The 288,358-nt window shown below is 42.6% G+C and overlaps 5 protein-coding genes across 6 annotated transcripts in view; 3 read left to right on the top strand and 2 right to left on the bottom strand.

Moving 5' to 3' along the window:
• Nucleotides 1–4,432, top strand: part of LOC132896416 (uncharacterized) — a 6,975-nt gene extending 2,543 nt beyond the window's left edge. The window contains exons 2-3 of the mRNA XM_060937232.1: nt 1–4,147; nt 4,265–4,432. The exon at nt 1–4,147 is cut by the window's left edge and continues 2,224 nt beyond it. Of these exons, the coding sequence (XP_060793215.1) occupies nt 1–1,929 (1,929 nt within the window). The 3' untranslated portion in view covers nt 1,930–4,147; nt 4,265–4,432. The remainder of the gene's footprint in view (nt 4,148–4,264) is intronic.
• A 28,680-nt stretch (nt 4,433–33,112) lies between these two features.
• lcp1 (lymphocyte cytosolic protein 1 (L-plastin)) lies at nt 33,113–66,581 on the top strand. The gene is made up of 16 exons (XM_060937234.1): nt 33,113–33,246; nt 39,363–39,434; nt 43,656–43,819; nt 45,885–46,008; nt 46,339–46,471; nt 53,433–53,514; nt 57,375–57,540; nt 58,108–58,250; nt 58,406–58,501; nt 59,160–59,355; nt 59,623–59,701; nt 59,784–59,898; nt 63,020–63,153; nt 64,871–64,991; nt 65,344–65,468; nt 66,108–66,581. The coding sequence occupies exons 2-16, from the start codon at nt 39,368–39,370 to the stop codon at nt 66,238–66,240; spliced, it is 1,878 nt and encodes a 625-aa protein (XP_060793217.1). The 5' UTR covers nt 33,113–33,246; nt 39,363–39,367; the 3' UTR covers nt 66,241–66,581.
• Nucleotides 66,582–84,247: 17,666 nt separating this feature from the next.
• Nucleotides 84,248–148,908, bottom strand: cnot11 (CCR4-NOT transcription complex, subunit 11). Of its 2 annotated transcripts, none has more exons than XM_060937235.1 (7): nt 148,317–148,907; nt 127,789–127,953; nt 127,468–127,620; nt 111,292–111,497; nt 110,859–111,061; nt 108,937–109,033; nt 84,248–85,080 (listed from the first exon to the last, which is right to left on the bottom strand). In XM_060937235.1, exons 1-7 carry the CDS (start codon nt 148,630–148,632, stop codon nt 84,883–84,885), a joined length of 1,338 nt encoding a protein of 445 aa, XP_060793218.1. In that variant the 5' UTR covers nt 148,633–148,907; the 3' UTR covers nt 84,248–84,882. The 2 variants fall into 2 exon arrangements, with proteins under 2 accessions (XP_060793218.1, XP_060793219.1); XM_060937236.1 differs by lacking the exon at nt 84,248–85,080 and adding an exon at nt 107,188–107,332 and having other exon boundaries at nt 148,317–148,908.
• Nucleotides 148,909–149,082: 174 nt separating this feature from the next.
• On the top strand, nt 149,083–163,809 carry rpl31 (ribosomal protein L31). Its single transcript, XM_060937237.1, has 5 exons — nt 149,083–149,149; nt 149,413–149,519; nt 158,500–158,625; nt 158,750–158,862; nt 163,739–163,809. The coding sequence occupies exons 2-5, from the start codon at nt 149,413–149,415 to the stop codon at nt 163,768–163,770; spliced, it is 378 nt and encodes a 125-aa protein (XP_060793220.1). The 5' UTR covers nt 149,083–149,149; the 3' UTR covers nt 163,771–163,809.
• Nucleotides 163,810–175,374: 11,565 nt separating this feature from the next.
• On the bottom strand, nt 175,375–239,156 carry LOC132896417 (TBC1 domain family member 8). The gene is made up of 20 exons (XM_060937233.1): nt 239,020–239,156; nt 232,140–232,250; nt 231,906–232,024; nt 231,387–231,615; nt 223,580–223,802; nt 218,204–218,411; nt 214,716–214,892; nt 214,498–214,623; nt 214,068–214,194; nt 213,739–213,947; nt 210,179–210,296; nt 200,166–200,451; nt 199,189–199,294; nt 198,966–199,064; nt 191,473–191,541; nt 191,146–191,362; nt 189,314–189,379; nt 188,990–189,076; nt 187,455–187,555; nt 175,375–177,214 (listed from the first exon to the last, which is right to left on the bottom strand). Exons 1-20 carry the CDS (start codon nt 239,144–239,146, stop codon nt 176,825–176,827), a joined length of 3,195 nt encoding a protein of 1,064 aa, XP_060793216.1. The 5' UTR covers nt 239,147–239,156; the 3' UTR covers nt 175,375–176,824.
• Between the last annotated feature and the right edge of the window lie 49,202 nt (nt 239,157–288,358).

The following is a 288,358-nucleotide window of genomic DNA, read 5'->3' as shown; positions in this document are numbered from 1 at the left end:
AAATCCAGTCTAGCTCTGCCTACACTCATCGAGTGTGACCAACTTCCTGATCATCGGGCAGAGATTCCCACGCCAGCTGCTGTGAAGTACCATCCGCACCTGAAGTCACTTACCTCTAAGATACCTCCTCTTGACCCTAAGGCTGAGATCTTATTTCTTCTAGGAAGAGACATTATTCAGGCACACAAGGTCCTTGAACAGCGAAATGGCCCTCCGAACGCTCCCTTCACCCAACGGTTAGCCCTTGGTTGGGTGATCGTAGGGGATGTGTGCATGAACGGTGCACACGTGCCCTCTCCTGTCAATACCTACAGGACATACGTACTTGACAACGGTCGTCCAAGTTTTATGTGTCCCTGTCTCAATAAAATTGAAATCAAAGAGAAGCTCAACCACACTTGCCAGTCCCAGTATCCATCAATCTCAGAACAGCTGTCCTTGTCAAGTGACAAAATGCGACTCATGGGGGAGTCCATCTTCTGCCACACAAAGGACGATGAAAAGACAGCTCCATCCATGGAAGATCTTGCCTTCTTGAAGATTATGGAGAAGGAACTGATACAGGGTGATGACAATAGCTGGCAGGCTCCACTACCTTTCCGCAGTCCACGGCAGTGTCTCCCTAACAACCGTGAACAGGCGAGGACTCGTCTCGCCACAGTCACCAAGACGCTCAGGAAACACCCAGAGAGGAGAGAACATTTTACTGCGTTCATGAGCAAGCTCTTCGAGAATGGACATGCTGAAGTGGCACCACCTTTACCACCAGATCAGGAGTGTTGGTATCTACCTTTCTTTGGTGTATATCATCCTCAGAAGCCTGGACAGGTGAGGGTGGTATTTGACTCCAGCGCGCAACATCAAGGGGTGTCCCTTAATGATGTCCTCCTCACAGGCCCAAACATGAACAACAGTTTGCTCGGGGTACTGCTGCGGTTTAGGAGGGAGCCAGTGGCGGTGACAACTGACATTCAGCAGATGTTCCACTGCTTTGTCGTACGTGAGGACCATCGGAACTTTCTGCGCTTCCTTTGGCATCGCAATAACGACCTGGATGACGACGTCATTGAGTACAGGATGTGCGTGCACGTCTTTGGAAATAGCCCATCACCATCTGTGGCCACATACGGGCTCCGAAGAGCTGCTGCAGAGGGAGAGAAGGAGTACGGTATAGAGGCAAGGCTGTTCGTTGAAAGGAATTTTTATGTAGACGATGGCCTTTTGTCTGTTCCTTCGGAGGAGGAAGCCATTACTCTTCTTCATGACACTCAAGACATGTTGGCTCTCTCCAACCTCCGGCTTCACAAGATCTTGTCAAACAGGGTGGCTGTGATGAGAGCCTTCCCTCCTGACGATCTGGCTAAGGGGATGAAAGATCTGGATCTCAGCACAGATCCCCCTCCCATGCAAAGGAGTTTAGGAGTGAGTTGGGACATTTCAGAAGATGTATTTACATTCCAAGTTGCTGAGGCAGAGAAGCCTTACACAAGACGTGGGGTCCTGTCAACTGTAAACAGTTTGTTCGACCCATTTGGCTTCGCTGCCCCTGTAAGCATTCAAGGAAGGTCCATCCTGAGGGAGCGCACCACAGAGTCATGTGACTGGGATGACCCTCTCCCTGAGGAAAGGTACAGAGAATGGAAGCTGTGGAGGGATTCTCTGCAGGAGCTTCAACAGCTCAAGATCCCACGCCAATATACATCCATGTCTCTAAGTCAAGCAAGCAGTAAGGAGCTGTGTGTATTCTGTGATGCTTCCACAACGGCCATAGCTGCTGTTGCCTACGTGAGGACAATCGATGCAAGTGGCAGTGTGGAGGTTGGTTTCGTCTTAGGCAAGGCTTGCTCCACGTCCAGCAACGACGGTTCCAAGGCTCGAGCTGTGTGCTGCGGTCCTGGCTGTAGAGATAGCAGACATGATTGTGGATGAGATAGATGCCATCTTTGACACCATGACCTTCTACTCAGACAGTAAGGTTGTCTTAGGCTACATCCACAATGAGTCCAGACGATTTTACGTCTATGTGAGCAACAGGGTGCAGCGCATTAGGAGGTCAACAAGCCCTAAGCAATGGAAGTACGTGCCCTCCGGCCAGAACCTGGCTGACCATGGCTCACGATCAGTCTCAGCAGGCAGCCTGACAAAACACCACATGGCTGAGCGGACCACCCTTTCTGTTGATGTCAACTGACATGGAACCTGCGCCTAGTTTTTTCAACTTGGTGGATCCTGGCTCTGACTCCGACGTCCGCCCACATGTCACTTGTAATCTCAACATGGTTATCAGTGACAAGCTTGATCCTATGCATTTTGAGAGGTTTTCCAGCTGGCGGTCACTTAATCGGGCAGTAGCTAGGCTTGTACACATTGCCCACTCCTTCACGCAGGGGAACAGCTGCAAGGGTTGGCACATCCATGAACAGCCCTGTCCTACAGAAGATTTGGAGAGAGCAAGAAACGTCATAATACGGGCTGTCCAAGAAGATGCCTTCGTGGAGACATTAGAATGCATCCGGGGAGGGATTCTTAAACAAAGTCCACTCTTCAGCCTATGTCCTTACCTGGATAGTGCTGGAATTCTCAGGATTGGTGGATGCCTGTCCAAGGCAAAACTGGATGGAGAAGAGATTAGCCCTGTGATCCTGCCTGGACAGGGTCATGTCACAACGTTGCTCATCTGGCACTATCACGAGCTAGTCCAGCACCAAGGGCGTCACCTCACTGAGGGCGCTTTGAGAGCAGCAGGCCTGTGGATTATTGGGGGGAAACGGCGCATCAGCAGTGTCCTTCATCACTGCGTCACATGCAGAAAACTACGAGGAAAACTGGAGGTCCAGAAGATGGCTGACTTGCCTGTGGACCGCCTCAGCGCAGATCCTCCTTTCTCATTCGTGGGGGTGGATGTCTTTGGACCATGGATGGTCGTAGCACGACGGACTAGAGGAGGACTGGCCAGCAGCAAACGATGGGCAGTGCTTTTTACGTGTATGACCACCAGAGCCATACACACAGAAGTACTAGAGTCGATGGACTCCTCGAGTTTCGTCAACACCTTACGACGGTTTTTCTCAGTCAGGGGACCAGCCAAACAGATCAGGAGTGATTGCGGCACCAACTTTGTCGGGGCTTGTAAGGAGTTGCAAATGGAGTCTGTAAGCAGTGACAAGAAGGTGCAAGGATTTCTCAGTGACAGTGGGTGTAAGTGGGTCTTTAACCCTCCACACTCGTCACATATGGGGGGCAGTTGGGAGCGGCTAATTGGACTGATAAGGCGAATTCTGGACGCGATGTTGTTGAAAGTTGGTCCAGCAAAGCTCACACATGAAGTCCTGATAACATTTATGGCTGAGGTCTCAGCTATCTTGAACGCCCGTCCGCTTGTACCTGTGTCCACAGACCCCGACTCCCCATTCATCCTGACACCAGCAACACTTCTTACACAGAAGGTCAGTGCCCTTCCTCCTCCTACGGGTGAATTTGATGAGAAGGACCTCTACGGCAAGCAGTGGAGGCAGGTCCAAAGCCTCGCCAACACTTTTTGGCATCGGTGGAGGACTGAATACCTCCCCACCCTACAGAGGCGGAGGAAATGGGTAAGAGAAAAACGAAATCTGAAGGAAGGGGATATCGTCCTACTGAAAAACGACCAGGTGCAGAGAAACGACTGGCCAGTGGGCCTCATCGCCAAGATCTTCCCAAGTGCAGACGGGAGGGTGAGGAAGGTGGAGGTCAAGACTACCAAGGATGGTTCGAGCAAGACCTTTCTGCGGCCTGTCTCAGAGGTCATCCTACTCCTCTCCCCAGAGACTGATTAGACTTGATAGTTTGTAATTTCCCATGTTAAAGGTGGCATCTTTTTAGATACCAGGCGGGGAGTGTTCTGGACTGGGTTCATTTTATAAGTAATTAGTGTTTATTTTGTCCTCCAGCCACTAGGTGGTGTCATTTCTGGACTGGGTTCATTTTATAAGTAATTAGTGTTTATTTCGTCCTCCAGCCACTAGGTGGTGTTATTTCTTTTGAGCATTGGTGGTTATGTGACCCTTTTTAGGAAGTCTTTTGCTGAGTCAGACCAGTATTGGCATGGCATTGTGAGCAGCAGCATGTTAATTTGTCTCCTCTTGAAATCACTTTAGAAGCATCGTTTGTAAGTATTTTTGGAGTGTATAATGTGTATATTTCTGTATGTTTGTAGCATTATCTAAGTATTTACATATATACACTAATAATATGCTAATTGTGTATTTTATTTTCTTTATTGTAGTTTTACACCTTATTACATGCAGTCAGTTGAATAAATTGGATAAATTTGAACAGCGTGTGATGGGAGTCATCTGTCTGTCTAAATGAAGAAGGGGAACTCTTTATTGAGGGCAGAACAAAGAGCATCACATGAAAAAGTCAAGGGTCCAATAAACAGAGATTTGAAGAAGTGCCTGTGTTCTACCTGTGTTGGGTATTTCTCGATTGTTCTCAATTTTTCCTTTTAAACAGTGTAAAGGAGATTTAAAGTTGTTTTTTTTTAATAAAATTGTCTTTGTAGATTTTTTAAAAAGGGGCTCTCGAGTGGGGCAACAGAAAAGCATTCCTCCCATCATCCCAGGTCGTTAGTTTGAAACTTCATGATGCCACAGCTTTCCATGGTCTGGAGCCCAAGAGACCAACATTATCCTATGCTCTCAGGGAGGAAGGGGTGACATTCTTTCACTCCCCTGTCAATTACAGTGACACTAGCCAATCAGGGGTGTCTGTGAGCTCGTGCATACAGAAGTGGGTGGATAGTGATTTCCTCTGAGTGCGTTACACCACCCATTAATGCTGCATAAAGATTAGGTGCCTTGGAGGAAGCCTTCACCCTCCCTGGATAGTAGCTGTCAAGTGATGGGGAGACCTGTCTGCTGGGTGGGAATTGGCCACATCTAAATTTATTAGAGGTGTAAGCAATTAGGAATACATTAGACTGAACTGATAAAGCATCCTAAAAGAATACAGGGAGTGCAGAATTATTAGGCAAGTTGTATTTTTGAGGATTAGTTTTATTATTGAAAAACAACTATGTTCTTGATGAACCCAAAAGACTCATAAATATCAAAGCTGAGTATTTTTGGAAGTTGGAGTAGGGCTTTCTTAGTTTTAGCTATCTTAGGAGGATATCTGTGTGTGCAGGTGACTATAACTGTGCATAATTATTAGGCAACTTAACAAAAAACAAACATGTACCCATTTCACTCATTTATTTTCACCAGGGAAACCAATATAACAACTCAACATTCACTAATATACATTGCTGGCATTCAAAAACAAAAAAAAAAAAAACAAATCAGTGACTAATATAGCCGCCTTTCTTTACAAGGACACTCAAAAGCCTGCCATCCATGGATTCGGTCAGTGTTTTGATCTGTTTGCGATCAACATTGCGTGCAGCAGCAACCACAGCCTCCCAGACACTGTTCAGAGATGTGTACTGTTTCCCCTCCTTGTAGATCTCACATTTGATGAGGGACCACAGGTTTTCTATGGGGTTCAGATCAGGTGAACAAGGAGGCCACGTCATTAATCTTTCTTCCTTTAGACCCTTTCTGGCCAGCCATGCTGTGGAGTACTTGGATGCGTGTGATGGAGCATTGTCCTGCATGAAAATCATGTTTTTCTTGAAGGATGCTGACTTCTTCCTGTACCACTGCTTGAAGAAGGTGTCTTCCAAAAACTGACAATAGGACTGGGAGTTGAGCTTGACGCCATCCTCAACCCGAAAAGGTCCCACAAGCTCATCTTTGATGATACCAGCCCATACCAGTACCCCACCTCCACCTTGCTGGCGTCTGAGTCGGACTGGAGCTCTCTGCCCTTTGCTGATCCAGCCACGAGCCCATCCATCTGGCCCATCAAGACTCACTCTCATTTCATCTGTCCATAAGACCTTAGAAAAATCAGTCTTGTGATACTTCTTGGCCCAGTCTTGACGTTTCATCTTGTGTGTCTTGTTCAGTGGTGGTCGTTTTTCAGCCTTTGTTACCTTGGCCGTGTCCCTGAGTATTGCACACCTTGTGCTTTTTGACACTCCAGTGATGTTGCAGCTCTGAAATATGGCAAAACTGGTGGCGAGTGGCATCTTGGCAGCTTCACGCTTGACTTTCCTCAGTTCACGGGCAGTTAGTTTGCGCCTTTTTTTTTCAACGCGCTTCTTGCGACCCTGTTGACTATTTTGAATGAAGCGCTTGATTGTTCGATGGTCACGCTTCAAAAGCTGGGCAATTTTAAGAGTGCTCCATCCCTTTGCAATATATGTCACTATTTTTGACTTTTCTGAGTCCATCAAATCCCTCTTCTGACCCATTTTGCCAAAGGAAAGGAAGTTGCCTAATAATTTTGCACACCTGATATAGGGTGTTGATGTCATTAGACCACACCCCTTTTCATTACAGAGATGCACATCACCTGGTATGCTTAATTGGTAGGAGGCTTTCAAGCCTATGCAGCTTGGAGTAGGCCAACATGCATAGAGAGGGTAATGTGGTCAACATACTCATTTGCCTAATAATTCTGCACTCCCTGTACACATACAGTGGTGCTTGAAAGTTTGTGAACCCTTTAGAATTTTCTATATTTCTGCATAAATATGACCTAAAACATCATCAGATTTTCACACAAGTCCGAAAAGTAGATAAAGAGAACCCAGTTAAACAAATGAGACAAAAGTATTATACTTGGTCATTTATTTATTTAGGAAAAGGATCCAATATTACATATCTGTGAGTGGCAAAAGTATGTGAACCTTTGCTTTCAGTATCTGGTGTGACCCCCTTTTGCAGCAATAACGGCAACTAAACACTTCTGGTAACTGTTGATCAGTCCTGCACACCGGCTTGGAGGAATTTTAGCCCATTCCTCTATACAGAACAGCTTCAACTCTGGGATGTTGGTGGGTTTCCTCACATGAACTGCTCACTTCAGGTCCTTCCACAACATTTCAACTGGATCAAGGTCAGGACTTTGACTTGGCCATTCCAAAACATGAACTTATTCTTCTTTAACCATTCTTTGGTAGAACAACTTGTGTGCTTAGGGTCATTATCTTGCTGCATGACCCACCTTCTCTTGAGACTCAGTTCATGGACAGATGTCCTGACATTTTCCTTTAGAATTTGCTGGTATAATTCAGAATTCATTGTTCCATCAGTGATGGCAAGCCGTCCTGGCCCAGATGCAGCAAAACAGGCCCAAACCATGACACTACCACCACCATGTTTCACAGATAGGATAAGGTTCATATGCTGGAATGGAGTGTTTTCCTTTCTCCAAACATAATGCTTCTCATTTCAACCAAAAAGTTCTATTTTGGTCTCATCCATCCACAAAACATTTTTCCAATAGCCTTCTGGCTTGTCCGCATGATCTTTAGCAAACTGCAGACAAGCAGCAATGTTCTTTTTGGAGAGCAGTGGCTTTCTCCTTGCAACCCTGCCAGGCACACCATTGTTGTTCAGTGTTCTCCTGATGGTGGACTCATGAACATTAACATTAGCCAATGTGAGAGAGGCCTTCAGTTGCTTAGAAGTTACCCTGGGGTCCTTTGTGACCTCGCTGACTATTACATGCCTTGCTCTTGGAGTGATCTTTGTTGGTCGACCACTCCTAGGGAGGGTAACAATGGTCTTGAATTTTCTCCATTTGTACACAATCTGTCTGACTGTGGATTGGTGGAGTCCACACTCTTTAGAGATGGTTTTGTAACCTTTTCCAGCCTGATGAGCATCAACAACGCTTTTTCTGAGGTCCTCAGAAATCTCCTTTGTTTGTGCCATGATACACTTCCACAAACATGTGTTGTGAAGATCAGACTTTGATATATCATTGTTCTTTAAATAAAACAGGGTGCACACTCACATCTGATTTGTCATCCCATTGATTGAAAAAACCTGACTCTAATTTCACCTTCAAATGAACTGCTAATCCTAGAGGTTCACATACTTTTGCCACTCACAGATATGTAATATTGGATCATTTTCCTCAATAAATAAATGACCAAGTATAATATTTTTGTCTCATTTGTTTAACTTGGTTCTCTTTGTCTACTTTTAGGACTTGTGTGAAAATCTGATGATGTTTTAGGTCATATTTATGCAGAAATATAGAAAATTCTAAAGGGTTCACAAACTTTCAAGCACCACTGTACACAGTGTTTAACATGCTGTTTTAAAGTTGTGAACAAGGTTGTCAGGTTAAAGCAAAATTCCTATCAAAATAAAACCCCACACAAAGAGACTTGAGATGAGGCCAAAATGTTCAGACTAAGGAAAAGCAAGACCCATTTTTCTTCTTTTTTGTCAAAGTTAAAAGCGGTGCACATTTCTGACTTGCAGAATCGATCTGCAGTACAGACATTATACATAGAACCTGGCAACCCTGGTCAAGGAATAAATACCAAGTTTGTTAACATTATATGAGTCCAAGATGTGCTATTTGTTTTTCATCCATTTTTTGTTCCAGTAGTCCAACTTAAATTCTGCCTTACTGAGCTCCAAAATAAACCACCTTTCTACCATATTTGTATAAAAATACTCAAAATGCTCCATAAACACCATGAAGACTGTATGCTGTGCACAGGACCGCACAGATCTCCAAAAATAATTATTTCTTCGTTTTTAAAAATATTAACTTCTACATTCATTGTGTATGTTTGCCACATTATTAATTAACCATTATTAAAAGAAAATCTTCCTGGAAATCATACGCCATTATAATGAAATAATGCTTAAAGAACCCCAGAAGGACCCTGAGTGTGTACAGCATTACAGATGATGTGTCTAAAGAATTTTTCTAAGTTTTTGAGAATGGAACAAACCCAAACATGAAAATAAATTAGATAATACAACTCTGACTCCAAGAAAGTTGGGACACTGTGTGATGGGCGCCACCAGGGGGGAAAGGTTAGAACAATTCTAGGGGCCCAGCACTGCCATGGGGCCCTTTAAGGGGCTGATAATATGCTTTTAATGATTTTAATAAGACTTTTGAAATAACAACAATGCAATATTCCATCTGGTAAAATGAGCTAATTGAACAAGGTTGTCTATTTCTTGAGTTCTTCAACATATTGTCATTTAACCCTCCCCCTTTTGCAAAATGGTACGGTCCAGTTCTGGTAGAAGCGCGATGCGTTAAGTCTGTGTGCTGATCAGTGCAATGCTACTTGCTGCTGTGTCGCAGTGCAGCAGCCAGCCAGCCAGCCAGCAGAGGAGTGCGTACAGTCTCATCTCATCTCATTATCTCTAGCCGCTTTATCCTGTTCTACAGGGTCGCAGGCAAGCTGGAGCCTATCCCAGCTGACTACGGGCGAAAGGCAGGGTACACCCTGGACAAGTCGCCAGGTCATCACAGGGCTGACACATAGACACAGACAACCATTCACACTCACATTCACACCTACGGTCAATTTAGAGTCACCAGTTAACCTAACCTGCATGTCTTTGGACTGTGGGAGAAACCGGAGCACCTGGAGGAAACCCACGCGGACACGGGGAGAACATGCAAACTCCGCACAGAAAGGCCCTCGCCAGCCACGGGGCTCGAACCCGGACCTTCTTGCTGTGAGGCGACAGTGCTAACCACTACACCACCGTGCCGCCTGCGTACAGTCTATGATCGCTAAATATGAAGAGTGGCTGTCAAAAACGTAAAGAAAGGCAGCTGAAAGCTGAGAGGGACCGGAGAGGCAGGCAACTGGTCACTCAGTTTTCCCCAAAGAAAGGTAGCTATCGCTCACATGTGTGTTCAAAATATTAGCGAATGGTAAATGAACAGTATGAATGTGGTTGGATTAGCCTATCAAGAGAACACTTTTACAGTTTGTACAGTGACATTTTTTCCATTTTAATAACTGAACTGACTTGTGTGATAAACAAGATGAAATATTACGTTATGCTGGTGCTAATAACTAGTGCTAATAACCAGTTTCATAACTAATGGGGTGCCCTAAATATGCACAGATTCAGCCTCAGGGGGACCTCCGCCCTACCAAACCACTGAACCCCCCTTTGGAGAAGGAGGTAAGCAGCAATACAACCCATAAATGCTTTAGGATTGAAGTTTTTAATGAGCGAGCGCCATATACAGTTTGCTAGATTAAAGTGTTGCTAATAATGGACACCAGTCAAGTGTTTGACATGGTTACGTGTGTGGAATGTTCACACGTTCTAAACCATTGGTTTCAAATTGAGGAGCTGGAGAAAGCGCAGCACACATAAAAGAGGGATAGAGGTTACAACATATGAAGAAATACGTACATAATTGATCAAATTGAAATGTCACTCCGAGTCACTTTGAAATAAATTTATAATAAGATGTAATACGCTCAAATTTCTGTCTAGACACACTTTGCTTTGAACATATTCCCTTTTTGCAGAACAGTACACACAGCTTTCTACCTAACACATAACAATCCATGGGATTTCCATAGGTATTTTGATGCTGGGTAGAAAACTTTTTCTATGATTTATTAGCAGTCACATCACACATTTCACTACCAATTGTCCTAGCACAAGAAGGCATGTGGCAAAATCTTGAATTTTCATTTGTGATTGTAAATGCATCAGAATTAGTCACTGACCAGTTTGCATCTCGTCCCTGGTAGGTTAATACATAAAATGTAATAACAAAGTCACAAACTCAAGGTCCATGGGCTATCAAAAGTCAAATAATGACAATAGTACAATTGTGACGAGGGTGGGCAAAGTTGAGGGGCCCAAAATTCTAATCTTTCATGGGGCCCAAAATTTCTGGCGGTGCCCCTGCACTGTGTAAAACGTAAATAAAAACATAATCCAATGATTAGCAAATCTTTTTCGACCCATATTCAGTTTTATACACTACAAAGACAAGATATTTAATGTGATAAAACTGATAAACTTTATTGTTTTTGTAAATATACTTTCATTCTGAATTTCAGTCGGGGTTGTATGATTAGGTGGCTGTTGTCAACTGAAAATAACAAAAACAAGTTTCTTGAACTATTTTTTAGGCTGTGACACTTGAGGCTGTGGTGGGGAGGAGGACTCTGAACAAACTGTTATCCATCATGGATAATCCTGACCACCTTCTCCACCACACATTGGTTAGACAGCAGAGCATCTTCTCCAACAGACCATTACAGCTTTGCTGTCATAGGGACCAATACAGGAAATCGTTCCTGCCCCAAGCTATCATACGGTACAATAACTCACCTCTGTCTGACAGACAGAACTCTGGTCCTCCTGTAGCTTTGCACTGTCAGAGCTTATTTTGTTTACTGCCATATTTTTCCCAATTTTAGATCAATTCATTGTAATTTTTTATTATTATTATTATTGCATATTATCAACAGAGAGAATGCTGAACATTCTACTGTATAGTTCTGTTTATAACCCTGGTCCTGGTCCTCCTGTCACTTTGCACCTTTAGAGTTTACTTGTTTTTATCTATCTATCTATCTATCTATCTATCTATCTATCTATCTATCTATCTATCTATCTATCTATCTATCTATCTATCTATGCTGCCACTTTTGTACAGTTTTTATATTCATTCAGCTCAGTTCTTGTTTTTAGCACTATTAATAAACAACCGCATTTTTTTATCATTACATTTTTATCTTTATATTGTATCGTCAGCTTGTTCTGGGATATATTTTCATTCTACTTTATGTTGTACAGTGTTTTTTCCCCCCGCATGTCTGATAACTTGTTGCTGTAACATAATTTCCCAGCTTAGAATCAATAAAGTAAATCTATCTATCTATCTAGATATCCATCCTGCATGACATCTGACCCCTCTCCCCCAATTTCATTAACAGCACTGTGTTACATATGCGGCCAAAGTAGAATTCATATAGACGTGAATTAGAATTTATGTTAAAAGGTATAAATAATTTCATTTGAGTGTGTAATTTCATATAAGTAATTTATTTCATGATTAAAATGATGAATAACATGTGGCAAGGTTAGAAGAATTAGAATTAGAATTAGAATTCATATGTGAAGAATTAGAACTAGAACGGTCTCAGCTATTATAAGAATGATCTTGAGCTTTCTCAGGGCAGATCTTGAGGAGCCATGGAAGCGAACAGTTTTAACTGACTCTCTGCATCTTAGAACCTTTGTAATTGTTAAACCGAGGATTAAAGTTCAACTTTCAAGACGTTTCAAGTGGATTTATTGCCAGGCACATGGACATTGAGAGTGGAAACAGTTACTTTGGGTCAGAGACTTCGTCAGTGTAAGCTATAGCACTTTTCTCAAGGTCTCACTTACACAAGCCTATTTATTTAATAATGTGTGTACATGTGTTTTGTCGGTAAAACCAGCTGCCCTATCTGCAGAACCTGGACGTGTCACCAGGGGCGCAGATAGGATTTTTGAACTGGGGGGGACTGAGCTGTCAGCAAATGATTCCATTTTGTGTGTGTATATTATATTATATATATACACACACACACACACACACACACACATATATATATATATATATATATATATATATATATATATATATATATATATATATATGTGTGTGTGTGTGTGTGTGTGTGTGTGTGTATATTATATATATGTATGTATGTGTGTGTATATTTTATATATGTGTGTGTGTGTGTGTGTGTGTGTATATATATATATATATATATATATATATATATATATATACACACACACTACCGTTCAAAAGTTTGGGGTCACTTTGAAATGTCCTTATTTTTGAAAGAAAAGCACTGTTCTTTTCAATGAAGATCACTTTAAACTAATCAGAAATCCACTCTATACATTGCTAATGTGGTAAATGACTATTCTAGCTAAATTCTACTAAATGTCTGGTTTTTGGTGCAATATCTCCATAGGTGTATAGAGGCCCATTTCCAGCAACTCTCACTCCAGTGTTCTAATGGTACAATGTGTTTGCTCATTGCCTCAGAAGGCTAATGGATGATTAGAAAACCCTTGTACAATCATGTTAGCACAGCTGAAAACAGTTTAGCTCTTTAGAGAAGCTATAAAACTGACCTTCCTTTGAGCAGATTGAGTTTCTGGAGCATCACATTTGTGGGGTCGATTAAATGCTCAAAATGGCCAGAAAAATGTCTTGACTATATTTTCTATTCATTTTACAACTTATGGTGGTAAATAAAAGTGTGACTTTTCATGGAAAACACAAAATTGTCTGGGTGACCCCAAACTTTTGAACGGTAGTGTGTATACATGTTATTTCACCTCCCTCACTGCCATCACCAGGAACTACCTGCAGGCCAGGACAATGATAACATTTTAACATAGCCTATGGAAATCCAAAGTTTACACATTATCATCACGCACAGAAATTGCAAAATTGCAAAACTAGTTTTAAAACCGCTAAGTTCCAACTGTTAAACATAGCGAGAGGCTGGGCTACGTGTGTGTGTGTGTGTGTGTGTGTGTGTGTAAAGTGTAAACCAGTGCATCCTGACTTTCTAACTATGCCTGTGTGTTGCGTGAGCGGCAGTCAGTCAACAACTCTTCGCAAAGTTTCCTTATGAAACAATATGCTCGCTGAAATTATGGCAGGGAACGCCAGATTAAACATTAAAACTGCCTTCTGAGCACTGTATCTACAGGCTACCACTGAAAGAAGGAGGCTACCAGAAAGGCTTCTCTACTCCGTACGATTTTACTTTCACTACGACATTACTTTGAACAGACTATCAAAAAATTGCAAGGTGATATGATAAAGTAAGGCACAGTTTACTTACAGTCGTTTTTTTTTTTTTTTTTTTAAACGATGCAATCGTTTTCTGCCTTTTGGCACCCTTCATCATGCCGTGTTGGGGTCCTGAACTAGGAGGCGCTGTCCCCGATATGCCTGTCAAACTTGTGGGTAACCATAGCAACCAAGCTCGAGCTCGCAACCTGTGCAGTCTGCGCAGTTGCAACTATGTATGTACTGCTGTGCACCTCAATAAACCGAATGGTAATTAGTCTTTTGATTTTTCCGTGAGGTTTGCCTTATGCAAAGAAAGACAGCATAGACGTTTTTTCCTCCCTATAAGTGGGGGGGACCGAACGAGGTGAATTTAAATCTGGGTGGGACGAATCCCCCCCGTCCCCCCCTCTATCTGCGCCCGTGCGTGTCACCCAAATTCACTGGTCACTTGAGCAACAAGATCAGGAACCTCAGGTTAAAAAATGGATTAAAATAAAGCTCTCCATCTCCCATTGGTCACTTTATTACACTCCTATCTTTTTTGATGTACTTTTGCTGGTGTACAGTTAGAACCTAAAGCTTATCTATTTCACTGCACACTTTCTTCCTTCAGCCTACATCAGTGTCAGTAACTAGAACACAGGAGTCAGATGGAGATTTTTGGTTGTGAGAGTGAGCTCTTTATTCATACTGTACCTTACTACTGCACCTGGTTTATTCACAGCAACACATACACACACTATTTTTAGACTGATGACTCAGCATTTGTGGCTACATGAACTCAGAACCTCTAAGACAGACCACATGTTATTTTCCCACCACTGGTGCCTGGAAGACAAAGAAACATCTGTCTGTCTTTCTGCTCACCATTTAACACATACAATTCTTCAAGTAAACAAAATGAATAAAGAAAGATACTTGTTCATTGTGTGAGAGTGAAGTGAAAGAAGAGCATGCAGAAGTGCTGTAAGTTCCTTTATTTCTCTTCATTTCCCAAAACAATGCTGGTGTAGTGGTTAGCGCTGTTGCCTCACAGCAAGAAGGTCTGGGTTTGAGCCCCGTGGCTGGCGAGGGCCTTTCTGTGTGGAGTTTGCATGTTCTCCCCGTGTCCGCATGGGTTTCCTCCAGGTGCTCCAGTTTCCCCCACAGTCCAAAGACATGCAGGTTAGGTTAACTGGTGACTCTAAATTGACCGTAGGTGTGAATGGTTGTCTGTGTCTATGTGTCAGCCCTGTGATGACCTAGCAACTTGTCCAGGGTGTACCCCACCTTTTGCCCGTAGTCAGCTGGGATAGGCTCCAGCTTGCCTGCGACCCTGTAGAACAGGATAAAGCGGCTAGAGATAATGAGATGAGATGAGATGCCTCTGTGCAGAGGCAGAGCTCCTTGTTGAAAAATAAAGTACAATGAACAACAGTAAAGCAGACCTGATCACTGATCTGCCCAGGAACGCGCTCTCTCTCTCTCTCTCTCTCTCACACACACACACCTTGAGGTTGAGGGTGGAGCCGCTCCGACGGGCTGAGTGCAGTGAGGGAAGGGGAATGTGATGGGCAGGAACCCTGGAATCATAGAACAACTGAGGAAACAAAAGCAAGAGATTATAATTAATTAATCAATCAATCAATCAATCAATCAATCATGTTTTCAGGCTGTTAACTGACACAACACAGATCTTACACATGAACACAAGACAAATGCTGGTCTTTAAGGACTCAGTCCTATTTTGCATTACTTTGCGACTTTAACTGTTAGTTAATTGTGTAATGAAAAGGATGCTGGACACAGTGCAGGCTGACAGTATTTGCTGTGTGTGTGTGTGTGTGTGTGTGTCCATCTGTCTTGCCTGGGTCCATGTCATACTGTGTGTGTGTGTGCATACAGCTTGCATCTTGTCTGCTGTCCACAACAGTTTGTCATCTTCCTGATGCCTCACACATTCCGTCCACAGTCGCACCTGAGCCACTGTGGCCATCTCTGGCCACACATTCTGACCCATTCTTTCCTGAGCTCCCAAGCTCTGTATCTTCCCGGCTCATTTTCCTATTTTAGCTCTGTTAAGTTTTTCTTTGCTTTACTGGATTTGTGGATATGGATTTATTTGTGATAACCTTGTCTGCATTTGAAGAAATGTGGAAAACAAACCATTAACTCACCGGCCACTTTAATAGGAACTTGTTGATTCTAAGATTCCTGTTCTTGGCTGCAGGAGTGGAATTTTGTTTGAGGAAAAGGAAATCAGATTAAATTCATTTAGAAAAGGGAGGAATCTGTAAAAGGTTGCATAAAGTTATGTGAAGCATGCTTTCCACAGGTGTTTTACTAACAGGAGGCTGTTCAGTGCTGGGCAAGTCACTTCAGACTGAACAAACACATTAACATGATTCATAATTTTGCTAAACTCCATATTTAACTAGCTCGCTAAGCTACTGTCAAGCTGAGTTAGATTCATCAGTGTGGTTTATCATGAATAATTTTGGCTGTTGTGTCACATACTCTGACTTCCTGTTTAAAAAGAAACACATCAGCATACGCAGTCAAATCACAGTGTGAAGTTATCCCACATTTGTTTAATTTCATAGCGACGTCTTGTGGTAGCGATCCCCCCTGTAGGTTATTTGGGGCGGATGTAGTAACCTGCCGGATCTTCTTTTGAAAGTATGCCATTGTTTTGACTGGTGAAGCTGAGCTGTTGATTACCTGGCGAAAGGTACGGTTACTGTTCAGGTGTATGCTTATGGAAAAATAAACACGTAGAAGACAGTAATCGGATGTCCGAGCTTGAGTGTGACACTGTTTCATCAGTCAAGAACACCCTTTACGGTGGGAGTTATTAAATTAATGTAGTTAGTTTCATAAAACCGTACAGTAATTAACACTAAGCCAGCCTCGTGACAGAGAAGCGGAGGTTGGACAGTGTCAACAACAACAACAAACGACAGGAGGCTAGCGTGTGGACGAGACCCGGTGGAGCATCCCGGCCGATCAACAATGCCTCGGATTCAAGTCAAGCCTCAGCAAAGGGTTTCGCTTGGTCTGTGACGGTGCTTGAGTGGTTTTTATTGTGGCTGCTTAGCGCGATGGCATAGGATAAGCCGATCGCCGCAAATTCGCTGTTAGCACGGTAGCTAGCCGCTAAGCTACCGGAAGTGGGTCGCTGCCATCTTGGTAGAGGTACGGGGACCGGAAGTGCGTCATCAAAACAAAGAGTAAAAAGAGAGGATAATAAAAGCATGGCGGACTGTGGAGAATTAAAGAAAAAGCGTTCTTATGCACAAGGGGCTTTTAACAGGAGGGCAAATGCCATTAATTTTAACATGGACCTTTTAAATGAACATGACCTCAAACTTGAACTGAGGGCACTCAAGGGCAGTTATGAAGAGATCTGTAATAGCAGTTTTGATTACATTGCTGTTATGGAAGAGGGAGATGCAAGTGGATACAAAATGGATGTAGCTGATGTGAGGAGAAGGCTACATGATTGCCACACAAAGTATCAAGACACAGAGAGGAAGGTAAAAAGGGCATTGTGGTCCCGCTGTGCCTCCGGTCAATTTGGCAGTCTGAGGGCGGACCTCAAAGAAGCGTTCAGTCAAACTGAAGTGCTCATGTCGGGCCACATGACCCATGAGCAGTATGATATGGTGCACACAGCATTAAAGAGCAGAGTCGAAGCACTGGAGGAGTTTGTGCAAGGCTGGGACCGCTACATCCCGGACAAGGAGGTAGATGACATGCAGGTTTGCCTCAAGGACTACAAGGAGAAGAGAAGAATGACTATAGTTGCACTGACTAACTACATGCGCCGAAGCAACAGGTCAGCGCATGGCGACCTTGGTGTCCTGGCAAGCGGTGAAGAGGACGAGGGGGCATTGACGTCGAAGACGATGGTCAAGGCAGTGGAGGGACGACCTCCGCTGATAAAACAAGTGGGCCTTCGGCCGGTGGTGGAGACAGTGGCACGGCACAGGATGATGGGGTGCAAGGGGCAGGTGCAGGCCCAACCACCAACCCAACCGCTGCTATGATTGGCAGTGCACTGGATGGTAATGTGGACTGTCTTGATGGGGCACAAGGCACGGGCCCCCCGTCAGGGTCTCCCCAAGCGCCGCCACAGAGACATCCACCACAGTGGTCCATGAACCCAACATTTGACCCCGGCTTCTCGAGCACACCGCGGCAGCAGCGAGGAGCAAACACTGTGCTACCGGATAGTGTTGGGCCAGGACAGAGCATGTCTGCCACCTCTCAGGGGTTAATCGGGCCCAGGATTGAGCTCGCACCCCTAAGCCTACCAAAGTTCTCTGGGGACAGGAGAAGCTATTGGCGATGGAAGAGTAATTGGGGGACCCTTCAGGTGTTAGCTGAACCCACGGGCTCCCCAGAGTGTAGGCTCTTCCACCTGCTGGACAGTATCGCTGATGCAGTAAAACGCGAACTCAGGCTGTCTCATTGCCGTACTGCGGAGGAGGTCTTCTGGGTTTTGGAGGACTGTTATGGGGACATGTCGCAAATAGCAGACGACATTGTACTGGAGCTACAGGATTTACCTGCGGTCTGCAACAACCAACCAAGGGAGGCTTTGCAGTTGATCCAAGCAGTGGAAAGGGCGCTGTTGGACCTTATAGACTTGGGTTGTGAGGACGCAATAAAAAACCAGTTGGTGATCTGGTCACTTGAAAGTAAGCTGCCGGACAGCATGAAGGAAAGGTGGCTTTTGTACCGGTGTGACGTAGCCAGCAACGTAAACCCACATAGCCGGTTTGACAAACTATGGCAGTTCCTGAGAGATCAGAAGACGGTTCTGGTGTAACTGGAGCAGTTACAGATCACCAGACATCCAAACTCTGCCAGAGCAGGTGAACCGAGTCCTCGTGAAAAGCCGAAGGAAAGACCGGGGTACCGAAGACCGGAGAGGCATTCATTTACCAAGGCCACGGCAAGCGAGGCGAGAGGAGAATCATTGCGAGATCTCTGCAGTATGTGTGGCGAAGAGGGGCATACTGGACATTTATACCACTGTAAGGTATTTAAGAAGGCTAACCCGGCAGAGCGGAGGGCTCAAGTGAAAAAGACCAAAGCCTGCCCCAAATGCCTGGATCTACATGGGAGGGACAGTCTGTGCAATAAAAACTTTGTGTGTCACAATGATGAATGTAAAAGAGGTGATGCCCCTCCAGATCATCACTTTTTCCTGTGCCTCAAATCTCCTGCCAAAAGGGTCACTGCTAGGGGGAGACCAAGGGGGGAAAGAGGAGAGAACCCCGTAGTCCGACCGAAGAACAAGAGGCTGTGTTTGCAAGTTTAGGCCTAACCCTGGAGCAGCTGGAGGCTGTTTGTAAGGCCTGCACAAATAAGGCATCTTCAACGGTATGTGCTGGCAAAGAGTTGGTAGACGAGAGTGGACCGAAAGAGCACCCGGTCCTCATGATGTTGGTGGAGGTAATGACCAAGAGAGGAGACTGGGTCGGAGCCCTAATCGATCTAGCCTCTGATACTAACTATATCACTCACCAAGCAGCAGAGAGGCTTGGATTGGCAGGTGAGACAATCACACTGGTTGTATATGGTGTAGGTGGTATGGAGGCGAGGGTTGAGACAAAGAGGTACCATGTGAGCATAAAGGCAGCCACGAAAAAGGGGACATGGCGGCTCCATGAGATGCTCTGCTATGGACTCAAGGAGATCGCCAGAGTGGACCATGCAGTGGACTCAGAGCGGCTGGAGAAATTCTTCCCAGGTGTTGTCAAACCGGGGGAGCTGACCTGCCCGGAGAAAGTTGAGTTACTTATCAGTACCCGAGAAGGTCGTCTTGCCCCCCAGCGGATGATGAGGTGCGGCGATCTGGTGTTGTGGGATGGTCCACTCAGAAAGACCGTCAGTGGCGTGCACCCGGATCTTTTTGAGGACATTGAGGTGACTGCACGCCACTCATCGACCCACTTTGCATGCTCCATGAGGGCGGAGTCCAGGAGAGTCGAGGTTCTCCATAACTACTGCCCCGAGCTAAAGAGCAACGTTGAAGTCGGAACCGCAGCTGCGTGCAATGCTGAGATCGTCAAGTGGTTGCAGTGGGACAGCATTGGGGCTGCCTGTGACCCTAAGTGTGGTGGGTGTTGTTGCGGAAAGTGCGCCCCTGGGGGGAAGGAGATGTCACTCGCTGACGAGCGAGAAGTTAGAGATCATCAGGGGAGGTTTGACCTTCAAGTTAAGCGACAACCACAGTGACAAACCCCACTGGGATGCCTGGTACCCCTGGAAAGAGAACCCTGCTACCCTGCCAAACAACCGCGAAGCTGTCAAGGTGGCGTTTCTGAAATCGGAGAAGCACCTTGAGAGGGATCCGAGGTGGAAGGAGGCTTATGTGAGGCAGGTGCATGACATGGTAGCCAGGGGGGCTGCGATCAAACTTTCCAGGGCTGCGATGGACCGTTGGAACGGAGCTGTGTGGTGGGTGAATCACCTAACAGCACCCAACTCGCACTCTGTCTCCACTCCAGTAAGACTAGTTTGGGACAGCAGTCGGGAATTCAGGGGTGTTAGCCTGAATGGCATCCTTCTGAAGGGCCCAGACGTCTTGAACCCCATCCGGGCGGTCCTGCTCCATTTCCAGGAGGGGGAGCACGCGGCGGTTGGAGATGTGTCCAAGATGTACAACTCGGTGTGGTTAGAGGATGAGGAGGTGCATGTCCATTGCTTCCTGTGGAGACACTCTCCGGCGGGTGGCATTGAGGACTACGCCATGGTATGGGTGAACATGGGCGATAAGCTGGCTGGTTGTATCGCCCAGGTGGCCATGAGGGAGACCGCCCATCTGCCACAGTTCGCCGACAAAGTGGAAGAAAGACGTGTCATTGTAGACAACGCCTATGTGGACGACATTCTGGTGTCCCACAATGACCCCCAGAGACTGAGTGAGATCCTTCAGGGGGTTGAGACCATTCTTGAAACTGGGGGGGGGGGGTTACCTTAAGCCGTGGGTGCGGTCTGGCCAAAGTGGGAGGCAAGGTGGTGTTCCCACCAAAACTGAGACTATCGTGTTGCCCAACCAGTTATGCGATGAGGACAATAAGGCCCTGGGAGTGGGTTACCACGTGGGGGAGGACAAACTTTTCCTCATGGTGGCCGTTAATTTCTCTGCAAGGAAGAAAAAGATGCGCACCAAGCTTGACCTCACCATAGAGGACATAGAGGAGAAGACACCAGATCCCCTTACCCGTCATATGTTGCTGAGTCAGGTGGCCGGGCTTTATGACCCCCTTGGTCTGGCGACGCCCCTGAAGCAGAAGGGCATCATTCTTGTCAGGAGAGCCTTTCAAGAGGCCGGGTCTTTGACTAAGGATACGTGGGACAAGCCACTGTCTGGTGAGCTGCGTGGGAGGGCAATCGAGTTCTTCAAAGAGTATGCCCAGCTAAGCACCATCAATTTCCCCAGGAGTATTACACCTTCCGGCTGGCTGGGTAAACCCTGGGGGATCACATTTTCCGATGGGAGCTGTGACTCTTATGGGGTGGTTCTCTACCTGCGCTGGGAGACTTCAGGGGGTGCTGTGTCCCGGCTTGTGGAGTCAAAAGCTAAATTGACCCCCCTTGACCAAAAGGGCGACGCTGTTAAAGTGGAGATCTGCAGAGCCGTCTTTGCCGCCCGGCTGAAGGGCTACATACTGAAGCATGGACGTTTGGAAGTGGGTAGGTGGTACCACTTCGTCGACAGCCAGACTGTGTTGGGGGCCATCCAGCGGGAAAGTTATGGGTTCCAAACTTTCTTTGCTAACCGTGTTGGTGAGATCCAGAAGCCCGGACCTGTGACAGATTGGTGGTGGGTCCCTGGTCAGTACAACGTGGCCGATCTTGTCACAAGAGGGTGTTCCCCTGAGCAGCTTGATGGTGACTCCTTGTGGCAGAGAGGTCCCGAGTTCCTGACCAGAGCAGTGGAGGAGTGGCCCATGAAGTCCACTGCAGAGGTGGCCTCTGGTACCAGGGAAGCAGTGAGTAAGCTCCAAAGGAAAGCTTTCTCTGCCATCATTACAAGGGCACAGGCAAAGAAGTTGTTTGCTTCAGGCAGTCCTACTGGTGTGGATGCCATGGTCGAGGACGGGGCGATCACGTGGTCTCCTACAGTCAATAAGAGGGAATCCTTGCCAGATACTGCCATGGGGTCTTCATCAACAGCATCTAGCGCCTGCAGTATGAAGAGATTTTGGGGTTCGGTTCTTGTAGGACAGGTGAATCTTTCGAGGTTTGCTACACTAACCAAGCTATGTGGGGCTGTGGGATACATCCGCAGAGCGGTGTACTCCTGGTTACTCGGCAGAAATCGAACTGGTGAGCGAGAACAGTGGGAGGCAGTACTCACAGTCCAGGAGTGAGAGGAGGCGTTCAAGGACTTATGTCTCGCTGCCCAGACAGGTGTGACCTTCCCCACGATGACACTCAACCATCTGGTTGTGAACAAGGACAGGGCAACAGGTCTCTTGTTGTGCCACGGCCGGATCCAGTCCATTGATAAGGGAGGACCTGGGGTTCTGCTGATCCCCTACAAGGAGCGGATCAGCACCCTCCTTGCCAAAGAAGCCCACTGTGTCAACCATGAAGGCGTCGCTGGCACCCTCCTTTGAATGAGGAAAAGAGCCTGGGTGATGCAAGGCCCTAGAGTCACTCGCAAAGTTGTGGACTCGTGTATGCATTGTCAGAAGCACAGAGCCAAGTTATGCTCTCAAGTAATGGGCGATCTCCCTTCTGTTCGCACCAGGCCAGCGGCTCCTTTAGAGTACACAACGCTGGACCTGTTCGGTCCATACACAGTCAGGGACGTTGTGAGGCGGTGCACGAAGAAGAAGGTCTGGGGCATGGTCTTTAGTTGTATGACCTCAAGAGCGATCCATGCAGATTTGGTCGAGGACCTGTCGACTGAAGGCTTTCTCAAGACTTACCAGCGATTTACTGCCCTCAGGGGTCATCCCAAAAAGCTCTAGTCCGACCAGAGCACCAACTTCGTGGGGGCCAGACCTGCACTGGAGGATCTCTACAGCTTCCTGGCGGATATCGACAAAAGGGAAGTCCAGAGGAGAGCGGTTGTGGCTGGGACTGACTGGGTGTGGGAGTTTTGTCCAGCGGACTCGCTGCATCGGAATGAAGCAGCGAAGGCAGCTGTACGTGTGTTGAAGAGGTTGTTGAGCAGTGTTGGTGAGGAGGGTGACTTGACCATCCTGGAGTTCCAAACCCTCCTCTACCTGGCTGCCAACCTTTCCAATGAGAGACTGATCGGGGCCAGAGCTCAGGTCCGGGAGGAGACTGTGGACATTGTGACACCGAACTCGTTGCTGTTGGGTCAAGCGGGGCCCAGAGGTGACACCCAGGGTTTTGAATTCCCTACCTACCCATTCAGTCAGCTGCGAGCAGTCCAGGTGGAGGTGGATAAGTTTTGGAGACGTTGGAGCCAGTTGGCTGGACCTCACCTGTTCGTTCGGCAGAAGTGGCATGCCCCTGCCAGGAATGTCACCGTTGGAGACCTGGTATGGGTTGCGGACCAAAATGCCTTCCGGGGTCAATTCAGGCTGGGTCGTGTTGAGGAGTCATGTCCAGATGATAAGGGTGTTGTCTGAGACATCAAAGTGAGGATTTGTCATAGCCGCCCCATTGGCCTGTCCCAAGCAAGGAAGGACAAGGAGCCGTGTCCTTCCATGATCCTATGCAGGGACATCAGGAGGCTGGTGGTGTTACTGCCAGTAGAGGAGCAGGAGGGGGTTTCGCTTGTTCCCCTGGCTACCTAAGAGGTGCTAGAACTGTGGACACTTGAATGTGGGACTTACACTGAATCTGTTTTACTGAACAGTTATATGCTGTTTCTTTATTTTGTCACCTGAGAGGTTTTGCATATTCTGTGTATTACCATATTGGCCCGAATATAAGACGACCCTGAATGTAAGACGACCCCCCCTTTTCCAAGTTCATCTTTGGGGAAAAAGTTTTTTGAAGACCAAATGTTCATTCATATAAAGCGTATTTACTTCAAAATTCTGTTTAAAATTAGAGGCTTTTGTTTTTCACATTTAAATAGAAGTCATTTCAGTCTCATTTCCGTGAACACTTTTCACAGAAGTAAAAAAAGAGGCTAAACTGCAGGCTACTAGACAAGCCAAATTAAAACATTTAAATTGCATTAATTCAACAAATTTGTCAGGTTTAGATTGAAAGTTCATAAACTTCAGAATGTCAATGCATAATTTCCCATAGCCTACGGGTATATGGAATAAATTTGCAGAACAGTGCAAATGCTTTAAACAATGCATTAAACAATACATTAAGGTTTACAATAAACAACAACTGAAACAATGGAAAGGGTAGTTTGCTAAATTACAGCTACTCAGCACAGAGATCCTCAGTCTCACTTTGCTCACTCTCACTGTCCTCACTTTCATGTTCCACTAGTCCCTCCCACACAATGTCATCCTCACTTCCATCCAGTGCATTTGATATACAGCATTTTTTAAACCCATGACTGATGCTCTCTGGTGAAATTGAATCCCATGCTTGGAGGATCCATTCACATAGCAGACGCACCGCAGGCTTTTGAATTTTCCCAGTCGGTGTTAGTGCGTGGTTACCTGACAGGAGCCACTCTGTGTACCTCTTGCGAAGATTGTCCTTGAATGGCTTGTTGATGACAACATCCAAAACCTGCAGCTGGCTTGTCATCCCCCCCAGAATGGTCACGAGATCGCCATTCATTTTGCCCACTTCAGTTTTTACTGGCTCCGTCAGATGGCCACGGAAGGCATCCAGAACGAGCATGTTCCTCTTTTTCAAAAGCGCACCAGGTCGCCTGCCCTGTGAGGGACGGTGGCCGATTCAGTAATTTAAGTGTAAACACTCGTTGTAAAATAGGGCCTATCGTTTTTGGCGGCATTTTGTCTAGTCCGCAAATTTAAGACGACCCCCTTTTTAAGAGCTATTTTTTACAACAAAAACACCGTCTTATATTCGAGCCAATGCGGTACATTGTTGTATTAATAATAGTTATTATGGCCTACTTGGTAAAGGACAAGTAGCCCAAGTGGGAGGTGTGAAGTTATCCCACATTTGTTTAATTTCATAGCAACCTCTTGTGGTAGCGATCCCCCCTGTAGGTTATTTGGGGCGGATGTAGTAACCTGCCAGATCTTCTTTTGAAAGTATGCCATTGTTTTGACTGGTGAAGCTGAGCTGTTGATTACCTGGCGAAAGGCACGGTTACTGTTCAGGTGTATGCTTATGGAAAAATAAACACATAGAAGACAGTAATCAGATGTCCGAGCTTGAGTGTGACACTCTTTCATCAGTCAAGAACACCCTTTACGGTGGGAGTTATTAAATTAATGTAGTTAGTTTAATAAAACTGTATACACAGGTAATAAGTGATTTCATGGGGACTTTAGTGAGTTGGGACAGGTGTGTTGAGGGTAGAGAGAACTGTTCAGAACATGGAGTCCCTGGGACTGGAGTGATGAACTGCTGCTTTAAGGGCAACTTAAGAAACTTTGCTCAAACTGTGAAAGAACCTGAAAAACCCTTAACACTGGAAATTTAGCCAAAGGGGAATTTGAGGGGGAAATGAAAGAAGGTGCATTAAAATTCAGACTGAGATGTGACCAGCTTCGACATGTGTCTAATAAGCATAAAGACAGATGTGAACTCACAGTGGGATGAGGTGTGTTGAGGGGGGAGTGGTCTCCTCAGGAGCTGGAGGTCTGCAGGTGACTTTACTTGGACAGTGTCCATGGGCTCATCTGTAGAGGAATGCACTAAATAAAGTATGTTAATGAATAAACTATCAATAACATCATTATTAGTAGTATAAATACTATAGTGTGGCAGTGGGGGCGTGGTCAAGCGTCGGTCTGTGACCAGAGGGCGGAGTCAGGGAAGGTAAGTGGCAGAATCACTGCACCTGATGTTAATTAATGTGTTTGTGTGTCTTCCCCAGTGACCGCGCCCTATTTAAAGAGAGAGGGAGAGCAGAGGGAGCTCTCTCCCCAACCAGACGACTGATGTGTGTGCGTGTGTCTGAGTGTCTGGAGGAGTGTAATGCTGAAAAGTGTAACAATAAAAAGAGTTTTGCGAACTCAGTGCTGGCCTGCCATCCTTCTGTGCTTCACCCACCTATACGAACTGTCACAGTGGTGCCGAAACCCAGGATGAGCACAGAAGAGAACAGCCCCATGGAGTCCTCCCCCTTCGCAGACCTGATCCACGCCCTCACCACGGCCCAACAGAGCCAGCACCAGGAGCTGCTCGCCCTCTGAAAGAAGCAAGAACAACGGTTCGAGGCCCTGGTGCTGGCGCAACAGGAAGATTGTCGGGCGTTCCGGCACCTCCTCACATCGGCGGGGTCCACCAACTCCACCGCCGCGGGCCCTTCCCCCCTCACCCTAACGAAGGTGGGCCCGCAGGACGACCCCGCCGATGCGAGGAGGTGCCGGAACGCCCAAAGATCTTCCTGTTGCGCCAGCACCAGGGCCTCGAACCGTTGTTCTTGCTCCTTTCGGAGGGCGAGCAGCGCCTGGTGCTGGCTCTGTTGGGCCGTGGTGAGGGCGTGGATCAGGTCTGCGAAGGGGGAGGACTCCATGGGGCTGTTCTCTTCTGTGCTCATCCCGGGTTTCGGCACCACTGTGACAGTTCGTATGGGTGGGTGGAGCACAGAAGGACGGCAGGCCAGCACTGAGTTCACAAAACTCTTTTTATTGTTACACTTTTCAGCGTTACACTCCCCCAGACACTCAGACACACGCACACACATCAGTCATCTGGTTGGGGAGAGAGCTCCCTCTGCTCTCGCTCTCTCTCCTTAAATAGGGCGCGGTCACTGGGGAAGACACACAAACACATTAATTAACATCAGGTGCAGTGATTCTGCCACTTACCTTCCCTGACTCCGCCCTCCAGTCACAGACCGCCGCTTGACCACGCCCCCACTGCCACATATAGATATAATTGTTATTATATATTACTGTATCTTGTCCAAAGTATTATCATGGAAAACCTTCTTTATAAACTATAGACCGTTTGCATTTACGTCACGAATCTTCCATGATGCTGTCCGATTCTGTTGTGTCCACCATCTTTGTGGGATAGCATCCATGGTATCCGAGGAGAGTACTGTAATTTTTCGCAAATATATCATGAATTGAGTAATAGTGACAAGGTCAGATACAGGGAAAGGATAAAAGAATGTCCGGGGTGGATCCGTACAGCAATGTTGTAGAGCATGAGGACGACGTAAGAATGTGGCTGAGTGTGAATTACACAGGCATTGTGAATGACCTGCTAGTAGTTAACTACTAGCTTCGTCACTGGGAAGCAGATGAAAGCATACAAAAGTTTAGTGCAAGTTTACTGTAAGTATCTAGTAGGTTCCTGATGTGGGCAAATGTTACACAAAACACAAACCAAAAAAAACCCCAACCTAATTATTTACGTCTTCTAAGGTAACATTTTACGGAGCTCAACTATCTGCATTTTACTGGGGCTTTGTGCTATGCATTTGTAACTGCAATATAAATTGGAGTAGCGCTTACATGTATATCACTTACAGTAGCGATATTGCATCTTTATATATATTTTGTCTATGGTTCACATAAACAGTAGAAATATAAACTTAACCTTTACGAAATGACCTGCACATACACGTACATATTTATAACTGGTCTCTTTTATGTCCGATCTGTTCAGATTTGCAAGCCACTGTCTCTGTCATCTTTGGGTTAGAGCTTCCATTTGGGGTCCTTCTCTCATTTTAACAGTGGGTAAACTAAACAATCTGACTCCAGCCTTAGTAGAATTGTTTGAGCAGCCGATAACTGTGCAAATTTGTGGCATTTCATATTAAGGTACTTGTTGCTACGCATGTGTTATTCCACAAAGATGGTGGACACAGCTAAATCAGAAAGGGTCATAGGACATGTGACATCATGTGCAAATGGTCTATAGTTATGGCTTGAATCCCTCCTCTAGTCAGAAAAGTTGTTTTCTATTTAGCTACCTAGCTGTTTGTTAGTTAGTTAGTTAGTTTGTTTGTTTGTTTGTTTAAAAATAACTTACTTTGTAGCGATATTTTCCAATGGGGCATTTCCGGATTTGTTTCCAGAACCTTAAGACCTGTTTGCAGGAAGAATGGGATAAAATAACACCTGAAATGCTTCACCACTTGGTGTCTTCAGTCCCTAAACATCTTAAGTGTTGTGAGAAGGAATGGAAACATTATAAAGTGATAAATGCCTTACTGTCCCAACTTTTTTTGAAATGTGTTGCAAGAATCAAAATTGAAACAAGTGTTTATTTTGAAAAAAAAAATTAATAAAATTAATGAGTCGCCTCACAGCAAGAAGGTCCGGGTTCGAGCCCCGTGGCCGGCGAGGGCCTTTCTGTGTGGAGTTTGCATGTTCTCCCCGTGTCCACGTGGGTTTCCTCCGGGTGCTCCGGTTTCCCCCACAGTCCAAAGACATGCAGGTTAGGTTAACTGGTGACTCTAAATTGACCGTAGGTGTGAATGTGAGTGTGAATGGTTGTCTGTGTCTATGTGTCAGCCCTGTGATGACCTGGCGACTTGTCCAGGGTGTACCCCGCCTTTCGCCCGTAGTCAGCTGGGATAGGCTCCAGCTTGCCTGCGACCCTGTAGAACAGGATAAAGCGGCTAGAGATAATGAGATGAGAATGAGAAAATTAATGAGATAAAACATCAAATAATGTGTTCCTGTATTGTTTTGAGTTTTACTTTCAATTTCCACATACTATCCCAACTTTTTCTGATTTGGGACTGTAATAATGAATGACATGGCATGGTGGTTAGCACTGTCACCTCACACCAAGAAGATTCTGGGTTCAAGCCCAGTGGCTGATGGGAGTCTTTCTGTGTAGGGTTTGCATGTTCTACCCGTGTCTGCATGGGTTTCCTCCGGGTGCTCTGGTTTCCCCCACAGTCCAAAGACATGCAGGTTAGGTTAATTGGTGGCCAAGGGCAGCTGGTGCATAAGGGTGATTGGGTGACGCACTGCCAAAACGAAAAAAAAAAGTTTTTTTTCTTTTTTTAAAACAAACTTAATCAGGGTGGTCTTGCTTCTAGAGTACTGCCCCTTTTGGGGCGATTTCAGTCATGCTGAAAATCGCCCAAGAGTTCACTGATAGAGTCCCATGTTAATATTTTTTTTTTCTCCTGACTGACACTTCAATGCAATCTCTATGGGTTCCGGGAGGGCTTGCCCTAACGTGCTTATGTCACTGCGAAGCGCGGCAAAGTTGCGTTCGATCCGCTCAGTTTCTGAGGTGAGATGGATGCGGACATAGACATATAAACATAGACGCCGGATTCTGCGTAGAATCATACGTCATCCTCGCCGCCGTATTGGATGTGGCAAAGTGGAGATTCTTCAACTGTCTCTGGTATAGCGTCTAGACAGTAGCCGAGAATAAAGATGTCTCATTCATGTGCTGCGTTTAACTGTACCAACAGGTTTACCGTCCAAACGAGATCACATGGGATTACCTTTCACAGGTGAGACTGGAAAAATACTTTTCATTGTATTTGGTCATTATAACGTAATTTTACGAACAGATTTTTCTGACTTTGTGGCTAATATGAAGGACAGAACAGGTCAGACAGTCAGGATCAGAGAGGGAGCTGTTCCTTCAGTCTTCAGTCAGTGCGTTTACATGCACATCCAAATCGAGCTGCTGTCGGTAATCGAGCTAAGGGTCCCAGCAGGGGTGCCAAAGAAATCCAATCCTACATGCACACAAGGAAATCGAGCTATTGTGTGAGGTACATTGTGCACCCGAGCCACAGGTGGCGCTACACGCCCCATCGTGTTGGTACACTTCCGGTTGTCATCATGAAGAAGAGCTATTCAAGAGTATAAACAAAGTTATCAGCAGTGTTGCCAGATACTGCTGACGTTTTCCAGCCCAAAACATGTTCAAATCCGCCAAAATGCACTTAAAACCGCCCAATCTGGCAACACTGGCAGTTCCATGTTCACAAGTTCCGTGCTCAAGCTGTTAGGCTTGCTCTAACAGACTGTATGGCTACAAACTGTCCTGCGCAGACCACTGTTTTGTAAGACAACTTATTTTGCACTATTGTATATTTTTCTAAAGTCCATTTTTTGCTTACAAAAAAATATTTTTTTTGCTTACAATTTAACTTATGTATAAACACAAAAAGTTCAATTGTTTTGTTTTTATTGACATTCTTCAGATGTTGGACATATACACAAATACAATGACTTGTTTATGTACACAATTCACAGCTATGCAACAGCTGTACAGATGTATTTGGTGATACAGTAAGTGAGCTAAATTTTAACAGTGCAAACAATGCCACAAAAAGAAAAGATTCATGCCGTTGTCATGATTCGTTGTCATGCCGACCGAGGCTGTTGTGTTTCCCGCTTGTGGTCTCGTCACTTACGGAAGGGGCAGGTCGTGTAGCTCGATTATGAGAAATCAAGTTCGGTTCGATTTCAGCCGAGCTAAGGTGTTTCCATGGCATTTAGAACTTCGATTTCAGTTGAGCAACGGCAGAAATTCGATTTTCTCTATGTGCATGTAAACGCACTGAGTCTCCCAGCTCATCTCCACTGGGTAGGTGTATAGTTATAAGCAGTGAGAATTAGATAATACAGTGGCACACTATGATGAACATTTTTGAACGTATGATGAATGTTTTTAACCAAATATATACGTGTGTGTCTTAATGGGTGAATAAAAGGCATCGAGTTAAATATTATTGTAGAAAGGGGCTTTATGAAGTTCAGTCCATTTACTTGCATTGGTTTACGGGGAAGATTTGCCACATCCAATATGGTGGACACTGACATATCCCAGCAACAGGGCCACCAGCTCAATGCGGCGTCTATGTTTATATGTCTATGGATGCGGAAAGCAATTCAGTGCGGTCCTTAAAAGAAGTTCCATTTAGTCAGCGATCAAATCAAGCTAAATTGGCAACAAAACAAGCTGGACCCCCTCGACCAAATCTAAACATAAAACAAATTTCGACAAGGGGGGGAATCATATACTCGAGGTTTTACTTCAACATGGTGCCAGCGCAAATCCTGGTGAGCTGGCTGCAAGGACGCCTCAGCGGTTTCCTGCTCCCCCTGTTTACTTTTCCACCCTGGAGGTGGCTCCATGGACAATACTGCTTGGACGGTCACTGGAGTTTCGGACATGCATCATTTGTCGGAGAAAATAAAAAAACATGAGTCATCAAAGATTCACATGGGCAGCTGCCTACATCTAGCCTACATCCAGCTGCCTACACAACTGGATGAGGGCTACAGGCTAGCAGTTCACCGCCACAACGATGAGGTGAGCAAGAACAGGCACATATTAAACCGGCTCACCCAATGCGTGAAATTTTCTGGAGTGTTCGAGTTAGCTCTACGAGGCAAAGACGAAACTGAGGGCTCCAGTCACCGTGGTGTTTTTCTGGGCTTGGTTGACTATTGACTTGCTACCTAGGTCAATTTACTTCAGTCCTGTGGACATTTATGGTCCGTGTAGACATAACGGGGGAAAATTGCCCCCCCTGAAAAAAAATTCAGGAGCCGCCACTGTTGGTAGGCAAGGCAAGGCAAGTTTATTTATATAGCACATTTCATACACAATGGCAGTTCAATGTGCTTTACAGAAGTAAAAACAAAAACAGTATACAATGGAGAAATAAAATTACATAAAATAATTTTATTTTTATTCTAAAACAATTAATTAAAAGAATTAAAAGAATTAAAAGAAAATAATAAGAATTAAACAATAGTAGAAATAAAATAATAAAATAAAGTAGAAATAGGAGGGGAAAAAAAGGAAACCAGCAGAATAGAATAAAGAATAAAATAGAATAAAGTTAAAATTAAAGTAAATTTGAAACATGCAGAGAAAGTAAAAATTATTTAAAAAAAAAGACAATATTAATTATTTAACAGAAAGCATCTGAAAACAGCTTGGTCTTTAACCTAGATTTAAAACTGCCAACAGCAGGAGCATTTTTAATGTCCTCTGGCAGTTGGTTCCATAGCTGTACTGCATAGTAGCTAAAAGCTGCTTCACCATACTTTGTTTTAACAACTGGTTTTAATAGTAAATTTTTCTGTTTTGATCTGGTAGATCTGATTGGGTTAGGCCGCTGCAACATATCAGAGAGGTAATTGGGCCCTGTACCATTTAGAGATTTGTACACCAGCAGCAATGCTTTAAAGTCAATTCTGTAGCTTACTGGAAGCCAGTGAGCTCTAACTTGACCATGAGTGTGAATGGTTGTTTGTCTCTATGTATCAGCCCTGCTGATACATATCTGGTGACTTGTCCAGGGTGTGCTCTGCCTCTCGCTCATAGTCAGTTGGGATAGGCTCCAGCTTGCCTGTGACTCTGCACAGGATAAGCAGTTACAGATAATGGATGGATGGATAATGAATGACTATAATTCATATCTTCATTTAAAATTGTGGATGATCTACAAACAAGTTAATTCCTGTCATCACTTATGTATCTATAAAGTTGAAAATGCAAATTCTTCTCTCCTAAAGACTTCTCATCTCATCTCATTATCTCTAGCCGCTTTATCCTTCTACAGGGTCGCAGGCAAGCTGGAGCCTATCCCAGCTGACTACGGGCAAAAGGCGGGGTACACCCTGGACAAGTCGCCAGGTCATCACAGGGCTCTTTGTTAAATAACAACATATTTTTAATTGGTTTATAATTAACCTTAGATTGTGTGAATCCCTGTGGGTGAGTTGTTAATATGCAGTTGATCATGTATTAGAAGGAGCACATTAGTATAAACCTAGTTATATTAATCAACACCTTCTGGCCAATAAGATGCAAGAATTCAACAGCACAATGGAATATCTGTAACTCAATTTGTTCTCCTGTCAGGTTTATAATGAATTCAGTGCACATTTTCGTTAACCCTGATAATTTATCAGTTCAACTTTGGTTATCCGTTACATCTTGAACTGTGAATTTGTTAGTTTTTACTTGTTTTTTTTTACTTCCTGTTTCAAAGAGAGTCACATGGCAAGTAGTTTTGAGCACTCATAAATGTGTATGAACACTTGTTTAAAAAAGAAATAAAGAGAAAAGTGAAAAATAAATGAAAAAAATAATTTTACACCCAGAGTTTTTTGTTTGTTTGTTTTATGAAGCTTTTGTTGTACAAAAATAAACTGTCGATTCTTGAGTAAGGTCCTATGAAACATTAATGCCTCTCATCAGGGGTCTCAGATCGACCTGAGACCCAGACGAAATGTCTTCAAGCAGTGACATTTTGTGAAAGTGTACCTTTGCCTTGCAGATTGCCTTATAAAGCCATCATGAGCAACGTTCCTGTTTTCGCTTGATTGTCACTTCCTTCCTCTCTCATTTGAATAGATTTGTCGTTCCTCGCTGTTCTGCACACTGCTTGTGTAAAGCAGAGTAAGAGCAAGCAAGAGAGAGAGAGAGAGAGAGAGACAGACAGACAGACAGACAGAGAGAGAGAGAGACAGACCTCACACTTACCTTTCTCAGGTAAGAAATCAGCTACATCTGTCCAGAGATTAATGTATGTGTGTGTGTGTGTGTGTGGCAGATCTTGAAACATCATGCATAGCTCAGTAATGGTGCATGGATTATCAATCATTCTGTGTGTTTTATACATGTACAGTTAACTTTCTCGGCCGGTACACTTGTATCATCACTGTCATCATATTTTACAGCTGCTTTTATTTCTTCTTTTTTTTCAGTGCACCATTCTGTTACTCTGACTTAATTCAAAGGTCGTAAAGGCCTTGGCCTCATCAAACATGTGTACTATCATGTGCACTCATGATCACATCTAACAAGTGGCACACACACACACACACACACACACACACACACAGAGAGAGTTAGTGTGCAATATAGCTTGATGAACTTCAAATGTCAGAGTTTTAACATTGTGTGTGTGTGCGCGCGCGCGCGCCACTGAAGTGTATAAAGTAGAAGTTAAAGCTTTGCTGTGCAGTCAGAATACAGCAGGAAGTTGTGGTTAAACTCTGCTCTCTCGACATGCATCTCCTCTCTGCTGTTCTTTAGAGTGATTGCCACGGAGTCAGTGTTCACAATAAACGTTATTAACGGACAGAAGATATTAAACAGGACCAATTTGAGCTGTAAATTCTCTTAGGGGTGGAATGGTACGACAATGTGTGATAACCATTCACTCCAATATAAACTCTGGCTCTTAGTGCATAACAACTTCACATAAAAATTTATTTAATTTGAAATAAGCCTGACACTGCAAAATTAAGCTTCAAAAATCTGATTGTGAGATGATTGTTGAAGGCAGACTTGCTAAGGGGATTTCTATAGTGCTTAGCGGTGTAGCAAAGCATCAAATCCTCTAAAAATAAAAATCTTGCAGGAGGTTTTGGAGGAGATAGCACACCTGATGACAGTTTTTACTATCAGTAATGTAGTGGATATTCTCAGCTGAATTATTTCAGATCAGAGTCTGAGGGTCATCCTACAGTGCCTTTGTAAAGGCCTCATGGCCATGTCGCTTTAGTGCCATCATCAACAGCGCCAGCAGGTAACGCAATGGGAATGTGAACTGATTGTAGGAGAAGGATATTTTGTGTGTGAATGAATTAATAGATAGATAGATGAGCATGTGTAAAAGTCTTTTTTTAATTATCTGACTATTTATGAATGAATTGTGGCAGTGACTCGCGATAAATAACTTACTAACTAAAATAACTTTATTAACATTATAAAAATATTTGGATATAAAATTAAGTAACGTTTGTATTTTTAAATGTAATATGATATTGCAGCACTTCTAGTCACACTTGGAAACGCCAATGACCATTCACACGGTTGCTATGGATTCTGGAAACAAACCCGGAAGTCGCTGGGAAGTTCTCAGAGCCATACCGGACATTGGTCATGAATTGAAAATAATAATAATAAAGTTACAGAAATTATAAAAGTAGCACATTATAACCAGTAAGCTCTTGGTCAGAGGCCTTTCAAAGTTTTTTTTTTTCCTATAAACCCGAGAAACAGAACCCCAAGTTTCACTTCTGCTTTGACTGTGTTCAAAATATGTTGCCACCTTCCTTAAAAGGTGATGAGGCGTGCTTGAAGGAATTAATCCCAGACAGATAACATTTTATCACTATTCTATGATCACTGGGCATATGTTCGCATGCTGTGTAAGGAACAAAGTGAATGATGTCATATTTTAAAAAATCCATTTATAATCCATGCTATAGTCAGGATAATAACAAGAAATGCCCAGATATGACCACTGCATTCTCCATTTGGAGAAATAATATGTCAGGGTCACAGTTGAAATCGAACCTGGGACTCATCCTGAAGAAGCCACAAGAGCAGCTGGCCTCCTTTACACAGAATCCCTGAGAAGGAGAAATAAACACAAGAGCCCAGTCTCGTCTGTCAGCTATCAAACGGCACGTTTGGTGTTCAGTTGGAAAATATCTGTGTGTATTTCTCTGTAATGCAAAGTAATAGAATTCACCCTTTATACTTGTTAGCATTTGTTGGAAAGCTCTGTTTCCATATGGTTCCCTCACAGCAGCGCTTAAATTAGAACCCAATCAAATGATTCATCCTAATCTTGTTCAAGGCTTTGTCAGTGGCTTGCTTGGGATTTGAACTGACAACCTTCTGCTCACTACAAGGATTTCTGAAAAGCTGAGAGGAACCTTTTAGGTGCAGACTGCACAGTGGAAAAACACACATTACTCATCACCCCATGGCCAAACACTAAAATAAACTTGCATTACATCACTGAGTTACAACCTCAGTTGTTGATTTGCCATTTGGTCGGAATACGAACAGTCCCCTTCATTAATTGACATTTTATACAGGGTTTTTGTGTGTGTGTGATAGAAGTTACCAGCTGGCTGACAGAATATTACAGCAATATATTTTCTGCTTCAGCAAACCAACTATTAACTAGTGCCACATGTGGAACGTGTATATCTCCTGCTAAAAACACTAACATTTATGCTTTATTGTGTAGTTTAGTCTTTAAATCAATTAAAACAGAATATAAACACTTCAGTACTTTGTTTCCAAAACACAGTTACCAAATTCTCACACTGTCTTTCTGTGAGAGGAATTGAACGCTCCAGCTATTGGATTTTTCATTAACACTAAGATCATCATTTGAGGAAGAATCTATATAAATGTCAAAAGTAAATCATTTTTACAAAGAAAGTGAATGTGCTGCGGGGGGAGGGGGTGCGCAGGCCAAGGAGGGGGTTAGGAGGGTCACAAAGATGGCGTACAAATTTTTAAAAATGGCTTGCATCCAACAATATAGCAATATGCTGGCATGAAAATAGTGCCCTGAATTTTACTTTAGAACTTTAACCATTAACTTTGAGGTGTTTTGTTAGGACAACACTAGGGTTGCTGTAAAACAAATATAAGATTATAAAATCTATTTCTAGACATTTTTATTAAGTCCATGCTTTAATTTTCTTATTTTATTGTCAGACAATTTGCTTCTTTGTAAAAATAAATCCTTAAAATAAAACATATTATTTGCCAGTAGAATAAGATTTCAAGCATGAAATTAGTATGTATAAATAAATAAATGTGGGTTTTTAATCTTATACTAGGAAGTATTACATAAATTGCACTACATTCAATACATTTTCAATGAATTTGTCTTTTTTTTTTGCAATGAAACACTCATAAAGCAGAATAATGCATAGTAGTAATGATATGCCAAAGATGAATAATAGACTATGTTACTTTAAGACATTAAAGCTGAGACTAATCCGAAAAACTAAAATCAAATTCATGCTTGAAGCCAATAAATCAGACTTGAATTCAGTGATAATGCTGCACAGTTCAAAGCTCAATGCTCTCAGCCGCGTGTCTCTTTCAATCCTGAGATTTTAAATGAACAATAGTGTGGTCACTTGTACGGTACACAGCTCTAACTGCTAAGATGCAACTTCCTTAAACTGCTGAACGGTTGTGAATTGCTTGGTAATTTAAAAAAAAAAATCCCCTGTGTGAAAATAAATGCTTCTGTATGCCTTGTGAAACTTGTTTGCTGCAAGAACAGCGGAAACACACACACATTACTCATAATCCCATGACTAACTACAAAACTTCAGTATTGATTGATGTAATTACATACGCGCTTTGAGTTTTCTTCTACTTTTCTTCTTGTTTCATATTTAATCTTTCAGATAAGAATATGCACTATATAGCCAAAAATATGTGCACCCCTGACCATCAATCCCATATGTCCTTCTTGAACGCTTCAGTCCGGATTTACTCCCCTTTTCCTGTTATAACGAGCTCCACACTTCTGAAAGGTTTTCCACTAGATTTTGGGGCGTTTGTGTTAATTCAGTTCAGCTACAAGAGCATTATTGAGATCAGACACTGATGTTGGGATGTTGAGGCTCCAGTTCCAGTTCATCCCAAAAGTGTTCAGTGGGGTTGAGTTCAGTCAGGGCTCTGTGCAGGACATTCCGGTTCTTCACTCCAACCTTCACACACCATGTCTTCATGGAGCTCACTTTGTGCACAGGAGCATTGTCATCATCCTGCTGGAACAGGGTTGGACCTGTTAGTTTCAGTCAGTGAAGGAAAAACGTAAAGCTACAGCATACAAATACATATACAACAGTGGCGGCTGGTAGTCTTTCAAACAGGGGAGGCTGGTCGGTTACGATATTTCCAGATTTTAAAAGAAAAAACATCAATTTTGCCCATACTCTTGCCTCTGATCTGGCTGATTGTTGGCAGGGTCACAAACTGTGAAATAACAGGTTCTTTTGGCCCATTAGCCTACTGTCCAATATACATGATGGTGGTGTTTGGGGGGGGGGTATATTTACATTTTATATTTTAAAATTGTCGCATGTTGTTTAAAAATTGACCTCGGCTGTGTTTTTGTTTAAAAATGTTTTCCAAATTGTAGTTGTGTTTAATTCATATCCAGAAAAAACATATATTCCAATATAATATACTCAGCATAAACATTTTAAATAGATTCTATATTTTTGGTCCATCCATGACATATTACTAAAGTAGCCTATTTACTGTTGTTGATGTGGGTCACTTGCTGTTAGCCAATTCACTTTCTCGTACCAGGAGAGCTGAAAGGAACGAGTATTATTCCCTACCTTTTTCACCAAGTCAATTTGAGGCGTTGGTCTACCCTGCTCTTTAATTTTAATTTTTTCCTCGAAAGGAAGACTGGCAAATGGCTTCGCCAAAATTAAATCAGCAATGCTTGGCATCCGTGCGCAGCTTTCTTGCTAGCTGACTAGCCCCCTCAAGTTCAAGTTCAGTCACTCAAATAAACGAAATTTCTGGAACTAAGATAGCAAACTTGACAACACTATATTTACACTTTATTTACAATGAAAATATATACAAACTAAAAAAGCTGGTAGAAACCGTATGTAATGAATGAAATCGAAATGTAAGCTGATCTCTTACAATACACCATGTAAGCTGATCTCTTACAATACACCACAGCACTTGCGAATCCGCATGGGACTGAACTGATGTTGCCAGATACTGCTGACGTTATCCAGCCCAAAATATGTTCAAAACCCGCCAAAATGCACTTAAAACCGCCCAAATGGGCAGGAAACCGCCCAATCTGGCAACACTGTACTGGCAACCTGTCTATAGTTGAAACAAGCTGTCAATCAAAGAAAATATCCGGCCGCTTTCACCAATCACCAGTCTCCTCGCGGAAACTGCCATGTCCCTCCCATGTGAGGCTTGGAGTCCGTGGGTGGGCGTTTTCGCAGTATTTGTCCAATAACCGTCTTGCATTTTGAGATTGAAAAGCACATAGCTCCCAAATACCGTTGAAGTCCATTGAGGCTGGGAGTCCGTGAGACTCCGTGGGCGGGCGTTTTCGCAGTATTTGTCCAATAATCGTCTTGCATTTTGAGATTGACAAGCACATAGCTCCCAATCCACTGAGGCTGGGCTGCATCGCGCTGTGACGAGGGGGAAAAACTCACGCGCACATTAGGCGAACTGGGGAAAGTTATAACGGAATGATTTCGCACTGTAGTGGGTTGAGCACATATATTTCTATGATTCTGGATCTGAAATAGCAATGTTATAAGGTCGGCTATAACATAAGCCTAGTGCAATTCATCCTACACGATGTTCATCATTTTTAGAGGAGGCTGAGCCTCCCTCGTTGTCTTAGAGCAATCGCCCGTGATATACAAGTGTGTGCTTCCCAGTTTTTAGCAACAGTGTGGGAAAGAAACATGTATGGGTTTGATGAACGGGTGTCCACATACTTTTGGTCATATAGTGTATTTGGAGTCCTAGGATGACATTACGTATAGCATAGATTCATAAAATCCTCATGGAACACCAGTGTCAGATGAACGGTTTATGTACAGTATGTATCTCTAATTTATTAAATGTTAAAAATAGGACAAACTATTAATTGGTGGTCAGTATAACCTTATCTTTTTTCTTAAAAATACCATTTACAAATTACATAAAAGACTTTAGATACTCCTAATTTATAACTAAACTGCCAAACACTGCCAGACATCTCATTAATTTTTTTCCTCCAGTATGTTACCATTAAAGGACACATTTTAATATTAACAATTGTTTCTTAACAGAAAAGATGGCCAGTACAGGATCTATTTCAGCTGAAGAGATGGAGGAGCTGCAGGAGGCCTTCAACAAAGTTGGTAAGTGAGGAGACCAACATACAGCAGATGACTACAGCTCAAACCGTAAGCAAAGAGTAAAGTTTTGAGAGTATTTGCAGTTTGTTTATCCCTCCATGGCAGAATGCAAGCCAGCAGAATGTGAATGTGATGTCTGAGTCATTACAAACTAGACATTTTCCTTTTTGAAAGAAAAAGAAATGCTCAAGTATTTAAACTGGCAGCTTTTTTTTCCTTTTGAGTCCCTTTCAATTCTGAAAATAGGATGATTGTCAGTATATCACAGTATCAGCTTAAAACATTTCAAAGAAGACAACATTTAGTTCCATACGATGGCAGCAGTGACATGATGGTTCCATCACATTTAACCTTCAGTAGAAACCATGCTTTCTCTCATCTTCACTTTGAATCCTGTAGTATAATTTACCTGGAAATACGCATAACTACTTCAGATTTCTAAACCACAAAAGAGTATCGTATTGAATGCTACAAACTACAGTATATAAATACAAAAGTGTCTTTCCCCTGATTTTCTAGTTAACTTTAAAGTGTCTTTCCCCCAGCCAGCTCTCCCCATCAGACAACAGCTACCAACCGGGGAGGGTGAAGGCTAACACGTGCTTCCTCTGAGACATGTGAAGCTATCCAACTGCATCTTTTTGAACTGCTTGTCATGCTGTGTCACACTGCACTGTAACACACTCAGAGGAAAGCACTATCTTCCCTCTTCTGCATAAATGAGCTCACAGACATTTATTGAGAGGAGAGAGAGTGTATGCCCCTCCCACCCAGATAGCATGGACAGTATTAACACACACATACAGTTCTATATAGATAAAGTTGAATTAATTAATTTTGCTCTCTTAGACTCCCGATGCAATGATGCTTTGAAATTTGTCCAAAATTAACAACAAAAAAATACCTTAAAAGACAGCTGTCTGTCAAGGTGCAGGCACTTACAGATGCAAACACAGGGGAGAACAGGTGCATCGTAAACTGGTAACCAAATCCAGAACAGCAAACAGAAGACATAGTCAGGATCGGGCTAGAGTCGGTAGGTGTGCAAATGGCGTATCAGAGATTAGGCGAGAAAACAGAATCAAAAAAGTAATCATGGAAAAGGGGGTCAAAGTCACAGGAGCTCAGTACTGGAAAATCACGCTTGGTATGATCAGGTATGAGCAGGCCCGCCGACAGGGGGGGACAAACGGGTATGTTGTCCCGGGCCCAGGAATGGGGAGGGCCCAGAACTGGGCTCTCATGAATTTGCGATTAAATTATTTTATTTCATTTCAAAATGTGTTGATTTGGGGGAGAAATGTGCTATATTTGCATTCAATAAATGATTTCTAGATCTTTTGCCTTTATTTTCTTTGAAAAAGGCGTCAAGAACCCCCTACCACCCCTAATGCAAAAATGGTTTGGTCTGACTCTTTGATTAAGGGGAAAAAAACGACATTGTTCGATCATAGCGCTTCGACAATCAGCGTGTGTGCCATTTGCCAACATGCACAAGTCAGGAGCACAGAAAAGAAAAGAGAAAAAGAGAGGAAGAAACCAAGAGACTCAGGGGCTCACTGCATAAATATTTTAAAAAATATTCGGATGATGCAGCAGGTACTAGCAAAGGCAGTGGGGCAGCTGAGCCAGGTAAGACACAGCCAACTTTTTCCAGCCCCGTAAAGTAACCCCAACCAAGGCATGCGCGGCACGCAATTCATGTTACAAACGAGGGGAGAGCAAGTCACACTGAACACCATATCAAACGCACAGGGCATTGAATCATTTCATAACCACAACGGCTTAATAACATTGTGTTTCATATATCTGATTGAAGCTAAGAATATTCACATTAGCCCGCAATCATATCCCGCCGTTTCTCGAGCGGTGTGTTCTTCTCTGCTTTTCACACTGGACAGTACACACGCACAGTATATTATGTTTGCCCCCAGCCCTGCCCGAAATCCCCCGTCCATCGCTGCTCCTTCAAGAGCACCCCAATCGCGTGATTATAGTAGACTATCCACGAGTTTAGGAAGGCATTGCGGGGGCTGTCGCATGCAGGCTTGGGGCGTAATGGAATACATTTAATGGCGTTCGGTTAAAGGATACAAAATAACAGTAACCGCTTATTCCGTTACAGTACAGGGGGGAAAGATTCAGTGAAATTGGGGATTACTTCACAGGATCACAATGTGTGTGAGGTTGCTGGTTTTGGGCTTTTTTTTCAAGCCTGCATTTTACATTGGCTTTTCGTTTGCTTCTGCTCTGCTAAACCCACACATGCACAAACCCAATAGCAGCTGACAGCGGCTCCGACTTTGCAAAGCAGCACACTGCGCAGCCGACTTTGCACAGCTTATAAAAAACTAGCTGTGCTCAAACATGTCACAGGAGAGGCTCAATGGGCTGGCAATGCTCTCTATAGAGCACGAACTTGCGAAAAAGCTGGACATCAATGACCTTATTGACGACTTTACCACAACAAAAGTCCGGCGCATTGCATTTCGCACCTGAATAGTTGCAGACTAAGGAAATGTTAAAATGTTAAAACTGTAAAAATGTTGAAATGCTAAAATGAAATGGTTGTTGACCGGTTGAATGGTTTTTGAATACCTGTCATTTAAGGGTTGGAGTGAGTAGAGACTGGGATAAGAGAGGTGGGTGTGTGTGTGGGTTGGCCCGGGGGGGGGGGGGCTTATGTGGAGAGGTGATTGCTGAGAAAATGGGAAACAGGTGCACTTTCTAGTATTTGGGAGATGAGGGACGCTGTGGCACCTGGGAAGTGTAGTCTGGAGTGGCCAAGTTTGGAGGCTGCTCCGAACTCAGGTTTTTGGTGCTATTACTGACACTGTCCAGAGTTTATATATCAGGAGTAAATACGCGGGACAAAAATGCTGCCTATTGAAGCTGCCTTTTTCTGAACAGAATGCAGAGTTTGAGAGTATACTGATATAATAAGTTTTTGCAGTATGTCATATGTAAGGAAACATTTGGAGGTGTGCTGTTATAAGAAATTAATCCATGACAATGTGGTGTCATCACTTTTTCCAAAAGAAAGTGGAATATTTTCCAATAACAGTGCACTCTGAACTGCTTTATAGAGTGGCAATTTGCCAATAATTATCCATCCATCCATTATCTGTAGCCACTTATCCTGTTGAGGGTCGCAGGCAAGCTGGAGCCTATGCCAGCTGACTGCGGGCGAGAGGCAGGGTACACCCTGGACAAGTCACCAGGTCATCACAGGGCTAACACATAGAGACAAACAACCATTCACACCTACGGTCAATTTAGAGCCACCAATTAGCCTAAACTGCATGTCTTTGGACTGTGGGAGAAACCAGAGCAAGCCCGCACAGAGAGCACATGCAAACTCCACACAGAAAGGCCCTTGTCGGCTGTTGGGCTCAAACCCAAGACCTTCTTGCTATGAGGCGACAGTGTTAACCACTACACCACTGTGCCGCCCTGCCAATAATTATTATTTTTTATTTATTAAAGAACAACACATTGTGTATTTTATCCAATTGTACAATAGCTACATGGTTAGCGCTGTCGCCTCACAGCAAGAAGGTCCTGGGTTCGAGCCCCGGGGCCGGCGAGGGCCTTTCTGTGTGGAGTTTGCATGTTCTCCCCGTGTCCGCGTGGGTTTCCTCCGGGTGCTCCGGTTTCCCCCACAGTCCAAAGACATGCAGGTTAGGTTAACTGGTGACTCTAAATTGACCGTAGGTGTGAGTGTGAATGGTTGTCTGTGTCTATGTGTCAGCCCTGTGATGACCTGGCGACTTGTCCAGGGTGTACCCCGCCTTTCGCCCGTAGTCAGCTGGGATAGGCTCCAGCTTGCCTGCGACCCTGTAGAAGGATAAAGCGGCTAGAGATAATGAGATGAGATGAGACAATAGCTACATTTAATGTTGTGGATTGTCTGTGAAGCAAGTTAGTTCCTGTCAGCACTTATGTTATAGTCGCTATAAACAGTCATTCCCTCACTTGATACCAGGAAACATTTGGAAGACTTTCCCATTGTAGAAAGTTTACAGTTAGTTTTACCTCTGACTCTTACAAAGTGCTGACACTGGAGACTCCTTCCATAAATGTTTCAAAATTCACTGTATCAAAGATTGTGGTGTGTGTGTGTGTGTGTGTGTGTAAAATAAAAACTACTTTTTAACCTGTGCTATAAAACTAATTATTGTCACCTGGCTAGTATTGGGTGTGACCTTTTAACCTTTCCTGCAGATCTGGACTCTAATGGCTACATCAGCACAGATGAGCTGAACGAGCTGTTTAAAGTGGCTAATCTTCCTCTGCCGGGATATAGAGTTCGCGAAATCATCCAAGAGCTCAGACAAACCATGGACAAAAACAATGATGGCAAGATCACGTTCGACGAGTTTGTAAAGGTAAATAAGTACGAGTTTAAGCAATTCCTTTCGTACAAGAAAAAAGTCAGTCTTCTTTGGTGTTAAGTCTTATTTCATTAGGGTCAACATCTAAAGTGCTTATTACAAGTCATAGGCAAAGAGAGAAAAAAGTGCTTTTCACTGCTAACATTTGAACTTTTTTCCAACCAGTCATGTGTAGTAGTATTACTTCTCTGATTAGAATATGCTCACATGACAATAATTTACAGTAAGATTGTCGAGGAAGTGAGGCTATGACCACATGTTGACCATTAGCTCTTGAGAGAAAGGTCGAGTCAGTCGAGTGAAGCACAGCAGCAGGACATAAAGTCTGCTGAACATCAATACCCCATCCATCCATCCATCCATCCATTATCTGTAGCTGCTTATCCTGTTCTACAGGGTTGCAGGCAAGCTGGAGACTATCTCAGCTGACTGTGGGCGAGAGGTGGGGTACACCCTGGACAAGTCACCAGGTTATTGCAGGGCTGACACAGAGACAAACAACATTTAACACCTACGGTCAATTTAGAGCCACCAGTTAACCTAACCTGCATGTCTTTGGACTGTGGGGGAAACCGGCGCACCCAGAGGAAACTCACACAGACACGGGGAGAACTTGCAAACTCCACACAGAAAGGCCCTCACCAGCCGCTGGGCTCAAACCTAGGACCTTTCTGGTGTGAGGCGACAGTGCTAACCACTACACCACCATGCCACCCTAGTATTGATCAAGTCAAGCACAAACTTGACTTAATAAAGGGGATTAAGTCAAGCACAACATCTGATCTGGAACACAGCAGGAAGCAACCTGTTACAGAGAAGAAGATTCAAGGCCACAGACCACAAGCAAAGTGTCAGAGGTCCAGCAGCAAAGGTGAGTGGACAACACCTGAGTAAGCTTCTGGATGGGCTTCAAGGATCAGCAGAGAAAAAGCTGGAAAGATTGTGTGATCTGATTTACAGCTACAGGGTAGAAAGGTGTGCTACAAAAGAAACAAGGAAGAAAACAACAACGCCCCCTCTAAAATTGAGAAGACAACATTAAATTGAACCCTGTGTTACAGAGAGAAAGGACTCAAAGGAAGGTATCACTGGAGCAAAGAGTGGGTATCAACCTCCTAAACAAGACATAAACGATTACCTGGCAACACTAGGGAGGGCAAAAAAACTCAGAAATCGATGCAAGAAGAAGGAGAGAGCACAATCATCTTTCTAACATGATCCCTTTAGACTTGTGAAAGGACTGCTTGCAAGAGAAAAATCCGGGTCACTCAAGATGTTGAAGAGGATCTTGAAGATCAACTGAAAACCACAAACACTGATGAGCACAGAAACAGAGAGTCATACCTCCAGACATGCCACCCATCAAGCAAAATGTCAACAAAGTGTCAGCCTTCCAAGATGGAGCAAGGTTGAGAAAGCTGTGAGGAAGGTAAGGGCAGGTTCAGCTTCAGGACTAAATGGGGTTCCAAAAAGGCTATATAAAAACACTCCAGATTCCTCTGGATATAAAAGAAAATCATATGGAAGAAACAAATTATCCCAAAAGTATGGTGATGGGGTGGGGATGGGGTATTAATCCCTAAAGAAGAGGATACCTCAAACATTGACCAATTCCACAAATCAATCTCTTGAGTGTTGAACATAATATACAACTACAAGGAGGAAATCAAGACTGCTGGACACATGAGTTATTCAGTTTTAAAAAAGCATGGTTTATGATGTTGTATATAAAGATGTTGAGAAGCATTATAAACTTTGTAATTCACACTGTCATAGCCTATTTAGTATATTTCTAATAACCTATGATACAACAGTAACACCAACGAGCAGCACGTTTAAGAATATAACTGGAGATTGCAAAAGATCTTTTAACTGACACTATGTTCTCAATGAAGTATGGCAAATAATCTCCTCCTGTTATGAACATGTGAGAGAAATCTATTAAAAAGTAAAATATAGCATACATATCTTTGTAGATTTAGAGAGAAGTAAAAGGGTCTTTTGATTTAAAAAGGTCATGAAGTTATCATATGTTTGTTTGTGCTTTTCTTCATTCCAGGTCTTTCATGGGCTGAAGAGCTCAGAGGTGGCCAAAACTTTCCGCAAGGCCATCAACAAGAAGGAGGGGATCTGTGCAGTAGCAGGAACTTCAGAGCAATCGGGCACACAGCACTCATACTCAGGTTTCACACACACACACACACACACAGACTCTGACCAAACAATAAATAAATAATAAATTGCTTTAAAAAAAGGAATAATCCAGTTAATGGAAAAGAAAACCGTGTGGTTTTTTTTATCATGCTGTGATGTTGGTGAGGTCTGAGATGTTGAGATGTGGGACAACTTTAACACACATTTACAAATTGTGCATGAGTGAACCTGAAGAAGACAAGTGAGCAGGCTGTGAGCTGTAATTTCTGTGGAAATATGAACACTAATTTTATGTATATTTAAAAATATTTCTCTTTCTGTGTGTGTGTGTGTGTGTGTGTGTGTGTGTGTGTGAGCAGAGGAGGAGAAGGTGGCGTTTGTAAACTGGATCAACAAGGCCTTGGAGAAAGACGAAGACTGCAAACATGCCCTCCCCATGGACCCAAGCTCAAATGACCTGTTCACAGCTGTAGGAGATGGCATTGTACTCTGGTACACACACACACACACACACACACACACACACACGCACACACAATGAAGCAAGTTCACATCCATGCAGACCTCAGGAGTTTTATTTACCCAGAAGGCGCTGCAAACTTATGCCTTTTTAAAAACAGCAATAAAAGGTGGACCTTTTTACATGTTACCAAGAACAATAACATAACAGGGTTTAATGTATTGTTCTGGTAAATCAGCAAAATAGTATTTTAGCTATTTAGAAAACTGGCTAGTTATAAGATGATGTGATTCCGTCCATCCATTATCTGTAGCCGCTTCTCCTGCTCTACAGGGTCGCAGGCAAGCTGGAACCTGATGTGATTCACATATTGTAAAAAAAAAATAAAAATGCAGTGTGTTTCTTCCAGGCAACTGCTTTATTATTATTATTATTATTATTATTATTAGCTTATCCGGCCAACAGGCAATGAGCTTATGCTATCATGTGTTGTCCATCATCCATCCGTCATCTGTCATCCGGCGTCGTCCGCATTTCACAAAAATCGTTTCTTTTCTCTCAATTCTTCACTGATTTTTATTCTTTTCAGCGAGAAGGTAGGTCTGCCTGGGGTGCATATAGCTTCTACCCAAATTTACATAATTGCAATTAATAATGAAAATATGGAGTATTTAAGCCCTAATGAGCAGTTTCCACACAAATCACTTCTTCTCCCTCAAGTCTTCACCAACTTTGATTCTTTCTGGTATAAAGGTAGGGGTTATCATCATATCTTATCAGGCCACCACTGTATCCACACTAGGGCAGTTTTGTTAGCTAGGTCTTGGTTGGAGCAGCTTGGGCCCAATGGGCATCCTCGGAGTAGGTGATCCATGGTTTGGACAGGTTCACCACAGGGGCATGCAGCACTTGCGGTGAGTCCCCACTTCAGAAGGTTGTCTCCTGTTTTGCCAGTCTTGGCTCTCGCATGATTTAATGTGACCCAGTCTTTCCTGCAGAGGGAAGTTCCATTGGGAAGATCCTCACTTGGTTTGGGCACAGCCTCATTACGGTGGGATTGATCATTTGCCATCCATTCCCTGAATCTGTACGCTGATGACCTCATGTTCTCTAACCCAGTTACTGTTGAAAAGCTCTTCCACGATTGGAGTCTTCTTATTACTCCGTGATAATTATAAAGTGGGTGTCTATTGTTAGTCATTTGCTTGTCTCTTTCGGTCTTGCTGATAGTGTCATGCCTGACTGAAGGTGGTGAGATGCTTGCTAGCTTGTAGAGAACTGTCAAGGGTGTTGGTGTAAGGTTGCCAGTGGTAGTGCAACATGCTTTGTGTAGTTCTGAGTCAGTCTTCTTTGTGTGTCATGACCTAACCCACACAGGTGCACAGTATTTGGCTGTTGAGTAACACAGTGCTAAAGCAACCTGCTTAAGTGTGGTTGGGTCCGCTCCCCAGCTAGTGTTGGCAAGCTTGCTAAGTAGGTTGTTGCAACTTGACAGCTTGTTCTTCAGCTGGTCTACATGCTTTTTGAATGTCCAGGGTTCCTCCCAGGTACACTGGGAACTTACTTGTTTCCAGCACTTTGTTTCCCCATTTGATTTTTAGTGTCCTATTTGCTAGATGGATGTTAAGGTGGAAAGAGCACATCTGTGTCTTTCCAGGGTTAGCATTAAGGAACCACTCTTCGTAATATGCTGAAAGATCTTTAAGTGCACTGGTCAGTCTCTTTTCTATGGTGGAGAAAGTCTTTGCTTGAATAACGATATATAGGTCATCAGTGCAGATGACTCTCCGGATGTTTTAGAAGCAAAGTTGGTCATTTGTGTATATGTTAAACAACATAAGTGCAAGAACAGATCCCTGGGGAAATCCATTCTTTTGGAGTCTCCATCAGCTACACTTGCCCTCCATCTCCACAAAGAATCACCTGTTTGTAAGTAGTGATTCAATTATCTTAACAAAAGTGGTGTTCTTCACTGTTTTGACTACTTTGAGGAGTAGCGCTCGGTGGTTCACAGTATCATAGGCGGCAGTTAGATCAACGAACACTGCACCTGTTATTAGCTTACTTTTGAATCCATCTTCTTTGAACTGTGTGAGGTTCAGAACCTTTCTGCAGCAAGATCGCCCTGGTCTGAAACCTACCTGATCTGGCAATAGTTGTTCAGAAGAAAGAAGAAGAAACCTTTATTTGTCACATGCACACTTCAAGCACAGTGAAATTCATTCATCCTCTGCATTTAACCCATCTGAAGCAGTGAACACACACACTCAGAGCAGTGGGCAGCCACACCAGAGCACCCAGGGAGCAGTCAGGGACCTTGCTCAAGGGCACCTCAGCCCAAGGCCACCCCACATTAACCTAACTGCATGTCTTTAGATTGTGGAGGAAACCCATGCAGACACAGGGAGAACATGCAAACTCCACACAGAAAGGCCCTCGCCAACCGCTGGGTTCGAACCCGGAACCTTCTTGCTGTGAGGCGACGGTGCTAATCACTACACCACCGTGCCATCCACAGTTGCTTGAATATGGGTCATTATTAATCATTCGTACAGTTTATACAGGCTACAAAGCAAGGATATTGGCTTGTAGCACTTTGCCAACTTTGGATCTTTCCCTGGCTTCAGTAGGGCTACTACTTTAGCTTCTATTTTTCCATATTTTTGGGATCCTGAATGTTGTTGCACAGCTGTTAAATAATGCAAGCAGCCACTCTCAGGTTTTTATGCCAAAATGTTTTATTTCGGGTGTTATTCCATCATGGCCTGCAGCTTTGCCAGGTTTGATGGTCTTGATGACCTCATCTAGTTCCTCCATGGTGAAAGAAAAGAACATCTCATCACTGCTCTGCATAACTTGATCCGTTGCATTCTTCATCTTCTTTAGGCACCCCCATATTTTGTTATTCGGTTTCTCGTTTAGTAGCAATTGGTTAGCTACCTTGTTTGGGGTAACTGCTGCTATTCTTGAGCTACTTTCTTGTTCAGAGTTTAATTTCTTTATTATTTTCCATGCCTTTTTGCTATTATGGGTCATGTCTATGTTAGTTACCATTTCTTTTGAACGTTCCTTTCTCCTATGGTGGACCGAGGCAAGTAGGACTTCGCCAAGTTCTAAGGTGCTGTTGGCAAAAGGATCATCATTGTATAATCGCGTATACTCAGAATCAGAAACACTTTTATTGCCAGGTATGTGAATACACGAGGAATTTGACTCCGGTACCATTTAGCTTTCATAGTACAACACAGATAAAAGCATATACACAAAACAAACAAACAAACAAAACAAAGGAATGGTGCAATAGTCGGGAATAATAGGGAGTGCGAGAGTGTCTCCCAGCAGTGACCTTCTGGGGGAAATGTTGCCCCAGCAATGGCTTTGATCGAGGCTGGTGCTGTTCAGGGAGCCTAATGTCGATAAGATAGAGATTGCTTGGTCTTTCGAACAGACGCAGTCTTTACACGTCCACACCACTCTTGGTTATACTCTTGGTATAGTTCCTTACTCTTGTCAGTAAGAGAAGGGATGTATGCTTTTGGGCAGCCTCAGGGGATGTTTTGTTTTGCTACCTTCCATACTAGATCTTGAAAGTTATTGTAGTTATTTGGGTGTGTGTTAATGTGGCCAATTTCAGCATCCAGTTTGGTTGCAAACTTTTCCCATTTGGCCTTCCAGAAGTTAAATCTGAGGATAGGCTTGGTGTTTATCGGACTTATGACAGGTTTGGCTTGGACGACAATTGGTCGATGTTGTGACCTTGGGATAGGTTCTGCAACAAGTTTTACAAAGTTACTGAGGTGTCTGGATAACACAAAGACAAGGTCAGGATTATAGCCCCTTCACCATCGTGCACTCTGCAGTGATGGTTTATCTTTTGCATTGTGGAAGAGGGTCAGGTTTTGGGCCAGAGCCCATGTCTCTACTGCATCGCGATTGCTGTTGGTTTCGCTATATCCCCAAGAGGTGTTATGGCTATTGAAATCGCCCACAATGAGCCATGTTTTATTGTCAAATTTGTGGTTAAGAGGCTATCTGAATGGAACAGATGGAGGTTTATACACAGATATGCTGGAGATCAGTGTGTTTTTCCTTGGAGGATCTCAATTCCATTCTCTGATAAATCATCACTTTGGAGAATGGTTGATTTATTTCGTGCATATATTGCACTTCCATGAACAGGGTTTGGGTGATGGATAATGAGGTGCATTCCAGGTATATCAGGTGGCACTGAGTCCTTATGGGTCTCCTGTAGAAAGATTACGTCAGCATTTAGGGTAGCACATAATTCTGCTTTGGTAGTCGAGAGTCCTTCAGCGTTGAAGCTGATTATCTTTAGTGGGGACATCTCTGAGGGCCGAGGGTCTATCCTTTTACCACCCTAGAGAGAGATCATGGCTTTGTGTGTTGCAGCAGTTGGTCTCCATGAAGGATTAACAGGGGCACCACTGGAAGGTCTGCTACTTGCCCCCAAGATAGGGGTACCTAGGATGCATATAACTTCTACCCAGATTTGATTTCTCATGGGGCCAGAGTGAGCTACACTGCCATTGACGGTCATTAATTAATTAATTAATTAATTAATTAATTAATTAATTAAACAAACCAGCCCCCAGGTCAGAAAATGTCAGGATGGTATGCTGAAATTGAAATTAAAACAGGAAACAATGATTTGTAAATAAGCTTTGACCTGTATTGTACTCAAAACAATAGAACAGCACATTATTTGATGTTTTACCTCATGGATATTTTTGTTTTTCAAAATAAACACTTATTTCAATTTTGATTCTTGCAACACATTTCAAAAAAAGTTGGGACAGTGAAGCATTTCCCACTTTATAATGTTTCCATTCCTTCTCACAACACTTAAAAGATGTTTAGGGACTGAAGACACCAAGTGATGAAGTGTTTCAGGTGTTATTTTGCCCCATTCTTCCTGCAAACAGGTCTTAAGATATGCAACAGTACGGGGTCGTCACTGTCATATTTTCATTTTTAAATTCTCTTGCACATTCTCTATTCAGGACAGAGGGGACAGGCACCCTGTTCTTCCACAGCCACGCCTTTGTAATGTATGCAGAATGTGGTTTTGCATTGTCTTGAAATCTCCCTGGAAGATATGTCATCTTGAAGGCAGCATATGTTACTCCAAAATCTCAGTGTACTTTTCTGCATTAATGCTACATCACAGAAGTGTAAGTTACCCTTGCCAAGGGTACTGACACAATCCCATACCATAACACACTCTGGCTTTTGGACTTGTTGCTGGTAACAGTCTGGATGGTCCTTTTCCTCTTTGGTCCAGAGCACACAGTGTCCATTTCTTCCAAAAAAGTCCTGGAATACTGATTTCTCTGACCACAATACACATTTCCACTGTGTGATGGTCCATCCCAGATGCCTCCAAGCCCAGAGAAGTTGACAGCATTTCTGGACACAGTTAACATAAGGCTTCCTTTTTGCACAGTAAAGTTTTAACTGCCATTTTTGGATGTAACTCTGTATTGTGGCGCTTGACAAAGGTTTGCCAAAGTAGTCCCGAGCCCATGTGGTTCTATCAGCTATAGATGAATGACTGTTCTTGATGCAGTGCCGTCTGAGGGATCAGAGAGCACGGGTGTTCAGCTTAGGCTTGTGCCCTTGCCCTTTACACACTGAAATTCCTGCAGATTCCTTGAAACATTTAATGATATGATGCATTGTGGAGAGTGACATATCCAAATCCCTTCATATCCTTCTTTGAGGAACACTATTTTTAAATATTTCAATAATTTTCTCATGCATTTGTTGACAAACTGGAGATCCTTGTCCCATTTCTGCTCCTCAAAGATTAGGCCTTTCCTGGATATTGATTTTGTACCAAATCATGTTTACAATTTTAATTTTTTTTAGCTTTTCCATAGTGATATATATATATATATATATATACACTTAATGGCTGGGAAACCACTACAACTTGCACCAATTACAGTGGCTCCATTGTACCTAATCTGCATATCTTTGAACTGTGGAGGAAACCAGGGCACCCAGAGGAAACCCACACAGACACGGGGAGAACATGCAAACTCGACACAGAAAAGCCCCTGTCAACTGTGAGATTCAAACCCAGAACCTTCTTGCTGTGAAGTGACACTGAAAACCACTGTACCACCCATTGCTGTCACCTGTTTCAAATCACATCATTATTTAATTGTTTTACCTCATTACTAGCCCTAAATCGCCCCTTCCCAACTTTTTTGGAATGTGTTACAGGCCTGAAACTCAGGAATGGATGTATATTAACAAATGAAATGAAGTGGACCAACAAAACATGAAATATCTTGGGTTCATTCTGTCTGCAATGAAGTACAAGGCAAAGTACATTTAGAAATCACTGCTTTCTTTTTTTTATTTGCACTTTCCACACCATCCCAACTTTTTTCTGATTTGGGGTTGTATAATTATTAATATTCATAGCAGCAGCATAGTATTACTGTTATAATCCTCATTATTAATAGTCATTAATAATAACTACGCCAGTGCCAGGACCTGGTCTCCCCTCCCAGTACTAACCAGGCCCTTAAGGCACATCGGGCGGCACCGATCTCTGTTTCAGTAGCCCTCAGCCTCTCGCCTATAACATTCTAGAGTTACAGTGGGGGGTTGAGTCCTCTGGTACCTGTGAGAGTTTAACTCCCTAATTACATCTGTATTGTGGCGTGCCTCATCAAATGGCAGTAGGTACCATTTTTATGATGGTCTTTGGTATGACCGACCACAAGTAGAACTTCATGGTCTCCCAGTCAAGAGGCGGACACGCTAACCACTAGGCCAGCTCGCAGTTAATAGTAGTGCCAGTAGTAGCATTATAGTTGTTGTTAGTAGTGATGGAGGTGACGGTATTAATAAAATATTAGTAGTAATAGAATTAGTCATATTAACAGTAGCAATAGTAATAGTAGTAGTAAAAGTCAAGGTTTGTTGATTATTATATTAATATATTGGTTCTTTTTACAGTAAAATGATCAATTTGTCTGTCCCTGACACCATTGATGAGAGAACCATCAATAAGAAGAAGCTCACACCTTTCACCATCCAGGTAATAAAATCCTGACACAAATTTTCTTTGGCCTTTAAGAAATTTTCACACCAAACATGGGCTTTCTTTATTTTTTCCTTAATTGTTGTGATATGTCCATCCTTCACATCACTTACTTTATTACTAGGAGCACAAGTCAAAAGCTACTGATATAGCATTCTCAGCCCTGAGTTTATTTTAGTAGTTACTGTAAAATATGTTCGACTTTCTTGCTGAAATTCTGTCTGTAACACTCACTAGTGACATGTCACCCCTTGTAAAAAACAGTGCAGTTTTTTTCCACACTTAATTGAAGGGGGGGGTCAGTTGTTTTGGGGGGTTTTGAGTGCAGGGTAGTTAATTTAAGAAACACACCTCTGAGTAGTGCACTTCTATTCATTTTACCTGCAGGATGACTGCTTGTGTCACTACACCATGGTGTGTTTGTGTTAAAATTGTTTGTTGTGTCTTAACCACTAAACCCCAATATCTGATTAGTCAGTGCATTCCCTCATCCCAGCTTTGTTCATTTAATTCATCTCATCTCATCTCATCTCATTTTCTTCTGCTTATCCGGGGCCGGGTCGCGGAGGCAGCAGTCTGAGCATGGAATCCCAAACTTCCCTCTCCCCAGACACCTCAGCCAGCTCCTCGGGAAGAACACCAAGGCGTTCCCAGGCCAGCCGAGAGACATAGTCCCTCCAGCGTGTCCTGGGTCTTCCCCGGGGCCTCCTCCCGGGGGGACATGCCTGGAACACCTCCCCAAGGAGACATCCAGGAGGCATCCGAAAGAGATGCCCGAGCCACCTCAGCTGATTCCTCTCGATGTGGAGGAGCAGCGGCTCTACTCCAAGCTCCTCCCAAGTGACTGTGCTTCTCACCCTATCTCTAAGGGAGTGTCCAGCCACCCTGCGAAGGAAACTCATTTTGGCCGCTTGTATCCGCGATCTTGTTCTTTCAGTCATTACCCAAAGTTCATGACCATAGGTGAGAGTCGGAACGTAGCTTGACTGGTAAATCGAGAGCTTCGCCTTTTGGCTCAGCTCCTTCACCACAACAGACCAGTAAAGCGAACGCATCACTGCAGAGGCTGCACTGATCCACCTGTTGATCTCACACTCCATCCTTCGCTCACTCATGAACAAGATCCCGAGATACTTAAACTCCTCCACTTGAGGCAGGACTTCTCCACCAACCTGAAGAGGGCAAGCCACCCTTTTCTGGTCGAGAACCATGGCCTCAGACTTGGAGGTGCTGATTCTCATCCCAGCCACTTCACACTAGACTGCAAACCGCCCCAGTGCATGCTGAAGGTCCTGGTTTGAAGAAGCCAACAGGACAACATCATCCGCAAAAAGCAGAGATGAAATCCTGTGGTTCCCAAACAGGCCCCTGGCTGCACCTAGAAATTCTGTCCATAAAAATTATGAATAGAACCGGTGACAAAGGGCAGCCCTGCCGGAGTCCAACATGCACTGGGAACAGGTCTGACTTACTGCCGGCAATGCGAACCAGACTCCTGCTCTGTTCATACAGGGACCGGACAGCCCTTAGCAAAGAGCCCCGAACCCCATACTCCCAAAGCACCCCCCACAGGATACCACGAAGGACACGGTCGAATGCCTTCTCCAGATCCACAAAGCACATGTGGACTGGTTGGACAAACTCCCATGAACCCTTGAGCACCCTATGAAGGGTATAGAGCTGGTCCAGTGTTCCATGACCAGGACGAAAACCACATTGTTCCTCCTGGATCCAAGGTTCGACTATTGGCCGAATTCTCCTCTCCAGTACCCTGGAGTAAACCTTCCTGGGGAGGCTGAGAAGTGTGATTCCCCTATAATTGGAGCACACTCTCCGGTCCCCTTCCTTAAAAAGAGGGACCACCACCCTGGTCTGCCACTCCAGAGGCACTGTCCCTGACCGCCATGCGATGTTACAGAGGCGTGTCAGCCAAGACAGCCCCACAACATCCAGAGACTTGAGATACTCAGGGCGGATCTCATCCACCCCCGGTGCCTTGCCACCGAGGAGCTTGCAAACCACCTCAGTGACTTCGGCTTGTGTAATGGACGAGTCCACCTCTGAGTCATCAGCCTCTGCTTCCTCAATGGTAGATGTGACAGTGGGATTGAGGAGATCCTTGAAGTATTCCTTCCACCATCCGACAATATCCCCAGTCGAGGTCAACAGCTCCCCACCCACACTGTAAACAGTGTTGGCAGAGTACTGCTTCCCCCTCCTGAGGCGCCGGACGGTTTGCCAGAATTTCCTCGAGGCCGACCGATAGTCCTCCTCCATGGCCTCACCGAACTCCTCCCAGTTCTGAGTTTTTGCCTCCGCAACTGCTCGAGCTGCAGCATGCCTGGCCTGCCGATACCTGTCAGCGGCCTCAGGAGTCCCGGAGGCCAACATGGCCCGATAGGACTCCTTCTTCAGCTTGACGGCATCACTTACTTCTGGTGTCTACCACCGGGTTCGGGGATTGCCGCTACGACAGGCACCGGAGACCTTGCGGCCACAGCTCCAAACAGCCGCATCGACAATGGAGGCAGAGAACATGGTCCACTCAGACTCAATGTCCCCTGCCTCCCTTGTAAGCTGGGAGAAGCTCTCCCGAAGGTGGGAGTTAAAGACCTCCCCAACAGAGTGCTCGGCCAGATGTTCCCAGCAGACCCTCACCATACGTTTGGGCCTGCCAGGTCTGTCTGGCTTCCTCCTCCGCCAGCGGATCCAACACACCACCAGGTGGTGATCAGTTGACAGCTCAGCCCCTCTCTTCACCCGAGTGTCCAAGACATAGGGCTGGAGATCAGATGAAACGACAACAAAGTTGATCATCGACCTCCAACCTAAGGTGTCCTGGTGCCATGTGCACTTATGGACACCCCTATGCTCGAACATGGTGTTTGTTATGGACAAACCGTGACTAGCACAGAAGTCCAATAACAAAGCACCACTCGGGTTCAGATTGGGGAGACCGTTCCTCCCAATCATGCCCCTCCAGGTGTCACTGTCGTCGCCCACATGAGCGTTGAAGTCCCCCAGTAGAACAATGGAGTCCGCAGTCTGAGCACCTCTCAGTACCTCACCCAGGGACTCCAAGACCCTCTTGTTCACTGGGGTAAACTCCAACACATGGCAACTGAGCTGGGGAGCTATATGCAAGCCCACACCAGCCCGCCGCCGCTCACCGTGGACGACTCCAGATAAGTGGAGAGTCCAGCCCCTCTCGAGGAGCTGGGTTCCCAAGCCCAAGCTGTGCGTTGCTCATTTAATTAAAAAAACAAACAAACAAAAACCCAGAGATAAATGAAAGCAGTTCTTGCTATTGAGCTCAGAGCTCTGGTGGAATGAATAATGAGCACTTTCACTAATTACGTCTTAGCAAGTGGAAAAAAAAAAACATTACAGTGAACCAAATTAAGTAAAGAAAGTCTAAAAATATGTTTAATAATCCTATATTTGGTTTATCATCATCTTGTAATAGGAAATACAGATACATTTGACTATATTCAGGATTGTTTTACTTGCTGGGAAGTCATGCTTTGAATGAGCTGCTGCTGTAATCATAAAGACTATCTTGTGCTCATCTTAGAACTCTTATTCACAATCATTATCATACTGAACATACAATCTTCTACAGCTGTATACTGTAACAATTTATAATCCCTCTCTCTGTGTCACCCAGAAGAAGTCAGGTTCCTTCTCAGAGAGATTTTCTTCTCACTGTTGCCTCTGGCTTGCTCATTACGGATCTAAATCTATATCCAGATTTTTGTAAAGCTGTCATTGTGACAATTGTTAACACTTTACTGCATGTCTATGAGTTAAAGTCCATAGACTCTCTGCTCACAGTGTGTGTGCATGTGTGTGTGTAGGAAAATCTAAACCTGGCTTTGAACTCATCCTCGGCTATTGGCTGCCATGTTGTGAATATCGGAGCAGAGGACCTGAAGGAAGGCAGGCAACATTTGGTTCTCGGTCTTCTGTGGCAGATCATCAAAATTGGCCTGTTAGCTGATATCGAGATCAGCAGGAACGAAGGTATACTAGTATACTAATCATGTGCTGATACATGTGCATACAGTCTGTAACTATATTCAACAGGAATAATATTATCTGATATTATCTCTCTAACCAGCTAGTGTTAGATAGTTAGATAGCTAGTTAGCGCCACTTAACACATGGCTAACAAAACTAACTCTGTAAAACGGTTAGGCAATTATTGTGATAATCAATTTAAACAATTTATAATGTAATAATCAATCAATAATAACAATCAAATGTTTTCAAACAATGTTTTGTTGGTTTTGGAGTGTGTGTGTGTGTACTTGTTTTTACAAACCGAGTTAGGACTCTTTTGAGAAGTGAGGACATTTTGGCTGGTCCTCACTTTTTCAAGGGGCTGTTTGAGGGTTAAGACTTAATTTTAGGATTCTGGTTAGAATGAGGTTTAGGTTAGGGTTTGGGTTAGGGTGGAGCTAGGGTAAGAGATGGGGTTAGGCATTTAGTTGTGATGGTTAAGGTTAGGGTAAGGGGCTATGGAATGGATTATATTAGTCCTCACAAAGGTGTGTGTGTGTGTGTGTGTGTGTGTGTGTGTGTGTATAGCCTTGATTGGTTTGCTGAGGGATGGTGAGGATCTAGAGGATCTGATGAAGCTTTCCCCTGAAGAACTGCTCCTGCGATGGGCCAACTTCCATCTGGAGCAGGCCGGCTGCCCAAAAATTAACAATTTCAGCTCTGATATTAAGGTAAACACACACACACACATACAGACACAGAAAGAGAGAGTGTGTGTGTGTGTGTGTGTGTGTGTGTGTGTGTGTGTGTGTGTGTGTGAAGAAAGGGACATTGTTTTTGTTTTGTTTTTTTAATAGCTGAAAGTGTGTGTTACTCTTGTTTCCAGGATTCCAAGGCTTACTACAACATCCTGAACCAGGTGGCTCCAAAAGGAGATGAAGAAGGCATCCCTCCCATCCCTATCGACATGTCTGGATTGAGGGTAACATAATATGAGTTAAACAGCCGCAAAACCGGATCACAATTATATATAAACACGGTGAAGCTAAATTTATCCAAACTGAGAATGTAAAAAATAAAACAAACACAAAGAACATGAAACAAATGAAAAACATTAGACAACTTTTATACAGTCTCTGTGTCTGTTCCCTGTTTATTACACTGAGGTATCATGGAGCATTAGGTAGAGCAATAAAGCACTGAATTCACACTCCTGCATAAAACCGATGATGATTCTGGGACTATTACTGATTGATAACATGCTTGCTAGCTAATTAATTAATTAATGGCACAGAGTTAACTGAAAAACTTTACATATCTAAAGCTGTGATGATGTATGAGTATTATGGTATAGCTATATAATCTCAAAGAAATCTGAAGTAGATATCCCATTAATATCATCACCATCATGCCATATCACAATAGACATAAAAAGAAATAATGATTTCAAGATGATGCATTGCATATTTGATTATAATGACGCACAAAGCCATGTTGTGTTCCCAAGTCAGCTTTAAACCGTATCAGTTTCCTGAACCAAATAATCAAACTCTTGCACTGCTGCTGCAGTTTTCTGACATCATGTAAGCAGGTCCTGTGACCTAGTTTAGCTATCTCATGACACTTGTGTTTCTCTCTAGGAAAAGGATGATCTGAAAAGGGCAGAGCTCATGCTGGAGCAGGCCGATCGCCTCGGCTGTCGTCAGTTTGTCACAGCGACTGATGTTGTGCGAGGAAATCCTAAGCTTAATCTGGCCTACGTGGCCAACCTTTTTAACAAATACCCTGCTCTGAAGAAGCCTGAGAACCAGGACATTGACTGGAGCTCCATTGAGGGTAAGTTCCTGTCAGTGATGTGAACGTGTTGGACCACTAAAAGACCATCAAAAATATGACCCTTTTGTAGCAGGTAGTGTTGCTCCAAGGTCTCCTGAGCTCAAGTTACTTCCTGTGTGGATTTTCACTTGTTCTCACTGCGTCTTTGTGGGTTTCCTTCCACCTCCCATGGTAGTACATGGAGTAGTGACTCCAAACTGCCCTCAAATGTGTGTGTGAAGTGTCCCATCCTGCCTTTACCCAGAGGTTTTCCTTTTTCTTCATTAGGTGAGACCAGGGAGGAACGCACTTTCCGCAACTGGATGAACTCCCTTGGAGTTAATCCTCGTGTCAACCATCTCTATGTGTAAGAAAACTCAATTTTCCCTCCACCATATCAGCTAAATGATAGAAGGATGAAAGATGAACAGAGTGTATGTGTGTTGCAGGGACCTGGCTGATGCTCTGGTCATCTTCCAGCTCTATGAGAAGATCAAAGTACCTGTAGATTGGGACAGAGTGAACAAGCCTCCATATCCCAAACTTGGCAGCAACATGAAGAAGGTGAGCTCAGAGTCATCTATAACAAACTGAATTTATAGCCAAGTTAAGGTTGTATCACCCAGAAGAGGATGTGCTTATACTTGTTTCAGTAGAATGTTGCTCAAATACTTTATTCAACCAGTTTCTAAATGGTAAAAGAAAACCATTTTGATGTAAAGGTGGTAGCAGGTCCACTGTGGCAATACAACTGATTACCAACTCTTTAACTTTGTCTCCTTAAGGCCTCTGCATGCTCTTGCGACAAGGCTTTCGCAGACAGCTTTTCGCAGACAGTTGTAATTTATCGTTGAGCGGGGAGTAATAGGCGTGCGCGATGTTATTCACCGCTACAACGCAAGGGGGCGCGAAGTCGCGAAATCGCTAGGAGTAGTTGGTGGGTGTGGTTAGTGGAGTGTTTATCCTCCGGTTACTTATGCCGCTTTGCCACTACAAACGCGGCTGAGCCGTGCCGTGCTGAGCGGGGCTGTTGGAGTTGCATTTCGACTACAACCGCGCTGAACCGTGCTGGCTGGAAGTGGGTGGACACATTGGGTGGAGTTAGCGAAAGTGGGTGGACGTCAGGTGATGTCGTTAAGCAGCGCAAACAGTGACATCAGTGAGCTTTTAAGCGGTAGTCTCACAACCCGGATAGTAAACAATAAACATGGAGGACATGGAGTCCTTAGTGTTGCTGGTCTTGGTGCTGTGGCTTGTTGTCACCGACAACGCGGACAGATACTGGCAAGAGCGTATAGATGAGGCGAGGCGCATAAGGCTTCAGAAATTCTCGTAATTCGTAATTCTTCTTCCGGGTTTGCGGTGTTTACAGATCCCAGCGTGCTCGCGGGGCGTGTGTGGGCATGTGAGGACACTCCTCCTCACCAATCAGTGCACAGGGGAGTGTCTGCTCACGCCCCCAGCCTCACTCGGCACGGCTTGGCTCGCTTCAGCCCCACTCCAAAACGGTGCGAGTTTTAGGGGCTAAGCAGGGCTGAAGCGAGCTGAGTCGTGCTGGTTTTTGGTAGTCGAAACACGAGCCGTGTCGGGCTGAAGTGAGCTGAAGCGAGCTGAAAAAGGGTAGTGGAAAAGGGCCTTTATAATGACTAGAACTGGAGTCGTATAGATGTACGTACTTCCTCACTTCCTCGATCAACCGCTCTTCGTGCTGCTCCATCTTCGCTCGTGTTTTTAAAAATGGCGTTCGTGAAAACAAACCAAACCGGGAAAGTAGGGAAGCGGAAGTGCGTGTACAGCGGATGTAGAGTGGACCAATCGGAGCCCTCTTGTCTGCGACGCTGTCTGCGAGGCTTCTGCGGTGGTCACAATTTTTGGGAGGTGCGCGCAGAGCGTCTGCGAAGGGGGGGGCTACGCAGACGCTATCTGCGACACCGTCTGCGAGGACTGCGTTGTCAGCATAAATTGGCCTTTACAGGGAAAGTCATTAGATCATCAATTTAACATTTCTTATTTTAATTTGTGTAATATTAGCCAAAGATGATATAGATCTCATACTATACAAGTCCCTGTGAATGAGCCTACTATCAGGGCTTCTAACCAATCACAACCATCAATATAAAGGCCCTGTGGTATAATTAATAGTTATTCCACGAAATCGAGTCATACATGAGCTGACAGCCGAGGAGGCGCATAGCACCGAGTTGGCTATAAGCCATGTATGAGGAGATTGTGTGGAATAACTGTCTTATTATATCCACATTTACTAGATTTTGAGAAACAGAGCATTTTTATTTTTTGCAAATTTGATAAATAAAAGCTTTCTACAAAACATCTGACAAAATCATTTCAGCTTAGGTGGACTTCTTAAAAACCTATCGATGGCTGCATGAATTGACTTTAGTGTTGGTTTTTTTGTAGAAAGTGCTGTCTTGCTGCCGTGCAGAGGTATAGAATAGCTTTAGACATTTATTTAATTCTTCCTTGGACATTTCAAACTTCGAGAGTTTGTACCAGTGTAAAAAAATTCAACAAATTTTAATGCTTAAAGATGAAGAATGTAAACAAACCAGCAAAATGACAGTAGCAGTTTGTGAAAAATGCTATAATAATAATTTTTGAAAAATAAAAAAAGATACATTCTTACAATCAAATACTTTCATTCCATATTTTGTTGCTTTTTTTGTATTTTTGGTGGTTTTGTTTTTGAGTAGCGGTTTTATTTCATCCTCGGTTGGTTCAGCAACTCTCTCCGCCATTTTGTTTTTCCCTACTCATGGTATATGAGCTGATAGCCTAGTAGTAGAGTAGCCAATCAGAATGCACAATTGCTCATATCCGGTGAATGTGGATATAATAATTAAGTAATATCACATAAGACGGAGTGCCTGTGGACTCGTACCTCTGACCAAATTACAGCCATGCTGATTTTCAGTACAGCAGCACAACCTCAAGTGTGATATTGCAAGATAATATGGAGATGTGATATTTCTGACACAATATGGTGGAACATTCTGTTGATTTTTGCTCCACTAGCAGAAATAGAGCCTGAAGAAGCTGCACTCACTTTATAGCACGTCAGCTAGCTGGCTAGCTCACTCATATTGATTTGGACATTTCCGATAAAGGTGCATCTGATAAAATTGGTGTCCATTTTTCTCTTTCTTCTTCATCTGACGAGATGAAAATCATTTTCATGGTTGATAATGATGGTAAAACTACTGTAGTGTCCGTTTCAAACTAGGAAGCAGAATTTTGTGTGGCAAACACAGACAAGTCGAGTGATGCATACAGTGAAACGTCCCTGTGCAGTTATACCAAATATCAGCACTCTTAGAATGCTGATCAAACAAATTAGCAGACTGTGACTGTTGCATAATGAGACATCACATGTAGTGGAGTGCACTAACTGAATACACACTACATTTTAGATGTTAAGACATGACAGCAGTGAACACAGTTTCTAAACAGTGTTCAAGTTATTTTAGTTTTCAAACAGGTAAAGAATAGTATATCTTGGTTTTAAACCATACATTCTTGACTAATAAAGATACACTTAATAAACTGGGGTATTTGATAACTGATGAGCTCAGGAACAAAAAAAATTGTCTTAATTGATTTGAATATGTGATGTTTATTACAATTGTTGCTCACACACATCATTTGTTGCTATGGTGTTGATTGGCAGCTGGAGAACTGTAACTACGCAGTGGAACTGGGGAAGAAAGAGGCAAAGTTTTCTCTGGTGGGCATCGCTGGGCAGGACCTGAATGAGGGCAACCGCACACTCACTCTCGCTCTGCTCTGGCAACTCATGAGGAGGTGAGCTGTTTCATTATCAATCATCATCATCATCATCAGAAAAATATTTATGTGGAGAGTTGATCATCAGGTCGTATTTTTTTTACTCTTGATTTTTGTGTAAGAAAATAAGAAACTATTATACATGACTAAACTAAATATCTGATATGCAAGGCTATCACAACACATTCACTTCAATTCAGTTTTATTTCAGTTTTCAATTCATTATCCATCTCCTGTGTCTATTTGCATCCCTTGCATCAGGAGCATCCCTGAACATTTTTGTGGGCAGTTTAAAATGTAATTTATAATAGAAGTGTTCATACCTGCAAACTCGTCAGAGAAAAAAAGGTGACAGTGTCCGGGGGGGGGGGTTGCGGATAATGGTGACGCCGACACTGAACTCAAGTAAGTGTTAAGAAATAAGAAAACAATAAAAGAACCAAAACACAAATTATATTATACTGAAAAACATTTATTTTTTCCTTCTCTAGCCTGGACAAGGGCTTCACAAACACTCTTACGCACGCAAACACCATGGAGGGAAACTGAAAAACACTATTTTTCAGTATGTTTTGCATGAATAATGAAAATGAATGAATACTGATGCACGAGTTTTAAAGATCATAGGATGAATCGCAGCTCCCTGTGCGTCTGTTTTGCAACAATGAGACTGTTGCGCAACATTTTATGTAATCTTGCAATGTTTTACTATCAGTGCGCGATTTATCAGCTTCAATTTGCCACGCTTTGTCACTAGTATATAAACTCTGTATAGTCAGCTGCTTCAGACCACCACTGACCATGGATGCTGCTGCACCAATACCTCCTCGCCGTCTATTGGGATTGCTGAATGTCCGAGTACAACTCCAAGAACTCCAGCGAAGACGTTTGGGCGTGCTGGCATTACTTATCCGTCGTCGACTCTAACCTGACTCGTACGTGCACTCGTACCATGGATTCGTTAACTGCACGAGCGCCGCGCGTTCAATCGTCCAATTACCAGATGATTCGCGCCACCCTATCGCACTATCTTACAACACCTGCTTTCATTGTACAACAGTCGCAAGATATATCGCAAGATTTCATGCTTTTGCATTGCACAACGGTCGCTTTAGACGTGCAGGTTTTGCACGACTACTTTTTCATATGCGATTATTTCGGCAACAGTTAACGATCAATATGAAAATGTATCGGTCGCACGAATGTTTGGTCGCTTCTGATCGTGATCCAATTGTGAAACATGCTTTAGCAAACAAATATCTGTTGTTTTAGCTCCAAAAAGGCTGACTTGCCTTCAATTACCATCAGAGTTTCCACATTAGGTTCAGGGGTCTCTTAACAAGCGCGAACATAGATGGCAGTGTGTTTCAAGATCCTGAGGCAAAGGCTGAGATTCCGATTGGTCCAGAAAAATGTCAATTATAAGAATTGTCCAATAATGGCCTATAACATGGCAGCAAGCCCACCCCCCCTCTCTTGACAGGCGCGAGCTCAGTTGAGATTACGATCGGCCCAGATGCCCCGCCCCCCCCCCAAAAAAAAAAAAACTCTCCGGTTCTACACGATTCACGTGAATGACCCAATTGACAATGAAAAAGGTGACTGTCACCAAAAAGCGACAAGTTTGCAGGTATGAGTGTTATAAAAAAAAAAAAGTGGGTTGACAGAGTGACCCACTGAAATCTTCAGCTTAGTTCATGGCTCCTATGGTTGTTAAAAATGTTTGGTTCCTCAGATACACTCTGAACATCCTGGAAGAGCTTGGAGACGGGCAGAAGGTCACCGATGACACAATCGTCCAGTGGGTGAACGACATGCTCACACAAGCTGGAAAGAACACCATCTCAGGTTTCAAGGTAGCAAATCCAACCTGCTTTGTTATTACAAGCATTGAGGAAAGATGAGTCACTGTGAGGTTTTGTTGGTTTCAGTGAAAAATGAGGTTGTGGTTCTTTGAAGCAAAGTTTTGCTTATAAACTAATCAACTTTATGTAGACTTTTATTGGTTAAAAGTAGGTGATTTTAACCTTTACATGCAAACAGGAATAGATTAACTGCTTGTTAAATAAAGATTTGTTTGTTAATTCAAACTGACATGAGTTGCACCTTTGAAATCATCCTATCGGCTAACGCTTATTGACAAACATCCCAAGGTTTAGCAAAAGTTTGTTCAAAATTGTGATGGTTCCTGATCTGTGATTCCTGCAGGATGGATCCATAAGCAGTAGTTTGCCAGTGCTGGACCTCATTGACGCCATCCAGCCAGGCTCAATTCGCTATGATTTGCTCAAGACTGAAGATCTTACAGATGAAGAGAAGCTCAACAATGCTAAGTATGTTCTTTTGACCAGTTTTATCAGCCACTGTTTTGATGCAAAACATTTTATATGATGGGGGCAGTGTGATCAGAGCTGATGTGTTAAACATCACGAGAATGGGATCTGTTCAGCGAGTCAGATTATTTGATGCAACTCATGAGCCAGCGCCAACTCTTTCACCTCTAAAATGGCACACTGCAATTTATTTTTCTAAACTGGACAAAAGTTTACAATAATTTGACCTGTAGTTGCTCCTCTTTGCATATCTATTTAAATAATCGTAAAATCAGCAGGATACTACAAATCTGCATTGCAAAACCGTGAATTAATAGTATTGTGCTTGCTTTGTCTATACTTCATTAAGAACATTAAATTCCACTTCTCTTAACTGATTGATGATCCAAAGACAGTGTCTTCAGACCATTATAATATACCAAATACCATAGCACATGATGACTGTTTATAAGTTTAAAAGTCTGAAGTAGATTAAACAATTTAAAAGACCTTGCCTATCAATTCTCAAGCCCAGCAATTTTAACTTTATTTTTTAAGTGTTTCATTTGTCTCCCCAAAGCTTGTGTTATAAAGTAGGTTAATATAGTAGTATAATCAAATAAAAGCATTTATGGTATTTGACATGTATCTGGTTTTTAGGTATGCCATCTCCATGGCCAGGAAGATCGGAGCTCGAGTTTACGCACTTCCTGAAGATTTAGTGGAAGTCAAGCCCAAAATGGTGATGACCGTTTTCGCCTGCCTCATGGCCCGAGGAATGAAGAGAGTTTAGCATGAGGAGCAAACTGAGGGAAATAAATGTTTCATCTCTGATTACTATATTACCAAACTTTTGTTTCCATTTCCTCATTATATACAATTTGTCAGAGGAAAAAAAAAAAGTGTGGAGATCGCAGAGCTGACTGGACCAACCAGTGTTCTTTTTCTCGCTAATATTACCTTTGTCCAATGCTAACATTCTTACCTAGTGTCACAGAGATGTATTAGTGATGTGGAGAAGCATAAAAACATTTCATGCACTCCCTATACCAATTACGTACAGCTGATGTGTTTAATGCAGAGGCTGATGTTTTGAAATCAAGAATAAATGAAACTGATAGTTTTCTATTAAAATGTGTGTGACTCTTAATGCTGCATCCTGTGTGTACTGACACTCATCCTATAGCTCATCTCATTCTCATCTCATTATCTCTAGCCGCTTTATCCTTCTACAGGGTCGCAGGCAAGCTGGAGCTTAACCCAGCTGACTACGGGCGAAAGGCGGGGTACACCCTGGACAAGTCGCCAGGTCATCACAGGGCTGACACATAGACACAGACAACCATTCACACTCACATTCACACCTACGGTCAATTTAGAATCACCAGTTAACCTAACCTGCATGTCTTTGGACTGTGGGGGAAACCGGAGCACCCGGAGGAAACCCACGCGGACACGGGGAGAACATGCAAACTCCGCACAGAAAGGCCCTCGCCGGTCACGGGGCTCGAACCCGGACCTTCTTGCTGTGAGGCGACAGCGCTAACCACTACACCACCGTGCCGCCCCATCCTATAGCTACTGAGCAAAAATTAACACAAAGATTAAACAGAGGTTTATGCACACTTTTTTTTTCCAGCAGCTGGTACCCAGGACTATCCATCCATTACTGCTTATCCTTTGCAGGGTCACAGGCAACTTGGAGCCTATCCCAGCTGACTGTGGGCGAGAGGCAGGGTACACCCTGGACAAGTTGCCAGGTCATCGCAGGGCTGACAAATAGAAACAACCATTCACACTCACACCTACGGTCAATTTAGAGCTACCAATTAACCTAACCTACATGTCTTTGGACTGTGGGGGAAACCGGAGCACCCAGAGGAAACCCATGAAGACCATGCAAACTCTGCACAGAAAGGCCGCCGTCGGCCGCTGGGCTCAAACCCAGGACCTTCTTGCTGTGAGGTGACAGTGCTAACCACTATACCACCATGCCACCCCTACCCAGGACTAGTGATGCACTATTTATTTAAGATAATTCTGTAAGGCTGGAGTTGTCATAGACTAACTAAACTTGGAGGTAGCATAGTTAGCATTGGAGTAAGCTAGTTTAATTTTTCAGCTCATTTTTACAGACTACTACAGCGAACCTCTAGGTCACCAACAATAATCCTAGTGGGGCTGCTCTTCATAAACAGGGGAGCAGGCAAACAAAGATTCCTAACAACCCCCCACAGATTAAGTGTACCCTGCGAGACTAGGGTTAAGTAGTGGGCATTGACATGTGCCTTACATCCTCACACAGTAATGGCTCCATTACCAGACTTCTTGATCAGGGGTGGTCTCTTTCCTACTCCAGAGGCCCAACAGGAGACAAGCCTCAGATGGGTGTGGGTAGACTCACTAGTCCCAGGCTGAAGGTCTTAGTTTTGAGAGGACTGTTTCCCCAGGGACAAGAGAGTTGCCTGCAAGACATTCAGAGTCTCCAAAAGTAAAACTTGTGCATATGCAGTAAATAGCAGTTTGGAGTATTCAGCCTTTTTGTAAAAAATTGGAGCGAGTGCCTGAGACGGTACCTCCGACCGACTCCATAATAGTCCTTATCAGTGCTCAAGCTGAGAACTATCACAATGCTTGGAGGAGCATGATTAGGAGGAATGGGCTCCTGGCTGTGAACTGTATTGGTGAAATGTACAAAACCCATTTCCAGAAAAGTTGGGATATTTCCCCAAAATGGAATATAAACAAAACTCTGATGTTAATTCATGTGAACCTTTATTTAACTGACAAAAGTACAAAATGAAAAGATTTTTAATAGTTTTACTGATCAACTTAATTGTATTTTGCATCAGTGCATCTCAAATAATTAGAATATCATGAAAAGGTTCATTTTTTTATAATTTAATTCAAAAGGTAAAACTTTCATATATTCTATAGTCGTTACACATAAAATGAAATATTTCAAACCTTTTTTGTTTTAATTTATGATCATAGCTTATAGCCTATGAAAATCAGAAATCCAGTATCTCAAATTAGGAGTATTTCCTAAAATCAATTAAAAAAAAAAAGATTTACAGTACATAAATGTCCAACTTCTGAAAAGTATGTTCATTTATACACTTGATACTTTGTTGGGACTCCATTAGCATGAATTACTGCATCAGTGCAGTGTGGCAATGGATGCGATCAGCCTGTGGCACTGCAGAGGTGTTGCTGAAGCCCAGGTTGCTTTGATGACGGCCTTCAGCTCGTCTTTATTTTTGGGTCAGGTGTTTCTCATCTTCCTCTTGACAATAGCCCATATACAGTTAGGTCCATAAATATTTGGACAGAGGCAACATTTTTCTAATTTTGGTTCTGTACATTACCACAATGAATTGTGAACAAAATTCAGATGCAGTTGAAGTTCAGACTTTCAGCTTTAATTCAGTGGGTTGAACAAAATGATTGCATAAAAATATGAGGAACTAAAGTATTTTTTTTAAACACAATCCCTTCATTTCAGGGGCTCAAAAGTAATTGGACAAATTAAATAATTGCAAATAAAAATGTTCATTTCTAATACTTGGTTGAAAACCCTTTGTTGGCAATGACTGCCTGAAGTCTTGAACTCATGGACATCACCAGACACTGTGTTTCCTCCTTTTTAATGCTCTGCCAGGCCTTTACTGCAGCGGTTTTCAGTTGCTGTTTGTTTGTGGGCCTTTCTGTCTGAAGTTTAGTCTTTAACAAGTGAAATGCATGCTCAATTGGGTTGAGATCAGGTGACTGACTTGGCCATTCAAGAATATTCCACTTCTTTGCTTTAATAAACTCCTGGGTTGCTTTGGCTTTATGCTTTGGGTCATTGTCCATCTGTATTATGAAACGCCGACCAATCAGTTTGGCTGGATTTGAGCACACAGTACGTCTCTGAATACCTCAGAATTCATCCGGCTGCTTCTGTCCTGTGTCACATCATCAATAAACACTAGTGACCCAGTGCCACTGGCAGCCATGCATGCCCAAGCCATCACACTGCCTCTGCCGTGTTTTACAGATGATGTGGTATGCTTTGGATCATGAGCTGTACCACGCCTTCGCCATACTTTTTTTTCTTTCCATCATTCTGGTAAAGGTTGATCTTGGTTTCATGTGTCCAAAGAATGTTCTTCCAGAACTGTGCTGGCTTTTTTAGATGTTTTTTTTAGTAAAGTCCAATCTACCCTTTTTATTCTTGAGGCTTATGAGTGGCTTGCACCGTGCAGTGAACCCTCTGTATTTACTTTCATGCAGCCTTCTCTTTATGGTAGATTTGGATATTGATACGCCTACCTCCTGGAGAGTGTTGTTCACTTGGTTGGCTGTTGTGAAGGGGTTTTTCTCTTCACCATGGAAATTATTCTGCGATCATCCCCTACTGTTGTCTTCTGTGAGTGTCCAGGTCTTTTTGTATTGATGAGTTCACCAATGCTTTCTTTCTTTCTTTCTCAGGATGTACCAAACTGTAGATTTTGCCACTCCTAATATTGTAGCAATTTCTCGGATGGTTTTTTTTCTGTTTTCTATAATGACAGGCATACTAACACCTTCTGCGTGCTTCGGCAGCGCATTGATATCTGAGCTCCGTATCAATGCGCTGCCGAAGCGTGCAGAAGGTGTTAGTACACCTGTCATTATAGTGCGGACTTTCCATAGCATAGAAAATCGCTACGTTTCAATTTTTTTTAACTGAACTTGTTTCATGTCACTGGTCATATAAACCTATGTAAACAGGAAAAACGCGGAAGAGTTTGGTCGCATCTAACTACAGCCCCAAAAAATACCATTGGCCATGCTGAGCCTAGCTACATTGCTAACAGGAGTGACAGCGCGTCTGACTGCATCTGACTGACTGGGAGGTCGCGCAAAGCTTGGAGAGGTACGGAGCAGCTCGTCTCAATTCAGATAAGAGCATATTTCATTATGGAAGTACGGTGGACTGTTCCTTTAATGGCATTTTCAATTTGTGACATCATATGTCCATTGTGGTTTCCACAGTCTTGTTGTTGAACATGAAAAAGTTTCAATTCCACCTTTGTCTAACATCAAGAATCATGTCTGAAAAAAAGTCTCTTTTCAGTGGGACAGCCATTTTTGCTCATTTTCGACCCTAAAATTTGCTACAAAATACACATTTATGAACCAAAGTAGTCAAATTTTGAAATGCAAGGTAGAACTGATAATGTTTTATCATATGAGACCATAAAAAGGTTTTAGAAATCTCAAAATGTAAACAAAACACGTCCGGACAAAAAAAAATACGTTTTCTGTGAAATTGACTCATATACAGAACTGTACAGTGTTCACTCACTTGAGGATTTTCATATGCAAGAATAAAAATCACTTTTTCACTAAACAACATTCACAAAAAATGTGTTTGCAATTAATTGGGATCCACTGTTTTTATCATTTCAACCGCGCATCAGACCCTCGGCCAATTGAAAATGTCTTTCATGCACTTTTCTCCCTCATGAGAATTTTGAAAAGTTGGCAAGTATGTATTATTTGCACTAACATTTTAATATTGAATAAACAAATCAAAATTGTGTATAATTACCTTACATCCAAGCTGTGGGAAAAGTTTTGAGCGAAAATTAAAACTAACTTGGAGTGAAAAAGGTGAAATCTGTGATGAAGTTGGCAGAGACTCTGAGGTAAAGTGAGAGGAGGCGGGAGGGGGGAGGGGTCAAGCATCACTGCCGCCTCACAGACTCACTTTCCCGGGTTAAACTCCCACCACTCCCCCTCTCTCTAGCTTTTGTTTTGTTTTCACGGAGTAACCATTTTGATTTGTAAACTAGAGCTGTGATTTAAACTGCTGTTTCTTCGGACGCAACTAAAACAAACTGAAATAAAAACCGCCCCTTCTTTTCTCCTCAGAAGGTTTAGCCTCCGATGCTAACCTTTTCACCACAGCTTTCATAGCGTGCGCATGCGCATCCAGGAAGCAACAGATGGCGCTAGGCCCCGTTACCACGGCAACCTTCGTCACCCCGCGAAAACATACCCAACTGTCGCACGTGCAGTGACACCATCACCACTCACAGGTTTATTATGGGGAAAGAAATGAGCTGGGTTGTTTTTTTTCTTCTTCCCCATGTTTATTTACTTTAAAACACACACACACACACCAAACTGATGATCAGGTGCATCTTTACGCTCGATCACAGAGGCTGCCATCTTTCAACTCTTTGTTTGAAGCGAGCTTAGGTACAGCTATCTAACAAGTGCGTTCATTGGTTGTTACAGAGCGATGGGCCAATCACGTACCTCGTTTCATCTCAATGACGGAATTACTGAAAGTCGGAACAAATAGAATATGAATGCAGATTTTTGAGCGAAAAATCGAAAAAATTTTTTCAAATTTTGAGGTGAAAAAAGCGGAATTCCGCGAATTCGCGGAAAAATCACATCCCTGAATACTAACATTCAGGTTAAACTTAGAAAATATAGTCACACTTCCACAGTCTGAAGTTACCTCAGATCATTATCTCATCTCATTCAATATATGTCTGAGTAATTTTTTTATATAAAATATATAATATACATTGATACGGAGCTCAGATATCAATGCGCTGCCGAAGCGCGCAGAAGGTGTTAGTACGCCTGCCATTATAGTGCGGACTTTCCATAGCATAGAAAATCGCTACGTTTCAATTTGTGTAACTGAACTTGTTTCATATCACTGGTCATATAAACCTATGTAAACAGGAAAAACGCAGAAGAGTTTGGTCGCATCTAACTACAGTCCCAAAAAAAATACCATTGGCCATGCTGAGCCTAGCTACATTGCTAACAGGAGTGACAGCGCGTCTGACTGACTGGGAGGTCACGCAAAGCTCGCAGAGGTACGGAGCAGCTCATCTCAATTCAGATAAGAGCATATTTCATTATGGAAGTACGGTGGACTGTTCCTTTAAGGTTAGACAAATGTAAGTGACCCTGTAGTTAACAATATAACTATCAGATCAGCAATTAGAATGTTTTACTCCCCTTAGAGAAACTGAATTACTTTCATTAATCTCCGCATCAAAAGCTTCAACTTGTGTACTACATCCCTTACCTACACGTCTATTCAAACAGATAATACCTGAAGTAATTGAACCACTTCTAAAAATAATAAATTCTTCTCTTAGGATTGGCCATGTACCCAAATCCTTTAAACTAGCAGTTATCAAACCCCTGATTAAAAAATCTGACCTTGATCCCTGTCAGCTGTCCAATTATCGGCCAATATCAAACCTCCCCTTTATCTCCAAGATCCTTGAAAAAGCTGTGGCACAGCAGTTATGCTCATATTTACATAGGAATAACATCCATGAAATGTATCAGTCAGGATTTAGACCTCATCATAGCTCAGAGACAGCACTGGTTAAAGTAGTAAATGACCTACTGTTGGCATCTGATCAGGGCTGTGTCTCACTGCTTGTGTTGCTTGACCTTAGTGCAGCATTTGATACCATTGATCATTCCATTCTTCTGGATAGACTAGAAAATGTTGTGGGAGTTAAGGGAACGGCCCTCTCCTGGTTCAGCTCTTATTTAACAGATCGCTATAAGCATGTTGATGTAAATGGTGATTTTTCTAGACATACTGAGGCAAAGTTTGGTGTTCTACAAGGTTCTGTCTTGGGTCCACTGCTTTTTCTTTATATATGTTACCTCTGGGTAATATTATTCGTAAACATTGTATTAGTTTCCACTGTTATGCTGATGACACAGTTGTATGTTTCTGCAAAACCTGATGAGAGACACCAACTTAATAGAATTGAGGAATGTGTAAAGGACATTAGACACTGGATGCTTATTAACTTCCTTCTGCTTAACTCTGACAAGACTGAAGTACTTGTACTAGGACCACATGCAGCTAGAAGTAAGTTTTCTGATTACACAGTAACTCTGGATGGCCTTTCCGTTTCTTCACATGCAGCAGTAAAAGACCTCGGCGTGATTATTGACCCCAGTCTTTCATTTGAAACTCACATTGATAACATTACCCAGATAGCTTTCTTTCATCTCAGAAATATTGCTAAGATAAGAAATTTAATGTCACTACATGACGCGGAAAAACTAGTTCATGCTTTTGTTACCTCCAGGTTGGATTATTGTAATGCCTTACTGTCTGGATGTTCCAGTAAGTGCATAAACAAGCTCCAGTTAGTTCAAAATGCAGCAGCAAGAGTCCTTACTAGAATTAGAAAATATGACCACATCACCCCTGCCTTATCCACACTGCATTGGCTCCCAATCAAATTTTGTATTGATTATAAAATACTACTATTGACCTTTAAAGCACTGAATGGTCTCACTCCACATTACCTGAGTGAACTTCTGGTCCTCTATGACCGCCACGCCTACTTAGATCAAAAGGTGCAGGCTATCTGCTGGTACCTCGTATAGTGAAGGCTACATCGGGGGCAGAGCCTTTTCTTACAAAGCCCCACAGTTATGGAACAGCCTTTCAAGTAATGTTCAGGAATCAGACACAGCCTCAGCGTTTAAGTCTAGGCTGAAAACATATCTGTTTAGTCAAGCCTTTTGTTAATGGTGTTTATGAGGTAAAGGTGTAGATCTGGAGGGTCCTCAGACAGAGTGTTTTGGTAAACTGGGATGTATGGATGCTGTCAGTCCCCCACTCGCTTGCTCACTCAAGTTTGTTGACGGTGTAGTGGCTGGCTGCTTTATGTCCTGGGGCTCCCTCATGCCTGTGTTACCTTCTGGCTCTCCCGTTTTAGTTATGCAGTCATAGTTAGTTTTGCTGGAGTCCCCACTTGTACTCAGTGCAATATGTATACTGTTCCTACTTATTCAGGTGACATTGGGCATACCTAACAACCTGTGTTTTCTCCCCCCCCCCCATCTGTCCCTCTGAATTACATCTCGGTCCTAGGATCGAGATGCTGACCTCTTCTGCTCCTCAGACTTGCCTGATCCATCTTGGTGCCCTGCGTCTGGTTGGAGTCTCATCGCATCATTCCTGTGGAGGACAGCCCCATGTGGACAGTTGAAAGTCACACTTGGAGGACGCTCTGGACACTTACAGTAATGCTTTTATGGCTGAGGACTACAGTTGACTTGCTAACTTTAGGACTGCAGTTGTCATGAGCAGTTTTGCACTTCAACTATTCATTGATGGAAACTTAACTTCAACAAAAGAGACTTCACGTTAAAACTATAATGATTTCCCTGTTTTCACAGTTATATGTTGTGACTCTGTAGGGCACAGTTATAGAAGTGAGTTATTTGTAATCACGCTGTTATCACCCAAATGAGGATGGGTTCCCTTCTGAGTCTGGTTCCTCCCAAGGTTTTTTCCCTCATATTGAATGAGGGAATTTTTCCTTGCCACTGTCGCCACAGGCTTGCTCATTGAGGATAGATTAGGGATAAAACTAGCTCATGTTTTAAGTCGTTCAAATTCTGTAAAGCTGCTTTGCGACAATGTTTATTGTTAAAAGCGCTATACAAATAAACTTGACTTGACAAAGGCTCCGTCTTTGCAAGCAAGGATGGGTCATGACTCACCCCTTTGTGCCAAAATTCATGAGAAAATTGTTCAATACAAAAAAAGAACATTTATCAATGCAAGATTTTAGGTCTTTCAAAATCTACAGTACATAAATACTGTGAAACGATTTCAGAGAATTGGAAGACATCTCAGTGGTAAAGGGAAAGGTTGGATACCACTGTTGAATGTGCATGACCTTTGAGCCCTCAGGTGGCACTGCCTGAGAAACTGTCATGCTCATGTGACAAATATAGCCACATGGGCTTGGGAGTACTTTGGAAAACTATCGTCACTTAACACAGTCCACTGTTGCATCCAGAAATGCAATCCGAAACTGTATTATGCAAGGAGGAAGCCATTCATCAATTCTATGCAGAAATGCTGCCAATTTCTCTGGCCCCGAACTCATCTTAGATGGACCGAAAGACAGTGGAAATGTGTGCTGTGGGCAGAGGAATCCACATTTCACCTTGTTTTCGGGAGTGCGTGCACTTAATTGACCTGCTGCCAATCCAGATCTGTCTCCTATTGAGAATGTATGTGACCTCATGAAGAGGCGAATCAGTCAACAGCAACCACAGACTGTTGAGCAGCTGAAGTCTTGTATCAAGCAAGAATGGACAAAAATTCCAATTGCAAAACTGCAACAATTAGAATCCTCAGATCAAATAGGATTAAAAACTTTGAATGTGTTGCAGACATCAAATTTTAAGTTTGTTTATATTTACAATATACAATTAAGTTGGTCAGTAAAACTATTGAAAATTTCTTTTGTACAAAAGATTTTTGTTTTTATTGCATTTTGGAAAATATCCCAACTTTTCTGGAAATGGGGTTAGTAATTAAACTTTGATGCAAGCCACAGATTGTCAATAAAAGACACTTTGTTCGAACATCAGGGTTCTCATAAGTGTACTTGGTACCAGACCACCTCAGGCCAAAAGGCAATGATTTTTTTTTTTTTGACTGCATCATCAGACTCGGCCATACACTATTTGGCCAAAGGTTTGTGGACCCTTGCCTATCATCCCCATATGTACTTGTAAATCCCATTACAGATTTAATTCCTTTTGCTTTTATAATAAAGCACTACTCTTCTGAAAGGCTTTCCACTAGAGTTTGGGGCATGGCTGTAGAAATGTGTGTTCATTCATTTACAAGTAGGCATAGAGATCTTGCATGTGACGTCACAGCCGATCCAGATTGTAAGAGATGCCATCTTGTCGGTCAAACGCCATATTTCCCCCTTCTACTTCTACCTTTTCTTCTGGAAAACCCTACTATATACAATTCTACTACAACGGCTGTGGCTACAAGCTCTCCCTACCTGTGCACGTTTATGTTTTTTGTGTGTATTTTTGCGTGTTGTTCGTCTGTACCGGACATCAATATCCACTACAACCGTATGGACTTACTGGACATTGGTTTCCAGCAGAAAATGACGGTTTGTAGCGATTTCCATCGCATGCACAACATTCTGGACGAGATAGCGAGACCAGCGGGGTCTCCGTGGATTGTTATCGGGTCTGGCAGGCGAAGGAGGCGACGTCGGGAGCGGAAGCAAAAGCGAGGCTGCAGGCAGAGCCAGCCTGTTGACTAAGCTCAGAAAACAGCCACTCAAATCTCCACTGCCAAGCCTCTACCTCTCCAATGCCAGATCCATGGTAAACAAGACGGACGATTTGGAATTACAGCTGGAATTACCTTATTCTATAATCGGCTGGTCAGTGCTATACTAGATACTACTGATATATCTAGTATCAGTACTAGTAATACTTAAGTGACTTACCCGTCCAATGAGGATTGTTATTTTCTTGTTTACAAGATGCCACATCTGAGGGCGGCTGACAAATCCTGAATTTCTGTAAAGATAACTGTCCAGAGATTTATAAGCACACAGTGCTTCATCACTGAACAGCGAGAGAAAGTTAATGAGGTAATTATACATGTCTGGGTATTCCACCTCTGGCAGCTCAATATCCACTGATACGGTCGTGAAAACTACGTCCGGTAAGCGATAAGGGTCACTAATCTGTAGGTCGTTTATTTTAGACATATATCTAATTATCTGTTCATTAGAAAAATGAGCCGTGTAGTCCGTCGGTTGAAATTGATCCATTTTGTATACGAGTGCAGCAGTATTCAGCTGTGTTTTTTACCGACAAGATGGCGGCTGTTTACATTCCGGTCACGCGACTGCAAGATCTCTATATCAGGTGAAAATTCAATCCAAATTGCTTGAAACTGCCCTCATTCAATTCTGAATTGAATGCTAAACATACTTTTTACAGAATTAAAATGTTTATCCATTCTTGAGATATTACAAATCAAAGCTTGAAAAAAATGGCTCAAGTTTTAGGCCCACTTTACACGGGGACGGTCTGAAACAAAAACGCAAAAGTCCGTTTTCATTCTCACTTTTTTCCGCGTCTACACGATCGTTTTCAAGGAGGAAATCTGCGTCTATACGGTGACGCATAAATGTGTGGAATTCAATTGGATGTGCATGCCAGGCGGCTTAGTGGTGCTGTGAAAGACCTCCGCTATGTCTGCACGCATGCGCAACGTCTTCCGTCTTGTCTGATCTGCACATCTGCGCCGCGAAAACTTTGACTACTCTGCCTATGGCTACTCGTGAGGTTGCCAGAGCAGCTTGAAGGTCCGTTGGATCGATGTAATCAGACATGCTGTAGCCGTTCTATATGAGTGGGTGGAGCACAGAGGACGGCAGGACAGAGATCAGGTTTACAAATAGGCTTTATTGCCACACTTTTCAGTCTAACAATATTTTTAAACCAACAGAGACACACACGCAACCGGCGTCTAGCTTGGGGATGAGCTTCTCTGCTCTCCCTCTTTAAATAGGGCGCGGTCACTGGGAAGACACACAAACACAGGTTAATTGACATCAGGTGTAGTGATTCTGCCACTTACCTTCCCTGACTCCATCCTCCTGTCACAGACCGGCGCTTGACCACGCCCCCGCTGCCACACATGCTCTTACTTTTTTACTTTCTTACTTCCTGGGCTGGCATGTACAGTATATGACATATGTATGACGTAAACGCGTACCCGACGTGAGCAGATCCGAGCAGAGTTTCGCGTATTGGGTAGTTTAGACGGATATGCAACGGGGGCTGTTTTTAACTTATCCACTCTGGAAGGCGTTTTCAATTTTTTCCGTTTTTCAGCCTCGAAAACGCCGTCCCTGTGTAGACGAAAGGCACTTCCGATAAAATATTTAGTCGTTTTTACCCGACAGCGTCCGTGTGTAAACGGGCCCTTAGAAAGCTGACGTAATATGCATTAGGATAACATGGTCTAAAATGGGCCTAATTAACAAATGAGATCAAATGTTTTTTCTTAACTTTTTCAAGGTATTTACATGGAAAGTGGCAGGCACATACTGTAGATGGTCGTATAGTGAATACAAAGTTTGAAAAATTAGTAAAAACCAATTGCGCAAATTCATAGTTAATTAGCATTAATTATGCTAATAGGTAACATGTTAAATTGGTACACACTCTTCTTCAAAGTTTCACCAAATGGCTTTATTTGTGCAATATAAAGCTGATCTTAACTCATTTATACATGACAAAGAAACAAAAAAGTATAAAATATGCATAAACAAGCATTGGATGTCATTCATTTCTACCATTCTTGATCAAAATAAAATAAAAATAGCAATAAAAGAATATTTCTAATACCCTCTTTGTGCTCTGTAGAGCTTTGTATGTTTAAGTAGGGCCTAGCAGTGTTTATATGAAGGAATATAAATTATTTCAATTAATATTCAGTTTTCAAGGCTAACCTAAAAAAAAAAAAAAAGCCACATCCAATAAACAATTCCAATTAACTGAATCGAAATTGACACTCGCATTTCTGACGACTTTTTTTTTTATATCATTCCGACCACTAAGATCTCAATATTTTTCATCAAAACAACCAGTTATAATTCCAAAATATTTACATGAAATCAGTTTGATTTGAAAAAATAAGTCAATAAAGCTATGAAAACTCACTTCCAAATCTCCTCTGAAGCATATCAAAACTAACAGATGGAAAATTTTGCTGAAAACTTCATCAGAAACAGTGAGAGCTAAAGAACATCCCTATAAAAGTTCTCTGAATGACGTCTATGAGTAATCCAGTAGGAAAACCATCAGAAGAGCCTGAACACTTTACTGTGACTCAAAAAGCACCAGCAGTTTTCCGACGTCACACGAGCAGAGAGCGTGTTGTACCAACTTCAACCTGTCATTACTCCCAAAGTACTGAACAGATCTTAATGAGACAAATTTCTTTAAAAAGCTTATTTCTGCTTTCCAATAACTGTATTCACAATAGAAAACATTCAAGAGTTGGGGGCGTCGTGGCTCAGGTGGTTAAGGCGCCATACCATGAACGCGGGCGACCCGGGTTCAATTCCGGCCCGAGGTCATTTCCCGATCCCTTCCCGTTTCTCTCTCCCGCTCATTTCCTGTCTCTACACTGTCCTATCCAATAAAGGTGCAAAAAGCCCAAAAAAATAAAAAAAAATAGAAAACATTCAAGAGTTAAGCAACAGCAGATTTGGAAACTTAGGCTACATCCACATGACAACGGCAACGAGATTTTTTTTTTTTAGCGGGTAAAAAATCTCTCATCTCATCTCATTATCTCTAGCCGCTTTATCCTTCTACAGGGTCGCAGGCAAGCTGGAGCCTATCCCAGCTGACTACAGGCGAAAGGCGGGGTACACCCTGGACAAGTCGCCAGGTCATCACAGGGCTGACACATAGACACAGACAACCATTCACACTCACATTCACACCTACGGTCAATTTAGAGTCACCAGTTAACCTAACCTGCATGTCTTTGGACTGTGGGGGAAACCGGAGCACCCAGAGGAAACCCACGCGGACACGGGGAGAACATGCAAACTCCACACAGAAAGGTCCTCGCCGGCCCTGGGGCTCGAACCCAGGACCTTCTTGCTGTGAGGCCGGGTAAAAAAAAAAATTATATATATATATATATATATATATATATATATATCGCGTCCACATGGGCAACGGATCAGTAAAATATCAGGTCCATATGGCAACGCAACGCTTGCTGAAAACGATGCAATACACATGCCACACCTCTACGTGTGCTGTAAGACGGTCCCATCGGAGACACCAGAACAGTAGAAGTAGGACGCATGTGCATGTAACGGGTTTATTTTTTTCCACTTGCTATTGTGTGCATAGATTTACATAGAAGACTAGATTCCTCACCGCGTACTCCAGAATGTCCGCACAGGGCGGCCATCTTACCACAGACAAGGGGTATGAAGACTTACGCAAGCACAGCCCAGCACTCACATTATGATTTACAGGAAATCAAAGTACTGACTTTGATGACAAGATGATGTGTGTGCCTGTGTGTGTTTTAATTGTAGATGTTTATATCAGTATGTTTAGTTTTATTTTAACTGCACATTGGAGCCTAGTCAAATGAAATTTCAATCTTCTGTGCTAACATATATTGACTTTGACATGATAATCAGCTTTGAAATGTTCTTTGTAAATGTAAAGATATCTTTTTATCCTTGGAAGTATAACCACATGTGATTGATTAAATGCTTTTTTTGTCACAAACTACCGTGAGTCGCTGTCACTGTTTTATACTATTACTTACTCGGGCAGTGCATTTGTTATTATGCTATGATGTGAGTGCATTCGGTTTTTGAGGTGGATGAAGTATTTCTGAAGTTTCAGAAGTGAGTAAGCTGTTTATTTAACTTTAGCTTCCCCTATGGCCCTATCACATGTAAAAATATTTTCACTAAAAATTGGAAATAAATTGTATGGTTATTTGTCCTAAGGCCGCAGTTATCCATAAGTATGCAGTGTTGGGCTTCTCACAGCATAGGAATTTCAGCATGCATCCTGTCTTACAGTCTGTAGTAGACTGAAATATTTTCGCCAAGCTATGCGTATTTTTTTAAAACATAAAATGATTATTCATCATTAATATCATAAATACATACTTCTGTTTGGTTTTTTTATATAACAAACCAAACCGTTTGAATATCGATTGAAATTTGAGGAAGTTACGGTCATTTGAAAAGTACATATCGCTACCAACACAATGTAATGGGTAAGCCAGCTGTCTGAGGTAAGATGGCCGCCATGTGCGGACGTTCGACTTCGTTGACGGGCAACGGGGACGAGGCATCTAGTCTTCTATGTAAATCTATGATTGTGTGTAGTGGTGGGGAAATTCTGCGCTGGCCCTTTAAGAGCGCAGGTAGTTATGGGAACAAGGCGCTGGCCTCTCAGTTCGTTTTGGAAATGTAAGCGCCAATGCCACTGGACGTTTGCAGCCCGTCCTCAGCAGTGTATTTGTGTCTCATTTCTTCAGAATAAAAAGACTGGTGAACAACACAACGCAACGTCTGTTACACGCATAAACCCCTTCTTCTACCCGGCGTGAAGCACTCACAGGAACAAACACACAACAAGAAGAAGATGGCTGTGACTACGCGAGGAAATCGTGCCTTCTGTGTGTACAAATTAGTTTTATCAGTGTGCATAGTTTTATATAACTTAATTTTCTTGTGTGAACATTTTGAAAAGCAGTCTTATCCAATAAAAAAAAAAAAGAAATTCAAGAAATGGTTCAGTTACTTGTTTATTTAAAAGAAAAGCTGTATACAAAAGTGAATGCAATGCAGTGGTTCATACAAAACAGTCTGTTGAAGGGTCTTCTGACCCTTTTCCCCTCTGCCTCCATTATAGTCAGGTAACTGTTGCTTTGTGTGGAAGGCTGTACTTTCTGTTCATCAAAGCAGGTGTAAATTGTCTGTCTGGCAGGTCAGTCAGGTTAATGTGGAAACAATTTCAATTCCTGTTATGAATGATGTGCGCGAGAGTGCTGCTTGTTCTAGTCATGTGGTTGTGACGTCATCGTAAACAAATCCGTTCTACTCATCCAGACGACTTCGCAACGGCGCCGTTGCCAGATTTTTCCGCTCTGGAACCCGTTCTCAAAAGATTTCATTTTGGGGCACCCAAAACGCCGGTGCCGTGTGGACGCCAGGCCGAAACGATAAACAATTTTATCAGATTCACCTGAATCCGTTGCCGTGTGGACAGGGCCTTAGATGAGCATCTACATGCACAATTTCCACAGCACGGCCAGTGAGCATCTGATATGCCCATTGCAAGAGCATTAGTGAGATCACACGCTGAAGTTGAAGCTCCAGTTCACCCCAAACTTGTTCAGTGGTGTTGAGTTCAGTCAGGGTTCTGTGCAGGACACTTGAGTTCTTCACTCCAACCTTCACACATTCTCTTCCTAGAGCTTGCTTTATGCACAGGAGCATTGTCATGCTGGAACAGGTTTGTATGCTTCCACCTTTGTGGCAACAGTTTGAGGAAGAACCACACATGGGTGTAAGAGTCAGGGGTGCAAATATTTTTGGCAACATAGCATACGTTTTGAACACTTGGGGTAAAAATAGAGACCAAGCTGTCAACTGGTCACTGCTTCATGAGTTGGATTCACTGTACAGGAGAATTTTAGAAAGGCCAAGGAAGTCTTTTGGGTGACAAAGATGTTCTAGTAAACTACCTATTCCTTCAGGAGGGGAAGGCAAGACCATGCACAAGCTCTGCTAAAAGAAGTATGGAGTAGTGTTCACCTCTACTGGGAATACTGTTCAGCACTCTGAGGAACTCCTCCACCCAGCAGCAGAGGCATCTTCCATTTGGGGATGCAGTGGCAGAATACTCTTCCGTTTGAATCCATCAATGGTGCTAAGGTTTCTATGGCAATAGAGGCTTTGCACCATCACATTACTCCAGAGCAATGGTAACTACGCTGCTGTGACAAGGGGCACGCTTGTAGTGCTTCATTCAGATAAGTTAGTTATTGATCAGGGGTGGGTTTCCTGAAAGCCTCTTAAGGCAAAGACAGTCTTAAATTACCTCAAGATCCATCGTCAAGCCAATGTGGTTTTCCCGAACAACATCGTAGTTGTAGTAGTCCTTTGGTTTGCTCTGAATTTAAGAGAGACCCAGACCACTGATTCAAAACAAAAGAGCGACTCGCTCACAGCCCAATACACAGTATGCGCATGCACCCCCAAGGGACTTTCACAGTCAACGGGGGAAACTGGTGTTGAATCTGCTGCCCATGTTCAATTATTTTTCTTGGACATTTCAAAAGACACAGAGTTAATGATTAAATAAATATACGCAAAACCTTATGAATATTTTTCAATATGTTATGGAATTACATATGGATATCATAATGTCACATTGATATCGCCACATTTTAATCAAATTTAACTCCATTAGGCAAGTGATTGATTAATTTAGTGTCATAAATGAGACATTTCTGCACCTCTAACTGCAAGAGGTTTTGAGGAGATTGAATTAACACACACAATATGTAAATTTTATATGCAGAACTCTGTGTCAAAAAGAAAGGTCCAAAACCCTATGGTATGCTCACTTCATTTACACAAAGGTAAAAATAATAATTTACATTCGGGGCTCCTTTGGAGCGTGTTGTGCATGCACTTGTGAGCTTGTTATTATTGGAAACACCTGATGCTGATTTGAGCACAATCAGCACGTGCATGTAAGGACACTGTTTTCACAGAGACTTCGTCAAGTATTCTGTCAGATGTGCGATGATGGATGGGTATAAGTGCAGGAAAAGTGTTTAGCAGGCATGATATTTACAAAAAGGAAACCGAAAGCAGAGTCCTAAGCATGGCTAGAACCTTCTTGCTGTGAGGTGACCGTGTTAACACTACACCACCATGCCGCCTCACGTGACTGTGCAAAGCCTCCATTAGAAACCATAATAGCAAGTTGAATGGAGAGGATGAGAGGCAATACAAATGCTGCCCATAAAACTACTCCGTAATTCTGTTTAAATTGCACCTTGTAGAGAGGACTGTGCACATATTTACTATCTGAAGTGTTATAATTTTATAAAGGAGTATAATTTCTTATTGTCTGAAGGATTTTATGGTTTATGATCCATGGTCTATGGTGTGGTCCAATTTACATGTACTGTAAATGTAACCGTTGTGAATATTCACAACATTGAAATGTTGTGAATGCAGTCTATTGACAGCAAGAGTGAGGTCATCAATTACAAAAAGGTACATGATAGAGTTTTCATTTCAACACTATTTTGCATACAATATACGACATTAAAATGTACACAGCAAGAAAACAGCCTAAATAATGCGTCTCATTCACTAAATCAGCCTCCAGAGTCCCTATTCAGCATTTTTACAAATTTATTTTCTCCTTTTTACATTAGCGGTAAAAACATGGTATCTCATTGCTGGAGCAGTTTGTACAAGGGCCATGAATTCTATATCAAAGAAAGTCCTATCAACTTCCTTCTGATTACGTAGAGGGTCTAAAGACAATGGTTTTGGGGGGGGAGCTTGTAGAGAACAAGAAAAACTGAGTGTTTGGTTAGTTTGTTCCCATTCCAGCTTTCCAGAACAAAAATGCATGAGAACAAAAGGCTGGATGAGCTTTTTAATGAGGGACCAAGATCAGTGGTAAGTTAACACAAAAGTCAATACGAATTTCAAATCAAGGTCCAGGTTTAGCTGAGAGCAAGTTCTTGGTTGCTTTTAAATGGATTTGTAGGGAGCTAAGCTATGTAGTTGACAAACAGCACAAAGGCCATTTAGCGCCTTTGTCAGAAGCTTTAGTTCATGTTTTCTCAGATCTTACTTTCTGGAAATGACTGAGCTTAGGGCTTTTGGGGGGGGGGGGGGGGGGGGATTCTGCCTTATCAGGCCTCAATAATGAAGGTCCAGGATTAGGTAAGACAAACATTAGTGCCAGTTTGCCTGCAACAAGAGCTATTTCAGTCCAAAATCAGCATTTTCAGAAAGGACTATTTGGCTGCTTTACCCTCCGCCGGCGTCTCTCCGTTATCCAGCGTCTTGAGGAGGCGAAAGAGACCGGCAGCCTCACGGATTCGGCTGAACTCGATGCAGAATGCCTGCACTTCGATGAACAGGTCCTGCACATTGATGATCTTGTTGCGGATCAGCGACTGAAGAAAAACACACACCAGACGCACTAACCGATTCTGCAGCAGAGAGAGGGTGGGGAGGGGGGTGTTATTCTGTGCCAGATTATACATGTTTCTATCACAGTGTAAATAAAGAAGCAAATGTATAAAGGCAAGTGATAAAAGCTGAACATTAGACAAGACAATGTGTAAATGTAGGATGGTTGTTAAAACAATGGTTACATATGTAACCGCAATTCTATGAATTTTGGATAACTGCCAGAGACGGTGCTTTAAAGCACCTAGATGTCTATCACGTGTACATGCAGGTCAAGCGTTTGTATCAAAAGGTCACCTGTGACCTGGGTAACATATGCCCCTTTCCCCAGCACAAAAGGCCTGTTCACCCAGGAAGTGACTTCTTGGCAATCTTCTCACAAGTATTCCAAGTGACTGCCAAGCTCTGGCGGCCATCCGAAATTCATAGAACCGCAGTTGCACACGTAACCATCGTTCTATTTCATTTCTACTGACCACCAGAAACAGTGCTTTAAGCACCTGGATAACTAATACAAACAAGGTCATGAGGAAGACCTACTTGCCCCTTTAAGAGAGCTTTGAAAAAGTAGGAAGAATAGCTGTTGCCACTGGGTTGTGAGAGACCACATTAACCCTATACAATCTTGCAAATATACATGGTTGATGTCCATGATGCAGCTGCACAGAGATCTCAAAGAGGAACCCCTCATAGGGCCACCCATGACAGACACTCATCATTGGAGTAACCCCTCACATGAGGGATTGGGAGACCACTGCCCCTGTAGGCATAGACAATAGTATCTACAATCCATTTTGACAGCCACTGTTTGGATAAGGCATGACCTCCCCTATGCCCTGTATGAGAGAGAGAAAACAGTGAATCAGACTGCCAGAAGTCAGCAGTGGTTTGAATACAAGTCTTTACTGCTCACACTGGGCACACCAAGTATGCACTCTGCCTCTGCTCATCCTCTTGAGGTGGGGGCTCAAAATCTGCCAGACTGAGGGGCTGGTTTGTATATGATGATGAAAAGGTCTTTGGGAGAAAGGAAGCGTTAGGCTATAAGGTTACCCCGTGTCACCAGGATTCCAATGTAGGCACTCTTGGATCACTGATTAGGCATGCAACTCACCTACTCATCTTGCTGAAGCCTTGGCAAGAGAAAGGCTGTCTTTGTAGACAAATACTTCAATTCAAACCTCACTAGAGGTTCAAATGGGGGTTGGGACAGTGCCTTGAATACAAAGGGCAAGTCCCAAGAGTGTACTGGGTTTCTCTGAGGTGGTCTTAGCCTTTGTGCACCCTTAAGAAAGCATGTCAAGAGTATGGGACCCAACAGTCATTCCATCTACCCTGTTTATGCATGGCTGAGATGGCAGCTATGTAAACCTTGATGATGGGGGCAGCAAGGCCTACATCAAGGCAGGACTGAAGAAAACTGAGAATTACTGGTATAGAACAGCATGTCAATTCCTGATCTTGTGCCTGGCAGCATTGGGGGGAGGAGCTTCCATCCGTTAGTGTACAGTGCATTGGTGGAAGGTGCTCAGGAGCTGTTGATGGTCTGCACAATTGCTGGATTACAGAATCCTAACAATGGCTCTGGCCCTTCAAAGGCCATGACCCAGAGTTGCAGCTGAGCTGGATTCGGATGCCAGATTTGACCCTCCAGCTGTGAGAGAAGGTCCCATCATACAGGGAGTCACCAGGGCTCCCTGTCCAGTAACCTGTGTAATATTGGGAGCCAGGAGTGCAGAGGAGACACAGAGCTGTTCCTCTGTACAGGGGGCAATTGAGAGCTTATTTTGCTCTCTAGTTGGGCTAGCCTGGCTGACTGTGTTGCTAGACTCATGCCATTGCAATTCATACAGCCAGCTGTCAGTCCCTGCCTTAAGTGTTCAATCCCAAGGCAAGAGGGACATTGCTCATGGCTCAAGAAGGGCTTGGCAATCAAGGCACATCATAAACATCAAATCACTAATTTCACTAGACCTAGGTTGACGCAGTAGCCTAATTACTAGCCTATTCGGAGGGTTTCTCCTCGGTAGCTATGCAAGTGAAATACTGTGCAGCAAGTGTATTTGGTGCAGTTAGGAGCAAACAACTGCCCTGCACTTAGTTAATAATAAACAAACACAGACTAATTATGTAATTAGACTTCCCTGCATGTCAATTCTATAATATAAACGAAAATCGCAGAAAATAACCCTTAACGTAAATGTAGTTTCTTCATTAATCCAGGTGAACAGCCAATCTTTGATGATAATTTAACATAAAAGTGGATAGTTACCATCCAACTCCCAAGCAAAGGCCTGTTATGCTAACACAGTTTGCATTTTGAGCTACAAGGGAAGATCCCAGCCCAATACTCAAATTAATTGCATTCAAGATCAGCATTAAGGCAAGAAACACCACCTGATCACAAACTTATTCCTCTTAGACTGCCAAAACAGCGAGTCCACTCATATATGGCTTAAATTTAAAGATTTACTTCCCTGCTGTCATACAATACCATCCGTGGCTTGCTTGGAAGCCTACGGAACACACTTAACTGTAAATAAAACACTAATTGCAGTCTTTGGAGGGTGAAAAGTTCGCAGCTCCAACTCGTCTCAAGTTATAAGACTACCAGCGATGCCTGTAAAGTTAAAGTCCTTCCCACGCCTTACAGTACCTGGTATTCCTAGGCAGTCTCCCACTCAAGTACTAACCAGGCCCAACTCTGTATGTGGCGCATCGGGCGGCGTCGATCTCCGTTTCCATAGCCCTCGGCCTCGGCAGTGGGGGGCTAGTCCTGTGGTAACCACGAGAGTTTAACTCCCCATGCACATCTGTATTGCAGCGTGCCTTGCCAGATGGCAGTAGGTACCATTTTTTGATGGTCTTTGGTATGACCCGACCGTGAATAGATCTCCCGATCGAGAGGCGGACACGCTACCACTAGGCCACTAGTCGGTCAGTGATGCCTGTACATGCCTGAAAAAAAAATTGCTTACCAACATGAGAAGATAGCAAGAGGTCACTTCCTGGGTGAAGGGGCCTTTAGTGCTGGGGCAAACATCACCCAGGTCACTTTGCTGATACAAAACACTCGACTTGCAAGTACACGTGATGGACATCCAGGTACTTAAAAGCACCACCTCTGGCATCAGTAGAAATGAAATAGAACTAGCCCAGATCAGGTTCGACTTCTAACTGATTTGTAACAATTACGTTAGATGCTTATTCAGTCACCTATTTAAACAAGAGCTTTGCCAGTCATCAAATCTCTTAAATGACCGGTCTGGGTCAGTTAGAAGACATAATACATATCCACAAGACATGAAAGGGTTTTTCAGGAATGCAGGGAGTTATCCAACTTCCTGTGATACCGTATTACATGTCTCAAATGTCAAACTCTAGGAGCCAGGCTGCCACATTTATCAACATCCGATTGTTATGCTGTAATTGGAGAGATACGAATGGTTCATGAATCACAAGCAGGCATGTCATGATACATCATGCAACAATAAACTGCAATACAATTATGATGATTTGAATCGATAAATGAATCGTAATTATCAGGCTGCGTAATTTCAGTTTTTTCCAGCTGAAATTGCCCTGTTCATAAAACTATGCAAAATAGCAAGAATACACGTGACTGTACACATGTCATGAAGAAAAGAAAGTACACCCACCTTCAATTCTATGTTTTTATTTATTAGGGCCTAAATAACACTTGTGTGGTCCTCACCAGCTATACATAAATAATCCCAGAACAACAATATGCAGTGATTTTTTCCCAAAATTTAAACCAACACTATTCAGAAACCAGGTGATCTGTGCCTCAGATGATTCAGGAGAGCGATTAAGTTCAATCTTGAGAACTGCGACACCGATGATGAATAAATAAATAGACACCATTTATTTTGACTCGATCCAGCCAAAGCTCAGCTCAAGTGTAAATATTTCTTCCATTTCTTATGAGCAGATCGGTTGATAATGTGTTATCTTACACTGGTGTATGCAACACAGGGTCAGTGACCAGTCCACTGCAGCCCAGCCAAATCGGACAAACCAACGACTTTGCATCACTACCAGTGCTGGAACAGCCCATGAAGGAGGCAACATGTCGCTGACCATGCCTGACTGGTGGAGCAATGACTTAAAACTTGTGCATACTTAACAAGAGCTTATGACAAACATTACATGACGGAAACACTGGTATCAATATCTGATCTTTTGAAATAGCTAGTAATTAAAATTCACTACAAGTACACTTTAAATCAACCCCAGATCATAACGCTGCCTTCAAAGGCTTGTACAGTGGACACTATGAATAGTGGGTCCATTGTTTTATAAGCTTCCCTTCTTACCCTGACATGCCAGTCAGTCAGGAAGTGTGTCAATCTGGACTCGGACCACATGACCTTTTTCTATTGCTCCAGAGTCCAATCTTTATGCTCTTTAACAAACTGAAGCCTTTTCTCTTGATTATCTTCACCAACAAGTAGTTTTCTTAAGGACACACAGCTGTTTAGTACCAATCCTGCGAGTTCTCATCACACTGTGTACAACCCCGATTCCAAAAAAAGTTGGGACAAAGTACAAATTGTAAATAAAAATGGAATGCAATGATGTGGAAGTTTCAAAATTCCATATTTTATTCAGAAAAGAACATAGATGACCTATCAAATGTTTAAACTGAGAAAATGTATCATTTAAAGAGAAAAATTAGGTCATTTTAAATTTCATGATACCATATCTCAAAAAAGTTGGGACAAGGCCATGTTTACCACTGTGAGACATCCCCTTTTCTCTTTACAACAGTCTGTAAACGTCTGGGGAGACAAGTTGCTCAAGTTTAGGGATAGGAATGTTAACCCATTCTTGTCTAATGTAGGATTCTAGTTGCTCAACTGTCTTGGGTCTTTTTTGTCGTATCTTCCGTTTTATGATGCGCCAAATGTTTTCTATGGGTGAAAGATCTGGACTGCAGGCTGGCCAGTTCAGTACCCAGACCCTTCTTCTACGCAGCCATGATACTGTAAATTGATGCAGTATGTGGTTTGGCATTGTCATGTTGGAAAATGCAAGGTCTTCCCTGAAAGAGACGTCGTCTGGATGGGAGCATATGTTGCTCTAGAACCTGGATATACCTTTCAGCATTGATGGTGTCTTTTCAGATGTGTAAGCTGCCCATGCCCCCCACACACACACACACACTAATGCAACCCCATACCATCAGAGATACAGGCTTCTGAACTGAACGCTAACAACAACTTGGGTCGTCCTTCTCCTCTTTAGTCCGAATGACACGGCGTCCCTGATTTCCATAAAGAACTTCAAATTTTGATTTGTCTGACCACAGAACAGTTTTCCACTTTGCCACAGTCCATTTTAAATGAGCCTTGGCCCAAAGAAGACGTCTGCACTTCTGGATCATGTTTAGACACGGCTTCTTTGAACTATAGAGTTTTAGCTGGCAACGGCGGATGGCACGGTGAATTGTGTTCACAGATAATGTTCTCTGGAAATATTCCTGAGCCCATTTTGTGATTTCCAATACAGAAGCATGCCTGTATGTGATGCAGTGCCGTCTAAGGGCCCAAAGATCACGGGCACCCAGTATAGTTTTCCGGCCTTGACCCTTACGCACAGAGATTCTTCCAGATTCTCTGAATCTTTTGATGATATTATGCACTGTAGATGACGATGATGATGATATGTTCAAACTCTTTGCAATTTTACACTGTCGAACTCCTTTCTGATATTGCTCCACTATTTGTCGGCGCAGAATTAGGGGGATTGGTGATCCTCTTCCCATCTTTACTTCTGAGAGCCGCTGCCACTCCAAGATAGGGATCAACCGATATGTTTTTTTCAGGGCCGATACCGATAATTATGGAATTGGGATGCCAATAACCGATATGTGCAACCGATAAATGTAAACATTATAATTCACATGAAATTAAACATAGCACACACTGACACAGACCTTCATATCCATGAAATGCATGTTTAATTGTAAAATTGAACATGAAATTTTGTGCAGGGAGATGCCAGCAGCATTTGTACAATAAAGTCAAACATTAGTTAGAATAAAATGAGAAATAAAATAATAATAAAATATTCACCAATAAAAAAATAAGATCACTCCCTACTATATTACAGCTCACCATTTTCAGTGGAAAATAAATGAAAATACACTCTGGATTCTTTTACACTAAGAATTAAGTAAGACTTACCAACTTCAAGTAGTTTTTAAATAACAAATCAAGTGTAGAGAGCTGCCTGCAGCATTTTTTAAAAAGTAAAATCAAACAAAGTAGGCTATCACTCCCTATTATGTAACAACTTAACAAGTAACCATCTACATTCTAATGCTTTTAATGCCCAAGCCTAATATTCTCAATTTAGGAGGATTATATTGTAGTGAAGGAAACACAGTTGCTCTGCATGTTGTCCACTGAGGCGGTTTCTGTTTTTTGTATAAATTGCAACGTTTCCACACGGGGATTTAAAAATGACTGCAGCCTACGTTATGCTGGGGACTGCTTACTATGGACAACATTACATGTAGTTTCAGCGAGACTAGTTGGTTGTAGGCTAATTCAAGTGCTTCCTTCCGTAAGCTAAGTTTGCCTGGCTACACAGATGCAAATGGACAATTTTAACGAGTAGTAGATGAAGAACGTAAACATATAATGATGTTGTGCTTTTGCAACTTGTGTGTTTGTGACTTATTGCGGCAAAAGCAGCGTGTCCTTACCTTGAAATGGGATCTGCTTCTGCCCGAGTGCCCGTACGGCCGCCTTGAAACAGTTCACAGCGTTTAGCTACACGTGTCGATTGGCTATATCTCTTGTGCCAAACAAATCAGATGTTGTGGTGGGCGGGACCGTGTTCTTGAACTCAGAGAGGCGAGTGCAGGAAAGGACTGCAGTGACAGTCGCGTTAGGAACGAAATGGCTGCAAAAAGGCATGTTATCGGCATATTGGTGGAAATTATGGCTGATACCGATAACCCTAAAAATGCAGAATATTGGCCCGATATATCGGCCAGGCCGATTATCGGTCGACCCCTACTCCAAGATGCTCTTTTTATACCCAGTCATGTTAATGACCTATTGCCAATTGACTTAAGGAGTTGCAATTTGGTCCTCCAGCTTTTCCTTTTTTGTACCTTTAACTTTTCCAGCCTCTTAATGCCCCTGTCCCAACTTTTTTTTTGAGATGTGTTGCTGTCATGAAACTTCAAAATGTCTCACTTTCGACATTTGATATGTTGTCTATGTTCTATTGTGAATACAATATCAGTTTTTGAGATTTGTAAATTATTGCATTCCGTTTTTATTTACAATTTGTACTTTGTCCCAACTTCTTTGGAATCGGGGTTGTATATGGAAATGCAATACAGTAATTAGTTCTACTATAATTTTTTTTTACAATTTGACTTCAAGTGTTTAAGTGATCTCCAATCAAGTTCAAGTTCAATAATACACCAGAAGCTGGCCTGAACCGTTTTTGGAAGAAGGAGGAAGAATCACCACATGCCACAGTCCCCCCCAACCAGGTTTCTTTCATGAAGTTGACAATTCATCACCATCCTTCCAGGTTTTAATAATGTGTTGGACAGTTTTTAACCCAATTCTACTCATTTCAGTAATCTGCCTAGTTGTTTTCTTTGCTTGATCTGTCGGCTGCTCCCGTTAGGAGTCGCCACAGCGAGCCACATTTGGTACAAGTTTTGACATCAAATGCCCTTCCTGATGCAAACCTCTCCAATCTATCCAGGCTTGGGACCAGCACCAAGTATACACTGGTTTGTGCAACCCAAGTGGCTGGGTATTGCTACCTAACCTGCATGTCTTTAGACTGTCGGGGAAATCAGAGCAGGCAGAGGAAATCCACACAGACACAGGAAGAACATGCAAACCCCACACAGAAAAGCCCCTGTTGGACCTGGAACCTTCATGCTGTAATGCGACAGTGCTAACCACTGCACCACCATGCTGCCCTCTGCTTTCTTTGCTTGATGCAGGTCAATAATTTGACCTTCTGGAGTACAGCAACATTTCAACAACTGCAGGATGCATCTCCTGACATGCCCTGTGTCTCAAATCACTCACTATATAGTGGACTACATAGTGAGCTTGCCATTTTGTAGTGCTGTCTGAATGTATAGTGAGAATTATTACACCCTATATAGTGGACTTGTAGTATCCCACAATGCATCGTGAACAGTAGTGTACAACTGATGGTCACTAACCAAGCAATATGCCATCATGCACTGCAGTCGCGTTGGGGGGAGGGGGTTAGTAGTGTCTTGGGGGTGATTGGACGGAGGAAGAAGCACATTCTACCTGGACTTTCAAGTACAATTAAAAATAATAAGAGAATAGAGGGGAAAAATACTTAAAATAAAACAAAATCCAAGAATAAAAGTTACAGTGCAGAGTGGGGAATTAATCAAAAGCTTCAAATTTAATTTAATAAAAAGCAGCGGCAAAGAAGAAAGTATTCAGCCTTGATTTAAAAGAACTTACACATGCAGCAGACACAAAGTACTTTGTATTTATTAATGTGAGAAACACAATCGGTATAATATTTATCACAAAAATACATGCACGTATTTATTATTTTGAAAACCCACCAGCCAACTGATGTGGCACATTTTAATTGTGCAACAGTAATGACGTAAATAACGGCACGGCAAAGTAGTGTCCGAAAATGTTTTGTCAATTTTACCAATGAGCTCACTATATAGTCCTCTATATATAATTCCCTGTATAGACCCTTTGCACGTGACGTCACGACAAACGCGGCCGCCATTTTGGACATGTACTACCAGTAGTTTACCACAGCCAACATTGAGGAACGGCAGCAAAGAAAGTTTTTACTTTCAGCAAGACTTCCATCATGCCACTATATTGTTGTGCACCTGGATGTAGTAACCATCAACAAACAAGGCAAGGTTTATCATTTTATCGGATCCCGACAGAGAAGATGGATAGCGGCCATTAACAGGAAAGATTGGCAGCCCTCGGCATACCAACGCTTGTGTAGTGACCACTTTGTTGGAGGTAAGACGAATAAAATTAGCCAGAAAAGGCATTACATTGCTGTTAACATTCTGTGGCGGCGAGTGTGTAACCAAATAGGTTAAAATAACCCATTGTAACCTCTTTGTTCTTCTGTAGTAGCTATTGTTGACTAGCTAATGTCAACAACATAGTAGCTAGTATGTTACTGTAGCAATGTTTACGTTCAGTCATTTGGATGACTGTTAAAACCTTTCAGTCTCAAATTTTTCCTTTACTGTATTTACTAGTTTACTGTAATTATGATCCGGCAGCTATTTACACCGGATCCAGTGTAAATAGCTGCCGGAGCCAACGTCCGAGGTTCCGGAGCGCGCTCCGGCTTGCTCCCCCTCAAATTAAGCCCTGAGGGCTTAAGCTGAGGGGGAGCAAGCCGGAGCGCGCTCCGGAACCTCGGACGTTGGCTCCGGCAGCTATTTACCTGTACAGGGCTTAATTTGAGGGGGAGCAAGCCGGAGCGCGCTCTGGAACCTCAGACGTTGGCTCCGGCAGCTATTTACCTGTACAGGGCTTAATTTGAGGGGGAGCAAGCCGGAGCGCGCTCCGGAACCTCGGATGTTGGCTCCGGCAGCTATTTACACTGGATCCGGTGTAAATAGCTGCCGGATCATAATTACAGTAAACTAGTAAATACAGTAAAGGAAAAACTTGAGACTGAAAGGTTTTAACAGTCATCCAAATGACAATGTAAAACATTGCTACAGTAACATACTAGCTACTATGTTGTTGACATTAGCTAGTGCTAACAGCTAGCTGCTAGTACACTGCTATAACACAGACACCGACCCTAATAATACAGTTCTTGGTCATTGCCTGGTAACAGCAAATTTATAATGGGCCATGTCTCAACAGACTAAGAAGTTATTTCAATGACATTTAATAACATTTTGTTTATCCTGAGGACCAAAAGTAAATGAAAATGTGAACAAACAGCTGTAATAAGATGGCGACCACCGGCTCCAGGGACGACCTACTGATGTAGGCATGTTACCCAACCTGACACAAAATATTTGTAGGCATCCAAACTCATACACTTTCAGATCAATACCTGTGTATGGCGATGGGTTTTTAATGACATAGGTATACAGATCATGTGGGCCGAAGTCAGGTAAAGACGAGGGCTTCGTGTACTTCCGTACGTCAGTGAACAATCCTGGTGGAAGCAGGTAAACGTCATTCTCCAAGCCTGCTAACCTCAATTTTTGCAAATACCTCTCCCTCTGCTCGCCCTGTAAATGCCCTACGTCGCTGGATAGTGAAGGTGTTTTCTGCATCTCGCTCCTTTTTCTTTTATGTTTTTCGTTTGTCGCCTTCCTCGCATTCAAACCGATTCAAGCCAAAGTCCACTACATGTCCAAAATGGCAGTCGCGTTTACGAAGGTCACGTGACTGAAAAGGGTCTATAGTGAGTAGGGAGTCATGAATGAGAGTGATTTCAGACACAGCCATGGTTGGTTAAGAAATGAGAAGCTACTCACTGCATCAGTTAGGATTAAATAGAATTGTTGCCAGCTGAACTGCAGTAATTTGTACAATAAGAGGGTCTTAAGGTGTTTGCTTATTTAAATCCAAATGGAGACTTTTTTTTTTGGGGGGGCAGTGCATTTTCCCCATTCTTTCTTGCAAAAACAAATATTCTACCACCATGAAATTGAGGGCATGTCCTACGGAAAGCTCTCTTCAGGTCACCCCATGGACTTTTAGTTGGATTCGGGTCTGGGCTCTCACTCACTCACTATCCGTTTTAAATGTCTTCTTACACCACAGATCTGTAAGATGATGCACAGATTGTCTGTAGCATCTTTCTCCAATAATTTCGATCCAGGGCATCCTCAGCAGTGAGACCACACTCCTTTAAGTCCTGTGCCACTACCTCTTTCCAGGTCTTGTGGGGCCTGCCCCTCTTTATCACACCTTACACTTGGTGGGCCAGGTTAAAGTCATGGTGGAACTGCGCTGCATGTAGCCAAACCACCACAAACGCCTATACCAGAGGTCAGCATCCAGATCCAGGAGACCAAGCCTCAAACAAAGACTGCTGGAGCTGACCCCATCCTTGGGCTTTACACGACACATCCACCGCAACATAGCGCTTTCAGTCCTCTTTAGAGGACTGGTGAGGCCATTCAAAAACATTGATCTTTTAGTCAAGCCATTCCCTTTGTTTATTTGGATGTACGCTTGTGCCATTGCAGCATTGGAAGGTGAAATTCCTTTTCATTTTTCAGCTTACTAGCAGACATCTGAATGTTTTGTACTAAAATCAACTGGTATTTGAAGCTTTTCATGATTCCCTCCACCTTGATAAAAGCCACAGTCTGGGCTGAGGAAAGCCCTAAAAGCATGATGCTGCCACCACCATGCTTCAATTTGGGTATGGTTCCATTGGTACTGTGCTTTTTTGCATCAAACATACAACCCCGATTCCAAAAAAGTTGGGATAAAGTACAAATTGTAAATAAAAACGGAATACAATAATTTATAAAATCTCAAAAACTGATATTATATTCACAACAGAACATAGACAACATATCAAATGTCGAAAGTGAGACATTTTGAAATTTCATGCCAAATGTCTCATTCGAAATTTCATGACAGCAACACATCTCAAAAAAGTTGGGACAGGGGCAATAAGAGGCTGGAAAGGTTAAAGGTACAAAAAAGGAACAGCTGGAGGACCAAATTGCAACTCATTAGGTCAATTGGCAATAGGTCATTAACATGACTGGGTATAAAAAGAGCATCTTGGAGTGGCAGCGGCTCTCAGAAGTAAAGATGGGAAGAGGATCACCAATCCCCCTAATTCTGCGCCGACAAATAGTGGAGCAATATCAGAAAGGAGTTCGACAGTGTAAAATTGCAAAGAGCTTGAACATATCATCATCTACAGTGCATATTATTATCAAAAGATTCAGAGAATCTGGAAGAATCTCTGTGCGTAAGGGTCAAGGCCAGAAAACCATACTGGGTGCCCGTGATCTTCGGGCCCTTAGACGGCACTGCATCACATACAGGCATGCTTCTGTATTGGAAATCACAAAATGGGCTCAGGAATATTTCCAGAGAACATTATCTGTGAACACAATTCACCGTGCCATCCGCCGTTGCCAGCTAAAACTCTATAGTTCAAAGAAGAAGCCATATCTAAACATGATCCAGAAGCACAGACGTCTTCTCTGGGCCAAGGCTCATTTAAAATGGACTGTGGCAAAGTAGAAAACTGTCCTGTGGTCAGACGAATCAAAATTTGAAGTTCTTTATGGAAATCAGGGACGCCATGTCATTCAGACTAAAGAGGAGAAGGACGACCCAAGTTGTTATCAGCGCTCAGTTCAGAAGCCTGCATCTCTGATGGTATGGGGTTGCATTAGTGTGTGTGGCATGGGCAGCTTACACATCTGGAAAGACACCATCAATGCTGAAAGGTATATCCAGGTTCTAGAGCAACATATGCTCCCATCCAGACGACGTCTCTTTCAGGGAAGACCTTGCATTTTCCAACATGACAATGCTAAACCACATACTGCATCAATTACAGCATCATGGCTGCGTAGAAGAAGGGTCCGGGTACTGAACTGGCCAGCCTGCAGTCCAGATCTTTCACCCATAGAAAACATTTGGCGCATCATAAAGCGGAAGATATAACAAAAAAGACCTAAGACAGTTGAGCAACTAGAATCCTACATTAGACAAGAATGGGTTAACATTCCTATCCCTAAACTTGAGCAACTTGTCTCCTCAGTCCCCAGACGTTTACAGACTGTTGTAAAGAGAAAAGGGGATGTCTCACAGTGGTAAACATGGCCTTGTCCCAACTTTTTTGAGATGTGGTGTTGTCATGAAATTTAAAATCACCTAATTTTTCTCTTTAAATGATATATTTTCTCAGTTTAAACATTTGATGTGTCATCTATGTTCTATTCTGAATAAAATATGGAATTTTGAAACTTCCACATCATTACATTCCGTTTTTATTTACAATTTGTACTTTGTCCCAACTTTTTTGGAATCAGGGTTGTATTTTGGAATTATTATATCTTTTGGAATGGTTATCAGAATATAAAATTTTGCCACAAGGAATGGGGGTGATTTTTTTGGGGGGCTTGGATGGTTTTTGTGAGAAAGGGCTTCCATCTAGCCACCATACTCCATATTCCAGACATGTGGAAAAATACATAAGACTGTGGACTATGCAGAGAATAAGTCAGTCAGATGTCACATGTTCCCGCAGTTCCTTTAAATGTTGCTGTAGGTCCCTCAGCAGGCTCCCTGGTATGTTTTGTCTGGTCATTTTGTAAATTTTGAAGGAACGTGCTGTTCTTGGTGAAGTCACTGTGGTGCCCCATTTTTTCCAAATTGATGATGGTCTTCACAGTATTCCATAATACATCTAATGTTTTGGAAATTCTTTTGTAACTTTCTCCTGACTGACATCTTTCAGTAAGTGAGATACCATACATACTTTGGATAGTCGTCAGATGGAACCAAGATGTCATGAAAATCTGACAGAAACAGCTGGTCCTGACTTGCGGCTAATCAGTATAATTTCATTGATGACCGCTGTATGATGATTACTTTAGAACGATTGGTTCATTTTAAACAGAGCCACCTCCCAAATTGTAAAAGGGTGGATGCACTTATGCAATCAGCTTATTGTAACTTTTTATACTTTCCCTAAAATGTTTTTCACTTAAATTTTTATTAATTTACTTTTTTACTTCACAAAACCTGCCATTTTAACATGGGTTTGTAGACTTTTTACATCCACTGTTAAGTCATAGTGATGTATTCTTTTTAATAGGAGGGCTATTTCCTAGTCACCAGTCCATGAAAGCCATATTTTTGTTCCATCCTTTTTCTATCATAATAACATGAACTTAAACATTTAATGTGCTTACAGAGGCCTGTAGGTCACATGATGTAGGTCTTGGGTTTTTCTTCACATGTCCGAGCATTAAATGGTCTGACCTTGGGCTGAATTTGCTGGGACACCCCTCCTGGGAAGATTGGCAACTGTCTTGAAAGCATTTGTAAACAATCCTTCACACTGTAGAATGGTGAATTTCAAATTGTTGAGATGGCCTTATAAACCTTCCCAGATTGAGGAGTTGCAACAACTGTTTCTCTGGGGTTGCGGTTGGTGTCCCTTCTTCTTGGCATGATATATAGTGCCTTGCAAAAGTATTCATACCCCTTGAACTTTTTCACATTTTTCCACCTTACAACCACGAAGTTAAAAGCTTTTTATTGAGATTTTATGTGATAGACCAACACAGAGTAGCACATAATTGTGAAGTGAAACAAATGATAAAATGGTCTTCAAAATTTTAAACAAATAAAAATCTGAAAAATGTGGCGTGCATTAGTATTCAGGCCCCTGTACTCTGATACCTCTAAATACAATCCAGTGCAATCAATTGCCTTCAAAAGTCATCTAATTAGTTAATAGAGTCCTACTGTGTGTAATTTACTCTCAGCATAAATACACTTCTTCTGTGAAGGCCTCAGTGGTTTGTTAGAGAACACCGAAGAACAAACAGCATCATGAAGACCAAAGAACTCACCAGACAGGTCAGGGATAAAGTTCTGGAGAAGTTTAAAGCAGGGTTAGGTTATAAAAATATCCCAAGCTCTGAACATCTCAAGAAGCACTGTTCAAGCCATCATTCAAAAATGGAAAAAAAAGTGTGGCACAACTGCAAACCTACCAAGACATGGCCGTCCACCGAAACTGACAGAGCGAGCAAGGAGAGCACTGGTCAGAGAAGCAGCCGAGAGACCCATGATCACTCTGGAGGAGCTGCAGAAATCCACAGCTCAGGTGGGAGAATCTGTGCACAGGACAACTATAGGTCGTACACTCCACAAATCTGGCCTTTTTGGAAGAGTGGCAAGAAGAAAGCCATTGTTGAAAGACAGGCATAAGAAGCCATGTAGGGGACACAGCAAACATGTGGAAGAAGGTGCTTTGGTCAGATGAGACCAAAGTTGAACTTTTGGGCCTAAATGCAAAGCGCTATGTGTGGCGGAAAACTAAACACTGCTCATCACCCTGCACACACCATCCCCACTGTGAAACATGGTGGTGGCAGCATCATGCTATGGGGATGCTTTTCTTCAGCAGGGACAGGGAAGCTGGTCAGAGTTGATGGGAAGATGGATGGAGCTAAATACATTGCAATCCTGGAAGAAAACCTGCTGGAGGCTGCAAAAGACTTGAGACTGGGAAGGAGATTCACCTTCCAGCAAGACAATGACCCTAAACATACAGCCAGAGCTACAATGGAATGGTTCAGATCAAAGAATATTCATGTGTTAGAATGGCCCAGTCAAAGTCCAGACCTAAATCCCATTGAGCATCTGTGGCAAGACTTGAAAACTGCTGTTCACAGACGCTCTCCATCCAATCTGGCTGAGCTTGAGCTATTTTGCAAAGAAGAATGGGCAAAAATGTCAGTGTCTAGATGTGCAAAGCTGGTAGAGACATACCACAAAAGACCTGCAGCTGTAATTGCAGCAAAAAGTGGCTCTACAAAGTATTGATGCAGGGGGGCTGAATACTAATGCACATCACATTTTTCAGATTTTCATTTGTTTAAAATTTCGAAGACCATTTATCATTTTCGTTTCACTTCACAATTATGTGCTACTCTATCACAAAATCTCAATAAAAAACTTTTAACTTTGTGGTTGTAAGGTGGAAAAACGCGAAAAAGTTCAAGGGGTATGAATACTTTTGCATGGCACTGTACATCTGAGTGCTCCAGAACACCAAACTGCCAAAAAAGTTCTGCTTTTACAGAGGAAGTCACAATTCTTAATGATTAATCTTGTGGGCAATTCCATGTAAATGTCAACCTCACCATGCAAAAATAAAGCAACATGTAAAACATCAAAACCACTCCCAGAGATATCACCTAGGCCTGTATTTTACAGATGTGAATAAATTGATCCAATTTGTAACCAACCTAATGTCACTGTCAGTCTGTCTTTCTTATAATGTAAAACCCAAGCTAAAACCCACTTCGATCATGTACAATTCTATATTATTGCCACAAGCCACAGAAATGTATGCTAAAATCCACAAAACAGCAAAACAATAGCCATCCTAAATATTATTTAAGAACTTTGATAGTTTTAGCTGATATTTAGAGAGTTTTTCAAAGGGTTATGGTGGTTAAATTGCTGATTTTCTAAACATACTGTATGCCATGTCTATTTCAGACGCGTCACATCCATAACGGAATTTCGTCACATCCATAACGCTGACTTTTCCTTCCGAAACTCTGCATGAAATACAAAATATTTTAAACAAAGATTTTTTTAATATTCACCTTGGACCCCTCTATCAAATGGATATCTCCATTTCGACATTAGGTTTACAATTTCACAGAGTTTGATAAAAATGTACAGTCACCCAAGAAAAGTGATACTTTTTCTGTCACATCCATAACGCATCTTTTATTGGCATTTTCTGGCATGCCCTAGATGTACTATGGGAATTGTTCTTGTTCTATCACTTCTCCAGTATGGTACAGCCTTAAAATATGCAACACCTGTTTAAATACTGGGAGACAATAAAACATGCACTGGGTCATTTGTTGCCATTTTGAGTTCAAGTGTCACGTCCATAACGCTGGAATTGCTCTTGTGCATTTCATTAACAACACCCTGCTGCTAATTACTCTGGGAACTACTGACTCTCTACACCCCCACTTGCTCACTTCAGTTTTTTTTTTAGTAACAATTTACTTGCTGTCCCATGCACCAGACTTTCCACCATCGGGGGTCCGGTCCTTCCAAACTCTGGAATTCTCTTCTTCAATCTCTCTATGACTGCTCCACTTTCTCTACTTCCAAATCTCAGTTGAAGACTTCTTTTCCATGGTCATTTCTCTTACTGCTTAGCCCCACTCCCCCATCCCCTTCTGTAAAACGACCTTGGGATTGTGAAAGGCGCGAGAGAAAATAATAACTAGATTGCATTTCCTCTGCAGAAACTGCTGGTGTGCGCTTGCTCAAATGAAGCCACATTCTCTGCTTCTCTCTCTCTCTCTCTCTCTCTCTCTCTCCCCCTCTGTGTCTCTCTCTCTCTCTCTCACCCAATCACTATCCCCACCAATACACATTGTCTCACAGTGTCCTATTTTAAAAGAAGGATTTCAGAGCACTTCGCGCTCTGAAATCCTTGTTTTAAATGGCTTTGGTCAACAGCTCTCACTCCTTCTCTGGCTCAAAGTCTCTTTCACATCATTTTAAAGGGAGATTTCACTGCGCTTCGCTCCTCTCCACCCTTTTATATGTTTTTCAAATTTAATTCAGAGGTTTTACAGGGTTTAAAACATGGATTTTGGCTGTAAAATCGCAGTTTTAATTTTTTTTCTGCTGCTCCCACTCTAACGTCTAGAGTGGAGGAGCTCCTTATGACATCACTCCAAAGTTCTACCCAATCATTTCAATGGCACGGAATTTTGCCAAAAAACAGGAATACCGAACGAACGACAAGGGATAGTGCAACCATTTTAACAAGCACGCCATTCCTGGATCGGGCCCTACGTTTCAGTGTTGGAACGGTGTCTCTATCTCGAAACCCCTAGGAGCAGTAGTGGATCCAAAAAAACGGGTGAAACAGAATAATAACAACAACAACAACAACAACTAGATTGCGTTTCCTCTGCAGAAACTGCTGGAGTGTGCTTGCTCAAATGTTGCCAGCAACAGTAAAGGGTTAAGATACGAGAATGTGTTTTCGCGCGCTGAAATCCTTGTTTTAAATGGCTTTGGGCAACAGCTCTCACTCCTTCTCTGGCTCAAAGTCTCTTTTACCCCTTTTCCACCAAATCAGTTCCAGGGCTGGTTCGGGGCCAGTGCTGGTTCACAACTTGTTCAACTCGCGAGCCAGCTGAGAACCAGTTTGCTTTTCCATAGCTTGCGGTGCTAAGAGAAGCCACGTCATTACGTCGCTGTATACGTCAGTTACGTCGCTACATTTGCATAAACCTTGGCGCAAATATCGAAGCAAAAACAACACAGAAGAAGCAGCAGCAGCAACAACAACAACAATAATAATGGATGACTTCGCGTTTGTACAGCTGCTGCTTCTCGTCGCTTAAAAATGGCGATCTTCTGCGGTCTTATTGTTGTTGGTCTTAACAACTCCGCCCCCCCCGCTGACGTACGCGGTTCTTTCCTCTGGCCCAGCAGAGAGTTGGTGCTAGCCTGGAACCGGTTTTTCCGGCCCCAGAGCCAGTTCTTTGTCAGTGGAAACAGAAAACCCGGTTCCAAACTAAGCACTGGCCCCGAACCAGCCCTGGAACTGCTTTGGTGGAAAAGGGGCATCTGTGGCAGGATAGCCCCAGCAGCGGAGAAGATGGAGGAGATCAAATAGTTTTCAACGAAAAGGCTTCGTTTATTTTTTTCTTTTTCTCTTTTTTTACCAATGTGCAAATATTTACAGTGACAAGCATGCATGAAAAAATATACAAAAACTGTACAAACTGAAAATAAACAAGCATAAATAGCCAGGCTAAAGGCCAATTTATGCTGACAACCCAGTCCTCGCAGATAGCGTCGCAGACAGTGTCTGTGTAGCCCCCCCACCTTCGCAGACGCTCTGCGCGCACCTCCCAAAAATTGTGACCACCGCAGAAGCCTCGCAGACAGCGTCGCAGACAAGAGGGCTCTGATTGGTCCACTCTACATCCGCTGTACACGCACTTCCGCTTCCCTACTTTCCCGGTTTGTTTTGTTTTCACGACCACCATTTTTAAAAACACGAGCGAAGTTGGAGCAGCACGAAGAGCGGTTGATTGAGGAAGTACGTACATCTATACGACTCCAGTTCTAGTCATTATAAGTAACCGGAGGATAAACACTCCACTAACCACACCCACCAACTACTCCTAGCGATTTCGTGACTTCGTGCCCCCTTGCGATGTGGCAATGAATAACATCGCGCACGCCTATTGCTCCCCGCTCAACGATAAATTACAACTGTCTGCGATAAGCTATCTGCGAAAGCCTTGTCGCAAGAGCATGCAGAGGCCTTAAGTCCTCAGACCCTGACCTACTATCAAGAGCAACTTCAATTAACAAGACACGTTCACTTCACCGCCAGCCCTCACCTACTGAGGCTCTTGGGCCTAATACAGAGCATTGCTAACTATAGCCCCACCCACTGGATAGCCCCACTGTCAAAAATAATCAATTAACTAAACAACATAATTATTACCAAATAATAAATCAAATAAGAAAAAACATAACACAAAAATACATACAATAACTGACATGCATAAAAATACCTTATTGAACCCTCCAAATAGCTTTTAAGTCATTACCCCTAAAACACCCCCATCACAATGGGCTGCCCCACAAAGAACCCGGGAAACCCCTCCATTTCCCCCCCAGTGGAACAGTCCATCTGTTTCCCCAAACAAGACACGGAAGAACGTTTTGAATGCCTGGTGAGTGAATTGCTACCGGAGTTGTAATAACAAAAGTTGTAACCAATAAATGAAGTTTTTAAACAGCCAGTGTGAATTATTTTACTTTTTGAGACTAGACAAAGATTTACAGGACAGGACAGCAGTGATTTAAAAATGCCGGCAAATGGCTGCCTGCGCGCTATGTCCGCATCACGGCTCAGCCCGTCACACTCCTTCTAGGGTTGGGCGGTATTACGGTAAGAAGGTATCCCGAGGTATCCAAAAGTACCAACGGTATTGGTCTCATTACCGTCATTTTAAAAATATATATATAATATCTAAATAAATATGGAGTACATGAGGTCATAATATAAAATAATAAATTGAAGATCATCCCGAATAACTGTGTGATCGTATTTTCACTAATTCTATCAATTTCCTAAAGAAGTTCTCATCGCGTGCAGGGTTGTTTATATCGTTACCATGGCAACCCTGCGTGACATTTGGAGTCTGACAGAAAGCTTCGCAAGAGACTGAGACCGCGGTTGAAAGATGGCAAGTCAAGATAACGAGTTAGTGGCAAAAAAAAATACAACATCGGCAGTGTGGCAGTATTTTGGTTTCAAACCAAACGAAAAGGGAGAGCCAGCAAACACAGATGAAGCTGTGTGTAAAGTATGTAAGAAGACGGTCATGGCGCGAGAGGGGAACAAGTTATGTTAGATCAAGACAACGTTTTAAGCAAGGTAAGGCCATTTGATTATTAATTTCCCCGCCATGGCATGACGTGGGCCCATATGATTTTGCCTTGTGCAGCTATCACGCATTTGAATTAGGTTCGCCTCATTTGCGCTGAAGAATATGGTTTATCGCGCAGTCTAAACGGACTTGGGTGTTGCTTGATTCTTTTTCTTTTCTTTTATTTCCCATGCTTGAAAGGGTATGATCCTGCTCATCGTGTACTTTTTTTTGATGGAGTAGGTGAAATAGTGCTGCAAATGGCGTTTCAACGCAGACATGTGTAAACGACAGTTGAATGCTATTTTCAAGATGAAGGAAGAGTTGCGTGATGCTTTGAAATATCTCTTAATCCATTCACCAATGCACAAAATTCGCTTTGCTGCTTAATCCATACCACAATGCACACATTTCGCTATGCTGCTTTTAAATAGTACATTTTGCCGAAACAAAATATTTTTTTTCTCGGTAATACCGTATACCCCGGGAAAACACAGAGACAGTTTAAAGGTATCAAAATTTGGATACCGCCCAACCCTAACTCCTTCACATCATTTTGAAGAGAGATTTCACTGTGCTCTCCTCTCCACCCTTTTATATGTTTTTCAATTTAATTCAGAGGTTTTACAGGGTTTAAAACATGGATTTTGGCTGTAAAATCGCAGTTTGAATTTTTTTTTCTGCTGCTCCCGCTCTAACGTCTAGAGTGGAGGAGCTCCTTATGATGTCATCACTCCAAAGTTCTACCCATTCATTTCAACGGCATGGAATTTTGCCGAAAAACAGGAATACCGAATGAACAAGGGGTAGTGCAACCATTTTAACAAGCACACCCAGGGATGTGATTTGGGGCTGGTGAAATTATCTGAAAATTTTAGCCGGGGGGCTGGGGGCCACAGGCCCCCAGCTGGTCCAGGGCAGCGGCCTGGTGGGGGGACAAGGGGGGGGAAGCCCCCCGAAGCTCCTGGGTTCTGGGGTTTTCTGACTTAAAAATTGTACTAAAATGGCAAGCAAACACACAAGAAAAAACTTGTCATGATTAACAAATTCAAGCCAATTTAATGGTCAACATGCAACTCTGACACACACTCTCTCGCTCACTCTCACACACACACTCTCACTCACACACACTCACACACCCCCCCCCCCCCCAAAGAACCAGCGCGAGCAGGGCCCGCTAGCCCCGCGCCTTGTGACGTAATTCGCCCCGAGGCGAGCCGCGGTTTTTCTCCAACCATTCCCAGCGGAACTTTTTTTTCACTATTCTGTCGATTTCTTTAACTCGATTTGCATTTTTACGCTCGATCACGGAGGCTGCCATCTTTCAACTCTTTGTTTGAAGCAAGCTTACGTACAGCTATCTAACAAGCGTGTTCATTGGTTGTTACAGAGCGATGAGCCAATCACGTACCTCGTTTCATCTCATTTATCACGTCACGCAATTATGTCATTGAGATGAAACGAGGTACGTGATTGGCTCATCGCTCTAACAACCAATGAACGCGCTTGTTAGATAGCTGTACGTAAGCTCGCTTCAAACAAAGAGTTGAAAGATGGCAGCCTCCGTGACTGAGGCGTAAAGATGCAAATCCGAGACTGCCATCTTTCAAACAAAGTCGGAACAAATAGGATACGAATGTGGATGAGGGAAAAATCAGAAAAAAATTTTTCTTCAAGTTTTGAGGTGAAAAAAGCGGAATTCCGCGAATTCGCGGAAAAATCACATCCCTGCACACCATTCTAGATTGGGCCCTACATTTCAGCGTTGGAACGGTGTCTCTATCTCGAAAGCCCTAGGAGGAGTAGTGGATCCAAAAAACGGGTGAAAACGAATAATAATAATAAATAATGATGCTTATTATTATTAATTAAAACTGTTGAAGTTGGAAGGGTAAACTTATTTCTTTCCCACCTGGTTTCTGAATGTCGGGTTACTTTTCCAGTAAAATGACTACGTATTGAAATCTGTTGTGGTTCTGTTGTCACCTGAAGTGATGTGTTTGTTTATAGAAGTTGGTGAGGACCACAGAATTGTTATTTTGGCCCTAAAAAACCCAAAACATAAATAAAATAAAAACATAAAATTAAAGGAGAGTGTACTTTCTTATAGGAACAATCAATAAAAACCTCGACACTTGAGACAACTTAAATAAATATCTCCTGACAGAAAACTTCATCACATCAGCTGTCACACATTTTCCTTGTTAAATAACAGCATACTTAGATTATGTGGTGCATCTGCCATACAAGGCCCTGTACAAGAGCTGCTGTTACTATAGATCCCTTCGCAGTAAACGTCATTCATACGTAAGAGGAAATTGCGCGCGCAGCCTGGACCCAAAAAAGACTCAGAAATGCCTAGCTGTGTTGTCGGGTGTCAGAATCGTAGCAGTGATGGGGTTAAAATGTACAGAATTCCAGTAGGATCTCACCCATTCCAAAAAAAAAAAAAAAATCGCCGACGTCTATGGCTACAAGCCATCAAACGTGTAGACTGGGATGAAAGCACTATCAAAAATGTGCGGGTTTGCAGCACCCACTTCATCACAGGTAAGATCAGGCTATTTATTAAATCTTTCTTTTTTATTCTTTCTAGTCTTCGTTTATTGATGTAGCAAAAAACTTTGGTAACGTTTGTCTGATTAGCTGGGTCATAGTTACACAATGTAATGAATATTGTTAGCATGTTAACTTAGCTTTGCATGCAATTTTGTTTGTAGGAGAGCTCTCGCTTGACTCAAGCAGTCCAGATTTTGTGCCATCATTATTTGTGTATGCCGAAAATCACAATTTTAAAGCAAGGATGGAAAGGTAAAATTGTGTGCCCTCACTCTAAATGCCAACTTACGTTGACTGCTCTAACCTAGCTCCCGCCCCGTTCAGTTTCATTTCTGGTCTCTGCCTCTCGCTTTTTACGCAGCTCTGATTTCTCTTAGCTGCACTCTTTACACTATCATTCCTTTCATGCCATCACCTCCTGCAAATTGCTGTTCAGTGTTGGTATTTGCTGTTGTAGCTAAAGCCACATTGCCATCACATCACTGGCATAATTTGATTAAAACAAAATGAATATGAATGCCCCATTGTTAATCAAGTTGTACATGCCCGCACATAATCATATGCATCTAAAGACTTGTAGGCACGAAGTTTTTCGTGGGTGTACACTGAAGTCTTGTCAATAAGGTACGAGTATATATCTGGCCATTGTATACCAGGGAACTTACTAACATCGTCCGTCCACTCTTTAGTTAAATGCGGATCCGGTAGGCGATGTCCACTTGTTAGAGTTAACTTATTTATGTAGCATTCTCGATCTTGTAACGACAATTGTTTGGCATAATCTGACAGCTCATAATGCCGGTCTATGGGCAGCGCCATTGTTTCTGGGTCCAGGCTGCGCGCGCATCCTGGCAATGGTCGGTTTGTTTACAAACATGCGAAGGGGTCTATAAACAAAACATTTCAGAATATATGTGCTTTGATAAAAACCTGTGATTTGCCATACAGCCAGAATTGCTTTTATAGAAAATTAAAATCAACACCACCTGATCAATCTGTGTCTTTGCTTGGTATTCAGTGATGGGGAGTCGGTCAAGGGTAAGAGGTGAAGTGTGCACTAGAAATAGTCACCGAACCAAGTGAAACTGACCTGCATGTACTTGTCCTTGATTTGCTCACAGGTTGAGATGCAATTAGAGATGTACAGGTGGATGAACTCAGGAGGAAGATCTACTGCGGTCGTCAACCTGAAACGCAGACGCCACATGACATACCCATGAGATTCAAACTACACAAACATACTAATGAGTAACAACATAGCAGTACACAAAATATGCAAAAAATAATCTACAATAAAAGTATTATTGATCACACACCTAGCCCTAATATTACAACCCCGATTCCAAAAAAGTTGGGACAAAGTACAAATTGTAAATAAAAACGGAATGCAATGATGTGGAAGTTTCAAAATTCCATATTTTATTCAGAATAGAACATAGATGACATATCAAATGTTTAAACTGAGAAAATGTATCATTTAAAGAGAAAAATTAGGTGATTTTAAATTTCATGACAACAACACATCTCAAAAAAGTTGGGACAAGGCCATGTTTACCACTGTGAGACATCCCCTTTCCTCTTTACAACAGTCTGTAAACGTCTGGGGACTGAGGAGACAAGTGGCTCAAGTTTACGGACAGGAATGTTAACCCATTCTTGTCTAATGTAGGACTCTAGCTGCTCAACTGTCTTAGGTCTTTTTTGTCGTATCTTCCGTTTTATGATGCGCCAAATGTTTTCTATGGGTGAAAGATCTGGACTGCAGGCTGGCCAGTTCAGTACCCGGACCCTTCTTCTATGCAGCCATGATGCTGTAATTGATGCAGTATGTGGTTTGGCATTGTCATGTTGGAAAATGCAAGGTCTTCCCTGAAAGAGACGTCGTCTGGATGGGAGCATATGTTGCTCTAGAACCTGAATATACCTTTCAGCACTGATGGTGTCTTTCCAGATGTGTAAGCTGCCCATGCCACACGCACTAATGCAACCCCATACCATTAGAGATGCAGGCTTCTGAACTGAGCGCTGATAACTCGGGTCGTCCTCCTCCTCTTTAGTCCGAATGACACGGCATCCCTGATTTCCATAAAGAACTTCAAATTTTGATTCGTCTGACCACAGAACAGTTTTCCACTTTGCCACAGTCCATTTTAAATGAGCCTTGGCCCAGAGAAGACGTCTGCGCTTCTGGATCATGTTTAGATACGGCTTCTTCTTTGAACTATAGAGTTTTAGCTGGCAACGGCGGATGGCACGGTGAATTGTGTTCACAGATAATGTTCTCTGGAAATATTCCTGAGCCCATTTTGTGATTTCCAATACAGAAGCATGCCTGTATGTGATGCAGTGCCGTCTAAGGGCCCGAAGATCACAGGCACCCAGTATGGTTTTCCGGCCTTGACCCTTACGCACAGAGATTCTTCCAGATTCTCTGAATCTTTTGATGATATTATGCACTGTAGATGATGATATGTTCAAACTCTTTGCAATTTTACACTGTCGAACTCCTTTCTGATATTGCTCCACTATTTGTCGGCACAGAATTAGGGGGATTGGTGATCCTCTTCCCATCTTTACTTCTGAGAGCCGCTGCCACTCCAAGATACTCTTTTTATACCCAGTCATGTTAATGACCTATTGCCAATTGACCTAATGAGTTGCAATTTGGTCCTCCAGCTGTTCCTTTTTTGTACCTTTTAACTTTTCCAGCCTCTTATTGCCCCTGTCCCAACTTTTTTGAGATGTTTTGCTGTCATGAAATTTCAAATGAGCCAATATTTGGCATGAAATTTCAAAATGTCTCACTTTCGACATTTGATATGTTGTCTATGTTCTATTGTGAATACAATATCAGTTTTTGAGATTTGTAAATTATTGCATTTCATTTTTATTTACAATTTGTACTTTGACCCAACTTTTTTGGAATCGGGGTTGTAAAACACAGTCTTTGAAGATACATTTTCTAATTAAATATCAGCACATGCCTCCGAAAACCGTTAGGAAGTCGTGTACCTGTTGACCACCTCCATAGAGTGTAAGGACATGTCCATGTTGACTAGGACAGAGAAATATTCTGTAATCTGGCTGGAGGACATGAGCTTCAGCAGCATCTCGATGGCCACCAGTGGGTTGTTTTCCACCAGATCAGGCAGTTTAGCGGGAGTGAGGCCGATGTGGTACACCAGCTTTGGGTCTTTATCCAATTCAGCTACCAGCTAAGAAAAGGACAATGACACAATGAATCTAATCAGCAAAAAGACACTCTAAAATGTATCAGAATGCTTTTGGTCCAATAGTGGTCTTGACATAGTAGTAGAAAAAGTAGCATTAGTTTTTGATTAATACAAAAAAAAAAAAAAAAAGTGTCAGGTTCTTAACAGTCTCTGTTTAATTTTTTATCCAGTAATACTGATTTTCCATCTCAGAGGCTAGATAAGTGCGGTACCTGGTTTTGTTGAGGTGCTGAGAGTGGGCTCTTGAAGGCTTTAGCCATGATGCGTTTGGTCTCGAGGCCGGTGGCGGCGCGAACACACATGGATCGATCCCACTGCACACGGTGTTCTGGCTCAGCAGGACTCAGCCACGCCAGCTCTGCCTCACTCGCTTGGAATAATGGTGGAGCCGGCCGTATCAGCTCAGGACGGAAATGACCTGGACATGGAAGAAATAAACAAGTGGTCACTTGAGTCAAATGCCGCTTTTCCACTACAAACGCGGCTGAGTCAGGCTGAGCCGTGCCGTGCTGAGTTGGGCTGAGTGGGGCTGTTGGAGTTGCATTTCGACTACAACCGCGCTGAACCGTGCTGGCTGGAAGTGGGTGGACACATTGGGTGGAGTTAGCGAAAGTGGGTGGACGTCACGTGATGTCGTTAAGCAGCGCAAACAGTGACATCAGTGATCTTTTAAGCGGTAGTCTCACGACCCGAATAGTAAACAATAAACATGGAGTCGTTAGTGTTGCTGGTCTTGGTGCTGTGGCTTGTTGTCACCGACAACGCCAACAGATACTGGCAAGAGCGTATAGATGAGGCGAGGCGCATAAGGCTTCAGAAATTCTTGTAATTCGTAATTATTCTTCTTCCGGGTTTACGGTGTTTACAGATCCCAGCGCGCTCGCGGGGCGTGTGGGGGCATGTGAGGACACTCCTCCTCACCAATCAGTGCACAGGGGAGTGTCTGCTCACGCCCCCAGCCTCACTCGGCTCGCTTTGGCTCGCTTCAGCCCCACTCCAAAACAGTGCGAGTTTTAGGGGCTAAGCAGGGCTGAAGCGAGCCGAGTCGTGCTGTTCTTTGGTAGTCGAAACGCGAGCCGTGTCGGGCTGAAGTGAGCTGAAGCGAGCTGAAAAAGGGTAGTGGAAAAGGGCCAAAAGACCTATTGACAAATGGATGTCAGTTTGCGATTAGTGCGAAGCTTGATCAATCGTCACTCATTGCTAGTGACGAATGCACGACGTACAGGTGTTTCATTTAACTGTAGCAACCGCAAAACGGAGGAGAGAAAATCCTCTACCAATTTATTTTTGCTGATTGAGGAATACGTCTGGTAAGCATGATTTACGTTAATTCATTTAAACTACAGACTTCCAGTTGCAAGCTAAGAATTGAATCATTAAGCTTCACTAAATATTTAACCAAACCAAATATTTCTCGATCGACTGACACTTTCACCCTAGCAACTCGCATTTGCAACAGTCTGTAAGTACAGTACCAGTCAAAAGTTTGGAAACGCCTTCCAATTCGATGTTTTTTCTTTATTTTAATTAACTAAAAGACACTTTGTGTCTTAAACTAATGACTGTTATTTCTCTTTACTTAGTCGAGTGGTTCTTGACACAATATGGATTACTACAGTTGAACAGGGCTATTTACTGTATTTTTATTATTTACTCTTTACTGGTTGATGGTGTCAAATGCATTAAGAAGGCAAGAAATTCCATTTTTGACAAGACACACCTGTTAATTGAGAAGCATTCCAGGTGACGACCTCACGAAGCTGATTCAGATAATGCCAATAGTGTGCAAAGCTGTTATCAAGGTAAATAGTGACGACTTTGAAGAATCTAAAAGATGAAACATGTTTCAACACCTTTTTTGTTTACCATATAATTCCATATGTTATTTCACCGTTTTGATGAGTTCAGTATTGTTCTACAATGTAGGAAAAAAAATAAAAACATGGAATTTGAAGGCGTTTCCAAACTTTTGACTGGTACTGTATACCATCAGAGCCTAATCTAGGAATTTGAAAATAGGGGACAGATCCCTCACTAGTTGTAGAAACAGGGGACAGAAAATATTAACACGGGTAAAAATATCCCTCATTTGTTCCAGTTAGTGGGGACAGAGAAATGAGTAATACATTGGTAGATATTTTCAAGAGTACGTCTATAAACAGAACAGTTTTATTAATCAAACTAAATACATGTAACAAACATTCATATCAGATGTTAATCTATATATCATAATTATGGTACTATACATATCCTTTAATACAGTGATATGAAAACCATATCAGCAAACACTTATCCACAGTTTATAGTATTGCACAAACATTATGATCAGATTTGAACTTTAAAAATGTAAAAAGATTTTAGATCAAAAACTATATGAAGAATTACTGCAAAACCTTACAAATATGACTAGTTTTCTGTTATACAACCCCGATTCCAAAAAAGTTGGGACAAAGTACAAATTGTAAATAAAAACGGAATGCAATGATGTGGAAGTTTCAAAATTCCATATTTTATTCAGAATAGAACATAGATGACATATCAAATGTTTAAACTGAGAAAATGTATCATTTAAAGAGAAAAATTAGGTGATTTTAAATTTCATGACAACAACACATCTCAAAAAAGTTGGGACAAGGCCATGTTTCCCACTGTGAGACATCCCCTTTTCTCTTTACAACAGTCTGTAAACGTCTGGGGACTGAGGAGACAAGTTGCTCAAGTTTAGGGATAGGAATGTTAACCCATTCTTGTCTAATGTAGGATTCTAGTTGCTCAACTGTCTTAGGTCTTTTTTATCGTATCTTCCGTTTTATGATGCGCCAAATGTTTTCTATGGGTGAAAGATCTGGACTGCAGGCTGGCCAGTTCAGTACCCGGACCCTTCTTCTATGCAGCCATGATGCTGTAATTGATGCAGTATGTGGTTTGGCATTGTCATGTTGGAAAATGCAAAGTCTTCCCTGAAAGAGACGTCGTCTGGATGGGAGCATATGTTGCTCTAGAACCTGGATATACCTTTCAGCATTGATGGTGTCTTTCCAGATGTGTAAGCTGCCCATGCCACACGCACTAATGCAACCCCATACCATCAGAGATGCAGGCTTCTGAACTGAGCGCCGATAACAACTTGGGTCGTCCTTCTCCTCTTTAGTCTGAATGACACGGCGTCCCTGATTTCCATAAAGAACTTCAAATTTTGATTCGTCTGACCACAGAACAGTTTTCCACTTTGCCACAGTCCATTTTAAATGAGCCTTGGCCCAGAGAAGACGTCTGCGCTTCTGGATCGTGTTTAGATACGGCTTCTTCTTTGAACTATAGAGTTTTAGCTGGCAACGGCGGATGGTACAGTGAATTGTGTTCACAGATAATGTTCTCTGGAAATATTCCTGAGCCCATTTTGTGATTTCCAATACAGAAGCATGCCTGTATGTGATGCAGTGCCGTCTAAGGGCCCGAAGATCACGGGCACCCAGTATGGTTTTCCGGCCTTGGCCCTTACGCACAGAGATTCTTCCAGATTCTCTGAATCTTTTGATGATATTATGCACTGCAGATGATGATATGTTCAAACTCTTTGCAATTTTACACTGTCAAACTCTTTTCTGATATTGCTCCACTATTTGTCAGTGCAGAATTAGGGGGATTGGTGATCCTCTTCCCATCTTTACTTCTGAGAGCCGCTGCCACTCCAAGATGCTCTTTTTATACCCAGTCATGTTAATGACCTATTGCCAATTGACCTAATGAGTTGCAATTTGGTCCTCCAGCTGTTCCTTTTTTGTACCTTTAACTTTTCCAGCCTCTTATTGCCCCTGTCCCAACTTTTTTGAGATGTGTTGCTGTCATGAAATTTCAAATGAGCCAATATTTGGCATGAAATTTCAAAATGTCTCACTTTCGACATTTGATATGTTGTCTATGTTCTATTGTGAATACAATATCAGTTTTTGAGATTTGTAAATTATTGCATTCCGTTTTTATTTACAATTTGTACTTTGTCCCAACTTTTTTGGAATGGGGGTTGTATGACTAGATTACTGTTTTACTATAAACATATCTATGAAGAAACTCAGTCGTCCAGGTACATAGTAATCTGTGGTTGGTTGAAGAGAGCAACTGGACTTGCTTGACGATTCTTGAAAACGTTTCACCTCTCCTCCAAAAGGCATCCTCAGTTCTGACTACTAGGGAGTATCCAGCATTTATCCTCTCATGGATCATCATAGAATCCGAATCAGAATGCTGATGGCTGCATTGTGGGCGGCTGATAAGATGTCAAAGACACCCACCTCTGTTCAATGATGGTTGTTCCAGGTTGACAAAAATGAACGATCCACTCTGGCTAAGATGTCTGCCAGTTTTCTGGAAGTCCTCTCATACTCCCGCACCAGTCGAAGGGATCTGAGGATGCCTTTCGGATGAGAGGCGAAACGTTTTCAAGAATCGTCAAGCAAGTCCTGTTGCTCTCTTCAACCAACCACAGATTACTATGTACCTGGACGACTGAGTTTCTTCATAGATATGTTTCTACGCACTTTGGGATGAGATCCCTTCGACTGGTGCGGGAGTATGAGAGGACTTCCAGAAAACTGGCAGACATCTTAGCCAGAGTGGATCGTTCATTTTTGTCAACCTGGAACGACCATCATTGAACAGAGGTGGGTGTCTTTGACATCTTATCAGCCACCTACAATGCAGCCATCAGCATTCTGATTCTGATTCTATGATGATCCATGAGAGGATAAATACTGGATACTCCCTAGTAGTCAGACAGAACTGAGGAAGCCTTTCGGAGGAGAGGTGAAACGTTTTCAAGAATCGTCAAGCAAGTCCAGTTGCTCTCTTCAACCAACCACAGATTGTTTTACTATAAATCACGTGACTCGCCTATTTTTACCAATTTGACCACCAGTAGTATAATGTTGCATTTCAAATATGACTAGGTTAATATTACATCATTTGATATAGTTAAGTCTAAAATCCATGTAGTCTTGCCACTATTAATTAATAATAAGATGAAAAATCTGACTTTCTGAATAAAATAAAATCACCATCAAATATTTAAAAATGCTATCATATTTGTTTTGTTCAGACCACCTTTCATGAAAGTGAAAAACATGAAACAATCTACCTACGTTTAAACTAGATTTTGACATAAATGACTGGAGATAATCTCAAAATTCAGACTTCCTAAAAAGTATATAATCTCTATCATTTACAATCTTACAGTACCTACAATTACACAAGAACAGATTAAATACATTTCATAATATTTTCAAATAAAACTTACATAATACCAAACATTATCAAACTAATTGTATATTGGCATTAGGAAAATATCAAATTCAAACTTCAAAAACCATTCTCAATCAGAATCAAATGACTTAGTATGTCTTCACACTGTCATATAATTACTCTAAGATCATATTTGTACACAAACTTGTATATCAACTAAGCACCTTTACTATTTCAATATGATTAATAACATAATACTCACTTCTGTGTCTTCGTTTTGTTTCCTTTTTTCTTTTTTCGTCCAAAGGTCTTTCAACGTGACCACGCGTTTTGACGTTATGTTTGGATGAGACAGAACGATATGCCGTGTGCTTTTGGGTATTTTTAAAACACTTCACACGATTGGTTGAGATACACCGTCTTCCGGTTCAGCGACCAATGATATAATAGTTCACAAAACTGATTTACCTGCTAAATAAACCCATACATGTCAACCTATACGGAATGTCCGTATTTTACACGGATTTGATTCAATAAACGTAGTATACGGGCGTATAAATAAAGTTATACGGATTCTTTAAAAAACTTCAATATTTATGTAGAGCTATAATCAATTCCCACGATGATAAAAGAGCGCATAACATCTACAAACGTACTGTACGCCACAGACAGCCAGTAGAGTCTTATGAAATCGCGCGTGATCTTGTGGTAGCGAGACTTCGTTCCACTTTTGATCATGCACACACCGCATTGCGAGAATCCCGCCAACCGGGAAGTCATAGACAAACATAGACGCTGCCTTCTGCGTAGAATCATACGTCATCCTCGCCGCCATATTGGATGTGGCAAAGATGCCTCATTCATGTGCTGCGTTTAACTGTACCAACAGGTTTACTGTCCAAACGAGAATCACATGGGATTACCTTTCACAGGTGAGACTGGAAAAATACTTTTCATTGTATTTGGTCATTATAACGTAATTTTACGAACAGATTTTCCTGACTTTGTGGCTAATATGAAGTCTCGTGCATAATAGCCGCTCGGTGAAACCTGTCTCCAAACAACGAAGTATTTCCTTCGTAACTACGCTGATAACACTGTGTGTTTTTGTCAAACATTGGAGCTTTGTATTCATTCAGAAGGTTTATTGTTATTAATATTGAATAAAAAGTAACTGGAATATATCAGTTAATTATCGTTCAAATTTTAGGTAAATTATTTTAATTTGCATCTTATACGGATTTTATAAGGGAAATACGGATTTTGGAGGTTGGTTATACAGGTTTGATTGACCAAAGGTTGACATGTATGTAAACCATTCGGAATACTTCGGTCCTTTCCGATATTTTCCGATTGGTGTGTAAACACTATATTTACCGCAGTGCTTGCTAGCTGGTGCTGACAAATTGATACGCACAAGATTCAGTAAGACGCGACTACACGCTCTCTACTTATAAATGCGCGACAAAATGAATAGATACGCGATACCACTCTCGTGCCCAAAAAGTGGATGTGCGACAGACAGATAAAAAACCCGTATTACACGCCCTAGATTCGGCTCTGTACCATCCTCTTATTAAACTGAGACAATGACCATGTCAGGGCTCCAGATGAAATGTTTACATTGGTTGCACTAGTGCACCGAACTTTCCATTTTAGGTGCACCCAAAATCTTCGCTGTGCCTTCTGACACCACAACAATACATTTCACGCATTACCTTTTCAGCCAGTTCTGTTTAAACTACAGCTACTGGGGTTACTACGTATAGCGATGTTGTACACACACCTTATGCAGAGGCATGCTTCACCTTGATGTAGCCCAGTACTATTTTGGCCGGTCTCTCCTTCTACCTGTATCCCAATCAATCATGAATGAAATGTACATTGAATCTGTGATCTGAACAGACTCCCTCCCCTCAAAATGTGTCTGCAGTCACCCCAATGACCTGAGCACAGGCAGTGTGTTTATAGCTGTAGATCAGATTTACATTTAAACACCCACACTGCAGTAAACACAACGCACAACTTTGGTTGTTTTGTCATATATGAGCCACGGAAACCGGATAAGCCATTCTTTGTGAAAGGCATATATTTTGGCCTTTTTGTAGGCTTGCATTTCGACCAAAATACACTCTGAAGCCAAGTTTAAGAAAAGAGGTTCCAAAGGAAAAACACGCATTCTTAAAGAGAATCAGAAATCTTACACTGCATTAAGAAGAAACGTTTGTCACATGCACACTTCAAGCACAGTGAAATTCATCCTCTGCATTTAACCCATCTGAAGCAGTGAACACACGTGCGCACACACCCAGAGCAGTGGGCAGCCACACTAGAGCGCCCGGGGGGCAGTCAGGGGTTCGGTACCTTGCTCAAGGCCGCCCCACATTAACCTAACACAGTCTTTGGACTGTGGGGGAAATCTGAGCACCCGGAGGAAACCCACGCAGACACGGGGAGAACATGCAAACTCCATACAGAAAGGCCCTCGCCAGCTGCTGGGTTCGAACCCGGAACTTTCTTGCTGTGAGGCAACCATGCTAACCACTTCAGGGCTCGAAATTTGCGGTGGTCTGGTCGCCCGAGGCGACTTAATTTGTCGAGTAATAAAAAATGTATATGAAGCGAAGATTCAGACACACCGTCAACTAAAGCCGCTACATATCAAGTGCGTGCCGTGTCTGTGTTAATCGATGTGTTTATCGGCAGGACAGTCAGGCTGTCGTTTTTTTCACTACTGCGCATGCATATAACAAACATCCCAAGTCTCCCGGAAGTTCCGGGAGTGGGTGGTTCTCCACTATAGTTGCAAATTGGGATATGGACCTTGAGCAAACTGATAAGTTCATAAGGCAGAATTCTGGTAGCCAATTTTGGAGTTTTATCAAAGTATCTTATTGCTCGATATGGCAAAGGTCAAAGTCATTTCAAGGTCAAGGTTGCCCTTGTCTCTGTCAGTACACAAACAGGTCTCTGAAATGCCTAATAAATCCATAATCTCTGACCAAAATCAAAATGTAATTGACCCCAATTACAAATCTGCGCCTTATTATAAATAATTCTATTTGAAAATGTATATTTATCACAATAGAACAATAAATATATGTATTAAAAGGGTGCAGCGTTTGTGTCCTGACAGCATGTTTGTGTACTGACGTTCAAAAATAAGACAACGAAGTTGATTATTTGAGCAGAACAGTAATAGATTTAATTTTTGAACCTCAAAAATGGCAACAACATTAACCATGTGTTAACAAAATTAGGAACAAAACATATAAGAACCTAAGGCAACATTTCATGACACCAATTATAAAGTAGCCTAATTAACATTTCCTCACAATAGTCAGTACACAAACAGACCCCGGTGTTAGTGTATGGACTGTTATGGCCCTTTTCCACTACCTTTTTTCAGCTCACTTCAGCCCGACACGGCTCGCATTTCGACTACCAAAAAACAGCACGACTCGGCTCGCTTCAGCCCTGCTTAGCCCCTAAAACTCGCACCGTTTTGGAGTAGGGCTGAAGCGAGCCAAACCGAGCCGAGTGAGGCTGGGGGCGTGAGCAGACACTCCCCTGTGCAGTGACTGGTGAGGAGGAGTGTCCTCACATGCCCACACACGCCCCGCGAGCATGCTGGGATCTGTAAACACCGCAAACCCGGAAGAAGAAGAATTACGAGAATTTCTGAAGCCTTATGCGCCTCGCCTCATCTATACGCTCTTGCCAGTATCTGTTGGCGTTGTCGGTGACAACAAGCCACAGCACCAAGACCAGCAACACTAACGACTCCATGTCCTCCATGTTTATTGTTTACTATTCGGGTCGTGAGACTACTGCTTAAAAGGTCACTGATGTCACTGTTTGCGCTGCTTAACGACATCACATGACGTCCACCCACTTTCGCTAACTCCACCCAATGTGTCCACCCACTTCCAGCCAGCACGGTTCAGCGCGGTTGTAGTCGAAATGCAACTCCAATAGCCTCACTCAGCTCGACTCAGCACGGCACGGCTCAGCCCGACTCAGCCGCGTTTGTAGTGGAAAAGTGGCAATAGTGTATGGACAAATAGTTCATCATCTGGTCGCCAGGGTGCAGATGTGTATATGATGCCTGTGCATTGTAGTCGAGTTGAAAGGTCTTCTAACTCACATTCATGGCACAAACATGTTTTCATGACAAAGCTGGGCCTACATCATTCTAGAAGTGTTAGTGTATTGACTGCTATTATAAATTCTGTTAAAAATTGCCATACAAACCTGAACAATGCTGGAAAACTACCACAATATGAAATTCAATGTTTCCCTCCCTTGAACTTGTGGGATTCCCACAATCCACTGCAGTCATCTCATTAGAATAGTTCTGTCCATTTTCCCCAGGTGTCTCTAGTTAGTACTGTTAGTGTACTGACTTAATTACTTGGGACACCAAAAATCAATTTCTTGGCGGGAAAATTTCTGACTAGTATTGGAAATATTTTCAAAATGTGCTTTTCTTCATGCTGCATGGACAATATTGATCATATTTAAATGGGTGACACAAAATAATAACACCAATAAATATTTTTCAGCAAGGGTTTATTTTCCTTCTGGGATGTATGAGACATGCATTTTGGACCCCCTTGGGTACTTCCAATGAAAAATTCCACCAACACTATTATATTTGAGTGGATAAAATTTAATATCAATTAATTTTTATAATCAATAGGAAGGCATATGAACACAGACACCCTGATTTTATTTAAAGGCCTGGTCTCAGAATACTTGTTAAGTGAGGTGAAACCAATTTGCAACTATAGTGGAGAACCACCAGAGTCTCTCGCATATTGATAGTGGCTCCCTGATGCCCGCAAATTGGATAATATCTCCCGGAATCTAGAGCATGCGAGCAAGAGTGTGCACGCGAAACATTAATGTCTGCATCACGCATATGACGGAATGCGCGAGAGAGACTGCGCGTGTGCCAGTTCATGAAGCGCATGCTAGACAAAGAGCATCCTGATTGGTTTACAGACATCCCAAACTGCAGACCCCCCCTGCTGATAGGGAAAAAAGGTCAATATATTATTTGTTGATATTATATTATGGTGCTCTGTGTTGGTCTCATTTATGTATTTAACAACAGTATCAAAATACTCCGGTTCTTGAAATAAATGCACATTAGTCATGAACAATGGTAGGGTGATTCTCATGAAGACCTTCACATTAACAAAGTTTTTCACCTCATTTCAGTATTTTTTCAAGTTGAGAGCCTAAAATAGAGTGTGAACTTTACTATGTTGATCTTTTTTTAATGGAAAAATATTTTAATGGAATTTTATTCTTATTTGAGGCTTACATGATCCAGAATAATTCATCACCGTTACAGTAAATGATGAAGCTAGATCATGAGTTAAAAACATTTTTTGACAATTTATTCCATATTTCCACAAAATATCCCATTAAATGAACAGCACAGTCCATGACAATTACTTTATATTTTTTTTGACATTTATTTATTGCCCTCACAGTGCATGGTAATGAGAATATTGAGTAACGGTAATGAGATACTCTTGGCTAATTTCACAAATAAACCTGAAATGCTAGCATGCTAGCAACCTATAACTTTGCCACATGTTAAAGCCTTATATTGTGATAATCATAAAATAATATATTTTTTTATTTTTAAAAGTAATGAGTATTAAACCATAACGGTAATGATAATAGACAGTGTAACTGAGGACAGATTTAGCAACATTAACATAAATATCACAAAGTAAGAGAAGAGTGAGCAACTGACCTTGTCTCCATTTTGAATCTTGTATCTGAAGGGATGCATCATGGGATAGCTGATCAATTTAAAGGCACGGTGTACTTTTTATAGGGGGGTGAAATCATGAAACGGTAATGAGAAACATTTGGTGCGGACACAGTTATTTTGTTTAAAATCAAGTACCTTTTTTTGTTCAACACAAAAAATATTAATATTATGCATAAATATAGATGTTTTAAAATAACTTTACACTTTTTTTATATAATTAGGAATTTTTATATGATTTAAAGTAAACATTAAAAAAAGGGATGCGGACACAACGGTAATGAGAATTTCCAGAGATTTTTTGTTTAACTGATATAAAAATTAGTTTATATGATGAAAACCATTTGTCCATACAGTGCTCCCTATTTTCTTTACACAAAATATCAGATTTTATGTGAATTAAGTATTGATTTTGGAAAATGCGTCCTGGACATGTTCACTGCAGCTTCATGAGAATCACCCGGTAACTACTCTCTTTTGTGTTATTTTTGACAGAAGTAAAATCAGGGGTGAAAGCAAGCCGGTCCTGGCCGGTCCGGCGTACCACTAAAAGATTTGGCCGTACCGAAAAGAAAAAATATACTGTCTCTGGGGGAAAAAAAAAAATTGCACTTTCAGCATCACACCTGCTAATGTTAATTTACCAAAAGCAACACGTTTTCCTCAATATACATTGCATATAACTCGTTCTGACCTGTCTCTGAATTATGTCTGAAGTAAATTCCTTCCATGTTTCACTTGACAGACAACGTGCGAGATAGTGCGCGGAGCCCACTGCTTAACCATCTTGCGCCAACGTGCGCAGCTGGTATCCAAAGTGTTTTAGTAGACAGAATGTCCAAAATGAAAAGTTAGTTTTCAACTGTTTAGCGAAAAAAATTTTATTAAAATGAGTGTTGTTGAAATGATGTTTGCAATTTATTTATAATCAAAAACTGATACAGGTGGATGAAAGAGTGATAGTGTGATAAAAAAAAGTACTATACTAGTATCTCTGAATGATAAGAAGTCCTAATGAATGCTTGATAAGTAGACAATAAATAATTAGGGGTCATTCCACGTCAATTCAACCGGGGAATGGAAAAAAAAAAATCACCAGATGTACCCATGCTACCTAGGAGAAACACTAAATTTATTTGAATGTAAGATGTATACTTTCCATGTTACAGCCAGTTTTACTGTGCGAGGGGGGTGTCAATTTTGGTCAGACTTTTTTTTTTTTTTGGTCCAAGTTCACAAGCCCGTAGCTCAAGAACTAAACCATGTAGGAGGCTCAAATTTTGCATGCTGGCACATAAATAAGAATAGTATGTAGCAAAACTGTCATTTTGGGTCTGGCTGATCCTGCATGGTCATAGCACTCCCTCAAAGATGATCAAAATTTTATTGGAGTTTTTGGCTGTGCTGTCAGAAAACATATTTTTACCCAACATAGGCTCTTGATTTTTTTTTCCCTTATTGAGATAAGTAGAAACACACTCAAAAAAAAAAAAGCAATAAAAACAGAAAGGAAACTCTATCAGTGTTTGAACAGAAGACCTCACAAGTCTGACAAATCATTTTGGATGTCATTTTCAGAGCACCGTAACACCTTGTGGGAATGTGCGCAGATTTTTTTAAATATTTTTTTCTTTATTCTCCATGATCCCTTCTTTTTAAAAACACCAAATTGACTTGTCTTACTCAAATCTTTATTTTCCACCCTGAACATGGGCAAAAGGCACCATTGAGAGCAATATGTTTTCGATAGAGGTTTTCAACCCACGTGACCGTTGCCATGTCAACAAGTAGCCGGCGCCATTTTGACGGTCACAAATATGGCGACTACCGGTAGCGATACACTGTTGATCATGACGAAGTCTCATTGTCGAGTATTTTATCCGGCCTAGATGACGCGAGTAAGAAGCGATATCACCAGAAAATCAATGATGCTGGTGGACGTGATCCGTACACGTTACCAGGCTATCTTTTTCTGGCTTTGCAGCGCTGCAGATCTTCCTGACCTGCAGTCAGGCGTGTGGGAAATACCAGGGAAAAAACATAAAAGAAAAAGGAGCGAGATGCAGAAAACACCTTCACTATCCAGCGACGTAGGGCAGGGCGAGCAGAGGGAGAGGTATTTGCAAAAATTGAGGTTAGCAGGCTTAGAGAACGACGTTTACCTGCTTCCACCAGGATTGTTCACTGACAGCTAAGGTTTGTTCACATTTTCATTTACTTTCGGTCCTCAGGATAAACAAAATGTTATTAAATGTCATTGAAATAACTTCTTAATCTGTTAACTTGGTTAAGTTTTTCCTTTACTGTATTTACTAGTTTACTGAGCTCGCGCGCTCGGGCAGGCTGGGAACGAGCGCGCTAGCTCCCAGCCTGCCCGAGCTAGCGCGCTCGCTCCCAGCCTGCCCGAGCGCGCGAGCTCAGTAAACTAGTAAATACAGTAAAGGAAAAACTTGAGACTGAAAGGTTTTAACAGTCATCCAAATGACTGAACGTAAACATTGCTACAGTAACATACTAGCTACTGTTGTTGACATTAGCTAGCTTGACCTTCAAAATGGCGGACACCGGGGCGTCACGTCACCTGTGACGTCACGTCGAAATCCTCTATAACATTAATGTAAAGAGTAAATAACCAAAGGCTAATTTTGCCCTGACATGATCACCTGAGAGTGCCTGTGCAGGGTATCCTTTTCAGTTTCAATGATTCAGTCAGTGCGTTTACATGCACATAGAGAAAATCGAATTTCTGCCGTTGCTCGACTGAAATCGAAGTTCTAAATGCCATGGAAACACCTTAGCTAGGCTGAAATTGAACTGAACTTGATTTCTCGTAAACGAGCTACGCGACCTAGATTATGCGATTTTTGCCGAGCTACTTAGTGCATGTATACCCTATCGAGCTACGTAGTCGAGCTACTTACTTCAGCACTGCCCCTTCCGGAAGTGACGAGTGACGAGACCACAAGCGGGAAACACAACAGCCTCGGTCGGGGGGGAAAAAAAAACAAACAAAAAAAAAAACAGCCTCGGTCGGCATGACACTTCACCTTAGCCGCCCACTTTATTAGGAACACTTCTGTTCGTGGCGGCACGGTGGTGTAGTGGTTAGCGCTGTCGCCTCACAGCAAGAAGGTCCTGGGTTCGAGCCCCGGGGCCGGCGAGGGGCTTTCTGTGCAGAGTTTGCATGTTCTCCCCGTGTCCGCGTGGGTTTCCTCCGGGTGCTCCGGTTTCCCCCACAGGCCAAAGACATGCAGGTTAGGTTAACTGGTGGCTCTAAATTGACCGTAGGTGTGAATGTGAGTGTGAATGGTTGTCTGTGTCTATGTGCCAGCCCTGTGGTGACCTGGCGACTTGTCCAGGGTGTACCCCGCCTTTCGCCCGTAGTCAGCTGGGATAGGCTCCAGCTTGCCTGCGACCCTGTAGAAGGATAAAGCGGCTACAGATAATGAGATGAGATGAGACTTCTGTTCGTACATACAAACTACAAACACTCTTCTTAGAGTTTAGAGTTTATTTTATTTTTAAAAGGGACAGTGTACAAATTAAACATTATCCTTGTGGTAAGGACAGATGTCTGTACCAGGTTATAGACCCCTTTCACTGACGTCACCCGAAACCGGAAGTAAACAGACCCTGCGCCATTTTGGAAGACCAACAAACTCGTGATAAGGGGATAATAACGGCAGCGGTATGTGAACCCACGAGAATAAAGTGGAGTGGCAAACGACTTAAACAAACAAATCTGAGCTGTTTTATTTATGATTTATTGGCCCAACAGTAGACTTGAAAGAAACCTGTGTGAGACTTGGCAAAAAACTGTGGATATAATGGATAAGTCTGTGCATGATCTGCGGACACTTTGAGGTAAGCAAACGCAGGAAATTCAGATTTAAAACATGCTAAAGTGGCCCCAAGTTGATAACTGTATGAGGAGCAAGCCTCCCAGACTTCTACAATTTAATAATAATAATAATTTAGGATGGTTTGGGGCTTGCTCGCTGCTGCCAGGTTGGCTGTTGAGTAGCCTGACTTTTTTTTTTTTCTTGCGTGTGGCATCATTGTTGACGCGAGGTTGTTTTTTGAACATGCCAATGCGGACACGATTTCCCCTGACGAGTTATGACTTCAGACGCGATGCGTGTGTGGAGGTGTGGAGTCCGCGTGATATGAGCGTAAGATAGGCTTCTCATGTGTTTGGAGATCCGCACTCCGAGACAAGCGCAAGGCTTCTCATGGTGTTTGGAGATCCGCGCTCCGAGACAAGCGCAAGCGCGCCCCCCCCCCCCCAGGAAAAAAAGGGACCCCCCGAAAATATCGGCATAGTTCGAACACTGAGTGTAGGCACTGGGTGTAAACAACAAATAGTTTACAATGTCTGGGTAGCAAACAGATGGCAGAATTGGTGTCCGGTCCTCCTTATGTTTCCATTCTCCCTTGCCCCAAGTCTTATCATATGGGTCAAACCCATCAATCACAGCCAGTTTCTCCACATACCGTGCCCTTTCTGCAGCTGGTAATGTACTCACATAACCAGAATTATCATCCATCGTGTCACTTTACTCTCGCTCCTACTTTGTTTTATATTGTGAGTGCATGTACTTGGTCTTCCAATATGGCGCCTAACAAAATCTCGCGGCGCGGTGACGTCATGTGAAAGGGGTCTATAGCAGTACATGCTAATTTCCGCCTGTAGTCCCTTGGCAGGTGGATGTAATAAAAAGATAAATAAACTGTACAGGAAATGTCATCAAATCTGTCATTAGAGCAATTTGTAGTGATTTAGACCAGTAAAATTTCTTGTGAACACGGAACTGATAACTTTGTTTATATTCTTGAATAGCTCTTCTTCATGACGACAACCGGAAGTGTACCAACACGATGGGGCGTGTAGCGCCACCTGTGGCTCGGGTGCACAATGTACCTCACACAATAGCTCGATTCCCTTGTGTGCATGTAGGATTGGATTTCTCTGGCACCCCTGCTGGGACCCTTAGCTCGATTACCGACAGCAGCTCCATTTGGATGTGCATGTAAACGTACTGAGTGATTTTAGGGGCACCTGTGGTTACTCTCACACAGTAACCACAGGTGCCCCTAAATCACTGAATCATTGAAACTGAAAAGGATACCCTGCACAGGCAGGGTAAAATTCATACATGAACAAATTTTGGCGAGTTGATTTTCTGTTTAGCTAGTTACTTTGGAAGGTAAATAGTCTGGCTGGCTGGTGAAAAAATATACGAATTTCGAGCCCTGCACTTACACCACCGTGCCGCCCTTAGAAGTAACTAGTGCCTTTCTGAACTGGACCTTTTAGGTGACTATGATACAGAGCTACAGTAAATGGAATTGCACTTACTTTCCAGAGGTGGGCGTGGCCCTGTGACCAGTGATTCTGTGATCTGATTGGCTAAGGAGCTGTCAAAGCCTGAGTGCGAGGAGTCAGGGTCAGGGTCACTAAGGAGGCTGGGAAAACTGGCTTTGCTCTGGGTGGGAAGCTCCGACTGACGCTCTGGATTGATCAAATACACAAACAGATTCAGTACGAAGGTGAAAATTCTTTTTAATTTTGTTTAAAAAGAAAAACACTTTAGGTATTTAATCAGGTCACAACTAAACCCATCCATCCTTCACATCGCTGTCAGTTCAGACATTCAGCTCACAGAAAAGTGCTGATTACCAGCGAGAGCAAGCTGTAGTCCGCTGATGTCGACAGTCTGTGGGGCCGAGCTTACATCCATGCAGGAGATCTGCCGTGGCGTTTTCTTAAAGAGCTCCCGAGGAGGAGCGAGCATCAGCTGGGAGAGGAAAAATTTCTCAGGCAGAGTGACTGGGGGAAGGAAACCTGAAAGGGGGGGGAGAAAGAAAGAAAATGAATGAATGAATGAAGGAATGAAATAACCCCACACAAACCTGTGACTTTTTGATGGGATTGAAAAAATTAATAATCCAGCTACATCAGCCATGTGATGTGATTCAGGACAAAATCAACACAAATGTCAACCCTACCATGGAAAAATTAGGTTACCATCTCTCATTTAGGTCTCTGTTGAATTGATCTGAAGTTTTAAAGCAGGGGGAACTGGTATTTTTTTTTTTTATTGTGTCCCCCCAAACCAGGTCAAGTCCACAACCCTGACAAACTATCAAATATGAACATGCACTCAGAAGCCTAATATACTGTTGGTCCTGTGCTGCCGAGGCCTGGACTCCACAAGACCTCTGAAGGTGTGCTGTGGCATCTGGTATCAAGATACTAGCAGCTGATAAGGGCCTGACCCAGAAGTCACTTCTGGTACCCATAAAAGCAATTCTGTGTTCCAATTTCTAATAGCCGATATTATCAGCTGATCCACACCCCTTGGGGGAAAAAAAAAAAACTTAAAATGTTAACAGAAATGCATTAAAAATGTTGTGAATAGTACAAAAATAGTCAAGCCTGTCTATTGTACAACCCCGATTCCAAAAAAGTTGGGACAAAGTACAAATTGTAAATAAAAACAGAATGCAATGATGTGGAAGTTTCAAAATTCCATATTTTATTCAGAATAGAACATAGATGACATATCAAATGTTTAAACTGAGAAAATGTATCATTTAAAGAGAAAAATTACGTCATTTTAAATTTCATGACAACAACACATCTCAAAAAAGTTAGGACAAGGCCATGTTTACCACTGTGAGACATCCCCTTTTCTCTTTACAACAGTCTGTAAACGTCTGGGGACTGAGGAGACAAGTTGCTCAAGTTTAGGGATAGGAATGTTAACCCATTCTTGTCTAATGTAGGATTCTAGTTGCTCAACTGTCTTAGGTCTTTTTTGTCGTATCTTCCGTTTTATGATGCGCCAAAAGTTTTCTATGGGTGAAAGATCTGGACTGCAGGCTGGCCAGTTCAGTACCCGGACCCTTCTTCTACGCAGCCATGATGCTGTAATTGATGCAGTATGTGGTTTGGCATTGTCATGTTGGAAAATGCAAGGTCTTCCCTGAAAGAGACGTCGTCTGGATGGGAGCATATGTTGCTCTAGAACCTGGATATACCTTTCAGCATTAATGGTTTATTTCCAGATGTGTAAGCTGCCCATGCCACACGCACTAATGCAACCCCATACCATCAGAGATGCAGGCTTCTGAACTGAGCGCTGATAACAACTTGGGTCATCCTTCTCCTCTTTAGTCCGAATGACATGGCATCCCTGATTTCCATAAAGAACTTCAAATTTTGATTCGTCTGACCACAGAACAGTTTTCCACTTTGCCACAGTCCATTTTAAATGAGCCTTGGCCCAGAGAAGACGTCTGCGCTTCTGGATCGTGTTTAGATACGGCTTCTTCTTTGAACTATAGTTTTTTAGCTGGCAACAGTGGATGGCACGGTGAATTGTGTTCACAGATAATGTTCTCTGGAAATATTCCTGAGCCCATTTTGTGATTTCCAATACAGAAGCATGCCTGTATGTGATGCAGTGCCGTCTAAGGGCCCGAAGATCACGGGCACCCAGTATGGTTTTCCGGCCTTGACCCTTACGCACAGAGATGCTTCCAGATTCTCTGAATCTTTTGATGATATTATGCACTGTAGATGATGATATGTTCAAACTCTTTGCAATTTTACACTGTCGAACTCCTTTCTGATATTGCGCCACTATTTGTCGGCGCAGAATTAGGGGGATTGGTGATCCTCTTCCCATCTTTACTTCTGAGAGCCGCTGCCACTCCAAGATGCTCTTTTTATACCCAGTCATGTTAATGACCTATTGCCAATTGACCTAATGAGTTGCAATTTGGTCCTCCAGCTGTTCCTTTTTTGTACCTTTAACTTTTCCAGCCTCTTATTGCCCCTGTCCCAACTTTTTTGAGATGTGTTGCTGTCATGAAATTTCAAATGAGCCAATATTTGGCATGAAATTTCAAAATGTCTCACTTTCGACATTTGATATGTTGTCTATGTTCTATTGTGAATACATTAACAGTTTTTGAGATTTGTAAATTATTGCATTCCATTTTTATTTATAATTTGTACTCTGTCCCAATTTTTTTGGAATTGGGGTTGTACATGGGGGGGGGGGGGGGATGTGCTGAACTAATGTACATAATTATTAGGAAAAAGTTGAATCCATCAACAATTAATATGGTATACATGTAATATTAATATAACTATGAAATAAAAGTACTGTACTTTTATATAGGAACTGTACAAATGTTAAAAAAAACAAACCAAAAAAAACCACCCCACCCGATTTGTACATGTATGCCATTATGTGTAGAACTGAAACTGACATTTTTTAAAAAGCAGAACACCTTTATCTGTTTAAAACAGGGCTTTGAACCGGTTCAAGGAACGAAAACGAAAACCGGGAACTTTTTCTATTTCACATGGAACAGAAACGAAACCAGAAACTTTATTTTTTATGTTCCGGAACAGAAACGCTTATTAAAAATAATGGTAACCGGTTAATACCGGTTTTTATTTCGTTCCTCAAAGTTTCCGTAGCCTACAAATAAAAAAAAAAAAAAGTCATTCTTCTCCTGCGCAAGTTTCTATGACCCGCTGGGGTTCACTTCCTGTGTGACGTTCGCTGACTGAATGGAGAGAGCGGGAGGGTGGACTACTATCACGTCTCCACATCTTAAATAAGAGGTAAATATTGCAGTCTATCGTTATTCAAAAACGTCAATTTCAAACACGATATCAATATATTTGTCCACGTTAATGAGAGGCTCGCGAACATTAAATGACGTTAACCTCTGTTAGCCTATCAATGCATAGGGCCTGACTAGCCTTTGGTAACACACTAAATGAATTATCTTTCATTTTTGGCACTTTTTCTGTTTGTGTAGATGGGAAGACATACTGAGAATCCAAATCGCCAACATTTGAAATAATAATTGTTTTGAATTATTTCTTGTCTTATTTAATGAAGGTTGTAATAGAATTAGCCTACATTTAGCTTAAGCTGGATGAGACAGAGACATAATTTTATAGCCATTTGTTAAACAGCTGACAGGGAACGTAATTAACGAAATTTTTTTGTTCTAACCGGTTCGGGAACGTCTATTTAATGGTGGAACCCAAAACCGGAAACGTTAAAATTCCGTTTCTGTTCGGAACGAACCAATAGGAAAAAAATTCTGGTTCAAAGCCCTGGTTTAAAATGCCTCTGCCTGGGTCAGCTGATTGTTGTGATTTGTGACCTTCCAAGCATGCATGTCGCCAACCGTGGCGTTGCAGTACGCCTTCTGGTGGACAAATGACACAACACTAAGATAATGAGAATCAATCTTTCACCTCTCAGTTTCTTTTTTTAAATCTTCATTCATCAACTGTTAAACGCTGACAAATTTATCAGCAAAGCTCATGTTGGGTAATAATAATAATAAAAAAAACCCACGACTATATACACCATACTAAACACACACGGATATACTGTATATCCTTCTGTGTTTTTAGTATGGTATAGTCTGTTTTTAGTATGGTATAGTCTTTTGTGCAAGATTAATTTTGGTCTTTCACATCCGTGATTGAGACAAAGACCATGGTATATTACTTATGTACCTGGATCTTTGTTGAACCAGTGATAAATCACTATTACTTTGTATTTTGTCCACAGAAACAAAAAAAAAACAAACAAACAAACAAAAAAAAAACCACACACACGAGTGGTTAAATGTGGCATGTAATTAGGTCTATCAAGTTTGTGACTGAGGCAAGGACCATGGTATACATACATCTTAATTATGGACCTGGATCCTTGTTAAGCCAATGACCGACGTTAAATGTTGCTTTGTGTTCTGTCCACAGCAACATGAAAATAGTCTCGCTGAACCTTGACATAATACATAAACGGTGCCTCTTGTAGCAGGGACATGTAACAAATTATTAGGTACTTCCCACTTTAGAGTGCCTGATTTACACTTATTTTCAAATTCTTTAAAAAAAAAAAAAAGGACTAAACACACATTAGCTTCTAAATTTTGTCCCAGACACTCAGTGCGTTTACATGCACATCCAAATCGAGCTGCTGTCGGGAATCGAGCTAAGGGTCCCAGAGAAATCCAATCCTACATGCACACAAGTTAATCGAGCTATTGTGTGAGGTACATTGTGCACCCGAGCCACAGGTGGCGCTACACGCCCCATCGTGTTGGTACACTTCCGGTTGTCGTCATGAAGAAGAGCTATTCAAGAGTATAAACAAAGTTATCAGCAGTGTTGCCAGACACTGCTGACATTTTCCAGCCCAAAACATGTTCAAATCTGCCAAAATGCACTTAAAACCGCCCAATATGGCAACACTGGCAGTTCCATGTTCACAAGTTCCATGCTCAAGCTGTTAGGCTTGCTCTAACAGACTGTATGGCTACAAACTGTCCTGCGCAGACCACTGTTTTGTAAGACAACTTATTTTGCACAATCGTATATTTTTCTAAAGTCCATTTTTTGCTTACAAAAAAATATTTTTTTTTGCTTACAATTTAACTTATGTCTTAATAAACACAAAAAGTTCAATTGTTTTGTTTTTATTGACATTCTTCAGATGTTGGACATATATATACACACACACACACACACACACACACACACAAATACAATGACTTACGTACACAATTCACAGCTATGCAACAGCTGTATTTGGTGATACAGTAAGTGAGCTAAATTTTAACAGTGCAAACAATGCCACAAAAAGAAAAGATTCATGCCGTTGTCATGCCGACCGAGGCTGTTGTGTTTCCCGCTTGTGGTCTCGTCACTCGTCACTTCCGGAAGGGGCAGTGCTGAAGTAAGTAGCTCAATAGGGTATACATGCACTAAGTAGCTCGGCAGAAATCGCATAATCTAGGTCGTGTAGCTCGATTACGAGAAATCAAGTTCGGTTCAATTTCAGCCGAATTAAGGTGTATACATGGCATTTTGAACTTCGATTTCAGTCGAGCAACGGCAGAAATTCGATTCTCTCTATGTGCATGTAAACGCACTGACTGCAGTGTGTGGTCTTAACAAAACTAACAACTTGCTTATACACACTTAACTATCAGTTACTTACACAGTGTTGTAGTCGAGTCACTAAACCTCGAGTCCGAGTCAATTCCAAGTCATTTATTTAAAAAAGGGGGTAGAGTCCACAATTGATCCGACTCAAGCCCAACACTCCAGCCACACCATTTGACGGTGGCTGTCTTAGCCCCATTAACATTAATTTGTTCTTGAACATGACGTATGAACAGGTGGATGTGAATTCTCTTTGTCAGGGAGGGCAAAGTATCCTGTCAGAGATGGTTGGAAGTGCAGAAGGTGTGTTTATTAATACAAGTGAAGAAAACAATCCAGAACAGCAGGCAAAAGGTCGAGCGAGACACAAACAGACTATCGTAGACTCGGCAGGATCAAAGACGAGAAAAAAAGAAATCAGGGATCAGGAAACCAAACAAGGAAATAAGGCTATGTAATGTGTCAGCAGCACAACTCAATACTTCGCAAAGTAAGTGTTTTCTCACAGTTTATACACTATGTTCAGACTGCAACCTGAAACGACCCATATCCGATTTGTTGTGAAATCCGATTTTTTTGTTAGGCCGTTCACATTACCAATTATATGAGACTTGTATGCGATCTCCAATATGAACGGAAAACGACCCAAAAAAGTGTCCCGCATGCGCAAATTGACACGTAATAAGCACATCTACGTAATACGTAAACAAAAAAAAAAAAAAGCGCACTCTTCAAGTTTGCAAGTAAAGCATGGAGATGAGGCGAGACCTGGCGATGTGGTTTTTGTGGCGGCGGCGGAACTCGCATAATAATCTGATTAATGTGAGCAGCAGACTAATGAGACCGAAGATGTCAAATTACTGGAAATTTCCAGAACAATCTTATAATCTTGTAATACAGGATGGTTTAAGTTATAAATCAGTTATAGAAACTGTTTTATTTAATCAGGCCAACAGATCAACATCCAGGTCCCTACCAAATCCACCATTAGCTTGATCAATTCTATAAAAGTCTATTTAAATTCTGAAAACTGTACAAATGTTGTTGTTTTCCACCAAAGAGGCGGGATTAGCCAACGCAGAATAGTGACGTTTGTCTCTTGTTGATGACGTGTAGGTTGCATGAATGCGACCTGTCCGGTCAGACTGCAGTCGCATGTGAAAATAACGGATATGCATCAGAATTAGGACCACATATCCAAGCGGCCTGGGTCGCATGTGAAAAAAAAAAAACGGATCTGTGTCGTTCAGATTGTCAATAACAAATCGGATACAGGTCGCATATGGGCAAAAAAAATCTCGGATATGGGTCGTTTCAGGGTGCAGTCTGAATGTAGTCTTATATCAGCGCGCTGATTGCGCCTTAATCCTGTGTAGGTGCGAGTCGTTTCCGGCACACGCGCACAAAAGTCTACTTGGCGCGTGCGCGCTGTCCAGAGTGCAGCCAAGGAGTTTATTTGATGCATGCTCCAAGGTGCGCAGGTGTGACACTCTTACACAAAATTACTCCAAAATTAATGTAATGTAGATATAAATCTCTTATACCAAATTATTATAGCATGCTACCGGGCAATTCCATGCAAATGTCAACCTCACCATGCAAAAATAAAGCAACATGTAATACATCAAAACCACTCCCAGAGATCTCACCTAGGCCTGTATTTTACAGATGTGAATAAGTTGAACCAGTTTGTAACCAACCTAATATGTCACTGTCAGTCTTTCTTTCTTATAATGTAAAACCCAAGCTAAAACCAACTTTGATCATGTACAATTCTATATTATTGCCACAAGCCACAGAAATGTATGCTAAAATCCACAAAACAGCAAAACAATAGCCATCCTAAATATTATTTAAGAACTTTGATAGTTTTAGCTGATATTTAGAGTTTTTCCAAAGGGTTATGGTGGTTAAATTGCTGATTTTCTAAACATATGCCATGTCTATTTCAGACGCGTCACATCCATAACGGAATTTCGTCACATCCATAACGCTGACTTTTCCTTCCGAAACTCTGCATGAAGTACAAAATATTTTAAACAAAGATTTTTTAATATTCACCTTGGACCCCTCTATCAAATGGATATCTCCATTTCGACATTAGGTTTACAATTTCACAGTTTGATAAAAATGTACAGTCACCCAAGAAAAGTGATACTTTTTCTGTCACGTCCATAACGCATCTTTTATTGGCATTTTCTGGCATGCCCTAGATGTACTATGGGAATTGTTCTTGTTCTATCACTTCTCCAGTATGGTACAGCCTTAAAATATGCAACACCTGTTTAAATACTGGGAGACAATAAAACATGCACTGGGTCATTTGTTGCCATTTTGAGTTCAAGTGTCACGTCCATAACGCTGGAATTGCTCTACCCCCCCCAAAAAAAGAAAAAATCCGAGTCCTTGTCTCCATTTTCCGAGTCCTAATGCAGTTAACACACGAGTCCGAGTCGAGTCACAAGTCCTTAAAATTAGGGCATGAGTCGGACTCGAGTACAAGCCTGCTTGTATATAATGTATATACCTTGCCAGCCCCTGTTAACTTATATAGGCCACACAACAAACTACTTACACCACTGAAAAGGTATACATCAGAGAAAATATAAAATTCCCACACTTTGCATCTACTTTATATGCGTGGGCTAAAAGCTATAGTTTCAAATATTGGACGTACTGGGGTTTTTTTGTGTACAAAGTTCATTAAACAAGGCAGTGTTTTTGTATGCAAGTTATACTCAATTTGTAAATATTTTATGCAATTCAAAAGTTAAGGACATTGATGATTCTACAGATAAAACTACATCAAAAAGGAGCACTTCGGTATATAATAGGGTGAAACGTCGGAATTAGAGACCGACATATTGCCACAGTGACCCCTTTGGATCACTTGATGTAAAACCATTGAAGCTGCCATGTCTGAGGGATGTATTCAACGGTGTTGTCACGCTGAATTGAATTAAACACAAAAAGGTGTTTGTTATTTACCCTAGCCTCAGTGATTGAACTTGGGGGCTCTAAATAATATAAACACGCGTCAGTACAACACAACAGACTTTAAGAACACCAGAAACTACGGTCTCCAAAATAACAGTTGTATCATTAGGCCATTATTTAAAAATGTTCTGTTTCCGGTCCACCAGCCGGGTGAGTGCTGTTTGTGCGGTTGAAATTTTTTTTTTTTTTTAACGCCGGTTTTTCGGGTTCGTAAATCTAAAATCGAACTTGACATTTACGCATTCCCAGGGCTTTCCACTAAAGGCCAATTTATGCTGACAACCCAGTCCTCGCAGACGGCATCGCAGATGGCGTCTGCGTAGCCCCCCCGCTTCGCAGACGATCTGCGCGAACCTCCCAAAATTTGTGACCACCGCAGAAGCCTCGCAGACAGCGTCACAGACAAGAGGGCTCTGATTGGTCCACTCTACATCCGCTGTACACGCACTTCCGCTTCCCTACTTCCCCGGTTTGGTTTGTTTTCACTACCGCCATTTTTAAAAACACGAGCGAAGATGGAACAGCACGAAGAGCGGTTGATCGAGGAAGTACGTACATCTATACGACTCCATTTCAAGTCATTATAAGGACAGCGCATTATAAGGACATCGGTGTTGAATGACCTGTTGCTCAGTAACTGGAAGATAAACACTCCACTAACCACACCCACCAACTACTCCTAGCGATTTCACGCCCCCTTGCGTTGTGGCGGTGAATAACATCGCGCACGCCTATACTCCCCGCTCAACGATAAATTACAACTGTCTGTGAAAGCCTTGTCGCAAGAGCATGCAGAGGCCTTAAGGCTCATACTAGCCAGCCATGACAAATAAGTAGCCAGCCGGGGGGAGTAAACACAAAATAAACTCCTGTGCACGCAGTTCCCAGGATTAAATGTATTTTCCACAGACCATTTATTTATTCACTTTACTCAAATACAAAGTAAAATGGCAGTAAATCATCTTTCTTTTCTTACGTATTGCATCATGAGGCGTTCCTGGCTTGTCAATCTCTTATTTTCGGTGCATGACACATTCACGCAACTGAGCATGCTATGAATTAACAACGGTCTGCAGTGGTGGCTACACAAACAGCGAACATTTCTCCATTTGTGTATGAAAAGACACTCCAACCACTCAGTTTGGTTTCGTTTACAACCAACAGTGTCTTTTGATGCCAGCACGCAATTGAACGAGAGAAGACTGGTTTACCGGAGACAAAAGCGTTATCTCTGCTTCTGTTCCCTCCGACGGCCCTGACACACTACTGCCTCCGCCGAGTGCGCGCGCACACACCGCATGTCGGGGCCACGGATGAGTTCCTCTCCCTTGATCAACGAAGTCTGCGGGGAATTTGTGGTTATTATCGGTACAAACAGCGCGAATCACAACTTAAATGAGTGCGGTTCAGTTTGACATTGTCAGTCCGTTAGATAAACATTTAATTTTTTTAAAATCGAAAATTAATATTTAGAGCCTGTGGGCTACAAAAATAATAGTCATTAAAGTAGCCGGCTGGACTTAATTGTGTAGTTGGCTGTATGGCCGGCAGCCGGCGCTTGTGGAAAGCCCTGCATTCCGCGCAGAATACAGAATTGAATCAGCTCAGCACATGCGCCGTGCGGCACAAAAAAATGGCAGCCACCATGAAGGAAGGAGATCCGGAGTTTTCAAACATTTGCTTAAGTGTGAAATCGCAAAATGGTATTCTAGCGAACAACAAAATAGTAAAGATTCAGAAAAACAAATCATTCAGTGATCATCTTAATAGTGTAATTTCATCCGAACTAGGCCTAACGGTCGATTTAGTCCATGTGTCGGACATTTATGTAAGTTTTTGTACAAGTTTCAGTTGATTAAACTGTCATATTTTATTAAATGTGTCTGCTTTTGTAATAAAAAAGTACTGAAAGAAAAAGCAAACAGCATTGCGATTTCTTGTCCATAAAAAAAAAAATCCCTCCCTCCCTACTGAAAATTTTTTTGCTCATCCGGTGGACAGAAAACGGATTTTTTTTTTTTTTTTTTTAAGGATGGCCTTAGCTCTCTAAATTTGTTCAAACAAATACATTACTCTAACCTTCATGACGCTTACATTTACTGCAGGACCGGTGCATTAGCTCAGTTCCGAATCAATACGTAACTATGGATGATAATATTTCAAGTGGAAGGGACACCTGTGATTTTTTTTTTTGCCTAGAAGGACATTCTGGGATACCCGATAAACACCTAAATGTAGGTTATGTTTTTAATTATTATTAGGCCGCCACACGATTAAAGAAATTAGCCAATTATGCTCACAATTTTGCCGTGCTTACTTGCGATTAATTTAAAACTTCTAATGACAATAATGGATATGGAAATAAATCAATCTTAAGAACAATAACTAATAACTCTCCTTACTGTTGTCCCTAAGAAGCCATGAGTCTACCAAGTGAATTGTCTAAGCTGCATAGTGCAGAGACCTGTACAAAGAAAGTCTTTTTTTTTTTTTAATAAATAAATAAAAAACTTTGGCCCGAACCAGTGTAGTGCGCTTGTATACAGCTTTTAAATAGATGCACCCATTCTCTCGTTCTTATTTTACTGTCGTTTTTCCCCCATAGAGAATGAATGGGGCTCTTGAATCGAAGTGTCCTGCTCGGACATGTGACGCTCTAAAACCTTTGCTTTAAAATCATGCCACGCCTTGTTAATTTACCCACAACCAGCTGTAGTTCATTTAAAAAAAAAAAAAAAAAAACCACACACACACACACCAGCACGCGACATGTCACATTGCGAGGTGAGACATTTTAAACATATCAGAGCACGCAGCCCCCACACACGATGATGTGGGGAGAAAAAAAAAAAAAAAGATTTTGCAGTGCAAGGTCTCATGTGATCCAGTTTCTGTCGGTGAACATCTGCTACAACTGAACAAGCACACTGCATTTTCTCTGCAGAAATGCAGTCTAGTACTGATAAAAGAACAAAATGATTCGAAGCAGAGTTTTATTAACTTGACCCCTCGTCCACTATTTTCATATTGGGACAGCATGTCAACCATTATCCCTGACTTAAAACACCAAATTAACACACCACCGCAATTAAATGAGATTTTTTTTTTTATTAAGCATGTGAAATATCAGTGCATTACCAACACTGCTGATCAAAACCTAACATGGCCACCACTAGACCAGAATTGTCTACAGTTTGCCATGACACATGCCGCTTTTCCACTACCAACACGGCTGAGTCGGGCTGAGCCGTGCTGTGCCGAGTTGGGCTGAGCGGGGCTGTGCCAAGTTGGGCTGAGCGGGGCTGTGCCGAGTTGGGCTGAGCGGGGCTGTTGGAGTTGCATTTCGACTACAACCGCGCTGAACTGTGCTGGCTGGAAGTGGGTGGACACATTGGGTGGAGTTAGCGAAAGTGGGTGGACGTCACGTGATGTCGTTAGGCGGCGCAAACAGTGACATCAGTGATCTTTTAAGCGGTAGTCTCACGACCCAGATAGTAAACAATAAACATGGAGTCGTTAGTGTTGCTGGTCTTGGTGCTGTGGCTTGTTGTCACCGACAACGCCAACAGATACTGGCAAGAGCGTATAGATGAGGCGAGGCGCATAAGGCTTCAGAAATTCTCGTAATTTGTAATTATTCTTCTTCCGGGTTTACGGTGTTTACAGATCCCAGCGTGCTCGCGGGGCGTGTGAGGACACTCCTCCTCACCAATCAGTGCGCAGGGGAGTGTCTCCTCACGCCCCTAGCCCCACTCGGCTTGGTTTGGCTCGCTTCAGCCCTACTCCAAAAAACCGTGCGAGTTTTGGGTGCTAAGCAGGGCTGAAGCGAGCTGAGTCGTGCTGCTCTAAGGTAGTCGAAACGCGAGCCATGTCGGGCTGAAGTGAGCTGAAAAAGGGTAGTGGAAAAGGGCCAATAGGCACCTCTAGACCAACCCCATGCTAGAAGTAACTCATTTTGAAGGGTTACACATACCCTGCGCAAGAAGTCATTCCTTTGACTGGTTTACACATGCCGTCATTCACTAGACTAGTCAAGGAGCTCAAAAAAAAAAAAAAAAAAAAACCCACCCCACAACCATAAATCCCCAAATACAGCCTGTAAATTTTATACCAACCCGTGTTAACCCAAATTTTGTGAAATTGTCATTGTGTGAAGTAGCTTTGTGCATTTCTGTGGACATTTTTATCAGAGGTTTCCCAGGGCATGTCCAGCACGCATGCTTTCCATATATGGAAATTACATTGAGAAAATTAAATTTAGGTTTCGTACCGGTACAGTAGCGCTTCGCTGTAGTGTGGACAGATGAAGCGGCTCTGTATCGATACAAATATAATGCGCATGTGCAAAGTCACACACCTCAATCGATGTCTTCGCTGAATAAAATAGTGAAGAACGGAGATTCGTTTGTTTCTTTCTCAGCTGCCTCGCACGTTTTATCCGATTCGACTGAATAAATGACCACCAGAAATACAGACTGTACATTAACAACAAAAAGCACACACGTGTTGTTTCATCCGTACGGAAGCCGCGAGAGGCCCTTCATATCATCCTTTTTTTTTTATTCACCTTGTTATCCCGAGATAATGACATAATTAATTCAGGATCTCGAGAAAACACCACAACTAATTTGAGATCTCGAGAAAACAAAACCGTTATTTCGAGATCTCGAGAAAAAATTATTTCATGATCTCGAGAAAACAGCTGAGAAATGGTTCATTCAGGAACGCCAAGAGACTTGTGATATGCTGACTTTGGGGCTATTTCTCATTCTGTATAGACGCAACTTTGGTCATTAGAATGTCTGGAATAATCGATCACCTAATAAGGCAATATTTTGATCAGGGGTTGACACAGGGAGAGATTGCATTAAGTCTTTTAATAAGGGATAATTTCAAAATTAGTCCGCGGCACCTCCGCAGAAGACTGGCCCGGCTTCGTCTCTACTGACGGAGATACAGTGATCCAGCTGAGATCATGAAATAATTGTTTTGTTTTCTCGAGATGACGGAATAATTTTGTTTTCTCGAGATCTCGAAATAATGGATGCCATATATTCTCGGAAGGAAGTTACTCGGTAACCACGGAAACATTTCGCGCACACGCATTTCAACTACCGTGAAAGAAAACCGCAAACATTTCTCGCTAGTGTGGACAGATGCACTAAACTGTACCGGTATACTTTGTATCGATACAGTTATACCGGTACGAAAGTGGTACAAGTGTGAACACAGCATAAGACTTTCAAATTTGAGTCCCTAGACTCCGTGGTCTTTCAAAAATGGAGTCCTTTATGATTTTGTATTTTCCCAATGGGGACTGCTTTAAGTCCAACCATGCATTACTAATAAATAATATAATTTTATATTATAATAAGAAACCATTGGGAAAGCAAAGTTCTGCCAAGAGACCAAGGCAGACTGATGAAGACCCTCAGACTCCTGCAAAGAAAAAAGTGTGTTAAATGCCTAATAAAATATAATTCACACTTAAAATTAAGGCACGGCTCGAAATTCGCGGTGGTCTGGTCGCCTGAGACGACTTAATTTGTCATTTGGCAGGTAATCCCTGTCACTAGCCAGCCCGGCTGGCTAGTTGAAAATAAATAAATAATATATATGAAGCGAAGATTCAGACACACCGGCAACTAAAGCCGCCACATATTAAGCATGTGCCGTGTCTGTGTTAATCGATGTGTTTATCGGCAGGACGGAAACTACCGAAGAATTCCGAATCATATCGTGTACGAGTCAGGCTGTCGGTTTTTTCACTACTGCGAATGCATATAACGCATCTCGTTGAATATCGCGGTAATCACGTTATTAAATTCAATAGATGTGGCCACGTTATCGCCCATTTAAACACGTGTTTTTGTTGTTGTTTACATCTACCAAAGCTACGTTGCGATGTGGAATTTTCTGAAAGGTGGACAGAAACCGCCAGAGACGGGGACAAAGCGACCTCGGTCTGAAGAGGAGAAAAAGGCTGCCGATAAAGCGTACGAGAAGGAGAAACGACAAAGGATTTATAAGCAAACGTGGGAGCAGGGTAGGCCTTGGCTGCGATATGATTTTTATGGAATAATTAATTTTTTTCAACTTGATTCCTAGTCAATATGAAGCTCCTAATGCTTTCCCTCTCAAATGGTTAAATACAGAAAGCATGTTGGACATATTTTGGGTGCTATAGTCATGATAGTAAGTATATTTGTTTTCAATACTCGCACACCAAGTTGCCAAGTTTTCCAATATATCATTTGTTGATATTATATTATGGTGCTTTGTGCTGTTCTCATTTATGTATTTAACAACAGTATCAAAATACTCGGGTCTTGAAATAAATGCACATTAGTGTTATTCTTGACGGAAGTAAAATTCACACATGAACAAATTTTGGCTAGTTGATTTTCTGTTTGGCTTGTTACTCTGGAAGGTAACTAGTCCGGCTGGCTGGTGGAAAAAAAAAAAAAAAAAGAATTTCTAGGCCTGTAATGCTTTCTTTCATTTCTTTTTAAGGCTCAACTGCAGCTCCAGAAGTCACCAGATTGTACCAAAAAAGATGAAGTTTCCTAAATTTTCCTGGGGGAGACCCAGGAATCAAATCCACATACTATCCTTTCGCAGATACCACCTAATAGCACTCATTTTTCAGTTGTGGACTTGGCCAAAGCCTTCTTCAGCGTCCCAGCGGACCCAGACAGCCAATACTGGTTTGCTTTTCAGTTTGGGGGCACCCCTACATTTTTAACAAGCCCGTTACGAAGAAGCCAATGTCTTTTCTAGGGATTTGCTCCTATTGTCATACTTCCATACCTAATTATGCTGTTCTTGAGTCTCCTCTTAGCTCTTTGATCCACAGAAAGGGACTCCAGGCACACGACACTGTTACCTGGACCCCTGGGTGGGGGAGGCATTCATTCAACTAAAAACAGCTCTTCGAAGTACACCCACACTGGGTATTCCAGATTCAACATGTCCCTTTACTCAGACAGCAGACAAGAGATGGAGGTGTATGACCTCAGTACTCCTGCAAGAGCATGGAGGCAAGTTATGACCGGTCGCTTATTATTCAGCCAAGCTGGATCCTGTGGCTGCAGGGCTTACACTCTGCCTTAGAGCAATCGCTGCAGCTGAAAAGGCAGTGGTCGCATCCAGGGATACTGTGAGATATGCGGACCCAACACTTAGTCCCGCATGCAGTTTCAATGCTCTTACTTGAACAAAAGACAGTCACATTTGTCAGCAGTGCGCTGGCTCAGGTACAACGCAGTTCTCTTGGAAATGCCTCAGATCGCAGTGAAACACTGCACAGTCTTGAATCCTGCGACTCTCCTTCCAACAGAAGAGAACGGAGAGCTCCATCGCTGCGTCACAGAACTTTCTTTGGTCTATAGTCCACGTCTGGATCTCTCTGAGGTCCCAATACATAATCCGGACCTGATCTTTTTTGTGGATGGGTCTGCCTCACACAACCCTCAGACAGGCACAAGTCAGCTCAGTTCTGCAATTGTTTCAGGACACACTGTTCTCATCACAGGGTCACTCCCTGAGCATTATTCCGGGCAGGTGGCGGAGCTTGTGGTCCTCACAGAAGCATGCAGATTAGCTGAAGGTTAAGGCCTCTGCATGCTCTTGCAACAAGGCTTTCGCAGATAGCTTTTCGCAGACAGTTGTAATTTATCGTTGAGCGGGGAGTAATAGGCGTGCGCGATGTTATTCACCGCCACAACGCAAGGGGGTGCGAAGTCGCTAGGAGTAGTTGGTGGGTGTGGTTAGTGGAGTGTTTATCCTCCGGTTACTTATAATGACTAGAACTGGAGTCGTATAGATGTACATACTTACTCACTTCCTCGATCAACCACTCTTCGTGCTGCTCCATCTTCGCTCGTGTTTTTAAAAATGGCGGTCGTGAAAACAAACCAAACCGGGAAAGTAGGGAAGCGGAAGTGCGTGTACAGCGGATGTAGAGTGGACCAATCAGAGCCCACTTGTCTGCGACGCTTCTGCGGTGGTCACAATTTTTGGGAGGTGCGCGCAGAGCGTCTGCGAAGGTGGGGGAGCTATGCAGACGCTATCTGCAAGGACTGGGTTGTCAGCATAAATTGGCCTTAAGTCAGCAACCGTCTATACAGACAGTAGGTATGCTTTTGGTGTTGTCCACGACTTTGGCACCCTGTGGAAGCATAGAGGCTTCCTTACCTCCACAGGGAAGCCCATTACACATCACTTGCTTATTCAACAGCTTCTTGATGCTGTTTTGTTTCCTAAACAAGTAGCAATTTGTAAATGTGATGCACGTATTTCTTCGGAAATACTCCGAATTACTCCGGAAGAATTCGCCTCAAATGGCTTGATTTCAACTGAATCTTTCTGGTATTGTGCAAGGTAAAAAAAATTGCACAAAATGCAAAAATGTGACAGATATTTGACCAAAATTTAATATAAAATAGGAGAATTACATTGATCTTGCTCCTGAATTTACCCGTGATATGCACTTTAATGTTCTGGCTCATGTTTAGTTTGAATATCCCCCCACACACACACAATACTGAGGGCAATAATAAAACATGCCTGTGATGATAATGACCGTGAGACCTGAGAGGTGCCCATCATGATTTCAAATATTACAATCACAATAATAGAGCAGCAGCTACAATTATCAACAGTCCATAATTATTGACACCTTTTCAAATTTACCAATAATCATCAATTTTACAAGGTGAGTTTCAGTTACAACAGTTATTACTGGTTAGTCAATCAACTGGAAGACCCCCCCCCCCTTGATCTTGTTGTCTGATGGCACAGCTCGTTACCTGAGATGGAATTTTTTTTTTTTTAAACCATGATCAGCAATTTGAGGAAAACCCAGATGTCATCATCGCAAGTAAGCATGGTGGAAAGATCATGGACATGTTTTTAAATTCACCCATATTTCATGATATCCTTGTCGAAACCTACTTTGTTTCTTACTCTTTCGTTTGACAGTCGCCATTTTGTATCTAAACGCGCGATTGAGAAGTCGCATGATGTTTTGATAATTGTAATCACTTTCACCGGTGTCCACCATTATCGACACCTTGTGGAATTCAGTAACATTTACAACTGTTATGTATCGATCTTTGTGTAACATTGTTGAAGTCGATGAAGTACTTAAAAAAAAAAAGCAAAGCTGATTTAAATATTTTTTTCTGATTCATAACAGAATCTAATATGTTTATAGAGTATTTGGAATTCGATTGCAATAAATAGAATTAGACCAGAATTATATTCCTAGCATATTAAAAAAAATGACATGCTTGAAATATTTTTTTTTTTTTGCGGTTTGTTGTAAACATCTACCACATATTACAAGATCAGTAGACATTTTATATTTTGGTTCAAGGAATGACATGCGACCTTTGACCTGGATTTCCATGGTAAACTACAAAACTAGAAATTAATACAAAACAACAATAAATGATCCACAAAACGTGATCCACGAAAATACTTAGAAAGTGGAACAAAAAGATTTTCGGACACAGGTTAAACATTATCAGTTCATTTGTTTACAAATATTTGAATTACTTCCTCATTTACGTCAACACCGACATCGATATATTTATATAAAAGATATTTTGTCTCGTCTCATCTCATTATCTCTAGCCGCTTTATCCTGTTCTACAGGGTCGCAGGCAAGCTGGAGCCTATCCCAGCTGACCACGGGTGAAAGGCGGGGTACACCCTGGACAAGTCGCCAGGTCATCACAGGGCTGACACATAGACACAGACAACCATTCACACTCACATTCACACCTACGCTCAATTTAGGCCAAGTTTACATTAGACCGTATCTGTCTCGTTTTCTTCGCGGATGCACTGTCCGTTTACATTAAACCGCCTGGAAACGCCGGGAAACGGGAATCCGCCAGGGTCCACGTATTCAATCCAGATCGCGTCTGGTCCGGTGCTGTGTAAACATTGAGAATACGCGGATACGCTGTGCTGAGCTCTAGCTGGCGTCGTCATTGGACAACGTCACTGTGACATCCACCTTCCTGATTCGCTGGCGTTGGTCATGTGACGCGACTGCTGAAAAATGGCGCGGACTTCCGCCTTGTATCACCTTTCATTAAAGAGTATAAAAGTATGAAAATACTGCAAATACTGATGCAAATACTGCCCATTGTGTAGTTATGATCGTCTTTAGGCTTGCCATCCTTCCACTTGCAAGTGGTAAGTGATATGCACTGGGATCACACACACAGCGGCTCAGTCCCGAATCACAGCTTGTGCACTACACTCACGCGCTCTGTGAGCTGCGCAAGGCCGGAGTGCGCACCCTCCAGAGGGCACTCGCTGTTCAGGGCGGAGTGATTTGGAGCGCAGGATGCCTGCGGAGCCGAGCGTATCCGTGTATTGGTGTTGCTGCTGTGTGCACACTAATCGTTTTAAAAACGTTAATCTGATGATCCGCTGATATGGTCTAATGTAAACATGGGCTTAGAGTCACCAGTTAACCTAACCCGCATGTCTTTGGACCGTGGGGGAAACCGGAGCACCCGGAGGAAACCCACGCGAACATGCAAACTCCGCACAGAAAGGCCCTCGCCAGCCACGGGGCTTGAACCCAGGACCTTCTTGCTGTGAGGCGACAGCGCTAACCACTACACCACCGTGCCGCCCAAGATATTTTGTACTAAATATAAAAGTCTAGGCGGGCGGCACGGTGGTGTAGTGGTTAGCGCTGTCGCCTCACAGCAAGAAGGTCCTGGGTTCAAGCCCCGTGGCTGGCGACGGCCTTTCTGTGCGGAGTTTGCATGTTCTCCCCGTGTCCACGTGGGTTTCCTCCGGGTGCTCCGGTTTCCCCCACAGTCCAAAGACATGCAGGTTAGGTTAACTGGTGACTCTAACGCTACGTTCACACTGCAAGGCTTAATGCTCAATTCCGATTTTTTTGTGAAATCCGATTTTTTTGTGAGGTCGTTCACATTAACAAATATATGCGACTTGTATGTGATCCTCAGTATGAACGAAAAGCGACCTAAAAGTGTTCCGCATGCGCACTGCAGGATACGACGACGTCACACGCAGTGAGCATGGCCAGTGTTTACGGAAGTAAAACCGCCCGGTTGCGGTATGACCCATCCAATCTAGCTTGAATAGCTGCATCCCCCCAAATGGAAATCAGCTCCCTAACCTCTGCGTCCTTCCATTGAGAAGATTCAGAACCTTCACAGCCCGAAGCGTCCCTCGCATTGATGTCATGCGCAGGGGCGCAGATACGTTTTTTGAACGGGGGGGGGGGGGGGGGGGACAAAGCTGCCAGCAAACCAACCCCAACCCCGATATGCCTGTCAAACTTGTTAGTAACCATAGCAACCAAGCTCGAGCTCGCAACCTGTGCAGTCTACGCAGCTCAACCAACCGAATATGTCTTTGTTGTTTTATGTGAGTTGTTGCAACTATGTATACACTGCTGTGCACCTCAATAAACCGAATGGTAATTAGTCTTTTGATTTTTCCGTGAGGTTTGCCTTATGCAAAGAAAGACAGCATAGACGTTTTTTCCTCCCTATAAGTAGGGGGGACCGAACGAGGTGAATTTAAATATGACTCGTCCCACCCTCTATCTGCGCCCGTGATTATGCACCATGTTGTTGTAACTTTGAGAGACCCGCCGCCTACTTCAGCGCAGAATAGTGACGTTTGTGGCTTGTTGATGACGTGCAAGTCGGATGAATGCGACCTGGCGGTTCAGACTGAAGTCGCATATGAAAAGATCGGATAGGAATCGGAATTAGGACCACATATCCAAACGGCCTGGGTCGGATTTGAAAAAATCGGATCTGTGTCGTTCATATTGTCAATAAAAGATCGGATACAGGTCACATATGGGCGAAAAGATCGGATTTGAGTCACTTCAGCCTGCAGTGTGAACGTAGCCTAAATTGAGCGTAGGTGTGAATGTGAGTGTGAATGGTTGTCTGTGTCTATGTGTCAGCCCTGTGATGACCTGGCGACTTGTCCAGGGTGTACCCCGCCTTTCGACCGTAGTCAGCTGGGATAGGCTCCAGCTTGCCTGCGACCCTGTAGAACAGGATAAAGCGGCTAGAGATAATGAGATGAGATGAATTTATGTATTGAAAAAAAGAAGTCTTTTCTACTTTTGCAATGGCCAAAAGATCATTAAGGTGTCGATAATTGTAGCCGCAGCTCTAACAACAACAACAATAATCCTGAACCTGAGAGGTGCCTCTCGTGCTCGTCTTTGCCGGGGTTGAGTAGGTGGGCGAACACGGCGCAGAACGGGTTGGAAGCGAGCGGCTCGGTTCGGTACATCTCCCACAGCAAGTAGAGCGCGGCGAGACGCTGAGCGGAACCCGGAAGCAGGTCGGCGTGCTGCAAGAGCAACACGAGCACGGAACCCACCCGGAAGTGCTCGGCTTTCCCGAAGCAGTGGTGGAAAGCGCTCGCGAGGTTTTCGAATGAGCTGCCGGCGCACGCCTCCTCCGACAGCAGGCCCAGCAGGGTGGTGAGCTCCTTCGGTGCCAGGGTCATCCCGCTCTCCCGCTCCTCAGTCAGCCGGACAGATTACGGGAGGTGGGTTTTAAATCAATTAACCAACCAATTAATAAATAAATTACAGATTCAAGTTTACGAGCTCACGCGAAATCAAGCTAACACTAGACTTCTATTTAAATTAGCGACAGTTCAGCAAACTTCGTTATCACTAAACACTTCACCGCGATCTTCATAACAAAGCGTTCAGTTCCACCGGAGCTCAAAGCAAACAAACCGTCCACTGTGAACCACACTGACTTCCGGCGGCGGGCCGAACTGCACCATGGGAACTGCTGCTCGAGCAAATTAAAAAGTTTTTTCGCATTCAAATTAAAATATTTAAATAAATATACACATATATTTACATTATTCGATTTATAATTATGTATTTTATTTGTTACAACGTTATTCATTAGTAAAAAAAAAACAACAACCCGGAAGTAAACTGCTCTTAACCCGTTTTTGTATTACCCACAATCCTTTTCTTCTTCCTTTTCGAAGTTCTTCGGACAGAGTAAGTGTTCTGTATCTGAGGCGGGTTGATAAATCCACATTCATCTGTTGCGTTTTAATCAATAAAATCACACATCCTTGTTGTAGTCGTGTTTATAAGATGTTGAAATTGTTGCAGCTTTAGAAATTGCTAGGTTTTTTGTGTTAAATCAGGACATATTGGATGCTAATCAGGTTGCTAGCAGAGTACCGGAATTGGCTGTAGCGTCTCGGCACTATTAAGTTAAGTAATACTTTTTTTTTTTTAACTTGTGATTAAATCAGATGGCGCCACTGAAGAAAGGAGGTGAAAAGAAGAAGGGGCGCTCCGCCATTAACGAGGTGGTGACCCGGGAGTACACCATCAACATCCACAAGCGCATCCACGGCATGTGAGTGCAGACTGTACACCTCCACAGTGGAGGGGGCACTAATTTTCGTTCACCGTGTTCCCGTAGGGGTCGAGGATGCCTTTATAGTGTACTGAAGCCCTCCATGAAGCTTGTGTGATTACACTGAGATGATCGTGATACTGATTTATAGCTTGGAGCTCTATATATATATATATATTTCTCCTGTTGTGTTTCGCTGTGACTAGAATGACCGTTTCACCAGTGGCGGCTGGTGAAAAAAATTCTTGGTGGGGCTGGTGTGTGCCAGTAGAGTTCCCTGCCTAGTCCAGTACAAGCGTTCAAATGACCAGTCAGAAAATGACAACAATTCCACAATAATTAATTTCATTCTCAAAATCAGCAGTTTCACAGATAAAGTAAATTAACAATTTACAGCTATATTAGGCTCCATTTATGCTTTGGAAAGGAACGGTATCAAATACAATACTCAAGTTCTTGAGAGAAGTTTACAGCAAGGGTATGATTTCAGCTGAATCTATATATCAACAGTGTGAACTGTGTGTGTGTGTGTGTGTGAGAGAGGGAGGAAGGTTGCTAAGGTGAGTGTGGGACTGAGTGAGTGAGTGAGTGAGAGAGGTGGTGTGTGTCTGATTCTAAAGGTGATGATACACGGGGCAACTTTTTGGGCAATGTTGCCGAGCAATGTTGCTGGCAACGGGCAACTAGGTGAGACACAGGGCAACTTTTCAGGGCAACTAACAATGGGCAACAACAGTTAGCAACGGCAGTTTACAGTTAGCTAAAAGAAAATTGATGTCTTAATTTTTGCTGTGACCATTTAATCAAGCTGTCTGTTGTTTTTTAGAGCTTTGGTGAGGTAAATTCCTCCATATAGAATATTAAAATAACAACTTACCGGCGTAAAAACAGATGAGGAGTCTCTCCATCTCTTCACTCCACTGACACTGAGCGGCCGCCATATTTGTTTGAAATTTCTGATCCGAACCTCACCGGAGGTCACATGACTTGATACTCGCGTTCTGATTGGCTTATCTCAAAAAGTTGCCAGAGATTATCAAAACCATTCAGAAAGAAACAATGTTGCCCAATCTCAATAGAAAAGAGTCAAAACGCAATTGCCCAGCAACATTGCTCGGCAACATTGCCCAAAAAAGTTGCCCCGTGTATCATCACCATAAGGCGAGTGTAAGATTTCTGTGTGAGAGAGTGACTATGAAATGAGGTGTGTGTGTGTGTGTGTTCTGAGCTAGGTGTATTTCTGTGAAACGAGAGAGAGAGGGGGAGTGAAACACAGTGTTGACACTCTTGTTGTGAATACAAACTATGACAAGAAAGATGTGTGATTATTGTCCAATATGAACCAAAAGTCTAGTTTTGAACATCAGAGAGAGAGATGCATTTTCTGTAGCGGGGCGAAATTTCCAGCGCCCCAAAACCATTAAATTCGGCGATGCTGATTGGCCAAATATTTATGATTTTTCCCGAGCAACCGTACACGATTGGCTATTTCGCTGCACTTCTGGGGCACTTTGCCGAGCGCCCAAGAAGAGAAATGATACGAGTCTATCGGTGGAAATTCACCGCTGAATGAGAGTCAGTTGGTGGAAATGTTGTTTAAATAATTCAGATCGCATGTAGGCACACACACTATTAAGTAAAACTGACATTGATAATAAAATTTGTAAAAATATATATCGATATATTTTATATCTTTTTCCCCTCCACATCTGGGAGGGCGGCGCCCGAGCGCCCCCTATGGGCCAGCCGCTACTGCGTTTCACGCATAGACATATAGGCGCCGTTTACACATACCCGGGTATTTTTAAAAACGCAGACCTTTGCCTTCGTTTGTGCCTTTCGTTTATACACAAATGGAGTTTTTTTCTTCTGAAAACGAGTCTTTCTAAAACCCGGCAAAAGTGGAGATTTTTTGAAAACTCCGTTTTGCATTTGTGTGTAAAGAGACCAAAACGGTGTTTTAGGCAATCTTCGCGCCACAAAAGAGCGACCATTGTACATATGACAAGCATGGAAACACTCAGAGTAGCAGCATTTCTGTTATTAAGAGCTATATTCGCCTGTTTGCTTTTGAGAATAAAGCTCATTGACCAGCAGAGACGCATTAGGGCTCGGAGGGCAGCAATTGCGGAGCTTCTGGTGACCAAAAGAGCCGACCGTACCACCGCCAGCGTCGGCGATTTTGGGTTCGACCTGGACGGACTGCTATCTGGTGGGAGAATTTCGAGAATCGCGTTGTCATCCTGGAGGAATGGCAGGAAAACTTCAGAATGTTGCGATCCTCACTCCTGTCACTCGCAGAGTTGGTACGTCCGTACATACAGGGTGAGTGTACTCACATGCGCGCTTCTGTCGATGTCGTCAAAAAAGTTGCCTGCGCACACTATTACCTGGCTGACGAGGGTAGACTGCGCAAGACAGCTAATGCGTTCGGCCTTGCTCGCTCAACAGTGTCCATCATAAGCCAAGTTTACATTAGACCGTATCTGTCTCGTTTTCTTCGCGGATGCACTGTCCGTTCACATTAAAACGCCGGGAAACGGGAATCCGCCAGAGCCCACGTATTCCATCCAGTTCGTGTCTGGTCCGGTGCTGTGTAAACATTGCGGATACGCTGATACGCTGTGCTGCGCTCTAGCTGACGTCGTCATTGGACAACGTCACTGTGACATCCACCTTCCTGATTCGCTGGCGTTGGGATCACACACACAGCGGCTCAGTCCCGAATCACTGCTCGTGTGCTTCACTCGCGCGCTCTGTGAGCTATGCAGGGCCGGAGTGCGCACCCTCCAGAGGGCACTCGCTGTTCAGGGCGGAGTGATTTGGAGCGCAGGAGGAAGCGCTGAGCCGCACTGAGGTTTATTTACACATTTCAACTTATTTACCTCCTTCAGGCACTTAAACTCAGTGAGAACATGAACATCACAGCCAGGTGTGTTTATCTGCTGGAGAAGGTGTTCGCTTGCCATCCTTCCACTTGCAAGTGGTGAGTGACTTGCGCATGCCCGATATGCACTGGGATCATGTGACGTGCCGTCTAATTAGTCATGTGATTAGCGTATCCGTGTATTGGCGTTGCTGTGTGTATGCGAATCGTTTTAAAAACGTTAATCTGATGATCCGCTGATTCGAAATAATATAAACAGGGCCATAGTGAGAGAAGTATGTCGAACAATTACCATCCACATTGGCCCCATGTACATAAAGTTGCCCACATCGGAGGAATCTGTACAGCACCACAGTCTTGGCGTAGTTTAACAGCTCTTGACAGCGTATTTATGTGGATCAATATAAACGTAATTTAAAAAAAAATGCAGCTGTGTGCACGAAATTATTTTGGAAAACGGAGTTTAGAAAATATGCGTTTTTAAAAATACCCGGGTATGTGTAAACGGTGCAATAAACATAGACGCCGCATTGAGCTGGTGGCCCCATTGCTGGGATACGTCAGAGTGTCCGCCGTATTGGATGTGGCAAATCTTTCCGGTAAACCAGTGCAAGTAAATGGACTGAACTTCATAAAGCCCCTTTCTACAATAATATTTAACTCGATGCCTTTTATTTACCCATTAAGACACACACGTATATATTTGGGAAACAAACAGGCATCAAAACAACACACAACTTTTAATGTGATGGTTATAAATAGTGTGCGAAATACCCTGTACACTGCAAACTAGCGACAGATACGCGATAGATAGCTCAGGTAAGCTAATCAGTCAGCATACCGTAGCAAGCTACCAAAACCTGAGGCCAAAATAACCAACCTACAAGACTGAATATGATAAATGATGGAAATAGTGGAAAAACTGGAAATAGTGAATGAAAATAAAAATGTACTGTTTTATTTATTGAGTCACCACACAGACCTACTCTCGGTGAATAAAGTGAGCTGAATGAGCGCCAAACTGAGTTCGGCCAGGTTCTAACGTCACAAAATACATCACTGATTCTTTCACATTCAGAAAGGTTAAAAACATTCATCATACGTTAGGGCTTTGACCTTGGCCCAAAAATCATATTCGAAGTTCGTTTGGAAATTAATCTAGACATTCGAATAGTATTCGAACTTTTATTAATTATATTATTCTTAAATGCCTCACTAACACCTCGGCATCAAAATTAAATGATATTCAGTCCACCAGGGGGCAGTGTTCAGTCAATGTCAATAAGATTACGTGCAGGAAATATGAAATATTCAGGCGTGTTTTTACAACCACTACTAATGAAACGTGCAGTGTCGTAGTAATTGGCATTATATCGGCTGACACTTTTAACGTTACATAATCCACAAACTTCGTCGTTTGTCCATTGCCTTTTTTGTGTGAAACGCTGTTCTTTCGGTTTCCTGGTTGCTTGTACTGATGAAAGCCTCTAAACTGTAGCCTCACTGACAATCAAAGGGGAACGTTTACAAAATGAGCAGGTACTGCTAGGCCTACACCTAATCTGTGAGTTTATAACACTGCCGTTCCAAGCCCATTCGTGTTGGCTTTTGAGAATGTTTGTTTTGAATGAGACCGGTGTCAGCTGTCATGTCACTGCTTCCTGCTCGCGTCTCTGATTCACAATTCAAACAAACACGGACACGATATGTTATAAGATCACAGATTAGTTTTACGTGCTCACTTCGTTAACTTATGAACTTCATGGTATGTAAATTCCACCATGTGTAGGCTAAATTAATTTAGGCCTATAGGCTACTTGCGCTAGTAAGCTAATAGTTTTTTTTTTATTTTTTATTTTAGCAACTATCCCAAGTTGACAAAAATAACAGCGCATGAAAGCATTACTGCGCAGTGTCGCATAGTCTACGTTAGTAATTTCATTTATGTTATAACATCAGGTGTACAAAAATCACAGACCCCTCTCGCAGCCCCCTCTCACCTTCTAGCGCTCCCGCGTGCAATGTCTTCAAGTGGGCCCTCAAGTTTGAAGTTGTTGATTGATAGGCCAATTTGTTTCCACATATTTTACAGGTAACCTTTTTTTTTATCGCATTCTCCATCTTTTTTTCGAATCAAAAATAGCGCCACACATCACTTTTTAAATTCTCCGGAGTGCAAATCTCCAACGTGCTAGCATCTGACTCCATTGTTCTTCAATGCGTGCCAGCTTGACGCTAACGTCTACAGGTGCCCAGATAAGACAAAAGACAATGACCTTCGCGATTCACATAAATTCCACAGACGTTAAAAAAAAAAACCTGCGACCTGAACTGAAAACGTTTACAACCACATTCACAAAAATAAAAGAATTATGCCTAATGATACCATATACAGGTTCGAATATTTAGAGCTGCCTAATATTCGTTCGAACATCTCTTTTTTCACAACATTCGAATTGTATTCGAATATCGAAGTTCGAAGTCAAAGCCCTATCATACGTTCAAAAACGTTCATCATAGTGTGGCACTGTATTATCTAAAGCCCTGTTCACACGGCACATATTTGCATCGATGCTGCACCGATGTGTTTTGTTGCGATATATCTTACACCGGTGTAAATTTTGTGGAGCGTTCACACGTCACAACCCTGCTTACTAGAGAGAAGCGTGTTAGCACCGGTGCAGCCTCACTTGCGGTCACATGGCAGTTTCTGCGACCGTGCAATAGTAGCAAAAACTTTATTACTATCATTTCCTTTGATAGTAATAAAGTTTTGATATTTCCTTTTATTATTATCATTTCCTATCATTATTACTATCATTTCCGATAGTAATAATGCGGAAATGAAATATGCGCATGCGTGAAAATGTACTTCCTTTTCGCGGTTGTCATGGCATCACCAAGCGCCGGGAAAACAATGTGGATGAAGACACCAGTGTTGCCAGATATTGCTGACTTTTTCCATCCCAAAATATGTTCAAATCCGCCAAAATGCACTTAAAACTGCCAATCTGGCAACACTGGAAGACACGCAGTTCTGTTGTTGTTATTCGCCATTTTGGAAGCGCAAAATACCAGGATGCAAATTATGCAATGCCCGTATGTAATCAACTCTCCTCACGCGTAGCGAGTCTACCCCTGTAGCGTTCAGACGTCCCATTTTATATCGGTGCTGCCCCGCAAACTAGCATTTACTCCGGAGTAAATTTCTTAAACCACCTCCCGAGCAGGGTTAGATTTGCACCGGTTTAAGCAGCTTTCAGGGGCTACACCGGTATAACTTTGTACCGTGTGAACGCTCTACCGGGGCAGCCCCGGTGCTACACCGGAGTAAAAGTTGCCGTGTGAACACCCCTTAATTCTCACTGCTTATAACTCTACACCTACCCGGTGGAGATGAGCTGGGAAACTGAAGACTGAAGGAACAGTATTGAAAAGTATTTTTCCAGTCTCACCGGTGAAAGGTAATCCCATGTGATCTCGTTTGGACGGTAAACCTGTTGGTACAGTTAAACGCAGCACATGAATGAGGCATCTTTATTCTCGGCTACTGTGTAGACGCTGTATCAGAGACGGTTGAAGAATCTCCACTTTGCCACATCCAATATGGCGGCGAGGATGACGTATGATTCTACGCAGAATGCGGCGTCTATGTTTATATGTCTATGGTTTCACGGATACCGCCATTTTGGATATGCACGGTGCACTCTGGGACCGTTTGGGGACAAACAAACGCCTGAACCAGGCAGCATGGCAAACTCTTGTGCTCTGATAGCATCTTTAGGTCACTCCGGTTGATCAACCGCAGCCACAAAGGACGCCACTTGACAGGACACGAATGCCACTTAAGTTCTTTTACATGATCTTTGATAACTAATCTGAAAAGAAATAAAAACATAAGTTTCAGTATCTTGGCTCAGATCAACATAGCTCAGATATGTGCCACATGTGAACATGGATGCGAACGGCGCACCTTTTGGCGGATGCCGCCTTTTTCACGGCTGTCTGGGGGACTTGTGTGAATCGCGCAGATCCGATGAGGTTTTTTTTGGGGGGGGGGGGGGGGGGGTTGGAGTATCTGATTATAATTTCATCAAAGTAAATTCTGTATTAAAATTACTAAATAAGCAAATGCCGTTACAGTCCATGAAACATAGGAAGTATAAGTATGAGAAGAAAACAGTAAATCAGAAAGCTGCGATAAAGATCATAGATCTACACACTGATCTAAAGATGACCTTGGTGATATATGAGGGTGTGGACGGAGGTTTTAGTGTTGAAGGTGAGTCTTTGGAGACTGATCTGTGTGAGCACCGTATCCTGATGGGGAGGTGAGAGAGCTAGACAGGCTAAAAGACTAAAGTGCTGCTGCGTTGCTCGAGTTAGAAATGAAGTGAGGGCGAATGTGTTCCTCCTGACTCGAGGCCTCTGCATGCTCGTGCGACAAGGCTTTCGCAGATAGCTTTTCGCAGACAGTTGTAATTTATTGTTGAGCGGGGATAATAGGCTGTGCGCGATGTTATTCACCGGCACAACGCAAGGGGGCGCGAAGTCGCTAGGAGTAGTTGGTGGGTGTGGTTAGTGGAGTATTTATCCTCCGGTTACTTATAATGACTAGAACTGGAGTTGTATAGATGTACGTACTTCCTCAATCAACTGCTCTTCGTGCTGCTCCATCTTCGCTCGTGTTTTTAAAAATGCCGGTCGTGAAAACAAAACAAACCGGGAAAGTAGGGAAGCGGAAGTGCGTGTACAGCGGATGTAGAGTGGACCAATCAGAGCCCTCTTGTCTGCGACGCTGTCAGCGAGGCTTCTGCGGTGGTCACAATTTTTGGGAGGTGCACGCAGAGCGTCTGCGAAGGTGGGGGGGCTACGCAGACACTGTCTGCGACGCTATCTGCGAGGACTGGGTTGTCAGCATAAATTGGCCTTCAGACGTGGGACATCAGAGCTTGGTGTGATGTCATTTTCATCCTGTGTGGATTTGAGCTGCAGACTGGGGCAAACCAGGGCTGGCTCTGTGGTCATCTTTTGTGAGAAACAAATGAACTACTGTGCGTGATGGATATTTTCCGCCTCAAAATGGTGAACTCTAGAGTCAGTGTTATAGATTTAACAAACGAACATGTCTGTATGTTGAGTTAAAGCTAATACGAGTTTATACGGCGGAACCGGTTGAGGAGAGCTTCCTGAGTTGAGGGGTGTGCTGTGTTTTTTGGTCAGTGGTTGAAAATTACGAGCTAATCGAAGTCCCACTGGCACAACTATGAGGAGGTAGTTGAATGGCATCGTGGGTAATGTTGGAGGGCAAAGTGAAAATAGACCGACGTGTCCAAGGAAGTCACATGAGAAGGGGGGAGAAGATTGCTTACCGTATTTTCTGGACTATAGAGCGCACCTGTATATAAGCCGCATCCGCTCTATTTAAAAAAAAAAAAAATTTAAAAAGATATACAAGCCGCACCGGGCTATAAGCCGCAGATATCTATGTTGAAAAATTAGATATTTACTGCATGTACAGAACGATTTTGTACTGTAAATGTACATGTATGTACCTGAACAGATTCTTTCCGAACGGTGCCTTTTAACACGGCAGCAACTTTGCTGATTAAAACGGAACAGAACCAAGAGAAAATAACCGGTATTTATTTACCTTCATTTCTCCTGTGTTTGAAACCACAAGTCACTTTAATCATCTTCGCTGGATTTGAAAATAATTACCAGTTAGTAATTTGTCGTGCGTGTTCTATCTGCTAAAGATCTGCTAATTCTTCTTTGCGTTGATTTTTCGTCTGTCTTGTTTTTGATTCTACTTCCGGTTAGAGCGCCCCTAGCGGTGGAAGAAAAATCCACAGAATAGCCGCACCTTTGTATAAGCCGCATGGTTCAAAACCTAGGAAAAAAGTAGTGGCTTATAGTCCAGAAAATACGGTAGTAATGACACTTCTGTACAAAAAAAAAAGTCAACCTTACTACATGAAGGCCTGTGTTTATGAAAAACGAAAACTTTAATGCAGACTGTTAATGTTAAGCAGGCTTTGAACACACACCTGAGACAACGAGTTGTTCTAAAACTGGTCATCTGTCCTGCAGCTCTTTCAAGAAGCGAGCCCCTCGCGCCATTAAGGAAATCCGCAAGTTCGCCGTGAAGGAGATGGGCACGCCCGACGTTCGCATCGACACCCGTCTGAATAAGGCTGTGTGGGCGAAGGGAGTCCGGTAAAACACACTACACTCAATTTTTTAGCATGGTTCCATGAAAAGTCTTCCTGTGCTCAGGTTTCCTCCTGAGTCATATAGATACAACACTGACTCTCTCTTTGATGTGCCCCCCCCCCCCAAGGAATGTCCCATACCGCATGCGTGTGCGTTTGTCCAGGAAACGTAACGAAGATGAGGATTCACCCAACAAGCTCTACACACTCGTCACGTACGTCCCCGTCACCACATACAAGGGTGAGTGAACCGAGTGCACGCTGGTGACTTTTTAAACTTTTCACTCGTTTGGGTGAGTCAGGTAAGAGATTGTGAGCCCTGATTGGTCAGATACAGAAATAACCCAGTAGGAACCAGCATTCCCACACAGGACTGGAAACATTCAGTTGAGCGCTCTGTAGTGATGTCTGTTGTGAGTATTGCTCTCCAAATAATGTTCTGTTGAATTCTGACCCAAGGTGGTGTTTCACATGTTGGCGTGCTCTTTTGTGCGATCCATTTGATAAAGGAGTCAAGTCAGTTTATTTGTATAGCGCTTTTAACAACAGATATTGTCGTCATGAGGCTTTAGAGAAAAATAAAGACTTTTAAACAATATGAACTAACTTATTAGGGATGGTTTATTCATCCCAAAAGCCCGTTGCACACTGGTGATTTTCCATTGTTTGGTCACGCAACTTTTTGATGCAAGCGAAAAATCGATTTGTGTGCAGATATTTGCGACTGCCTTTCTTTTTCGTTGCTTGCAACAGATCGCAGGGATCAAACATGCTTGATATTCTGTGACCAAAAAAAAAAAAATCGCTAGTTGCTGATTTGTTGCAGAGATATCGCCGCCGCATGTGTGTCTTTGCGATAAAGCGAGCGCCTCCAAAAGCGAAGCAAATCCCCGCCCGCGAAGTAGTCCTGTAATTTCCACGTGACTTGCGTCCCCCCTCCCCAAATTGCCCGCAGCACGGTAGATCAGACAGAAAACGCTACCTCAGGTAGCGTTTAAGGTCAACCAATCGGAGCATGTGCCATAAATAACTATACGTACTACGTCGCACTGCTGGAAAACCGAGCATTTGTCCTTCATCTGTCAAATTTGGACATCATTTGTCTTTTTTTTCATAGGCATTGTTCCTGGTTGTTCGAAAGCAAAACATCTTGTAAGAAATCATGACACAAATGCCAAATTAATTGATTTTGCGTCTAATATTATCTGAAATGACGAATGCCAACTATTGATCAGTTTATTATGAAGTCGTTACGCACTGCCAAAATGCTATAAGCGAACATATTTCTTCCTAGATCCATATTATATTATCGTTCAATTATCTAAGGTTTTTTCCATGCTGCTGGGAGCCATGTTGAGTGAACTTTGATAAATCAAGGGTATATTTAAATATGAGACGGTTATTTTGTCTATCCAGTTTATTGTAACAAGGTCCTTCCCATGCCATGTGGCGCTGCCGATCGCCGTTTCCGAAGCCCTTGGCCTCTCGCCTATTACATAACTAGCAGGGTGTCCGCGGATCCTTAAAAAGTCTGATATACAGTATATGGCGTTTAAGGCCTTAAATAGCCTTATATTTTGCTAATATTTCGAAGTGTGGCATTAATTTTCATATGGGTGGCATTAAATTTCATATGGGTGGCATTAAATTTCATCGGGGCACAAAAATATATGTTTGTACATTTTTTTTTTTTTTCCGTGCTAATGTTGTTCAAACAGCGCACGTCAATGTGTAACAAGAAGATGGCAAAAAGACCGCTCTGTACCTAAAAGTACAGGCGTCACAACACTTAGGGGGCAGCGTTTTCGTTATAGTGTTGTGGGAAAAGACAAAGAAGTGGTTTTTTTAGCGTGGCAGACATGTAGGATGGGGAAGTGTAAGTTTAGGGACAAGTGGCTTGAGGACCAGAAATATAGCGGTTGGTTGTCAAAAGCAACATCCGAAAATGAAGCTCGGTGTAAACTCTGCAAGAAAGACATAAAGTTGGGAACAATGGGCTCTACTGCCCTCGACGCTCACATGAAAGGGGAAAAGCATAAACGCTTTGCCGCCAGTCAGGTAACAACAGTTTCCATGCAGATGTTTGCAGTACCGGTTGCAAACGTTAGCGCAAAGCCTACTTTCCCTTCGGTGCCTACTTCTCCCAGCACAAGTGCCTTCGGTGCTTTCGCCTCGACCGCTACACTTAAGGCTGAAATACTGTGGGTTCTGCAAACGATTGACCGACACCACTCCTACAATTCGAACGGAGACATGGGCACCGTCTTCAGGGCAATGTTCCCTGATTCTGCATACCTGCAAACTTGTCGCTTTTTGGCGACAGTCACCTTTTTCATTGTCAATTGGGTCATTCATGTGAATCGTGTAGAACCGGAGAGGTTTTTTTGGGGGGGGGGCGGCATCTGGGCCGATCGTAATCTCAACTGAGCTCACGCCTGTCAAGAGAGGGGGGGTGGGCTTGCTGCCATGTTATAGGCCATTATTGGACAATTCTTATAATTGACATTTTTCTGGACCAATCGGAATCTCAGCCTTTGCCTCAGGATCTTGAAACACACTGCCATCTATGTTCGCGCTTGTTAAGAGACCCCTGAACCTAATGTGGAAACTCTGATGGTAATTGAAGGCAAGTCAGCCTTTTTGGAGCTAAAACAACAGATATTTGTTTGCTAAAGCATGTTTCACAATTGGATCACGATCAGAAGCGACCAAACATTCGTGCGACCGATACATTTTCATATTGATCGTTAACTGTTGCCGAAATAATCGCATATGAAAAAGTAGTCGTGCAAAACCTGCACGTCTAAAGCGACCGTTGTGCAATGCAAAAGCATGAAATCTTGCGATATATCTTGCGACTGTTGTACAATGAAAGCAGGTGTTGTAAGATAGTGCGATAAGGTGGCGCGAATCATCTGGTAATTGGACGATTGAACGCGCGGCGCTCGTGCAGTTAACGAATCCATGGTACGAGTGCACGTACGAGTCAGGTTAGAGTCGACGACGGATAAGTAATGCCAGCACGCCCAAACGTCTTCGCTGGAGTTCTTGGAGTTGTACTCGGACATTCAGCAATCCCAATAGACGGCGAGGAGGTATTGGTGCAGCAGCATCCATGGTCAGTGGTGGTCTGAAGCAGCTGACTATACAGAGTTTATATACTAGTGACAAAGCGTGGCAAATTGAAGCTGATAAATCGCGCACTGATAGTAAAACATTGCAAGATTACATAAAATGTTGCGCAACAGTCTCATTGTTGCAAAACAGACACACAGGGAGCTGCGATTCATCCTATGATCTTTAAAACTCGTGCATCAGTATTCATTCATTTTCATTATTCATGCAAAACATACTGAAAAATAGTGTTTTTCAGTTTCCCTCCATGGTGTTTGCGTGCGTAAGAGTGTTTGTGAAGCCCTTGTCCAGGCTAGAGAAGGAAAAAATAAATGTTTTTCAGTATAATATAATTTGTGTTTTGGTTCTTTTATTGTTTTCTTATTTCTTAACACTTACTTGAGTTCAGTGTCGGCGTCACCATTATCCGCACACACACACACCCCCCCCCCCCGGACACTGTCACCTTTTTTTCTCTGACGAGTTTGCAGGTATGATTCTGAATATGCAAAATCGTTTACTTGTGGGAAAGACAAGATTCTGTTCGTAAACTGGAGATGCACTGATTAAAATATAAAGATGCTTTGACCATAATAGCCTAGAGTCTGATTTTTTTTTTTTTTAATATTTTTTCCCCGCGGTAGTGGTCTTATTTTTTATTCTCACAGGTCTTAAAAAGTATTATTTTTGGTTATCAGAAATGTGCAGATACCCTGAGCTAGGGTTACAGTGAGGGGGCTGGTCCTATGCTAACCGCGAGAGTTTGACTCCCCACTTGCATCTGTATTGCAGTGTGCCTTGCCAGACGGCAGTAGGTACCATTTTTAGGGTGGTCTTCGGTATGACCCGACTGTGAGTAGAACTCGCAGTCTCCCGATCAAGAGGCGGACACGCTAACCACTAGGCCAACTCACGGTAACAAGGGCAACAGCCTTATTTTTCCTTTTTGGGGGGTTTAAGAAATTGTAAGGTCTACCCAAATCAGTAGCCTATCTTGCTAAACATCTATGTATACGGTACATGATTCTAAAATTGAATTAAGAAAAAGTTATCAAACATTTTATTTGAACATGAACACATTGTCACATGAAATACTACAGACAACAGCTTCTGATATTGTTGAATCAATACATAAATTGTCTATGAAGTTTTTGTACTTTTATTTGCACTTTCATGTTATTATTATTATTTATATATATATATATTCAAACCTGAGATGTTCTAAGTTCAGTTTTCCAGCGGTGTGACGTAGTACGCAGAGTTATTTATTGGTTGACCTCAACACTACCTGCCTTTTTCTAAGGCTACCGGAAGTAATGTTTTCTGTCTGTGATCTACCGTGTTCCCAAATCACCCACTGGTCGCAGATAACATGCACAAGAGGGGAAACTTGCGCCCAAAAATCGCAATATGCTTGCGATGGAAAATCACCCGTGTGCGCTGGACTTAAGATAGGAATTGTTTTAAGGTGGACTTCTGTAAATAATTGTCATATTGAAGTCATTTTTGTTCATATGTTTTGGGATTGTGCAGGTACTTTGTGTCTAACATGACTCCCATAGTGGAAATTATCCTTGTAACAGTGGCAAACTGAACATGAAGGTGGCTTGGAGCTTAAACATCTCAAGCTATGGTTATACGACAGCTCACGATGCTTTACGATGGGTTATTGATGAAAATGAGGCGCTTGGTGGCGATGCTTCTCCGAGTAGTCACCATTTAGTTTGCAAACAAAAATATCGCCATCAAATTTCAATGCATGCATTTAAGTTTTTCACTCTTTGGCCACTCACGAGGCAGAGAGAAGGGGAAAAAAAAAACAACTCCCGAAACTCAGAGAACATTCACTGTGCATCACATGACTGGTGGTGATACCATTTTTTTTTTTTTTTTCATTGCAAAGTACTCACAAACCCATTGTGAGCTGTAGTGTAATCAGGGCCTCAGTTTCTCTAATTTTGCTAATATATGTAATTTTTTTTTTTGTTTTTTTTCCCCCCCAGGTCTCCAGACTGTCAATGTGGATGAAAACTAATGTACATCTCGTGACATCGTAATAAAATTCTAAAAAGAATGTTTGTTTTTGTGGTGTTTGTATTTCTGAAAATGATACAAGCAGCACCTCTGGCTCTGGTTACTATGGTTACATCTTCAGGATAATGTTCTTACTGAAGGTGAAATATTAGATTCCTGCTTCAGTCTGAGATTTGAATTTGTATGAAGCACAAACTATATTGTTTTACAAATGTAAGCTTGTTAATTGACTAAAGTGAGCTACATTATCTGTAAGAAAGGCTCCAACTAACTGCTGAGCTATAAAGCACTGTCTTGTACCTGATTAAAGGTCCAATGCGTACATCTCCAATATGCAGTTATGGTTTTACACACGAACATCATGGCAGTGTCAGGCTTTCAGTGGTTTCTTTGAACTGTTCTTTTTCTGTGGCAGAATGATTACAATATACATCTTTAATAGAAATTAAAATCCAAGAATTTGGTGCACAAATTTGAATTTATTTTGGGTTTTCTGAAAATCAACACAGGGTCAACATTATCCATACAGCCACCTAATATTTGGATAAATGTCCTTTTGTTTGCTATCAATCTTCTGCCATAATTCTGGTTGGATCTTTGTCCTCTCCTTGTATTCCATGGGCCTGGGCCAGGACCCCCCCCCCAAATGACTTTTCGGTACCACTCGGCGTAGGTAGGCAATGCTATCATACAGCTTTGAAAACCACAATTCCTCTAGTTTCATATTATGTATGATAGCAGTGCTGGATGAGTAGCTTAACAGGATTTGTCACGTGAAAGTGTCATCACTCAGTTCTACAGAATCGACAGGAACCTGACAATGATTGCTCCTTTCCAAGCGTATTAACCTTAAAGGGTAAATATGTGAAAATGATTGAGATCTGTACCAGATGAGTTTTTAAAGCACTAAGTTCAAACTTGCATGAGCTTTAATGATGGTTTCCATGGCAATGCTGAAAAATATTTAAACAAAAACAAATTTAAATTCTTTGAATGCGTTGATCTCGTAGAATCTTCTCCAAATGGAGGCAGAAGATAAGTGATTCACAACCAATGATTTGGTTAGCTGCCATTGCTACCAAGATAGTATGTCTTAACATCCGTCTGTCATCTTTGGTGGCCATCTTGGATATTGAGACATGATTATTTTAAAGCAAAATGTGGCAAAAATGAAAAGTGCTGCAAGTTTTGATTCAAAACATTTATCAAATCAAATTTATTTGAAAATTTCCCATCTGTTAAAAGAAGCACTCAAAGAAATACTTGAAAAATTGGAGTAGATCAAGGCCTTAAAAAAAAAAAATTTCACATGAAGGACTAATTATTTCTCCTCCACAGTGGAGGAGTTTAAGTATCTCGGGATCTTGTTCACGAGTGAGGGAAGGATGGAGCGTGAGATCGACAGGCGGATCGGTGCAGCCTCCGCAGTGATGCGGTCGCTTTACCGGTCCATCGTGGTGAAGAAGGAGCTGAGCCAAAAGGCGAAGCTCTCAATTTACCGGTCGATCTACGTTCCGACTCTCACCTATGGTCATGAGCTTTGGGTAATGACAGAAAGAACAAGATCGCGGATACAAGTGGCTGAAATGAGTTTCCTTCGCAGGGTGGCTGGGCGCTCCCTTAGAGATAGGGTGAGAAGCACAGTCACTCGGGAGGAGCTCGGAGTAGAGCCGCTGCTCCTCCACATCGAGAGGAACCAGCTGAGGTGGCTCGGGCATCTTTTTCGGATGCCTCCTGGACGCCTCCCTGGGGAGGTGTTCCAGGCATGTCCCCCCGGGAGGAGGCCCCGGGGAAGACCCAGGACACGCTGGAGGGACTATGTCTCTCGGCTGGCCTGGGAACGCCTCGGTGTTCTTCCCGAGGAGCTGGCCGAGGTGTCTGGGGAAAGGGAAGTTTGGGCTTCCATGCTTAGACTGCTGCCTCCGCGACCCGGTCCTGGATAAGCGGAAGAAGACGAGACGAGACTAATTATTTCATAATTTTCTCAACTATAATATCTTTTAGGGGGCGGCACGGTGGTGTAGTGGTTAGCGCTGTTGCCTCACAGCAAGAAGGTCCGGGTTCGATCCCCGTGACCGACGAGGGCCTTTCTGTGTGGAGTTTGCATGTTCTCCACGTGGGTTTCCCCCGGGTGCTCCGGTTTCCCCCACAGTCCAAAGACATGCAGGTTAGGTTAACTGGTGACTCTAAATTGACCGTAGGTGTGAGTGTGAATGGTTGTCTGTGTCTATGTGTCAGCCCTGTGATGACCTGGCGACTTGTCCAGGGTGTACCCCGCCTTTCGCCCGTAGTCAGCTGGGATAGGCTCCAGCTTGCCTGCGACCTTGTAGAACAGGATGAGATGAGATGAGATAATATCTTTTAGCTTGATGGATTCTTTCTTTAGTACGCCAATCTTCCTCATCCACTACATTGTCAGAACATTCGTCATCAGATATCTCCTTCAGCACGATTGCTGCATTTGCGAAGCCGGCACATTAGTGCATTTAAGGCCGTTTGTAAGGCACGTACAGGTGGGTAGCTTGCATAATCTTGCACGGGAACAGAAGAGATGCAGGGGCTGGTTCTCCACTCATCCATTTGATGGATAACTTGCTGTCCTCTTGAACCCATCTGTGACCAACAGGTGAAGGGACTTGAGGGCAGCTCTGCAGATGACTTCTCCAAACAGCTGCTTGGTAGTCTGCTCTCGGGGTGCATCCTTAAACGATCAGCACAGGCAGGTAGCTGGTTAAAGTCAACTTTCCCTTGTTTCGCACAGAATAGTCTACAAATACAAGTTATAGAACCCATAATCAAAGAGCCCAAGACGAGGTAACAACATAATATTAAAAAATTAAACTCCCCATACCAATAATACAGCTCGTTGACATCATAGCTGCCTGGGGTGGAGCTGTACATCTTGCAGGTGAACTCTTGGAGCTTAGCAAACTGCTCATCTGTGATGTTCCACTCCATGCCTATCTCTTGAAATAGTTTGGAAAGACTTGCTTTGTTTAACGAGCTTCAAAGCTGATGCCTTGCCCTTTCCCAAAAAAAGCACTAATGCTGTCACAGTCGGTGAAGGCATGGAGACCAGGGAGAGATCTGCACAGTTCTGGAGCATATTCTTGATCTTAAGTGACTGTACTAGAACCTCGTCAATGGTAGCCATGTCAGTCGCAGGTGTGTCAGTAGGCAGCAGATGACATCCTGCGAGACCTGAACCTCGTTACGGATAAAAATATTAAAATCTGTTGATAGCACTGGCTGTGGTACCATGCTTCAGCTGCTAAAAAAAAAATCACAAGAGGCAATGCCAATAATGCTGCCATCACCCTTGGCAATAGCAGTCTAACGGAGTCATCAGCACACAAATCAAATCAATGCACAGAGTCACAGGATTGCAAGTTCCTGTACTTTTTTTTTAATATCTAGTTTTTTCACAAAAAAGGCATATTTCCAGATAAGTTCTGCTTGTGCTTGGCCCTTGCCAACAAAGTCCTTGCTCTTCACGTTCTTCAATGTTCTCAAGAATCTCTTCTTTTCGAGAAATTTTCTCCGGTTCTCGCTTCATTGTAAAAAGACTGGCATTTCCTATGATGGCTGACTGGAGGAATTTCTCCTTGCTTGGCATTCTCTGCCAAATCAAGCAAGGGTGTATGATTTCTAATTGTAGCCGCTTTCAATAAGGATTTCCAAGAATCGAGATCTTTAGGACTAATTAGCAAACTTTCATCATCTGAGCAGTGAATAACAAGTTTCATAACAAGCTCGTTTAGTTTGGCCTGTTGGAATAAAAGAGAAAGGAAAAATAGTATATAGTCAAGTTTTCGTTGCGAGCTTTGTAGTAGTTGATCGTCACCTCTTGAACGTTTGTAAGTTTTTTAGCCCGTAAGCATATAAAATGCTTAAAAGTCTTTGAGAAAGATTAGTTCTGTATTCTTCTTTAATTGGCTAGGACTTTGGAAAACTTCATTTCTCTATATTATTTAGCTAAAAGCGCCCACAACAGGAAAATTAGACAAGAACTTTGAAGCACTTACCCTGTGGCGAGGCCACCCAATTTACCCATGATTTACCCATGATTCCTTGCAACTTTGAGCTTCATTGTTTTTTAGTTTTTATAATATAATTTACCCATTTAAAATGGGCGGCATGGTGGTGTAGTGGTTAGCGCTGTCGCCTCACAGCAAGAAGGTCCTGGGTTCGAGCCCCGGGGCCGGCGAGGGCCTTTCTGTGCGGAGTTTGCATGTTCTCCCTGTGTCCGCGTGGGCTTCCTCCAGGTGCTCCGGTTTCCCCCACAGTCCAAAGACATGCAGGTTAGGTTAACTGGTGACTCTAAATTGACCGTAGGTGTGAATGTGAGTGTGAATGGTTGTCTGTGTCTATGTGTCAGCCCTGTGATGACCTGGCGACTTGTCCAGGGTGTACCCCGCCTTTTGCCCATAGTCAGCTGGGATAGGCTCCAGCTTGCCTGCGACCCTGTAGAAGGATAAAGCAGCTAGAGATAATGAGATGAGATAATATAATTTACCTTTTAAAATGGGCGGCATGGTGGTGTAGTGGTTAGCGCTGTCGCCTCACAGCAAGAAGGTTCTGGGTTCGAGCCCCAGGGCCGGCGAGGGCCTTTCTGTGTGGAGTTTGCATGTTCTCCCCGTGTCCGCGTGGGTTTCCTCCGGGTGCTCCGGTTTCCCCCACAGTCCAAAGACATGCAGGTTAGGTTAACTGGTGACTCTAAATTGACCGTAGGTGTGAATGTGAGTGTGAATGGTTGTCTGTGTCTATGTGTCAGCCCTGTGATGACCTGGCGACTTGTCCAGGGTGTACCCCGCCTTTCGCCCGTAGTCAGCTGGGATAGGCTCCAGCTTGCCTGCGACCCTGTAGAAGGATAAAGCGGCTAGAGATAATGAGATGAGACCTTTTAAAATGCAACAAAATGTTTAAAAATGCTGTTTAATTTAAAATGTACTGATTTATTTGCTATAATAATTGTAGTTAAAATGATTTTTAATGTCAGCCTCGTTTCAATGTTACAGCAATTATTGTTTTAAAAAAGTAAACAAATTCTGAAAGCTACTCTTTGACGATTGCTATCAAGTGAATTTGGAATCTCTTTCAGATAACCTTTAAGATATCACTCAAATTTACTCTCCCCGAGTGGTACTGGGAATCTGCTCTGGCCCATGGACTTTTGGCAGAATTGGTAGAGTTTAATAACTGTGTTTCCTGGAACAGACCTGATGTTTAAAACACAATAGGGTTGAGGTCAGGACTTGTTTTAAGTTTAATGTCTTCCTGCTTTATCCTCCAGAACCAGCAGTGATGCGTGTTTGGGGTCATTGTTCTGTTGGAACTCACAACTGTGGCCATGTTTCAACTGTCTAGCTGATTGTTTGAGGTTATGCTCAAAACTTCTGGTCAATTTTGGACCAGGGACTTCTTTCTTGGGCAGTAGCCTCTCAGTTCATGGTGTAAAAGCCACCTGACTGCAGACAGTGTTCCAGCAGTTTCCAGTTCATGGTAGGTCTTTGCCTTGGTGGTTCCTGGGTTGTTCTGAACCAATTTCCTCTCATCTGAGGGGGACAGTTTGGATCTTCCTGCAAAGTGGCTCCGAATAAGTTGTACTTTTTGTTTGGACTGATGTTGGAATCTGCAGTTATTCAGAAATGGCTCCAAGACACATTCTGGAGTGTATGAATCTATGATCCTCTTTCTCAGATCTGCACTGAGCTCCTTGGACTTTCCCATTGTACTGTGTGTTGGTCAATCCAATGAGTGGTAAATGAGTGATGTTTTGAAACTTTCAGCACTGCTGAATTCATGATCAGTGCATATCATGAGTAAATTCAGGAGCAAGATCAATGTGATTCTATTTTATATTAAAATTTGGTCAAATATCGGTCACATTTTGCGAAATTTTTTTACCTTGCACAATACCAGAAAAATTCAGTTGAAATTAAACCATTTGAGGCGAATTCGTCCGCCTCTGAAAAACTTGGCATTTGGATTTCCCGGGAAACATTGATTTTCATGATGTCGCATGCGGGACGCCTCCTTCTGAATCCTACATCAGCGCTGGTTTGTTTATGAGAAAACGACCTGGTGGTTTTCTGCAAATTTCAACGTTATCATGTAATTATTAAAATGATTAAAAGATGCATCGTAGGAGGGTGTAGCAACACCAATCTTGATGGGATTAGTACTCATCGTTTCCCAAAAGACCGGACAATGAGAGAGAAATGGGAGCGCTTGGTCTACACAGGCTGTGCGCACTGAAACTGTGCAAGCTCTCACAGCCTGCTGGTGCTTCCGCAAGTAACATCACGAATCTGGCTCCAGACTCCCTTGGGATTTTTCCAGACGTGTTTTATTTTTTTTTCTGCTGTAGACAGATGGCCTTGTGCAAAATTACCCTTCTGGATGAGTGTGTAAAGGGACATACTTTCATATAAAAAAAAATGGTCCAGAATATGCACTTTAAGTGGCTGTATGTATATTTTTGACCCTGTGTTGATTTCAGAAAACTCAAAGCTTCACCGTAGGTACTAAAGAAGGCAACTGGACTTGTCTGAAATTCTTGAAGACGTTTCACCTCTCATCTGAAAGGCTTCTTCAGTCCTGTCTGACAAGTGGGTTGTTCCAGCTATTTATCCTCTAATGGACCAAAAGCAACCCTAAGGAGAGGCATTGTGGTCACATGGGTCATTGACCCTCTGTCATCTTGTAGGTGTCACGGTGGTGTAGTGGTTAGCACAGTCGCCTCACAGCAAGAAGGTTCTGGGTTCGAACCCAGAACTCTGTGTGGAGTTTGCATGTTCTCCCCGTGTCTGCATGGGTTTCCCCCACAGTCTAAAAGACATGCAGGTTAGGCTAATATGGGATGGCCTTGGGCTGGGGTGCCCTTGAGCGAGGCACCTAACTCCTGATTGCTCCCCGGGCGCTGTTAGCATGGCTGCCCACTGCTCTGGGTATGTGCTCATTGCTCACGTGTGTGCGCATGTGTGTGTTCACTGCTTCAGATGGGTTAAATGCAGAGAGGAAATTTCACAAGTGTGTGATGAATAAAGTTGTGCTTGCTTTCTTCTTTCAGGGTCACTGGAGGCCAGGTGTGAACTGTGTTAGCAGCCATGAGAGTTGTTAGGGTGATCTGTGGGTCATTGGCTCTCTCTGCAATCAAGTGAGTCATTGAAGTCAGCTGAGTCTTGGTGTGGATGTGTATTCAGTTTTCTGGGAAGTGTGCCAAGGACTGCATTGTAGGTGGTTGATAAGTGGTGTCTCAGGCCCTGTCCACACGGCAACGGATTCAGGTGACTCCGATACAATTGCTTATCGTTTAGGCCTAGCGTCCACACGGCACCGGCATTTTGGGTGCCCAAAACGCAATCTTTTTGAGAATGGGTTCCAGAGTGGAAAGATCTGGCAACGTTGCCGTTGTGAAGTCGTCTGGATGAGTAGAACGGATTTGTTTACGATGACGTCACAACCACATGACTGTGAGTGCTTCACGCCGGGTAGAAGTGTAACGAACTCGATGCGAGTTGTCAACAAATCCTATAACTTGGTTCATGAAACGCGCTTACAAAATATTTTCACTGTGAATATTTATTGTGTAATGGTGCAAAGTGAGAGAGAGAGAGACTCTGCCCTTAGGGCAAAGTCAATCCCGCCAGCAAAAATAGGGAAAAATGGAGCGATCTCACCTCTTCAGATGTTGGTTTAAGTCCTACAATACATTCCTCAAAAAGGGCGTAGAAGAGCAAATTAATCCATCAACGTGTAGCATTCAATTTATTCCGGACCATTAAAGACGCCGCCTTCCGCGTAGAATCATACGTCATCCTCGCCGCCATATTGGAGAGGTCAAAGCGGAGAATAAAGATTAGCTGCGTTTAACTGTACCAACAGGTTTGCCGTCCAAACGAGATCACATGGGATTACCTTTCACAGGTGAGACTGGAAAAATACTTTTCGTTGTATTTGGTCATTATAATGTAATTTTACGAACAGATTTTTCTGACTTTGTGGCTAATATGAAGTCTCGCGCATAATAGTTTATGCGCATGCGTCCTTACTTCTTCTATTGTTCTGGTGTCTCCGAAGGGACCGTCTTACAGCGCCCCTAGAGGTGTGGCATGTGTATTGCATCATTTTCAGCAAGCGTTGCGTTGCCATATGGACCTGATATTTTACTGATCGTTGCCCATTTGGACGCGATATATTTTTAAATAACATCTCGTTGCCGTTGTCGTGTGGATGTAGCCTCAGACCACCTCCTCTATTCAGTGATGGTCGTTCCAGGTTGACAAAGATGGCTTCTTTTACTCCTCTTTCAAACTACTGGTCTTCTCTGGCTAAAATGCATACATTGCAGTCCTGAAACGAGTGTCCTTTGTTATTGAGATGAAGACAGACTGCCGAGTCCTGGCCTGAGGAACTGGCTCTCGTGTTGAACCATGCGCCTGTGAAGCGGTCGTTTCGTTTCCCCAATGTACATGGCCGTGCATTCCTCACTGCATTGAATTGTGTACACTAGGTTGTCCTGTTTGTGTCTAGGTATTCTGTTCTTGAGGTGGACCAATTTCTGCCTCAGTGTTGCTGGGTCTGAAGTGTACAGGAATGTTGTGTTTGTAGACGATTTTCCTGAGTTTCTCAGATTGTCATTCCCTACAGTTCTGGACTATGTTCTTGCGTTTGTTGCTGTTTTCTTCCCTGTCCGTTATGTTTCTTTTTCTGGTCTTGATGAAAGCCCAGTTGGGCTTCTTTAGCACCTACAGTTTACTATGACCTGGATGACTGAGAACAACAAACTCAAAGCTTGTGCACCAAAGTTATGGGTTTGTCTTTTCCTATTAAAAGATGCATGTTGTAATCATTCTGCCACATAACACCGAAAGGCCAATATTACCATGATATTCATGTCCCTGTATGTACTAGTGCATCTCAAAAAATTAGAATATTGTGAAAAAAGTTCAGTATTTTCCATCAGTTATTTAAGAAAGTGAAAGTTATATATTATAGACTCATTACACAAACTAAAATGTTTCAAGCATTTTTCTATTTTAATCAGTATGGCATACAGTACAAAAACATAAAAAAAAAAAACCATCTCAAAATATTAGAATATTTCATTTCAAGTTTGAGTAAAACAGTATGAACACAGTGTATCTCTCGGTCTGGTTCAGTACACACAACCATAATCATGGGGAAGACTGCTGACTTGACTGATGCCCTCCACAAGGAGGGTAAGCCACAAAAGCTCATTGCTGAAAAGGGTGGCTGGAAAAGGCGCACAAGCAACAGGGATGGCCGCAGTCTTGAGAGGATTGTCAAGAAAAGTTGATTCGAGAACTTGGGAGAGCTTCACAAGGAGTGGACTGAGGCTGGTGTCAGTGTATCAAGACCCATCACAAACAGACAGCTTTCGCATTCCTAATATCAAGCTACTCCTGAGCCAGAGACAATGTCAGAAGTGTCTTATCTGGGCTAAGGACAGAAAGAAATGGACTGTTGCTCAGTGGTCCAAAGTCCTCTTTTCAGATGAAAGTACATTTTGCATTTAATTTGGAAATCACGGTTCTAGAGTCTGGAGAAAGAGTGGAGAGGCACAGAATCCAAGGTGTTTGAAGCCCAGTGTGAAGTTTCCACAGTCTGTGATGATTTGGGGTGCCATGTCATCTGCTGGTGTTGGTCCACTGTATTTTATCAAGTCCAAAGTCAACACAGCCATCTACCAGGAGATTTTAGAGCACTTCATGCTTCCATCTGCTGACGAGCTTTTTGGAGATGCTGGTTTCCTTTTCCAGCAGGACTTAGCACCTACCCACAATGCCAGAACTACTACCAAATGGTTTGCTGACCATGACATTACTGTGTTTGATTGGCCAGCCAACTTGCCTGACCTGAACCCCACAGAGAATCTATGGGGTATTGTCAAGAGGAAGATGAGAAACACCCGACCCAAAAATACAGATACGCTGAAGGCCACTATCAAAGCAACCTGGGCTTCAATAACACCTCAGCAGTGCCACAGACTGATCACCTCCATGCCACACCGCATTGATACAGTAATTCATGGTAAAGGAGCCCCAACCAAGTATTGAGTGTATAAATGAATATACTTTTCAGAAGTTGGACATTTCTGTATTGTAAATCCTTTTTTTGATTGATCTTAGGGAATATTCTAATAATTTGAGATACTGGATTTCTGATTTTCATGAACTATAAGCCATAATCATCAAAATTAAAACAAAAAAGGTTTTAAATATTTCACTTTACATGTAATGAATATAGAATATATGAAAGTTTACCTTTTTGAATTAAATTATGAAAAAAAGGAACTTTTTCATGGTATTCTAATTTTTTTAGATGCACTAGTAAATGTTTGTGTGCAAGTGTAGGTCACCTGTGGGTGGTAGAAATGGGCAACTGGACTTGCTTGAAGATTCTTGAAAACGTTTCACCTCTCGTCCAAAAGGCTTCCTCAGTTCTGTCTGACTAATAGGGAGTATCAGATATTTATCCTCTCCTGGATCAGAATCAGAATTTTGATGACCAGCTCATCTAAAGTGTCATTGAGGCATCATGTTGGTGTGGGTCACTGGAGGCTGGGTGTGAACGGCGAGTCATTAGGGTGATCAATGGCAATCTGACTCTCTCTGTCCTCCTGTGAGTCACCGAAAACAGCTGGGTCCTAGCGTACACCCAGCCGTCTGGGAAGAGTGTCCAAGACCGCCTTGTAGATGGTTGACAAATGATGTCTTAGACCCCCACCTCTGTTCAGTGATGGCCGTTCCAGGTTGACAAAAATGGCTTCTTTAACTCCTCGCTCATACCAACGATCCTCTCTGGCTAAAACGCGTACGTTACAATCCTGAATGCATTTTAGCCAGAGAGGATCGTTGGTATGAGCGAGGAGTTAAAGAAGCCATTTTTGTCAACCTGGAACGGCCATCACTGAACAGAGGTGGGGGTCTAAGACATCATTTGTCAACCATCTACAAGGCGGTCTTGGACACTCTTCCCAGACGGCTGGGTGTACGCCAGGACCCAGCTGTTTTCGGTGACTCACAGGAGGACAGAGAGAGTCAGATTGCCATTGATCACCCTAACGGGCAATCCTTTGATCACCCTAATGACTCGCCGTTCACACCCAGCCTCCAGTGACCCACACCAACATGATGCCTCAATGACACTTTAGATGAGCTGGTCATCAGAATTCTGATTCTGATCCAGGAGAGGATAAATATCTGATACTCCCTATTAGTCAGACAGAACTGAGGAAGCCTTTTGGACGAGAGGTGAAACGTTTTCAAGAATCTTCAAGCAAGTCCAGTTGCCCATTTCTACCACCCACAGTTTACTATGACCTGGATGATTGAGAATCTTCACAGACAAGTGTAGGTCACTTTGGTGGTGACTATTTTTCCATTTATGAAAATGGACCACTCATATCCTGACATAGGTCTTTAGCTACCATATAGAGAGGATACAATGAGGGAAGAGTTCACCTGTAGTTTGCAGCAGGAAAGTCAATCTGAACAGGTCAAGGGTCAATTTAATTCTAGTATAAACCTTAGTGACATATGATGTGCTGATTTTGGGGAAGATTTTACATTAAAAAAAATAAGCAGTATGTTTGTGTTTAATATAAAATAAAAATAGATACAAGGATTAAAAAATATGTGACAATTAAAAAAAACTAATACAGTCTTGTATGAAAAGTTGAAACTCTGTACAGTCAGCCATGAAAACTGTTGAAGGCACAGTGTGGGGAAAGTGCAGAGACTGCTTTTTAAGCATTTCTTTACAAGATGATCAGACAGTAACAGGAGGTAAATTTAAAAAAGTTATGGTACAGGATTTTGTAATGCTTCACAGAAACACTCACTGGGCATTGACCTTAGTCACTATACTGGATGACTTGTTTCGAAGTCTTTCTTATTTTGATTTCACAATCAAAAATAAAAAGATGGCAACTTTTAATTCCTCACATCAGTTCTGTGTACTACATAAAAGTGTGAGATGTTTAAATCGCTACGGCATGGTTTTCTTAAGACGCATGTGTGATCAGTGATCATAACATTAAGTTCTTTGGCCCCTTGGTTTAGTAGTTTATTTAATTCAGGAAAGACCAGCTTCCCCTTCATGGTTGAATCCACTACATGGTCCTCCAGGGATACCAAGAGGATCAAATACTTTTAAAATCTCAAATACTACTTAAATCTTAGTTCCTTCCCTGTACAAATCACATTAGTAAGTGACGTGCAACTTATGCTCCTCCCCTTCCACCAAATTCTAATGAGAAACAGTAGTAGCCAGAATGTAAAGCCTACAACCCACTATACGATTTGTACACATTGATTCACCTTTGATTTAAATGTTATGAGCTCTCTTTGTGACTCATTAGTATGAACATAGGCATGTTCAAAAATCATGGTCAAGCCCACTAAGGTATGTTTGTAGATGCATGGTTTCACGGTAACAACCAGGCAAGTGGTAACTCACCATTCAACCCTTCTTTCCTCCTAATCCCCAAAAAACACTCAAACACTCCTTGGTGGTAACCATAATATGCTCACATATACACATACCTGCAATACCTTACGCAGGTCATTTTTGCAAGGGCTATATGTTTAAAATAAAATAAACCCTCCACAGACTACACATTGTTCCTACTTCTGGGCTCCTTCGGTTGCTGTGTGATCAGGGAATGCTAGCTAGTTGGTGGGAATTTGTAAATGACCAAGTTTGGTGAAAATGGGGGTAAAGACAGAGTTTGAAGCAGGAAAAACAATAACCTTGTGGTCAGCAGGTCATGCTCCAATAGCCAGGTTGAGAACCACTGTACAATTTCACCATTAAAACCACTAACTATTTCAGAAACTTGAATCATAAAAGATGTTAAAAGTCTAACCCAAGCTGGTCCAAATCTCACATTTTTCTAGCCCATTCCTGGTGTTTTCTTCTGTTTCACTACAAACCACAGACTGGGCAAAACCCAAGTCGTCACAAATTCACAGCTTCCAATCATCCTGTTTAGCATCTAAAGACACCAGTCTAGGATGGTTCAGGTCTCAGCTAATGCTGTGTTGGACCATCAGCAGTCCTGAACGCTGCTGATACTGCTTCTCCTTCGCCAATGCAATCTTCTCACCAAGATTTACTGGTGTCTCCAGGAAGGTCACAAGTACCTGCTCAGTCAGCAGCGAGGCTAAAATCTGCTCAAAACTCACTGTCCAATCACTTCCTGCCTCGGACACGCTTCCTCTCCCAGACGCAGAGACTGTTTGGTCCGATTGCAATGCAGTTTGGTCCGATTCCCTTGGTTCAGCTCCCTTGTGCCGGGCCTCACCAATCTGCAGTACTAAACTGGTGACCACAGCAATGGCTTGGAAGAGTTCATTTTCACCAGGGACACCATGGAACATACTGCACAGCGTCTTGCAAAACTGGACAAACTCTTGCTGTTGGAGAAAGAAAATGGGTCATTTTCCTTTTGCTATTTGCTTGGTTTAAAAAAAAAAAAGTTATCTGGAAGAGTAGCTTGTTGGTTAAAAATGTCAGAGCTGAATGGTGGGTTTAAGGACACCCCCCCCCCCCCCAAAAAAGCCACCTGACCTGTAAGATCAGGAACCAGTTCAAACTAGTCTTATCTAGTTGGCCTGGCACTGATCAGATCAGGTCAGGTCAGGCTTGTTGCACCAGTTGAATACAAGTTATAGAATAGTGTATTCTGAATGTATAAAGCCCCCATGTACAAGTGCACACAAACTACTATTTAAAAAAAAAAAAAAAGTCGGCACCAAGTGAGTTACAGCAAATCCTTAAATTGTAACTTCAGACTTGCACCTACCCCCAAGCAAGTGCAACATTGGTCATAAACTAAACTACTATAATTCTGCTCAAATTCTGTTTCTTTTCTTCATATTTTGTTAGCAGGGGCTCTTTAAATCGATAGTCATGGTATATGATGAATGGACACTTACCATTGAGACCAAAGGTTTACATACACCGAGGTGAAAGATACTCAACCTCTACATTTCATGCTACCATACATGCCTTTTGGGGAATCTTCTTTGTTCACCTCAGTCATTTTAAAACTATTGGTTTAGAGACAGATTTACTTCTGGTTTATTAGAATTCTGATAATGTTTGCAAACACCAAATGGACCGTCTTGAAGATTCCAGAAATTGATGACACTTAAAAGCTTCTGATTGGTTTTAGAAGCCTTTTTTGCCCTTTATACCATGAGAAAATCAAACCAACTAAGCCAGAACCATAGAAGGAAGAAAAAAATATATATATATATATATTCATCCAGGAGAAAAAAAAAAGGGGGGGGGGGGGGGGGGGGGGTAAGGATCTCTGGTCTGAAAGGTTCAACTGAACCCCAAGACAACAAAGGAACTGGTGGAGTTGTTTGAGGCTTCAGGTACCAAAAGTATGAACATCCACCATTAAGAGAGTCCTACATCTCCATGGGCGGCATAAAAAAGCCAGACTGAAGTGTGAAGGTGATCAGCAGGTTCTGGAGGAGCATTCTCTGTTCAGATGGAACAAAAATCAGTCTATAATTGACCATAATGATCAGGTCTACATAAAGAGGGGGGAAAAAAAAGTATCGCTTTTAATCTGAAGAACACCATCCCAAACATGAAGCATGAGGGTGGCAGTATCATTCTGTGGGGTGCTTTGTTGAGAAAGGGACTGGAGCAGTTAAGTAAATAAACAGGATCATGAGGAAGGAGGATTATCTAGTCTGGAAATACTGAACCAAAACCTCAAGACGATGTTAAAACCTGGTCGCAATCAGGTCTTCCAGCAGGACAATGAGCCTAACCATACCTCCAAAATTGTAAAAGTGGCTTAAAAGACAGCAAAGTGAAGCTACTGGAGTGGCCATTACAAAGCAATGACCTGACTCCAATAGAAAATTTATGGACTGAACTGGAAAAGTGTGCCTGAGTGAAAAGGCACACAAACCTTACCACGTTACACCAGTTCGGTCAGGAGGAATGGGCAAAAGTTCAGGCAAAGTGTTGTGGGAAGCTCGTAGAAGGCTAGCCCAAGAGACTGATGTCCCATGTTCAGGCAATTAAAAGGTCTCATCTCATCTCATCTCATTATCTGTAGCCGCTTTATCCTGTTCTACAGGGTCGCAGGCAAGCTGGAGCCTATCCCAGCTGACTACGGGCGAAAGGCGGGGTACACCCTGGACAAGTTGCCAGGTCATCACAGGGCTGACACATAGACACAGACAACCATTCACACTCACATTCACACCTACGGTCAATTTAGAGTCACCAGTTAACCTAACCTGCATGTCTTTGGACTGTGGGGGAAACCGGAGCACCCGGAGGAAACCCACGCAGACACGGGGAGAACATGCAAACTCCGCACAGAAAGGCCCTTGCCGGCCACGGGGCTCAAACCCAGACCTTCTTGCTGTCAGGTGACAGCGCTAACCACTACACCACCGTGCCGCCACAATTAAAAGGTAATGTAATGAAATACTAACGGTGTATGTAAACTTTTGACCTACTGAAAATCTGAGAGTAAATAAAAGCTGAAATAATCTGCGTCTTATTTATTTAGACACAACCTCTTTGGGGAAAAAGTAGATGCCCTAACTGAATTGAACATAAATGTATGGTAACATGAAATGTATGGAGTTGTAAAAAAACTTTTGAGTTTGAATGTCTTCAGTCTGTGTGGATGTGATCTTTTTGCCTTAACTATAGCAGAAATAGAGCTTCTGTAACACAACCTGTTAAAATGGGAGAGACTCTAAGGCTACATCCACACGACAACGGCAACGAGATGTTATTTAAAACTATATCGCGTCCAAATGGGCAACGATCAGTAAAATATCAGGTCCATATGGCAACGCAACGCTTGCTGAAAACGATGCAATACACATGCCACACCTCTAGGGGCACTGGTGTCCCTTCGGAGACACCAGAACAATAGAAGTAGTAAGGACGCATGCGCATAAAGTATTATGCGCGAGACTTCATATTAGCCACAAAGTCAGGAAAATCTGTTTGTAAAATTACATTATAATGACCAAATACAATGAAAAGTATTTTTCCAGTCTCACCTGTGAAAGGTAATCCCATGTGATCTCGTTTGGACGGCAAACCTGTTGGTACAGTTAAACGCAGCTAATCTTTAGTCTCCGCTTTGACCTATCCAATATGGCGGCGAGGATGACGTATGATTCTACGCGGAAGGCGGCGTCTTTAATGGTCCGGAATAAATTGAATGCTACACGTTGATGGATTAATTTGTTGTTTCTCACCTGTGAAAGGTAATCCCATGTGATCTCGTTTGGACGGTAAACCTGTTGGTACAGTTAAAGGCAGCGCATGAATCTTTATTCTCCGCTTTGACCTATCCAATATGGCGGCGAGGATGACGTATGATTCTACGCAGAAGGCGGCGTTTTTAATGGTCCGGAATAAATTGAATGCTACACGTTGATGGATTAATTTGCTCCTCTACGCCCTTTTTGAGGAATGTATTGTCGGACTTAAACCAACATCTGAAGATGGCCGCAACAGGTAGTTCAGGTACAGGTCGCTCAGGAATACTCCTTACTCTATTGATTTATTGTCTGCTTTTAAAGTTTGTAGATACTGGAACAACATTTGTTGATTCAGGACAGTATTCTAATCAATGTTTCTCTCAGGAATGGAGTAAACTCGGTAAATCTAATCACAAACATTTTGGCTATGGCAACCTCACGCTGCTGTCTACTTTAGTGTATCCTAGTTGGCAAGCGGTAGCCTCTGAACGTCATGGTAGGAAAACGATCAAAACCGCATCTAAACGCCAAAGCTTCGAGGCAGCTATAATTGCCATCTGCCTTCTGATGTCCGGGGATATACATCGGTGTCCCGGTCCATCTCCCACTCGTGAAATGAGAGACCAACATGGAATCCAGCAAAGCAGACGACTAACAGGCCTACCTGAAAACAACATCATGAGCACCGCGGTGATCCCTCAGGTAAGCTCGGTGGAGCGGGGTTCTTCCGTCGGGTTTGGTTGCATTTCAACTAACGCGGATATTTCTGCTGATTTAAAATCCATGGGAGATGCGAAGACATTGGCCGAGGTCAAGATCGGAAGAGCAGACGGGATTGAACGTGCCTCTGAAGACTGGCTTCTAGAGTCGAGGTGCTCGTGGAGGGGAAACATAGAGGCCGACGCAGCAGCCATCCTTGGACAGACGGAGAATGAAACAACAACGCAGCGTCTGGAGGATATTGTTAATCATGGGGATGTGGTAACTGAAGTCATACGGGCAACTAGGTCAAAACGACGAATAAATAAAGCCATAACTAAGCATCGTAAATGGAAAGTTTTTAACACCGTAAACAACTCTCGATTAATTTGGGACGCACGTAGTAAACCAAAAGGACTATTAGGTGGTCACATAAATATAAGAAGTATTCTTTCTAAATGCGAACAAATACAACATGTTTTACAGGATTCAAATATGGATTTCCTCGCAATATCTGAAACTTGGTTAAAGGACAACTCACCACATGCGGCTATTAATGTGCCTGGTTTTAACATTTTTAGAAATGATCGTAAACATGGAAAAGGTGGAGGAGTTATGTGCTATGTAAAAGACACAATTAGATGTAATGTAATCAAAGATATAGCATGTGAACTTGAATGTTTGTGTTTAAATATTGTACTCTCGCCAGAAATGTCATTAACTCTAATTGTAATCTACCGTCCGCCCTCATCAAATGTTGGTTTCTATGAACAACTTAGAGACATGTTGCAGCAGTGTGACTTCAATAGAGAGGTGATTGTAATAGGAGATCTGAATGTGAATTGGGAAGATAAGTCTGCAAGAAAACAACTGAAACAAGTAACTGACAGTTTTAATCTAACACAAGTGATTAGTGGAGCAACTAGAATAACTAATTTCTCTAGTACACAAATTGATTTAATTTTTAGTAATAAATCTGAAAGAATAATTAAATCGTATAATATTATGACTGGACTCTCTGATCATAATCTGATCTTATTAGCTAGAAAAGTAAATGGAAGGTTGGGGTCTGGTTCTGCACAGAACATGGAGTATTGGAAGATACCAAATAATAAAAAGGAAGATTTTAAAAAAGCTGTGCAGAATATAAAATGGGATGAATTAATGAAATCAGATAATCTGGATTTTACTAGCCGGTATTTAGTGGATAAACTGCATAAACTAATTAAAGAATTCTCACAAAAGACTAGAAATAAAAATAAAAGGGCTCCCCTCCCATGGCTAAATGAGAATATACTACAAATGATGAAAGAACGCGATCAGATCCTAAAAGCATCACTGAAGTCTAAATTGACAACTGACAGGCTTAAATTTACATCAATTAGGAATAAGGTGACAAAGGAACTTAGAAAAGCTAAGGCAAATTACTTTCTTGACATAATAGCAACTAATAAGGGAAATTCTAAAATTACATGGCAGCAATTAAAGAAACTATCTGGACAAAATGATGCTAGAAAACAGATCCAACTGATGATCAATGATACTCTTACAAATGAGGCAATAGATGTAGCTGAAGCATTAAATCATTATTTTGTAGATTCTGTAGCTTCTATTGCCAATAGTTTTTCCTTGCACCAGCAATATGATGCCAAGGAATCAAAGACAGGACGCAGTTTCAATTTTGAAAGAGTCTCTGAAGAACAAGTACTTAAAGTGATTGATTCACTTAAACCTAAATCCTCAAAAGATATCTATGAAATGGACTCTGCAATGATCAGGGAGTGTGCAGGCCCATTGATAAAACCAATCACTCATATCGTAAATATCTCTCTGACTCAAGGGAGCTTCCCCCAATATTGGAAGCCTGCAGTTGTTGTTCCCATTTTTAAGAATGATGACCCGCAGTTAGTTTCAAATTATAGACCAATAAGTATTCTCCCTGTTATGTCTAAAGTTATAGAAAAGTTAGTGGCAGACCAACTAGTGCGTTATCTAAATTCTAGCCAATGCCTACATCCGATGCAGCATGGGTTTAGGGCACACCACTCAACGGAAACAGCAACTGTCTATTTCATTGAAAGAGTTAAGTCTCTAATAGACAGTGGCGGGGTGGTTGGGACAATATTTCTGGATTTACGGAAAGCGTTTGATACGGTTGACCATAACATTTTTCAGTCAAAATTTGTTCAGTTTAATTTTTCTCAGTGTACATCTAATTGGTTTAAATCATACCTTGTTAATCGTTCACAATGTGTTAAAATACAAAATACAAAATCCTCCATTAAGGATCTTATAACAGGGGTACCCCAAGGTTCTATTCTGGGTCCAATTCTTTTTAGTCTGTATATAAATGATCTCCCATCTGTGTGCCAAGGTTGTGAGATCCTTATGTATGCAGACGATACTGTAATTTTTGTTAAAGGTAAGAATCATTCTGAGGTTGCAGCTCAGCTTACAAAAGTTATGATTAATGTTTCAAATTGGTTGAATAATTGTCATCTACAACTTAATACTTCAAAAACTGTTGCCATGTTCTTTGCTAAAACAAAAAAATCTTACAATGAGCCTGACGTTTTTATCTCAGGGCAAAGAATTCAAATAGTTAATGAATATAAATATTTAGGTATCATCTTGGATAGTAACCTGACCTTCAAGCATCATGTTAAAAAGGTGAAAAGGATCATAAACTTCACACTTGCAAATTTTAGGCACCTTAGAAATTGTATGTCAACAGAGGCTGCAAAGATGTATATGTTTTCTCTTATAATATCACATATTAACTATTGTCTGCCAATATGGGGTACTGCAAACTCCATAACATTAAAGCCGATAATATCTTTATATAAACAAGCTGTCAAAATTTTAGATAAAAAATCAAGATCCTTTCATCACTGTATAATACTTAATAAATATAGGCTTCTGAGTTGGAATAATCTTGTTCTATTTAAAAATTGTTGTCTTGTATATAAAATCAGACAAAGCTTAGCCCCACCACCACTTTGCAGCCTCTTGCAATTTAGATCATCTGTAACCAGTGTTACTAGAGGGGCTGCTAGAGGTGATTGTGTAGTGCCTTTCAAGAAATCAACTTTTGGTCAGGCAGTTTTCACTTATAAAGCAGCTAGCGAATGGAATATAATCCCACAAAGTATAAGAGAGTCCAGTTCTTATAGTTCATTTAAATTTAGATTAAAGAAATGGCTGATAGACAACCAAGTCTGTCAGCATTAGTTTATGAGATGTTGTATCAGTATGAGTGAGTGAGTGTGTGTGTGTGTGGGTGCTGTGTGGGTGTATGTAGGGGGATGGGGAGGAAGGGGGGAGGGTGTGTACTTCTGATGTGTGTGTGTGTGTGTGTGTGTGTGTGTGTGTGTGTGTGTGTGTGTGTGTGAGTGTGTGTGTGAGCCTCTGGTGCATATAGTTGTGTTGTGGAGATGTGTGTGTGTGTGTGTGTGTGTGTGTGTGTGTGTGTGTGTGTGTGTGTGTACCTCAGGCTCCTCTATTGCGTGTGTGTGTGTGTTGTGTATCTCTGGTGTGTGAATGTGTGTGTGTGTGTGTGTGTGGGGGGGGTGCTGTTTGTTGTAATTGTTTTATTTTTTTTGCTTGCTCCTTTGGTAATTTATTCTTTTAATTGATAGGTAACTGCCATGCTCCTTCTGGCAGGGGGACTACCAATGGAAATTAGCCTTTTGGCTATAATTGGGTGCATTTACATTTTCTCTGTAAAATGTTAATTAATGTACAATGTCCCTCTATAACAAATAAATGTTAAAATAAAAAATAAAATAAATAAAAGAGGTGAGATCGCTCCTTTTTTTCCCTATTTTTGCTGGCGGGATTGACTCTGCCCTAAGGGCAGAGTTTCTCTCTCTCTCACTTTGCACCATTACACAATAAATATTCACAGTGAAAATATTTTGTAAGCGCGTTTCATGAACCAAGTTATAGGATTTGTTGACAACTCGCATCGCAATGAGAAGATCATTGGCACTACTGGTGTTAAGAATCAGACCATTTCATAAATGAATATTTTGCTGTAGAGCTGCAGTGTTTGTACAATTGCATGTTTTTGCTTCACTATTACTGTCACTATTCTGCTTCTTGCATTACTACTGTGAACTAACACTGAACATAATAATAATAATAATATCCAAGCTCGTGTTTCACTCTCACTAGTGCTCTGTAAGGCTTTTTCCTGGTGATATTCGTTACACTTCTACCCGGCGTGAAGCACTCACAGTCATGTGGTTGTGACGTCATCGTAAACAAATCCGTTCTACTCATCCAGACGACTTCACAACGGCAACATTGCCAGATCTTTCCACTCTGGAACCTGTTCTCAAAAAGATTGCATTTTGGGCACCCAAAATGCCGGTGCCGCGTGGACGCCAGGCCTAAACGATAAGCAATTGTATCGGAGTCACCTGAATCCGTTGCCGTGTGGACAGGGCCTAAGACTACAAATGGGCCAATTTTATACCACTAGTCTTTCCTCAGGGCACACAAAATGTCATCAAACTGAGATTCTGACAAGGGACTATACACCACTAAATATTTTTCAAGTTTACCATTAAATGTAATTTATGCACATTTACATAATCAAATGCAGATTATGTTTCCAGGTCTGACTGACTGGTCATTGCTTTAGGTTATTACTAAAACACTTGTATTTGTAGCATGAGTTGTCAACCAGCAGAACAGAACAGGCACATACAGTGGTGCTTGAAAGGTTGTGAACCACTTAGAATTTTCTATATTTCTACATAAATATGACCTAAAACATCATCAGATTTTCACACAAGTCCTAAAAGTAGATAAAGAGAACCCAGTTAAACAAATGAGACACAAATATTATACTTGGTCATTTATTTATTGAGGAAAATGATCCAATATTACATATCTATGAGTGGCAAAAAAGTATGTGAACCTTTGCTTTCAGTATCTGGTGTGACCTCCTTGTGCAGCAATAATTGCAACTAAACGTTTCCGGTAACTGTTGATCAGTCCTGCACACTGGCTTGGAGGAATTTTAGCTCATTTTAATTTTAACTCCGTACAGAACAACTTCAACTCTGGGATGTTGGTGGGTTTCCTCACATTAACTGCTCGCTTCAGGTCCTTCTACAACATTTCAATTGGATCAAGGTCAGGACTTTGACTTGGCCATTCCAAAACATCAACTTTATTCTTCTTTAACCATTCTTTGGTTGAACGACTTGTGTGTTTAGGGTCGTTGTCTTGCTGCATGACCCACCTTCTCTTGAGATTCAGTTCATGGACAGATGTCCTGACATTTTCCTTTAGAATTCGCCGGTATAATTCAGAATTCACTGTTCCATCAATGATGGCAAGCCGTCCTGGCCCAGATGCAGTAAAACAGGCCCAGACCATGATACTACCACCACCATGTTTCACAGATGGGATAAGGTTCTTATGCTGGAATGTAGTGTTTTCCTTTCTCCAAACATAACACTTCTCATTTAAACCAAAAAGTTATATTTTGGTCTCATCCCTCCACAAAACATTTTTCCAGTCGCCTTCTGGCTTGTCCACGTGATCTTTAGCAAACTGCAGATGAGCAGCAATGTTCTTTTTAGAGAGCAGTGGCTTTCTCCTTGCGACCCTGCCATGCACACCATTGTTGTTCAGTGTTCTCCTGATGGTGGACTCATGAACATTAGCCAATGTGAGAGAGGCCTTCAGTTGCTTAGAAATTACCCTGGGGTCCTTTGTGACCTCGCTGACTATTGCACGCCTTGCTCTTGGAGTGATCTTTGTTGGTCGACCACTCCTGGGGAAGGTAACAATGGTCTTGAATTTCCTCCATTTGTACACAATCTGTCTGACTGTGGATTGGTGGAGTCCAAACTCTTTAGAGATGGTTTTGTAACCTTTTCCAGCCTGATGAGCATCAACACCGCTTTTTCTGAGCTCCTCAGAAATCTCCTTTGTTCGTGCCATGATACACTTCCACAAACATGTGTTGTGAAGATCAGACTTTGATAGATCCCTGTTCTTTAAATAAAACAGGGTGCCCACTCATACCTGATTGTCATCCCATTGACTGAAAACACCGGACTCTAATTTCACCTTCAAATTAACTGCTAATCCTAAATAAGTAAATGACCAAGTATAATATTTGTGTCTCATTTGTTTCACTGGGTTCTCTTTATCTACTTTTAGGACTGGTGTGAAAATCTGATGTTTTAGGTCATATTTATGCAGAAATATAGAAAATTCTAAAGGTTTCACAAACTTTCAAGCACCACTGTAGCAGTATAAAATACAAGCGACAAGAACTTTGAAGTACACTTATATATTATACTGAAAGCAGACAGACTTTAACTGCTTTCCTGCGTCTCAACATGCCTCAATCACAGACATAATATTTCCTGTTTATGCGGGATCATGTTTCTGATTGTCTGGGTGAAATACCTCAACTCCATGCAACAAAGTTTTAAATCTATGAATACTTCATGCACTACTAGATAAAACAAACCTTAAGTTTTAAACTAACTAGCTTCAGTGTATGGTTTAAGACCAACTTTATACCTTGACTTTATGTTCAGCTTGTGCAACAAGTGAGCTGATGCATTTGGACTTGACTGGAAATGATCTGAACTTAGTTGGGCTAAAAGACTTCATCTTGGCCTTGTCATGTCAAGAATTTGGTCTGATCTGATCAACCATGGCTCACTTGTTTCATATGAGGGAGGGGTTTCTCCAAGCCTTTTTCTTTCTCCTTGCCCAAGTCCTTCAACATCTGCTTCAGCTGCTCTTCATAGCTTTTCTCCTCTCCTGAAAAACAATTGCAAACCCAAACCACTTTAATTCAAATCCTCATCAGTTTTCCTGAGGGTAACTAATTTATTAGCACTGGATTGAGTGAAGAGCCCCTTGCCCTTTGTCTCTCCATTGGGAAGTCTTTAAAATTTAATTAAATTTGTTTTTTTTCAAGCAAATGATACTCACAGGCGTGATAAAGCAGGACATAAGGTAGCGCTGTTGAACTGCTACTCTAAGGTGGGGTTTACATTAGACCGTATCAGCGGATCATCAGATTAACGTTTTTAAAACGATTCGCGTGCACACAGCAACGCCAATACACGATTCGCGTGCACACAGCAACGCCAATACACGGATACGCTCGGCTCCGCAGGCATCCTGCGCTCCAAATCACTCCGCCCTGAACAGCGAGTGCCCTCTGGAGGGTGCGCACTCCGGCCCTGCGCAGCTCACATAGCGCGCGAGTGAAGTGCACGAGCAGTGATTCGGGACTGAGCCGCTGTGTGTGTGATCTCAGTGCATATCGGGCATGCACGTCACTTACCACTTGCAAGTGGAAGGATGGCAAGCCTAAAGACAATCATAACTACACAATGGGCAGTATTTGCATCAGTATTTGCAGTATTTTCATACTTTTATACTCTTTAATGAAAGGTGATACAAGGCGGAAGTCCGTGCCGTTTTTCAGCAGTCGCGTCACATGACCAACGCCAGCGAATCAGGAAGGTGGATGTCACAGTGACGTTGTCCAATGACGACGCCAGCTAGAGCTCAGCACAGCGTATCCGCGTATTCTCAATGTTTACACAGCACCGGACCAGACACAATCTGGATTGAATACGTGGACCCTGGCGGATTCCCGTTTCCCGGCGTTTTAATGTAAACGGACAGTGCATCCGCGAAGAAAACAAGACAGATACGGTCTAATGTAAACTTGGCCTAACACACCTGCACAGGACTCGAAAGCCCTCTAGGATTTGTGTGGAGTATCGAGAACAGCTCTACATATTCATGATGTTCAATATGCATACTACGTTTTACTTGGTCACAATCGTGTAAGTTCCACTGAAAACTTAGCTACTGTTCACTATGATCTGCGTAACACTCATGAGACACTGAGCAGTCATAAGGGGCATTAAAATAGTATTTACACTAGAACTAAAGTGAATCTGGATTTTTTTTTTTGGAAAAGCCACATAAATCAAGCATTTACAAGTTTATTTGTATGGTAAATATCATCAATTAATTAACTAGAAGCTCGATTTAAAAATTGAATCTACTCTGAACTCGTGTTAAAGATCAAAAACCTGTCCAATTCATTCTCTCTTTCCGAGCAAACTTTGCACAATACCAGAATATTTACAACTCAACATTTACAAACGAAGGTCACTGTGGTTACTCTGGATATTTTGTTTTACATCAAAATGTTACTTAAATGTTCAGTACCATTGGGCAGGTTGACACAGAGAGGTCTGGTGGAGGAAAGGATGGGAGCCTTCACAGGAGAAGGACTGCCTTCATTCTCAGTCAGGGCTAAAGGCAACAAGAACAGTGGATGATTTTTCATAAAAAATAAATAAATAAATAAAAAAACTCGTAAAACTGCAAATAGAATTTATTAAATTTTTACTGGGTTCAGTAATTTAAAAAAAAAATCTTAAAAAGACATACGATTTGACAAAAGCTGTATTTATTTATCTTAGTAATGAACTTTTGATGTACAGCTGGCATTAAGGTGAGCTTTTACAGTTATCAAGTGATTAAACTCACCAGGTGGAATGTGGAGACGATAGAGAAGCCTGACTTTCTCATTCAGCTCTTCACAGTACAGGGTATCTACACAGAGAGGGAGAGAGAGAATATAAAACCTGCAGCCGGTTTCACCAAGTTAGACTATGACTAACTTAGACAGCGGGTATAGTCGGGCTTAGCATAGACGTCTAACAAATACTGTTGCACAAAGCAGTTAAGACACTGACTATCTTAAGTCGTACTATGCTGCAAAGGATTGTGGGTATTTTAAGACTCTTTTCAAAACAAAAAAAATGGCGGACAGTGGTCGTTCAGTGCCGTTTAGCCACTCGGAAAATCTGGCTATATTAGAGGAATTTAATTCCTACAAAGACGTTTTATTAGGCAAATTCAGCGAAGAATGTAGCAATAAGAAAAAACATGAAGTGTGGGGAAAAAATAACGTCGTCTGCGAATAGCGTTAATCCATCTGCGAGAAGAGATGTTGCTGCCGTGCGTAAAAACACCCCCACTGGAGGAGGGGGTTTGAAGAAACTAAAAGTAACCACCGAAATGGTCATCAACATTTATGGCGACGAGTCGCCCTTATTCTGGGGAGTGAAAGGAGGAAAGGAGAGCGGAGTAACCGGCTTCGCCAGACCCAGCAGCAACTCCCTTAGCAACGTTGAAGCTGAGGCTCCTTCACCCTCGGAGTTGTCATCACCCAGTACCTGCGTGGATGTGACACTACATGAAGAGCCTATCAAAAGGAAAGACTGCAACTTAAATTGAAGAGACTCGCGCAGATGGAGGAGTGATGTAGTAATGTGTGTGTATGAGAGAGAGAGAGAGAGAGAGAGAGATAAGCGATGAGTGGTGATGTAATTATATCTCATCTCATTATCTCTAGCCGCTTTATCCTGTTCTACAGGGTCGCAGGCAAGCTGGAGCCTATCCCAGCTGACTACGGGCGAAAGGCGGGGTACACCCTGGACAAGTCGCCAGGTCATCACAGGGCTGACACATAGACACAGACAACCATTCACACTCACATTCACACCTACGCTCAATTTAGAGTCACCAGTTAACCTAACCTGCATGTCTTTGGACTGTGGGGGAAACCGGAGCACCCGGAGGAAACCCACACGGACACGGGGAGAACATGCAAACTCCGCACAGAAAGGCCCTCGTCGGCCATGGGGATCGAACCCGGACCTTCTTGCTGTGAGGCGACAGCGCTAACCACTACACCACCGTGCCGCCCATGTAATTATATGCATAAATGAATTGATATTTATATTATTTATATATAAGTAATAAAATGAATAAGCTGGCATTACACTGTTTGTTCTTTATTGAATACTTTATAGTTAGATTATAATAGCCTAAATTTGTGTATTACATACTTGCAATGTACTTCACTGCCTTAACATTTCAAGCTTTCTTGTAGTTATTGACATTGATGGCACTTATGGCTTGACTGTTTTTTTTTTTTTTAATTAAATTTTATAGCCCTTAGACCCATATTAGACTGGGGGGAGGGTGTCTTACTTTTTAAGCCTAAAATTAGACTTAAAAAACTAGTCTTAACTTTTGTGAAACTGTCTTACTTGCATTAGACTGGTCTATAAAGAAACTTAAGACCAATCTTAACCCATAAACTACTTTAGTGAAACCGGACACTGAACATCATGATCACATGAAGGGAAAAAAAAGCGTCTTTGCTGGTGATTGGTTGTGTGACATGAAGCAAGGGGAAAAAAACATGACAAAAAACTGTTATAGGAAAATAATGAGTGATGGGGTGCATTTACATCTCTCTCTCTCACACACACACACACACACACACACACACACACACACACACACACCGATCCAGTGAGCAAACTGGCTGAATGTGATATGGTTTTGTCCATCTTGGTCCAACAGATTGAAAGTTCTCTGTGCCATTGTATGAGTGTGTGATCCACACTGCCAAGGCATCAACAGTTGGTAAAGGCTCTTAAACTGGGCACGGTCCACTTGGTATTGTTCAGGAATAGTAGAACACACTCCATCTCCCCAGTACAAGTTAATGAAATGTTCCGTCTGAGACACAGACAAACAGACAGACACACACGGTCCATTTAATACAAGTGCTTTTTTTCCAACATGGAACAGGCAAATAATAAATAATTACTAGGCAATATCAGACACACCTTAAAGAGGTCGTAGAGTTCTGACAGATCATCCTGAGAGAGACACACACCAGGCGAGACAATCCGCAACTACAGGAACACACAACATGCTGTATTTAACATGCAAATTACTTTTCTTTAAAAAGCCTCACATCCTGCTTGTGGCACTGCTTTCAATGTGAAGCATGGCAAAAAACAAATATGAAGTAAAACAAGCCATCCATCTCCAGTATAGCTGAAGCAGAAGTCCCTGTGTGCTGCTCTGCACAATGACAGTGTTTGACTAAAGCCAAACAAAACCCAAAAATGAACTCCTTTGTACTGACAGATAATATCCATACAAGACATGTTCGAGTCTTCGCTTGTTCATATTTGTACCTGTATACTGAATTTTCTTTAAAAAAAAAAAAAAAGGTCCTGCACACTGGCATTTTACTCTCTCTAAAGTTCAAATATCACGCTCGGAGTACAAATTGTGATGTCACCCACTACAGGACTTACCAAGGAGAGTGGATTTCATGGATACATCACTTCTAAATTGCTGTAAACAACCCTAAAAGATGCCGAGTGTCAAGAGTTTGGGTGTAAAATAAGCCAATTGATCCATTTTATGGTGACATGCTTTGGTTTTTTGTTTTAATTCACTGAGAAAAGCAAGCTTTTCAGATGGCAAGAATTGCATTGCAATAGCAAGAGTATCTGTGTCAGTACTGTGTAATGCGTTATCTAGCCGAGTAAGATTTAAACTTTACAAAAGTGAAGTCTGTTGATTCGTGTATTTTGCTGCCACTAAAACTCACATGGTTACAGAAAATTTCTGATTAGATTTTTAGAATTTAGAAGCCTTTGTCACATATACAGAGAAAGAACTTCAAGGTACCGTATTCAACTCATCTGAGGCTACATCCACACAACAACGAGATTTTTTTTTTTTTAGCAGGTAAAAAAAATATCGTGTCCACGTGGGCAACGGATCAGTAAAATATCAGGTCCATATGGCAACGCAACGCTTGCTGAAAACGATGCAATACACATGCCACACCTCTACGTGCGCTGTAAGACGGTCCCATCGGAGACACCAGAACAATAGAAGAAGAAGTAGGACGCATGCGCATGTAACGGGTTTATTTTTTTCCACTTGCCATTGTGTGTAGTGGTGGGGAAATTCTGCGCTGGCCCTTTAAGAGAGCAGGTAGTTATGGGAACGAGGCGCTGGCCTCTTTCAGTTCGTTTTGGAAATGTAAGCGCCAATGCCACTGGACGTTTGCAGCCCGTCCTCAGCAGTGTATTTGTGTCTCATTTCTTCAGAATAAAAAGACTGGTGAACAACACAACGTCTGTTACACGCATAAACCCCTTCTTCTACCCGGCGTGAAGCACTCGCAGGAACAAACACACAACAACAAGAAGAAGATGGCTGCGACTATGCGAGGAAATCGTGCCTTGTGTGTGTACAAAATTAGTTTTATTAGTGTCTATAGTTTTATATAACTTAATTTTCTTATTGTGTGAACATTTTGAAAAGCAGTCTTATCCAATTAAAAAAAAAAAAGAAATTCAAGAAATGGTTCAGTTACTTGCTTATTTAAAAGAAAAGCTGTATACAAAAGTGAATGCAATGCAGTGGTTCATACAAAACAGTCTGTTGAAGGGTCTTCTGACCCTTTTCCCCTCTGCCTCCATTATAGTCAGGTAACTGTTGCTTTGTGTGGAAGGCTGTACTTTCTGTTCATCAAAGCAGGTGTAAATTGTCTGTCTGGCAGGTCAGTCAGGTTAATGTGGAAACAATTTCAATTTCTGTTGTTACGAATGATGCGCGCGAGAGTGCTGCTTGTTCTAGTCATGTGGTTGTGACGTCATCGTAAACAAATCCGTTCTACTCATCCAGACGACTTCGCAACGGCGCCGTTGCCAGATTTTTTCACTCTGGAAACCGTTCTCAAAAGATTTCGTTGTGGGGCACCCAAAACGCCGGTGCCGTGTGGACGCCAGGCCGAAACGATAAACAATTTTATCAGATTCACCTGAATCCGTTGCCGTGTGGACAGGGCCTGAAGCAGTGAATAGACAGAACAATGGCACCTGGTGGTTTCTTTTTAGAATTAGAAGCTTTGATTTGATGGCTCTGTGTAACGAACATAAACGGGGTTCTAGTGATCTGTTTACAGCACAGGCGGATATCCGGTTTCAGTGCAAATGGTTGCACTTTGGTAAGCCTATTTTGAAAGCTATACAGCCTTTTGATTTCATAAAATCTTTGAAATTTAGTTCCCTCTGAAATTTGTCATTGTGATATATGTTTATTTCTGCAATATCTCAAAAACAACCCAGGCCATTCTGTGACTGGGAAGTTGTTTAATTTGAGGGGATTCCCTAGCAAATAATGTGCATGAAATCACTCGCTTTGTGCAGTCAAGCAGACAGAGGAAGTCTGTGTATGCGCGCATGCGCAGGTTTACCTGCTGCTTCTTCTTTTGGCTTTTAAGGCAGCTGGCATCCAGTGTTGCATTACTGCCATCTACAGGTTTACCTTGACTGTGCACTAACCATTACATCATTCTGTCACTAAACAAACAGCTTATCACACCGAGGTGCTCGCTGACCGCAGATATTTACTAGTTTGGTTCTGCGTTTCCTTTCCTTCGCAACATAACATCTTTTCTTCTCGCTTTCTGTTACTGTAGTCGGTCTTCCACGTTTCATTTGCAGCCTCCATTTTCTTCTCCTGTTTCAAATTTGTATCCCACAATGCCTTGCGCGAACAGGGAAAGCCCACCACATGATGCATGACGCAGTATCTTGAATTGGGTCATGGTGAAGCAAGAAAAAATAGCAGAGAATTTAGGGCCATGTGGCCCCAAATTCATTAACTAGTCCATTTAACAATAAAAAAAATAAAAACAAACAAATAAATAAAAATGGAAGACTAAGCAAAAATAATTGGGCATCAGGGAAAATTCTTTTATTTATGACCCAAACTTGGAGAAAACTGAAAGGCAGTCTACACCTTTATCATAGCTTTTAAAATTAATAAAAAGTTTTATTTTTACTTTAAATGCCGTTTATTTCTGGGCTTTGTTTGACTAACATTGTGTGTAGTTGTTTGCTTAAACCAAACTATAAATTTTCCACCACATTTACAAACGTTTGGGAAACAGTGATTTTCTTCGTATTCTTGTGCACATGTTGATCACCCGTAATGTGCAGTGATCCTGACACAGCTCATTTGCGTTCAGTGACACCCACAAAACTCCAGAAAAAGGTCAAGTTCACAAACCACTCGGAGCAGGAAACGAGACTGAAAGGCAGAAATGGAACTAATTTTGAGTCAAAATGAACATCAGGGTAAAGCTTGAAATGGACGTTATTTTAACTATGGCAATAAAAATAAATTACATTTTTTTAATTATATAAAAAACTATTAATAAGTGTGTGCAAAATCTTCCATCAGCTCAGACATTTATTTATGGCTTAAAGCTATGCACGGAAAGACCGGCACGTCCTCCATTTCTCCAATAGAATTTCTTTAGTAAGAATTGGATGATTAGATTTATTTCTTAACTTACAGGTTTGTGCTGGCTTGCTTTCTTTATTTTTCATATTAATATCTAATATAAAATTATTGGCCTATTGAACTAGCATTACTAACTAGTATTAGTGTTTTTGATAGAGACTCCAGGGCACTACTGTAGGTTGCTCTGGCTGAGAACGTCTGCAAAATGCTGTAATAATAAAACAACTTTCACTCAACGGTATATTCCATACATAAAAGTGCAGTAACCCATCCAAAGTTATGTAATTTGAAATCGATCGAGTTGAGGATTACATTACTGAGTCTTCTTGTGCACAAGTTCTCATACACACACGAGCATGAGTAGGATACGAAGTTTTTCAGAATTTCATGGATTTTCATGAATACCAAATTTTTGTTTTGTAAAAATGAATATGAAAGGTTTACACAAAGTGGTTCATATCCAGCTTGAAACAGGAGGCCCAATGTGTATTCCTCCACATTGAAGAAGCTCAACCATGTCCCTGTACATTAACTGAGTGACAGCTTGACGTAAATTGCTCAAAAGTGATTTAACGCATGATCTACTCCACAAATTACAATTAAAAGACCTGTGCTGGTGTGAAAAATGCTCATTACTGTTGTTTTTCCACATATGAAATCTGTTAATCTAAGCAGTAAAAACAACAAGGGAGTACATAAACATTCATTCCCACTCCGTCTTCTAGAACTGAAAAGTTACGACTATTGTGTTTTCCCACCTGACTACTACATTTAACGGAATGCTATAATCATTCGAGACTGGATATGATGCACAATTCATGAGGTGGCAAGTCCACTGTTGTGAAAAGCCCAAGCGAAGACATTGGGTAGTTCACACCACGGCACGAGAGTCTCTTCCTGTTTCACAATGGCCAACACTTCTGTTGTTCAAGCAGAGGTTATTTATAATATTTTTGCTTATACAATGTGACTGCTGACTTACTCAAGCAACCCAGCCTCAAACTACACACCCAGGATGCAACATGCCATGACATAGATGTTCATTTTCTATAGACAGCATTAACCACACACACCTGCTTTCACTTTTTTCACTTATCGTCTTATTTAAACCCCGGCTCCTGTTAGTCTGTCTTGTATTTGTTTTTATTCTCCACGGTGATGCTTGGTGTGTTCCTTACTTCTACGGTCATGTTTTTTGCCTGGTGTTTTTGTTGCTTTGACTATCTCGTGAAAGTAAAAGGTTTCTGCGCTTGCATCAGTCTCCGTGCCTCAACCCTGATAAACATGAAGTGAAAACATCAGAATCCCGAGAGAGAGAGAGAGAGAGAGAGAGAGAGAGAGAGAAAGAAATGCACATCACTTTTATTCACGGTTATAAGTGTTTTAGTGACTGTTTTGTAATTTATAAACTAAACTTTATCGTATGTACACAGAAAACAAGTTTATATATGGTTTGTTCCTATCTGCCGTTTCTGCTCTCTGTATTATATCTTACAACCCCGATTCCAAAAAAGTTGGGATAAAGTACAAATTGTAAATAAAAACGGAATGCAATAATTTACAAATTTCAGAAACTGATATTGTATTCACAATAGAACATAGACAACATATCAAATGTTGAAAGTGAGACATTTTGAAATTTCATGCCAAATATTGGCTCATTTGAAATTTCATGACAGCAACACATCTCAAAAAAGTTGGGACAGGGGCAATAAGAGGCTGGAAAAGTTAAAGGTACAAAAAAGGAACAGCTGGAGGACCAAATTGCAACTCATTAGGTCAACTGGCAATAGGTCATTAACATGACTGGGTATAAAAAGAGCATCTTGGAGTGGCAGCGGCTCTCAGAAGTAAAGATGGGAAGAGGATCACCAATCCCCCTAATTCTGCACCGACAAATAGTGGAGCAATATCAGAAAGGAGTTCGACAGTGTAAAATTACAAAGAGTTTGAACATATCATCATCTACAGTGCATAATATCATCAAAAGATTCAGAGAATCTGGAAGAATCTCTGTGCGTAAGGGTCAAGGCCGGAAAACCATACTGGGTGCCCGTGATCTTCGGGCCCTTAGACGGCACTGCATCACATACAGGCATGCTTCTGTATTGGAAATCACAAAATGGGCTCAGGAATATTTCCAGAGAACATTATCTGTGAACACAATTCACCGTGCCATCCGCCGTTGCCAGCTAAAACTCTATAGTTCAGAGAAGAAGCTGTATCTAAACATGATCCAGAAGCGCAGACGTCTTCTCTGGGCCAAGGCTCATTTAAAATGGACTGTGGCAAAGTGGAAAACTGTTCTGTGGTCAGACGAATCAAAATTTGAAGTTCTTTATGGAAATCAGGGATGCCGTGTCATTCGGACTAAAGAGGAGAAGGACGACCCAAGTTGTTGTCAGCGCTCAGTTCAGAAGCCTGCATCTCTGATGGTATGGGGTTGCATTAGTGCATGTGGCATGGGCAGCTTACACATCTGGAAAGACACCATCAATGCTGAAAGGTATATCCAGGTTCTAGAGCAACATATGTTCCCATCCAGACGACGTCTCTTTCAGGGAAGACCTTGCATTTTCCAACATGACAATACCAAACCACATACTGCATCAATTACAGCATCATGGCTGCGTAGAAGAAGGGTCCGAGTACTGAACTGGCCAGCCTGCAGTCCAGATCTTTCACCCATAGAAAACATTTGGCGCATCATAAAACGGAAGATACGACAAAAAAGACCCAAGACAGTCGAGCAACTAGAATCCTACATTAGACAAGAATGGGTTAACATTCCTATCCCTAAACTTGAGCAACTTGTCTCCTCAGTCCACAGACGTTTACAGACTGTTGTAAAGAGAAAAGGGGATGTCTCACAGTGGTAAACATGGCCTTGTCCCAACTTTGAGATGTGTTGTTGTCATGAAATTTAAAATCACCTAATTTTTCTCTTTAAATGATACATTTTCTCAGTTTAAACATTTGATATGTCATCTATGTTCTATTCTGAATAAAATATGGAATTTTGAAACTTCCACATCATTGCATTCCGTTTTTATTTACAATTTGTACTTTGTCCCAACTTTTTTGGAATCGGGGTTGTAGAACACAGTCCCCATGGATACAGTACTCACACTGTAGCTGACATTTTCTTTGGTTTTTGTTTTCAGTTCACTGCCGGCTACTTTAAATTGAGGCAGTATGAGTGCCATTGCAATATCACATCATTTATGTCACCACCAGCAATGTCATGACCATTACAACACATAAATCTGACTGTTCCGATTGCCACTGGAGCCGTAACAAAAGATTTCCATAAACGTGACTAGGTTGACACGGAAAGATTAAGGTTTTAAGCCCGTTCCTACAGGACATCATTACTGCACAGTAACTGAAAATTTATGGTTTTCACCATGAGTGGGAGCAGGGTAATAATGCACCGAGTGATAAAAATGCACGGTGCTAGGAGTTATTTTAAGACAGAGAGAACACAACAAACTAAATCAACTCATGAGTCATTCATCACTCCCAGCAAAGAGTTTCCTTCTCACCTTAAAACTATATGAGAATGGATATTCTGTGAACTTGGGAGAGGAGGTGGAGGGGGTGTCTGAAGACATGCTGTTACAGGAAAATATATGTGACATGGTGTGATGAAGCAGAACCCCAAAGTAGATTATTTTCCAAGAACAGCAACGATTATACATTTTAGCTAAATAAAAACGCCTTCCTGAATCCATTTGTTATTAGATTACATATCAGAACAAGCGCATTAATATAAACCTAGGCTTTGCCTCCTACTATTGTCAGGTCAGTAGTTATAGAAAATTAACAAACCTCTTCTGACCAATCAGATTAGAGAATTCAATAGCACTGTGGTATAAAGTGGAAGAAGAAATCAAAATATTGATCAAAGCTTTACTGGAGGGTAAATATTTGAATACTGGCTCCTCAAATGGTTATTCAAAAACAGGGTACATAAGATCAGTGCGTGTGTGTGTCTCACGGTGTTCTCTTTAGAGGTATCCTCATGGGCCTGCAGCACTTGGATTCTGTGTCTTGATCTCATCCTTTCCAGTTGCTTTACTGTCAGGTCCCCAAATTTCTATATACACACACACACACGTTTAGTTTATCGTTATAGCTAATCTGTAATTTAAAAAAAAAAAAAAAGAGCCCGAAATACTACATGTTAATTTATGGTTGGCATCTCACATACACACACCTACCTCATTTGCATCAGTGATGAGAGCACTGATCTGCGTGTATCCTGCAGGCCTCGTCTCCTCAGAACTCACACCCAACCCCTCGTCATCTCGGACACGTTCCAGGAAACTAAACAGTGATATTCAGGAAATAAATATCTCATCTCATCTCATTATCTCTAGCCGCTTTATCCTGTTCTACAGGGTCGCAGGCAAGCTGGAGCCTATCCCAGCTGACTACGGGCGAAAGGCGGGGTACACCCTGGACAAGTCGCCAGGTCATCACAGGGCTGACACATAGACACAGACAACCATTCACACTCACATTCACACCTACGCTCAATTTAGAGTCACCAGTTAACCTAACCTGCATGTCTTTGGACTGTGGGGGAAACCGGAGCACCCGGAGGAAACCCACGCGGACACGGGGAGAACATGCAAACTCCACACAGAAAGGCCCTCGCCGGCCACGGGGCTCGAACCCGGACCTTCTTGCTGTGAGGCGACAGCGCTAACCACTACACCACTGTGCCGCCCCGGAAATAAATATTTTAGTGCTTTATCATGCAAGTTTATTGTCTGAATAATTGCATCATAAATTTAACATTATAGGTGCACTATATTTTTCAATATTTCTGTTTTTAAATGTCATAGCTACAGGAGCATGGAAAGAAATCAAATATCTAATTGTTGAAAGTGTGATCAAAGTATATGTCAAAACACAAGAGGAAAAACAAAAAAAGGTCTACGATGGACTACCTGGTATCTGGTTACATTTCATAAATATGCTCCCTTATTAATAATAAAACAAGGATCATAACTGCATGCAACATATCAGTGCTGATAAGGATAACGATTAAAACCATACCACACCATCTCTAGAACATACTGAGAGCTTAAAGAGCAAGTACATTACTTAGAGTAAGGTTGTGAATAAATCTGTGTGTGTGTGTGTGTGTGTGTGTGTGTGTGTGTGTGTGTGTGTGTGTGTGTGTGTGTACCTGGTCAGTATCATTAGTGACTGACCATCGTCAGTGCTAGCACAAATTTCATCAACGTTAGCATCAAGCACAGCAAGGCCCAGCTGGAAAATGATTTTGATGCCATGGCAGAAGAAGCAGTCGAGGATGCGCAGGCCACTACGGAACGGAACAGCGCTGAGGAACAGAGCGAGGAACCAAGAGAGCGAGAGCGAAGAGAGAGCAGAAAGGTCTGGAACACGTTCGGCCAGGTGCGGCAATCGCTCACGGATCAGTTCCTCAAACACAGAGCGGTCCACCTGAGCACCTGAGAGAGAGAGAGAGTGAGAGAGAGAGAGAGAGAGAGAGAGAAAGAACATTTTATTTACCCTTTATTATAATGAACCATGTTCCACACTTCTGAACAATGGCCAACATTACCCCTACATTTTGCCAGAGAATAAAACTTAATCAGATGTGCCTACAGCTGTGGTCAGAAGTTTACATACACTCATCACGGACATGAACGTCATGGCAATATCGGGCTTTCAAGGATTTCTTTCAACTGCTCATTTTCTGGGACAGAATGATTGTACAACATAGAGCTCGAACAGGTAGAAAACATGAATTTGGTGCACAAGTTAAAATTTATTTAGGGTTTTCTGAAAACAGAGTCAAAATTTATATACACCCACTTAGATTATTAGTTCAGTGGTGCTAAAAGTTCCAAAATGTTTTAACTCTCCAAGACCAAAGTCTCTTAACTTCCTGTTAGTGATGATTGACTAAAGCTGGTAGCTTTTATGTGCACAACATAAAAAGGGTTTGATCAACATTCATTGGACTGAACAACACACAGTACAAAGGGAAAGTCCAAGGAGCTTAGTGCAGATCTGAGAAAGAGGGTCACACTCAGGAACGTCTCCTGGAGCGGTTTCTAAACCACTGCAGAGTCCAAGATCATCAGTTCAAACAATTGTATGCAAGTTACTGGGAGGTGTAGCCACTTTGCTGGAAGATCCAAACTGTCCCCCTCAGCGGAGAGGAAATTGGTTCAGGTGGTCAGGAACAACCCAGGAACCACCAAGGCGCAGACTGGAAGCTGCTGGAACAGTGTCTCCAGTCACGCAAGTTTTACACCATGAACTGAGAAGGCTGCTTCCAAGAAAGAAGCCCCTGGTCCAAAATCTAAACCATCAACCTCGACTAAAGTTTGCAGCTGACCATATGGACAAAGAAAAATCCTTCTGGAGGAAAGTTTTAAGGTCAAATGAGATAAATATTGGAGTTGTTTGGCCACAATGACCAGCGGTACAGAGGAACACTGTACCGACTGTACAGTGTATGGTTAAAATGGATGGAATCATGAAGGAGGAGGACTTCCTCAGAGTTCTTCAGCATGACCTCAATCCATGAGCTAGACAGCTGAAACTTGGATACAGTTGTGTGTTCCAACAAAACCCAAACACACAGCAGAGCTGGTTGTGGAGGATAAAGCCGGATAACACTAAGCTTTAAATAAGTCCTGACCTCAACACGATTGAAAATATGTTGACTGTGCTTAAAAGTCAAGTCTGTTTCAGGAAACGGAAATTTAACTGAACTCTACCAATTCTGCCAAGAAGAGAGGACAAGTATCCAACCAGAATTCTGACAGAAGCTTGTTGATGGTGAACAAAAGCATCTGGTCAAGGTGAAACTTACAAAGGGACATTTAACCAAAATATTAGATGGCTGTATGTGCACGTGTGTGTGTGTGTGTAAAGAAATGCATGTATAAATATGTATAAAACCCAAAATAAATTAAAACTTGTGCACCAAATTCTTTTTTTTTTAAATAAAAGATGCATGTTGTAATCATTCTGCAACAGAAAAAGAACAGTTCAAAGAAATCACTGAAAGCCTGATATTGCCATGACATTCATGTGTATGTAAACTTCTGACCAAACCGTAATCTTGCATGCAGAGATCTGTCTTAATATCCTTGTGAGGACTTTCCATTGACAATTATTAATGCAGCTAATTAATGCCATATGTATACGTGTACACCTAAGGTGGTGTTTACATTAGACCGTATCAGCGGATCATCAGATTAACGTTTTTAAAACGATTCGCGTGCACACAGCAACGCCAATACACGATTCGCGTACACACAGCAACGCCAATACACGGATATGCTAATCACATGACTAATTAGACGGCACGTCACATGATCCCACTGCATATCGGGCATGCGCAAGTCACTCACCACTTGCAAGTGGAAGGATGGCAAGCGAACACCTTCTCCAGCAGATAAACACACCTGGCTGTGATGTTCATGTTCTCACTGAGTTTAAGCGCCTGAAGGAGGTAAATAAGTTGAAATGTGTAAATAAACCTCAGCGCGGCTCAGCGCTTCCTCCTGCGCCCTGAACAGCGAGTGCCCTCTGGAGGGTGCGCCCTCCGGCCCTGCGCAGCTCACAGAGCGCGCGAGTGAAGCGCACGAGCAGTGATTCGGGACTGAGCCGCTGTGTGTGTGATCCCAACGCCAGCGAATCAGGAAGGTGGGTGTCACAGTGACGTTGTCCAATGACGACGTCAGCTAGAGCTCAGCACTGCGTTTCCTCGTATCTCAATGTTTACACAGCACCGGATCAGATACGAACTGGGTTGAATACGTGGGCCCTGGTGGATTCAAGTTGTTCCGCCTGTGGAGTCGTTTCCCGGCGTTTTAATGTGAACGGACAGTGCATCCGCGACGAAAACGGTCTAATGTAAACACCACCTAAATCTAACCCTGACCTTTAAACCTTAGGAACAAAATGAAAAACCTTTAGCTGTTTTTAAAAAAAATAAAATTACAAACCCTTATCAGTACGCTGGCAGAATGGAATTTGACTTAATGGACATTTTTAATCAGTATATGCAAATGAAATATTTCATTACCACAAGGCTGTTACAGGATTAGTCAGGAGACTCTTAGCTTTGATTTTGTAGAGTTTGGTGTCCGTTTATCTGCCCCTAAACAGGGTGATGGGAAAATGGGAGGGGTGCGAGTCCTCTGCTGGGCCAATAATTCACACCTCTTCACAATAACATTAATGAAGAGATGAAACAGACAGCACAATGAAACCCTTTTTTGATAGTAAAAGCACCATATTCAACTGCCACAATAAAATAACAGACTTTTATGAAATGTTAACTTCCTTGCCTACCTACAATGATATAAATACAGTTAATTTCCGATTTAATAAATCATGCACATTTTGATGAGGATACAGTCCAAATGTGTTAATGAAGGGGAAAAAAAAATGCAAAAGTTCCACACTGTCACAGATGACGTCTTCAAAATGCATCAAGAGTCTTGGTATCCCAACGCTCTAAAACGTATTAATTAGGCATACAATGTAGTGACAAATAGTGCTTTCTTCCTTAGCTATGCTCAAGGAATTGCACAATAAATTTTAATAGATCAATCTTATTTGATTAACGACCACAGGGACCAATAGTACAAACTTAGGTTGCAAGCAAGCTCTCAATTGCTATTGAGGTATTTCACTCACGTGACCAAGTCATGTGACGCTGCCATTTTGGACGGCACGGCTCGAATCAGTTTGAATGCGAGGAAGGCGACAAACGAAAAACATAAAAGAAAAAGGAGCGAGATGCAGAAAACACCTTCACTATCCAGCGACGTAGGGCATTTACAGGGCGAGCAGAGGGAGAGGTATTTGCAAAAATTGAGGTTAGCAGGCTTAGAGAACGACGTTTACCTGCTTCCACCAGGACTGTTCACTGACAGCTAAGGTTTGTTCACATTTTCATTTACTTTCGGTCCTCAGGATAAACAAAATGTTATTAAATGTCATTGAAATAACTTCTTAGTCTGTTGAGACATGGCCCGTTATAAGTTTTTCCTTTACTGTATTTACTAGTTTACTGAGCGCGCTCTGGGGCTGGCTGGCTGGCGCTAGCTAGTTAGCTTGAGCTCCGGGGCTGGCTGGCGCTAGCTTGAGCTCCAGGGCTGGCTGGCTGGCGCTAGCTTGAGCTCCGGGGCTGGCTGGCTGGCGCTAGCTTGAGCTCCGGGGCTGGCTGGCTGGCGCTAGCTTGAGTTCCGGGGCTGGCTGGCTAGCTAGCTTGCTTGAGCTCCGGGGCTGGCTGGCTGGCGCTAGCTAGCTAGCTTGCTTGAGCTCCGGGGCTGGCTGGCTGGCGCTAGCTAGCTAGCTTGCTTGAGCTCCGGGGCTGGCTGGCTGGCGCTAGCTAGCTAGCTTGAGCTCCGGGGCTGGCTGGCTGAGTAAACTAGTAAGTCCAGTAAAGGAAAAACTTGAGACTGAAAGGTTTTAACAGTCATCCAAATGACTGAACGTAAACATTGCTACAGTAACATACCAGCTACTGTTGTTGACATTAGCTAGCTTGCCGTCCAAAACGGCGGACACCGGGGCGTCACGTGACCCTGTGACGTCAGGTGAAATACCTCAATAATGCTCTGTGTGCAGGGTGTGCAAGGTCAATGTATAAATGCCCCGGCCCTACACGGTTTACGGTTATTTAACACAAATACAAAAAAAGTCTCTTAGCACAAAGATTAAGTGTTCTTGGATCTTTCTCTATGTGTAATCTAGTAGTGATAGCTGTGATCCGTCCGATAAGTATAAAAACGGAGGGTCGCATAACTACAGATCATTCTTTCTTTTAGAAACTCTTACTGGCTACTTAACTGAGTGCTCACTTTAAAGGGAACAATAGGATTACAGAAGTGAAAATGTGCACCATTTATCCCATTGTTATTACAACAGTTTTAGATTGCTCGGCTTGGGGACGCCACTAAAGGCCAATTTATGCTGACAACCCAGTCCTCGCAGACGGTGTCGCAGACAGTGTCTGCGTAGCCCCCCCACCTTCGCAGACGCTCTGCGCGCACCTCCCAAAAATTGTGACCACCGCAGACAGCGCCGCAGACAAGAGGGCTCTGATTGGTCCACTCTACCCGCTGTACACGCACTTCCGCTTCCCTACTTTCCCGGTTTGTTGTGTTTTCATGACCGGCATTTTTAAAAACACGAGCGAAGATGGAGCAGCATGAAGAGCAGTTGATTGAGGAAGTACGTACATTTATACGACTCCAGTTCTAGTCATTATAAAAAAAAAAAGTTCTAGTCATTATAAGTAACCGGAGGATAAACACTCCACTAACCACACCCACCAACTACTCCTAGCGACTTCACGCCCCCTTGCGTTGTGGCGGTGAATAACATCGCGCACGCCTATTCCCCCGCTCAACGATAAATTACAACTGTCTGCGAAAAGCTATCTGCGAAAGCCTTGTCGCAAGAGCATGCAGAGGCCTTAAGGCTACATCCACACGACAACGGCAACGAGATTTTTTTTTTTAAATATCGCGTCCACATGGGCAACGGATCAGTAAAATTTCAGGTACATATGGCAACGCAACGCTTGCTGAAAACGATGCAATATACATACCACACCTCTACGTGCGCTGTAAGACGGTCCCATCGGAGACACCAAAACAATAGAAGTAGACGCATGCGCATAAACCCCTTCTTCTGTAGCATTAGCCACATAAAGTTTCGATTATTAATCAGTAGCGTAAAACGAAAGACGCGGAAAGAGGAATGAACGGGGGTAGATGGAAGCCGGTACGCCAACATTCTGATATCCTCCAGAATTCTTTAATGTTCCGGAATAAATTGAATGCTACACGTTGATGGATTACCTTGTTCTTCTCCGCCCTTTTTGAGGAATGTATTGTCGGACTTAAACCAACATCTGAAGAGGTGAGATCGCTCCTTTTTTTTCCTATTTTTGCTGGCGGGATTGTTTTTGTTTTTGGAAAGCGCACGGGCGGTGCGCGGTTTGGTACTGCTTCCGCAGTGTTTGGACTAAAGACTCTGCCCTAAGGGCTATTCTCTCTCTCTCTCTCTCTCTCTCTCTTTGCACCATTACACGATAAATATTCACAGTGAAAATATTTTGTAAGCGCGTTTCATGAACCAAGTTATAGGATTTGTTGACAACTCGCATCGAGTTCGTTACACTTCTACCCGGCGTGAAGCACTCACAGTCATGTGGTTGTGACGTCATCGTAAACAAATCCGTTCTACTCATCCAGACGATTTCGCAACGGCGCTGTTGCCAGATTTTTCCACTCTGGAACCCGTTCTCAAAAGATTTCGTTTTGGGGCACCCAAAACGCCGGTGCCGTGTGGACGCCAGGCCGAAACGATAAAAAATTTTATCAGATTCACCTGAATCCGTTGCCGTGTGGACAGGGCCAAAAAAACAGTGTCTGAAAAGGTCAGTAAATGTCCTGAAAAATTGTGTAAAAACAGGTAACAGCAGGAAGAAAGAAAATAGAGCACTGATCAAGAAAAGGAAATAAACTTTTCCAAGATTTGCATGTACATGCCAAGAAGTTGAGAAAAATTATTTTCTTTTGTGAAGGTGAAATTTATCATGAGAAAAAAGTCGCATTACAAGTAATAGACGTGATCGGTAATTAAAACGGTTAACTTTGCCACGTGAAACTGATGTTTTGACGTCGCAGCAACACGTTTCTTGCACATGCGTTGACCATGGCTACAGATGTATTTCCACACTTAACATGCACAGCAGCAGAAATTCTGGCTTCCAGTCCCTAAGCAATCATAATAAACCCCTTCCTATCTCAAGAGGAGTATTTATTTTTTCGATTATTGTGACCATAATCCAGAGTTGTGCTAAAGAACAGGAGTTGTGCTGAGACTTTAGAAGTTGTCCTAAGAGACTTTTGCGCTAAATAACTGGATACCCCTTACACATGCTATTGGGCTGTTGATGTTAGTCAGCGTGCATCAGCATGAAGCACCAGACCAGTGTTTGTAGTGTAAGCAAACCTTGATGGCTATTGATGCACGCTTTACAGCCCCTGAAACCTGACAGTGAATTTTGGAGTGTTTTGGTCCTGATGTGTTTGTGGTTTCAGATCAAGAGTTTTCTCTTGATTTTCACTCAGGACTGGACCCTAAGCTATTTTGCTATCTATTTACCCCCCCCCCCCAATTGTAATGTGGAAATTCATTTTTGCATTGCATCGTTGTGTAGTCTCGGACCGTTCCCCCCCTTCTTTTATTTATCTTTCAGCAGTCTGTAAAAAGAGAGCTCAATTTTCTTGTTGAAAATATTTGTAGAGCTGTGTTACTTCCACCTCAGGTGAAGTCATAGGTATTCCTGGTATTTTACATTATTGCACCCTCTGCTGTCTAAACATCATAAGTCCCACTAGGAAAAAACAAGCAATTATGCAGCCTGATAGTCACGATTCATTCAATTCATTGATTCCAATAGTCATATTTGTATCGTGATCCATCATCACATGATATACGCCTAGTGTAACAGCTTGACCGCATGACGGTGCTTTTTTGCATGTAGAATGGACAGAAGACAACCAGAACAGGTGGCACAATATTGATGAAGATGATGTGCATCATCCCTTTTCTCCTGCCATCACTCCTGGGTTACAGTTTGATAGCCACCAGCAGCACATTCCTTTCAAGCTGTTCCAGTTTTTAATAAATCTGCAATTAAGAGTCTTTGCAACAATACAAACCAGCATGCAGAGTACAAGCAGCAGAAGGGGTGAAGACACCATGAAGTGCACTAACTAGCCTGGAAATGCACAAATTCCTGGACCTAGTGATTTATGATGGTCTAATAAGGTCATCAAGAGTTTGAGAATTGTGAAGAAAGGATAAGTGGCACAATTTCCCATTCCCACCCTTGGTCATGATACAAATTTGAAGCAATATTCTGGAACCTGCAAGTAAGTAGCATCAAAGATGAGGAGTATAATGATTGGCTAAAAGGCACCATTGGCTACAGTCAGCTCGTGTGTGAAGCCCCTTACGGAGCAGCTCTTGGCGACATTCAGGGTGGCATCACCACCACAAAAATCTGACAACAGACACAAGAATGGCAGCAACAAGGTCTCAAACTGGCCTGAAACAATATATCAAGGAAAAACCCACAAAGTGGGGTGTTAAATTATTTGTCCTGGCTGATTCAAGAAATGGCTACAGGGAAAGGGTCCGTCTCATTCTGAAAAGGGCCCGAGCCGCCATGCTGTTATGGACTTGTTGGCATCTTCCTCAGTCAGCACAGTGTACCACACATATTGTGACACACAAGCATCACTCTGTTTCAGGATCTTCACTGGAACGGTTTCATGCCATTGCAATTTTTTCCCCCCCATTTTGTGCCATTTGGAGGTTATTTTGTGCCTTTTTTAAGAAATGCTTGCCATTTCTCGAATTTGTCTGCAATTTTTACAGGCTTCGTGCCATTTCTTGAGGCAATTATACCAATGGGAGAGGTTTGCTGCCATTTGAAGACGTGTGTATCCGTGGTTGGATAACCTTACACTGAATTTTAGTGCTTTCGATTACGTTCATTATGTCTTATATTATATATAGTTAGTTTTTTTTCTTTTTTTTTTTTTTCTTTTTTATCAGACATCTAATTTTTGGGTTTGTTTACCTGACATGTTTCGACGTACAACTTCCGTCTTCCTCAGAGTGTCACCGGATGTTAATTGGTGACGCATCTTTTATCAGCTGATGTTTCCGAAGGCGTGGCCTTCCTGTCTGGTTTGACATCAACCGGGATGAGAGAGCGTACATGCTCTCCCATACCTGGAGTGCCATCTTGCAGGGGACGAACAGACAGTATAAGGCGTGACCGACCTGTCAAACCAGACAGGAAGGCCACGCCTTCGGAAACACTAGACCGTATCTGTCTCGTTTTCTTCGCGGACGCACTGTCCGTTTACATTAACCCCCCTGAAAAAGCGGGGAAACGGGAATCCGCCAGCGTCCACGTATTCAATCTAGATCGTATCAGCTCCGGTGCTGTGTAAACATTGAGAATACGCGAATACGCTGTGCTGAGCTCTAGCTGGCGTCTCATTGGACAACGTCACTGTGACATCCACCTTCCTGATTCGCTGGCGTTGGTCATGTGACGCGACTGCTGAAAAACGGCGCAGACTTCCGCCTTGTATCACCTTTCATTAAAGAGTATAAAAGTATGAAAATACTGCAAATACTGATGCAAATACTGCCCATTGTGTAGTTATGATTGTCTTTAGGCTTGCCATCCTTCCACTTGCAAGTAATAAGTGATATGCGCTGGGATCTCACACACAGCGGCTCAGTCCCGAATCGTGGCTTGTTCACTTCACTCGCGCGCTCTGTGAGCTGCGCAGGGCCGGAGTGCGCACCCTCCAGAGGGCACTCGCTGTTCAGGGCGGAGTGATTTGGAGCGCAGGATGCCTGCGGAGCCGAGCGTATCCGCGTATTGGTGTTGCTGTGTGCACGGCTAACGGTTTTAGTGTCAACGCGAATCGTTTTAAGAACGTTAATCTGATGATCCGCTGATTCGACGTAATGTAAACGTAGCCTGAGGAAGACGGAAGTTGTACGTCGAAACATGTCAGGTAAACAAACCCAAAAATTAGATGTCTGATAAAAAAGAAAAAAAAAAAAAACTAACTGAATTTTAGTGGTTGAATACAAGTTCTTCACATTTTGGATGTTTCTGGACAAGCACTTGGGGTATCTCAAAGCAGGAATGGGATTGATCTAACGATTTACACTGACGATATAAACGTGTGTGAAGAAAAAAAAAAAAACCACTTTTCTCTGAAAACATTATCCCTAGTAGGCTAGGTAAAAACAGAAATTCTTATGAAAAACTGTAAATTCTTAAAACCCTGAGTTTTTACTTTCATATGTGCTATTAACCATTACTGTAGTGTGAGAAATAAATTCAAACGCTGAACATGGGCACTCCAAAAACAGACTGAAATTCCATTTTTTTGGCCTCTGGTAAAAAGGATTAAATAAAAGCTGCAGTTAAAATAAAAGCAATTCATCGCCACCCTACACCCCAACAAACACAGCAGTTAAACTTATAACCATGAAAAGATGCAGTGGCAACATTGAGCAAACCAAACTGAGTAACTATAAATACCAAACATTGTGGTTTTCTCTCTCTCTCTCACACACACACACACTCACCAATGACTCTGCGGTTGAAGTAATCAGGCAGCATTCTCTCACACACTGTGACCAGCAGCCAGAATGCTTCTTCCTCTCTTGTGTAGAGCAGCAACACTGATGCTAAAATGTTCATAGACTGGACACAGAAGCACATGATACCAAACCCATAAGAAAGTTGAAAGTTTCTTGTGTCCCAATTACAATGTTTTCTTTTAAAGTGCTGATGACACGTTTTTGACATCTTTGGCGATGTTTTATAACATAAAAAGTAAGTCCCGATGATCCATATATTAATTCACGAAGGCGCCTATTTTACAAGTTATGATAAAAAACGCGGCTATTTGGGCAAATTTGACGGGGCTGCAGCACCCAGGAGACGAAAGAGGAGGAGGAGCTATATGACGTCAGCGAAAGAACCTTCCTCCTAACTTACCAGTTTGTTGTTGATGCGACAGGTGTTCAGTTTGTCATTATTAGTATTATTATTATACATTATTATATATTAGTTATTATGCCTTCGCGTTGTGTTGCCGGCTTTTGCTCCAAAACCTACAAGGATGGGGTAAGTTTATTCAAGTTTCCCAGAGATCCCGAGCTGCATGCGAAGTGGGTGAAGCAAGTCAGGCGCACTCGTGACAAGTGGGAGCCCTCACCAACATCCGTCCTGTGCTCTGAACACTTCGATTTGGATTGTTTTGACATCCTTCCCAGCTTAAAGGTATCTCTTGGGTGTTCAGTTCAGCACAAATGTGTGTTACTACCATCAGCCGTGCCTACACAGTGTTGCCAGATTGGGAGGTTTCCCGCCCAGTTGAGCGGCTTCAAGTGCATTTTGGTGGGTTTTGAACATATTTTGGGCTGGAAAACGTCAGCAGTATCTGTTGCCAGATACTGCTGAAGTTTTCCAGCCCAAAATATGTTCAAAACCCACCAAAATGCACTTGAAACCGCCCATTCTGGGTGGGATTCCTCCCAATCTGGCAACACTGCCAGTATTCCGGAGGGGGTCTACTAGTAGCTATGCCGGATCCAAAGACAGTCCTCCTGTCAGAACATGTGTTGTGAAACGACATAAGATAAAGGTACGTAGAGCTATAGATTCTACATGATAATCATAAATGTAATCATAAAGTCGGCGTGATATCAGTCATGTATTTGCTTGTGAAAGCTTGCGGCTTTCATGTAACTGCCGTCTAGCAACGAGAGGCGAAGGGAAAAGAGGGTAGGCTATCATAGATTCTATTCGGAAGAGATCAACACAATTCTAGACTCCCAGAAGAGGAAGAGCTAGCACTAGAGAGTTTACTGGCATTTTCATGCGCCATTTCCATTGAGTAGAACCAGAGTAGAACAGCCAGTGAACCACAGCGTGTTCTCCCGCTGACGTCACAACATGGCCGCGAGCCACGGACCCAGTTTTCTTGCGCTGTGCAATTAAAAGTTGGATATTTGCGTAACAACAGCTTCTTTTCACGTAATTATAACAGAAATCTAACATGTTTGCCATGTTGTATAGTTTATTTAAGAAATTGCATAGAGTCATATTCGTGTCATCAGCCCTTTAAATCACAGTGGAGGGCTTTACTCAGCAACATCACCACTTGGCTTTCAACACTTTCGTCTACCATCTGCTGAACAGGTTTACACAACGTGCTACCCAATTTAAACATTTTCAAGCAACTGCCTGTCCTTGTAAGTGGGATACTGCACAAGGTAAAACAAGATTTCTGCTATTCACAAACTATAATATATGCAGACATTAGTGTTCTTCCTGCTCATTTCCCCTCAGCTCCACAACAACGTCCATGATGTACTGGGTCTAATGAGTCTAACTCAAGACACTTAACACTGCTTGACTATAACATACGGTTATAGAAGAGAAATTATTTATTATCGCACAATCCAGCGTGACCCAGATGAGGATGGGTTCTTGATTGAAACTGGTTCCTCTGAAGGTTTCTTCCTCACATGTTCTCAGGGAGTTTTCCCTTGGCACCATCACCTCTGACTGAACATTAGGAATTTTTTTTCCCCCCTAACAATCTTCACCTTTTAGGCTACATCCACACGATAACGGCAACGAGATGTTATTTAAAAATATATCGCGTCCAAATGGGCAACGATCAGTAAAATATCAGGTCCATATGGCAACGCAACGCTTGCTGAAAACGATGCAATACACATGCCACACCTCTAGGGGCGCTGTAAGACGGTCCCTTCGGAGACACCAGAACAATAGAAGAAGTAAGGACGCATGCGCATAAACTATTATGCGCGAGACTTCATATTAGCCACAAAGTCAGGAAAATCTGTTTGTAAAATTACATTATAATGACCAAATACAATGAAAAGTATTTTTCCAGTCTCACCTGTGAAAGGTAATCCCATGTGATCTCGTTTGGACGGCAAACCTGTTGGTACAGTTAAACGCAGCTAATCTTTATTCTCCGCTTTGACCTATCCAATATGGCGGCGAGGATGACGTATGATTCTACGCGGAAGGCGGCGTCTTTAATGGTCCGGAATAAATTGAATGCTACACGTTGATGGATTAATTTGTTCTTCTACGCCCTTTTTGAGGAATGTATTGTAGGACTTAAACCAACATCTGAAGAGGTGAGATCGCTCCTTTTTTTTCCCTATTTTTGCTGGCGGGATTGACTTTGCCCTAAGGGCAGAGTCTCTCTCTCTCTCTCTCTCTCTCTCACTTTGCACCATTACACAATAAATATTCACAGTGAAAATATTTTGTAAGCGCATTTCATGAACCAAGTTATAGGATTTGTTGACAACTCGCATCGAGTTCGTTACACTTCTACCCGGCGTGAAGCACTCACAGTCATGTGGTTGTGACATCATCGTAAACAAATCCGTTCTACTCATCCAGATGACTTCGCAATGGCAACGTTGCCAGATCTTTCCACTCTGGAACCCATTCTCAAAAAGATTGCGTTTTGGGCACCCAAAACGCCGGTGCCGTGTGGACGCCAGGCCTAAACGATAAGCAATTGTATCGGAGTCACCTGAAGCCGTTGCCGTGTGGACAGGGCCTTAGTTTGCTTCTCAAGATTCTGCTACCTAGGCAGCTGTTAATGAACGTTAAATCCAAATAGATAAACGAACTCTCAGACACTGTATTCACCTGCAGCAGGATGTCGAGTCTAATCAAGCAGGCTTTATAAAGAAAGAGCTTTAGTGTCATTTTGATAGTATAGACTCCTTTAATAGCCCTGAGCAGTAATATGAACACGTACTTGTGGCCTGTGTGTGTAGAGTGCAGTGGGTAGAGCAGGTATGAGAGCAGAGTGAAATTAAAGGCCATCAGGTAGATCTGTTTTGGAGTCTAATGTCTTGAGGGACAGTAACTGTTCATGAATCTGTTAAACTTGGGCCCATTAGCCTTCTTCCACATGCTGCAGGCTTTCATTATACACCGACTGAACGGACTTAACCAGAGCCAGACATTCACTACTGTCAGTGGAAGTAACGTAATGGCTTGAACTAACAAACTGTGGGGGGTCATCACACAGTGCCCCACATTGTGGAAGGACTGTGTACGAGTATGCATGCGTGTGTACCTGGCAGTAGCCAATGCCTGGGTTGCGGAAGGCGTAGGCGTTGAGTACACGGCGTAATGCTGCGATGCCTGTCTCACTCTGAAACGCAGCGTGTTCAGGCAATGAGCGCCGCAGGTCTCTCTCGATCTCGTCACTCGTCTGCTCACTGGTCCTCTCCTCCAGCAAATCAGTATAAGAGCGCGAATGGCTGTTCATAGAGGACCATGCATCTATAACACGCACGTGCACACACACTTTTCTTCATCAGTTCTCATCTCGCCTTCACACTCCTCCGCCCTCTTTACAGCATTCCCTCACCCACACAATTTTTCCTGGTCTAGCTCTCTTACCTGAAAAGGTTAGCCACATCTCTCCACGCAGTGACTCCGGGATGCCCGCAGCTACCAGTTTTCGTGTTTTCTCAGTGCGGAACATATGCACGCCTCGGCCGAACTCCTCAAAGTGCTCATCCCACAGCTAAAACATACACAAGCAGTTGGATTAGGGGACAAGCATGAATGCAGACCCTAAAGGTCACACAGGTAGCAGAGGCATGTCCTAATGCACTTTTTAAGAACGGAATATGCAGAAAAGAGTTCATCGGAGAACTGAAAAGGTTCCGAGAGGAGTCGGAGTAGCTGAGATGGTTAATATAGTTTAGTCCCTACTTCATGTTACAATTATTTTTTTTAAGAAAATTGCTTGGCTACTGAAAACATTTTGGAAATTATTTTTCCTCATAATTAATTCCCTTGACCAATGGTAGAGTGTGGTACTTACACGCCTGTGCTCAGAGGATTCTGATTGGCTGGTTTGGAATGTGGTGATTAGTGCTTCCTCGAGAATAACAGGATGGAGAGTATCATCCGTGTCATAGCAGAACGTATAATATGGCGTGGAGGAAGTCTACACACAAACACGCACAATTACACAAAATTCTTCTTTTTTTTTTTTTTAAATGTGTTGCTCGCCACATGATCTACATTGATCTACGATACCAGAGTCCTTCTGCGGTCGCTCTCCCAGCGAAACACTCGGAGACGTGCATTCAGATCGTCCACCAGCTGGTCTCGTCGCGTCACTTCAATCAGTTGGAATGCCCGCTTCGAGCGCACACTGATGATCACGGGGTTTGGCAGAGCACCAGTGCTCTCTGCTTTCTCCACAGACTGCACCTGAAAGCACATGGAGTCACCTGTGACGATCCGTTAGAACTGGAGTCCTTCTAACCCATGGATATTAGAAAGAATAACCCAGTTGGGGTTATTCTGTTACAAGAAACTAATGAACAGGGTGATCATTTTCCTCTAACTGTGTTTCAAACTGTTTAATCCTCTTACACAACAGTAACTGCGCTGTGGGATGTCCAAGAACATTCCCTCACCAGCGTCTCATTTTTTTCCTCTTCCTTTATGTTAAATCAGACAGACAGACAAAAAAAAAAAAAAAAAAAAAACACAGGCCACAGCTTGTCATGTTACAGAGACACCAGAAAGCATAAACTCCCCTGTCCTGAAGACTTTCCTGTGTACACTGGAGACTCCTTCCGCAAGCATTACATAAACGCCTCTTCACAGAAAAGGTCATCACATCAACAATTAGACAATTTTTTGCTAAATAACATTTTTTTTTAAATTCACCAGTTTATGTGGCGCATCTGCCAAACAGAAACGTCTGAATGGGCTGTTACCATGGAAAGGAGAACATTTGAGAATGAGCACATTAATATAAACCACGGGCGATTGCTCTAAGACAACGAGGGAGGCTCAGCCTCCTCTAAGGTCGAATCCCATTTCACCCCTTGGACCAACCCCTTGGCCCTTCCCCTCCATTTTGCGCGTTCACGTGAAGGGGTAGGGGTATCCCAATCCCAGTTAACGCAGAGGGGAAGGGGTAGGGCTTCTGTACCCCTCCAAACGGAGATTTTCCTGGAGCTGACTCCGAACGAAGGGGTTTGAGTGATTTCCCACAATGCCATGCGGATTTCAGCGAGATTTCATGCGGATTTCAGAAAGATGGCGGTTCCCGCGGCGAAAGATTGTCATAAATGTATTTTCTCCATTATTTACGTGTTTTAAGTTGTTATCCAGAGGAAACACGCCGCTTGATTCGCTTTCGAGCTGAGAATGAGCAGCGATTTCTGAAATCCAAGCTGCTGCTAAAAAGCTTTGGGAGTGAGTATTGTTTTCGGTTGCTTGACTGCGTACGTTTTGTTCTGTTATTCTCGCTTTTATTGTTTACATGAGTGTTCTGACACCTCATTCTGTCGGATGTGGTGCACGAAGCGCCAAAGATATCCCATTCAGTGGTGTTAGTTAACAAATCACACCCTGCCAGCAGAGATTTCTGGCTCTGACTGTAGCGGCTGGTCGCAGCCAATGACGCATTTGGTCGCGTTTTGTTAACGTAAATGCTGACGGAGGTACGCGATGACGTATGCGATCGTTGAAGGGCTATCCCAATACGTAGGGGTTGAATTTCAAGCCCTATCCCTTGTAGCTCAGTTTCAAGGGGAAGGGCCAAGGGGAAGGGGGAGGGGTAGGGGGAGGGGTAGAAATTAGAATTGGGATTGGGCCTAAAAATGACGAACATCGAATCATAGAAATATATGTGCTCAACCCAACTACAGTGCAAAATCATTCCGTTATAACTTTCCCCAGTTCGCCTAATGTGTGCGTGAGTTTTTCCCCCTCGTGACAGCGCGATGCAGCCCAGCCTCAGTGCACTTCAATGGCATTGGGAGCTATGCGTTTTCAATATCAAAATGCAAGACGATTATTGGACAAATACTGCGAAAACGCCCGCCCACGGAGTCTCACGGACTCCCAGCCTCAGTGGACTTCAATGGCATTTGGGAGCTCTGCGCTTTTCAATCTCAAAATGCAAGATGGTTATTGGACAAATACTGCGAAAATGCCCGCCTACGGACTCCCAGCCTCACATGGGAGGGACATGGCAAAGCTTTCCGCGAGGAGACTGGTGATTGGTGAAAGCGGCCGGATATTTTCTTTGATTGACAGCTCGTTTCAACTATAGACAGGCAGCGGTGAATTTCAGTTCAGTCCCATGCGGATTCGCAAGTGCTGTGGTGTATTGTAAGAGATCGGCTTACATTTCGATTTCATTCATTACATACGGTTTCTACCAGCTTTTTTAGTTTGTATATATTTTCATTGTAAATAAAGTGTAAATATAGTGTTGTCAAGTTTGCTATCTTAGTTCCAGAAATTTTGTTTATTTGAGTGACTGAACTTGAACTTGAGGGGGCTAGTCAGCTAGCAAGAAAGCTGCGCACGGATGCCAAGCATTGCTGATTTAATTTTGGCGAAGCCATTTGCCAGTCTTCCTTTCGAGGAAAAAATTAAAATTAAAGAGCAGGGTAGACCAATGCCTCAAATTGACTTGGTGAAAAAGGTAGGGAATAATACTCGTTCCTTTCAGCTCTCCTGGTACGAGAAAGTGAATTGGCTAACAGCAAGTGACCCACATCAACAACAGTAAATAGGCTACTTTAGTAATATGTCATGGATGGACCAAAAATATAGAATCTATTTAAAATGTTTATGCTGAGTATATTATATTGGAATATATATTTTTCTGGATATGAATTAAACACCGCTACAATTTTGAAAACATTTTTAAACAAAAACACAGCCGAGAACATTTCACGCTACAGACCTGGATTAAAAGTGAAGGGTTATCAAAATTGTCAATAAAACATTTCTCAGTCAAAATAAGTAAAATATAGGGAAAGTGTCATTGAATGAAATGTGTGGCACCCAGCTCTATGTTTGGCTCCCCAAGGTCAGTGCTTGTGCCTATTCCAGAACACTCTGCTGTTACTGCTGAGGTTCCTGACAAAGAGCTGCTTTCAATAATGATCACTTTTTAAACAACATGCCACAATTTTAAAATATAAAATGTTAAAATATACCCCCCCCAACACCACCATCATGTATATTGGACAGTAGGCTAATGGGCCAAAAGAACCTGTTATTTCACAGTTTGTGACCCTGCCAACAATCAGCCAGATCAGAGGTAAGAGTATGGGCAAAATTGATGTGTTTTTTCTTTTTTCTTTTAAAATCTGGAAATATCGTAACCGACCAGCCTCCCGTTTGAAAGACTACCAGCCGCCACTGATATAAACCTATCATTCATGTTACAGCTGGAACATCAGAGCTGCTGTAAAAGGTTAATTAACACGTCCTGAACAATCGGTGATGCTGTGGAACAAAAACTAATAAAATACACATAAATACCAAATACAACTTCAGAGATACTGTCAGAGGCCAAATAAGGACCAAACACACCTTTAATTCAAGGTCCAAATAGGCTAAAACCTTCAGTATTATGAAGTTTCTATGAAAATACACTATTAATGCTACAGTGAGGATCCAAATCTTTCAGTTCTCTTCAAAAGTATAGAAAAAGTTCACATCTGCACATATTTCTGGATAACAATTTGATCAATTATCATCCGTACCTCAGCGAGTGGGATAAGGAGGGTGCAGTGTCCCTCCTGAAGGCTGCTGAAGGCCATGTAATTTTCTGTAACATAGAGAGTCCCAGCTGTATGACATCGGGCATGAGGCGTCCAAGCTGCACATCGCATCACTTCCTTTAATGTCTCAGAACGTGGGAGGCCAAAAAGCGACAGCACATACTGGCACAGGGCCTGCTGCTCCAGTGCCCTAACACACACACACACACACACACCACACTTTTTATGGCCTATATTGCTAAGTGTGGCATCACTGCAGCCAATTTATAAATACACATACACCACTTTTCACACATAGTTCAATTAATATAGCTGCACAGTGCCTGCACGCACGCATGCACGCACGCACACACATTAGCGTACACACCCACTAGTTTCTCACATTGGCATGTTTTAAAAATGCCTCCTTTACAGCTCTAAAGAATACATTTTACTCTACTCTCTCTCTCAACTTATTTCTGTTCCTCATTTACTCTGCCTTCCTTATCTTTACACAACTTTCCTTTGGAGGAAATGAAGCAAAAACAGAATCTTCATGCTGAAGTTGCTTGCATAAATGTGTGAACATCTGATGAGTGTCACATTTTAGTACCAGGCATGTAACGATATATCATGTGATGGTAAACTGTGATACAAATGTATGACTGAATCGATGAAATAAAAAAAAAAATGAATTGTGATTATCTGGCTGCATAATCTCAGTGGTTCCTAGATGTAACTAAGTTGTTTAGACAGCAGAGGAGACAATAATGTAAAATACATGTGACTTCACACTAGGTGGAAGTAATACAGCTCTAATGCCACAACAAACAGATTCAACAAGAAATCTGAGCTCTCTTTTACCGACTGCTGAAAGGTGAAAAAAAGGAGACAGTAATTTTCTGTTTCAGTCTGATTACAGCCTTTACAAACATTTGTAAAAGTTTATTAAGAAAAGGCCTGTTTGTTACTGTTTTCATTTTTAACAAAAGGAATGTTTTAATTAAAAAGGCTATATTTTACTGCAACCTTTGCAAACGTGGGTTTATTATTGTTGGGGGGGGGGCTGCCATAGTACCCACAATTCCCTGCTTCACTTTATGGCCCATCTTCTCCCCTTTCACTGTTACAGCATTGAACACACCAATCCCTGTACTCGATGCCATGTTCTATCTCCACCCATCCTTCTGACTCCCTGTAATGGTATTGGATACAGAGATGATACCGGATACCAAATACAGTGACGTCACGACTGTGCTTTAAAACCCGCGGCGGAATCGAAATTCGGTCTCTTTGGCGTTATTCCCACGCGTGAAAGAGACGTCGTTGCATCTGTGCTACAGAAGAACAAAGGACAAAGAACAAGCTATTGATACCGGACCTTTAGCCAAAGTTCAATGTATTTGATCTTCGCATAGTTGCAATAATAACTGAACTGGTCAGTTACTGCAGCCCATGCAGTATTTTAAAGAGAAAAGGCGACCGGATCCCTTTTCCCCTTCGCAACGTCGATGAGCTACAACCAAGATTCCTTCCAGATCATCGGACAACTGACGGGACACTGAAGATCTTCAGCTGATGAGCTGTAAAAGCAAAAGGAACAGAACTGTTTTTTCCCTGGACCTGCGTTCTGCGCTGTCTTCGGATAACAGACGGCACACTTTCAGTCGGCAAGCAAGCACGATCTCAAGTAAGGCTGGCATCTGGGCAATTGTTGGTCTTAGTTGTGGCTAGTTAACGTGAAGAGTGTTGTTTATTTGAATTTATTCATGGTTTAAATGTACACATTTTGATTCACATGAAAGCCAGTCTTAGACCGCGTGTTGTTTGATTTGCTTGTTTACTATTCATATTAGTTAGATCATGCATGCTCTCTCTCTCTCTCTTTTTAACTCCCTCTGTCGCACTAAACCCCTCAACATTGGGATTTCAGGAGTATCTAAGCATTGAGTAGAAGTTTGGGTTTAAGGCCTAGCTAGGACTAGTTTTCAGCTACAGATCCTTTTGTTACGCTCCTGCGCACAGCGCCTCGTTGCCTCACTCCCCTCCTCCTTGTCGTGCGCCTGCACACGCTATCTCTCCCTAGCTCCTCCTCATCTCGCTAGTGTGCAGCCACCTACACACACTCACATGATTTCCCTCTCACATTTTAACATTCACTCACCCCTACACTGAACACTTGCATATAGCCCATTACTTCTGGTCACCATTAGTGCCTCGGTTATCATCATATTCACTGTTGATTTCTTACTCTGTTTACTGCTGGTTATTAGTCTACTTACTATTGCTTTATACACTACTGATTATTACTTGTATATATTGTATTATCATTTATATGGAATTATTCCTTGGCTGCTATTGTTGCTATATCTGATCAGTATTAGTTTGCTAATTCGTCTCAGCTATTTCAATAAATGGTACCTTTGGAGTAAACTGTGTCCTGTCTATTGCTACAACATTCACTGAGTGCCAACCTCTGCCAAACAAGTATTCTAATTGCCATTGCCCATTGGGTTGTTATATGAATGTTATAGATCTAGAGTAAACGTATTACATTAGAGCTAAAATACTCACTAAAACTATAGCAGCATCACCACTAAGTTATTCCATTGATTTTACGAGTTTAGCTATAAACTATTAGACACTTGAATTAATGAATTTATGAGACTGATCCCTTTTTACATGAGACTGATTCGATAAGCCTGTTGCACCTACACTGTTATTGAAAAAATGAACTTTTTTTAACAAAAGGAATATTTAAGTTGATGAACAGGAAAGTAGATGTTGCATTTCTTTGGTAATATTTTGGAAAAAAAAATCATCATGGGAAAATTTAATCATGAACCCAATATCATGAACTGAGTGAATCATTACATGGTTTTCCCCAAAGCGTTTTAGCGTATCGGGCCCGATACGCTTGTCGCTTTAGTTAAAATCCGATACGCTTAGATTTATACCAATACGTTAAATTTCTTACCCACAAGTAACTAGATACATAGGAGAGCAAATAAACAGATCAATTTACATATTGATTGATGTTTGTGTTAAACAAGCGGTCTTTTTTTCCAATGTTTGTGTTGATTCTGTCAAAAGTAATATGTCCGCGTGGTATGATGTAAACAAACTAATCTGTTGGTCATGTCAAGATCACATGTTCAAACCGTCCAATAAAATTATCGAAAGAAAACGTCAGATGTCCTGGAATTTTCCGATTCATTATAAGCGATCTCACTGGCTGCCAATGTTGTCCCCCACCAGACGGACAAAGCCGACTGATTTTAATCACAAAAGTTTGACCTAGTCTATCATCATTATGGCTTCGATCAAAGATTGGTTGACTAAACATCAACAAACCCACATAAGTGATGGCGCACAAAACCAGACAACTGTCACGACAACGAAAACGTCGTCAATTTTGATCACAGCAACTGGCTCAAAAAGCACTCGCTGGACAATCTGATCCACATCAGCATGGATGACAGTGAGATGGACTATGAGAGGGTTGCCCAACATTGGGCCAAGCAAAAGCCAAGGAGAATTAATCCGCTTTAAAGGAGTAGAAAACTTAATTCATTAGTTTGGGTTTGCAGAAAGATTATGTACTTCTACACACTCTCACGAAGTGAAGTTGTCCAAATGTGTTAAATGTAGCATAATTTCAAATAATAATCATAAGCAGTTTTGGCGGTATGATGTCACTGGGATCCATTTAACAAAAGAAAGCTCCGGATGATTCTTTTGTTAAAGGCTCACAGTGACGTCACACTGCCAAATATGCTTATCATTATTATTCGAAATGATGCTACATTTGACACTTAACAAATTCTCTTCATGAATGTGTTAAGTACATAATCTTTTTGCAAACTTAAATGTATGAAATAAGTTTCATTTTCCTTTAAATATATGTTTTAATCTTAATCTAGTCCATTTAATAAAGTGCCAAAATTTAAAGGAATACACCACCCCCAAGTGAAATTGAGTCAGTCCCTGCAGTCCCTAGAGTTGGATGAGTGAGCCAAAGCGTTTTGTAGCCGACCCAGCCATTGTCCTGATCTGGAAACGTCCCGGTTAGCTTAGTCGCTGTAATCCGGTGTGTCCAGCTAGCATTGTCGTTGCAACAGTGAATCAAATAACTCAAGATTTTTTATAATTATTTCTCATGACCTGTACATTCACATTGAGTACACATATCAATGCAAATTAACACGAAGGGATTTACTAGACCAATTTATATCTGGAACTATTTTCGGCCACAGCACAGGCAAAGCACCGCTGCAGGTACAAAGACACCACGCAGCACCACAACTTCCGTCAATACACCAGTGTTACCAGGGTAACCAGGGTTTTCAGGTGCTGTGTGGTGTCTTTGCGCCTCCAGCGGTTCTTTGCCTGTGCTGTGGCCGAAAATAGTAACAGATATAAATTGGTCTAGTAAATCCCTTCGTGTTAATTTGCATTGATATGTGTACTCGATGTGAATGTACAGGTCATGAGAAATAATTATAAAAAATCTTGAGTTATTTGATTCACTTTTGCAACGACAATGCTAGCTGGACATGCCGGATTACAGCGACTACGCTAAGCTAACGCTAACCAGGACGTTTCCAGATCAGGACAATGGCTGGGTCGGCTACAAAACGCTTTGGCTCACTCATCCAACTCTAGGGACTGCAGGGACTGACTCAATTTCACTTGGGGGTGGCGTATTCCTTTAAACTTTATAATATGCAGTTGCCTTACTTTTCAGTACATCTTAGTTATACATATATTATGGTAATTGCATCAGAAACATTCTAAATCATTACAGTTATAGTAATACAGCAACTTATTTTAAAGGTGGCAGTTCTTAGGTTCAGATCCCTTTGTGATCAACAGGTCATGATGATCGATTCTCTTCATTGGACTGCATAAGATGGAGCAAACCACTGTTCATATTTTCATGCACATTTTTTTGTTACAACACTACTTGATCATAGATAATTAAGGGATCCCCGTAGATTTTCAATCTATCATAGACCTCAGTAATCTATAACAAAACAGTTTAACTTGCATGTTGAACTTTAAGGTGAAATTTCAAGTGTGTATACATTAATACTATTTAGGTCAGAAATCATTGAAACACTGGTAAAATCTATCCTATAATCATGGATCTAAAACCTCTCAGAGACCCTGAAAATGCACCTGAGAGCATCTATTTTCAAAACATTTTCCAGGGGGGCATGCCCCCGGACCCCCCTAATTTCGCTTCGCGCCTTTGGCGCTCAACTGTCTGTGCATTATCATGCCAGAATTTAGGGCTTTCATTTTTTTCTGGAGAAAACACTGCATTACATGTCTATTTAGGACTAACAGAAATGTCTACTCGTGGGTTCATCTTACCGTTTAGTAATATTGGAATCCGGGTCCACTTTGCCGTTATCAAACAGTCTTCGCAGTGCCATGTCGCCCAACTGAGTCATCACGGTCATCACTTCATCGACATCAAGGAACATGGAGAATTCACGCTGCTTCTGACGCGTTTGAACTCGAATCGCATCATTGATAAGACCAAAGGTCGCACGCTCCAGAGCCGTGACTTCTGCCCATGGAATCAACAGCTTCACTGCAAATGAAAGGCAGGAAACAAAGTCTGGAACGAGTAGCTGGCAAAGTTTCGTTTTGGATAGCAAGTAACCTTAGAGTCATGCATTTACAATACAAATGTTATGATACCATTGTAAAATACAATAAAAACACTAGAAACCCACTTTGATATAAAGTATTCAATACTGGCATATGCCTAACCCAATTAGACACAATGTGTCCGGGAATTCTGAAGGATAGCATCTAATAACAGACTATTATTTGGACAAAATATACCAATATGTTATTCAATCCCTACATGTAAACGTATGTACAGCTATTCTGTCTACGTAGCGTATAAAGCTGCAACAATTAGTTGATAGCATCGATTACGGTAATGTAGTACAACAGTAAAGCCTCTGGGGGCAGCAGTGCTGCTACTAAAGCACCACATAGCGCTGTGCACAAAACTGTTTTCAGGCCCAACACTGCTAAGACCATGTGTGCCATCTCATCTCATTATCTCTAGCCGCTTTATCCTGTTCTACAGGGTCGCAGGCAAGCTGGAGCCTATCCCAGCTGACTACGGGCGAAAGGCGGGGTACACCCTGGACAAGTCGCCAGGTCATCACAGAGCTGAAACACAGACACAGACAACCATTCACACTCACATTCACACCTACGGTCAATTTAGAGCCACCAGTTAACCTAACCTGCATGTCTTTGGACTGTGGGGGAAACCGGAGCACCCGGAGGAAACCCACGCGGACACGGAGAGAACATGCAAACTCCACACAGAAAGGCCCTCGCCGGCCACGGGGCTCGAACCCGGACCTTCTTGCTGTGAGGCGACAGCACTAACCACTACACCACCGTGCCGCCCCCATGTGTGCCATCTTGAGGTAAACACTGGGGGCAAAACTTATACAGTAGTTAAATGATTGTCCAGTTTGGCTTTATTCGGCTTATTCATGTGCTCTTCAGTTTTGATGACAATGGCCCTCATTTACGAAACAAAATGTACGACAGAGAACCAGGCAAACAGTCATTTCCATGCAACGCTCAGGATTTATCAGTGTGGACGTAAGCAGAGGCTACAATCAAATCTCACATCAAGTCTCACCGTACGTACGCAAGTTTGAGTCAGCACAAATGCGTCCCCAAGCTAGATGTGGCTGCATATTCTTATGGCAAAATATGATACTTTGTAATGACCTACATCAACTGCATCATATCTCCCTAACACAGGCAAAATAGGCATTTCCAAACTGCAATTAACACGGTTAACAGTTTTTGGTGCAAGATTAATTTCCCTTTCATTTTGAGATAGCCTTCTTGTTAGGTGGACCACGAGCCGGCCTAGTGTTTAGCATGTCCACCTTTCGACCAGGATATTGCGAGTTCTGCTCGCAGTTGGGTCATATCAAAAACCATCATAAAAATGGTACCTACTGCCATCTGGCAAGGCACGCTACAATACAGATGCGTGCAGGAAGTCAAACTCTCGTGGTTACCAGAGGACTAGCCCCCCACCGTAACCCTAACCGTGTAATAGGTGAGAGGTCAAAGGCTATAGAAATGGAGATTGGCACTGTATCCATGCACCCCAAGAGCTGGTTAGTACTGGGACAGGAGACTGCCTGGGAAGACCAGCTCCTGGCGTGGGAGGGACTTTGATTTTTGACTACTTGTTAGGTGAGGCTGCTGGTGACAATTACAAATACAATTAAGCAATTAAAAGCAGTGGGTAGGCTAAATGATTTGCAATGTGAGAGGTTAGAGGCTTATTCAGTGTCTATTTAAACAAGAGCTGTGCCAGTCATAAAATCTCAACAACGGCACATCTGGCTCCATTAGAAAACCTCTATGTGTCCGTAAGACGCAAGATCGTTTCTTGGAGTGATGAGTGGCAATTAAGATGCCTTTGTCTCCCAAGGCATCCTGGTGGTGGTGGTGGTGTGGCAGCACGGGGGGCGAAGGACGTGCTCTCTCGCTTGTCTGTCTCTGTGGGACTCCAGGCCAGTTTGTCTAGCTAAAGGTTGGACACCACTGCTGTCTGGCACTGATTGATCGGAAACATCATTAAAATGAGGAAATAAAGAAACTCCACAAATGTATACATTTTGGTGGTGTGTTTGGGATTTGACCATTTTTTCTTCACCTACACGTAAAGATTTGTGATAAGCTTTTCTATTATTATTATTTACAGTACTGTATAGAGAGTGTGCACGTGATGTCACGTGATATTTGTTTATCTGCCATCTTGGACGGCATGGCCGCGCATAGAACTTAGACGAACCCGTTTTAATTATCAAGTGTGTGGGAGTAGATCTTTTGAGAATGGTTATCTCTTGTTCAGCATTTGGTTGTACCAATAGACAGGGCCAAAAGGAGGGCGTGTCATTTTATAGATTCCCCGCAGACGAGGAGAGACGCGCAAAACGGGTGTCCGCTGTGCGAAGAGAAAACTGGTACCCCAGTTCTACCAGCCGAATTTGTAGTGAACACTTCATATCAGGTAGGTGTAATCTTCTAATACATTTATATCTGATATTGAATAATAATTCTGCACAGATAAAGATAGCGGTGATTTGTGATTTTTTTTTTCAGACAAAAACATACATATTTACAACCCTGTCATTATCTGGAACGGAGTTTAGATTTCGAACATTCTTACGATAAAACGTCCTGCATAGTCTCTTTATGATAAACGTCTTAATGCCACTTACCCGTGAGGTTATCAAGTAGACATTCTTCTTCGGAACCTTCCAGAGGTATAGTTGGGATACCCATCCCGCAACAAAATATTTATAAGCTTCCAGGCTCTTGTAAGCTTTGAGGGCTTTACCAGTGTAACACGATTCATGATTAACAAGAAAATTGTAAATGTCGTGGTAGGCCAGATCGGGCAAATCGCCGGCACCGCAGCTCCGAATTTCCCTGAAAAAGGATTGCGGCAAGTTGTACGGATCTGCAATCCCCAACCTGGAACACTTTTCCACGTAACGCTGGCTCACGTCACCTTCAAGATGCTGAACAAACTTAGACAAGTTATCGCGTGATGTAGATGGGGTATTTTCCGAATTTTCTTGGGGATTACTTCCTGGATCCATTACGCTCGCGCAAGGTAAACAATCCTGAAGCCGTCCAATATGGTGGAGTAAACACGGACGGGTCACGTGACTGCACATTCTCTATATAGGCTATGGTGGCACAGTGGTGAAGTGGTTAGCACTCTTGCCTCACAGCAAGAAGGTTCTGGATTCGAGCCCAGTGGTCAACAGGGGCCTTTCTGTGTAGAATTTGCATGTTCTCCCCGTGTCTGCATGGGTTTCCTCCGGGCGCTCCGGTTTCCCACACAGTCCAAAAGACATGCAGATTAGGTTAATTGGTGGCTCTAAATTATCCATAGGTGTGAATGGGGTAGAGGAGAAAACCTCTATAATAATCCACTAGAAGGCAACAGGAAACCACTACTGTAATGTTCCCTAGAGACTTTGATGGCTGAAGTCGTCAGAGTGGCCACAGCACTGTAGTGATATGCCAAAATGGATGGATGGATGGATGGATGGATGGATGGATGGATGGATGGATGGATGGATATAGGCTATACATTTCACAGATGCATAAATTAAATATTTAATCAAATCATCAGCTGGAGTTCAGTTGAGAACAACGCTGTTGACTGCAGCGGATTTCTTTCTACACAGCATTTTTCTGACTTCCTATGATGCTACTTTTCAGGCTGCCAAATAAAAATAATTTGTTCAGTCAGACTTGAGATGTTCGAGCTTCAATTTTGAGGACAGAGAAGTTTCTATTCTTGGCCACATTACGCCTCTCCATGTTGTAAAGTTTAGTGGCGAGGCCTCTAAACAGAGAATATTTAGGTGCATGATTATTTAAATAACAATGGTTTCCAGCCACCACACTTATCAACATCTGACCATCCTTACGCTGCGATTGGCGATATACGAACATTTCATGAATCACACAGAAATCCTGCTGTAAGACGATTTCTACACTCGGATCTGCGCTAGACTGATAAGTCAAGTCAAATCAAGTCAACTTTATTGTCAAATATGCTATACATGCTCGACATACAGCACAGATGAAATTTCAGCCCTCTCTGACCCACGGTGCAAACAGGCAATGCAATAAATAAAAATAGAATAATTGAAATAAACAATATAAAACACTCTAGATAAGAACTAGACATAAACACTCATATTATACACACACACATATAAAGTGGAGCAAATAAACAGTCAAGGGCACTTGAGGTATAGCAGGTAAACATGAAATAAGCAGTATAAACAAACTAATAGCTGTTAAGGTGAGGTAGTGCGGAATAGTGCAAATGAGCGAGGTAAAGTGAAATGCGCAGTCCCCGAGTTCAGTGTGTTAATGAACGTTGAGAGTATATATGTGTTGGGGGGGGGAAACTGTGAGGGTGACATGTCAGATGCTGAAGGGGGGGGCAGGGGGGTGTGTGGGCAGAATCTGTGGCAGGGGGCAGAGGGGGGGAGGAGGGGCAGAACAGGGAGGGAGTTGAGCCTCCTGACCGCCTGGTGAAAGAAACTGTCCTTGAGCCTGCTGGTTTTGGCCCGGAGACTCCGCAGTCTCCTCCCCGACGGCAGCAGACCGAAGAGGCTGTGAGATGGGTGGGTGGGGTCACCTGCAATCCTGATGGCTTTGCGGGTGAGGCGGGAGTTATAGATATCCATAAGAGAAGGGAGAGAGACACCAATGATCCTCTCAGCTGCTCTCACGATGCGCTGCAGAGTCTTGCAGCAGGACACGGTGCAGGCGCCGTACCACACGGTGATGCAGCTGGTCAGGATGTTCTCGATGGTGCCTCTGTAGAATGTGTGCATGATGGGGGCTGGGACTCTTGCTCTCCTCAGTTTGCGGAGGAAGTACAGACGCTGTTGGGCTTTTTTGGCCAGTGATGCAGTGTTGATGCTCCAGGACAGGTCTTCAGAGATGTGCACACCCAGAAACTTGGTGCTGCTCACCCTCTCCACTGCAGCACCGTCAATAAATAGCGGAGCATGCTGGGTGTGCGCTCTCCTGAAGGCCACAACAATCTCCTTCGTCTTCTCCACATTCAGGCGGAGATTGTTGTCCTTGCACCACATGGCCAAGTGGCTCACCTCACTCCTGTAGATTGTCTCATCGCCATCGTTGATGAGACCCACCACAGTCGTGTCATCCGCAAACTTAATGAAGAGATTAGAGCTGGATGTTGGTGTGCAGTTGTGGGTCAGCAGAGTGAAGAGGAGGGGGCTCAGCACACATCCTTGGGGGGCCCCCGTGTTCAATGTGATGGTGCTGGAGGAGTTGCTGCCAACCCGTACAGCCTGTGGTCTCCCCGTCAAGAAGTCCAGCAGCCAGTTGCACAGGGAGGTGTTGAGTCCCAGCTGGTCCAGTTTATGAATGAGCTGCTGAGGAATGATTGTGTTGAATGCTGAGCTAAAGTCTATGAACAGCATTCTGACATACGTGTCTTTTGTCTCCAGGTGGGTGAGGGCTGAGTGGAGGGCAGTGGAGATGGCGTCATCGGTCGAACGGTTGGACTGATATGCAAACTGGAAAGGATCCAGGGCGGGGGGAGAGGGCAGACTTGATATGCCTCATGACTAGCCGCTCGAAGCACTTCATGAGGACGGGAGTGAGTGCGACAGGGTGGTAGTCATTGAAGCAGAAGGAAGACGGCTTCTTCGGGACCGGGATGATGGTGGTGGCTTTGAGACACGTGGGGACAACAGCCTGGCTCAACGAGATGTTGAAGATGTCTGATAAGAGGGCCAATGTGATGGAGCAGGTGAATCATGGACATTTGGACAGCCAGTATTTTATATATTGTCTGTATCTACTCTTTCTTGTATTTTGTGTGGGTTTTCTGGTTTCTTGTATATTGTGACTCCTCTCCTACATATTTCCTCTTATTTATTCCCTGTACAACACTTCATGGCACTTGTCTGTGAAAAGCGCTTCATAAATAAACTTTACTTACAGTATCTGATCACAAACTGAAATAATTTAATTTCACTATGCCACGTATCTCTCCAAAACCAGACCAAACTGAGAAAAGCATGCAGCAATCCAGATTTTAGACCCCTTTCGACGGACTAACTGGTTTTACTGCTGCGTTTTTGAAAAGGAGTCCTTGCCCGATGTGATCTTTGCAGGAAGAGGTGCCAAGCTAAGAAAAATAAAAAAAAACATTTCCACATCGTTTTGCTAAAATACATTTAAGTTTAACTAACAGGTATTTCAAATACTTTTTTTTTTTGTGGGAGCACTATTTTCTAGAATTAAACAGAGTGAATTTATTTATTTATTTATTTTTCAAAAGAGACCATCAAGCTTAAGACATTACTGGCTGCTTTTGATATTTTTGCTTTTTAGATTTCTAGTACAAGATGTTTGTGTGCGAGCTTTTTTTTTTTTTAAACTGAAAGTCCTCTCTGAATGCTGTTTCATTTAAATTCCCCTTTTAAATTTGCTTGGGATTGGGAGTGGGTGTGGTGGTGGGGGGGGTTTGAGCTTTCCCCCTTCGGCTTTAGTTTTGAGCCCTCTGGCTAAGACCATTTTAAAGAACACTAAATTCAAATCTACTGATGTCATTCCCAAAATACAGGCTTCTTGTTTCTACAACACAAAGACAAACTGAGCTATCAAACTGCATGCAAAAAAAAGTTGTTTTGAACTGAGCTCATCACAATTTTGCAACACCTAATGCCGCTTTTCCACTACCAACGCGGCTGAGTTGGGCTGAGCCGTGCCGTGCTGAGTCGGGCTGAGTCGAGCTGAGCGGGGCTGTTGGAGTTGCATTTCGACTACAACCGCGCTGAACCGTGCTGGCTGGAAGTGGGTGGACACATTGGGTGGAGTTAGCGAAAGTGGGTGGACGTCACGTAATGTCGTTAGGCGGCGCAAACAGTGACATCAGTGACCTTTTAAGCGGTAGTCTCACGACCCGGATAGTAAACAATAAACATGGAGTCGTTAGTGTTGCTGGTCTTGGTGCTGTGGCTTGTTGTCACCGACAACGCCAACAGATACTGGCAAGAGCGTATAGATGAGGCGAGGCGCATAAGGCTTCAGAAATTCTCGTAATTCGTAATTCTTCTTCTTCCGGGTTTACGGTGTTTACAGATCCCAGCGTGCTCGTGGGGCGTGTGTGGGCATGTGAGGACACTCCTCCTCACCAATCAGTGCACAGGGGAGTGTCTCCTCACGCCCCTAGCCCCACTCGGCTCGGTTTGGCTCGCTTCAGCCCTACTCCAAAACCGTGCGAGTTTTGGGTGCTGAGTAGGACTGAAGCGAGCTGAGTCGTGCTGTTCTGAGGTAGTCGAAACGAGAGCCGTGTCGGGCTGAAGTGAGCTGAAAAAGGGTAGTGGAAAAGGGCCATATAAGCATGACTGGGTAAAATCTCACTTCTTTCCACACACACACCTGCAACAACATGGAAGAAAATGCATATTTCCTCCAACCATAGTTAACTAATGCACAAGTTAACATTGGGGGGGTAAAAATAATGTAAGAACGTGCATCATTTACCAAACCATATCTACCTATGATTACTGGGAGTATTGAGAAAAACAAGAGCACTCACCTTCTTTTCCGAGCAGAAAGGAGTAGAAAGCCAAGTGATTGGTGGAGAGGTAGATCCAGCCTTGACGAGGCACTCGGCCTTTCCAGTAGCAGCAGGAGTAATGAGCCACCAATTTTTCTTTCAGTGGAAGGCCAAATCGCTGCTCGAATCGCACCATTGCCTCACGGAAACGGGTTGGGTCATCTTCCAGTGCTGCCTGGCCAACTAGTACTTCTTCAGCAATTAGGCCCTGAGATTTAATGCAACATTTGTTTAATTGTTCAATGGCTCGTTGGCTTTAGCAAAAACACAAGAATGACTCTTGCTTCAAGTGTGATTGTTATAAAAGCAAGCGATTAGCTCACTGCCGATCATGCTGCTTTGCAGCAGCTAATTAAACGGTCAGCAGTTTAACATGAAAATACATATCGTTATAGGCTCATTATCAACCATAATGTGTGTGCGCGCATGCTTGTGTTGTAGTGAAGGTGACATACAAGTATGTTGGTATTTAAAATCTGAATATGAGTGAGAAAGAACCTTGACTTTGCCCTGTGCAAAGCTTGCAGCGTCCTGTTTGTTCTCAAATACAGACATGTACGGCAACAAGTTCTGGTCCAGCCATTTCCAGTGTTTCTGAACTTCTTCAGCTGTGGCCCCTGTGTGTGCACGCACGCACACACACACACACACACACACCTTTAGATTTACATATAAATTCTGCAAATTGTATGCAAATCATGATATTATATTCATATTTTTAGAAATTCTTACCACTAGCGATGACCCAGCTGCTCTGTGAACCCGGAACTTGTAGAAGTATCCGAAATGGAGTGACCCGTGCATTTGAGTCCAACATGGTATCCAGTGCTCCCACCAACATACCTACACACACACACACACACACACACACACACACACACACACACACACACTTTTTCCATGAAGCTTACAAACAAGTGTGTCGGCCAGTGACCACGGACCAACCCACTGCTGGGGACAATGACTTTTTACTTCCTTTTCCTCCAGTTTCACTTTGCATTCACTTTACAGGTGATGGTGTCTATTAGTCTCATAGTCTGAGACAATGCTCTCCAATTATACACTAATTGAATTATTAATACCCTATCTGTATTCAAGGTGTATCGAGGAAAAAGAATAAAAGCAACCACATACTTCACCATAAAGCACCAATTCCTTCAGCTATAGCTCCCCAGAAAACAGTGAAGAACAGCCAAATAGACAGATTATGAAACAGAAACCATCAGACACACAGACCGTGAGACGATATCTCAAAAATACAGGGCATGAAAAGAACTGGAAGGGCTAATTTTTTAAAAAGCTAAAACTTAAAAGAAAAATATTAAGTCATTTCATTTAAATCCTGATAACAATACAAATACAAAAGGTCTGAATTAAAAAAGTATTCCCAGTTTCATAGTGGAAAATTTTCAGAACAACTGTGACTTTATTCCAGTAAGACCTCTGGTTCTCTCTGCACAAAAACTGTATGACTGATGCAAAACACACAGGAAAATTATACATGCTGTATAGCTGAGCAAAAATGGAAAAATCACACACACACACACACACACACACACACACACACAAGATTGGCTTTGCATTGGTTCTAAATGTAACACACAAGTTCTAGCTATATGTTACAGATAAGGTAGCTAGCTCGTAAGGAATAAGTCTTAGAAAATAATCACTGGAGTAGCGTGACACGTCTTGATGTGAAGCAGAATTACTGTAAACATCCTCAAGTTGATGTGCTATTATTAAAAAAGTACCTAAATCTCAAAATGTTTCATTCCTGTTATACCACAGCAATTTGCCTGTCACTGGGTGCTGTGTGCACATCACATCACTGACTATCACACCACAGGACGTGTGCGCGTTTTAGTCATAAAAAGAAAAAAAAACGTGGAAAACATCGGATTCATGAAGCTTCTAGATCACTGCGAAGTTAAACACTGACATGCCCCATATTCTACAAAAAACACGCACACGCAAAGAAAAAAAAAATTCATGAAATAAAAGGCAAAGTAGGTTAAATGTAGCATGCAATGCGAGCCATGCAATTCGCATATATGGCTTTCCTAATTTGATATTTCCTCTCTACAAACATCCTGAAGTGTTTAATTTTAAACAGCTCTGGGGGAAAACCTAATTTTCTTAATAGAAGCTCAGATGCCTATAGATTATGATTTGATGAGAAACAAGGAAAAGATGGAAAGGACAAAAAAAAAAGATTTATCGCCCTGCCTTAACTGCATAACGATAGCAAAATATAGCATTCTTCATCATCATCAACTGACATAATATGGCATAAGCCTAGGTCACAACCGGACGTACGATTTTTTGGCCGTGCAATTTTTGGCATTTCCCAAATCGCTGCGTTTTTTTTTTGTTTGTGGAGAAAGACGCACGTTGGCCGTAAGTTTGTCTTGCAACCTGAAAAAAACGTAAGCGCCCGTGGAGTTTGTTTGACATGACAAAGAACCTCTGCGGCCGGTCTACGGCTCGAAAATCAGCACGTCACACACGCGCCCTCCGTGCGTTTCACGCGTGCCCTCCGTGCGTTTCTTGCATTTTTTGCACATAGACCGGCCGTAGGAGCACGTACGGCCGGTTGTGACCGAGGCTATAGTTACATTGGAAGACCTGCAGGAGCTATATCAATACAACCATAGAGACACTCCCAACCACAACACCTCCACCGAAGTCACAAAAAAGCTCTCCAAGTCCAAAGACCTTTAGATTAGCCAAACGATATGGTATGAAGATGATTCCAGTTTGTCACCTGTGCTCTGAAACTTGAGAAGAACCAGAATAGTCCCCAAAAAGAACTCCAGATGATCACACAGCTCTGGACAGATCACATCCTCCACAGAGTGCTACAGAAGGCCAAATGGTTAGGGAAGACATTTTCAGCCAGATGGTTCAGGAGAATAAAAGCATTAAGGGCCCATTTACACGAGGACGCTGTCGGGTAAAAACGACTAAATATTTTATCGGAAGTGCCTTTCGTCTACACGGGGACGGCATTTCCGAGGCTGAAAAACGGAAAAAATTGAAAACGCCTTCCAGAGTGGATAAATTAAAAACAGCCCCCGTTGCATATCCGTCTAAACTACCCAATACGCGAAACTCTGCTCGGATCTGCTCACGTCGGGTACGCGTTTACGTCATACATATGTCATATACTGTACATGCCAGCCTGGGAAGTAAGAAAGTAAGCAAAAAAAGTAAGAGCATGTCTGATTACATCGATCCAACGGACCTTCAAGCTACTCTGGCACCTTTAATAAACGTCCAGGAGTCCTTCGAACATCTATACCGAATCTGCACATATACCGTTAATGAACAGAGGCGGGTATAGCATGCTCTTACTTTTTTACTTACTTTCTTACTTACCATAGCCAGAGTAGTCAAAGTTTTCGCGGCGCAGATCAGACAAGACGGAAGACGTTGCGCATGCGTGCAGACATAGCGGAGGTCTTTCACAGCACCACCTAGCTGCCTGGCATGCACATCCAATTGAATTCCACACATTTATGCCTCACCGTATAGACGCAGATTTCCTCCTTGAAAACCGTCGTGTAGACACGGAAAAAAGTGAGAACGAAAACGGACTTTTGCGTTTTTGTTTCAGACCGTCCCCGTGTAAAGTGGGCCTAAGACCATGGTTGTTGGGAATGCATGAAGGAGACAAAGAAGAAAGGGACTCCTGTGTGACTTTTCCAGGAGGTACAAAACTGACATTTGGCTTTTCTGAGAGCAAAAGAAGGAATTGCGAGAGAATGAAAAAGTGAACTAGTGGACCAAAAGTCTCCACAGGCAGTCTGCGACCTTCTATGGCGCTGAACACATGCAAGTGTCGGGCAAGTCTCAATTACAGTTTTGCCAAATTTTTTTTACCATAGACCACCCATAGCAGCACGTACATCAGGTTGTGAGTGAGGCTTTAGGTTTATACTGGACATCATACTCAGGTTTATACTACACTTCTTACTCAGGTCTCTACTGGACTTTATCCTCAGGTTTATACTGGACATCATACTCAGCTTTATACTGGACATCATACTCAGCTTTATATTGGACACCATACTCAGGTCTATATTGGATAGCATACTCAGGTTTATATTGGACATCATACTCAGGTCCATACTGGACATCATACTCAGGCCTATATAGTACTTCATACTCAGGCCCATACTGGACATCATACTCAGGCCTATATAGTACTTCATACTCAGGCCCATACTGGACACCATACTCAGGTCTATATTGGACATCATACTCAGGTCCATACTGGACATCATACTCAGGCCTATATAGTACATCATACTCAGGTCCATACTGGACATCATACTCAGGTCTATATTGGATAGCATACTCAGGTTTATATTGGACATCATACTCAGGCCTATATAGTACTTCATACTCAGGTCCATACTGGACATCATACTCAGGTCTATATTGGATAGCATACTCAGGTTTATATTGGACATCATACTCAGGCCTATATAGTACTTCATACTCAGGTCCATACTGGACATCATACTCAGGTCTATATTGGATAGCATACTCAGGTCCATACTGGACACCATACTCAGGCCTATATAGTACTTCATACTCAGGCCCATACTGGACACCATACTCAGGTCTATATTGGACATCATACTCAGGCCTATATAGTACTTCATACTCAGGCCCATACTGGACATCATACTCAGGCCTATATAGTACTTCATACTCAGGTCCATACTGGACATCATACTCAGGCCTATATAGTACTTCATACTCAGGTCCATACTGGACATCATACTCAGGTCTATATTGGATAGCATACTCAGGCCCATACTGGACACCATACTCAGGCCTATATAGTACTTCATACTCAGGTCCATACTGGACATCATACTCAGGTCTATATTGGATAGCATACTCAGGTCCATACTGGACATCATACTCAGGCCTATATAGTACTTCATACTCAGGCCCATACTGGACATCATACTCAGGCCTATATAGTACTTCATACTCAGGCCCATACTGGACACCATACTCAGGTCTATATTGGACATCATACTCAGGTCCATACTGGACATCATACTCAGGCCTATATAGTACTTCATACTCAGGTCCATACTGGACATCATACTCAGGTCTATATTGGATAGCATACTCAGGCCCATACTGGACACCATACTCAGGCCTATATAGTACTTCATACTCAGGCCCATACTGGACACCATACTCAGGTCCATACTGGACATCATACTCAGGCCTATATAGTACTTCATACTCAGGTCCATACTGGACATCATACTCAGGTCTATATTGGATAGCATACTCAGGCCCATACTGGACATCATACTCAGGCCTATATAGTACTTCATACTCAGGCCCATACTGGACACCATACTCAGGTTTATATTGGACATCATACTCAGGCCTATATAGTACTTCATACTCAGGCCCATACTGGACATCATACTCAGGCCTATATAGTACTTCATACTCAGGCCCATACTGGACACCATACTCAGGTCTATATTGGACATCATACTCAGGTCCATACTGGACATCATACTCAGGCCTATATAGTACTTCATACTCAGGTCCATACTGGACATCATACTCAGGTCTATATTGGATAGCATACTCAGGCCCATACTGGACACCATACTCAGGCCTATATAGTACTTCATACTCAGGTCCATACTGGACATCATACTCAGGTCTATATTGGATAGCATACTCAGGTCCATACTGGACATCATACTCAGGCCTATATAGTACTTCATACTCAGGTCCATACTGGACATCATACTCAGGTCTATATTGGATAGCATACTCAGGTCCATACTGGACATCATACTCAGGCCTATATAGTACTTCATACTCAGGTCCATACTGGACATCATACTCAGGCCTATATAGTACTTCATACTCAGGCCCATACTGGACACCATACTCAGGTCCATACTGGACATCATACTCAGGCCTATATAGTACTTCTTACTCAGGTCCATACTGGACATCATACTCAGGTCTATATTGGATAGCATACTCAGGTCCATACTGGACACCATACTCAGGCCTATATAGTACTTCATACTCAGGTCCATACTGGACATCATACTCAGGTCTATATTGGATAGCATACTCAGGTTTATATTGGACATCATACTCGGGTCCATACTGGACATCATACTCAGGCCTATATAGTACTTCATACTCAGGTCCATACTGGACATCATACTCAGGCCCATACTGGACACCATACTCAGGTCTATATTGGATAGCATACTCAGGTTTATATTGGACATCATACTCAGGTCCATACTGGACATCATACTCAGGCCTATATAGTACTTCATACTCAGGCCCATACTGGACACCATACTCAGGTCTATATTGGATAGCATACTCAGGTTTATATTGGACATCATACTCAGGTCCATACTGGACATCATACTCAGGCCCATACTGGACACCATACTCAGGTCTATATTGGATAGCATACTCAGGTTTATATTGGACATCATACTCAGGTCGATACTGTACACCATACTCAGGTGTATCCTGGACATTATACTCAGGCTTATATTGGACATCATACTCATTTCTTTGAACACTTTTTTTTGTTCGTACATGCTCTCCCTTATCATGGAGCAGTGCATGGACTTTCCTGGACAACAAAAGCTGGACAAATTCTTGCGCTCAGGAAAAAAAAAAAGGTCTAAACATTTAGCATATAGTTTCGCCACATATCCACCAAACAGATGCTTTTCTCCCCTTCACAAAAACACAGTCAGCTTAGTCTCCTGAGGGTCACAGCTCGTTGCTATCTTAAACAAATACACTTTCCCATGCTGCAACAGGTGGGAGTTCAGCTGCTGTGTGAGACTGAAAGAGGAAGATGGAGAAACTATTTCCCAAATAGGGTTAAAAATAACTTAAACATCTCGGTTTTCATCAATAGTCGATTAGAAACTTAACCAGTTAATGAGTAGACAGGTCACATGGTACAGGCAATAAACTTGATTCTGGTTCTGATACACACTTCGTCCTTACAGGACACAGTCTATCCAGCGGATCAACCCTGAGGCAAGAAAGAAAGAAAGAAAGAATACACACAGAGATTTTCACTGTCTGGAAATATGAGTTTGGAGCTTGGACGCCCCTCTCACACACAGCTTTTTTTTTTTTTAAGTCTGAAAATGAGAGCAGCTGTTGTGAACATGAAACTGTAGACTCTCAACAATACAGTTCTCAGGATGAAAAACCCTATCCGAATGCCAAAACATTTTTGCATTAGATCTTTTGTTCTGTTTTCACATGGATATATGTGTGTGTGATCTCCATGGATACGCAACTAATCCTGTTTTGCAATTTTATTCCCAAGCCTTCGACACAAGAGCCCTTTCTCCCATTCCTTATCAGCCAAAAAGCAAAGGAAAAATATGGATACGAGTTATGCGTATATTTTTAGATCTCAATCTTTGTTTTCACCTTTTATATATATATATAACTTGATTTGTGGAAGTGCTTCGTTTCTCCAGTATGTTTGGAGCTGTCATGTCAGACAGTTTCATAAATCAAGACCACTTTCAGCAAGTTTAACTGGTTAAAAACCTACCCGTGAATTTGCCCCCGGTGTCTCCATGTCCCCTTCTTCGCTGCAGGAGAAAATAATCGTTAGATTTGTCCGTGATCCAGAGATTGAGCGCATTTTTCAGCGACACCTCAGCCGGATTCAGCCACATCTCTCTCAACACACCAGAGCGCCGGAGGAACCCAGATGCCTACGTCACGCACCGATACCGGAAGTAAATTCCCCGCAGTCCTTTCACTCGCTTGCGTTGTTTACAACCTGCTTTTAGATCATTTCTAGTTTTTAGCTTCTTGGGTAGAGTATGTTCATATATACAGATGCCTCAAAGGGTCCTGACAAAAGGGTGGGAGTGGCGTATGTGGTACCCGAGCTGGGGTTAGCCATTAAAAAGAGAATAACTGATAACCTGGCTGTGTCTCTGTTTGCAGACGATGGTAGTTTGTGGAAAAGGGGAAAAAAAAAATGTAAGACACACTTTGAAGAGGATTCAGGAAGCCCTAACCATTGTGGGGAATTGGGGTAGTTAGTGGGGTTTTAGATTTTCAGTTGAGAAAACCAAAGTAATGTTTTTTGTTTACCAGGAAGAAGATATGTGACAGTCTGGAACTACAACTTTACAACCGTCCCTTGGAGAGAGTTCCTTGTTTTAAATTCCTAGGTGTGTTTTATGACACAAGACTTACATGGAGAGCACATATCTCCAGAGTGGTAGATAAATGTAAAACTGTACTGAACTTAATGAGGTGTCTTACTGGAAAGGAATGGGGGGCAGATTTTGGCCGAATCCCATTTCACCCCTTGGACATACCCCTTGGCCCTTCCCCTCCATTTTGCGCGTTCACATGAAGGGGTAGGGGTATCCCAATCCCAGTTAACGCGGAGGGGAAGGGGTAGGGCTTCTGTACCCCTCCAAACGGAGATTTTCCTGGAGCTGACTCCGAACGAAGGGGTTTGAGTGATTTCCCACAATGCCATGCGGATTTCAGCGAGATTTCATGCGGATTTCAGAAAGATGGCGGTTCCCGCGGCGAAAGATTGTCATAAATGTATTTTCTCCATTATTTACGTGTTTTAAGTTGTTATCCAGAGGAAACACGCCGCTTGATTCGCTTTCGAGCTGAGAATGAGCAGCGATTTCTGAAATCCAAGCTGCTGCTAAAAAGCTTTGGGAGTGAGTATTGTTTTCGGTTGCTTGACTGCGTACGTTTTGTTCTGTTATTCTCGCTTTTATTGTTTACATGAGTGTTCTGACACCTCATTCTGTCGGATGTGGTGCACGAAGCGCCAAAGATATCCCATTCAGTGGTGTTAGTTAACAAATCACACCCTGCCAGCAGAGATCTCTGGCTCTGACTGTAGCGGCTGGTCGCAGCCAATGACGCATTTGGTCGCGTTTTGCTAACGTAAACGCTGACGGAGGTACGCGATGACGTATGCGATCGTTGAAGGGCTATCCCAATACGTAAGGGTTGAATTTCAAGCCCTATCCCTTGTAGCTCAGTTTCAAGGGGAAGGGCTAAGGTGAAGGGGTAGGGGTAGAAATTAGAATTGGGATTGGGCCTTATATTTACCTAATTAGAGCAAGAATTGGGGCGGCACGGTGGTGTAGTGGTTAGCGCTGTCGCCTCACAGCAAGAAGGTCCTGGGTTCGAGCCCCGTGGCCGGCGAGGGCCTTTCTGTGTGGAGTTTGCATGTTCTCCCCGTGTCCGTGTAGGTTTCCTCCGGGTGCTCCGGTTTCCCGCACAGTCCAAAGACATGCAGGTTAGGTTAACTGGTGACTCTAAATTGACCGTAGGTGTGAATGTGAGTGTGAATGGTTGTCTGTGTCTATGTGTCAGCCCTGTGATGACCTGGCGACTTGTCCAGGGTGTACCCCGCCTTTCGCCCGTAGTCAGCTGGGATAGGCTCCAGCTTGCCTGCGACCCTGCAGAAGGATAAAGCGGCTAGAGATAATGAGATGAGATGAATGAGCAAGAATTGACTATGGGTGTTTGGCTTATGCATCTGCAGCGGCGACTGTACTGGCCAGGCTGGATGTAGTCCAAGCTGTTGCTTTGAGATTGTGTACCGGAGCCATACGTTCTTCCCCAGTGTGTTCCTTGCAAGTTGTGGTAGGAGAAATGCCTCTTGGTTTGAGAAAACAGGCCAATTATTGGGTAAATCTGATGGGACAAGGACCTGATCACAGAAAGAGGTGGCAAATCTGTCAAGCTTTGGATGGACGGTAGAATCCGTGGCCCAGGACATGAAAATTCTCCATAGAACCTTTTGCCCAGGAGTATTGCGGCCGTTGATTCCTGTGTGGCAGCTGGGGGTCCCAGACACTGACTTAATGTTGCTAAAAATTAAGGAAAGGGATCCTGAAGCAGAGCTGGCATATAACTTTTATTGCCATGTAGAAAATAGGTATCAAGACTATGTCTTAATATTTACTGATGGGCACAGGTGCTACTGGGGCAGCTTTTATTGTTCAGGGAATGAATGTGCAGGCCTTGAAGAGAACTTCTGATTTTTAAGTGTGTTTTCAGTAGAGTTATATGCCATCCTGATGGCTGTGAGGTGGACTGAACAACTACAGAATAAGAAGGTATTAATATGCAGTGATTCAGTGTCAGCTATTAGAAGTCTTGGGAAGGGAATGTCCAAGGCAAGACAAGATTTGATACATGACATTTTACTGGCGATTAGAGATGTTGGAAGACATGGAGTGAAGGTATCATTTTTATGGGTACCTGCCCATGTAGGAGTCAGACTGAATGAAAAGGTGGATAAGTTAGCTAAGGAGGCAACTCAAAGGGAATCCATCGATGTCAGTGTGAGCCTATCAAAATCAGAAGGCAAGAGTATTGTGTGGCAGGAGTCTCTTTTGAGATGGCAACAACTGTGGGAGAATGACACAAAGGGAAGACATCTGTTCTCAATCACTAGTAGTGTTACTGACTCAGTTAAAGTTTGCAGTAGTGGTAGACGTAAGGAAGATGTAATCATTGCTAGTTTGAGAATAGGTCATACTGGCCTAAACAGTACTTTATTTATTTTAGGAAAACATCAAGACGGCTTGCTCTTGCCAGGAGATGGAGACAGTTCAGCATGTTTTGCTGTCTTGTAGGAATTATGACAGCTATAGACAAGAATTGTTCAGTCACTTGAGACAGAATGGCATGACAGAGGTGTCTTTGAAAAGCGTGTTGGATATGGGGACAAGTGTGAAGTGCAAACATCACTTCAAGTTTTTACTGGACACTGGACTGTATGGAAGGATCTAGGCCAATGGCGTTTTAGTTCTATAGGTGGCAGCAATGCAACTTTTTGGATGCTGGCTGCCTTAAAACCACAAAGAAGAAGAAGAAGACCTGGCTGTGTATACAGCAGAGCTGGTAGCCATATGGTTTGCCTTGCTCTGGATAGAGGGGCACAGGCAAGTGGTCATAGCATCTGACTCTAGCTCTGCTCTTGTGAGTATTCAGAACTCACATTCCACATCCAGGAATGACATTCTTCTTGATATTTTACAGTTGACAAGTGTGTTAATGAAGGCAGGTTGTAAACTTTCCTTTTTATGGGTTCCAGCTCATGTAGGGGTGGAATTGGCTGACAAATATGCCAAAAGAGCGGCCAGAGCACATGGGAGATGGCAGCACCTTTGGGAGAATGGGTCTTCTGGGAGGCATCTTTTTAACATTCAGCCTGAAATACATAGAGCTATTGGTTCACTTAGGCCAGGGGTGTCAAACCTGATCCATAAAGGGCCGTGTGGCTGCAGGTTTTCATTCCAGCCATGCAGCAGCACCCTGATTTGGCTTATTCAATCAACTGACACACCCACCCTTTAATCAAGGGTGGGTGTGGCTGCAAGTATTTGACTGTGTGAAGACAGTTCAGTTGATTGAATGAGCCAAGTCAGGTGTGCTGCTGCATGGCTGGAATGAAAACCTGCAGCCACAAGGCCCTTTATGGATCAGGTTTGACACCCCTGACTTAGGCCAAGTTTACATTAGACCTTATCTGTCTCGTTTTCTTCGCGGATGCACTGTCCGTTTACATTAAAACGCCTGGAAACGGGAATCCGCCAGGGTCCACGTATTCAATCCAGATCGTGCCTGGTCCGGTGCTGTGTAAACATTGAGAATACGCGGATACGCTGTGCTGAGCTCTAGCTGGCGTCGTCATTGGACAACGTCACTGTGACATCCACCTTCCTGATTCGCTGGCGTTGGTCATGTGACGTGACTGCTGAAAAACGGCACGGACTTCCACCTTGTATCACCTTTCATTAAAGAGTATAAAAATATGAAAATACTGCAAATACTGATGCAAATACTGCCCATTGTGTAGTTATGATTGTCTTTAGGCTTGCCATCCTTCCACTTGCAAGTGGTAAGTGACGCGCATGCCCGATATGCACTGGGATCACACACACAGCGTCTCAGTCCCGAATCACTGCTCGTGCGCTTCACTCGCGCGCTCTGTGAGCTGCGCAAGGCCGGAGTGCGCACCCTCCAGAGGGCACTCGCTGTTCAGGGCGGAGTGATTTGGAGCGCAGGATGCCTGCGGAGCCGAGCGTATACGTGTATTGGCGTTGCTGTGTGCACGCAAATCGTGTATTGGCGTTGCTGTGTGCACGCTAATCGTTTTAAAAACGTTAATCTGATGATCCGCTGATACGGTCTAATGTAAACCCCACCTGAATGCAATGTTCACTTTGTTTACCAAAGGTCAGTGGACTCACATACAGTTCCATCTCTGTGGAAGAGGGCGACTATCATCCCTCTCCCCAAAAAAGCGGTCCCTCAAGAGAACAACGACTACAGACCAGTAGCCTTGACTTCTATTGTAGTTAAGTGTCTAGAGAAGTTGATGGTGGGGAAGCTGAAATCAAACCTACAAGGTCAACTAGATCCATATCAGTTGATGATGCAATTCTGACCATAACACACTCAATCCTGCAACATCTTGAAAATCCTAAGGCTTATGCCAGACTACTGTTTGTTGATTTCAGCTCTGCATTTAACACCGTGCAGCCACACATCCTTCTTAGTAAACTTCAACACATGTCTGTTAATCCATATATCATCACGTGGTACCACTCCTTTTTAACAAACAGGACACAACAGGTCAGAGTGAACCAAACAACATCTCACTTAAAAACAATAAGTACGGGAGTCCCTCAAGGTTGCGTGAGTTCTCCCCCCTTGTTCACAGCATACACAAATGATTGCATTAGTAGACACCCTACTGTCTCATTTGTTAAATTTTCTGATGACACCGCCATCTTGTGTCTGTTAGATGGGGATCTAAACACCTCTGTCTATAAGCAAGAGGTACATAGGTTCGTGCAGTGGTGTGAGGAGCACCACCTCACTGTAAATGCGAAAAAAACAGAAGAAATGGTCTTTGACCCCAGTCATGTAGGAGACCACACTCCATTACTCATTTTTGATACCAATATTGCTCAGGTTGACTCTTACAAATATTTGGGTGTTTACTTTGATGATAATCTGTCCTGGAATGTTCATGTTAATAATGTGTGTACTAGGATCCAGCAGAGACTACACTTTTTACGTAGACTCAGGGTGTTTGGTGTTCAACAGAGGATAATGTTACTTTTTTATCGTGCTGTTGTTGCGTGTACTACGCTATGCAATCACTGTTTGGTTTGGAAATCTAACAGTAAGAGTAAAGTCCCAAATCAACAGATTGACCCGCTCTGCACTGAAAGTAGTGGGGGTGAGGGATCACCCCACCCTCCAAGCAACATATGAAGAATCTGTACTCAGGCAGGCCAGGAAAATAATTGAGGACCCATCACATGTTTTGAACCCAGAGTATGAGCTGCTACCCTCTGGCAGGCGATACAGAGTCCCAGTTAAAAACAAAAAAAGGTTTTTGAACAGGTATAAGTTCTCTTTTATTCCAATGTCTGTGAACTTATTGAACTTGTGTCGTTAACAAACTACCAGTCTTGTAATGCTATGTATGTATGTATGTATGTATGTATGTATGGGGCCGCACTAGGTATGCACTTTAAGTACGCACTTTATGCATCTCTACGATGGCACTTTATGTCTTTTTTTGTGTGTGTGTGTGTTATGCGGCAGCTATGTGTATGTCCAAGACAAATTTCCCTCGGGACGAATAAAAAGAATCTTGAATCTTGAAGACAGGAGGAAGTGGTATTGGCCAGGCTGAGAATTGGGCACTCCCATCTTAATAGTAGTCTCTTTATTATGAGTAGGCATGCTGATGGTAACTGCGAGTATTGTGCATCACAAAGCCCAGAGACTGTAGAGCATGTTCTTATTCATTGTCAAAAAGACTATCAAGAGAGACAGAATTTTATTGCTCAAGTCGAGGCCAATAACACACCCTTTAGTGTCAGAAATATCTTACAAAGAAGTAATGGGAAAATTATCTTATTTGCTTACTTTTTTGAAAAACACAGGATTATTAAAACGTATTTAATTTCTAGATAAGAAGCAGGGCGGCACGGTGGTGTAGTGGTTAGCGCTGTCGCCTCACAGCAAGAAGGTCCGGGTTCGAGCCCCGTGGCCGGCGAGGGCCTTTCTGTGCGGAGTTTGCATGTTGTCCGCGTGGGTTTCCTCCGGGTGCTCCGGTTTCCCCCACAGTCCAAAGACATGCAGGTTAGGTTAACTGGTGACTCTAAATTGACCGTAGGTGTGAATGTGAGTGTGAATGGTTGTCTGTGTCTATGTGTCAGCCCTGTGATGACCTGGCGACTTGTCCAGGGTGTACCCCGCCTTTCGCCCGTAGTCAGCTGGGATAGGCTCCAGCTTGCCTGCGACCCTGTAGAACAGGATAAAGCGGCTAGAGATAATGAGATGAGATGAGCTGTCAACTGCCATATAAATGAGAAGGAGAGAGAGTAGCTTCTTGCGCCCAGTTTAACTCCTAGTGTGTAGTAGGGATACATGGTTTCCCTGAAGAGAACGTGGTTTGTTTTTGCTGATTCGTGTCCAGGGGTATAAAAACTCACTCCTGACCCTCATGTGCTTTAAATCTTCCCTAATAACTACTTGGCTTTTCCATGCGGGTGTCCTTTGGCGATATGCCCTGACTTTATACAGATAAAGACTTGACTGCGTTTCCATTAGATAACTAGTGTTCCTCTAATCCAGCTAAAAGTTCACTTATGGTGTCGGAGTCGACTCTAAGACTTTAGATTCGGCTCCGGTTCGAATAAGTGAATCGAAAGAACGGAGGGGATTCCTCTGCTTTTATCCCGTCATCTCCAATAAATATAAACACACGGACGGTATTTTATTTCGGGAAACAATATCGCGGGTGTTAAATCATTTTAAATCGACGTTTTCGAAAGAGACGAGCTTCTGATCTGCGGTTTGATTTGTTTTTGTATTTTGGGGAAATTATGTTGAACCAACTCTTTTAGAATCGATTCCCGACACCAAAATTCCTGGCTCGAAGAACCCCAAGGGTTTAAACAGGACCAAATGCCCGGATGTGTGGAGAATCTCTGATTGGTCCAGATAACTGAAGTATTTCTGGGAGACAGAACGGGTATTATGGGTTTCTGAGTTCAGTTACTTCTAGAAACTCACTATGTTTGGTGTTCGATTTTCTTTTTTAAACCTGCAGAGTTCTGGAAAATTCATGCGTATATATTTGACCACGATTACTTCAAAGATTTGTTTCAAATAAATAAGAATCCCCGTCGTAGTAAGGGTCAATATAGTACACTGATCTCATAAGAGGTGAAACTCCCTTTTCTGAAATTCACATCAGGGTCATTCCACGTCAATTCAACCTGAAAAAAATCTCCAGATGTACCCATGTTACCAGGCCCGGCCCTTACCAATTTGACACCCTAGGCAAGATTTTAGGTGGCGCCCCCTCTTCAACACCAGTTAAAGCCACTGATAGTGTATCTATACTAACAAGAAATGGAATATCTCATCTCATTATCTCTAGCCGCTTTATCCTGTTCTACAGGGTCGCAGGCGAGCTGGAGCCTATCCCAGCTGACTACGGGCGAAAGGCGGGGTACACCCTGGACAAGTCGCCAGGTCATCACAGGGCTGACACAGACAACCATTCACACTCACATTCACACCTACGGTCAATTTAGAGTCACCAGTTAACCTAACCTGCATGTCTTTGGACTGTGGGGGAAACCGGAGCACCCGGAGGAAACCCACGCGGACACGGGGAGAACATGCAAACCCCGCACAGAAAGGCCCTCGCCGGCCACGGGGCTCGAACCCGGACCTTCTTGCTGTGAGGCGACAGCGCTAACCACTACACCACCGTGCCGCCCCAGAAATGGAATAGCTTTGTCTTAAAACATTCTTTTATTTAAACAAAAAAATTGCACGTTCAAAATACTTAAAGGCATTAAATAAAGAAATTGCACATTCAAAATATTTAATACTGAATTAAAGAAACAAATACAAAATATGAACTGAATATATGAAACATAATATAAATGGCTTACATAAAGTACTACATTTACAGTACTCCCAAAATAAAAAATGTAAACAAGTGTTGTAATTCGTAAATGCAATATAAATAAGGCATTGCACAAAATAAGATATTAAAGAAACCAGTGTGCAAGAAAAATACAAGGATTTAAATAAAAATTAAAAAAATATACAATTGTGACATTAAAAAGACTTCTAGTGGTGTTTTTTGGTACTGCCTTCAACTTCAACTATTGAAAAACTAAATGTAGAACAGGGGGAAAAAGAACTCACCCGCTTGATGAGTTGCTTTTGTGTCTTCTTCCTTTACAGGAGAGAAAGTGTGCCATTTATGCTATTTGTAAAGAGAACACACTGAGTGCTTGTTTCGTTTCCCTGCAGTCTTGACGCACTGAGATTGTTTCTTGTTTTCAACGCGTTTATTATATTTTCCTCCAGGAAGCTCTTCGCAACATGGTTGCTTGAATGAGCTGCTAAACTGTCATTTTAATGAGAACACAGATCAACAAAGCAACTTTGTTTTATTAAAAAAAAAAACGTGCCAGGCACCATTGGAATATCTCGCTGCGAAATGTGTTCGGTGCATAAAAGACCTTTACTTCAGCCCAGACTGCTCAACGACACCGACAGACTGCTCCAAGTGCAGCCATATTCAAAACAAGCAACAGATCTATGTCAGTTATCTAGAGTAGAGTGGGGGAAAAAGCCCCCCTTAAGGAAAATTCAGTTTTTCTCCAAGTTGAAATGAACCATGTGTTGTTTTAATCATAGTTTTTGACAACAGTGACATGAACAATAATGCCACCTAAAGTTTGCCTAAAGTTAATACTTAAATTTTTTTTTAACAGAAACAAACATTGTGCCAAGGGGGCCTTTTACCCCCCCCCCCCCCCCCCCCCCCCAGTGGGGCAATAGGCCCCCTCACTCAAAAAAAGCTGTTTGGATAGCAAAAGTGTTTACTTAAGCCTATAATGTGAAAGAAACAAGAAAATATCCCTGAATTAATGAATAGATGCATTATTTTATTATATTTCACATTTTAATTTCAATATAATTTTGTGTGGATTGAACATGAATTAACAAAGAACAGGCTATTCATTAATTCAGGGATATTTTCTTGTTTTTTGAGTGAGGGGGGGCTATTGCCCCACCTCAGGGGGCCTTTTACCCCACTGGGGGGGTAAAAGGCCCCCTTGGCACAATGTTTGTTTTTGTTAAAAAAAAAAGTATTAACTTTAGGCAAACTTTAGGTGGCATTATTGTTCATGTCACTGTTGTCAAAAACTATGATTAAAACAACACATGGTTCATTTCAACTTGGAGAAAAACTGAATTTTCCTTAAGGGGGGCTTTTTCCCCCACTCTACTCTAATTATGATAAAAGGAAACAATGCCCCCTGGGGGCCATTTACCCCGCCATTAAGGGGGCGTTTTACCCCACAGACTACACTTTTACAAAAAAGGGTCTTACTTTCAAAATGTGATTCAACTTTTTATACCTAATGTATTTTTTTAACGTACTGACTTGTCTACTCATACCACATACACAGCTGTGATATCTGACGAAATAGCAGCTATCTAAATACAGTTTTACTGATATCTGAAAATTATATCACTTACCATGAAATTTGATTTCTCTCCGCTGCGTTGCTGATATGCGATCCACAGTGGATATTTGTATATCCCCGTTGTCAAGCCAGTCCATAGCAACAATAGAAATGTAACTTTGCGCCATCTGGTGGTTATTTTGGGTAAAACAGGCTGGGGGCCTTTTACCCCACGGGGGCGTATTACCCCACTCTACTCTACGTTATGCAAAAACACTCTTTAGCCAACAACACTTAGGCTATTACATGGCCAAAACAGAGAATAGCCGTGGATGCACACTTGCGCGCTCGAAGACACACTATAGACAGGGCGAACCACTGTTGAGCGCTTATTGTTTCATGATTAACAACCACCACCACACCCCACCCCACCCCGTTTTTTTGACAAATCGCATCCTGACTACATGCTTTGCTGTACAATTAAATTAGGCTAAGACATTACAGGGAGTGCAGAATTATTAGGCACGTTGTATTTTTGAGGATTAGTTTTATTATTGAAAAACAACTATGTTCTTGATGAACCCAAAAGACTCATAAATATCAAAGCTGAGTATTTTTGGAAGTTGGAGTAGGGCTTTCTTAGTTTTAGCTATCTTAGGAGGATATCTGTGTGTGCAGGTGACTATAACTGTGCATAATTATTAGGCAACTTAACAAAAAACAAACATGTACCCATTTCACTCATTTATTTTCACCAGGGAAACCAATATAACAACTCAACATTCACTAATATACATTGCTGGCATTCAAAAAATAAATAAATAAATAAATCAGTGACTAATATAGCCGCCTTTCTTTACAAGGACACTCAAAAGCCTGCCATCCATGGATTCGGTCAGTGTTTTTATCTGTTTGCGATCAACATTGCGTGCAGCAGCAACCACAGCCTCCCAGACACTGTTCAGAGATGTGTACTGTTTCCCCTCCTTGTAGATCTCACATTTGATGAGGGACCACAGGTTTTCTATGGGGTTCAGATCAGGTGAACAAGGAGGCCACGTCATTAATCTTTCTTCCTTTAGACCCTTTCTGGCCAGCCATGCTGTGGAGTACTTGGATGCGTGTGATGGAGCATTGTCCTGCATGAAAATCATGTTTTTCTTGAAGGATGCTGACTTCTTCCTGTACCACTGCTTGAAGAAGGTGTCTTCCAAAAACTGACAATAGGACTGGGAGTTGAGCTTGATGCCATCCTCAACCCGAAAAGGTCCCACAAGCTCATCTTTGATGATACCAGCCCATACCAGTACCCCACCTCCACCTTGCTGGCGTCTGAGTCGGACTGGAGCTCTCTGCCCTTTGCTGATCCAGCCACGAGCCCATCCATCTGGCCCATCAAGACTCACTCTCATTTCATCTGTCCATAAGACCTTAGAAAAATCAGTCTTGTGATACTTCTTGGCCCAGTCTTGACGTTTCATCTTGTGTGTCTTGTTCAGTGGTGGTCGTTTTTCAGCCTTTGTTACCTTGGCCGTGTCCCTGAGTATTGCACACCTTGTGCTTTTTGACACTCCAGTGATGTTGCAGCTCTGAAATATGGCAAAACTGGTGGCGAGTGGCATCTTGGCAGCTTCACGCTTGACTTTCCTCAGTTCACGGGCAGTTAGTTTGCGCCTTTTTTTTTCAACGCGCTTCTTGCGACCCTGTTGACTATTTTGAATGAAGCGCTTGATTGTTCGATGGTCATGCTTCAAAAGCTGGGCAATTTTAAGAGTGCTCCATCCCTTTGCAATCTATGTCACTATTTTTGACTTTTCTGAGTCCGTCAAATCCCTCTTCTGACCCATTTTGCCAAAGGAAAGGAAGTTGCCTAATAATTTTGCACACCTGATATAGGGTGTTGATGTCATTAGACCACACCCCTTTTCATTACAGAGATGCACATCACCTGGTATGCTTAATTGGTAGGAGGCTTTCAAGCCTATGCAGCTTGGAGTAGGCCAACATGCATAGAGAGGGTAATGTGGTCAACATACTCATTTGCCTAATAATTCTGCACTCCCTGTATAATGCTGACTCGTTTTCAGAATAGTGGAAGTCATAATTTTTCTCCCCCCGTTTCTGCGCCCCTGGATGGACGCAGCGCCCTTAGCATTTGCCTATATTGCCTATGCCACGGGCCGGCTCTGCATGTTACCTAGGAGAAACACTATAAATTTATTTGAATGTAAGATGTATACTTTCCATGTTACAGCCAGTTTTACTGGGGGAGTATGGAATCAATTTTGTGCCAAAATGTTCATACAATACTTTTGAAATATCAAACAAAAACGACAAATCAAAATACAAAAAAACCCCGAAAAAAAGTCAATTTTTTTAGACTGGCAAACAAATTATTCGTGTAGACTAATCATGCAATATATCAGTCTATTACTCTTCAGAAACCTTTTATTTTTGTTCCGCGGCTTTCTCAGTTTTGTTTGACGTAATTTATTTTGGTTGTGATTCCAGCTTTCTCGTTTGCGCGCCCTGACTTTTTGCTTGCAGTTTTGGCACAAACTTCACGTGTGGGTGGGCTGTCCAGGAATGCATTCCCATTGGCTAACTTGTGTTTGACTGACAGCTACGCTCAGCCATTCCCTACTCGGATTCTGGCGGACTGTTTGACGAGTGACCGATCCATTGACGGTAAACAAGGATCGAGTGGACTTCATAAAAAAATTGACTTTTTTGTATTTTGATTTGTCGTTTTTGTTTGATATTTCAAAAGTATTGTATGAACATTTTGGCACAAAATTGATTCCATAGGGGAGGGGGGTGTCAATTTTGGTCAGACTCTTTTTTTTTTTTGTCAAAGTTCACAAGCCCATAGCTCAAGAACTAAAGGGTTGCTTTACAATCAGGGTACAAAGTTTGTGTCACAGGGGTCCAAAATTCAAATTGATTCAAACTGGTTCTTGTACCAGTTTTTAAGTGAAGGATAAGTTAAAGAACAGATTTCAGGTAATTTTTTGACATGTGTGTGTGGTAGTTTTGTGTAATCTGCTATAAGATGGGAGAAACAAATGAAGTGATTCTCGGAGAGGACTTTTTTTTTTTGACAATTCAGAATCCACTACTTCCATAGTGCTTTTAAATATAAGGCTGTAAGCTTTGTGTTAGTTGTCTCTAATATTTATGTCCCAATATCTTGACCACATTTTAGGATGAAAATAATCATTTTAGATGTGTTATTTTATATTGAAAAATTAACTGTCTTGGAGAGGACTTTTTTGACACAATTACATACTAATTTGATCAAAATAGTCTGAAAACTTACTGGCGTTCGAACCCCGTGGCCGGCGAGGGCCTTTCTGTGTGGAGTTCTCCCCGTGTCCGCGTGGGTTTCCTCCGGGTGCTCCGGTTTCCCCCACAGTCCAAAGACATGCAGGTTAGGTTAACTGGTGACTCTAAATTGAGCGTAGGTGTGAATGTGAGTGTGAATGGTTGTCTGTGTCTATGTGTCAGCCCTGTGATGACCTGGCGACTTGTCCAGGGTGTACCCCGCCTTTCGCTCGTAGTCAGTTGGGATAGGCTCCAGCTTGCCTGTGACCCTGTAGAACAGGATAAAGCGGCTAGAGATAATGAGATGAGGTGAGATTTCCTGCAGTCTGGTGGGTTTTGGGGTGGCCTTTTGGAGATGAACAATACCTGAGTTCACTCAGATTCATAGCTGACATCCTGACTTGGGGACTTAGCTGCCCCCAACCCATAAACTATGATAACTACAATGTGCCATATATTAAGCTCCTTACTGATTGAATCTGAACACCCCGCCCCCCATAATTAAGGAAGGATGACCAGGATAGATAGATATTTCACCACAGAACATTGCTTTACTTAGACACAGAAACACAGATGAATATAATAGAACAATGAATGAATTGCATGAATGACCATGAATGCAATTGTACATGTAGGCCTTGGCCTAAAGGGCTCTTTCCTTTCCTCTGTTCTATGCCTGTTCCTTTTGCAAGCTTTCATTGTATTTAGAGGCTACTTGCTTTGCAGATTTGAGCAATTTTCCGGACACCTCCACCTCGTAGTACATCACATCACATCACATCATCTGTAGCCTCTTTATCCTGTTCTACAGGGTTGCAGGCAAGCTGGAGCCTATCCCAGCTGACTACGGGCGAAAGGCGGGGTACACCCTGGACAAGTCGCCAGGTCATCACAGGGCTGACACAGACAACCATTCACACTCACACCTATGGTCAATTTAGAGTCACCAGTTAACCTAACCTGCATGTCTTTGGACTGTGGGGGAAACCGGAGCACCCGGAGGAAACCCACGCGGACACGGGGAGAACATGCAAACTCCGCACAGAAAGGCCCTTGCCGGCCCCGGGGCTCGAACCCAGGACCTTCTTGCTGTGAGGCGACAGCGCTAACCACTACACCACCGTGCCGCCTACCTCGTAGCACTCTGTCAATAAACTTGTTAATCTTGCAAGACATCGGATTCACAAAGTGTTTGGTGAGACATCTGACTCCTAAATTCTGTCTTGATGTGATGCACCATGCTGAATGCCCTTTCCACATCACAGTTAGAATTTGGCAGCACCAATAGCAGCTTCATCAGCTGACAGAGCTCCCTGAATCTCAACTGCCCTGAGCTCACAGATGTGACTTTGGACAGCTTCCCCCAGAACTCATCAACTGGTAAATTCTTATAATTTGGCACTGGTGCTTCCAGGTTAGATGAGACATAATCCAGGACTTCTAAATGGAGTTGTTCTCTAGCATCTGCCTTCATTACATTTGGAGAAATCTCTGCCAAAGTCAAAATCTGCTCTGGTTTCACATCATCATTGTTCTCAGGATTGACCACTGACAGATTGGTCAAGATTTGATCTCTCACTGGGAATTTTTTCTTTATTTTTTGAAAGCTTCTGATGTAGAATGCTCTCGCATCTCTGTAGAATTGCTTTGTCTTGTGACTAGAGAATGCTGATTTTCACATCGGAAAGTCACATATTTGACAGATGGATATGGTGTGTTAATAGTACCTGAAGATACAGTATTAACTGAACAGCGTAAATTTTGTTCATGTTTTGAGAATTTCTTTCAGATCCTATAAATACAGAAAAAACGATGAGTCGAGAGAGATAACAGGATGGCGTGTCTATTCATTTGATATTGAAATCATATTTTTAGATGTAATATAACATCACACGTGTTTCAGTGGACAAAAAGATAACGACAAGATTCAGAAATACACAGGGAAGTTTATCACAGAGTGATAAATTATAAATTCATCTTGCAATGGCTTTTTCCTTCGCGCCAATTCTGTGATTATTGTAGGGACTTTACCTTAAAATTTCAAACAGGTTCAATTCACCTTAAAATCAGCTCTCTGTAAAGGGACACTGCAAGATTTTGGAAAAAAATATTTTATGGTTGCAGAGATACAATGATTTTAGTAAAAACAAAAATAAATAACGGTAATCGCACGCTGACCCCCAACACACACACACACCTCTACTTAACGTTGTAACACTAAATAGAAAGGGTGTACATGGTCCTAAATGGTTCTGTTTGAACCAGAAAAGGTTGTAGTTTCATGAATGACTTAGTTTTGGAGGTGAATCCTAACAAATTCCTGCCTGTTGCGCGACACCTGCTCCTGCAGCTCCAGCACTGTAAAGTGAAAGTAATTTATTGCCATTATTTAGCCTTGTCGGCACGGTGGTGTAGTGGTTAGTGCTGTCGCCTCACAGCAAGAAGGTCCGGGTTCGAGCCCCGTGGCCGGCGAGGGCCTTTCTGTGCGGAGTTTGCATGTTCTCCCCGTGTCCGCGTGGGTTTCCCCTACAGTCCAGACATGCAGGTTAGGTTAACTGGTGACTCTAAATTGACCGTAGGTGTGAATGTGAGTGTGAATGGTTGTCTGTGTCTATGTGTCAGCCCTGTGATGACCTGGCGACTTGTCCAGGGTGTACCCCGCCTTTCACTCGTAGTCAGCTGGGATAGGCTCCAGCTTGCCTGCAACCCTGTAGAACAGGATAAAGCAGCTAGAGATAATGAGATGAGATGCATTTGTACCATGTATTAATTTCCTGGTTTCCAGAAAATGCCTGGACCAGCTGCTGCTCTTTTTCATGCCCTATGCACTGACTGACTGATCGATAGGTTTGTCCGTCACTATCTTACGGATAGTCCGTAAGATTGCATGTAATTTGCGGGCATCAGGGAGTCGCTATCAATATGCGTGAGACTTGGGATGTCTGTGTTTTCAATAAAGATTAAACTAGATAGAACTCGACACCAACGGCGTCGATGGGGATGCCTCCACCTGGTAGACTACACACCTTATTAAGTTGTGATTTGGGGATGGACATTTGACCTCACAGTAATCTTGACCTGTGACCTTTTAACCTCAAAATGTAATCAGTTAATATTTGTCCCCAAATGCACAAATGGTGAAAGTTTGGTGAAATTCCTTTCATTTGCCTTGGAGATATTGTGTTCACAAGGTTTTCGGACAGACATTTGACCTCATAGTGACCTTGACCTTAGACCCTTTGATCTCAAAATCTAATCGTTTCATCTTTGTCCCAAAGTGCACAAATGGTGAAAGTTTGGTGAAATTCCTTTCATTAGTCTTTGAGATATGGCGTTCACAAGGTTTGGGGATGGACATTTGACCTCACAGTAATCTTGACCTGTGACCTTTTAACCTCAAAATCTAATCAGTTCATGTTTGTCCCAAAGCGCACAAATGGTGAAATTCCTTTCATTAGCCTTTGAGATATCGGGACGGACAACCCGAAAACATAATGCCTCCTGCACCTTAAGGTGGCGGAAGCATTAAAAAAAAAAAAAAAGCAGTGAGTCAATGGCGCTGAACAACGTGCAGGTGCGCATAATCAAGGTCACGTGACTGGGTGAAGTGGCTGGTGGGAACTGAAGTCCGGAAGTCCGGCGCTACTTGGAATAAAAGCTTCGAACTTATTTCAATTTATTGTAATAATAATAATAATTAGTTCATGTTGTTGAAATCATATTGAGTGTAATTTATGAATTAAACTTAATCGTAGGCACGTACACTACCGTTCAAAAGTTTGGGGTCACTTTGAAATTTCCTTATTTTTGAAAGAAAAGCACTGTTCTTTTCAATGAAGATCACTTTAAACTAATCAGAAATCCACTCTATACATTGCTAATGTGGTAAATGACTATTCTAGCTAAATTCTACTAAATGTCTGGTTTTTGGTGCAATATCTCCATAGGTGTATAGAGGCCCATTTCCAGCAACTCTCACTCCAGTGTTGTAATGGTACAATGTGTTTGCTCATTGCCTCAGAAGGCTAATGGATGATTAGAAAACCCTTGTACAATCATGTTAGCACAGCTGAAAACAGTTGAGCTCTTTAGAGAAGCTATAAAACTGACCTTCCTTTGAGCAGATTGAGTTTCTGGAGCGTCACATTTGTGGGGTCGATTAAATGCTCAAAATGGCCAGAAAAATGTCTTGACTATATTTTCTATTCATTTTACAACTTATGGTGGTAAATAAAAGTGTGACTTTTCATGGAAAACACAAAATTGTCTGGGTGACCCCAAACTTTTGAACAGTAGTGTATGTCCACGAAAACAAGCTTTCTGTGTGGTTGTGTGTCTCCTCTCCGCTGTTTCGGTGCTCCGTTCCATGTTGGAACACATCCCCCGAATACACTCTCTTCATATTTATGGCTCAGTGTCGTTATATTATTACAAGCAATAGTCCGTTTAGGGACAGAAGGAGAGTTGAATAATTAAAGAAAACGTTGAAGTCCGTCCTTATAAACATCTTAGAAAGAGCAGATTTCTATCATTCATAATTGATGCCAGGGGCGCCGCTGGGGGGGTTAGGACGATTCTAAGGGCCTGGCACTGACAGGGGGGCCTGTGCAGGATATTACTATTATTTTAATAGTATTGCCTTGTGTAAGTTTTTGAAATAAAATAGTTCATTTCATCTGTTAAAATATGCAAATTATACATGGTTATGATTTGCTTTAACATTTTTCTTGAATTATTTATAATATTGTCATTTCACCCCTCCACCCTTTTTTACTAATGGTACAGTCTGATTCTGGGCGCGGGACACGTGAAATGTGTAGCTCCGTGCATGCGCAGAGCTATTAGATCAGCTGAGCAACAGAGGTGAACATTCTAGAAGTTGCTAAGCAGGAGCAGGTGTGATGAATTATGAAGTCCGGATATCACACTGTGTGTGAAAAAAAAAATCACCTTTTTTCATAGGTATCTTTATTGTATAATTAAGTCTAGATGTTTTGCCATTGTTCATGTGTGGATTTGTTGATATTGTTAAGTATTTAACTTTAATATGTTGCACATTAGCTGTGGTCATAGATATCATTGCTATTGTTCATGTGTGGATTTATTAAGTATTTAACTTGAATATTTGAACATTTGCTGTGTTTTCTAATAAATGCGTGATGCCTAAAAGAAACCAAAAACACTTAGTGGATTTCTTGCAGTGCACTCTGTGATTGTATCAAAAAACTAGTGTAGTTATTCATCAAGGCATACATTTGATCACATACAATAAGTCAATAGATGGAGGAAACAAAGAAATACATTTTGTAATCCTGATTATTGATGATGTTTGCTGGAGGGCTCTGGAGTCTCCATAATGTGCATACAGAATGTTATAAATCCATACTGATACAGTGATGCATGCAATTTCTCTCAACACAAACATTTGGATTGAATGAACTCCATAAGCTACTGAGTGGCCTAATAATAGTTGCTCAGAAAAGAAATATATATCATGGAATGTTCATTTTAAGGCAACAGTCTATTCAGTCTAATTCTGACAGTTCTGCATTTAAAATGTTCATATACCAAATAATTGTATCACCTAAACTTGCTAGGTAGCTGATCACATGCATAGTAAAGTAGAAGTGCCAGCCAAAACCAGACTTCAAATTCAGTTGCTTGAGCTTGAAAATTTTACCGGGGGGGCCCTAAATTGTAATCTTTCATAGGGCCCAAGATTTCTAGCGGCGCCCCTGATTGATGCTGATGTTGAACGGATGATGGAACTTGTGCGTCTTCAGGAACGCGTCCTGTCATTGTGACGCAACAGAACACGCCGCTGTCACGCAGAACGATCCTACTTGTCAGTAAAAAGACTTTCCAAAGGAAAAAAAGAAGAAGAAGAAGAGAGAGGCGGAGTTCCGGTGTTGACTTGCTCTTTCTAACTGCCAGGCTGTTTCACCGAGCTCAGCGCTTCAATGCAACATTTACAGAGTTTAACTCGCTGTTGGGCCGCAGCTCTTCCACTGCGCCCCCTGCTGTATGCGGCTGGAGTTGCAGTTACGGCTACAGGAGTTTATTATTATTTTAAAACGCGCGGCGATGGTGAGAGAACACAAGGTTCTCTCTCTATCTGTAGGATTTTTCCAGTCCTTTATGAGCAGAGTGCATGTTTGATGAGGTGTTTTGTGTGTTTGTAGTCTATTTAGAGCCTACAGTACAGACGCGGTGTGCAGATTTTGCTTTGGTGGAGTCTGACTTGATGTGTGATGTGGATGGAGTCAGGAACACACAGACTGACAGAGCTGTCCCTGAGGTACTCACCAAACCACAATCACTTACATCTCAGGACTCTGAGTAAGACAGTCCATCCATCCATTATCTCTAGCCGCTTTATCCTGTCCTACAGAGTCGCAGACAAGCTGGAGCCTATCCCAGCTGACTACGGGCGAAAGGCGGGGTACACCCTGGACAAGTCACCAGGTCATCACAGGGCTGACACATAGACACAGACAACCATTCACGCTCACGTTCACACCTACGGTCAATTTTAGAGACACCAGTTAACCTAACCTGCATGCCTTTGGACTGTGGGAGAAACCGGAGCACCCGGAGGAAACCCACGCGGGCAGCATGCAAACTCCACACAGAAAGGCCCTCACCTTTCGCTGGGCTCGAACCTAGGACCTTCTTGCTGTGAGGCGACAGTGGTAACCACTATACATCGTACCACCCTTATGGACACTTTTTTGTCTTAGTCCTGGACGAGACTGGTGGGAAAATTGTCCTGATCTGTTTTCTTCGTGTGCAACCACGTAACAAAAACAGTGGCCAAAAACCCCCAAGGACATGTAATAAGTAGTATATTTTATTAACATATTTTGATTCTTGTTTTTATATTAGTAACCCAACAAATCTTTACATTTCAAACAATAAAGGTCTTTGACAAACTAGAGTACAAATACAGTCTAAAAGCATGCAATAAAACATCACTAAGGAACTAGTACTACAGTGGTGCTTGAAAGTTTGTGAACCCTTTAGAATTTCCTACATTTCTGCATAAATATGACCTAAAACATCATCAGATTTTTATCAGAGCTGCACAAATTTCTGGCAAGTACTGGTTGTGAACTACATGTGACAATCTACCATATTCTCCATATGTGTGGACTATGGGGTAGGGTCGCAAGACGGAAGCCTTTTCTTACAAAGAAAAACATCCAGGCCCAGGTAAATTTTGCAAAAAAAAAAAATGCATCAACTCTTCCAAACGCATGTGGGAAAATGTGTTATGGTCTGATAAAACCAAGGTTGAACTTTTTGGCCACAATTCCAAAAGGTATGTTTGGCGTAGCGGCACGGTGGTGTAGTGGTTAGCACTGTCGCCTCACAGCAAGAAGGTCCTGGGTTCGAGCCCCGGGGCCGGCGAGGGCCTTTCTGTGTGGAGTTTGCATGTTCTTCCCGTGTCCGCGTGGGTTTCCTCTGGGTGCTCCGGTTTCCCCCACAGTCCAAAGACATGCAGGTTAGGTTAACTGGTGACTCTAAATTGACTGTAGGTGTGAATGTGAGTGTGAATGGTTGTCTGTGTCTATGTGTCAGCCCTGTGATGACCTGGCGACTTGTCCAGGGTGTACCCCGCCTTTCGCCCGTAGTCAGCTGGGATAGGCTCCAGCTTGCCTGCGACCCTGTAGAAGGATAAAGCGGCTAGAGATAATGAGATGAGATGAGATGTTTGGCGTAAAAACAACACTGCACATCACCAAAAGAACACCATACCCATGGTGGTGGCAGCATCATGTTTTGGGGTTGACTTTCTTCAGCTGGAACAGGGGCTTTAGTCAAGGTGGAGGGAATTATGAACAGTTCTAAATACCAGTCAAATTTGGCCCAAAACCTTCAGGTGTCTACTGGAAAGATGAAGAGGAATTTCATCTTTCAGCAGGACAATGACCCCAAGCATACAGTGGTGCTGGAAAGTTTGTGAACCCTTTAGAATTTTCTATATTTCTGCATAAATGTGACCTAAAACATCATCAGATTTTCACACAAGTCCTAAAAGTAGATAAAGAGAACCCAGTTAAATAAATGAGACAAAAATATTATACTTGGTAATTTATTTATTTATTAAGGAAAATGATCCAATATTTCATATCTGTGAGTGCAATGCTCAAAAAACCTCATGTCCGATCATCCAAGACGACTAAAGTCTGTGCAAGGACGAGTAAAACTTTAATGGTAATCATCCGATCGGACGACAAAAGTTAGTGCTGGCAACCTAAGCAATAGGCACACAGGCGCTAAGAGAGCAGGGAACCAGTCTAAAGTAGCTTGTCTCATTTCACAGGAAATGCATTGTTTTATTCATCAACATGACAATATATAAAAGTACAAAAAATATTTTGAGGAAACCATTCAAATTTCCTTGTTTTTGGTGATAATTCGTCAAAGTATGCGTGTGTTCGAGTGTACTGGAAAAGTTCGGCTCAAAGGGGTCCAGGTAATGACATAATTATACCAACTGGCTAAGGGCCAAGGACATCATGTGCCAGCAGCACGGTTGAAGCGGGCAGGTTTCAAACTTGGAACTTTTATATCACGATTGGAGTCAATAATAAATGAGATCCCTGAATAATGTTCCTTACTTTGTTTTTGATGGTTTCATATATTTCATAATATAATTTTTATTTTCCAAATATTTATCAACATACGGCCATTGTGCCACGGAAACCTGTGACTGGTGGACAGCTAACAAAGGGTGCCTCCCACTGGTTGTAAATCGTGACATAAAAATCATGCACACATATGGGGCCCATTGATTGGCTGTTCACATACTGAAGCCAACCGGAGATGTCCGGCGTTTGTTGCTGTTGTCCGAAGAAGACTACAGCTAAAAAAAGCTCTACTACTGGATTACTTGGATAATCTTAGTCAGAAAGAAACGCAGGATAGATATACACGGAAATTAGAGTTTATTAGTGGTTATGAGTCATACAAAATTCCTCGAAATGACTGGAGTGATGGTGCAGATTTGTAGCTTAGCGTTAGCATTAGCTACATGTTGGAATATACCTTCTTTTTCCTGAAAAGTCCCTACACAGAAGAACAGTTTAAAAAAAACTACAAAAGCAAGAAAACCTTTGTGTAAAGACTTTTTTCCGACATCAGCTTTTGGGAACAGAATGTTGCGAAAGCCAAAGCATTTACTCTCAAAGGGCTCTGACCTAAACTGTGGGCTGGATGGTAAACTATTCCGGCCCCTCCATGTCTCAACAACCCCAAGGACATCTAGTTACACAGCTATCTGCACTCTGTCATTTATATGGTGATGCTTATTATTGTTAAAACAATATCTGAAGTGTTATTATTTGTAAAAGAGTAAAATATCTTGCTGTAGACTTTCAAACAATATTGTAATATTTTATTTTAATTTTATCTAGTAGTGGATGGTACAATAATTACAAACACTAACAGAATCAGCACATTTCAGTTGTAGCTACAGTGGGGCAAAAAAGTATTTAGTCAGTCACCAATTGTGCAAGTTCTCCCACTTAAAAAGATGAGAGAGGCCTGTAATTTTCATCATAGGTATACCTCAACTATGAGAGACAAATTGAGAAAAAAAAATCCAGAAAATCACATTGATTTTTAAAGAATTTATTTGCAAATTATGGTGGAAAATAAATATTTGGTCAATAACAAAAGTTCATCTCAATACTTTGTTATATACCCTTTGTTGGCAATGACAGAGGTCAAACATTTTCTGTAAGTCTTCACAAGGTTTTCACACACTGTTGCTGGTATTTTGGCCCATTCCTCCATGCAGATCTCCTCTAGAGCAGTGATGTTTTGGGGCGGTCGCTGGGCAACACGGACTTTCAACTCCCTCCAAAGATTTTCTATGGGGTTGAGATCTGGAGACTGGCTAGGCCACTCCAGGACCTTGAAATGCTTCTTACGAAGCCACTCCTTCGTTGCCTGGGCGGTGTGTTTGGGATCATTGTCATGCTGAAAGACCCAGCCACGTTTAATCTTCAATGCCCTTGCTGATGGAAGGAGGTTTTCACTCAAAATCTCACGATACATGGCCCCATTCATTCTTTCCTTTACACGGATCAGTCGTCCTGGTCCCTTTGCAGAAAAACAGCCCCAAAGCATGATGTTTCCACCCCCATGCTTCACAGTAGGTATGGTGTTCTTTGGATGCAACTCAGCATTCTTTCTCCTCCAAACACGACAAGTTGAGTTTTTACCAAAAAGTTCTATTTTGGTTTCATCTGACCATATGACATTCTCTCAGTCCTCTTCTGGATCATCCAAATGCTCTCTAGCAAACTTCAGATGGGCCTGGACATGTATTGGCTTAAGCAGGGGGACACGTCTGGCACTGCAGGATTTGAGTCCCTGGCGGCGTAGTGTGTTACTGATGGTAGCCTTTGTTACTTTGGTCCCAGCTCTCTGCAGGTCATTCACTAGGTCCCCCCGTGTGGTTCTGGGATTTTTGCTCACCGTTCTTGTGATCATTTTGACCCCACGGGGTGAGATCTTGTGTGGAGCCCCAGATCAAGGGAGATTATCAGTGGTCTTGTATGTCTTCCATTTTCTAATAATTGCTCCCACAGTTGATTTCTTCACACCAAGCTGCTTACCTATTGCAGATTCAGTCTTCCCAGCCTGGTGCAGGTCTACAATTTTGTTTCTGGTGTCCTTTGACAGCTCTTTGGTCTTGGCCATAGTGGAGTTTGGAGTGTGACTGTTTGAGGTTGTGGACAGGTGTCTTTTATACTGATAACCAGTTCAAACAGGTGCCATTAATACAGGTAACGAGTGGAGGAAAGAGGAGCCTCTTAAAGAAGTTGTTACAGGTCTGTGAGAGCCAGAAATCTTGCTTGTTTGTAGGTGACCAAATACTTATTTTACTGAGGAATTTACCAATTAATTCATTAAAAATCCTACAGTGTGATTTCCTGGATTCTTTCCCCCCATTCTGTCTCTCATAGTTGAAGTGTACCTCTGATGAAAATTACAGGCCTCTCTCATCTTTTTAAGTGGGAGAACTTGCACAATTGGTGGCTGACTAAATACTTTTTTGCCCCACTGTATAGTCATATAGTAACTATAATCATTCTTGTAATAATAATTTCAATAAACGGTTAATGTTCAGTTCCCTTTTCATTAATTCTCGATTCAAAGGCACAGCTGAGTCACACAGGTTGACAGGTGTGTAACGGACAGTAACAATTTTATCTAAAATAGTTTTTCCTGCCTTAATAGATTTATTTCCATTTCACACATGTGCAGCTGTTGAAAAGTTCAGTGTGTTTGTGTAGAACTCTCTCGAACTGTAGGTTCATTTCTACACTCTGGTTCCACAGTGACATTTTGCACAGGACTGTGTTCCTTTGATAACAGAAACAAAGCTCCAGCATTATTATTATTATTATTATTATTATTATTATTATTATTATACTCATTCAAAACTCTTCACAGCTTATTATTCCTTCCTCTGCTATTAGAACTTCTTTCTTTCTGAATGTATCTGCATATATTGGTGTTATGGTTTTGTGGATTTATGATAATTATGTTTCTTCACCTATTTAAAAAAAAAATCAACTGCATTCCGTCCTCTCCAAGATAAAATAAAGGTCTGGGCAAGTGGAATTGTTTTTCGGGCAAGTATGTTTTAGGTACTGCTTGCCCATTGGGCAAGTAAGACTGGGAGATCTTTTTTGAGGACTGGAGTGGCAAAAGTATGTGAACCTCTAGCAGTTAATTTGAAGGTGAAATTAGAGTCAGGTGTTTTCAATCAATGGGATGATAATCAGGTGTGAGTGGGCACCTTGTTTTATTTAAAGAACAGGGATCTATCAAAGTCTGATCTTCACAACACACGTTTGTGGAAGTGTATCATGGCACAAACAAAGGAGATTTCTGAGGACCTCAGAAAAAGTGTTGTTGTTTTGTGGATGGATGAGACCAAAATAGAACTTTATGGTTTAAATGAGAAGCATTATGTTTGGAGAAAGAAAAACACTGCATTCCAGCATAAGAACCTTATCCCATCTGTGAAACATGGTGGTGGTGGTATCATGGTTTGGGCCTGTTTTGCTGCATATGGGCCAGGATGGCTTGCCATCATTGATGGAACAATGAATTTTGAATTATACCAACAAATTCTAAAGGAAAATGTCAGGACATCTGTCCATGAGCTGAATCTCAAGAGAAGGTGGGTCATGCAGCAAGACAACGACCCTAAGCACACAAGTCGTTCTACCAAAGAATGGTTAAAGAAGAATAAAGTTAATGTTTTGGAATGGCCAAGTCAATGTCCTGACCTTAATCCAATCGAAATGTTGTGGAAGGACCTGAAGCGAGCAGTTCATGTGAGGAAACTCACCAACATCCCAGAGTTGAGGCTGTTCTGTATGGAGGAATGGGCTAAAATTCCTCCAAGCCAGTGTGCAGGACTGATCAACAGTTACCGGAAACATTTAGTTGCAGTTATTGCTGCACAAGAGGGTCACAACAAATACTGATAGCAAAGGTTCACATACTTTTGCCACTCACAGATATGTAATATTGGATCATTTTCCTCAATAAATAAATGACCAAGTATAATATTTTTGTCTCATTTGTTTAACTGGGTTCTCTTTATCTACTTTCAGGACTTGTGTGACAATCTGATGTTTTAGGTCATATTTATGCAGAAATATAGAAAATTCTGAAGGGTTCACAAACTTTCAAGCACCACTGTATTTCATGCTAAGTATGCACCCACCGCTATGTTGGATGATATACAAATCCAGAATGCAAGAACATGTACATAAGTAGTATATTTTATTAACATATATATATATTCTAATATTTCTTTTTATATTTTAACCCAACAAATTTTTACACTTCAAATAATAAAGGTCTTTGACAAACTAGAGTACAAACAGTCTAAAAGCATGCAATAAAACATCACTAAGGAACTCGTACTATTTTATGCTAATTCTATTTACTTTTCATAGACAGAGTAAAATCACTCTAATTAAAAGGAACAATCAGTGGAAATTACACAAGGCACAGCATACGTTGACTCACAGTGTTCTCCTTGTGTATCCAAACTCGCTAAGGTTTGTGCTGATTCTAATCTGGCTTTCTTGGCAGATCTTTCATTTATCCTGTTGGTTCTTGATACTGTGAGAGGAGTTTTTGTCTCGACCTTATCGTGTTCTAATTTGAGTGTTGGTGCCCAGTCTGGATTTGTTTTATCGTGTAGGTTTGCCAATGTTCCTGCAAGGTGAGAAGCAGTGTTTGCGCTAAAGCTCAGAAGTTCAATTTAATCAGCAGAAAACATAGCTTTAATTAGCAATGAACTCTTAGCAGATATAAAGTGGTCACTACACACGCAGGTGTAATTAGCTTTTTCCTCAGTTAAGTCCTTACGATCTATGTTTTTGAACCACAGTGCATGGTGTTCTCTGGACAATTCTTCATCTGTTTTGTCATTTTTAATTATTTTGGGAATTCTGAAGAACCGTTCCTCTTTGTCACGAGTAGCATTATTACCGCAATTATATCTCGCACACAAAGTAGGCATTGTCTTTCTTCAAAGGCAGTGAAATCAAAAGAAAATCACGAAGCGTTGCAGCAGCTCACACGTGAAGTGCTGGTTCCTAGTTGTTGTTATTATCCAACATGGCGGACTTCCAGTTTGGAAAATAAGCGTGGCGTCACTTGGACATGAATAATATAATATAATGTGTGTGTGTGTGTGTATATATATATATATATATATATATATATATATATATATATATATATATATATACAGGTAATCGTCGACTTATGACTGCGTTTGGTTACGACTGACCGATTGTAAACCAATCTGGTCCTAAGTCGGCCTATGTTAAATGAACGTAAGTGTATTGTGATGTGTAATGATATTGTAATCATCTTAAAGTCCTATTTTATCAACATTTTCTTATTTCATTACCTTGGCTCATTATTTGGTTTAAGTCAAACACTGCATACTACACTGCGTACAGTACAATTCGTTTAATATGTGCAAAACAAAAAATACAAAATACAGGTGTGAAAAATAGAAAACATTTTAGTTTGAAACATAGCAAAATACAAAACAGTGACTGCTGGCATCACTGGTGCTTGGCTGTGGGTCGTCTACGTCATCATCAGCTGTTGCAGCGCTCGGGCTGGCGGGAGGATTTGCTCGTTTCATAAACCAGGAGCTGGGGCGGAAACTGTATGATGGAGTGCACGAGGGAGCGTGAGAGAGACTGCGCATGTGCCTGGAGCTTGGGCGGAAACTGTTGTACGCGGCGAGAGGCGCTGCCGGGAGCTGGGGCAGAAACTGTCGTACGCTCAGCTAGCTCAGCTGGGAAACAATTGCCAGTCATAACCAGACGGTCGTAAAGTCGATCGGTCGTAAGTTGCATAGGTCGTAAGTCGACGACTACCTGTATGTGTGTGTGTGTGTATATCTCATCTCATCTCATTATCTCTAGCCGCTTTATCCTTCTACAGGGTCGCAGGCAAGCTGGAGCCTATCCCAGCTGACTACAGGCGAAAGGCGGGGTACACCCTGGACAAGTCGCCAGGTCATCACAGGGCTGACACATAGACACAGACAACCATTCACACTCACATTCACGGTCAATTTAGAGTCACCAGTTAACCTAACCTGCATGTCTTTGGACTGTGGGGGAAACCGGAGCACCCAGAGGAAACCAACGTGGACACGGGGAGAACATGCAAACTCCGCACAGAAAGGCCCTCGCCGGCCCCGGGGCTCGAACCCAGGACCTTCTTGCTGTGAGGCGACAGCGCTAACCACTACACCACCGTGCCGCCGTGTGTATATATATATATATATATATATATATATAAAATGCGCACACACATCCTCTGGGTCAAGTCCAAAAACTCTTATTTAAGATTTAAATCATCTAACACAAGATTAAATACAATGTTTTTGACTAGCTACATACCTAACTCTGATACCTAAGCATTAAAATGCTGTCAGCAAAAGCTAGGTATTAGCAAGGAAGCTGCATTAGCTCAGCTGTTAGCCGTTGTCCTGGTTACGGTTGAGGCGAACTCTCTACTGAGGCTCATTAGCACTCAGATTTTCAGGTTTTTAATAGAAAATGAGTTATAATTCTTACTGAACATTTATACTTGAGCGTTTCCTGCATTCTGCGTGCTGTATGAACTAGTAGTCTGTTCAGTCAGTAAATAGATGCTAACAGCTCTCCTGTAGAGCTTTCCCCCTGCTTTAAACTTGTTCCTGTTTCCTGCTTCATTGATGTTCATGAAGTGACACTGTTTTGTCTGAAGAAATGAAGCTCTTCAGTGTCTGTGGTGTCTGGTTTTACAGTCACTTTAACAGTAGTGTATCTTTTACCTTGCTTTGAAAATATAGTACAAATAATTCTACATAACTTTTGAATAAGTATACATTATCGAGTACAAGTGCACATTATTATAAGTATAACCAGATCCAGTAAACACAAGCTAGTGAAACAGCTAGAAATGATAAGTGCTTAAATAAATTTACATTATTTTTTTCGCGCTCCGGTTTCCATCAAATCCTGCACTCTGATTGGCTGGCGAGCGGGTCCGTATCCTACGATACGGACCCCAGTTATGGACCTCTGGCGACTCGCTCGTTCACAACAACAACAAACGTAGCAATTTTTGTCAAAATTTATTTTCGCATTTCTCAGGAGAATAGCATTAATTTTACATCATGGATAGCGATAATGACAGTCTTCACAGCGAAAGCGAGTTTTACTACCCTGAGGAAGAAGAAATAAAAGAAAACATTGCAGGAGAAAGCTAAAAACCTGTAACTGTTGCTAACGCCGAGCAAAAACATGGCTGAATCCTGAATGACTCAATTTTGTGTAAATAGGGGACTACATAGGCGGCAAAATAGTTTTTTTCCTGCCATGGAAGTGCACTTGTATACCGAGGAGGAAGCCATCTGCATTACAGCCGTGAATGAGGATTCAAAATAGCATTAATTTTACAGCATGGATAGCGATAATGACAGTGTTCACAGCGAAAGCGCATTTTACTACCATGAGGAAGACAAAATAAAAGAAAGCATTTCAGGAGAAAGCTAAAAACCTGTAACTTGCTAATGCCGAACAAAAACATGGCTGAATCCTGAATGACTCAATTTTGTATAAATAGGGGACTACATAGGTGGCAAAATGTAGTTTTTTCCTGCCATGGAAGTGCACTTGTATACCGAGGAGGAAGCAATTTGCATTACAGCCGTGAATGAGGATTCAAAATGGCGGCTCTGCTCGGTTTTCCTTTTTGGGCGCTCCCGTTTTCTGTTAGAATTTGGTAAAGAAAAAAATAAATATATTATTTACCAGGGGCGGTACGGTGGTGTAGTGGTTAGCGCTGTCGTCTCACAGCAAGAAGGTCCGGGTTCGAGCTCCGTGGCCGGTGAGGGCCTTTCTGTGTGGAGTTTGCATGTTCTCCCCGTGTCCGTGTGGGTTTCCTCCGGGTGCTCCGGTTTCCCCCACAGTCCAAAGACATGCAGGTTAGGTTAACTGGTGACTCTAAATTGACCGTAGGTGTGAATGTGAGTGTGAATGGTTGTCTGTGTCTATGTGTCAGCCCTGTGATGACCTGGCGACTTGTCCAGGGTGTACCCCGCCTTTCGCCCGTAGTCAGCTGGGATAGGCTCCAGCTTGCTTGCGACCCTGTAGAAGGATAAAGTGGCTAGACATAATGAGATGAGAATGAGATATTATTTACCAGCTTAAGGTCGGTCCGTATGATGAAATACCGTGACCTCGGCCTTAAATACTGACCTCGGCCAGTACTTTCAAGACCTCGGTCACGGTATTTCACGATACGGACCTCCCAGCTGGTAAATAACATATATATCTTCCTGAAGTTACCCTCCCAGCACAGTAAATTTATTGATTAGGGGGGACTAAATTGACAATTTTAGATAGCATAGCGAGCAGCTTTAAGGATAAAGTTTCCTCAGAATTCTGAAAAACACCAAGTTTCCATACTGTACATTGTATTTTCGATGATTTGGTCCTTTAGATGAAACAGAGACCAGCAACTGAACATGAAAGACTGAATGTTACAAACACCTGTCATAAAAACGTGTCCAAAGCGAGACAAGTCAGGACACTCAGTTGTGTCTGGAAACTTTTTAAACCCTTTATATGATAACTGATGTGTTTGTTCATTCTTCTTTTGTAGGCATGTAACAATTCAGTCAATTCATGATTTGATTCGATTCACGATATTGGGTTCCCGATGTGATTTTCCTCTGATACTTTGGAAAGAAATTAAGGGTAGACTGCCTTTCAAACTTTTCAAGTGTAGGTCATAAAAAGAATTTTCCCTGACACCCAATTATTTTTGTTTTGTGGACCAAAAGTTGCTGAATTCGAATCACAGACTTCCAATTTTATTATTATTATTATTATTAAAAATACAACAATTAATGAATTTAGGGCCATGTGGCTGTAAACTCTCCACTATTTTTTCTTGCTTCACCATGACCCAATTTGAGATATCACGTCATGCATCACATGACAGGCTTTCCCCGTTTGGACAAAGCATTGTGGGATACAAGTTTGAAACGGGAGAGAAAAATGGAGGATGTGAATGTGCGAATGAAACATGAAAAACCGACTACAGTAACAGAAAGCAAGAAGAAAAGACATTATGTTGCGAAAGAAAGGAAACGCAGGACCAAAATAAATATCGGCGGTCAGCGAGCACCTTGGTGTGATCAGCTGTTCGTTTAGAGACAGAATGATGTAACTGTCAATGCACGGTCAAGGTAAACCTGTAGATGGCAGTAAGGCAACAATATGGATGTCAGCTGCTGTAAAACCCAAAAGAAGAAGAAGAAAGTAAACCTGCACATGCGCACACAGACTTCCTCTGTCTGCTTGACTGGGCGAAGTGAGCGATTTCATGCACGTTATTAGTTAGGGAATATGCTCAAATTAAATAACTTCCCAGCTACAGAATGGCCTGGTTTTTTTTAAGATATTACAGAAATAAACATGTATCACAATGATCAAATTTCAGAGGGAACTAAATTTCACTGATTTTATGAAATCGAAAGGCCATTTAGCTTTAAATGAAGAAAGTTTTATTACTCATCTCATTATCTGTAGCCGCTTTATCCTGTTCTACAGGGTCGCAGGCAAGCTGGAGCCTACCCCAGCTGACTACGGGTGAAAGGCGGGGTACACCCTGGACAAGTCGCCAGGTCATCACAGGGCTGACACATAGACACAGACAACCATTCACACTCACATTCACACCTACGGTCAATTTAGAGTCACCAGTTAACCTAACCTGCATGTCTTTGGACTGTGGGGGAAACCGGAGCACCCGGAGGAAACCCACGCGGACACGGGGAGAACATGCAAACTCCGCACAGAAAGGCCCTCGCCAGCCACGGGGCTCGAACCCGGACCTTCTTGCTGTGAGGCGACAGCGCTAACCACTACACCACCGTGACGCCCCAGTTTTATTACTAATATTTCCTATTACTTTCCTGTTCTTTATGTTCCTATTATTTATCAACTTAAACATTGCTTCTGTGAAATTAAAATCTTCTTTTTTTTTAAATAACCAACAATAATTAATTACCCATGTTTGTAAAGGTTGCAGTAAAATAGAATAGCCTATTAACTAAAACATTCATTCATTCATTCATTCATTCCTTATCTCTAGCCGCTTTATCCTTCTACAGGGTCGCAGGCAAGCTGGAGCCTATCCCAGCTGACTACGGGCGAAAGGCGGGGTACACCCTGGACAAGTCGCCAGGTCATCACAGGGCTGACACATAGACATAGACAACCATTCACACTCACATTCACACCTACGGTCAATTTAGAGTCACCAGTTAACCTAACCTGCATGTCTTTGGACTGTGGGGGAAACCGGAGCACCCGGAGGAAACCCACGCGGACACGGGGAGAACATGCAAACTCCGCACAGAAAAGCCCTCGCCGGCCACGGGGCTCGAACCCGGACCTTCTTGCTGTGAGGCGACAGCGCTAACCACTACACCACCGTGCCGCCCCAGTTTTATTACTAATATTTCCTATTACTTTCCTGTTCTTTATGTTCCTATTATTTATCAACTTAAACATTGCTTCTGTGAAATTAAAATCTTCTTTTTTTTTAAATAACCAACAATAATTAATTACCCATGTTTGTAAAGGTTGCAGTAAAATAGAATAGCCTATTAACTAAAACATTCCTTTTGTTAAATGAAAAACATTAATAACAAATAGGCAGTGGCGAACCATTACTATTAGTGCTGAGACTTCAGCTCGGCCAAAACTTAGCCAGACATACCAAAAAAGCAACAGGGCAAATTTTGCAAGGGATTAGTGAAAAGCTGCTAGGTAGCTCCGTTGTGTGTAGTTGTCGATGTTGATTTTAAAAGTAACTAAGTAAATTTCATAGGAAAATGAATACTTAAGTCTGAGTGAAAAATACTGGGGTGAGTGTGTGTAACCGACTATAATCAGTCAGTTACTCTGTGTAGCAGTTCGTAGGAGGGGGAGGAGCACAGAAAGACGGCAGGCCAGAATAAAGTTCAATAACTCTTTTATTGCTCTTCTCATTCATCTCATCTCATTATCTCTAGCCGCTTTATCCTTCTACAGGGTCGCAGGCAAGCTGGAGCCTATCCCAGCTGACTACGGGCGAAAGGCGGGGTACACCCTGGACAAGTCGCCAGGTCATCACAGGGCTGACACATAGACACAGACAACCATTCACACTCACATTCACACCTATGGTCAATTTAGAGTCACCAGTTAACCTAACCTGCATGTCTTTGGACTGTGGGGGAAACCGGAGCACCCGGAGGAAACCCACACGGACACGGGGAGAACATGCAAACTCCACACAGAAAGGCCCTCGCCGGCCCCAGGGCTCGAACCCAGGACCTTCTTGCTGTGAGGCGACAGCGCTAACCACTACACCACCGTGCCGCCCCCTTTTATTGCTCTTTTCAGATACAATATTTACTCTTTTCCAGGCACGCGCGCATACACACACACAAGTCGTCTGGTTCAGGAGAGAGCTCTCTTCCTCTGCTCTCTCTCTCCTTATATAGGGTGCGGTCACTGGGAAGACACACAAACACAGGTTAATTGACATCAGGTGTAGTGATTCTGCCACTTACCTTCCCTGACTCCGCCCTCCGGTCACAGACCGGTGCTTGACCACGCCACCGCTGCCACACTCTAGTAATAACTAAGGCTACGTTCACACTGCAGGCTGAAGTGACTCAAATCCGACCTTTTCACCCATATGTGACCTGTATCCGATCTTTTATTGACAATATGAATGACACAGATCCGATTTTTTCAAATCCGACCCAGGCCGTTTGGATATGTGGTCCTAATTCCGATTCCTATCCTCTCTTTTCATATGCGACTTCAGTCTGAACCGCCAGGTCGCATTCATCCGACTTACACGTCATCAACAAGCCACAAACGTCACTATTCTGCGCTGAAGTAGGCGGCGAGTCTCTCAAAAAAAGTTACAACAACATGGCGCATAATCACGGGCGCAGATAGAGGGGGGGACGGGTGGGATTCGTCCCACCCAGATTTAAATTCACTTCGTTCGGTCCCCCCCACTTATAGGGAGGAAAAAACATCTATGCTGTCTTTCTTTGCATAAGGCAAACCTCACGGAAAAATCAAAAGACTAATTACCATTCGGTTTATTGAGGTGCACAGCAGTGTATACATAGTTGCAACAACTCACATAAAACAAAACAAAGACTGATATTCGGTTGGTTGAGCTGCGCAGACTGCACAGGTTGCGAGCTCGAGCTTGGTTGCTATGGTTACCCACAACAAGTTTGACAGGCATATCGGGGTTGGGGTTGGTTTGCTGGCAGCTTTGTCCCCCCCAGTTTTTTTGTCCCCCCCAGTTTTTTGTCCCCCCCAGTTCAAAAAATGTATCTGCGCCCCTGCGCATGACATCAATGCGAGGGACGCTTCGGGCTGTGAAGGTTCTGAATCTTCTCAATGGAAGGACGCAGAGGTTAGGGAGCTGATTTCCATTTGGGGGGATGCAGCTATTCAAGCTAGATTGGATGGGTCATACCGCAACCGGGCGGTTTTACTTCCGTAAACACTGGCCACGCTCACTGTGTGTGACGTCGTCGTATCCTGCAATGCGCATGCGGAACACTTTTAGGTCGCTTTTCGTTCATACTGAGGATCACATACAAGTCGCATATATTTGTTAATGTGAACGATCTCACAAAAAAATCGGATTTCACAAAAAAATCGGAATTGAGCATTAAGCCTTGCAGTGTGAACGTAGCGTTAAAGTCTCTTTGTGGCTAATAGATGATACAGAAGAGGTGAAGAGTTGATCTGTCAGCATTTATTCTGGAAAACAATGAATGACAAGGCTGTCAACACACGGATACGGGGGAAAGAATTCTGGCATCTCCCTTTCCAGGCATCCCAAGCAAGCTAAAAAAAACCTACATACTGTAGGCTACACATTGTTCAGTAGGCTGGCTGCATTACACTGTGAGATAAAATGTACTATAATGGTCGGGCACTTAATATTTGATCCGATACAAACAGCAGATATGTGTCAAAACATTTTTACATCAAAAAATAAACATCATACACTGTATTAATGAATATTGTCCGTGCAGGATTCATGAAGCCAGTTTACCCCTTTCCAGACATCCAAAGCACGATAATATCCACAGGTGTGTTACACTAATTAACACCCCATCAGAAACAATAGTGGAACCCAACAAATTAACATATTTTACAATAGAGGGATTTGAGGAAGTTCACACAAACCCCCCCCAAACTTTATGCATATGAAATTATGAGATTGCTACATGTGCGTGGAAGAAGCGTCTGGAGACGGAAATCTTAGTTTCTCAGTCTTTAACCTGTGCTACTTGCTCTCGATAGCACTGGCTTGACCGCTAGCATTGACCTTCGAGAAGTCCTAGGTTGATAAATTTTTGGTCCTTCCCACTATAAATCAAAATCTGAGTGGTTAATTCATTTGTCATTTCCTACATAAACATAAACTGCCATGGCCTTCTGTCCCAACAGTGAAGTTCTAACCAATGAGTGAGCCAGCTCTAAACTCTTCTCTGCCTCGAGACAACAAACAAAAAAATTTAATTGGATAACTCTATTTTCGTGTTTTCAGGACAGCAGGCTTGTAGTACTTGAGTCCAGGACTCGGACTCAAGTCTGACTCGTGTCCTAATTTTCAGGACTCGTGACTTGACTCAGACTTGAGCACTGATAACTTGAACTTGGACTTGTACATTAACTGCATTCAGATTCGTAAATTGGAGATGAGTTGGATTTTTTCTTTATTTTTTGTAGCATGCCATAATAATTTGGCATAAGATATTTATATCTACATTAATTTTTATACTAATTTTGTGCAAGAGAATGCACATTCACCTGTTCATACATCATGCTCAGGAACAAACTAAAGATAATGGCACTAAAATGCCTGGAAAGAATGCCCCGAGGATTGTCTGCTTTGCTTATACAGACTTCTCATGCAGTGGAAAAAAATGCACTGCTATGTGTTCCATATGTAGAAGAACTATCAAGGAGACGACGGGGGCAACCTCGAACTTCAGTCATCATTTGGCAGGACTACACCCAGAGAAGTGACACGCGATGTTCATTGCTCTGTTGATAGCGGGGCTTGCTTGCTGACTGATGAACTAGTTTGTGTTAACCCTCTCTCATGTTATTTGCCCTGTTGATAGTGGGCGGGGCTTGCTGAGCAATGAACAAGCTTTTTATCTGTAGGCTATTAACTAAAACAGGGCAGTCAAGCAGTAGCGTTAGTCCAACACGGTAACAGAGACGGTTTCACATAAAGGCAGCAACAGCCACCATCAAATGGTGCGGTTGGAGTCTTGTTCTCGGATTTGACTCGGCTCAATAGTGGACTTGACTCGAAATTTTCTTTAATGACTTGGACTTGACTCGGACTTGAATACTGGGGACTTGAGACTGGACTCGGACTCGAGGTTTAGTGACTCAACTACAACACTGTAGGACAGTAACCCTTTCATTTCTGAAGCAAATTTGATAGAAAATGAGGCCAAATTAAAATTGGAAGAGAATAATTATAATGAAATTATGAAAGCAATTAAGGAATGAAATAAATTAAATATAACCTTTGAAATGCATTTGGCCCTTCTCTGAAGGCCTAGAAGACCCTGATGCTTCCCCTCTGCAAATAGGCCTTTTCTTAATAAACTTTTATGGACATTTGTAAAGGGTGTCATCAGGCTTATTGCTGAATGTATTTGTACAGTCAATCACAGAACAGCTCTTTCTCATTTTAGATCTCTTTTTTTTGTTTCTTTTCAGAGCATTAGAGCTGTGTTACTTCCGCCCAGGGTTAAGTCACATGTATTCTCACTATTTTACATTATTGCACCCCTCTGCTGTCTGAACAATGCAGTTACAGCTGGGAAAAACTAAGAGATTACACAGCCTGTTCGTAATCATGATTCATTTTTTATTTAATTGATTTGAATCCTCAAAAATTTGCATCGTGATTTACCGTCACACGATATGTCGTTACGTGCCTATACTTTAGTACTGTTTTGTCTCCATTAATTATTTGTCAATTCCCAAAAATGTCTGTCAAATAAAATAACGCTGACCACATTTGGATGGTGCACTTTCAGGAGTCTCTGACTGAGGCTAAGGAGAAGAAGCAGAAGGTGTCCAGTGTGCTGCTGGACAGGGACAGGTCCAATCTGGAGGACAGACTGAGGGAGTTGGAAGAACTGCTCTGTAAGATACACAGAGAGTATGAGATAAAACCTAAGGTGAGTGACAAAGGCCTCAAATAAATTATACCACAAATAATAAAACGAGTTCCAAACAACATGATAAATACTGAGGAAAAAATATCTGCACAGTGAAATTGATTCTCACCTGTTTGGGGCCTGAGGGGTGTGAACAGTGACGGCTGGATGTAATATTAGATAGAAGGATAAAATTTCAGGTCTGTCAGTATCTCAACAATGGAAATCTTCGCACAAAATCATGTGGCCTTGTGTTTGGGCGCTATGTGAGATGGCTGCCTCTCCAGTAGCTCTAGTTTTTAGCTCTTTAAACCTCTTTTTTCCACCTTTTTTTTACTTTTTTGTTCTTCTTACAAAGACATAGTCTGTTTTACTATATAACATGGATATATTTAACTTTAACACACAACCAGGAGCCAGTTTTCTCACTTATTCGAGAGAGGAGCTGCTGGTCCTGAAAACAATGGGACGAGCCGGGATACGACACCCCATCCCTGCCGAGCTGAGGAGGAAACCCAGGGGCTGCAAAGCTGGAGCTAAGCTAAAGGCTAGGCTAGCAGACAACCGGCAGCACTACAAACCATCCATTCCCTCCGTTATCATGGGGAATGTGAACTTGCTGCTGAATAAAGTCGACGAGCTATCCACACTGAACAACCAGCGGATTTACTGGGAGAGCAGCTTATTTATCTTTACGGAGACATGGCTAACACACCTTGTACCGGATGCTGACGTGGACCTGCGGGGATTCACTGCTGTAAGAGCTGACAGAGACACTAACACATGCGGGAAAAGCAAAGGTGGGGGACTCATCATTTATGTTAACAACCGCTGGTGTAACCCGGGACATATCTCCGTAAAGACAGTTTTATGTTGCCCGGATTTGGAGCTGCTAGCCGTTAGCCTGCGGCCATATTATTTGCCGAGGGAGTTCAGTCATGTGATCACCATCTGTGTTTACATCTCTCCGAGGGCAGACGCAGCCACTGCATGTGAGAGGATTCACTCTGTCACAGCAAGGCTGCAGACACAGCACCCTGAGGCATTTATGATCATTTCTGGGGACTTGAATCATGCTACTTTGGACTCTACTTTGGCTGCTTTTTACCAGGCTGTGGATTGTCCAACAAGGAACAACAGGACAATTGACTTGCTGTATGCTAATGTGAGGGATGCATACAGAGTCACACCCCTCCCCCCACTAGGGAAGTCTGACCACAACCTGGTTCTTCTACAGCCAAAGTACCCCCCCGGTTCAAAGGCAGCCTGCAACAACTAGCTTCATCAGGAGGTGGTCCCCTGAAATGGAAGATGCCCTCAGAGACTGCTATGACATCATGGACTGGGATGTGCTGCTTAGCCCACACTGTGAGGACATAGAGGGGCTGACACACTGTCTGACAGATTACCTCAACTTCTGTGCAGACGTGGTCTCCCCCGCTAAGACTGTACAGTGCTACCCTAATAACAAGCCATGGGTAACACAGGAAGTCAAAGCTGTCTTCAACAGGAAGAAGGCTGCCTTCAGGACCAGGGATAGGGAGGCGATGAAAGCAGCACAGCAGGAGGTGAAACGCTGCATGAGGGAAGCTAAGGACAGCTACAGGAGAAAGGTGGAGCAGAAGCTGAAGGAGAATAGCATGAGGGAGGTCTGGGAAGGTGTGAAAACCATCACAGGCCACAATACAAAGACCAGAGTCATTGAGGGGACAGTGGAGAGGGCGAACGAGTTGAATGACTTCTTCAATTGGTTCAACCAGCCCACATCCCCCCCACCCTCTCCCTCACTGCAGCCATCTCTCCTTCTTCCCTCAACACACCTCCCCCCAGTCATCACAGCAGCCCCCTCCTCCCCTTCTTCCCCCACCTCAACACAGACTCCTCTATGCATTACTGCAGACCAGGTCAGAGGTCAACTGAGGAGGCTTCACCTCAGGAAAGCAGCAGGCCCGGACAAGGTGTGTCCACGACTACTGAAGACCTGCGCTGCTGAACTGGGTGAACCACTCCAACGCATCTTCAACCTCAGCCTGCAGCTGGGGAGAGTGCCAACCCTCTGGAAGACATCATGTATCGTTCCAGTTCCCAAAAAGAATTGGCCCAGTGAGCTGAACGACTTCCGACCGGTGGCACTCACTTCACATCTGATGAAGACATTGGAGCGGCTCTTCCTCAGCCTCCTCAGACCCCAGGTACAACATGCCCAGGACTGTCTGCAGTTTGCGTACCGGGCAGGTGTTGGTGTGGAAGACTCCATCCTCTACCTGCTACACTGAGCCCACTCGCATCTGGATAAGGAAAATGGCACAGTGAGGATACTCTTCTTGGACTTCTCGAGTGCCTTCAACACCATCCAGCCCCTATTGCTTCAGGACAAACTGAACAGGATGCGAGTGGACCCCTGCCTGGTCACCTGGATCTCCAGCTACCTCACTGACAGGCCGCAGTACATCAGGCTGAAGGACATCACGTCTGACACTGTAATTAGCAGCACCGGAGCACCCCAGGGCACGGTGCTGGCCCCTCTTCTCTTCACCCTGTACTCCGCGGACTTCTGCTACAATTCAGAGCTGTGTCACATTCAGAAGTTTGCTGATGACACAGCCATCATTGGGTGTATCAGTGACGACAGAGAGGAGGCGTATAGGAGCCTGGTGAGGGACTTTGCTGTGTGGTGCAACAGGAACCATCTGCAGCTCAACACCTCAAAGACCAAGGAGCTGGTCATTGCCTTTGCGAGGTCCAGACCAAGGTCACAACTAGTTCTGATCGAGGGAGTCGAAGTGGAGGCTGTGGATTCCTACAAGTACCTCGAGCTGTGGCTGGACAGCAAGCTGGACTGGACTTGCAACACAATCACTTATACAGGAAGGGACAGAGCAGGCTATACTTCCTTAGGAGGCTGCGGTCCTTTAACATCTGCAGGAAACTCCTGTGGATGTTCTATCAGTCTGTGGTCGCCAGTGTCCTGTTTTACACCGTGGTGTGCTGGGGGGGCAGCACATCCAAGAAGGACACATCCAGGCTGGACAAACTGATCAGGCAGGCCGGCTCTGTGGTTGGCATGAAGCTGGACTCTCTGGTGACGGTGGCAGAGAAGAGGTCTATGGACAAACTATTGAACATCATGGATGATGCCAGTCACCCTCTGCACACCGTCATCAGCAACCAGAGGAGCCTGTTCAGTGACAGAATGCTCCTTCCCAAGTGCAGGACGAACAGACTCAAAAACTCCTTTGTCCCTCATGCCATCAGACTGTACAACTCCTCTCAGGGGGTAACAGGAGGACAGAGGACGGGAAGGAGCAGTAGCCTAACCTAACAATAAGCAATACCGGACAATGTGCAATATAAAGTGCAATATCTTTCCTGCTTCTCCCCCCCCCCACACACACACTTACCCTAACCCCACTTCTCCCCCCCCCTTTACCCCCTCCCCCCTTCCTCTCTTCCCCATTTATATTTGTATATGTAAATACTTAATTTGTTTTAATTTATCTAGAAGTTTTTCTCTATTTCTTTTCTCTGTTTATCTGTAATAATGCTGCTGGAATCTTAATTTCCCTGAGGGAACCCTCCCAAAGGGATCAATAATGTTTAATCTAATCTAACCCAATCTAATCTAATAAGGATGATGTTGGGCAAACTATTGCACATGAGCAATTCCAGCGTTATGGACGTGACACTTGAACTCAAAATGGCAACAAATGACCCAGTGCATGTTTTATTGTCCCCCAGTATTTAAACAGGTGTTGCATATTTTAAGGCTGTACCATACTGGAGAAGTGATAGAACAAGAACAATTCCCATAGTACATCTCGGGCATGCCAGAAAATGGCAATAAAAGATGCGTTATGGATGTGACAGAAAAAGTATCACTTTTCTTGGGTGACTGTACATTTTTATCAAACTCTGTGAAATTGTAAACCTAATGTCAAAATGGAGATATCCATTTGATAGAGGGGTCCAAGGTGAATATTAAAAAAATCTTTGTTTAAAATATTTTGTATTTCATGCAGAGTTTCGGAAGGAAAAGTCAGCGTTATGGATGTGACGAAATTCCGTTATGGATGTGACGCGTCTGAAATAGACATGGCATATGTTTAGAAAATCAGCAATTTAACCACCATAACCCTTTGAAAAACTCTCTAAATATCAGCTAAAACTATCAAAGTTCTTAAATAATATTTAGGATGGCTATTGTTTTGCTGTTTTGTGGATTTTAGCACACATTTCTGTGGCTTGTGCCAATAATATAGAATTGTACATGATCAAAGTTTATTTTAGCTTGGGTTTTACATTATAAGAAAGAAAGACTGACATATTAAGGCGAAGGGAACAATTCTTGTGACAAATTGGTTCAACTTATTCACATCTGTAAAATACAGGCCTAGGTGATATCTCTGGGAGTGGTATTGATGTATTACATGTTGCTTTATTTTTGCATGGTGAGGTTGACATTTACATGGAATTGCCCACATACACACTAAAAGACTGGTAGACTGCTCCATTTGGTACTTTTTAAAGTGTTTCATCTGTGAAATGCTTGACTGGCTTCATGCTGTGTTTCCTCTGAACACCAATCATTGCAAAACAGAAAAGCTGTGACTCTTTCAATCACACTCAAAACATAAGACTTTTGATTCAGTCGTCCTGCCTTCAATGCTCGCACAGTACACTCTTTAAAGGCCTGGTCCCACAATACCAATAACTATACAACAATAAGTGTAAATAAATCGGTCCCCTGCAGTTTATGTGGTTGGTGGTCACATCAGACCAATAACAATACCAATAACCCAGGCCTGGGTTTATCTGTATTGGTGAGATTGCTTCTGGAGCAATATTTCCAGGCCTGGACCTGATCCAATAAAACATCTGACCAGTCAGGTAATTGCTTACATGTGACATTGTCTGAGCACATGCTATTTTTCCCAGGCATCTTTGTGCATCCTTGTTGCATCATGAAGTCACGGAGTATGGATTCACAGAAAATAAAAAAAATAATACAAAGTATGGACCTTTTATTCACGGATATGTGATTTTCCATGAAGTATCAATAGTAAATTAATAAAGTAAACATATAAATGCAGGTAAGATATTTTAATTGTGAACTTCAGCAGTCCAAACATTTAATTGTTTTAGACTAATTAATTTTTTTATCTGTGATGCATCATCCATATGAAATCAGTAACCAATCTGTAATATACTGAAACATCCGTGACCAATCCATAAATTATTAGCATCCATGATGCATACGCATTAAAATCCGTAACCACTCTGTATTTTGTATCCTTTTTTATTATATTTCCATAGTATGAGACCTATCTGTATTTTGTCAACCACTGGAGGATGTGCATGGGTTGTTTTGAAGGCCAAGCTGTACAGTATGACCCAGAATATTGTGCTACTACTTGGAAAAAACTTCCATGACTATTCCTAAAATGCATGCATTTATTTACCTGGAGGGCAGGACCAACCGATATTATAGTCGGGATTATAGTTGTGGTGTGACTGCTCCAGACTGGAACTAAATTCAGGTACAGGTAGAGGTACAGTTATAATTATCGGTGTTGTGGGACCGGGCCCTAACACTATAATAACGAGCTCATGGGTGCCCTGAATAAAACACATGCTTTTCCCAATCAAAGAGCAAAATGTAAAAAGTGAATCCCAGGGCTAAAAATGAACTGAAGTGCTTGGTCAGCACTTGGGTCAGTATCCCTGAATTCTCAGTGGCCCAGGCCAAAATAAAGTGGCCCTTAAATTTCCTCTAGTCAAACACACAAAAAATGTAAAACCATTTTTAATTGAATAACACCCCACAGTGTTTAAAGTGCATATCACGAGTAAATTCAGGAGCAAGATCAATGTAATTCTCCTATTGTATATTAAACTTTGGTCAAAAATCTGTCACATTTTGCATTTTGTGCAATTTTTTTACCTTGCGCAATACCAGAAAAATTCAGTTGAAATCAATCCATTTGAGGCGAATTCATCTGCATCTGAAAAAACTTGGCATTTGGATTTCCCGGCAAACATTGATTTTCGTGACGTCACGTGCAGGACGCCTCCTGAATCCTACGTCAGCGCTGGTTTGTTTATGAGAAAACGACCATATTATTTACATCCCCCATGTTGTCTCCGTCGTCTTCACTACTTGAATCATCATCAAATCCAAACAGATGACGCCCCAATTCTGACATCTCATTATATTCTTCATCCAAAGGTGAAGTAACATTGTGCTCAGGTGACAATTCCATATTTCAATGCAAAATCGCTAGCTGCTAAACTTGGTCTACACAGGCTGTGCACTGAAACCGTGCAAGCTCTCGCAGCCTGCTGGCGGTTCCGCAGGTGACGTCACGAATCTGGCTCCAGACTCCCTTGGGATTTTTCCAGACGCGTTTTGTTATTTTATTTTTTTCTGCTGTAGACAGATGGCCTTGTGTAAAATTACCCTTCTGGATGAGTGTGTAAAGGGACATACTTTCATATAAAAAAAAAAAAACTTAATTGGTCCAGGATATGCACTTTAACGTATGCCTCCAGAAATGGATTAATCATCAACATTAATTAGTCATTTAGCTGACGTTTTTATTCAAAGTGACTAACAATAAGTGCATGTAGCCTCAGTAGCCAAGAGAATCCAAGAACGACCAGTGCTGAAGTACTGAGCTCAGACAGGGGTGCTGCCTTGGAAAGACTCCGCTCACAAACACGCTGATTAGATCACTACTTGCCTTATTTGCATACATTGCTGTCAATGGATGGTTTCTTTGTTTACATGCAAAGGAAGGGGATTTTGGCCACGCCCACTTTTAAACCCCATTAATAAAAACTTCCCCACTCTGTTGATTTATTACTATAAATATAAATCGTAAATAAATGGACTAGACTAAAGAAATCACTTTCAGACATGTTTATGCTTATTACAGAGGGAAAGTGCATTCCACTGAGCTTCCACTGTCTGTACTGTCTTACTTCTTACAGTTTTCGAAACTGAAACCTCCGAACCAGGCTGATATACACACACTGTCACAGGGGACGACAGAATCAGAACCATGTTTATTGGCCAAGTATGTTCACACTTAAGGTCAAGGTCAACAAAAAGGTCAAAATCGTTTTTTCGCGATATCTTCCTTCATATTCATCATAATTGCTACCGGGTGAGGTTTGTTTTGCCTGGCAACACTTGCTTTATTTTATTATGCCTCCGCCACCTTAAGGTGCAGGAGGCATTATGTTTTCGGGTTGTCCGTCTGTCCGTACATGCGTCCGTCTGTCCCGAAACATTGTGAATGTGATATCTCAAAGACTAATGAAAGGAATTTCACCAAACTTTCACCATTTGTGCGCTTTGGGACAAACATGAACTGATTAGATTTTGAGGTTAAAAGGTCTAAGGCCAAGGTCACTGTGAGGTCAAATGTCTGTCCGAAAACCTTGTGAACACAATATCTCCAAGGCAAATGAAAGGAATTTCACCAAACTTTCACCATTTGTGCATTTGGGGACAAACATGAACTGTTTAGATTTTGAGGTTAAAAGGTCACAGGTCAAGATTACTGTGAGGTCAAATGTCCATCCCCAAACTTTGTGAACACCATATCTCAAAGACTAATGAAAGGAATTTCACCAAACTTTCACCATTTGTGCACTTTGGGGCAAAGATGAAATGATTAGATTTTGAGATCAAAAGGTCTAAGGTCAAGGTCACTGTGAGGTCAAATGTCTGTCCAAAAACCTTGTGAACACAATATCTCCAAGGCAAATGAAAGGAATTTCACCAAACTTTCACCATTTGTGCATTTGGGGACAAACATGAACTGATTAGATTTTGAGGTTAAAAGGTCACAGGTCAAGATTACTGTGAGGTCAAATGTCCATCCCCAAATCACAACTTAATAAGGCGTGTAGTCTACCAGGCGGAGGCATCCCCATCGACACCACTGGCGTCGAGTTCTATCTAGTTTTCCCTTTTGTTTTTCTTTTTTGTGTTTGTGTAGTTTGATGTTTGTTTTTTGTTTGAGTGTTTTGTCCACCGGTTGTGGTGTAGCTCCTGACCCAGTTTTGGGCGTCGGTTCCCTCCAGGCCTTTGTTTGCCCTGGATGATGCCTGTACTCCTCGCTATGGACTGCAGTGAGCTCATTGCTCATTTTAACATTGGGGTTGTCCAGCACTCTGTGCGGCGGTGCTTTTGTGCTTGGCGTAGTGTTTCGAGCGATGCTGCTCAGTGGCATCGCAGCGACTGTGCAGGCAGTTTGGGACATACCAGTGCTCTGCATGGCGGTGCTTCTGTGCTCGCCTTGTTGATCCATGGCGTGGTGTTCCGGGTGGTGTTGCCAGGCGATGTTGCCCGTTGGTGTCGCAACGGCTGTGCAAGCAGTGTGGGACTTGTTTTTGTGTGCCTTTTGGTGGGACTGTGGTAGCTACACCACTGGAATAACATCCTGACCTTTATTTGGTGGACTCCCCCCCCCCCCCCCCCCCCCAATAATTGTAACGCAACGCTGGGTATGAGAAAGGCGCTATATAAATTTAACTTACTATTATTAGTGCAAACAAATAGCCTATAAATACCATCCAATAGCTGGAATGATCAGGGTACTTAAGAAATTGAAGAAGCTTGGACAAATACATTGACAAGGAATTATTTAAGCATGGTATGTTTATTGTTTCCAAAGTTTGACAGCATTTGATCTGCATTAAAATGGTTAGCCTATGCTTCTCTGATCTAGCTTTTGCTTCTTGAGCCGATACAAGAGACATCATGGTACAGTAGGCTGGTAGAGTTCTATTAGACTAGATCTAGGTGCTTATGGTTAATATGGTTATAATTATGGTATTTGGCAGACGGTTCTGGGTTCAAGCCCAGTGGCTGATGGGGGTCTTTCTATGTGGAGTGTGCATGTTCTCCCCATGTCTGTGTGGGTTTCCTCCGGGTGCTCCGGTTTCCCCCACAGTCCAAAGACATGCAGGTTAGGTTAACTGGTGACTCTAAATTGACCGCAGGTGTGAATGGTTGTCTGTGTCTATGTGTCAGCCCTGTGATGACCTGGCGACTTGTCCAGGGTGTACCCCGCCTTTCGCCCGTAGTCAGCTGGGACAGGCTCCAGCTTGCCCGCGACCCTGCACGGGATAAGCGGTTACGGATAATGGATGGATGGATATTTGGCAGACACTTTTGTCCAAAGCAACTTACAAGATATAAACACTACATTATTAGTAAACCAATACAGTAATACAGTCGCTCTACTCTGACATAACCTACCTTCTAGATGATAGCTGCTGCATGACTGCAGGATTTCCCTTTTTTTTCCCTTTTTTTTTTGCTCTGGCAAGGCTCAACCTCAGCCTTTAATCAAACAAACTCGCCCTCTCTTTTACACATAACTTTGCCAATTTTATTACTGTGTAGATAATTGTACACCTCCATGCTATTGTACTTCCTTAGCTCATCACCATTAACATTCTTGCTAAGAATAAAATAATTGACAATGTGAACGTAGCTGACGTTGGGACACAACTTCATGTCATCTATCCGTTCCATGAGGGTAGATGGATGAAACACTTTGATCATATTATTCACAGAGCACATCAGAAAATCAGACCTGTATAACCATCTTTTAGCCATTTTTGAGCTTAACTACCTAGCAGTTAGCGTTAGCTACAAACATCAACACAGTGGAGCAGAAGAAAGATCCTGGCTTCCGCTATGATGCAGCAATGAATCATGGGAAAGGCCAGAGTTTGGGAAAGTTGTGTGCTGTGTCCGAAATCACTCACTCATTCACTACTAGATGGTATCTACAGTGGTGCTTGAAAGTTTGTGAACCCTTTAGAATTTTCTATATTTCTGCATAAATATGACCTAAAACATCATCAGATTTTCACACAAGTCCTAAAAGTAGATAAAGAGAACCCAGTTATACAAATGAGACAAAAATATTATACTTGGTCATTTATTTATTGAGGAAAACGATCCAATATTACATATCTGGAAGTGGCAAAAGTATGTGAACATCTAGGATTAGCAGTTAATTTGAAGGTGAAATTAGAGTCAGGTGTTTTCAATCAGTGGGATGACAATCAGGTGTGAGTGGGCACCCTGTTTTATTTAAAGAACAGGGATCTATCAAAGTCTGATCTTCACAACACGTTTGTGGAAGTGTATCATGGCACAAACAAGGGAGATTTCTGAGGACCTCAGAAAAAGCGTTGTTGATGCTCATCAAGCTGGAAAAGGCTGCAAAACCATCTCTAAAGAGTTTGGATTCCACCAATCCACAGTCAGACAAATTGTGTACAAATGGAGGAAATTCAAGACCATTGTTACCCTCCCCAGGAGTGGTCGACCAACAAAGATCACTCCAAGAGCAAGGTGTGTAATAGTCAGTGAGGTCACAAAGGACCCCAGGGTAACTTCTCAGCAACAGAAGGCCTCTCTCACATTGGCGAATGTTAATGTTCATGAGTCCACCATCAGGAGAACACTGAAAAACAGTGGTGTGCATGGCAGGGTCGCAAGGAGAAAGCCACTGCTTTCCAAAAAGAACATTGCTGCTCATCTGCAGTTTGCTAAAGATCATGTGGACAAGCCAGAAGCCTATTGGAAAAATGTTTTGTGGATGGATGAGACCAAAATAGAACTTTATGGTTTAAATGAGGAGTGTTATGTTTGAAGAAAGGAAAACAGTGCATTCCAGCATAAGAACCTTATCCCATCTGTGAAACATGGTTGTGGTAGTATCATGGTTTGGGCCTGTTTTGCTGCATCTGGGCCAGGATGGCTTGCCATCATTGATGGAACAATGAATTCTGAATTATACCAGTGAATTCTAAAGAAAAATGTCAGGACATTTGTCCATGAACTGAATCTCAAGAGAAGGTGGGTCATGCAGTAAGACAACAACCCTAAGCACACAAGTAGTTCTACCAAAGAATGGTTCAAGAAGAATAAAGTTAATGTTTTGGAATGGCCAAATCAAAGTCCTGACTTTAATTCAACCAAAATGTTGTGGAAGGACCTGAAGCGAGCAGTTCATGTGAGGAAACCCACCAACACCCCAGAGTTGAAGCTGTTCTGTACAGAGGAATGGACTAAAATTCCTCCAAGCTGGTGTGCAGGACTGATGAACAGTTATCGGAAACATTTAGTTGCAGTTACTGCTGCACAAGGGGGGGTCACACCAGATACTGAAAGCAAAGGTTCACATACTTTTGCCACTCACACATATGTAATATTGGATCATTTTCCTTAATAAATAAATGAGCAAGTATAATATTTGTCTAATTTGTTTAACTGGGTTCTCTTTATCTACTTTCAGGACTTGTGTGACAATCTGATGTTTTAGGTCATATTTATGCAGAAATATAGAACATTCTAAAGGGTTCACAAACTTTCAAGCACCGCTGTATATTGAGCTTATTGGTAAAATGAAAAAAAACCACCCCACTTCTGGACACTATTCCGTCGCGACGTTATTTACATCATTACTGTTGCACAATTAAAACGTGCCAGATTAGTCGGCTGGTGGGTTTTCAAAAATAATAAATACATGCATGTATTTTTGTGATAAATACATTTATACTGAGTGTGTTTCCCACATTAATAAACACAAAGTACAATGTGTTTGCTGCATCTTTCAGTTGTTTTAAATCAAGGCTGAATACTTTCTTCTTTGCCGCTTCCATCCATCCATCCATTTTCTGCTGCTTATCTGGGTTTGGGTCGAGGGGATAGCAGGCTAAGCAGAGCAGCCCAGACCTCCCTCTCCCCGGCCACCTCCACCAGCTCTTCTGGGGGAATACCGAGACGTTCCCAGGCCAGACAAGAGATGTAATATCTCCAGCATGTCCTGGGTCTGCCCCGGGGTCTCCCGGTGGGGCATGCCCAGAGAACCTCCCCTGGGAGGCATCCATAGGGCGTCCTAACAAGGTGCCCGAACCACCTCAGCTGACTCCTTTTGATGTGGTGGAGCAGCGGTTCTACTCTGAGTCTCTCCCGAGTGACCAAGCTTCTCACCCTGTCTCTAAGGGAGAGCCCAGCCACCCTGCAGAGAAAACTCATTTCAACCGCTTGTATCCGCAATCTCATTCTTTTGGTCACTACCCACAGCTTGTGACCATAGGTGAGGGTGGGATTGTAGACGGACCAGTAAATTTAGAGCTTTGCCTTTTGGCTCAGC

Source organism: Neoarius graeffei, chromosome 13 (genome assembly GCF_027579695.1).
Source record: "Neoarius graeffei isolate fNeoGra1 chromosome 13, fNeoGra1.pri, whole genome shotgun sequence".
NCBI classification, from domain to species: domain Eukaryota; kingdom Metazoa; phylum Chordata; class Actinopteri; order Siluriformes; family Ariidae; genus Neoarius; species Neoarius graeffei.
Note: the sequence above shows the minus strand (reverse complement) of the source record. Positions and strands in the feature narration are given on the sequence as shown.

Excerpts from the sequence above, each read along its gene's own strand:
- rpl31 (XM_060937237.1), top strand. The coding sequence starts at position 149,413 with ATGGCGCCACTGAAGAAAGGAGGTGAAAAGAAGAAGGGGCGCTCCGCC. Across the intron at positions 149,520-158,499 it reads CACAAGCGCATCCACGGCAT|CTCTTTCAAGAAGCGAGCCC; the intron begins GTGAGTGCAGAC and ends TCTGTCCTGCAG. Across the intron at positions 158,863-163,738 it reads CCCCGTCACCACATACAAGG|GTCTCCAGACTGTCAATGTG; the intron begins GTGAGTGAACCG and ends TTTCCCCCCCAG.
- LOC132896417 (XM_060937233.1), bottom strand. The coding sequence starts at position 239,146 with ATGTGGCTGAATCCGGCTGAGGTGTCGCTGAAAAATGCGCTCAATCTC. Across the intron at positions 232,251-239,019 it reads CACCGGGGGCAAATTCACGG|GTATGTTGGTGGGAGCACTG; the intron begins GTAGGTTTTTAA and ends GTGTGTGTGTAG. Across the intron at positions 214,624-214,715 it reads GCGACCGCAGAAGGACTCTG|ACTTCCTCCACGCCATATTA; the intron begins GTATCGTAGATC and ends GTTTGTGTGTAG.
- cnot11 (XM_060937235.1), bottom strand. The coding sequence starts at position 148,632 with ATGACCCTGGCACCGAAGGAGCTCACCACCCTGCTGGGCCTGCTGTCG. Across the intron at positions 111,498-127,467 it reads GCCACGCCCACCTCTGGAAA|GTCATTTCCGTCCTGAGCTG; the intron begins GTAAGTGCAATT and ends TTCCATGTCCAG. Across the intron at positions 85,081-108,936 it reads TCAAGGACAAGTACATGCAG|AATCGGTTAGTGCGTCTGGT; the intron begins GTCAGTTTCACT and ends TCTCTGCTGCAG.
- lcp1 (XM_060937234.1), top strand. The coding sequence starts at position 39,368 with ATGGCCAGTACAGGATCTATTTCAGCTGAAGAGATGGAGGAGCTGCAG. Across the intron at positions 59,356-59,622 it reads TGACTGGAGCTCCATTGAGG|GTGAGACCAGGGAGGAACGC; the intron begins GTAAGTTCCTGT and ends TTTCTTCATTAG. Across the intron at positions 63,154-64,870 it reads CTCTGGCAACTCATGAGGAG|ATACACTCTGAACATCCTGG; the intron begins GTGAGCTGTTTC and ends TTGGTTCCTCAG.